A 216589-nucleotide genomic window follows, 5' to 3' on the forward strand; every position below is an offset into this window, starting at 1 on the left:
TTTTTTTTTTTTTTTTTTTTTTTTTTTTTTTTTTTTTTTTTTTGCTGGGATGCTATGGTTAAAACAAAGATAAGCACAAAGTCTGTTAGGCCACATCAGGAAACTCTGGGAAACTTCTAGCCGTGTTCTGTGACAGTAGGTGAGACAATAAATACAGAGCTTTGAGTAGGCACTTTGGTACAGATCTCTGATGTGAAGTGACAGATGGGACTTTGCGCTCAGATAGATACTGTTGTGATTTTGTTGTGCATGTGCTGTCTCTATCTTTTCCTAATGATCAATTTCTGTGATTTTTAAGTACAAAAGTCCACCGGTACTAGACAACCTGTAAGAGGAACAAGAACACTGACTAGGAAGACCCATTGTGTTGCCAGCTGGATTATGCTCTCAGCAGAGACACATAAGTCTACAATGCCTTTGTAAACTAAAAACAGTTTGAATCTAATTGATTAAAGCTTTGCTAAGTGGACTTCAAAGATGCTTTGAACATTAACCATATTTCATAAGTATTTATCTCAAGCCAAAACTAGGTCTCTGCTACAAAGCGTAGAAAAGACATTGCCACAGTTTAACAACCCATGGAGAACTGAAAATGAAACCCGAATGCCAGGTTGTCTCTAGAGGAAGACTGCATGCAGACTCTGAAACTCTTTGCTCTTCTAGCACCTTTTTCATTCTCTGAAAAGTCTCCTTACAGAGAGTTCATCTCTTTTTCAAAGTAATGGCACCAGCTTCAGGGCCCCATCCCCGTCCTCCAGCTCTGCTGCCCAGGAAGCTCTCTCTCCACTCCTCCCATCCCTCTTTTGACAGCAGTATTCTTCAAATACAATTCTGATCTTCTCTACAGATTATAGAAATGTTTATTAGGTTGGGCTGCTACTATTTCTGAATTTTGAATCTGAACACAAATTTATCTCACCCAGAATCTTGTTTCAAACAAAGGATAACCAAAGATGCTTATGCAGCACTGAGGGACATGGTCAGTGAGCATGGTGGGACTGGGCTGATGGTTGGACTAGATGACCTAAGAGGCCTTCTTCAATCTTAATGAGTCTATGACCCTGTGATTCTTTGAAAAGGTCATGACCCAGAAAGGAATCTGCTTCTCAAACAGGCTGTTGCTAATTGCAGTGGCACTGAGGTGATTCTGCACAACTGCTATGTTTTGTTAATACTGAAGATAACACGTGCAATAAAAATGATAGAAAAGTAAAAGAAAAATTACAGTAGTAATAAAACTCACTGAAATGCTTGGACTTTTTTTTTAATGTACAAGAGACTTATCCTAAGAGTACTTTAAAACAAATCTCTTTCCCTTCTTCAGTTCAGTGAGCCCTGCTCAGGACCATACATTTTTACCTTCAAAAGTGATATTTCGGAATTCATTGATGAAACTGAGAGGTAACACAGGGCTTTGGGAGAAGATAAATTTCTTCAGAATATGTCCAAACAGCAAGACTGCATTATAATAGCCAATAACAAAGTCATCTTCCAGCTAGAAGAGGAGGAAAAAAAAAAAGGCAATTTGAGAGTTCACATTTCTGCTTTAAAGCTACAGTAACTTTGGTAATCTGGATAGGCAAAATTTCCAGCATGGAAGGCCAGCATCTGCATGCTGAGTGATTACATGGGAAATGCTACATCGGTGTTCTCTCTTGGAAGTATAAAGTTGTAAACAATATGTTTTTGGTGTCTTAAGACAGGGAAGTAGGGAAAAATGTATAAGAGGCCCATGTAAAGCATTGGCATGCTGATTCTGAATTCAAGAAATCCTACATTGTGGGTTCTAAGCAGGTGTGCTCAGTGGGACACTAAGCTCTTGGCTTTGGATTAGATTCTCAGTGCAGATCATCTGGTGTGATGCCAACAAGTCTGGGCTTCCAGATGGCCACAGCTCAAGGGCAAGAAGCTGTGCCAAAATTCCCAGCTGCCTGCCACAGAGCTGGCACCCAAAAAACATTGAACCCAGGCTGAGGGATCTGGAAACTCAGTAAAGCCAGCCAAAAGCTGGAGAGCTGGAGCTCAAAGCCAAAAATCCTGGGAGGAACTCTCTTGTAGAGTCTGGTTCCTGGGCAGACTGCAGGAGTATCAGTATCAGCAAGCAGATACAGGGTTTGCCCAGTTTCAGCTTTCCAGGAAATTTAAGAAGACATGTATGCATTTCCTACAGAAAAGAAAAGGAAAAAAAAAAAAACCAAAAAGAAAAAAAAAAACCCAACTGTTTCTTGAAAATTACAAAAACTGGAACATCTCTGGTCAGAAACAGCAATGGTTGTGATTGCCACCACTTACACATATCTGCACACAGAAATCTTATGTTTCCATGCTTGCATCCCTATTATACCTATAGATCTTCCTTCATTGATGTTTTGCAGCTACACTGAAAACGTAAGATTGTCAGTCAACCAGAAGTGGAGTCAGAAAGCCTTGATCTATGAGTCTCCCCCAGTCCCATGGACATGATACTTGCAGAACAAAAGAAAAGGTTGAGTTGAACTTCACAAAGCAGGAATATGATATCATTATGACACTGCGTTTTTACATAATTACAGCAGAACAAAAAGTCATCTTGCATGAATGTAAGAAAATGTTGACATAAAAGCATGACAGAGGATGATTATCACTCTGTTTTCAGTTTTCATTTCCTAGTGCAGGAGCATGTGTGAGCTGAATGTGATGATCAGATATAAAACAGCATGGTTACCAGGCTGGTGTCAGCAATCCTTGTGCTGAAGTTGTTATTAGCTGGTGGTAGAGTCAGGACGAGTACATTCTGCATGTAACGGGCTGAGGTAGTATTCCTGAAATATGTGTTCCTGCAAAGCAAAGTGAAAAACCTCATGAAGAGTCAGCAATAGGGGCTGCAGCAACACAGCATTCTCCCCTTCCCATTGGATCTGTTACTTAACAGGCTAATATAGTAGTTATATAAATAAAAACTAATCATAGACAAAACCCTTTACGCTGTTCATTCCCTCATGCCAGCTTGTGTGCTTAACTATATTAAAAGGTAATATCAAATAGATTGGCAATCTGAAACAGTGTTATTATTAACATAACTCGTTTCTGTCCTATTTTCTCCTCTTCAAAGCAGGAATTTGTATTTATTAAAATGGAGTCTCTTCCTGAAATATGTAGTACTGGAATCTGTCACTTTTTTCATGTTGCTGTGCACATTTCTGGCTTCTTTAGCACTCTTTTACATGTTCCTCTAGTTCTGGCATTTCTTGCTAGAATTGATAACAGCAGGAGTTGCCCTGAAAACATTTAATAGAGGGCATAAACAATCAGAGAGGTCAGAGGGCATCCTACTGATTTATTTTTTTAATTCAGTGATCTGGAAAAATCAAAAGAAACTGTGGGAACTGAAAAGCATGCTAAAACAAGCAGGAACATTTGTAGCTTTCAGGCGTCTTTGGTTTCATCATCCTGACAGGCCATCTGGAAGAGCTTCCCAGACTGGCAAAAACATATTGATTCACGTACCACAGAGGAATTTAGCAATTGCTATAGCTAGACTGATTAAAAACTCATTTTCTAGGAACCTTCTCTTATTAAACATTTTTGATCATCCTTTTAAAGGTTTGTTTGTTTGCTTCAGTAAGTGCAGTATTAAGCACTTACCGTGACGCTTGTAGAAGCACAGACTTTGCCTTCTCTTATGGCTTAAGTTCAGATTTAACATAGTATCTGTATTTTGATTCTGTTTTAGGATCAAAATGGTTTGAGATCAGAGGGATATGTAGCAGAATTAAGGAGGGGAGCGTATAAGATAGTCTGAGGCAGCTGGGTGTACCAGAAGGACAAACAGGAGTCCTGGACATAGTTTTGGTATAGATCAACTAGCTTTGTCCCAGACCATGCCTTATTAGGGTGACAGGAACCAATCCCAAGAGTTTGGGCATGGTTTAGCCATATGGCTGTGGGCTGTGCTTTGTCACTTCAGCTTAGGGCCAGAGATCAGCTCTTGGTCCACTTATTTACTCATTCAAAGCTGAGGATACAACTTAGTCAATAAAGTTAGTCAATGTCCTCAGCTACAAGGTTTTTGTAATTAGTGATAGGAAGATGAAATTGAACAACAGAATACTTAGGCTGAGTACTAAGGAATATCTCTGAAAAGTTAGATTCCTGTAGTTATAAAGACGTTGCTCCTTGGAAGAAACAACTGTATCTCCCCTTTAAGTCATTTAATAATGAGTAAGTGGATCCTAGAAAAATACACTGTAATCCATATTTCCACTGCTGCCTTGGTTGGATAGAGTGTATGAAAAGTTTACAGTCCTCATGTGAAGAGCTCATGACCAACTTTGGACTCTGATTCATTCAGAGCTTACTGTTCTGAGGAGCCCACAGGACAAAGTTAACCATCTCTGCTCTGGTCACTACCTTAGAAAAATCTTTTGTGGACTTAATTGGGATGTTGTAGAAGATGTGCCATGTTTCACACACCAAACAAGTTATATAAAGATCAAGACAAGAGGAAAGAAGCAATGGAAAACATTTTGTGATAAAGCATTTCTTCAACAGAACAGTTCCACACTATGTCCATTATCTGTATCTTTCAGCAAAGTGCAGAGAAAATAGGAAAAGCAAAGGTGATACTTTACTTGAAGAGATCTATCAGGATGATAACAATGTCCTTATCCACTGTCTCCGTCCCTAGGTCTTGGCTGATGTCAGCTGGAGTGCCACACATGATGATCACTACAGATTGGGCAAAAATGGAGGTGAGAAGTACAGATAAGGAAAGGACATTTGCTTGCTCCCTGGTGCCTGAGTGGCAGGCAGTGTAGCAATGCTGGACGAAAGCACATTACCTGCATTATGCTGGGACCATCTGCACAGGATATCTGAGGGATAGAGATATCTAAGGGAAAGTCAGCTGGTAGAAAGTGCCTCAACGCCTATTCTATGTTTGACTGCACCAGAGCACCACCATTATCTCGCTCAAGTAAGCAGCAGCAGTTCTGATGCAATCCAGGCTCCAGAATATGAAAGTTTATAAGAGTTTATGGAGTTCAGGCAATAGTTTAAGTGGTTTACTTATCACTCTTGTGCTCCCTTGGCCTGCTGATGCCAGGTGCTTAGTCTTTGCAGAAAATGAGGTATTACTCATCTGTTTTTCAGGTTTAGGTGGATCACTTCCAGAAGAAGTGCCCTTTGATGGCACAAGTGAGGACCATTTATATATCAGAGCTGCAAACACGGGAATGGTAGAGAAAGAAGCATTCTTGTAATATCTAGGGCCTTGATTAGGAGGACTTGTGATTCCTGGATTTCTGAATCTTTCACAAATCAGAGTACGTAGGAGGATAACATATCTAGATGGGACAAATCATCCCAGAAGGCTTCTGGAACAAGGATATCCCCATATTTTACGGGGACAGGGAGAGGAATCTGAGAGGTTTGTGCCATCTTCTATTTGCATCCATGTGAAATGATGTCTGTACTTCACTATGGAAAGACTAGTCCTAAAATGTAGCTAAGAGAATAGTCTGATTTCCATGAAAAAGTAACTTACCTGCAGAGAAGAGTGCACCCTCAGCCCCTCCTTACCATTGCTTTTCCGTTTAGAATTTTTCACAAGTTTTCTGAACTGATCTTGTGTCCTCACAGTGTCCTTGAACTTCAGTTTTTCAGAGAATTGTGTGACTCCAGCATCTAATGCATTCATGTACCTGGCAGAGGGGAGGGAGCACAGATAAAGTCAAAAAATGGTTAAATCTTCACATGTGCACTGTGCAATTTCTCCTAAAAATCAAAACGCCAGACAGACTGTCTACAGTATATGAAAAGCAGAATGGAGCATTTTTTTTCTGCGCCATAGGAAATCAATACGGATCACCAAAGAATTAGAACTGTTGAAAAGTCATCCAGGTGTATTTGAGCCTGGTCAAACTAAGGATGGGCTTAGAGAATATAATCATGCAATAAGACATTAACAGTTAAGAAAAAAATCAGGATTGTGAGGAAGTTAGAGTAAGTGAGACTAATGGGAAACAGAGCCAGGAAGCTCTGCTGTAAAAGGCCCCACTTGGAGTCTCAGAAGGAGTATCTGAAGATTCAAAGGAGTAAATGAGAGCTGCAGAAAGATCTCAGATAAAAAAATACAGGTTCCCTAAGAGGAAAAGGAAGGAAAGGAAGGAGCAAAAAGAGTTATACTGAGTCACTTAAAAATTGAAGGAGAAAAATGAGAATGGTAAGAAACAACCAAGTGAGTAAAAGCCAGATAAAAGATTAAGCAAAAACAGCCAACTCCTAAATCTTCTAGCCTAAGCCTATTGGGAAAATACATTCTGTTTGAAGTAAAGTTAATGCAGAGGGAAAAGGAAAAGGATTTTCTTTGCTTTCAAACTTTTCATTTAGCAACACTGAGATCCCTGTCCTATAATCTACAAAATATCTTTTGCTCCCCTCTGTTTTCAAGAACTGAGTTGCTAATCATTAACTTACAGGACCATATGTGTAGTTGGAGACCTAGCTTGCTGTTGCTGTCACTGTGAGTATTCATGTGCTTTTATACATACGTGGGGAAAACAATTGTCCCATGTAGAACAATTCATGTGTTAGCAAAAACAGATTTTTAAAATTAGGCAATTGAAAAAATTCAAGATGACAGTTTCCATTAAGGCAGAATGAGGTGCATCTTACAGCCATATTGGGATGAATAATGACAATCAAATGGGAAGAAACAGAATTTTTTATTTTTTTATTATTAATTCAGCATTAAAGAAAAGGAGCTTTAACATTTCAGAAGTTATAAAGAAGGTCTGAAGCCAATAGATTTGTAAATTCTGCTTAAAATTCTGTAACATTCTCAGGATATGAACTGGAAATATAAATAATAGCTATCTTCTATGAATATAGTAGCTATCCAAGAGATGGAACATTTCCCCTATGAGGACAGGCTGAGGCTGACAGTTCACACTGGAGAAGAGAAGGCTCCAGGGAGACCTGAGAGTGGCCTTTCAGAATCTAAAAGGGGCTGAAAGAAGACAGGGGATAGTAGCAGTAAGGCATCTCCCAGTATGCAGGGCACTTAGAACAGCCTATAGGAACCATGCCTGAGGATGGAGGTGGAGCTTATTAGGACAACAGCTGAGACAGAATTGGATTTAGATCTTACCAGAGGCATTGCTCCGAGTTCTCATTCTTCTTGTAAATGTAGACAGATTCCCAAGTGCTAGTTTTGAACGGCTGCTGGATTTCATTCCAAAAATAATAGAAGAAGTCATTCACTTTCCTAGCTGGGGTCAGAAGACGGGTTAGGTTTTCTTTGTAGTCACAGGACAGTCCAAAACTCCCTACAGAGATCAGAGGCAGGCTCAGTATTGTGTCAACTCTGAGGGGAGAGACAAGAAGACACGTCTGAATGGATTGCTGTAGCACCAAGGCTGCTGCTACATGATTTCTATCCCAGCTCCCTCTCATTGCACCCTGCATGAGTTCAACCTGAAACAGAAGGTTCCTAAAGAACACAAGCAAATTTCAATGTATTGGCACTGCAGAGAATGGATCTGGGTGTCTTCTTCCACTGGCTCCAATTCCCTGCACAGCATAGATATTCTTCATCCAGTTTCTTTGGGTATCAAGCACCATTTCTGCCCACGGACTATGGTGGGAGTCAAGGGACTCTCATACCCATCCATTTCTGCTGCTGGGTCATCATCAAGGACAAGATGCTGTTGTCTGTCTCAGGAGCTGGTTTGTAAGCAGTGTTTGTTTTCAACAGCTACCAAACAGCTAGGAGATGATGGCATCTATATGGCATATTCTAGGGGCCAGGTTGGAAAAACAAATTACAAAAAGGGGGCATAGAAGTTACTTTAAGGAAAGCTCCCCATTTATTGTGTCATTCTGCTGACACAATAAACAACATCCTTCTAACAGGTTTTCAACTCTTTTTTTTTTTATCAACTTATGTATCTTTGGTGACTGTAGTCACACCTGTAGACTGGTCACAAAATGTATTTACAAATTGAGCTGCATGCTCAATATAAAGACACCCAACAGTCTTGACAATGTTGTGATGTCAGTTTTGGATGAACAAAGGGATTTGGTCTTTTCTCTGATCTGCAATGAATGCTGGATGATTTCCTGCCCACCAATATAATTTTTAGTGTGGTATGTATTCTATCTCTGTATTGTGATCATGCTGGAGGGTGAAGGTTTTGTTGCCATTTACTCCTACAAGTCAAAAGAAGAATCTTTCATAGTATTTCAGGAGCTGAGCAACAATATCAGTCAGAGAGAACAAATAATGATATCCTCTGCTAGCAGCAGATTTGAAAAGCAGTGATATTTTTTGTCCTGAAACTAAAAGTTGGATAAAAGTATTTCCCTAGATGCTGCAGATTATCAGACTAGACTAAAAGTATTTTTGTTCCCTTATTATACCCGCAAAAAAACATTCTCATCAGCACTGTTAGCATTATTATGACAAAATGTTATTTTCCAGGATAAGTGCCACTTCACAAACTACAGGTTTTAAAGCTGTCACTACAGAGACAGACATAGATGATGTAATGTCAAGGAAAGCTTTTCATAATGAAATGGACCTTCTTCTCTCTGATTTAAGGTGTTGTAAAGTGAATCACTTGTTCTGATTTGTAGATCTGTTGCACTGTGGGCAAATCCAGCTGCCTGTTAGTATTATTTGCATAAATGTCCACTACTCATACTTTTTACTGTATACTGCTGTAACTTTACCAGAGTCTGAGAAAAAGACTTTGGCATCATTCTTGGCAGCTCTATATCCAGCAGACAGAAAGACAAAGAAAGTTAGGAGTCACAGTGAATAAAATGAGGCACTTTGAACAATATTTTATCATGGTCTTACATATAAGAATTTATTATTTTTATTCTTCTATAAATCAATCACATTTTTTCACTGGAAATATTGGAGTAACTAGCTTGAAGAAAAAGTACCCCAATTTTATCTGTATGTCTTAGTGAAACCACAAGGCTACCAAAGTTTAAAGCAGGCAGAATGATTTACATGGGTAACGGTATTGATTTGTATTCACGACTGATGTGTTTTTTTTTAATCAGCTATGCTAAAGCAACACAGATTTAGCTCACGTTTTCCTAATGTCTGAGAATTAACACATTAATGTATAATGCAGTACAGAATTGCACAGATTTATGTATAATACTATAGTAGAGAGACTCATTGTTCAGAAATGTTTTCACAAGCAGAAGAGTTAGGATGAAATTGTCTGTTCCCTATCTAAACACTCCTTACTGAAGATAACTGGGGTTTTTATTTTCTCATGCCACATCGAACTCAGGCTCCTCTCAGTAACTGAAAGCCCACTTAGAAGGACCCTCACTTTTGCAGTTCTTCAGTGTCTAGTGCCTTAAATTATCATCCCCCTTTCATTCTGTGGTTGTTGATAAGTCATGTCTCCTGAGCCCAATATCAGTCCATCATGAGCAATTGGAAACACTTAGCTAATAGTAATGAAACTGCATCAGTAGGCTCTTGGAGGAGATTTTCTTTTCCCTTCCAAACTTGAGTGGCTATGCACAATAGCCTTACTGCCTTGACTGTTGACATCAAAGTGCCTGATGTATCCCAAAACCCAATGTCTCTGCTGGTTTGCTGCGCTCAAAACAACTTTGTTCAACACTTGCTATCTTTAACAACATAATATCACATGGAGAGGGTGGTACTTACGAGACCATCTGGTAGGTAGCGTAAGTGCAAGCAGGTCCTATGACAGCACAGCCAAGAGTGCCATTATCCTGCAAGAGATCAGAGAGGGTCTGTAGCAGGGACAGTGTGGTGGCATGGTGAGAAGGATGGGAAATTAAAGAGAATTTTAAGATTTGAAAAGGAGTCCCGGAATTTACTCAGCAAAAGCAAAGACAGAATACAAAAGGAGACATAGAAAGATTTAAATAAAACTGGAGTGAAGGAGGGAGGAATCACAGGGAGTTACAAAAAGGCAGAGTATGACCTCACTGGGGAAGAGAGAGGGAGAGTGCAGATTAGGATTAAAATGTTGCAACAGCATACATGAAAAGCACAGACCAAAGCAGTTTTGTGTGCCATGAGGGACTTCTTAACAAAGACTACAGCGTGCAACCATAAATTGTTAGATGTGAGAATTCACAGTTGATTGACAAAGCCTCACTGTGAGGTGACAGTGATTAGACATGAGAAAGTCCACTGCAACGCAGCTTCTTGAACCTCTTGCAAGGCACCAGTTCTAACTGAAACTTTTTCCAACATTTGGAGATTCACACATTTTCTCCCATACAACATATCTCATTTCCAGTGAGAAACAAGCATGCAGTTCATCTTTGCCCCCTGGGCACAGTCACATGTTATGCTTTGTTATCAGTGCCAGGCCCTCTGCCTGCCCGTTCCCAGCTCACACTGCTCCCTCCTTTGTGCTGGCACATGTATTTCTGTAAGCCGATGGATCAGGGAACTGAACCAGCAGGAAATGGACATTCTCTGTTCCACTTGGGCTGTTGGAGTATTTGGGTAGTTTGTTGTTGTAGTTTGTTGGATTTTGTTGTTGCTGTTTATTTGTTTTTATTATTATTTGATTACTTTGATTATGTGGCCCCACAAAGATCTGTGCAGATATGACAGAAGGGATAATCTGAAGATGCAAAAAGTAGCTTGAAGCAGGTGGCTGCTTCAGCTGGCACTACTAACAAATGACAGCCTCATTAGTAAGGTCTCTGTCTTTGACTGCTTGTCTTCACAAAACCCATGGGATTGTCTTTAATAATTTCACCTATCTCTCAAGTTAGTTTGGAATTGAACAATAGGCTCAAAAATTAATATAGAAAGACAGACATAGAACCACAGATGCATGCGTACTTACATGCACGTGCACAAACATATACGAAAGAAAGTCTTTTCTTTTTAGGAAATTAACCTAGAGAAACCAAATACTCACAAAAATTTGCTTGATGAGCTCTACACCTTCACAGGTGCTGGTGCGACAGCCTTGTGAGACATAGAGAGATGATCTGAAGTGGTGGAAGGTGGCATTGACTGTAACCTTTATTCCTGCAACGCAACGTAAAAGTGAACAGCCTCAAGAGCTGGAGATAATCACTAATACACCATATCCCTCTTCTTCCAACACATGTGAGTTGTCTTGTGCAAAGATGTCTGCTATCCTTTTCCACCAGGAAACTCACCTACCTGGATCCCATTATTTAGGATGAGATGAAGAATATGCTCTGGTGTTGATTGCTGGGTGCAAGTGCTCTCAGTACAAAGCATTTTTGGTGTTGGTCTTTGTTTGAGACACTGCTTTTCAACAAAATTCAACAAAAACTCCTTCAACTAGGGGGCAGAATGTGAATCATTTCTTTGGAACCTTTGTCCCAAGGTACTCTAGATAGTGACAATGAGAGCGGTGGACTCTTCACATTTTTAGACATAATGTGATCAACAGATGAAATTATTATTATGAAATTATTCTCAGAGAGTAGAAGCTAATCTGGCCAGCAGAAGAGAGGGTCTCGCTTTTCCCATCATAATCAATTGTGAAATCGGATGAATAAGTTCTAAGTTTTCAAACAAGGGCATCTCAGTTTCTTCACTAGATGGATCACTGATCCAGTTTAGCAATTTCCACGTTCTCAATACCAACTAAAAAGCATGCAGAAAGATTCTGCCCAGTTACTATAAAAGCAAAACTACCTCTTTCTATCTTCAGAGCACTTCTTTTCTCACAGAGAGAGACCATTATTTCTGTAAGATCTATATAAAGTGAACAGAGAAACAACAAGCCTGTCTGAGAAGCAGTTTGATGAAGGCCAGATGAGTAGAAAGATATGGCAAAAAATGAGAAGAAACCACTGTGGTGGAGGGATCACCAACACCCATTGCCTTACCTTCTGTCTCTAATTCATTTTGTATTGTTGACAAGGCTTCCTCCACAGCTGATGTCAAATTTTCAGAAGTTGATGGGAAGTCCGAGTCAGGCATGAGCATCACATTGATCATGTAATTGTTGTCGCTACACCTACTTGAACCAACTTGCTGCACCAGCTGCAGAAAGAGGAATAAAAGCCAAAGGGCCAGACCCAACATCCGTTGCTTCATTATTGTTCAGTTTAGATCCATTGTGTGTGTTCTCTCTTTTCTTTTCCTCGTCAAGCCTTTCTCTTCTTCCAGACCTTACACAGACTTTATTTCTGGCAAGCACAAAAAAGATTTCTGCACTGTAGATTCAAGGACAGACTGTACAATCCTTCTCAGGCACTTCCCCGTCCCCTTTCCTTCCTTCACTTCTGCCCATCCCTCCGGTGTCCTAGGTGGCACTTTGGTTTGTGAAAAACTAACAACAGCAAAACTCAGGAAAGCAGAGAGGCTAAAGGTTGATGTGAATGTTTGCTCATGGAAAGGCTGAAGCAGTAAAACTGAAGCATTACCTGAAACTTTGCCTGATAAGGGCACTAACATTTCATCACGGTAATGAGCTGAGAGAACTAAGGGGAGGGAACAAATGGACTGTAAAAAAGACTCTTTAAAATGGAAATAAAATAAAAGGTGCATTAAAACCTAAAGGAAAACAGTTGATTACTTCATGTTTGCATTGCCCGGCATCTCTAGTTATGTTGCTATACCATCTTTGCTGGCTGGGCTCATAAACCAAGGATTTATTTTCTCTTGTGATAGGCTATCAATTTCATTCCTATAGCTTTTACCATCAGAGCACTTTTATTGTTGGCAGAAATGTCTGCTTCACAGTCCTCCAGACTGAAGCCTTCATTTCCATTTATAGAGTAGACTTAGCACAAAGCTTGTCCATTAGTACTTACAGAGCATTGCACACTAGAGCCCAAGGTCTGCTCCCAGGCAGCACAGGCCCATCTGAGACCTGTGGGATCAAAATCCATATTGTGAATGGCATCACTAAAGAACACTGGGGCAATTTTCATGAGTAGGTCTCTTAGGATTTCCTAAGCATTCATACTGAGAAAGGTACATAGAATGAAGGGAAGGCAAAAAAAATAAATACTACAAGTCTTATGGATGGGACTGTGCACAGAAGAGAAGTCCAAGATAAAAGGAATCAACAGGCAAATTTAAATAAAGTACTGAGTGTGATTGGTGCAAATTTGGGCTCTTTGTTCACACCTACAGCAGTTTCTGCTTTTCTGAGATCTGAGGCTGTCAGATAATATATCAGTTTACTTGTCTACTTTTACTACCTTCCTGATAATTTTAAAACAAGAAGAAAAAAAAAATATAATCAATTGCCATTGCTTTTGACACAAAACAACAGAGCTGCAACTTCATGGTTTCTTTCCAAGCCTGTTTTAAAAGATGATGAGTACACTTAAAATGTATTTCCACTGACTTTCTACACAATCATTTTTTTAATAGCAAATTACTGTTGCATTAATGTTTCCTACACCTAACAACAGGGAAAACCACAAAACATCATTTAAGAGTAGACCTTGAACACAACAGCTTCTAATCTAGCATTTCTAGTAGAGTAATTCTAAATCATTATTCACGTAAAGATCTGGACCGTACGTGAACAGAGCCACATATGGAGAATAGAATATAGCTCTTCACGTTGAGACCATCTGCTTACCACTGGCCCATTTTATAGGTATTTACAAAGTACCTGAAGCTTAACCCACATAAGTCAATAGAAGTTTTGTCTTTAACTTCAGCAGAACAAGATCACTGCATTTTTATACTCTTCATCTCTCTGAGAGAAACAGTTAACTCATGTAATTAATGCAAGTAGAAATAAGTATGTAATAGCAGTGAGGTTTCCCTACCTATCTCGTCATGTATTTGTTCAGTTTTCATAGCAGCCTTAAAATGTTATTTAAAAACAAAAGGTAAAATCAGCTATAACCTTAGAACAGCATCGCTTTTTACACCTTCTCTTGCTCCTTGCCTTCACAGTGCCATAGGTCCCAGTCCGAAGTTAAATGAACTGTTAACTTCTCAGTTTCTTAATTGCCCAGTGTGTGCGCGTAATCTCTCAGTGTCAAGTTCCACCATGTGAGGATGCCTTCATTTTCAGGTGGCATGGAGCACAAGGGAGTGCTGCAGGAGAGTGCAGCTGGGGTGAGCCACGTGCTCCTCAGCACACAGTTGAACACCACACTTTCCCCTGTTACATGATCCCAAAGTACTTGGCAGACTGATTGATAGCATCTGTTCCATGGGGTAAAAAAAGACAAAGAAAAGGTGTGGCACTGTGCTGTAAATGTGAGAGTTTCTGATACTGTAGATCATGAGGGTGGACAGGAAACAGACAACTGAGTCTTATATGTAAAGCACAAAGTTTGATGGGCCTGCTACAAATAAAAGCAAAATCTTCCGTACTTTGGTGTTAGTTGTTGTCTGTGCCTGAGGGATCTTTAATCCTAGGGAATAAGAGGGGAAGATAATCTCTCCCGAAAGCCCCCAGGTTAATCCAGAAAGTGTAAACTAGAACTTCATTAAAGCACATCTTCTAGAACTATTTATTCTATCTTAACCAGCTTGTAAGGAATAACAGTTTGTAAGGAGTAACTGTATCTGACTTCCCTGATGAATTATTCCATTATTCTGTGGCATCTAGGCATCGGTATTGTTATTATCTTGTCAGAAAAGTGAAAAGCATCTGGCACTAAATATGTTTACTTTGTGCAAGTACCTATACAATAAGTCAGTTGTATGTACATCAGTTTGAGCACCTCATCTTTGTAATCCCAGCATTATTAACAGGTGATGGAGGTCTCCTCTTGAATCACCCTGAAGCTTATCACACACTGTCTTCAGAAGCACAAGAACAATTAACATTCAATAGCAAGGTCCTGTATTTATTTGAATAAATAAACACTATTCAGCCTCTCATCAGTAACAATTGTACCCATGCGCATATTGCATAATTACAAAACATAAGAGATGTGTGGGTGTTAGATTAGAAATACCAGCTCAAATTAACATTACAAAGAACTGTATCACGGAACTTAGTGATTGGTTCCTGAATCTATGGTGCTTTGTTTGTTCTGACCTCTGTTTCATTGGATAATAGACAACTAGATTTTAACAGGCTGCATTTGAAGCAGATAATCAGCACCGACTTCCTGACTGAAATCTATTCTCAATCTTCTTGAATGCTCAAAGATACTCAGAGGAATAGAAACCAGAAGAGCAAAAATATCCACAAAGTTCTTCCTTGAGCTCCCTCGATCTTTGTAAGATCTTTCTAGTCCTTTTTCAGTGGTTGATGTGATAGACTTTCCATTATTTAAATAGCGTCTATTCTGTATAAAGTACAAGAGTACTGAAAAATGGCAATGGTAGGTCAGCCAGGGTACTCTCGAGTCCCTTTCTCTAATGAGTTCATACAGTAAAAGTGCAATTTTATTCGGAATGTGTAACTCTGATACCTTTGCCAAGCTTATTTTTTTGGACCTTCTCACTGGCACGTAGGCTAATTTAATTTTTGCTTAATTATGAATCATTATTTCCACTTGATGCTCAGAGAGGAGAAAATAAAAGATATGGAATGGAAATCTCAGAAAACTCAAGCAGAAAGCTACATGAAAGTATCAGCTGCCACCAGACAGTCTAACTATTAGTACAGAAGCTGGCACCAATAGTCCTAGCATGACCAAAAATAAAGTAAACAGATTGTCAATTCATCTTCCTATTTTTTTCTCACCCCAAAGACAACCAACATAGCATTTTTCAACAATTTTGTGAAGAAACATGTATTGTAAATTGCGTTCGTTCGCAGAATAAAATATCTTGACAGCCTCCTTTAAAATTGATGTTTTTAAACTTTCTTGCAATTATTTATAATCTTAGAGTCACTTAATTATGATTGTTGTGATCATTTGCTGACCACTATTGCCCGCCTAAATTATTTTGATTGTCTGCAACTTTAGCAGCTTTTAGCCTCACTTTAAAAAGATTTACAAGATCGTGTTGGAGAAAATTAATAATAATAAAAAAATTTTGTTTGTTTTCAATTTTGCTAGAGGTTCAAGTAGGAAAAAGAAGTGATCAGAGACAAAAAAAGAAAACAAAACAGTACCATCTATGTTTATTTAGTACCAGCATGCTACAAGTCTAGTCTGTCTAGCAGAAGGATATCACCTTTAATTTTGAATGTTACAGAGAATACCCAGGACATTTTTTTTCTATCTTTCCAACAATTGTCAATTTTTCTACTACCCAGATTTCAAAGAAAGTAATGTAAGTGATGAGAAACATAGCTGTAGAGCAGCTGTACTGACTTACTGGAATGATTTTTTTTTTCTTGTTGTCCACAAAGAACATCTTAAAAAAAAAAAAAACAGAAATATTACTCTTTGGGACTGAAGCTACCTCCTGATATACAGCAAATATGTGGGTCACATGTTGCGTTATCCTGGTAGATCAGCATGATCCTGATCTACAACAAATCTTGATAAAGTAGAAGTCCTTATCATATTGCCATTTCCATGGTTTATCACAAGCTTATCATTCTGTCCTTGGAGTTCATAGCTGTTGCTATAGATTAGAGTGGAATTACACTCCAGCTGCAAAGCACTGTTGTTCTTGTCAGAAATTAACAAACCAGTTAGGGGAAATCTACAGACAAGAATAACAACAGTTGTAACTGGCATTACAGGACTTTGGGTGGTGGCCCCATTTTCCCATTGCTCTGTGTCACCGCATACCAGAATATGAAGCTAAATGTGTGACGGATCATAAACATGTAGCTCCACTGAAGAAAGGTTCTTCCTTTTAACCCTTTCCCAATTCATACAGTTTGAAATGAATATTATTCAGCCACGTGACTTGTCTGCTACTTAAACAAATAGTAAGAAGTCTTCCCTCTCAACTTCTGGTTTTATACTCTTTCTCTACAGGACTGACCATGTCTGTATGGTGAGTACAAGGCCCAAGTGAATCAGACTTTTGTAGCTTCAAATCTGAATTATTCCAATCAATAGCAAGGGAGAAGAAAAATCAGATCTTGTGCAGAGATACAGCTACAACTAGCGTTAACTCAAGAGGACAACCTCTAAGTTTTGGTATTCAGTTTTGGTATCAGGCAGAGGAAAATGTTCTGTGATATCAGCTAATATAAGACATCAAACACATTAAACACAGAGAAAGCATGCTTTTATTTGAAAGCAGAAAACAAAGGATCTCTGCTGACTCATTCAGAGACCAAACCCTGTCAGATAAAGACAGGCTGAGGGAATTTCCCACTACCCATAAAAGAATGGTGCTCCTTGTGAAAAGTTCAACTTGACTTTGACTTGACAGTAGACCTGAGCCTTAAAAAACATTGGTAGATGGCACTTGGAAAGCTATTCTGTATTTACTGCAGTTGTAGGGGCAGTAAGTTAATAAGGTGAATTGGTTGTTTCATGTGAAGTTAAAAAAATATATAGTAGTAAGTATTAAGTTTAACAAAACTGTTTCAGAGAGGCTTCAGGCTCCTATCCTGCAGTCAGGGTGGTGATTATGGATTACAGTGTCTTTGATATAGGATATAAGGTTTCATCAGCTAACCTTAGCATAATGGAGGGTGATGAGCAACACAGAGATGATAGCTTGGCGAGGAAGGCAAGTACAAGAACATCAATGCAGCTAAAGGCAGCTCTTGGCATCAAGGCTTCTGCCTGGGACCATTTTACCATGCTAGCTGAAGCCTCGAAAATGCAGCAATGAGATGGAGGACAGATTTAAAATCTACAGTTCAACAGAATCAAACAATTTTCTAATATCCTAATATTCACTGTACTGGAGTAGGCAACCAAATGGAACCACAGAGCTGACCCTCAATGCAGAATTTTGTTTCCAGACAGACAGGACATAGTTTATTATAAGAGTCAGACACTGTTTCAGACTCAGCAGAATACAGCTCGGTCAATAGACAAATGGGAGCTATCTGTAAAGTGCACACATCTGTCCTGTTTTACCTGACAAAGTAAGAGGCTCGTGTAATAATTTGTGTCTTGGACATGTACTTCAGTCTCCTCAAGTCCTTTTCTTCTTTTAAATGTTAACCAGGTCTACAGTGTGTGATGGGATACAGTTATGAGATCTTCAATATAAGTGCATGCTTACAAATCCATTTGGCAGTGGAATATTGTGCAGATATTTCAGCCCAAGTCCTGGACCAATACAACTGATATGATGTCACCTCTCTGCAGACTGGTCTTTGCTATCAGCTTAGATGTTTTCACCTTCTTTCATCATTGGCAGTCTACACAGAGCAGATTAAGGCTCAGATGTAGCTGACTCCATTTAAAAAAAAGAAGCAAATATTCTTCAAGATCTTTGCTTTATGGGAATCATTTCCCATTTACTCATATCAAGGATTTGCCTTTGTAGTTTCAGCAGGGGAATATTTCATTTCTTTCACTTCTGCAAATCACTTCTCCTGTGAGGCTGTCAGATGCACCTTCAGTGGTACAAGAGGCAGAACATTGTGACACATCATTATTGAAAAATCATGATTTTAGCCAGACATTGTGGAAACTGAAACGTGATTGTTACTAGAGAAAAGATCACTTTACAGCCTCTTGCTTAGTTTATATGATTTTTTCCCATTTCTTGTATTTCCTTTCTGCCCATTTTAGCTTTCCTTCCCTCCTTCCTCTTCTTTCCTTAAACCACACTTTCTACTCTCTGAATTTCTTTTATTTAAAGCCATTACAGTCTCTCATGCTTATCTTGGTGTTTAGTCACAGATGTATGACTTCCTTTTTGCTGCTGTCAGTATAGGCCAATTCCCTCTCTGTGTGGGAATAAACATGGTCATTAATCATCCTGCAACTCACAGTCTCCAAGATAATGTCCCTAGCTAATAGAATGGTGATGGTAATAATTGCAGCAGTTTTCCGGCGTTGTTAATAGAGTAGCTGAACTTCTCAACTTAGCTTTGAAATTATAAAGTGTCATTTTGGCATTTCCTATGAGGAAAAGATCATAAACTCTCTACTCACTTTGATCTGCACCTTCACAGTAATATCTACACCAGACTTTCTAGAAAGATGTAGGTCAGTTTGGTGCTGGTGAGAATACAGGACTAAATTACATCAGTCCTCCTCCACAATTTACTAAATTTATATAGAGACTTAGACTGCTTTGAACAGGTTTTAGACCGCTCCCATATGCAGAGAGCCCACACCAAATGTCACAATGCCAAATTCTAGCATTTCACTCCCTATTTCTGTTGCTCACATGTTATGTACAGATAGCATCTCGAGAAGTTAGGGGATAATTCGATTTTTATGTGTTCAACCCATAGCCTACCTGTAGAAATGTGCAGTTCAAACCAGGAATCCTTCTGATATCAAAGTCTGTTACTCTGATTGACAGCTGGTTATGATTAGACTGGAAAATCAGCAGCGATTTGGCTATCATCTTCCGTATACACCTCATTGTGTAAGTCAGCAAGGCTGGATGTGAAGTCATGCACTGCGTAGACCTCACATATGAGAGAATGATCTGACAGAGTCACAGCTTCACCTGCCGAGAACACTCCAGAAAAACCATGTCTGAGTCATGCTGAAGCAGCTAAGAATGATCTGTGCTATTAAATGTAACCTACATTCTACTGTATGTATAAATGTCTCCACTTTTCTAACTGATAAACAGACCATTATGTTCAATTAGAAAAAAAAAAGTTTACCTTTTAAAGTTGCAGGTAAGTTGAAGTTCAGCTGGAGTTCACCAATGTGGAATACACTTTTTTTTTTTTTTTTTTTTTGAGGCAACAAAAGTAAACAAGGTATGTGTATAGGCTAAGAACTGCCTTAACTAAAGCACAGTTAAGGTTAGAAGGTCTCCGATCTGATTTTGCATTTCACATAAAATTCCTCCTGCAGTGACATTTCCACTTCTTCTGTTTCTTCAATCAGTTTTCTTAGGCATCTGTATGCTATAAAGCCCTTAAAACCTTAAATCTTAATTTCTCCTAGCTGTCTGTGCAGAGTCAGAATATTCCATGGCGGTACTGAAAGGTGCAGTGAGGTATTCACAAAAGTTATTATTTTCTTTTAGTTAGGAATGAAGCACTTCTGAAGCATCATTTCAGATCCAAGAGGAAGAAGGAATCTTACAGTACTGCTGTCAATCTATATGGTTTTTGTGATTTCATAGGGTTTTGATAAGGAGGCTCTTACACATGCTAAGCTTTCTGGCCTGCAGAACAATTATTTTCTGTTCCATAACAGAAACTCCTACACAACTGATAAGAGAACAGATACGTGTATTGTATTAGGTTATATATCAAAACTGAACAACATTAAAAAAAGACAAAATCCAAACGCTGAAGAGACAAATACTTTTGTATCTATTTATAGAAAATGAATTTTCTCCTAACAAACGTAAAGGCTTACTGAAAGAAAGAGAGAGAAAGAGAGAAAGAGAGAGAGGAAGGAAGGGAGGAAGGGAGGGAGGGAGGAAGGGAGGAGCTGGTAAAGGAGGCCAAATCGCTGGCACACACTCCTTATCACTTGACTAACTTGAAATTAATTGCTTGGAGATAAATCCTCTATTGGAGTGTAGATTACTTCCCTTTCTTTATAGACTATTGTATGAAAGCACATTCATAAACAAGGCACATTGTCACAGTTCTGTTGTGCTCCCAAGGTTCCTGGTTGCAGTGTAACCTCTCAGGGACACCTGCAACACTCTGTGTTGTTCCAGGGCCAAGCTGGCTTGATGTGACCAGGAGAATGTGAACATGGGTTGCATCCTCTGAGGAACTGAGCAGTTTATTCTTTATTGCTGAATAATGTTACAAACAGGCCTATTTATTTGTAACAAAACAAACAAATGGCAACAAAAGCCCTCTCTCTACCTGAGGAAATGCAAAATATTTTTTATTCTCAAGGAAACAGAAATGCCAAGAGTACAGGTGCTTCATTAAATCTCCCATGGACAGGTGTTTTCAGGGTAGTTGTCAACATTAGAGTAATGTATTGCTTCTCCTTACTGGAATTGCTAGTGGTGCAATTAAGACAGCATAAAAATTAATGCTTTGGAAATTCTATTGTGTGGAGTTCTTCTCTAAGTAGAAGGGATTTGTTCTCTTTGCAGCAAACTGCAATGTCAGAGTTGCTACAAGAAACAAGGTCACAACTGTACTTGAAAATTACCCAGGATTTGCCAGAGGGATGGGCTATTGTATGCTGTTAAAATGTACACAACATGCTTATCTAACATTTAATATTATACTCTTCATGTTTGTGTTTAGAGTAATATAGATGGAGTGGCTATGTTTACCAGGAAACTATAAACACATACGCAGTATCATCTGCTGACTATGCAGCATCCTAACAGCAGTACACTACAAGCAGCAATCCAGCAAAGAGTGATTACTGACTGGAGGACATGAAAAGACCTTCTGGGTGAGTCCAAAGCTCCATCTATGCTGGTGTCCCACCTTGGGACACCAGTGTTGCTCAGTGTCTCCCTGACTGGTGAAAGTGATCAGGTGGGAGAATTTTAGCAACAGAAAAGTATCTTTTTCTGATTCCTTCATCCTTTCCTATCTACATAGGTTGCTTTGAAAGTAAGGCCTTCTATTTATTTGCACGGAAGCTACAACAGATATAAAGAGCACAATGACACTATTTGATAGAGCAAATTCTCAGCTACAACCCTATTTTTCAACATAGTCACTGCCATAGAATCATAAGTTCTTAAGGTTGGATAAGAGCCCATCATCCAGTTCAACCATCAACCTATCCCCACCATACCCACTAAACCACATCCACATAGTTCTGAAACACCTCCAGGGATAGTGATTCCACCAGCTCCCTGGGAAATGCATCATCACTCTTTCTGACAACAAATTTTTCCAATTATCCAACCTGAACCTTCCCGGTGCAACTTTAAATCAATATCTCTTGCCTATTGCTAGTTACCTGGGATAATAGGCCAACCCCACCTTGTAACAACCTCCTTCACTGTAGGGAGTGCTAAGGTCTTCCCTGAGCCTCCTCTTCTCCAGACTGCACAATCCCAGTTCCCTCAGCCGCTCCTTTTAAGACATGTGATCCAGATTCTTCACCTGCTTTGAAGTCCTTCTTTGGACAGCTGCTTATAGGATGCTTCATCTGTCTCTTCATCCTGGTTGGGAGGTCTGTAACAGACTTCCACCAGGATGCCAGCCTTGTTGGCCTTCCCTCTGATCCTCACCCATAAGTACTCAATATTATCATTCCCAGCATTGAGATCTACAACATCAAAACACATAGAGAGTCATCCCACCACCTTTCCCTCCTTACCTATATCTCCTAAAGAGCCATCCATTGTAGCACTCCAGTCATGAGAATCTTTTCAGTAATGATGACAAAGTCACAGTACTCCGGTCACACCATGGCTTCTAGCTCCTCCTGTTTGTTGCCCATGCTGCATGCATTGTGTAAATGCACTTTCACCAGAGATGAACAAGAGCCTCTATGCTGTGGTCATAAAAATCTGCATGTCCATCCAAACTTGGCTTGTCTTTCATATTGCTGATGAAATGCACCACTCTCTGCCTTGCTATGCTCACTTGCACTGTTTGGTCTCCATAAATGTTCAGCATTCATTGATAAATATCAGTAAGTGCCATTTTTTCTGTGTGGGGGAATTCAGTAACACACCTTTGCTTCATAAATGCTTCCACGTCAGACACCATTTTGTCAGACTGCACCTCTACTGTCTTTCATCGCACGGCAACAAAATGCAGTGGAATTGTGGTGGGAAGGTTCAGCCTCTATTGCCATACCATGATCATTTGCCACTGATGTCATGGGTCAACATAATAAAATAGGAAGCGTCACTTTTGGATCAGCCCTCATACGAGCATCACAGAGAAGCAGACATCAGCCTCTCGCACCACCATTGGGGAAAGGCTGGTGTAAGGTTATGTGATGAAAGGTTCATCAGCACGAAACCAAAGCAGCACAGACGAACCAGTGAACAACCCCAATAACCCACCACCTTAACATAGCTCCTCCCAGGCTGCCCTAAGAGAGTCATCAAGAGAGCCCATCCAGATCCATGGGAGAAGTTCTCTGGAGCACCTACGGACTACAAGCATATGAAACTCATCATGAGATGTCGTGGAAGAACATGTGGGGATTGCACAAGAGTTGTTATGGCAGGCATGCCCAACCCGTGGGCTGCGTGTGGGTGCGCACCTATTGCTCAGCAGCAAGGAAACAGCTGCATGCCATCCACACATATGGCCCAAAGCAACTCTTCACTCACTGTGGCCCAGGCGAGCCAAAAGGTTGGACACTCATGCATTATGGGATGTTGTGGAGAAGGACCAGCGGTGGGAAAAAGGTAGGAATCAAAGTGATTTGGTGAGAAACCAATATGGGAACCAGAAGGCCAGCGCACTTCTCTGGCCGCGCCCCGCACCTCGCCAGTCAGGCCGCGGGAACAACCAAGAGCTGGACAACCAAGGGACACTCCAAAAGCGCCTCCTCTCGCGTGCGATGATTGGAGCCCACGGGTGCTCAGCGGAGCCAAGGCTCAGCCCTTCCGGGGGACGGCGCCCGTCTCCGCGCGGCGCCTATTGGCCGCATCGCTGGGCTCCGCGCCTTCTTCCGCCGTCCCACGGTTACCGCGGCAACGGCGCCATCGGCGGCGCGGGGAGCGCGGGCCCGGCGGCAGGATGGTGAGAGGGGCCGGGCGGGGGGCGCGGGCCGCGGGTCGAGCAGGCGCTCCTTTCCCGCTCCCCCCGCTGCCTCCCGCTCCGGGTGGAGCGGCCCCGCTGCGGGGCCCCGCTCTGAGCCGGCTCCACTCTGCTCTCTGCCCAGATGCTCTCCCGGGCCAAGCCGGCTGTGGGAAGCACCCCGCCGCAGGGAGACAGACGGAGGAGGAAAGGGAAGAAGGTGCCCCAGCTGGAGGAGCTGCTGGCCGGGAGGGACTTCACCGGCGCCATCGCCTTGCTGGAGGTAACGGGAGCGGGCCGGGGCCTGCTGCTTCCCTGGAAACCGAGAGCGGCTTCACCCAACGGCATCCACAGCCGTCAGACTGCCCGCGGTATTAATGGGCATGGTGTTGCTTTACTGGTGTTTATAAACTGTGCGTGACTGCTGACAGCGGTCTCACATTCGCTCTTCCCTCCGAAGTTTCAGCGACACGCGGGTGAGCAGCAGGAGGATGCTGAGCTCTGGATCGGGTACTCTGCCTTCCATCTGGGTGACTACAAGAGAGCTCTGGAGGTGAGATGGGGAACTGGGGCTCTGCCACAGGGATGGCAACAGCGGGAAGGTGTTCTGTGATAGGGAACGCTTCTGCCAGCCAGTCCAATTAGAGACATGATAATGACAAAATCATTAAGGTTGGAAAAGACCACTAAGATACCTAGTCCAACCGCCAGCCCATCCCCACCATGCCCACTGACCACATTCCTCAGCGCCACATCCACACGGTTCTGGAACACCTCCAGGGACGGTGACTCCACCACCTCCCTGGGCAGCCTGTGCCACTGCAGCACTGCTCTTCCTGAGAAGTTTTTCCATTCCATTCTTGCAGTTAACTTTCCACAGTGTCAGATTTTCAGTTTTTCAGATTTCATTATGCTTTAGTTTTCACTGTGTTCCTAATACATAATATACATGCTTTTTGACCCTCTTTAGAGGTTGATGACCCTGACCATTTAATGTACTTTATTATTTTTCAGTGTGTTCTCTTATGTTGGGTAATTCCATGCAATAAGACATTCTCCAAATGTTTTAAGTCACTAAGAGGCACACTGATTATTCAAGTATGCCTAAGTTAGCAATATTTGCACCATACAGTGCTGTTGTGTCACTTTTTTGTGTTGTGTCACTTTTTTGTGTATGTAAGTTTTTCTCTTGTGTCCATTTATGCCTCTTGTGAAACTCCGCTTGTTGCCAATCAGTTCATTGCCAGTGTCACTGGATTTCTTTTCTTAATTGTGCTAACATATTCTACTGTAGAAATCTGAACAAGATTTTGCTGTGTAATTCTGAGGGATGGAATCAGTGTGCATTCTTGATCAGAGTAATGTGGAGACTTGTTTGGTGATGTTCAAAAGGCTGCAGATGAGCAAGTGAAGATTTGGAAAAAACTCAGTCTGCCTGAGTCGTGTTTTTTCCATTGCTGCATTCCTACTGATGTGAATTGCTGGATCCTTGGAATGCTGTATTACACCATTTAAGGCTTATTAGTTTTGGTCAATACCATCTGGGAGGAGAACTCCATCACAACTTGCTGTGAAGTGCAGTTGTGGTCTGAGAAAACATTTCAGCCTTTTAATTTGCCTGCTCTGGGAGAAATTATGTTTTTAAAAAATATATATACAGGGTCTACTCTGAAAGTAATGCCTCACATTTTATTATGTTGGCCCACAATGTTAGAGGCAGATGGAGGTGGTATGGCAGTAGAGGTTGAACCTTCCTGCCACTATTCTGTTAGATTTTGTCACTGTGAGATGGATGGCAGCATAGAGATAGTCTAACAAAAAGATGTCTGGCATGGAAGTGCTTATGAAGAAAAGGCGTGTCACTGAATTCCTCCGTGCAGAAAAAAATGGCACCTATTGACATTTATTGATGCTTGCTGAGCATTTATGAAGATCAAACAGTGGATGTGAGCACAGCAAGGCAGTGGGTGGTACAGCAGTGGCAACTGTGACATGAAAGACAAGACATGTTCCAGATAACCACACACAGATCTCACACCACAAAATGAAGAGAGTCTCAATTAGCTCAACAACGTGAATCAGTGGATCACAACCAGGGAATTGTGTATGGAGCTGAATATCAACTTCAGTGTGTTGGAAACAATGGTGGCAATGTTGGAATACCAGAAAGTTTCTTCCAGATGGGTTCCATGAACGCTAGGAAGAGAAAAAGCATCACATGCATGTTTGTCAGGACCTACTGAACAATATGAGGCTGTTGGTGACAGTTTCCTGGATCACATCACTACTGGTGATGAGACATGGTGTCACCACTGTGACACTGTGAGTCAGAGTCAAAACAGTTCATGGAGTGGCAACATATGAATTCCCCATCAAACAACAAGTTCCAAGATGCAGCCCTTAGCAGGTAAAGTGATGTGCACTGTCTTTTGGGATAGGAAAGGATGATCCTTCTGAATTTCCTGGAACTTGAACAAACTTGAACAAATCAACTCTGAATGCTATACTGCAATGCTGACTAAGCTGAAGGCTTGAACTTAGAGTCAGGCCAAAGAGGAAGACAACCTTCCTCTTGCATCACAGTGACGCCAGGTCCCATACCAGTTTGAAGACCATGGAGCACTGTCATGGTTTTATGATTTTTGTAATTGATATTCCACATCATAACATCATGTAGTGTGCTGGGAGTTAAAAGAGTTAATGCTGCAGTTCCACAGATTGTCAGTGGTTCTGGAAACCTAATCCCAGAAGAGAAGAATGAACTACAGCTCCCAGAAGACTTCATTATTCTGTTTCAATTTTCTATTCTAAGGGAGATAAAACTGCCTGGGATTCACAGGGCTGTCTCTTTCTGTTGTCTCTGCTGTGTGCTCCCTAGCTGTCTCACCTACAGCATTAGAGTGAAGCACAAAAATGATGTGAGGCAGAAACAGAATTTCTCAGGCCTCCAAGTTCAAAAGACATATTCCCCTCACGTAAAAATTAAACAACAGACATTTGTTGGGAGAAGTTAGAGCTGTTTGGTGTCATTCAGCTTGACAATACGCATCGCACAAAGTGGAGAACAGCAGTTTAGAACATAGTGGTAATTTAATATTCACATTCAGAGTTGTGTCATTTAAAGATTATGAATGTAACAGTTGCTTCACTAAATTTATATCTGGATGTCGAGGTGTTAATAAGGAGTGAAAGTTTAAAAAGAAGAAAAAATGTTTGTATAAAATAATAGGTCAGGATTAATTATGAAATAAGCTCTGCTCTTTGGAATGTCCACTAGGTGCTTATATGGCCAGAGTAGGTTTTCAGAGTTTCAGCAAAAGAATAGCAGTGTTGTTTATATAGATACTAGATTTTGTCAGTTGTATTCAGTTCACCACTAGATGATGCTGTTGATTCAGGCTTTTAAAATCTACAACCCAGTTTGTTTTTCTGTCTTTTTGCCCTGGTAGGGAAAAAACAAATACACACACACACACAAAAAAAAAAAACCCAAAAAACAGAAAAACCACAAACCATGTATAGACACCTTTTAAAGTGAGAGATCACAGTTTCCCACTTTAAGACTGATTTTTTGGCAGAGTAATGAATCCTGATACCTTTGTTGCTCTGGTAGCATGTGGGAAATGAGCTTGTGTATCTCAGTCTAGTTTCTTTTGGGTCAGAACACTGTATAATTCCAAACACTGCAGTGATCAAGGGAAAGCATTGACTATACTATGTAGGTTGAATTCCTTTTCAGTTATCAGTGCCAAGGATGAAGTACATGCAGCATCTATCTTCACTGCTATATTACAGAAGTGTTGTTGATGTATTCTCAAGGACAAATTCCTTGATTCTCTATAATCTCTAGATCTCTTTGGGACATGCTGAGACCATGATAAATGAAATACTGTGGGTAGAAAATTCTCCAGAATTAAACAGAGTGACATTACACAAAGTCTAAATAACCCGCAGTCCTAAGTGCCTGCAAGTGGCAATGTATCTGTTGTCTCTGTCATTATATTCCTAATTTGTGGTTGGTATTCTTTACATCTGATGAAATTCTGCTCTGTAATCCTTTCATTTATGATGAGATTTTCATGGTGAGTTAGGTCATGCTGGCTGCATGCCACCTCTTGGAGAGTCTTGGCAACTGAGGTGAAGTAGCCATCCTCATCCACAAGGAGAGGTGGGGGAAAAAGTAAAAATCAGATAGACCTGCAAATCCAAGAGTATCTTTAGGGTGAATTACAGCAATATAATCAGCACAATTCAAGTTCTCTTACTGTAGACGTACCAACTGTCTCTAGGCAGAGCTCTACCCTGACTAGATTCACACTTCTTAGTAGGTAGGTGCCCTTCTCAAAGGATATACCACCAACATTGGTCTGGGATCATCACTGCTGCTGTGTACTACTTTACAAATGGCACCACTCTGAAATCTTCCAGCAGTCACAGTGGCAGTCCCTGAGGGCTTCCTACTCACTTATAAATCAATTTCTATTAACAGTAGGCAGATAAGTGTCTTCTTGGCACTGTACGGCAATTGGGGCTCCCCAAGTTGATGGGAGGATCTAATTAGTTTTGTGGAGATTTCTTCCTCTTTTACCAACTTCAACCGCCCCCACATCTGTCTGTTTGCCATCACTCATCACCCAGGGATTCTGGCAGGCTCTCCTGCCTGTTGCCTTCCTTTCAGCAGAGAATCGGGAACTGCTTACCTCTTGGGTAAGGGTGAGGACCTCCTGCCTACCCTGATCTGCCTGAATTAAATAGTGAAGCGTGAAAGGAACAGAGCTATACCGGGGTAGTGGTTCGTGCATGAGCAATATCTAGTCTTGAGAGCATGAGAATATATAAATGCTCCAGCTTCTGACAGCTGAAGCTAGAAAGAAAAATATGGAATTTTGGTTCTCAGTTTTATGTGCTTCTTTGTCACGACTGTAGTCAGGAATCAAGTATCTCCATGCTTCCTTTGAACACTTGTGAGGCAGCCCTGTACATTGGCCCATTTGGCATCTTTGCAGAACCTTTGTTTATGAGCTTGGAGAATCTTGACAAGTAATGAGGTCAGCAGGATTCTATTCAGTGCCCTCAGTGTTGTTGGTAGTTGCAGTCAGTAGGTGTATGTAGCCGTAGGCAATCAACCTATCAACCTGCTTCTTTGGAAGGCTGTGTGTATGCCTTTAGATAGGATGAGAGGTGGAGGAGAGTGAAAAAGCATGAAGCTGTCAAGCCCTTGGTTGGCAAAAGTCTGCCACAGGGTGGGTGGCTATTGGAAAGACTTGTATTTTGCTTTTTTTTATTATTTTTTTTATGGGTTTCTTGCGGGTTTTGTTTTGTTTTGGGTGAGGAAGGGGAAAAGCTCTTGTGAAAAGTCTTTGAGAGACTGTAATGCTGAATGCCTGTTACTGAGTAAAGGGGCAACAGCCCCACGTAGCTTGGGCTCATGGCCCAGAACTATGTGGTAGGACGGGCTAACAGTCCTCATTTTTGTTTACTGTGTATCCACAGATTCACATTAGTAATGCTACAGCACTCCTTATTTATTGCACGTCCTAAATGGCCAGGCCAGAACATGACTTGTGTTTATGCACTTTGTGCTTTCTAATTAATCTGCCTGAAGCCATAACCGAAAGAGACCTTTGGGTGCACTTAATTTGAATGAATTTTTAAGGATTCCAGATGGTCCCAAAAAAGAACAGTAGCTCCGTCACAGGCCTGTGTCAAGACTGAACTGGCCTCAGTAGGGAACGTCAGCCTATATGTAAATGTTTTCTTTTTTGTTGTTGGTTGCTTGTTGTTTTTTGTTGGTTTTTTTTTTTTTAATCAATCAATTTATTATTTTTTAAAAGGACAGTTTTTGAGGACAGTGAGTCACTAGAATACTAGCAAGACTGGGCTGGCTTTCAAAAGCATACATTACCAATAGCTTCTGTGGTTGAGAGTGCAATTTGCTTTCATGTGGCAGGAGAAAAAAATATTTTTACTAGCAACTATAAACTTTGTTGTTGTCAGCATGTGTCTGTTCTTGGAATTTGCTGCCCTTTGGACAGAGTTTCTCTTGTGATTGATACCTATATCTGTGCCTTTCCCCCATGGGAAGAAGACTTCCATGGTGCAATGTGGTAAATTCACCAGGAAGGGAGAAATTTCGGTTCATACGGTTGGAGGAAGAATACAGAGTTAGCAATGGGGTATGTTGAGAAAGATGAGAGGCTTCTGTTGGTTGAGGGATAGTGTTCATCGAACAAGTCCTGTGAGAATCTTGCTTAACCTGGCCTGCTTTTGCCTTATGCTGGAGGTTGGACATGGGATGAGGAGGAGGAATGCAAGCAGGGAGCACGTTCACTAGGAAGGTCCTTCTGAGTAATTTAATAGAGCCTTGAAGAGGAAAAAATGGCATTGAGGGATCTCCTCCGTGCCTGTGTTTTAATTAGCTAGTGTTGTGCAGAGCAGAGATGTCTATCTTCAGGAATATTGCTGTTGAATATAGCTGCAGAATTTCTTGCTTCATTAAAAGAACAGATTGAAAGTTTTGTCTGTTGGGTTTTACTTTTTTCCCCCCACAAATAACAAGAGAGAATACTTTATTATTATTAGTAAGGGTGATGTAATGAATGTGGAAGTGTGCAAAACATCAGAATGTGGTGTTCAGTGGATTTTGGTAGCTTGGGTGTAAATCTTAACATGAGAAACAGTGAAGTTAGGCACAATTTAGTAGTATTTGCTATAGTTATATTTTTGTGTATATGGCAGACTTGAACGTGGCCAAGACTGACTTCTGGGCTTGTATTTTAATACAGCATCTCAAAACATTTGAATAGTGCGTCTCTATCAGTAAAATTTTTTGAGCACACACCTGCAACATATGAATATTTATTTATAAACTATACACGCTAAAGTTGTAATAAACACTTTTATATTTTTGTGCCACTGGTAAATAAAATAAAAGCTTAAAATAAAATAAATAAAATTCTTGATACACCTCTTTGGATTGCCTTGCATATACTGTCTCTTTGGAGTCCACTGTTTTAATCTATACAAAGACACTACATGCAGATTTATAACAGGATATTTAACACTCCAATAAGTAATTATAAAGAGATTTCCATGATTTTTATGACCTCCTCTGACTCAGTGAGTTAGGAAAGCATTGGAAAAGATGGAGGAAAAGCTTGTTATCTCAATGGTTTTGTAACTGTTAAAGCATTGACAGAATTCCTGCAGTGATGATTTTTAGTACTGCTTATCCCCATTGATTCTTTCACTTTCATAAACAAAAAGAAGCTGCTGAATGTATCTTTGGTTAAAATGCAGTAGTTCAGTTGTAAGAGTGATGATGAACTTGGCAATAAATTGGGTGAGCTGAATAATTTGTATGCTATTAAATAAAGGAAAAAAACCACCAGAAAAAACACTTCTTTTCCAGGAATATGAGGCCTTGACCAAACAGCCATCTTGCAGTCCTGATGTTTGGGTGAACCTTGCGTGTACCTACTTCTTTCTGGGAATGTATACACAAGCTGAACAAGCAGCCTTGAAAGGTGAGATGTATGTCTCTGACTGATGAAATGAACTGTTTGTTGACTTGAACGCCTAAAATGATTTCCAGAAATGTATATGGTGCTTTTTTTTCAGAGTAATAAAGGATACTTTGAACAAAGAGGTTTTTTTCTTTTTCTCTCTCTTTTTCTTTTTTTTTTTTCTTCTTTTCATTCAGGGCAAAATTTATAATGTGATTTGCTCCCTAAAAATACCTGGGGCAGGTGGAACAGCTGAAACTGAAAGAAGCATTTGGAAAATAATTTCTCTTACTAATTTCTAAATACAAAACCTAGCATATGCTGACCAGCAGCAAAAATTTACTGTTCTTTTGGCTGACTGCATATCTGTGAGCCATTGCAGATGAAGCTAATAAGGATAGTGAAATAATCAATAAATAACATGAGAGAATTCAGCAGTTTGAGTGACTTAGTAGATGGTCTTACTGCCTTTTTAGTTAGATATTAGGGATCTGGTTATAAGGTGTGCACTTTGCTGCACCACATTATTAAGTTTTCATGTTAATTTGAACATGCATGGAATCTAAAGAAGAAGAATGGAAGTTAGATTCCAAGGCACTTTTTTACTGCCTAAAAATGTTTCTTCAGTTTGATTTTGTTACCCATCACTTTCTGTTTATCTTAGTGACTTATATTGTTTCTCATCACCATGTGTCTCAGTGCTTCCTAAGTACAATTAATAGCAGTGATGTTCTCAGTCAGCTTTTGACTCTCACTTTCTTAGGATAAGACTTACGAAATCTTATTTGTTTGTTTGTTTGTTTCATTCTTTATTTCTTTAACCCTAGGCTGAAAATAAGAAAGGGAGGAAATTACTGTGCGTTTTCTACTACTGTGTTAGAACACCTCCAAAGAGGACAGTTTTGCAGTATTTTTTAGAGATAATTAGATTCTGGTAACCCTTTAAAATTCCCTGAACAATCATCCTGAACTTGATTCCCACAGCTAAAAATGTTTTGTTTCCAACTGCAAAAAGTTTCCTGCAGAAATGTGTACTCCATATTCTTGGTTAGTGATACATATTGTTCAAGAAGTGTGTAAAATTCTAGTATTCACAGGTGATAATGTAATCCTTAAAGTAGTATAAGCTTGAGTTTAGGAGATTACAATCTAGGACATGAACTTGAAATCTAAAAATAATTGGGCAATAGATCTGAGGTGTCACTATACCCAAACCACAGAGGAAGCAAGTGGCTGCATCCTGTACCAGTTGGAGACTGCTCATTGTCATCAGCTTCACATAGGGTAAATTACAGTTATCCATCCTAGAGATGACAGATACACAGCTGGGCATGCATCTTTAGAGCTATGAGCTGAAACTGAGGGAAGGTTAATTCTTCTCTGCTCCTCAGATCATTTCTTGGTAGCATGACAAGGGGTTGGGTAGGTGGTGTGGTGAACAGTGCTTAAGTGCCAGAAGAAAAAGGCAAGAACATTAAGAAAGGAGTGCACGACATTGGGAATGCAGCTGAGGGACAAAGCAGAAAATAGCTAAGCAGTAATGTTACTTCCTGATCTTTATGTAATTGTGCAAGTAAGGCAGCATGCCTGATTTTATACTGAGATGCTAGGCCTTCGTTGTGAATATTTAATACTGATGATTCCTAGCTGCTTAAGCTTGGTGGGGAGGCAGTCACAGCATCCGAAGGTCTGTAACACTTGGGAGCTTTCAATGGAGAAAGAAGTGTGGTAGATTCTCCTTTCCACATCCATCATTTTGGCCTTTCCTACACTGAATTTGAATCATCTTATCTTCACTCAAAATGTGTCCTTTTTTGGTTTATTTTAGTGTCTTTCAATAGCATCAGTGACGATTTTTCTCAGTACTTTAATAGAGGAACCTACAGCATCTTAGGATTTCTTCTGTGGTTTTGCAGTGACCCGTAAGCAGCAAAATACTTCATTGAGCTGTAAGCACAAGAGGGTGAAGTCTGTGGAATGCCACCATTTATCCACTACTGCCTTTAACTCTGCTGTAAGAGTGATAGACACCATTAGTGTTGGGCTGCTTACCATTGCTATTTTGGGAACACACTGCCAGACTTTTTTGCATACTGTTTGATGTGTATTGATTATTGCTGCAGTTGTCATGCCCCTGAAAGCTGCACAGCACTAAAACAAATGAAGGAGAAATAATTTATTTTCATTTATAATTCCAAATTCCTATGGCGTTGGAGTCTCTGCATGAAAGGGAATGTGAATGTCAGCTAGCTTTCTGGAATAGCTTGTCTGCACAAAACTATAAATATCTGGAAATTAAATAGAAGTTCCTTCTTGTCATTTGCTGTTACCATTGCTTAAGAAAATTATTGACTGAGGAAAAAACATGAAGAATGTTTTAAAATCAGGAAATGAGAGTTAAAGGCCATGAGGTAATTATTGCATTTCATAAAAGATCATTTGCATTCTATTCTGGAGCAAGACTTCATTTTTTAATAGATGTGAAGCTTGTCATTACTTAAATAAAACTTAATTGGATATTCTCTCAGGAAATAATAAGTCTGTGCATCAAAAGTGTCATAAACCAGAATTACTGCAAACATAACCTAAGAAGTGGAATAAAAAGTCACTAGAAGAGAGTCCTTTTTTTGAAGATTCTTTATGATAGATGTACTTTATCTCCTCTAGGCTTTCTGCCAAATTCCTTTCAGATATTTCTGGCCTCTTTTTCCTGCTGTCCTCTTACAGAATCACAAGGTTGGAAAGGACTTACAAGATCATCTAGTCCAACCGTCCAACCGTCTCCCATTCCCACTGCTTCCACAAGCACTAAACCATCTCTCGTAGCTCCTCATCCAGACGCCTCTTGAACACTGCCAGGAACGGCGACTCCACCACCTCCCTGGGCAGCCATTCCAGTGCCTGACCACCCTCTGAGAGAAAGAGTTTTTCCTCGTGTCCAGCCTAAACCTCCTCTGGCACAACTTGTAGCCATTTCCTCAGGTCCTGTTTGATGCCCGGGAGAAGAGGCCAAACCCCTCCTCATCACAGCCTCCCTTCAGGCAGTTGTAGAGTGCAATGAGGTCTCCCCTCAGCCGCTCCTCATAAGGTTTGTGCTCCAGACCCCTCACCAGTTTTGTTGCCCTTCTCTGGACACGTTCCAGGGCCTCAATGTCTTTCATGTAGTGAGGGGACCAAAACTGGACACAGTACTCGAGGTGTGGGCTCACTAGAGCTGAGTACAGGGGGATGATCACCTCCCTGCTCCTGCTAGCCACACTATTTCTAATGCAGGCCAGGATGGCATTGGCCCTCTCAGCCACCTGGGGATGTTATGTTTCCTGTATCTGTGGCGAAAGTAGTGTTACTTAAGTCAGCAGCTGTTGTTCCATAGTCATCCCATATCAAAGCTTCCAAGTGATGCGTTGTTTATTCCTTCTGCCTCAGTGCTTTAATGCACAGGGCTGAACATATATTTCCCTTAGTGTATATCAGCCCATCTTGCTTTGTAAGAATGCAGCCAAGTCTTAGCTTAATAAATAATAATACATGTGTTAATTTTTCACTATCAAACCAAGTAGTCTTAAGTTGTGTTCCCAGTCCTGTGCCTTCAAGAAATAAATGACAAGGATCAGAAACTGAACCTGCCACATTTGCACAGAAATGCTGGCAACTAAACCTGGTGTTCAGAAGCCTGCACAGTGCTCTCAGAAGCCTTTGGCTAGCACTGCATTAAGAAAAATACAAGAACCAACAGTATTCTTCTAAACCACAAAATACATGCCAGCAAATGTGATTTGCACATAAGTGAGGCTGCAAAAAAACAAACAAAAAAAAAAAAACCAAACAACCAGTCTCTATATTTTAAATGTGGAGATTTACAATTAAGCTTCATGCACAGATAGGGTTGTATTAACTTGTCATTAGAGGTTTTTTTCCTTCTATTTTTTGCTGGGCAGCACTTGTAATTTGCTTCTTCACAGCGCTTCATGTGTCAGCTCAGAATGTGGTTTAACTGAACAGATACTTCTCATTTCAGCCTATGCAGGAAGGAGTAATATTGCACAAAAGCAAAACAGAGATGAATTAATAAGAACGGTAGCATTTTCCAAACCAATTTTGCTTATTCATGCACAAATGTTTGCCAGGTGTCAGATAGTTGTCGCCAATGAAAATGTGCAGTTACAAGAGAGCATGGCAACATTGCTGGATTTTCTTTTCCTTTAGGCCGCATCTTTCCCTACATGCAAAATTATTTGCTGTCTGCTTGTACCGTATTTCTTGAGCACAGAAGTTCATTTTCATTGCGTTTTAGCCATTGTTTTTAAAACAGCTGGGTTTGAACTTTCAAAGTGCACACAAGAAAGCATCAAATTATAGATCTTTAAACTTTAAAAACTACTAGCCGTATTTTGGTTTGGTGGTGTTTTGTTGCTTGCGTTTGGTTTGTGTGCTGGATTTTTTATTAGCTTTTTAAAGCATAGTGGAATCCACATAACAGAAATAACTGTTTTTGTTTCAGTCATCTTCAAGTTACTGTGCTATGTGTTATGTACCGGCATGCCTGAAACGAAGCGTGTGTGTACTGCACAGAACTGAACACAGTTGAACTGACTTTTAAGTATAAGAAAGAATAAAAGTATTTGAGGAAAGTGAAAATTTCAGTGAATTATCTCTGCAGGTTTCGTGAGAAAATTCTCAACAGTTGAGCTATTTAAGTGTGTATAAGCATGAACCTCAGTGTTGGACTCTGTTTTTTCCTGACATTTATCCCTTACCGTTGCACTTTCCCTCCACCAGAAAGACTGTGGTTCTGAGGCACAGAGGGCTTCATTCAGCTGTGTTCAGGTGAGCAGGGCGTTGTTTCTTAGGGACAGCATAATAGGGATTTCTTTGGTCATATTTTCTGTGTTACCTGGATGAAGCCTTCTCATCCCTGTTCCACCTTTACCCCTCCCAGCTGTGGCAGTTTCAGATGTATTCTACACCTGTTAGCATGTGAAGTGCTCTATAGATCCATCTCAATATGTTTATAGTCCCTGAAACATCAGCACTGATAATTACAAAAATTCTAGTATAGAGATATTGTTGCATTTCTTAGGTGGAATATGTTCAGTCCGACTATCTCAGTGATTTCTTCCATACAAGGCCAGTACTAGACACACGAGCAGGGTCTAGTTTATCACAGTGCAGCACTGTCATCCCTAGATTTCTAAATGCTGATACAAATAGACAAACAAAACAAAAAAGAAAGTGGTTTTCTTGAAAAAATAGGACAGGAAAAGAAATTTGTGCTTTCTTGTGGCATTGATAGGTCAATGACAATGACATTTGATAACAGAGAGTAGTAAAAGAGCAAGTCTAGCGTTTCTCAAAAGATGGTTCTTTGACGAGTCACTTTCACCCCTTCCTGCCCCAGTGATTAACAGCAGCTTTATTTAATATTTATTATTTGATTGTATCTGGAAATTAATCTGACTTTGTTCATAGGTTTCTCAAAAAACAAATTCAGCACAGGGAAAAAGTGCTGTTATTGAATGTTTCCACGGTTCTGCTTATAATGTCAACAGGGCGACATTTTTTGTTGTTGTTTTTGACCCTCCTCTTCCTTGCCTGGCATCATGTAAAAAGGTTGTATTTTAAAGAATAAAAGATGGATTCTATCAGGTAATACTGTATCTTACGAAGTGGGAGGTTTTTTCCTATTCCATATGTCTAAGCAAACCATCAGAACTTGGATTTCAGCTTTTGCCTGGTTTTAGGCATAGAATAACGTGGACTAACCCTCCAGCTCTTGCCAACTAGTGGATAACAATTTCAATGCCAGATCAAATGCCAGATGTGTGAGTGCAACACTACCGTCATTGGTTGACCAGTGAAACAATAATTCCTCAGTTTAGGTTCTCGAGGGAATACTGCTTGCAAGTCACTTACAGAGTAATTCATGCTAAAGCCTACAAAAAAAAATATAAAACCTATGCAAAAAAAGGAACGTTGGTGTCTTTGTTCGCTGGACTGTGGTTATACAATATGTTATTTTCAGTGTAAATCCCACAAATTGTCCTGCTTGTATTTCTGGAGTCTTTGATGACCAAATGTTTTGAATTGCAAAGAGTGGTTGCTGTTGGTTGAAGTTTTGCATGAAAGCACATGTGGGGTCCATGTGCAGCAGTCCATGACTGCGATGTCAATAACAACACAGTATTGATTGCAGATCAGAAAGGCTTTCCTTTCTTTTATTAGGTCAGTGAGAATTCCTTAGTAGATCCTAGACTGAAGACCATGTAGCTTTCTACCTACTTGATCCTTGGATAGTAATACTTCGCAAGATATTTTGGTTTTGCGAGAACTCTTGTTCCACCTTTTCCTTTTGGTACTTCTCTATACTCGAAAGTCTTTAGAGAGAAAATGTGCTGGCTTTTTTTTTTTTTCTAGACACGGCTGTTGAGAGTACACAGAGTTTTACAGTGCCTGTCTGATGACAGTGGCCTGGTTCGTTTTTGGCATTACAGTTTCTTTATTATAAGAGTAGAGAAAAAGTAAGAAGTATGGAAATCTGTCCCTAAATTGCCATTTAAAATAAATCTAATTTATTGCTAGAAATTTCCATCTTTGAGAGGGAAGAAAAAGAGGTTTTGGTGGTTTGTGCTCCCTTTCATGGTTTAAGATGTCAGAAGAATTGTAGTGTTGTGTTACAGACCACTGCTTTGCTAACTCTGCATTTTCTTGGCCCTGTAAACACAGTAAGTAATTCTGTTCTTTGTAAAAATTCCATGTAAATCCTGGGTTGCCAGCTGGTTGGTCTGAGCAAAAATGAGAGTGCTCATTAGCTGAGTAGGCTGAAGAAAACACAGGAAGCAAGGCAAGGCTTTTTGGAAGATTGCTCCCCAAAAAAGTTAATAGCTTGTTGACTAAGAACCTTCTCAATCTCAGTGAACAAGGCTCTCTGTAGTCGCTTAAATCTCTGCAGTTAACAGTTTGTGCATGTGAAATGTGTTAAATGCAATTCCTAATCCTATTAGAGCCAGAAGTTTAGAGGACTTGAGTGGCTTTAGAAAGCCACTCATCTCTTCATGTCTTGGTTTGAATCTTATCTGTTCTCTGTACAGGAGTACATTAATGTACATCTGAGTGCATTAATGTGCCTTTTTTTCCTCTGGACTGAAGAAATATTAGAACTATGTATGATATCATCACATAAACAAATGGTAGCAGCACTGGAATTTGCAGTATACTGAAAGTTGACAAGATTCCTAGAAATATGAATCACAATTTACTTCAAATATTGCACACTGTGAAAAGATCCTTGATTATGAGCTTGTCGCAGCTTTTTTTAATTCTATGAGAGAGGTCCTGCGTGGCATCAGAAAAAAAAACACACTTTAACAAGAAGGACCAGCAGAGAAATGGTAGTGCAGTTATTCACAGTTTTAAGACTCATGGAAGGAAGAGGCCAATCAAAAAGTATTTTCAGCAGGGATTTCAGAAGAAATGGACAGGGAATGAAGATGGGAAACAGGAAGGCTTTAAAACCAATTAAAATTGCTGAAGTGAAGTACAGTGAAGAACTGTATTTGGGCTAGTTAATGAAAAATACATGCATATGCATGTCTGTTGAGAAAGTTAAAATAAAAGCTGGATGTCCTGAATTGTTCTTTGCAGAAATACTTACTGAATTTTCCTTTCAGCACCTAAGAGTCGTCTTCAGAACCGTTTACTCTTTCACCTGGCACATAAGGTACAATGTCCTTTCTTCACTCGTGCTTTGCTTGTTTTCTTTTCAATTTGGTAATTTGTAATGTGTTCTGGCAATCTGGGCAAATAATTAAAATGTCTGTGTTGGAAGGAGAACAAAGATTTTCTGCAACCACTCTCCTGTAATAAACTGTGGTGGAGAAAGCAAGTGTAAAAACCAGATCTTGGAATGGATGCCCTCAGCAAGTATCTACAAAAAGCCTTACCAACCAGCTTCATGCAAGTCGTACAATAAGAACCTGGTGGTATTTTTTATTATGAAGGAGCTGAGACTTTGAACAGAATCAGAAATGCCTACTCCACAGTTTTCTTTTTCTTTGAAGTTACCAAAGTTTCCTAATTTGCAGCTGTACTAAGCAGTTTGAGCAAGAAGGCTCATAAGGTATTTCTGATCCTCATAAGTCATTCACTGTCCAAAAAGTAATCGTGTTTATGGCATCAGACTTAATTAAATTTCAACAACAGTTAAATGACTGTTTCAGTTACCACCTGTGGCTGTCTTCCCTTCCATTTGCTTTTGTACCATCCTTCCTGTATGATACCCAGCCAGTATTGTGCTACTGGAGAGACTGAGTTTGGGGCAAAATAAAATACAAGTCCTGCATGCTAGCTTTGATGCTAGATTCTCTTCCTTAAATTTCTGTTGGTTTAGAAGAGTAATCTTAAACTGTTTCTACACCGGTACTTAAAAGATGTCTGTGATAAAAAGCACTGGAATAACTGTTTTGAGTAAAATAATTGCTGGATAGCCTCAACTTTATTACTTACACAAGTACAAGCTGATTGTTGAACTCTGTTGCTTTCTTATACCCTAGTGCATTTGTTCTGTGCTCGACAGCAATTTTAAAAACCAGTGCTTTAACAGGAACTTTGAAAGAACGATGAAGGAGAATTTGCTAGCGTTGTAAAGAAGTGTTGTGAAAGTTAGTGCTTGAGTGTTGGCAGGACTTCCATTTTTCTGCTATCCCTGAGAAATAAGATTTCTTTTGTTAATAGAAAAAAAAGTGCCAAATTGAATAGTAAATTAAATCCGGCATTGCAGAATTATATTTGTGAAATAACTTAATTGATTAATTAAGCTCTCTTACCCAGCAAGGCACATGATGTGTAATTGTGTCTGAATCACAACTTAAAGGAAAACTCGTGCTTAATTTATCTGTTTACAACTGGTCTGCTTCTTAATGTTTGGCTTTCTTCACTGTTCAAATTAACTTTGAAGTAACATCCAGATGTTAAAAATGAATCACTTGCTGCTTGCCAGCAAGGACAAAACTAATCCAGCATATTAACTTAAAATGTATTTCTCACTGAACTCTTCTGAGAATGTCTCACTTTCTGTTCTAGTTCAGTGATGAGAAGAAACTGATGAGCTCTCACCAAAATCTGCAAGACATTACAGAGGATCAGCTTAGCTTGGCATCTATCCACTACATGCGGTCCCACTACCAAGAAGCTATTGATATCTACAAATGCATTCTTCTTGAAAATCGGTAGGCATTTCTACTCTAAACCTTACTTTGGTGTCTCTGATATTGTTGTAATTGAATTACAGTTCTGATGATCAGTCTGGTGAGCCTTGCTTTTGATCACTGATTTCTGCTTCACCTGTTACCCTTTCTAAGAAGCGGATCAGCTCTCAGTGGTTATCTAGAAAGCTCTTTGCATTTCTTTAAGTATTGTTTTTTTTCTATCATATTCTACTTCTTAGTTCATCATTTGAAAAGGAACAAAATGAATTCTTAAGCGGCTGGAAAAGCGGTTTGGTAGAATAGAAATTGCAACCCCATAATACGTAGCTGTCTTTTGGCACTGTCTCTTCTTGAGTGCATTAGAGAAAGCTGAGTGTCCTTCTTAATGTACATATGTAATTTAATGCTCAGGAAAGAGTTCTTGAAATTCTAAATCTGTAGAAGCAATCATGCAAAGCTAAGCGAGAAACCTTTGTAACAATTATCTTTTTACTTACTGTTACCACAAATATCTGTCTTATTTCTGTGCCTAGTTCTTCTGTTTTCATAGCTTGCAGTAGCCTGTTTAGTTTTCTTTAATAAATAAATAAATAGTATTTCTAAGATAATAGAACATGTTGAATCTGTTGAAATGTTTTCAAAGTTTTAAATGCATATAAATGTTTTCACACGTATTGCACAGAAAATCCTATTCTGCCAGGACAAAAGTTCTTATTTTCTATGAAATTCCTCAGTGTGAATTACCACATTTTTAAAGACTTGCTAGCCAACAATTTTGTCAGTTATTGTGTTGGAATAGCTGCCATTGAAAAAAACTCATGCATGTCTGTTAATGGATCTGTGCAACTTATATCATGAACTAGAGATATAAAGATACCTAACAAGTATTTAGAAATCCCAAATTTGATGTGTTTGTTGAAGACATAGGGCTTCATCACTGATTTTAATATTCTGTAATGTAACTATCTGTTGGATTGAAATGTTGTCTTAAATGCTCTTTTTTCCTTTGTGCAGGGAGTACTTGGCTCTGAATGTGTATGTGGCTCTATGCTATTATAAACTGGATTACTATGATGTATCACAAGAAGTGCTAGCTGTTTATCTTCAGCAAGTTCCTGACAGCACCATTGCTCTTAACCTCAAGGCTTGTAACCATTTCCGACTATACAACGGAAAGGCTGCTGAGGTATCTATTTGACAGCCCTTCAGTTTGCCTTCATTTTAGTTCAAGACATCCCTTAGGCATTTCTTTTCCTTGTTATCTTTCGTAGTCAGTAATCGTGTTGATAATGGCCTAGTACCACATCATTGTGTCCTCTTAGGAGTTTAACCTACTTCAGTTATTCTAGCGTTAAGCCATCTGTACACATGGGTGCACGCACAGTGGTTTTACTGTTTTCCTGGTCCACTTTTGACCTTATGTCTGTGGATTATTCAATTTGTAAAAATAGTCATATAAACGTGGGAAGGCACAACTTTTCCATTGACCCAGCACTGGTGGAGATGTTTCTGTCAGTTTTGGGACAAATATGAACCTCCATTGATGTCTCTGTGCTTTTTTGTGTGTTATTATTAAACTTTTTGAGTATATGTAATTCCAGGCAGAACTCAAGAACTTGACGGACAGTGCCTCATCATCTTTTGAGTTTGGGAAGGAGCTCATTAAACATAATCTGGTAAGTAATGTGCTTCTTGAGTTTCGTGGGGTCTGCAGTCGTTTGTAGAACTTTTTTTTGAAGACTTATGAAAGGGAATATTTTGGGATCTGCAAACATCTGAATCTCTGCTGCCCTATAAGTCCTATTCCAGAAAACTGGCCTGTGTAATCAATGTGCCATCAAGTTTATTGCTGGTGCTTTTTTTACCCTGGCATTTTCTTTGACAGTTTGAGACTGTATCACAAAAGTAATAATGTTGTTGCTGTTACACAAAAGGCATATTAAAATAATTCATAGCCTGTAAGAATAACCTAGCAAGATATTTTGTAGAGACTAGTCAACTAGGGTAGTATAGAAACAAACCAGAATGCATGACCTTGAACTGTCAACTCAATGTTGTCTACAATTGACTACAATGTCAGTGGAATTAAGATAACTCAGGAAAATGGTCTTTATCAAAACAGTACTTGACAAGCAGTGCATGGGGAAAAAGATACCGACACAAGCCAAAATGTTTATGCATTCTGCAGTAGAAGAGTCACTGAGTACCTGTTAATGCTCCCTACAATGGTATTATTACTTTGCTGAACAATTGTTAATAGCTATTATTTATCAGGCAGTCGTTGATCACAAAACCTAACAGTGATTTCAGATTGGACTTTATAAGTTAAAATTCTTTATTGTGAATGTTGGTCTTTTTGCCAGGAGTCCATTGAGTCAGTATATTAGAGTTGTATTTTTTTTTTCTGGAGGAACCGTCATGTAACACTGAAGTATAAAGCACTGAATCCTTTATAGATCTAATTGTATTCTAAACAATTCTATAATACTTATCCTATTTTTTTCTCAAATGCATAATCATAAGGAAACTAATTTTGTACTTGTTCTCACTTTTGTTCTGGGCCATATTCTTCAAAACATTTGGTATGTAATGTGTCACAGCTTTCAGCTGCTAAAACCTGAGATCAGTCAATCTCTGCTGATGAATTATGTACTTAAATGTTCTTTAGAACAAAGGTTGTCATACATATAATTTTATTGTTATATTAAAGCAGGAATTACACTAAAGACAGTACTGTTGACCTCTTCTTACTGTTAACATAGGAATTAAAGAATCATAACGAAGATTATAATAAACAGTTATCAATATGCTGCTTTTATTTGCAGGTGGTGTTCCGAGGGGGAGAAGGAGCTTTGCAGGTGCTGCCTCCTCTGGTTGATGTTATTCCTGAGGCAAGACTGAATCTTGTGATTTACTATCTCCGGCAAGGTAAATATGCCTTCCTCTGGCTCTCTCATTGCTTCAGGGATGATTTTTATTTATCTGCTCTCAACTGATCACTCCCAAAAATGCTTTTTATTTTGCAGCACTGTGTAATATATTTCCTTTTCAGTATCTCTGAGAAATAGTGATGTAAACAAATTCCCACAGCTTGTAGAGAAGGGCTGTAATTGTATGCCTTCAAATAAATCTATTTCCACATAGAATTGGGGGTTCTTGGGTTTGTAGAGATGGCTGGCTGTGACAATATTATAGGGACTGTGTCAAAAGACCTTGCTGAAGTCAAGCGTGTGCTCCTATTTCCTTATCCATACAAGTAGGTATCCATTGGTTCAGTCAGTATGCTTTGACATTTGTAACTCTGCATTTGCTGCTCCTGGCAAACATTGTGTCCATTATTATCGTAATCAACATGATTGAAAGCAGTACTAGTATTATTATCAATTATATTATTATTAACAACATTATTGAAGAAGATATGCTTCAACTTGATCTCTACTTATACAGAAGCAAAGCAAATTTGTGTCAGTTAAAAAACAGTCCATTTACTCATGTGCTGCCAAACTTGCAATAATTTCAGTCAAGTTCCGTTCTTTGTTATTCAAAGAACATGCATACTGATAAAGGAATGCTATAGAGTTAGGATAGAAATGTGCTTATGCTATGTCTTCATTTAAAAATCTGCATAGTGCAGCAGGATCGGTCAAGAACACTCCCAATGACTCGAACCATCTCTCCAAAACTTACAAGGTTTCTGATAATGGCGTGCTTTGAAGTGGAGAGACTGAAGCACAGATGTGCTTCGCATTTTCTTCTGTTTAAGGTAGTGAGTTTTAGGGTATTGGGCCAGGAATTCCAATCTTAATTTCCTATATTTGTTAGGGAATTCTTCAGAGCCCGAAGAGCAGAATTCTGTGTTGATGGTCCACACTGATCAGAAAGCAGGGCTGCTGTAGTTTCTTTCTCTCCTCATGCCCTGCTGACAAACTCGAATGGCGATCTTGTCTCTTGCTTTGTGCCAACATTGATGTGCTACACTAGTCAAAGAAGAAAACCCAAAAACCTATTTCTAGTTTTTTTTATAAAAAGTGATTGCTTTTGTATAGTATGTACTGGCTTACTATGTGGCTGCTCTAGGGAATGGGTAGAAAAGCAGAGTTGTTGGTCAGGGATGAATTGAAGCTCGAGATCTCCAATGGATATTGCCTTAAGTCACCCTGGAGTACTGTCACCGTGCTGTCTGGATGGTATGTACTGTTCAAAAGGAAGCTTTGTTTGATAAGGTTTATTCTTATAAGCAGCTGGTATAATGCTGTATTGACAACGTTTTGTCAGTTCAAAGGGCATCTTCATAAGGTTTAGGATATTTTCAGTTACTATTTCTCAGGAAGATCCAAAGTTGCCTATTGAATCCAAACTTTACATTTAAACTTCTATGCTATTGGTGTTTTTGCTTGTTAGAAGTAGGATCAGGTAAGAGGTGCTGGACAGATTTTGAAATATTGATATGAAAAAATGAAGTTTCTCTTCAGAAACATCTTACCTTATCCTGCATATGGAATAAATAAATATGAAAAGAGATACAACAAGAAAGTAATGGATTTATTATCTTGACCTTGTACTGTTGGAAAGTCAGCCACTAGATTATGAACAAGGAACCGAGTCATCTTTAGTAGGAAAACTGTAGTAATAAAGAAGCTATTACTCACACCATGTTTGTTATTCAAGTTCTAGGAAACCATCACCATTGTGATATAAATTCACACTGATTTATAGGTACCTTTCTCTTCCTGTCTAAATGCTTTATTTCTTCATCTGTGACTATAGGGGAATGCTGTAGAGGATGAGTGATTTGTTCTAATACAACATGCCATGATTTGTCATGCATTCTAACATCTGGTATTTCAGATGATGTGCAGGAAGCTTATAACCTGATTAAAGACTTGGAACCTACAGCTCCACAGGTAATTGGAAAATGATGTCATGGTACATAGACAGGCTATAAATTAGTGTGAATTCTGCCACATACAAAACCGGTATCCTGCAGATAGCTTGCTCCGTTCCCACCCTTAAAACTCTCATGTTTTATCCTTTTATCAGTGATAGATTTAAGAGTCATCCATAGAATATTATATATACATACATGAGTACCTAGCACGTTTAGTACTATACTGCCCAGGGTCGATTGAAAATGCAACTCTTTGTGCAGATTTGATTCTAGGGAGCTGACCATTACTGTACAGATGAAAGCTCTCTTCCAGCTACAGCTGCTTGTCACTTCTCCCTCGGTGGTGGTTATCACCATCCCTCAAGATCTGCTAGCTCAGACACTCACGTGGTTTGTCCTGAAGCCATTTCAATAAAAATGAGCCAGATTCGATTCAACATGTTAAATAATAGGTCTCTTCTAATCCCATCTCACTTTGGCTGCCATGAGTGAAAACTGAAATATCCCTTGACTGCTACTGTCATTTTCTTTTGTGGCTGTTCCAGCATCTCTAGTCTCTGATTTATTCCTCTTTGCAGTTGAGTTTCCAAAGATCACATAACTGGGCATGAAAGAGACCTTTCACGAGTGTGTGTGAGGGATGGATGGAGAGAGGGAGGGGGGGAAACATTAAAAACAGATCTGGTAATTCTGTGCTGAGGAGTGCCTTCTGCTGTTTCTTTCTGCTTTTTAGTTCTTGCATTTTTCAGTATACTTAATACTTAAGCAGCTATATATGCCCTCCTTAAACAGTTTTATACCAATATTGCTTCTCTGGCCCCTATTTTCTCCCTGCATTTTCCCCATATACAAGCTTATATGTATACCACGATGTCACCCACTTGATACATTTTAAATTGAGAATCTTTGTGGATTTTTTTCTCCATTTTCTCATGCACACTCGGAAGGAACTCCCCATTAAGGCTGCAAAACTACACGTATAGTTCTGTAGTTCACCTATAGTTCTTATCAAATTTCTTCTTTGTCATGGAGTCTATAGGATTTAATTTTGCATCTGTAGGAGTTGATGTACTGAAATGATTACTTAGCATCCTGGCTATTACCATCAGATTGTTTCCTTACATTTTGTTCATCTTTACAGTCCTTTTTTTTTCCTCCTTTCCTGTTTTTATATCTGAGGGATCTATCCAAGTTTATCAGGAGAACCTACTACAACACATTTATAGCTAGAACGCTGGATTATAAGATTTAAACAAGACAAATGAATCTGTTACACGCTAAGAAAATCTTGCTTAGTGAGAATAGAACTGCCTGTGTAGCTCAGAGTAGAGATTACTCTGTTCTAGTTCCTAATTTCAGTAGAACAGTATGAGCACAAATCTCTTGACATTTTTACCCTGATGAGAAACACTGCCTTTTGGAGCATGGGTGCTGGTGGTGATGGTTAACCAGTGTGTGTACTAGAAGTTGGATCCTTGCATTAGTGGAACAATATTGCACTTGATTATTAGCCAAATGGTGGTGAAGAGGGCTTAATACTATGTTATGTTATGGTGTAACTTCTGGTATATAATCTTTGAATATTAAATCTTATCAGGAAACACTCTACCTCTTTGCAGCCCAAATATTTAGCAGAAGTGACCAGCTAACAAGCAGTATAGATTTTTGGGAGGTGACTGTGATGCTGTACCGAAACACTTGCTCTGGTAATAACCAGCTATCAGTTAAACTGGTTTGGGATAGAGTTAACTTTAGAAAGAAAAATATGTGCGAGAACACTGTTCTAGGTCTCCTGAAATCTTCACATTGCCTTTTTTGATCCTCTTTATTCTTTTCCAGGAGTATATCCTCAAAGGAGTGGTAAATGCGGCTCTTGGACAAGAAATGGATTCAGTGAGTTAAATCCACGTGGTTCTCCAGCTTCTTCAACAGTAGGATATGAACAGATCTGTAGGGACTGAGTGGAGTGAAAATCATCTCACATTTACATTGCAGGATCTCTGAGTCTCTTCATATTACTCCATACAGTTCTTAAGCCATAATGAATAAACTGCAAGTTTCTGTTACTAGTCCTGAAAGTAAATCAAGCTAAAGCTGACTTCCCTGTCATGCTTCCAAATTCTGTTTGCTTTTACAGTATTCCAGTGTATCTAGACCTATACAGTGGCATAATTTACCTTTTCCGGTTTTACTTCAACCCCAGTTTGCCTGCATGTTGTTCTTCATTTCACCTAGTTGAGTTTTTTTTCCTTTCCTAGAGAGATCATCTGAAAATTGCTCAGCAGTTCTTCCAGTTGGTGGGTGAATCAGCCAGTGAATGTGGTACGTTTGAAATGCTCTTTCTCTATTATGTAATCCCTCTTATGGTATATGTTTGTATTTCATATCCTCATCTAAATGCTGACCATTAGCTTGACTAGTGGTAGGCATTTTGTTGCTATAATGTGGAAGTTTAATTTATGGTTTAAAATAAAAATTACAAGTTTAAATTAGAAGGCTCCATTTATTCCGAAACTTTGGCCAGAATTCAACTGGAAAAGAGGCTATACTACAAACTGCCAGTCTTCACTTAGAGATTCCGTAGCACCTTGTCTTATATTCGTAGTCTTCTTTGTAGAAACAGGACAGCAACACAACTAAATGTGTCTCATGGAAAAAAAAGCTGGCAGAAAAGAGCACATAGTTCAAATAATTCCTCCTTTAAATGCAAAATAGTGTGGGTTTTGTATCCTCAAATGAATGCTGCACAGAGGACGACAAACTGTAAGAGTTCAACTGAGATAGCAGAAAGCATACACATGAAAATCAAATATGTGGGTTTTTTTACAAATATTAAATGTTTTTAAAATAGATGAGTAAAGTGGAATGCCTGTTTTTAGAAGAGCTTGTAAACCTAAAATCATTTTTTAAACACGATAGGAAGAAGGTAACATATAGCATATTGTTCACATTTAATTTGCAGTAGGGCATTACAAAATAGATGATGCCAGTGAAGAAATGTTTCTAAGCAATAAAGAAACCTTGTCTGAAATAAAGTAAATGTGTTTTCTTTATCGGTGAGTAACATAAACCTGTTTATGCTCAGATAATATGAGATGCATAGTGCTGACCAGAGTAGATGGCAGCAGTGGCTGGCATGTTAAAGAAGTTAGAGATTTTATTTAGCTAGATAATTAAATAATAGTTCAAATTCTGTTCTGCCTGTGCTAGCCTGGTAAATGACATAGCATGAAACAGAAGAAAAATTTGGAATGACAACTTTTCTTCTTTCTTAGAAAGAGAGCACACAAATGAACAGGTGATTCCTGACCAACGCAGAGATTATTACATAGAACTTGATTTGAAATATTATGATCAAAATTCAGTTCTGTTACAGTAATCTGAGTATAATCAAATTCAAAATCCATTTGCTAACAAAAACCTCAAGTATTTCTCCGGTACTAAATTTCAAGTAGGAAGCTACATAACATTTCACTGCAAGTTTTCTGTTTCAAATGAGAAGCAGTAGTGAAAAGGATAAAACAAAGCTGATAAGAACACTTGAAAGAACCTTTTTTCTTCCTAAATAAAGAGTTCATATTCATAATTAATTAGCTGTAGGAGACAAACAAAGACATGTCTAGGTTTGCCAATGGTACAAAATTACTCATAGCAGGAGCTTCCACAATGATGAAAGCTGTGGAAGAATGTATGAAGCTGGGTAGTAATATGCAAATTAAATTTAGCTTTGATAAATGCTAAGTATTACTTATTGGGGATAAGAGCTTTAACTATGTTTTCAAAATTGTAAGAAGCACTAGAAAAAACTGAAGAGACTCTTAGGAACTGATGAGGAAAGAGAGAACAAAATAGAAGTAATTACTGTGTAATTGTACACAGTTGTAGTTGCATTTCTTGAATATTGTCTGCAATTCTGGTTCTTACATTTCCAATCAGCATCGTAGAACAAGAAAGTATACATAAGCCCAACAAGGATAAAAGAAAGGAGACAGATTGTTGAACAAGAGGAGATAAACTAAGAGGATACAGAGCCTGCAAAAGTGATGACTGAGTTTATTACGCTCGTGATACAGAACATTGTAAATCCATAGCGAAGATGTATAGAGAAGAATTAGTTACTCTGCCATCCAAAGCTTAAAGAGCAGTGAAATAAATCATCAGCAAGATAGTTAAAAACAAGCAGCACAAATTGCTTTTTCACATAAGGCAACTTCTTAGGTATCAAATCGTGCAAGAACTAAAAGGTATGAGGAACATCATAAAGGAAAAGTACATCGGCTGTTGCAAAATTCTCGGTTGCAGTTAAGAAGTCTGTCAGAGCAGGTTGTTGGAAGTTGGGAAAAGCTTCAAAGGAAGTAGCATTGTTTACCAAATCATATATTGTATGTGAAATCAGAACATATTCTTTCTATAGCCATGTATTCCTACTACACAAGCTTCTGAACGAGACAGACTTTGGAATCCATCCAATGTGACCATTTTTATGATCTTATGTTGCTTAGCATATTAACCATTACGTTGTATATTTTGGTCATTTTTAATATGCTGCCTTTGTCTAGCAGCATTTTGAAATGGAGAACAGAATTCTCACCTGTTTGTACACTTGGGCTGCTAGCCAGCCAGGCTATTCAAGCATGTAAGTCACGCTTCAGCGCTTCCCGCTGCCGATCTAGCAAAGAGTTAGAACCACCAGATAGTCTGTTTGAGATCTTCATCAAGTTACTTAGCTGCTTTGCAGACTACAAGGGAAAAGAAGGTTGTGCTGATTACAGTGAGGAAATCCTGTGCTTTTTCTTTCCTTGGAACTGGACCTGCAAGGCTCTCGACTTTTTGCTTGGGTTATCAAACAGTGCATGTACTGAAGCAAAGATTTGTGGTGAGGCAGGGGTTGGCCTTTTCTCCCATGTAGCTAGCAGTAGGACTAGAGGGAATGGCCTGGAGTTGCACAGTTGTGCCAGGGGGGATTCAAGTCAGGAAACACTAATTCTCCAAAGGAGTGGTCATGCACTGGAATGGGCTGCCCAGAGAGGTGGTGGAGTCAACAATCCTGGAGATGTTCAAGGAACGTTTAGATGTTGTACTGAGGAACATGGTTTAGTGGAAAATACTGGTGATAGGTGGACAGTTGGGCTGGGCTGGATGATCTTAGAGGTCTTTTCCAACCTTGGCAATTTTATGATTCTTTGTGGAATATTTTCTCAAAACAACTTCCTGTGTTTCTGACTTGCTCTTGTTAACTGTAGAAATTCCATGACTAGATGAAGAGAAAAGCAGTAAAAAGTTAGTTTATGAAGAATAGAGTGTGATGTGTTTGCAAGGTCATTTGAAGTCAGCAATTGAATCTGTTATTTTTAATTACATTTGTGACACAGAAATTTGAGAAACAGAGCAAGCAGAGTCCTTTTCAGTGTGAGATAAAATTCTTAGATTTATGAGAAGTTATGTAATAGAAGAGGAGTGGGGACATCCAAAAGCAAAAAATCAGGAAGCACTTAAAGCATAGCAGTCAGTACTTGACTGTTAGATAACACCCAGAACAGCAGCTCTGTTTTACTATTTAATAAAGAATTTGTAATCCTGAGTGACTCCTGAAATAGAACTGCCATAATGAAAGGGGATATAACTAGATTTTTGCAGGTAATTCCCATGCTCTAAGCGATCTAATTGCAGTGTCTCAACTTGATAGAAAACAGAACCAGGATCGTATTTCTGAAATAATTTAAGGAGAAAAATGTGAGAGAGGGATATCAGTGGAAGTAAATGAGCATTAAAATTGTCATTAAATACAGTGTTTGTGGTGCTGAACATAAGTCTTACCAACTACCATATTTATACTGCCGACACAATGGAGAATAGCACCCCATTTGTTTTCTGTGGTCCTCTTATGACCAAGGCAGGCACCTCTGCTGTTGAGTGGAAAGAAGGAAGTATTTCATCTGGGCTTGGTGTAGTCTTTTACTTATTTGGGTTTTGTTTGTTTTTTTTTCATTACAAGTATATGGGGGATAGTGTGCTGGGATAATAGAATTTCTTGCCACAGTGTGGATATGAGACTAGATACTAAAACTTAGACATCTCCCATACATGGGGAAAAAAATGCATGGTTCTATTAACTCCTTATTAGTGGAAAATATATTTGCAGTTCTAAGTCTTTCAATGTTCATTTGCATTTTCTTGGATTTTTTTTAAATTACTGAGAATTTGAGCCTCAAAAATTGAGTGTGACAGGAAAAAGTGGATTCTTGAGTTACTTTCATTCTCATTACAAAGAGAAAAAAATTAGAGAGACACTGAGAAAAAAGTGTTTATCTTAATGTTCTGTCCAGGCATATATTTATCACGGTGTGTATGCCTGCACATGAAAAAGGGCTGATAAGTTTATGGGCCAATTTCTGCTGCCAGATGAACACTGTTTAAATAACTGAATGATTTCCTTAAATTGGAGAACTGAAGGATGTCGTTCAGCCATCATTGATAGGGATTACCATCTCTTTATGGAAAGGAAAGGCATGCAAGCCCAGTATCTCCTCTTGCAACAAGATAAAAAATAAGAATATTTTGCTTTCCTTTGCAATACATTTTGAGATCTTCTATAATGCTTTCTAGCAATAATTAGTACCTTACCTCAGGAAGCAAAATTTACAGTGGAATTCTAGTGGAATGCTATGTTTAGTGCTGTCTTGCAGTCAAGGTATTGTTCTTCAGATGCAATTTTCTAGTGTGGATGGATTGATGATAACTTACCTAAAAGAGCAATTACTTCAGGGCTGTTGGTAATCTTAGGATTTTAGTTTCTGTCACTTCACCAACCACTACAGAACAGCATGCTCTAACGACCTTGGAATATTGCCTTCATGGCTGCTACTTGCATCCATCCATCTCTGACCACTTTCTACTGGCTGAGACTAAGGAAAAAAAAATTGTTCTAGTAAATTCTTAAAAAAAGATCCTACTGGCACTCATTTGCTCTTATCTGCCCAGCTTATTTATGACATTATCACTTGTGAGCAATGTAGTAACCCAACTGCGTGAAAAATAACATGCTTGCTGTATTTTAACTTGTGCATGTATTGAAACTTTTTGGTAATGTTCTTGGTGTCTGAAGTTTGCTCTCTTACTGGAACTAAAGTCAGAATATATGCAGCTGCTTTGTCTGGGATAACTGAAGGGTGTAATTCTAAAGCAAAAAAGTATGAGGTCAGAATAACAAACTCAGATCAAATGTTGTTTCCTAAAAGTAAGAATAATTTGTAGTAAACCAATGCTGCATAGATTTTGTCATGGAAAAAGTCCTATTACTTAAGCAATTTATTTCTGTAGAATGTGCTTTTGAATACAATCTGTGATAGTTATTGTATGCTGTAGAGAAAGTTGACAAGATGATCTAATAGCTTTTCTAACCTCCAGTGTACTGCTTTGCCTGAAAAGGCAAGTTACATTATTTTTAGAAGTTAGTTGCTTTCATAGCTGCCAGCAATCTTGGCAGTGACCTCCATTACCACATAATTTTTAAATTCTACTAATCTGTGTTTCTCTTTTGAATTTCAGATACCATTCCAGGGAGACAGTGCATGGCCTCCTGCTTCTTTCTTCTTAGACAGTTTGCTAATGTCCTGATTTACCTCAACTCAGTCAAGGTTAGTATTATTATGTAGCATTGGTAGTACTGTAATACATAGAATCACTACCTATGGAATTATGCTATACTGTATAAGACAGAAGAAGATGCAGAAACATAATAGAAACACAGGAACAACAGTACTACATAGTTAGTCAATACAGGAAATGGATCCAAATGTATGGGAGCAGTTCATAAGGTAGCATTGTGCAGCATGGTGGACAAGATGGTTTCAACCTACAATTTAACCAGTATCAGACTTTCTGGTGGCATCACAGTAGAAGAGAAAGGTAGCTATTAACTATCTAACTAAGAATTAAACAAAATATTAACTAATAGCAATTAACTAATTTGTATCAGTGTGGAACTAAAAAACGAATGTTTGTTTAAATATTTATCAAATGAGTGATGGAGATTTTTGTCACTAGTTAACTTGGAACGCAAGTATGATGAGCGTGAGTGTGTAAGGAAGATAAGACAAGAAGGACTGTGGAAGTAATGAAGCTTAAATTTTAAAGAGAAAGCAGTCACTGATGGGTTAAGATAGGGCAGTATTACCAAAGCAGAAAGCTAAGAGTGCTATTTTTACAGAAACAATTTGAGTGGCATCCTATAGGTAGTATTGCATTTTTCAAAGTGAGAGGAATTTACAGTTACCAAAATGCAATGCTGTCACATCTCTTGCATTCAATGGATTGAAATGACTGTGACTTACATTTATTTACTTATAAATCAGATGTGAGGATCCAGAGATAGGTTGTAGTCTGATCATAGAATGACAGAATGGCCTGGGTTGAAAAGGACCACAATGATCATCTGGTTTCAACCCCCTGCTATGTGCAGGGTCGCCAACCAGCAGACCAGGCTGCCCAGAGCCACATCCAGCCTGGCCTTGAATGCCTCCAGGGATGGGGCACCCACAGCCTCCTTGGGCAGCCTGTTCCAGTGCATCACCACCCTCTGAGTTAAAAACTTCCTCCTCATATCTAACCAAAACCTTCCCTGTCTCAATTTAAAAGCATTCCCCCTTGTCCTATCACAATTCATTCTTGTAAACGGCCATTCTCACTCCTGTTTATATGTTCCCTTCAAGTATTGGAAGGCCACAATGAGATCTCCCCAGATTGCAGTCTTGTTCCAGTGATTGTATACAAGAGTAGTAAGAAATCTGTATTTGATAAGAAGAGGAATGAGAATCTGAAAAGAAGCAATGTGGGAGATGCACTAGATGGGAAGAGAGCTATGATGTTCTAAGGGAGGGGAGACCTAAGGAATATGTGTGTGGTTGTAATCATGCCAAAGCATGGGTGAAGTATGACAGAAGTGTGATGTTTTTAAATTATATCAGGGGAGAGGTCAATGAGGAAATCCCAAGTGGCTGTAGCAAGTGGAATGGCTCCACTATAGTGGGATGAAAAGATACCTATTGCCCTAAATTGAAGTGTGTATTTAATTGAAGAAAAGGAGCAGTAGAAACTATCAGTGAGATTTGCTTAACTTAGGCCATCTAAGAGTTAGATTTCTAGTTGAAACTGATCATCTTGTGTCAGCATATAGCCAATATGGACATATGACAACTTTAAGAGGAGAATTCATCTCGTGTATTTCTTATAGTTATCTTAAATGGAATGAGTCACCACAAAGATATGCACAGCTCTTTAACAACTAGTTCTAACCTGGAAAGGCCAAAGTTAAATGAGATTAATCATCACTGTCAGTGTATACGGGAAAGCTTAGAAAAGAGAGTATACTAGCATCTGGGGAGGCAAAAGGAGTAATCATTAATATTGGAAAGTAAAGCGTGGTTAGCATCTGTAAAGGAAAGTGTCAGAAGTGAGCAAGACACTAAACAGAAATTAAGAGGGTGAAAGTGGGCAATAGGGCAATGAATGGATAGGACAAAGTCATCAGATAAGAGAAGTACTAAACTGAGGGCATTTGGTGAGGCAATTCTGTTTGTGAGGGTATAAAGGAAAATGGTGTAGAAAAGGTTGGAAAGAAAGTCTGAAGGGGAAAAAAAGGAAGAACAGAATATTCGGTGGTTTTGGTTTGTTTTTTGTTTTAAATTAGCTGTTCTACTGAAAGTATGAACACTACTGTTACATGTTATATGTAAGTATATATGTAAGGATCTTTGTTTGCAACTGAACTTTTCCATTCATAGTAGTAGTTTGCCAGAATCAATCATCAGAGAAGAAGAGTGTACAGCAGTATATTCTACATACAGGAAACAGTGTTGTCCATGCCTATTTTTAACCGCATACCTGTTTTGAAACATTTTTAGGCAAAGATAACCTTTCTTAGCATTCCTTCAGTTTTCACGATTGTAAAGTGAATGTGTTATAAGAATTAAACAAAATATTAAGCTAGAAAAGAAAGGTCAATAGAAAAACAACTGATGCATTTCGTTGCATGGTGGTATATGGTTTACTCTTATTTGAAATATTTGTAATACGGGACCCTCCCTTCTGCAATACAGAAAGAAAAGTAATTCAGGGAATTCATAGAAATTGAAATACTGTCTGAAGAGATTTAGAAGATAGGTATTATTTGCTATAGAAATGTAAGAAACTGAGAAGATAGGTATTATTTGCTATAGAAATGTAAGAAACTGAGAAGATAGGTATTATTTGCTATAGAAATGTAAGAAACTGAGAAGATAGGTATTATTTGCTATAGAAATGTAAGAAACTGAAATTAGTCATAATGAAGATTGGTAAGAAACCAAAGCGATACAAAATGAAGATTAGAATAAACCAGGTAGATTTGAAACCTGTATTTGATTTGTATTGAAAACAATATATGGCTTGCTGGAATTACAGTAAACTCACAACATCTTTTCTAAGCAAATTAATTTTGTCCCTTAAAGCATATGGTTTATCAAACTTATTGTCATGGCTCATCCTTGAGTTGCAAGGTTTTGGAAGGTTTTATAGATTGTATCAAAATGATCAAGCCTAGTAAAAAATGTATCTGTTAAGTTCTTGGAAGGGTTTATAGATACTGGCACTCTGAGACATAATGGTGCTGATAAAAAGCAAGGACTAAGGACAGATGCCTTCTGCCTACTACTGCTTTCCTTGCACGGTCCATTTGAGGGTAGATGATACTTATCAATTCTAGCAGAATCTAGCCACTGGTCAGATTTAGTTAGGCCATGGGAATGTGAGTAGTTCTTCTTGTACCATTTTACAGAGCAGGATTAGGTGGCTTTTCAGTCACCTTTTTGTTTTCTTATTGACAGAAATAAACTTCAGTACAATCTCTGCTACTCATTGTGTAGAGCTGTGCACTCTCTGAAGACGTTTGCATCACAGTTGTGGGAAATACCACCTTCATCTATGATTGATTAAAAAACCTTAAGGCATGAGAGTGTCTCAAAGGACACTTATTATAAATGTATGACCAGCTGCTCTGGGAATGACGTAGCACTGAAGATCATCTGAGAAGACAAGATAATTCAAGCTCAGCTGAGTTCTGGCCACAACGAATGCTTCGTTGTTCAGCTGAGTATCTGAGCGCCTCGCTGGAATAAATGTCACTCAGAGCACAGTTTAATACAAAGACTGAAGGCCAGTAAAAAGACCACAAAAGAGTGAAGTCCAATGACTGAAAAAAAACCAAAACCATGTAGCTGCCCTGAATATCTTGCAAAACGGGTCCATTTCTACTAGTCTTGTTTTTGCAGCAGTTCTGGTCTCTGGCATTAATACAGCCAGGATAGAATGACAGTTTTTGAGTTTGGTTGCTGACAGAGCTTCTTTTCAGTTTTAATTCAAAAATACAATGGAGGGTATTTGAACAGAAGGAGCTATTCATGCAATAAAACCAGCATCTTGCTTACCAGCTTTGCTTAACCTGAGACTTGTGCTGATTCACACAAAACTATCATTGAGGAAAAATACAGTGAAGTGTTGTAATTCTCATTTGGTGAAACCAGTTAATTCATCCTAAGGGTACTGAAATGTTTGCACAGACTTAGTTGGAGATTCCCCCAATTGGTTCATCCTCGTGCTTTCACATAGCTTGCTGTATTTGCCAGCTCCTTTGGACCTTAGCATAGATTATTTAGGTGAAAGCTAGACATCTGGCAACTGCTGACAACTTCTCACCTCTTCTCTCAAGGTGGTGGCTAGATCTATGTGGGTGGGCTGGGTCTTTGTGACTGCCTGTGACAGGGAAGGGATGAGGCTCCTCAAGCGTCTCTACATAGTGACAGAAGACAGAGAGCCCTGGCAAAGGGTCTTGTCCCTTGCTTTACATATCTTTATACAGTCCTAGCTATGCTTTTCACTTCCTCCTCACTCTTAATGAGGGAGCAAACCAAAGTTAGCTAATCTTCCTAATACACTGTTTCTCTTATAGATGCTATATAAGAAAAAACATTATTTTTCCAGCAATTTGCTATTGTGTACCCAGAAAGCTTTCCTTGTGATAACCATAGACACCGGATAAACCATCCTCATTTTTTCCTAGGTTCTTTCACAAGCACTGTACCTCTGCTTGGCAGAGATCCTCAGTCTCATTCCTGCTTGTTGCTATGGTATTGTGATCCGGTTTACCTGTATCAGATCTGCCTGTGAGGCAGTGTGGTGACAGTACTGAATGCAGAATATCCTCAGCTAACTTTGGTCATTTTAATTATACTTTAATCTGGACATCTGACTATGATCAAATCTAAGCTCTTTGGGTCAAATCCAAACATCAGGCTAATCTGTATCTAGAATTTTATTTCCTGCTTTGGCCTATGCAGCGTTTCAGAAGAGATGCAGCCAGATGAACCTGATCTCTCATTAACCAAGTGTGTCCTGTCTGATATCACAGGAGAGAACAGCTTGGTACTGCACTAAGAGAAGGGTTCCCTGTAAGCAAGTCTTGAGCTTAGGAAAGCCCTATTACAACGTATGCTCTCTGGCTACAGCCTGGCACAGCATCTCCACCCCTTTCATGTGATCCAGTGTTTCAGATTAGCATCTGTCACATAACCAGATCCACAGGATGTCTTGTTGAACTTCTTGAGTAGTCTTGGAAAAACAAACTGTTCATCTCCTTAAGCCTTTAGGGAGTCAGCTACTTATTTAGTGCTCTCGTGGTGAAGTAAGTGTTTGGGAGGTGAAAGAGACCATGGCAGCACAGCATGTCTTCACATGACCAAAGTGAAAATTACGCCCATAAAAGCTGCCACTGCAATTTAGAGCATGGAGTATTTTCCAGATATCTCATGGTTAATACTGTGGAATGTTCCGGCTGTGTTTGTAGTCACTAAAATATAGGATGGAAATCCAGTCCATAATTTTCTACCCACTGCTTGTAAATGTCGTATGTTCATAATGTGGGTTTTTCTTTTATCCTTCCTGTTGTTCTTGATTGTTGTTGACTCAGAGTTGGGGTGGGATGTTATTTTTAATCTTATTACGCCATTTGAGTTTTTTTCTTTCTTTCTGTGTGGCTTTTTTTTACCAGAGTTACTTTTACAATGATGACACTTTTAACTTCAACTACGCCCAAGCCAAAGCTTCCATGGGCCTTTTTAGTGAAGCTGAAGAGGTATGTTTTTACTTTCTTTAAAAAATGACAATAGCAATGTTTCCCTCGTACTCCTGTTTTCTTCCTTTTTTTCTTCTTTTTTTTTCCATCTACACCTTAATTTTGGTTGCCAGTAATTAGACTGTGTGGAACATTTGTAAAGGAACTGAAACTCACGGTGAACACTGTTCAAAAAAGATTATCTTGCTAATCTTGTAATACGAGGTGTATGGAGAGTCACGCAGCTTGTGGTGCGTCACAAGCGTGCTTGCAGCTCTCTCTAATTGATCAAAGAATGCCTTCTTAATTAGATTTCCTACACTTTGTCTGGGATCTCAGGCAGTCCTATTGTTCCTAACAAGAGCATTCTGAGTAAAAGACACTGTATAGTTAAGGGCTGCTAGGTGTCCCTAGAAATTTGTTTTTTTAAAAAAAAAAGCATGCAACAACAAAAAAACACATTTTCTTCCTTGGGGAGATGTGGGAGGAGAAGAGGAAGTGCTCACTATCTTATTCAGCAGCATCCAGATACAGCTGGAAGAGATTAACTTCTACACAGAGCATTTTTTTTTTTTGTCTATGTGCAGTAGAAACTTAATTACAGCTAAAATATGCAGAAGCAAATAGCTATTATGAAAATGGAAGCTATGTTTTCCACAAGGCTATCAGAATACAAACCAGAAAAAAATAAAACGAATAGTCTGGAGTGGATCATACAGGTTTAGGTTTGTTTTGTTTTTTGGTTTTCTCCTTTCTAATTTTTTCTAAGTCTTTGAGTCTCTTCGCAACAGAGCTCTTTATTTCTGTGGAACTCACAATTTCAGTACATATTACATCTGTTCCTTTAAAGATTTTTTCTTTTTTTTCCAGAAGCATCCCAAGTATAGTCCCAGATACACCTGCAAAAAGGCATACATAGTTGTCGGGTTTTTTTTTTCTGTGAATAAAGCCAGAGTACATTTCAAAATGCATCACTTCTCCCACACATACCCCTTTAGATGCAGAATGTAATAAGCCTGTGTTTGCATGTAAGTAAGTTACAAAAGACTAATGTTTTGCCTCAGAACCTTACTGAAAGCAAAAGGGTAAGAAAAGGCTTCTTGCTCACCTAAAATGAACTCTGACACATATGGGGAAGAAAGACTCATGTATATAGTGAAACTTCTGGTATTTCAGGATGATGCTAATTAAATTGCATGCATTGCTTTCTAAACAAACAAGTTCCAAATACTTTTTCCCACAGGCCCAGTGTTCCTTTGTGCTCTTTGAGTTTCATGGCCACTTATTGGCACTTGTTCAGAGTAGTCCACACCCTCTGCACAGCTTGGCATTTCGAAGCTGCAGCAGTCCCTTGATAAGCATTGCACTATTTCAGTCCTCCACCTACCCAACATAGCAATATGCTGCTGTACTACAGTTGCAAACTCAGTCTTCTCATGAAGCCATTGTTGCATGGCTTCAGCCTTACCTGCATGTTGAAACTAGGCAGGTCTGCTTTGTGTTTGTTTAAAAGTACGTGCATATATATAATCTTTTATTTTCCTTCTTCCTGCAGGTGTTCCTTTTGATCCAGAGTGAGAAGATAAAGAATGATTTTGTTTACCTTAGCTGGCTGGCTCGCTGCTGTGAGTCACTTTACTCTCAACAGAATACAGATCCTCCTCTATTGCATCAGTCTTGGCAATCCGCTTTCCTAATTGAATGTAATGTTGTAGGTGGATTCAGGACTTTAAAAGTGAAAAGCTGTGCACTCATTATAGTGTGGGTGGTTATTGCACCTTTCATATGTCTGGCTTCACTAAGCAGTTACAGCTTCAATGCTGTTATGGTTCCGTCCATGCAGTTTTGTCCTAACCAGCAAACATTTTTCTTCTCAGTTCTCTACTCAGTTGCTTGAGTGAGGATTTCCCGTCTTGAAAGACTGCATTAAAACTTTAAAATGTTCAGAGTAAAGCATAAAATAGGAGCAGCAATACATGGTCAGACACAAGGGTCTGTACAATTCCATGTACTCCCATGGCTAAGGGAATTCATGCTTGTTCAGTAGACTGTTCATCCTTTTGATTTTGTGCTACAGTAGTTCTTTGACATACCTCTGGAAGTGCAGTACTCTGAATACACAAACTTTTCTACAAGAGGTAGAATTAACACTATAATATCAATTATAAATTTCGTGGCAATTTCATAAAAGTTGCTATTTATTCTCAGCATTCTGAACTCCTCCTGAAGTTTCAGTAGAGGTGCTATATTCTTCATAACTATCTTAAATTTTTCATTTTTCATTCCAAACAGCTTCTAGAATTTTTTGCATAAGGAACTGTTCATTGATGAGTATACTGATGTTTTTGTGTCAAGTTTATAAGTTACTATTATATCCTTCTGGATACAAGCTGAAAGGAAATTACAGGGCATTCTAATTCATTTATGTCAGAGTATGATTAGGTCTTGAGTCATACACAATTCAATCCTGAAATATCTCCAAAGGAAAGAAAGCACTGAAGATGCATCTTTTTTGGAAGCTAGACAATAAGTTTTTTTGTTTGAGGTTGTTGCTCCATTTACATCAAATTCTTCCTGAAGAGGAGGTAAAAAGCCATTGAATGAGCACAGTAATCCATTTCTCCAGGTAGATGGGTTTGTATGTGGAAATTAGGTCCTGGCTGTTTGCTGTTGCCTATGTTATCCAGAGCTGATGAAACTTTATACTGCTTCCTAAATAAGAACATCCTGTGTTTTTATATTGGCTGCTTATTGTTGATGATTCCTGCTCATTCTACTGCAACATGTGTATTGGTACAGTGGGAACAAATATGAAAAGCTGAACAGTCCCTCTTTTGAAAAAGCATGAGAGTTCTCCATGTACAAGCAACCATCTACTCTGTGAGTAGCTGATGGGACACAAAAAAGAAAGAAATACTTCCTTTTCTTTTCTCCTAGTACTTGAATGTGTCCAGAAGTAACAATGTAAGCCTCACATTAACAGCGTGGTCCTTATCTTCATAAAATCAATTTTTAGAATTCTGTATATTCAAATGTGCTAATAGACATTTTCACTGGCTGAGATGGAAGATTTGGTTTCTTTTGTTTCAAATTGTGTATAAACAGTTATGCTTGAAAGCCAATGAAAATTCCCAGTCATAAATTAAGATTTAAAACTAGGATGAAATCTCAGGAATTTGGACTCTTTTTTTTTCTAGTAGATCATAATGACACATTTTATTATGCCTGTAGGATATAGGAGCTTTTATTTTATTCTATCAGTCCTTTGGTTTTCCGTGAACCGTGGGAATTCATTGTTTAGATTGAGGTGAGCACCAATTATCAAAGACCTTATTTCAGCACGTTAAAATCTTTAAGTGCATAAGAACACAAAATACTAAATTTCAACATCTAAATTGATTGCCCAGTTAATTGTCCTGCATAAAAACCTTCTATAATACTTTGTTTTATTGCTTATTCACTTCTGAAATCATATGAGCTGTGCTTGTTGCCATACCTGTGAAATACAAAGTGAGATGTATACTCCATAATTATTGATGTTCTCTGATGAATTGCTGTTATCACTAGGAAGGGAAAGGATAAGGATGCATTTCTCTTCCCAACTTCATGCTTACAGGGCAAGGAATGCATTTACATTGACAATGAAATTCAGAAACATTTATTCCACCTTTGCACTGAATATTGTGCATGGCAGGTTCTTTTAATGATCCCAAGTTTTTGTCATTATTACAGATATTATGAATAAGAAACCACAGTTGGCCTGGAAGCTCTATCTGAAGATGGAGACCTCAGCAGAATCCTTTAACCTATTGCAGCTCATTGCAAATGATTGCTACAAAGTGAGTCTTCTTTAAAAAACAAAACAAAACAAAACCAAAGAAAGCTGGATCAGAGCTTTTCCATGATTCTGCATCTGGATGCTTTGGAATTTAGTATACAGCATGTTAATTAGGCAATTGCATTAACAGCCTTTTTTTTTTGTCATTAGTATTGAACTTCCACTTATAACAGGGGTATGGTTATTAATGTAGATAAATTGGCAAGGCTTAGTCAGCATTTTAACCTATGGGTCTTCTTGGTAGATAATCCAGTAACTAAAATACCAGCAAACTACTGCATGATCTGTTGATAACAATAGTTTATTCCACACTTTATAGTTCATGAAATGCTGTGTTAGTAGTGAAGAGAACATGGGAAGCTGATTACAGTTCTGTCTCAATTCCTGATATCTAATTCTTCAGATGGTGTTTCTACACAAGGAGACTTAGCTTGGATTCAAGTTTGATCCTGTTCTGCAAAATGTGTAATAGAAAATGTGAGCTTTGTCTGCAGGATGAATGTAGAGATGTAAGGACCTGCTGGTTTGAGAGGGTTGTAAATGATGCCATAGAAGAAAGAAAAAATGATCTGTGATTGGAAAACAGAATAGTTCACTGCTTTAAGGCAGATGTGAGAAAAGCAGAACGGGTGAAATTCTTGAGGAATTTGTTCAGTGAAGACTCCTAATTTAAGTGAGTGAACAAGAGTTAGTTGCTGTTAGTGTAGGCTTATTAGAAATACAGTGACCAAACTTGCTGTCATAGAGGACAGTGAACTGAGTCTTGTTGAAAACCTTTAAAAAATTCTCAATTCAACCAAGCTTTCCAAAGAGCAGCAATACCTGCATGCTCTCTATAACATCCTTTTTTGCTATTTCATTTGACAAAGTAACATTTCTCAAAATCCTAAACAGCTCATAACTGTAAATCAGAAAATCTACTTTGTGGTCTTGTAAGCATTCCTCTAAAACGAAAAGGATACTCTCTAAGCATTTCATTCACCATAGAATGGCTTAGATAGGGACCTTAATGATCATCTTGTTCCAACTTAGCTGTGCTAGTTGTGGGCAGGGCTGCCACTCACCAGCTCAGGCTGCCCAGGACACCATCCAGCCTGGCCTTGAATGCTTCCAGGGATGGGACACCCTCAGCTTCTCTGGGCAGCTTGTGCCAGTGCCTTGCCACTCTGAGTAAAGAATTTCTGCCTAACTCCTAACCTAAATCTCCCCTCTTTTAGTTAAAAGCCATAACCCTTTGTCCTATCACTATCAGACCATGTAAAGTCAGTCTCCCTCCTGCTTCTAAGCTCCCCTCAAGTACTGCAAAGCCGCAGTGAGGTGTCTATGGATCCTTCTCTTCTCCAGGCTAAGTAAGCCATCTTCCTCAACCTTTCTTCATAAGAGAGATGTTCCAACCTTCTGAGCATCAGCAGTTTGCACTTGGCCTTGTGGTATGGAACCTTGTCAAAGATCAAGACAGGGATACGTCAGTTCCCTTCTTTTGTCTACCAGTGCTGTCACTCCGTCGTAGAAGGCCACCAGATTAGTCAGGCACAGTCTGCTCTTTTTTTGCTCAAACAGGTGGCTGTCACCTCTGGTATTTCCCCTGGCTGTAATTTATCAAAGCAAGCTGAAAATCATATCTTACGTAAAATTTGTCTCTAGGCTATATTAAGTCTCACTTTTATCAGCTGATTACTTCTACTAAATTCTTCTCAAAACCATATTGTGTACTATAGGAGAGGCAGCTCCATGCTTTGGATTTACCTAAAGCTCTTAAAAATTGACTAAATTTTTTCAGGGTATTTATGGCTACACATGGCCACAAATGAGCAAGGAATTTCATTTCAAAGGCTGTGTAATTAATGCAGTATAACTTGTCTTTCTATAATATTAGCTGCGTCCACTTCTCCCACTAATTGGCAATTGCAATATATTGTTGAATTTATGTAACATCCTCCAGTTGTTTCTGAAATATCATATTATACTGGAGGTTGGTCTGCAAACTCCATCATAACTGTAACTTAAGCAGTCATGCAAGACTTCATTCAACAGAATGCTGAAAGAATATGGTTTAGCAAGGCTATCAGCTATGTGAGACTAGGTATAGCTATATGCCCAACTGCTGTCTGTTTTGATAGCAGTTGCTTGAGGAATCTAGCATGCAAGACTTCTGGCTAATTTCTAACTTATTTTTCATGGAATATACCATTTTATCCACTCATATAGGAAGCAGCAGAGAATTTGGAAGAATTGAAGCAATTCTTGCTTTTATGTGAGGTAGAAATAGGACTTTAAATTGGTACCTGCTTAATGGAACTACATCAGATGCCACTTCAGAGAGATCACTGTTCAGTGTATTCTGAGCTATGTCTGTTTATACTCACTGTCTTTATTTCCCTTCATTTAAGTGCTTGCCAGTCACCTGTGGTTAACATCACCATGCGCCTGAAGAAAAAGGAATTATTACTCATTGTGCAGTACCTATACTTCTCTAAGTATCCCAATATAACTCCCACAGCCTGCATCTGCTGAGAAAAAAGGACAGGCTTCCAGCCACCAAAGGATGTTTATCTTCCGTGTTCTCCTCTTGAAAGATGCTAGCCACAAACAACATTGCTACTCAGGCTTGCTAAACTGAAAACTATTCAGTCATAGATAAGGCTCTTGCTCCTTGTTCCCACTTACAAGTAGAGAGTCTAAGGCAGAAAAGATATGGTACGTAGTCAGTTTTCCTATGCTTAAGAAAACTTTTTTGTATAGAATCACCGAATCTTAATTCATACTGTACAGTGAAATGTAAAATTTAGCTCTGAGTTTAACCCAAAACACATACAGATCCACCTCTGACCATCTCTGTGTGAGAAAAACAGGTTGTGTTTTAAAATATTAGGATTGTTTTGGACTAGTGGTGGTTGGACTTCATTAATTTAGAGGTCTTTTTCAATCTTAATGATTCTGTTATTCTAATTTGAGTCGATGTTGTATCAAGGACTTTGGTACAGTAGATATTACTGTATATAGGGCAACTCATACTTTAAAGTTAATGCTGATTTGGAGGGAAAAAGTAAAAGTGGGTAAGAAACTCTGTTAGCTTTTGTTAAATGTATATGATCGAAAGAAGAACAGTGCTGATCATAACCAATTAATAGATGTTCACAGTGCGATTTGTCTATATTTTCGAAGACATGTAGCAGTAATGTTAATACCAACCATTTCCATACATAGAACTGAAATGTACCTGTTCTGTCACTTGCTGCCAGAAGAAAAATGGAAGAATAAATGCACATTGCTTCTGTGGCTTACTGCTGATTTCAGAAAGCTGAACTCAAAAGTTTTAATCCTCTTCCGAAAGATGGTCATGTAGCCAGGAATATGCAGTGATTCTCTTCTTGTGCAGATGCGTCAGTTTTACTATGCCGCCAAAGCATTTGATGTGCTGGAGAGATTGGACAGTAATCCTGAATACTGGGAAGGCAAGAGAGGTGCTTGTGTTGGTGTCTTTCAAATGATCTTAGCTGGCCAAGAAGCAAAGTAAGTGTCCTTTTTTTTTTTTTGCAATTTTCCTATTTCCAATTAGCTGTAAGCTAAAATCTTAATCTTAGTTTTGGGAGCAGTTATTTATTTCAAATACTTACTGACCTGTTGGAGAATAGAAACTGTGGCCAGTGGTTCCATATAAAGTGTTCAATTTGAATTGCATCTTCCACAACAGGTAGAAAATATATGGTAGAGAATGTCTTATCAGTGAATGGCTAAATGCAGGCAGCCAAAGTATACTGGTCATTATGATAGTAAGATCTAAGTTATAAATGTAATGTATTTGTCCTGAGGGAAAAGTCCTCATTTCATTGATGGCCTAAGAATGGAAAACTGTCCCATGAAAGTTTAAGATTCATAGAACAGAAATCAGAGAGCAGTTACTCAGCACTTGAGGAAGGATGTGGTTTCTCTAAACAATGACTAAGTGAGAGACTGAAAAATTTGCTAAACTTTACTTTCTGAAAACTGACAGTCAAAAGAACTTATTTGATGAAAGCTTAAAGGAAACAATCAGCTTTACTGACAATTTTGCTTTTGGTCCTTTTCACTGAGCGGAAGAAAGAGAGCAGTGAGGCTGTATTTAAGAACTGTTCCCTTGTGAATATTCTACTGTGTTGCCAGATGGCCATTCTCCCCTGGCCAAAGTTGCCATTTTGTACATGACTGGAAGGTGTGTATCTTGGCTTCCACACATTCTTTGTATTTCCTTCTGTGCTGGAATAATCTCATTAACCAGTACACCCTTCAAGTGTCCTTTTGGCAAGTGCTGCAATAGATGCAGTAGAATATACATAGCTTGCCTGTTTTATTCTATGCACACAAGTTCTTGTAAAGTAGCTAGCAAACTGCAGTTTCATACCGGTTTGTTCTATTGGTAAGTTTGTTTCCATGCTATTTATGTATTAGTAAGTTGTAAGGTGCTTTGGTAGCATTAAAATGGATGTTGCCTTACCCAGACTAGCAAGTAAGTAGCATTAAAGAAAAATGGTTTGTTTTGTTTTGGAGAACAATTTTGTAAGAGAACGGATTTATATATGAAAAGTCTCTCCCTGTTGCAACTGCATACAAGACACTGTTTTGTTTCCCTTGGTATCTAAACTATTGTGCATTTTTGCCTGTTTCTACTCTGCAGATCAATGGATCTCTCTGCCTACAAACCACCTTGTACAAAATAGTTTGGACATGAGTGCTTCTTTATTTTATCAGTTTATTCTTACCTTCATTTAAATTTTTGCTTTTCACCTTTGTAGAGAGACTCTGCGGGAAGTACTGCATCTGCTGAGAAGCACTGGTAATTCTCAAGTGGAATACATTATCCGCATCATGAAAAAGTGGGCCAAGGAGAACCGAGTCCCTGTCTAAGCCAGTGCCACCAAATGAGCAGGGTCAGTTACTGTTTTCTGTGTGACTTTAATACTTGGGGTTTGGTTTCTCCCATGCATTCTGAGTATTTCCTTCTTTGCAGGACCTTCAGACATGAAGCAGGTTGACCAAGCTGAGCGAGTGTCGTTCAGTGAGACTGCAAAACAGCCAGCAATTTGGGGTTTTATTTTGTTTGTTTTTGTTCTTGTTTTTGTTCATTAAACCATTATTATTGATGTGTTTTTCTATGTAAAGAGTTCTATATACTACCAGCTTAGGGTAAAAATACATTCTGAACACTGTCCTTTTCTGGATAAATTGTCTCTTATATCTGAGCTGTTAAAGAGCTGTTATCTCTCTTAACACTAAATCTGAAGATGAGGGTTAATCAGTCCCAAATGCTGAGATTCAAATTAGCTTATGTGCTCTCTAGGTTAGTAACAAAGCATGATGATAGCATCAATTTCAGTGCATGGAGGTTTGACTGACTTGAGTGTTTAATCTTGCTTTGTTGATGTTCAAAAGAACCAGAGCTGAATCTTTAGAATAATTTTCTTCAGCTGTTACTACCCTAGTTGCAAATAAATTTATTATACTTTTGAGGTAATTACTCTAATGTGTTCTGAGGAGAACAATTCTGGACACATGACTCTAAAAGAAGACAATAGCTGTAACACAGAAATGTATTATATGGTTTGCAGTGGAAAACATTTGTATATTATTTGTAAAAGTAAAATTTAGAATTTGTAAATTTGTAAAATACTTTTGAAGTATTTTTGTATCTTTTTTTTTGGAGGGAGGGGAGTCTGGATGTGGTATTCACTGCTGTCTGTGCTTTGATTAAAGCTCTTAATTGAATTTACAGTTGAATGTCGGTCTGTGTTGCTTCATGCTGAAGGAATTCAAATAGTATATTCATTTAGCTGTGGAAAAGGATAGATCTATGTCTGGTTGTTAAATGTATGTTCAGTAGTCATACAAAGGCAAGCCAGTGGCCTTGGCCCTGATTTTGAAGCTGAAAATTAGGAGGCTGGGTTTCTATGAAACATACATGGTTCTCAGCCATGTAACATCAGTGTCTTTTACCACTTAAAGCAAAAACTGTGGTTATCATCGCTCGGGTATCTGGAAATATTCTGATCATTGTGGTCATCTGCATTTACTTGGAATCTAGAGAATAGATAAGCAACAATAATAGAGGCTTTCACAAGGGTCATGGCAACAATATACTGATTCAAAAGAGAAGGTGTGAAAAGAGCATGAAGTATTTTCCCTGAAAGCAGTTACAAAACACATTTCACTTGGAAAAGGCATTTTTGTCTTCCCTCCCAATTTAATTAACTTGGAGACAGATCAGGAATACTACTTTAAGTCTTGGTACAAAGCTTCAAAAAATCATGTTGGTGGCTTTGTAACAGATGTTAAATGCATCTAATTACTCCCTTTATTGAAGGTTAACCTGTAGGAGAGCTGAAGAGCATCCAAATCCATTGCAGACCATTGTACATGTTGGATGAAACTTCTGAAGGAAGTGTGTTGGCATTGTTGCATAGGGCTCAGGGACTCATTTAAAATTCTTTGTCTGTGATCAGTGGAGAAGTTTTTGAAAATGTTGCCTTTGTTCACTATAGTTACAAAATCATATTTAATATGCTAAAGAATGTGTTTTTTAGCACAGTACATTTTATTGACTGATAATATTTATCATTTAAGTTGCAAGGAACTGGGGACTGCAGGCTTTTGCCTTGCATGGTGACAAAATAGGACAATACATTAAGGTATTGTCCTAGCACTTAAAAGTCCTAGTAATGGAACAGACGTGTAGGTACTACTAAAATGCAGAAGAAATGTCCTGAAATATTGATGTTTTGTTTACCAGAGAAGTATGTTCAAGAACAAAAATGTGATAGAAGTTGCCTTAGTTGATACAGAAAGAGAGTGGAAAACATCTAAAGTTGTTTCTCTAGTAGTTAACAGAACTTGATCTCTGCCCATTTCCAAATTCCCTGAAATGTAGGAATTTAAGGAGTCCCTAAATAGGAAAGCTGGGAGCAAAGGGAGATGTGCAAAAAAACCATAACAACAAAAAGAACCTACATAGAACTAGCAGGCAGTGAAGAATGCGTGCGCAGAGTCAGGGAAATGGTAAGTTTAATGGGTCAGTAACAAGTGAACATAAAATTGAAAACAGCTGTATTTCAGATAAAGTAGTTGAAGAGTGACTTAGTCAAAAAGAAATGGTTGCATCATTAGAATTACAAGGAAGAATGTGGAAAATACAGCTATTTCTTTGTACTCTCAGTAACCATCTCATTATGGAAAATATGATATAGAGGGTGGAAAAAAGGTACAGCATTAGCAATCATAGCATTAACAACGACAGAGAAAAAACATTGTAACTGCTTTGAATTGGGCGCTGACCCTTTCCTGATAAATAAAGATTATGATCATAAGCTTGATAATACCTGAGCACTCATGCCAGTAACATCCAAGTATTCTACAAGGAGGACAGCTGTGCTTTTTATTACTGCAGTATAGTTATAGAGGGTTGCTGGGCGTCAGTCAGTGGGAAGTTGGTTGGTAGGTAGTTGTGTTGTTGCTAGGTGTGGGTTTTCAGGTAGAGAGTAATTGCACTGTGGCTATATATATGAAAACTTATATATATATATATATATATAGTTGTAATTGCATTTTTGTTTCCATTTTCCTTTTCTGTCTTAGTTAATAGCTTTTATCTCATCTCACAAGTTCTATTTTGTTTCCAGTTATCCCACTTGGGAGGCAGTGAGCGCAGGCCATGTGGTGCTGAGCTGCTGCCAGTTTATACCACAACATCCTCATACTACATGGCAGTAAATTTCATCTGCTAATCCTTGTATTGAATCCCATAACTTGACTTTCCATGAAAATATTTGCCAGCAATGTTGTCAGTAAGAAGTAACCTTTGTACAAGTTTTTGTACATGTATCCTTGAATATAGCAAATACGTGTTTTATCTAATTCAGAATGACCACCCTTGAAACTGCTGAAGTGATTGAGTGGAGGAACTCTTCATCTCAGTGCAGTGACCAAAAATGTAGAAGCATCTTGAGAAAACACGTAGTTAATGAGCATGTCTACTAGCCTGCAGGTAGGGAGATCAGCCCTGTCTTTTAGCCTGCAGGTAGGGAGATCAGCCCTGTCTTTAACTGACCAATTGTAGGCTGGAGGCTGTATAGGGGTAGTGGTCAAGTGATTAAAAAAAAAAAAGTAAAAATAATTTTTTAAGGATGTTTTCCAGCCTGGAAAACTGGCAGAGTTTGTCAACTTGCTTTTTTTTTTTTTTTTTAATGGTTTTGTGGCACTTTTTTAAGTGGTGTTGTGGTGCTCAGTTTATCACTGGGTGAGACATTAAATATGTTCTTTCATACTGCTGCTCACTATTCTCCTAAATTGTACTCAAAAATTGTATTCACACTTTTTTGCTGATACTGTACTACTGTATTCTTTTAAATGAGTGACATGACATTAGTAATGCCTAAATTGCTTTTGTATAACTGCTGCACAGCTAAACCTGTAAAAGATCCATGCCATTAGTCACGTATCTTCCTATTCATTCTTTGTTACACTAATTTTACAGCATTCTGGAAAAGCTGATAGATACTGAGTCCCATTGGTTAAGGCTGCTTGCAGAATTTGAAAGATATTACTCGTTTTCTTTGCACTCAACCACAGAAAAGTCTTCCTTCTGAGTTTTGTAGGTACAAAGTTTTGTTTTCATTTTGAACAGGTAAAGCCGGTATTTGACATCTCTGGGCAATGGCCAGATCCTAAATTCCCTGTAGGACTTGCTTAATTGTTGAATTATACTACCATCTATTTATGGATTCAAAAATAAAAGTCTATCTTTTGTAAAAGCTTTGACTTTTGAGAAAACTCAATTTATTCTTCAAGTAAAAAAGAGAACTTCTTCAGATCGTATTTGTACACTATTGTGCTTAACTGTTCCACATTATTTTTCAAGATAATTACATATAACAAATAATAGTGAAGTAAGTAATGGTCTTTAAAATGCTTTTACAACTAAATCTTCAAGAACTGGCACTTAGCATATTTCCTGTCAAAATAATGTACAGGACAGACTGAGCACTTCTCAGATACAGCTAAATTTTAACTGAAAAGTGGCATAGTGCCTATGTCATCATCTCCAAGCTGAACTTGTATGGTCCTAGGAGTTGTATGCCTGTTTTGGAGTCCTCAAACCACACTTAAGCTGCCCTGTAACTACAGAAGAGTGATGAGCCTCGGACCTCACCATCTGTTCCTTGATCACAGTAAGCAACTTTTGAATGGTCAGTTCTGTGAAAAACCACACACAACAATGCAAAGTTACACGGTATGCAATAACATTCTAATAATACATCTAATAATGTAGAGATGGCTTAAGTCATCCAGAAAAGAAGCATGCTTCAGTTCCAGCAGTCACATTCCACACTGTAATGCTACAGCTCTGAATTTGTTACCTGATTTTTTGTTTCTTAGGAACGGTGGGATCTTTATGCACGTCTGCTTCAAAGCTGCTGGTAATCTTGCCTCTCACCAGCACGTGTACACTCAGGTTGAGGCCATTATGTGGTTAGCCATTATGTGATGAAGCACAATGTCTTTTTCAAGTCCGTCAAATAATTTATTTAACACGACTTAAACATTTCTCATTAATATCAGTCTATATGTGATAGCTTTTTCTAAGAAAACTTCAGAAAAATTAGATTACAAAATCTGTAATACCAGGTCTTAAACTGTCATATTCCTGTTATTGATGGTTACCATAGTAATAGTATTCTATAAGTTAAACCATACTTTTGTCTGACTCATTCATGAGGTCACAAGTTCTGAACTTGAGTCATTGCTTAACAGACAGGGAATAATTTAGTTATATAAAACTATCGTGGTTTTCCCCACTACTTAAAGTCAGAAGAGCTGTTTTCAGGTCAGAGCAAAACCATTTCCAAGGCCAGTTTTACATGATTTTGCACTCGATTTTGCACTCAATAGCTGTTCTCAAGCAGGTCCTGCTGCTGCATCCACTTTTCATTTCTGCATGTCCTCCTTGCCTATCAAGTGTTTTCCCCTTCCATTGAGCCGCTACCATGTGACTTACAGCACAGTCATAAAGCTTTCCACGTATCTGCTCCTCCCCTCACCCCACCTCTGAACACTGCTTTCCTTGCCCTACTTCCAGGGAACATTCAACGTTTGTTCTGATTTGTGAAATATGCTAAGTCCTATGGAGAACTCCAAATGAGTACGACTGAGAAGTAACTTTAAAATCTCTTAGAACCGTGACAAAGTAGTCAGATAAGTATTCAGCGTAAGTTACATCTGACTGTATAATTACTTATCAATGTAAGGAGGAATACTGTTTAGGCCAGGAAAATGACATGTGAAATGTAGCTTGTTTTCACAGGCATTTCTGGTATGTAGCTGCTGCTCTGATCTTAAACTTCTCACTGCTATTGCCGTTGTCCTAATATTCTAAAAAGTCTTTAAATTTCATACATCTTCTTAAAATACAGCTTGAGGTGGTAAGAAAACAGACTTTAATAAAATTCCATTTGTCCGTTTAAATTATTCATGTATGGAAAATCACTTTTCACAAGTAATTTTTCAGATGCTATTTTTAATGCTGTGGCAACTCAAAAGCAGCTTTGTGTTGAATCTGCAAGCTTGGTATGTCGTTAATTCCCGCGGATGAATATGTGCTTTGCTTGTTGGATACAATTTGGCTTGGAAATAAAATCATGGAAGTATGAAAATGCTGAACCACGCATGCAAAGAATACTTCTAGCTTGTATGAATGTTAAAAATGCGGTAATTTGTTTATGCAATCATCCTCAGCTGTGATAATGTGCACTTATTTAGATGTAGAATTTGATGTAAGGCAAAGCAGTTTCCAAAGTGCTGAGAGGCACCAAAAGAGGTGGTGGGGATGTTGGAATTTTTGTAAAATCAGTCTGAAAGCCAAAGGAGAAAATAGAGAAGAAGAAAAATCCTCCAGGGTCACAGCCAAATATTACTGCCTATGTCAAACAATTCCTAGAAGGTTGCTTTGTGATCTACAGCGAATGTGTCATTCTGGTTTTTGGAAGAGTGAACATTGATTGATAGTTGTCTCCAGAACATGGACAGTACTTTTAAAACAACGTTTTACAATATTTATAAGTGTTTTATAAATGAAACATTTTCTGATAATCAATAAAATATTAATATTTCACGAAAACAGGGAAATGCAACGCTGGTGAGTGGGCAAGGCCAGGCTGCCTGTGGTCTGACTGGGTCCATTTCTATGGGCACTGTGAGGATATTTGTCTCACCCGAGGTCAGCTCTTGGAAGAGCAAATCTATGGCACATTAGCTTTCCTATTGCTGGGAATTACTTCCAGAGCCTTTTACCTCATTAAACAGTGTTACTACCGCTTTGAGTGTAAAACCACCATTCCAGCTGAGAATTCTATGAAAAGCCAAGTTTTCTTTGCTTTACAGGTGGGTGCTGTAGCTACTTAAAATAGTGACTCATAGATACTTGTGTGTTTTTAATTACTACTGAAAGAACAGAACCAGCAGACAATAACAGAAGGTAAAACAATTACCTGACTCCAGAGTTTCGGCCAGGCTGGTAATCTTCCGCTGCCTCCAGGGGGGCTGGCCTGATGGAACAGGCTTTTCACTGCAGATAAGTATCCCATTCAGCAAGCATCTTTAACTCTGGGGGTGGAGAGGTAGGAGGGGGGGGAGAGGATGAGACAACTCTGAGCACATAATCCCTCTCAATCTCAGTAAATATGTGGGTGTTTTTAAACCGTGAAATGAGCAGGTATGAATCATGAAAGACTTACTGCTATTAAGGAAATCTTTCTAAAAGCAGTGTATTTTTTGAAGATGAAAGGTGCTTGCTTGTTCTAGCAAGGAGTTTTAACAGCAGAAGTAGAAACAGTTATTAACTATTATATTAAAGAAAATAAGAACATTTCTCTTGTTACATCTTATAATGCTAGCTAGGATTGACTTTGCTACTGTTATCTGAGGAAGAAAATTACCAGCTTTTCCTCGGAAAAAAAAACACACTTAAGAGCTGATGCTTAACATTAATTAGAAAACTTAATATCTCACCACCCCTTCAGGAGGAGTTTGCTCTTTCTCGTCCAAGATGCAGTTGATGCAGTTCTTTTTGTTTTCTCTCACTCTTTTTTCTTCCTAACATAGTTCATGCTGCTATTCCACATAAATTCAGCTTTTGAGGCTTTCAATTTTTTCTTAAGTTCCTCTAAGTTAACAATCTTTTTTTTTTTTTTTTTAACTAGCTACTTTATTACAATATTCTGTAGATGACAAAAATCACAAATCATACAGCAGCGGTGTCAGTTTGCAGTTCACCTTGAGAAATTACATGTGAACAGTACAGACAATCAGTGTAGGTAGGACTCTCCCTTTGACTGGTTGGGAAAACCACAGTGCTATTTACATGTGGTCCTGTAAATCCTGTTGTTTTTCTAACTTGAAGACTTGCCCTGGTGAGATAAATGCCAACATTATGTTTTCATCAGAGAACCACGGAATCTTTTGAGCTGGAAGAGACCCTTAAAGGCCATCTGGTCCAACCTCCTTGCAATGAAAAGGGACATCCAGAGCTTGATCAAGGTGCTTGGAGCCCCTCCAGCCTCACCTTGGATGTCCCCATGGATGGGGCATCCACCACCTCTCTGGGCAATCTGTGCCAGTGCCTCAACACACTTATCATAAACTTTTTTCTTACATCCAATCTAAATCTCCCCTCTTTTATTTTGAAACCATTTCCCCTTGTCCTTTCACAAGTGACCCTGAAAAAGAGTCTGTTCCCTTTTTTTCTTCTTTCTGCCCCTATTTAGATACTGAAAGGCCACTTTCAGGTCTCCCCAGAGCCTTCTCTTCCCCAGCTCTCTCAGCCTGTCCTCACACGGAGGTGTTCCATCCCTTGGATCATTTACATGGCCCTCTTCCGGATGCACTCCACTCTCTTATACTGAGGACTGGACATCTGGACACGATACACTAGGTTGAGATCTCACAAGAGCAGAGCAGAGGGGCAGGATCACCTTCCTCTTCTACTGACCGTGTTCCTTTTGATGCAGCCCAGGACACAGTTGGCTTTCTGGACTGTGAGGGCACATTGCTGGGTCCTGTCCAGCTGCCAAGTACCCCCAGGTCCTTTTTGGCACAGCTGTACTTGATCCTTACATCCCCCAGCTTGTACTCATAGCGAGGGTTGTCATGATCCAAGGGCAGACCTTGCACTTGGCTTTGTTGAACCTCATGAGGTTCACCTAGGCCCACTGCTCAAGGCTGATCGGATCTTTCTGGATGGTATTAGCCATCCTTCGGCTGTGTCAGTTACACCACACAGCTTGGCATAATCCACAAGTGCAAAGAGTGCACTAAATCCCACTGTCGATGTCATTGATGAAGGTCATCTACCTAATAGACAGCCAGTGCTGTCCTGGTACACAACACAGTTTTAAAAGACCATGATTGATGGCAGGAATCTAAAGCCAAGTCTGAAGGAAAAGAGCATTTTCAGGGTGAGATCTCTAGCTCCAGGAGCAGTTTGAATGTAGCCTTTTGAAAACCTTTTGAATGTAAGCTGTTGCTACTTTAAAAGGAGAATAAACGTCCCGTTGCCATTGAAAATTTGATTTTTTGACTAAGTTTGTTCAAAGCTTTTCTTAAAGTTCTTGAAAGATTTTGAGTGTCTCATAGGTTCAAACTTCTATTCTCCAAGAAGTAAGGTTTGACCAGTTCATAGGGTACAATACACCAATGTGTGGGATAAAGTTCACCACTATTCCTCTACCTTGAAATTGTGATAAATTCCCTTGTAAAGCATTTCCTAATTACCTGAAGCCAATGAGCTTTTCCTAACCCTCAACATCTGGTATTCGTCCACCTGCCTACTGTCCTTCTAAAGTACTGTCTACCTCACTAAATAAGAGAACTTCGGACCTTTTAAAAGTGCGGTATCTGGTAACAACTCTGAACACATATGCCTGATTCCTGCCTGGCAGAATTAAATAGGATTTCTCTCCTAAAGGAAAGAAAGCTTGAGGTATGTTCTGCAAGATTTTTGTATTTTTGTTTAAAGGAAGAACACTTTTTTCCAAATGATTTGCATGACACTGACGCTTCCTTTGGAGAAACAAAGAGGTTCATTACTCCTTGGGCTGTGTTATATCCGTTTTCCTGCATTTACTGAAAGTCTCTTGATCAAGTTTTATATTCCATTGGTTGTGGCATTGCTTTCTGGATTAGCCAGGAGAAAACTCAGAAAAAATGTAGGTAGAAAAGACAAGTGGAAAAAAAAAACAACCATTCAAATTCAGAAAGCCTTCTTACATGTAAAAACAGCAAGGCCAGCCACACTGCTGGTGCAGTGGATTCTTGTGATGCAGAAGCGTTTCTAGCAAAAGCTACACCAATGTCATCCTACCTGCAGCTGCAGCATCTCCTGACACAGCAACGAAAGTTGCAGCAGTTTCAGTGAAGGAACCACAGCAATCAACAAGATGCCTGGTTGGACTATAAGAAACCAAGACTTCAGGAAGAGATGGTGAGGAAACAACCTGTGAAAAATGAAGATGCAGTCACAAAAACAAAGCCCCAAATGAACAGAGGTGTCCTTTGGTGAATTTTGAGTGGCTGAGTTCTGTCTGGCTCCTACTTCACTGGAGAATCCAGTGTTCACCATAAACAGAGTAGAAGCTCTTAAAGCTGCCACTCCAGGCCACATAAACTTAAGCAAGAAAATTTATATAGGTTGTTCCAAAAGTAAGGCTTCTTTTTTTTTTTTTTTTTTTCATGAAAACAGCAACAGATACAAACAGCACAATAGCACTATTTGATAGAGCAAATTCTCAGATAAAAAAATGCTATTTTTCATTATAGTCACCACTATTAGCTATTTCAACTGCAATGAACAACAGCCTGCATGCTGTGCTCATAGAAAATCTGCATCAGTGCAGGTGACCCACTGTATCACAGCTGCTATGGCAGTGTAATTGCTACAAAAACATTGCTCATGCAGTCCACCTTTCACTGGCCCAAACAGACGGAGGTTAGAAGGCACCAAATCCAGATCATATGGTGGGTGTGGCAATGTGCTCCATGGTCTTCAAAGTGGTGTGAGGCCTGGTGTTATTGTATTGCAAGAAAAAGATTCTGGAAGATTCTGATTCTGGAAGTTTGAGCCTTCAGCTTAGTCAGCCTTACAACATAGTGGTCAGAATTGATGGCTTGTCTGGGTTCCAGGAAATCCAGAAGGACCATCCCTTTTCCATCCCAAAAGACAGAGCACATCATTTTACCCACTGAGGGCTGCATCTTCAACTTTTTTCTTCAATGGAAATTCACATTGCCACTCCATGGAATACTGTTTTGACTCCGGCTCATAATGGTGACACCACATCTCGTAACAGATAATGATGTGATTCAGGAAATGTCACCTTCAGCCTCATATTATTTCAGTAGGTCCAGGAAACTTGCATAGTGTTCTTTCTGTCCCTAAGTGAGCATTCATAGGACTCATCTGGTGCAAATTTTGCAATATTCCAGTGTTGCCACCATCAATTACAACACATTGAAGCCAATACCCATTTCTGTACACAGGTCTGTAATCCACCAATTGGTACTTTATTCCAGTGCCTGCTACACTTGGATCTACTGCCAAGATTCTTTATGATTTAGTTCAAGATATTAAGATCTACAGCAAGCTTGCTTTGGTAACTTCACTTTAAATTCAGACATCCAGAACCACTATTTGTCTAGCCATATAAACAAATGTTCAGCCTCATAAAAAAGAGGTGTGCTCCAAGATGCTCAGATGTTAGATGAAACAGGTCTCTGAGGATTTATTTATCTAGCTAATCTCCCAGAAGAGAGGAGGAAGAGGGGGGAATATAAATGCAACAGTAAGTATCCACAGAAACCTTATATGTGAGAAAGGCTGCTACTTATATCAAAGTCTGCATTGTCTTAACTTAGAATAAATGGCTGCCTACTGCTTCCAAGAACTAGCACTATTTTCCTCTGTAACCCTATCGAAGATCAGATCAATTATTGCTCTTTTTTTTTTTTAAGCAGGTTACAAATCTGACGAAGATGTCGTTTCAAGTGTATCCACACAATAATCAACAGAATTTTAAGTACTGGTTCCAGATAACTTGCAAGCTTCATTTTCTTGTGGAGTACATGTCTTACATTCATTACATCTGAATATGTATCTACAGGACTGAAAGTCAGAGTCAACTTTTAAGTTGGATTCCTCCAGTGCACAGCTTATCTTCACCCCTTTCTAGAATATGTGCAAACATTACCTATGAACATATATTGTTATATTCCTGTTTCTATACTGTACTTCAAGCTCTCATCTCCCATATGGTATTCGAAAACAAGCATTCAGCAGAGTCACAAAAGAGCCCAGTATTTCCCAGTTACACTTCTGTTTGCTCAGCACTAAATTGCTCTTTTGACAAGGAAAGGTCTCCTTCTACCATCAGAAGCCTTAATAGTACAGGCTATGTAGAAACTTTGATGAGGACTAGAATCTGCAGAGCAGGATCTGCAGGTCTGGAGCTTAGTGACACTGAGTCCAGAAGTAGTTATTGTGTGCCTCATCTGATAAATGTACGAAATTTGCAACAGAAAAACAGGTGGGATTTACAAATAGTTTTATGATGTTGAAAGTTGAAATGTATGTGAGGAATACCTGTGCCACACTTGCTAGCTCATCAAATCATAGAATATCCTGAGTTGGAAGGGACTCATAAGGATCATCGAGACCAAATCCTGGTGACCCAAAAATCAAACCCTATTGTTTGAGACCATTCTTCTTGAACTCCAACAGCTCAGGGCCATGCCAACTGCCTTGGGCAGACCCATACCATGCCTTCTACCCCCTGGTGCAGACCCTGTCCCTCACCCCCAGCTGCCCCTCCCCTGACGCAGCTCCATGCCGTTCCCTCGGGCCCTGTCGCTGTCATGCAGAGAAGAGCTCAGCACTGCCCCTCCACTCCCTATGAGGTGCTGCAGCCTCCATTAGCCCTCCCTTCAGCTCCTCTGCTCTGCACTGAGCAAACCCAGGGGCCTCAATCACTCCTTATATATCTTCCCCTCTGGATCCTTTACCACCTTTGTAGACCTACTTGTACTGGAACATGAAAGGTTTTAAGACAAAAGAAATCTCTTTGACTACAGCATTCAACAAAGCCTTTCAGAAGGACTTCAGGGCAATGTTCCCTAGACCTGGTCAGGCACTCCATGACTTCCTGCTGCAAGTAAGATTCTGAAGCATTCTCCATTCCCTTTAGTGAAACTGTAGTGTTCAGGAACAGCATTCCAATTTTGTGAACATTCTCTGCAGCATAGAGTAGACAAGTCAAAAAACTTCACATGCAGGGAGATGAAAACATCACAGAGCTGTGCTGAAGGCAGATTGGAAAGTGGGTAATGGGCTGTGTGGAATGGTTTGTTGTAAATATCAAAATAGATACACAAATTACACTCATCTTGCATAACATGAGTACATTTTAAATTAAAAGGAGAACACAGCTGCCTCAGAAACACTGAAGCCAAGGAAGAACAAAAGATGATAACATCTTCCTCCTGTCCGCTCCAGTGCAGGTGAATATACGTTATGGGGATGCTCATGGTTTCCTGAGATTCCAGTGCTTTCTTTGTCGGCATACCCTGCCTGGCAGTGCCAGCATCAGTCTGTCAGGTAGGAGGTGGCAGACTGAGGCACCCTGCTTGCAGGCAGCTCAAGCTCTTGGAAGCATGCTGCTCACACCCTGCCTTCTTCGTGCGTGCAGAGCAGTTCTTCTCACCAGCCTACTGCCATCAGCACTTCACACGGCCGCAGAGCCCGCTTTCCTCACGGGACCACCAGGGCAGGGCCTCAAGGAGGTCAGCTCCTCAAGGAGCCATTTCGGGCCCTACACAGGCCCAGGCCCGTCGGCGGCGGGGCCGCCTCCGCGGACAGCGCAGATCGCACCTCACCCTGTCCCGCGCTACCCCTGCTCTCCCCTCTCCTTTCCCGCCTCGGCGGGGCTTTCCCTCAGGGCGGCCGCTCCCCTCCCGCGCGCGCGATCCCCGGGCGCCAACGGTGCGGCGCGAGGCGGGGGGGTGGGGACGGCAGCAGTTCGGCCGCCATTGCCCCGCGCGGCGCGGCGCGTGCGGGCGGCCCCTTTAAGGCTTCGACGGCGGCAGCGTGCACATCGCCATGGCAACCGAGGGCGGGCGCCGTCGGGCGCGCTGACGTCGAGGGGAAGCTGAGCAATAACAGCCGCGACGCGGGGCGGTACGACGGTGTCGGCGGCCTCGGGGCGCGTGCGCGGCCTCGGGCCTGCTTCTATTTATGTGGGGGGGCGCCAAGATGGCGGAGGCGGCGAGGAGAACGTAGGGAGCAGATCAGACCGGGCGGCGGAGGGGGGAGGGGAGAAGGAGGAGCCGGGAGGAGGGAACGCGGAGAGCGGTGTCACCGTTCGCGCGAGGCGGGGGCCGGTGAGAGGGCGGGGGGGCGGCGGAGGATGGCGGAGCCGCGCCGGGTGCCGTTCATTAGCCTGTCACCCGTGAGGCGCCGCGAGGCCGAGAGTCCGGCGCTGGAGCGGGAGCCGGGGGGCCGCGAGCCGGAGCCGCCGCCGGCGGGCCGCGAGGTGCCGCTGACGGAGCCGCCGCCGCCGGCGCCTCGGGAGAGCGCCGCCCGCCTGGAGTCTCCCCGCGAGCCCGGCCGGCCCGAGCAGCCGCCGCAGCGGGAACCCCCCCGGCCCGAGCCGCCGCCGCCGCGCCAGGGCAGCCGGCAGGAGCCGCCGCCGCCGCAGGAGGCGCTCCCGCTCCGCCAGACGGTCCGCCTGGAGGTGGTGCTGAAGGACCCCACCGAGGAGGGCTGCGTGGAGTTCAGCTACCCGGAGCTGCTGCTCTGCAGGGAGGCGCGGGTACGGGACCTCCCCTTCCCTCCCTTCTTCCTCCTCCCCCCTTCCGCCTCTTCCACCGTAGCGTTATCGGCGGCCTCGTCCTGCCGGGGTGTTTGTCCCGGCGCTGAGACCGTGTTCGGGAGAGGGGAGGGGTTCGCTTCGTCGAGGAGGGCGCCTCGCATCCCGGCTCTCTGCCCTCTTTCTGCCTGGGTAGCGGTGCGGTGTACCCTCTGGGACCGGGAGGCTTTTCTGGCGGAAGATGGAGCTGTCCCGTGTTGGGCTGTTGTCTTTGGGCTCTCTGCTGGTGAAGGAGTTGTTAGCCCGGCTCTGTTGCCAATCTTGCAGAGCAGTGGGGTGAGCGTCAGTCCTGGAGGTGCATTATGGAGTAGGAGTTAACCTCGTTGTAACTGGCACCTCACCCGTAACTATCAGAGCCTTCGCTCAGGAAAAGTTCTTCTTCTTTTTCTCCCAATCAGAAAATACTTAGTACTTGGGCTCCTGTGTTTATCCTGCAGACAGTTTTGAGGAGCGAGCAGTATCACCAATGAGCAGGACAGAGTGCTCAGTTAGGAAAGAGCCAGTCCTGCTGGAGCCAGTCACTCTGTGAGGTGCAGGTACTGATGAAGTTACACTGTGTGGTTGTGGCTTCTCTTAATTTCTCTGTTTGATTTTAGAGAAAGTTTTTATCTTCTTGGAAAAGGCAGGGGCAGCTGCTACAGAGACAGGTAGCTTTTGTGAAATCTAAGGGCAAACTTCAGGTACTGGTACTGATACTGTCATTGGCTTTTCAAATCCGGCATAACCACCAGCACATAATAACCAGCATAAAGAGTGGTTAAAGGAGCAAAATATTTCTATTTCTAACAGTGCTTAGTGGCCTGTTTACTTCTTGCACAGTATGGAAGGGATGTAGAAGTTTGTTGTGTTCAAATGCTGAATCCCTCTGTGACTTCTGAGGTAAGTTAAAAGCTCCAGCCCTACAGCTGCTGTGGGCAAACAGTGCCAGCAATGACTGCTCTGGATTGCAGCAGCAGCCTGGTGCTTTGTGGAGTGCCATCTTTCTGAGTAGTTCCTGTGTGAGGATGGAAGTTGTGGTAGTGTTTCAGAGTGGGCCTGCACATAGAGGCAGACTTTGTCCCCTGATAATCCCCACTTGTAACTGCTGTTTTTTGTAGATTGTTAATGTGTTAATCGCATAGGGGGGGAAAAAGTATATTTATGCTTCTGATGAAAATTCCATGTTTTCTGGAGGAAAGTAGGGGGGGGGAGAAACACTGATGTAGAGGAGTTCTGTTACAACTAAGATCAGATAGATAGAAATAGTGATAGAATTGCTTCATAAGGAATCTCTGACAGTACAGATTGAAGATCAGTAGATTGTAATATTGTCTCTTTCTGGACTGTGAGGAACAAACAACTGATTATGTAAAACTGTGTCATAAATTGTGATCCTTTAAAAGCAATTCTGAACTGTTCAAAATCTATTGTGTAGTTGTCCTGTCAGTTTAACTTCTTGCTGATTACAAAGCAGAAACTGAAAAGGCTTCTCTATATAGCAGAGGGGACTTACAATCTTGCCTCAGTCAGCATGCAAAGACGAGGAGCATGTTGTGTCCAGGAGTAAAACAGGTATCCCACTTCCTTCATGGTTATAGGAAACATAAGAGGAGAGCTTGCTCTGCACAAATCAGCCTCTCACTTAATCCCTGGTCACTCTCAGACCAAGAAATGTTGTAACCTCTTCAGAATCCTAAAATAGAAGCAATTATGAAAGGAAGACTGATTCTGCTTGTGGAGTAGAATAACTACGGTGATGTGTAGTAGTTAAGGCAGCGGAGAAAACTGCTTTGTTAAAACAGATCTTGAAGAAGAATCTTCTGCCCTCTGTCATTTTTCTGCTGATTCTGAGATTTGCTGTGAGTTAGTGGTAAGTAGTTAGCAGTTAATGCTGTTGTTTTAAATGGAGCTTAAGCTTTCAGAACTTAGTTTTGTTATAAAGTTAAAATGAACAGTTCATACAAACTTAGTTATGCAAACTGTTTTTGTAGGGTGAAGACTGATGGGGTTTTCTGAAGACTATTGTTTACTACTTATCCCTTATAAGTTACTCAGTTTCCTTGAAGCTATTCCCATTGAAGTTCAACATGACATAATTCAAAACATGTCTTTATCCTGTAGTGTTGCTTGGGGCTAGAGTAGCCAAGAATGGATCTCCAGAGGCTCGCTGTTCTGGAAGGGAAAAGATGTGTAAAAATTCCATCAGTGTATGGGAATAACTGGAAGCATTAATTTAATAGGTCTCTTAAGCAGTTAATAAAGAATACCAAAATTTACTTGACAGGTTGAATGCTACCTTTTTTGTTGCTGTTGTTCAATTCGAAAATTGGATTTACAGCCTGAAGGAGAAGCTGATGAAAATGTTTCTGTGTGGTGTTCTTCTCCTTTGCTTTTTTTTAATACCAGTGAAGAAAGCATCCTTTGGTGGGGTTGTTTGTACAGTTCATCTTCTGGTAGGAATAACCACATAACATTTTTGTTTAAAACAACATAAAATGGTTGAGCCAGAAGTCCACATTGGCTTGTGTCAGGCAGGCTGTAGATGTGCTGAAGTAGTAATGTCTTGAAGTTAATGTGAAGTTCGAAAGACCTGACTGCCTGAGCCCTTACGTACTGTCAAACTGAAGTTTGCTAATAACTACTTAAAGCATATAACAAAGTAGTCCAGCTACACCTTTGATGGTTTGGTGAAGAGATGAGAATTAACTAATTTTCCTTGACCTGTGTTGGAGTTTGGCAGTAGAGGCTGAACCTTCCCACCAACATTCTGTTACGTGATGTTGCTGTCACAGAGGGCAGCAGTTGGGCAGTTGGACGAAATGATGTGTGACATGGAAATGCATATGAAGCAAAGGTGTATCATTGAATTTCTCCATGCGGGAAAATGGCACCTTTTGACATTCATGAATGCTTATTGAACATTGCAAACAGTGGATGTGAGCACAGTGAGATGGTGGGACGTGTGTTTCAGTAGTGGTGAAGACGGCATTGCTGATGGAAATGCATCACTATTGAAGAAAAATGCTGTGTTGTCACTAGGAATTTCTCCTATCAGTGTTTGTGTGCTCTTTGTATCTGTTGTATTTCTCCTGGAAATAAATGACAGGCATTACTTTTGGAGTGATCTATATAGAGTGGGTTTTCCCTGCTAAAAGGAGAAAGTGTTTTATGAATTGAGCAGTATTTACATTAATATGTAGCATGCAGGAAAGGCACATGTAACTTAGTAGATGCTTCTTGTAAGTACTCAATTTCTCTTACTGTGGGGGGAGGGGATCTGGCTTTTCAGACCATTGCATGATGCTTTTTGTTCCATCGTTGTCTGTTGTAGAACTTGATTTATTCATTGAGTGGTTCATGTGAAGTAAAGTTAGAGAAGCATCTGTGAAGGCCTAACTGTTCTGCCATGTTTTAGAACTGTTACCACTCCCACCCCTTTTACTGTATTTTGTATAGAAAATTGACAAATGCAGTCATAGGTTGTTTTTTTTTTCTGGGAAAAAGAAAAAAAGAACACCTTTTCATGCTCTTATTATTCATTGACTTCTTGTCAGTGGAAACTCAGAAGTGGATGCTTCCTGCTTATTTATACAGCTGGAATATTAAATCATGTTATTCTAGCTGCTGTAGTGGCAATACTGTAGTATTTGTGCTGTGAATTCTGAAGTTATCCAAACAAGTATATAGCAGTAAGGAAGTTTGGGGTGGTAAGGGTAAGCTACTTGTTACAGTGTGACTTAGCAATTGAAAAATAACATAGCATTCTTGCTGGTTAGCGTGCTGGGTACATCTTGTGTGTGGTACCTGAGGATCACAGCACCAATAGGGTAGGCACCAGTGTAAGTTATGTGTGGAGTTCTTTCTCTTTGGATCTCTAGTTCAGCCAGCATTCTCTTCTGCTTATGCTTTTGGTTGAGGTTGCACTGGAATACTTAGGGAAACGTAACGCTGAACCTTTAGTTTTGCATTTGTCTCTTCACTAGGAGGAGACAAGTAGATGATAACTGAATGGCTTACACTCTTTTGTAGAGCATGAAGTAAGCATTTGGACCCTCTTAGGGATTCCCACTACTTGGTCGTTAGAATATACTTTATCCACTTTTAATAGGTTTTTACTAGCCATATCTTATGTTTCTCTTGTAACTGAATGAATACTTCTGCATTTTTCAGAAGAAATCTGTTCACTCAGAAGATCCTTTCAACGATGAACAACGTGAGCGGCACGAAGTGGAAGCACTAGCCAAGAAGTTCGAGGCAAAATATGTGAGTTTCTGTGCCTTGTTAGCATGTACAACTGTTTAGTTGTGACGGTGTGGCATTAACACCAGGTTTTGGTTGCTCAGTAGAGATGTTGATGTAATGTCAAATGACTTCTGTATATGTCAGAGCTGGCCATCTCATTTATATTTCATCTAAGTAGCTTGAAGCTGCTACAAGATTATTAGACAAGTCTGCTAAATAGATTTCTCCATAGGATAGTATTGCCTGTGAAGCTATTCCTGGGAAAGCTTCCTATGTAAGGGCAACTGAGTAATAAATGCAGGTCGATATTAGTGATAAATACTGTTGTGCACTACTGAGCAGCTCTTCTCTTAAGGCTGTGTACTGACAAATCTTGATGAATTTCTGACTAGTTTGGAATGCTTCCATAGGAAGCTATTATTTAGTAAGTCATCACTTGATGAGTTTATCTTGTAGCTGCCAGATGCCTAAAGTTAACTCTGCTGACTCCTGAAAATGTATCATGAATGACTTGAGCAACTCTAGGTGATAATATAAAGAGGCTTTCACTAATAAATGAAGGTAGAAATCAGAAAGTGTTGTCTAAAACCACACCCAAGCAAGCCTTTAAGAATTCATATGGGTAGGGTTGGGTGATTAATTCTGAGCTGGCAATCAGAACCTCATCATCGTGCTTCGACATGTTGATATTCTGAATTACTAATAGAGAAGGGAAACAAGAACAGTGCTTTGTATCTTTTGCTATTAATATGCATATTGAAATGTTACTTGTTTGATTTCTTTTTTTTTTTCCTGGCGAAGGCTGACTTTTAGGAGTATCTGGTCTAAATATTCAGTAGAAGCAATTAGTATTTCAGAGCATGTTAGATGTGATACATCACAAAAGAAATCCTTAAACTGAAAAGAATCATTTTCTTTTTTTTGAAGGGATTGACAGAAACTCAATATAGCCAGTATACTGAGAAGGCAGTTCCATAAAAGTGTTTAGTTTTCATTTGAATGATAAATTACTTTTTGAACTTCAGAGAGAAATATTTCAATTGTACTTTCTAGAAACTCATTTCCATAAAACAAGTTAAGGATTTTAATAATGTTCTAAAACAAGCAGCTTAATTGTAGGAAATGAAAGTCAGTGGAGAGCATGTAAAGCAATATATGTAGGAGGGGTGGGGGTGGTGGAAGCAATCTAGTACACATGCAGTGTAGTATGCATGCATATACATTCATTCATCAAAGCTAAACGTGTACATTTATGGACAAAGTTTATTATTAAAAATATGAAAACTTAATTCCAGTGCTCAGTAGCATAAGTAAGAGGCAAATAGGTATTTGTAACCATTAGAAAAGCAGTAAATAACGAACTACTGTTTTACCAAGGTATGAATTCATGCTTGTATTTGACTGCACTTCTAAGGTCCTGCCTTTCTTTATTCTGTCATACTTTATGCCCCCACTGCCACAAAATTCTCAGAAGGCAAATGTCTTCTAGGAACAATTTATTAGAGTAGGACGACTAAGGATGGAGGGTGCAGAGAGATTGATAGTTCTTGTGTTAAATAGTCGCCGTCCTTTCTCTCTTCCAATACAAGAGCCATCAGTCTCTACTTACACTTCGCGGTAGGAAGAATTGCATGTCTGTATGCTGACCCAGTGCAATTGCTCCTGTTCTGACAATATCCAGCCAGCTTCTGAATCTTGAGGTGAGACATTTACTCCCTAGCTTAAACTAGGATAGATATCCACTGATGTAGATGCTAATTCTCTTTATCTAATACTTCAGTGTAGAAGTAATCATTGGTTGTATGAGAATGAAGGTTTTTCTCACATTTGCAGGAAGGATTATTTCTTAAACTGATAATGATTTACCCATTTAAAATTGTCAGGTGTCTTCTTTACACAGCATTGATAGTGTAGTAGTGGGAAAAAAAAATGTGATTTGTGGAAAGCACTCTTCCTTAAAGACTTTTTTTACTTTTTTTCATGTAAATGTCTGTACTTATCATTGGTACAGTTTTGGATACATCTTGCTGATACCAACATAAACTCTTTTAATAAACTTTTCTAAGTCTGGGAGTGTAAAGTTAATGCAGTTTGTTTACTTGATTGTTTAGAACTTTATTGTGATGACTGTGAGTTTTAATGTGCCAGCATAGAAATCTCTTCCAAATAGTCGCAATTTTCAGTCCTGCTTTCTTATTTTTTAGTAAAATTAAACATTATATGCTGTATGCTGTAAAAACATTATATTAATCTCAGGCAATATTATATAAAATGTTAAAAATAATAATCCTGAAATAAGATCAGTAGTGGTCAGTTGTAACAGTTCTCTGACACCATGGGAACCTCATGCTTGAAAGTGTAACAGAGCAAGTGTGTGCTGATGTTGCCTGAGCATGCCTTTTGATCAGTTTGTGGCTTAATTTCTTCCCAAGCCGAGGGCTGTGTGTTTAGCCACCATTCATGTAGTTTTCTGCCGTAAATCTGCCAGGCCATCTTCTGAGCTTACTGATATTTAACGTTGTATTCCACAGCACTGAGTGGCGTGGTGATTGCTATATGAAAACATTCTGTGTAAAATTGTTGGCCAATAAGTTCGTGTGGTGCTCCTTAATTCATGTATTGTGAGAAAGAGTGAATGGCTTCCTGTTCTTCTCCATGCTGCGTGTGATTCTGATGCTATCAGCTAGTCTGTCATTTCATTCTCCAGCTGAACTCTGATACTGTACAGTAGCAGCTTTTTACCTTTAAAATCTTTGTTGGCTCACTGTTCCCTTTTTTTGTTCCAGTTTCTTTTTTTAAATGAAAGAACATTAGCAGTAGGATGCCCTGATTTATCGGTGATATAATCATGACTTCTGGTTTTGTTCTTTTTTTTTTTTCTAAGTCCTATTTCTTTCCTTTTTTGACCACTGCTGATTGTCGGGCAAATGTCATAGAACTCCATGTAATGACTCCAGCACTTCCTGAGCAGCATAACAAATTGGGAGCACGCTGTATTTGTTGTTAGGGTTATACTTCCTTTGTGCGGATTACCTTCCTTTTATTATCATAGAATTCAATTTACTATTCAAGTACTGAGAACCGAGTGGTCTCAGTGCTCCTTCAGCTGCCTCTCATATTTACTACACTGAGTAATTTCTGACATCTATCTCTTCCTCCCCGCCCCCCAGCTGTTAGCCTTCTTTGTTGCTTCTACAGATGGATACGTGTTCTTTGGTGACCCATTCGTTCCTACCCTTCGGATACTGGCCTTAAACCAGTCATTAATTTGAGCGGACCTTCTCTCTCATCCAGTGATCGTTTGCTGTCTTTAAGCATCTTGGGGTCTTTTTTTCAAATTTTGAGGTTCTGTTTCCTTCCAGCAAAATTATTTTCTGCCCTGGAATGTGTATTCTTGTATCTCCTGGTTTTGTTTTTTAACTTTTATTAATGTGCCTAATACAGAGATGAAATTGACTCATTTCTGAAGAGTCTTCCAGGGGCATTGTATTTGCTACTTTCTGTGGTGTGAAGGTTCTTTAAACTTCGTGTTATGCTCTATCGTTGAATTAATATTTGAGCTTCTGAACAATTGCATGAGTGCTGTTTGTAGCTTCAGGAATCCTCAGTTTGCTCTGGTGTAATGGCTGCTTATGCTTTGGGACTGAAAGGTTGGAGAAGCTCTTTGAGAAGAGAGGTGGAATAACACCAGTAGTAAAACTTCCCTTAATTATTGTGTAGTAAGCATTGATGCAGAAGATCGCTTCAGTTTTGTCTGGAACATCGATAGAGATGAGCCAGTATACTTTTAACACACTTCCTTAAACATAGCTTGGTAGAGTCAGCCTGAAGGAAATTCTCTAACTGCAAGTATGGTGGTTCAGATACTATCATATCTGCTTCTATCTCAAGACAACTTACTGTTTTAATCCTACCTTTACTCACTCTGCTCTTAGAAGACTTTCATTTATTAGGCTTGTCCCATATCTGTGCTGAATGTCTATGAATAACATGCAGTAAAAATGCATTGGGAAATCTCTTTTAAATGCTTGTATGTACTGAAGTAGGCATTACTGCAAAAAGACTTGGAACCCATGAACAAGGATGTGCTCCCCTGTGTTCTTAATTATCTGGAGTTAAGAGAAATAATACAGAGGTGGATTGCACTATACTATATTAATGGGATTGTAGAGGCAAAATGCCATAGTGTTCATTAACTTATAGTTGCTACAGAATCATGAGAATTACAAACTTGCATGAAATGCACTGGAATTTTAAAAAGAACACTTAAATTTTACCTCTGCTTTTCAAATATTTTCTTCTTTCATCCAATATTGTTTTTTTTTTTTTTTAAAACAAAAAGCTACTGCATGTCTGCGTATTCCCAAAGCATTGGACGAGTAACTTAACTATAGGGGATGACAGAGCTGATTAAAAAAAGGTTAGGGGTACTATTAGATTGGAAACCTGAACTCGAAATGGAACTCACCTTTGTGGTTTTTTTCTTATACAATTGTGTTTATTTGTTTAGTTATACCTGTTTGTTTGCCAAGAGTATATACTTTGCTCATAGTTAGCAAATATTCATGGAAGAGCCTGATGTTGTTTTAGTAAAGATGGTGCCCTTAGGCACTTAGTTTTAATAATTTTATATTGACAATTTCCACAGTATGCAGGAGTCAGAAAACTAGGCCTCACATCTTAAGCACTGCTTGTTTGCAAGGCCTTAAGTTCAGTTATCCTGCAGTTGGTTTGAGCTCGGTGTGACTTTTTACTGAACAGTTACACTTTCATGTTGGAAGAGTACTTACAGGTTAAACTGAAGTTTACTTTCTCTTGGAGGTGAGTGAATGCTCATGGCTTTAAGGTAACTCAAGTAACCATCTCATGTCTGGTCCTATCAACTGCAGTGACAGCTCTTGTATTTCATCTTACTGTGTTTTTCTTCAGTTACGTTAAATAAATGCTGTAACTTTTTGGAAACTCACACTCTGTATCTGCAAGCACCAGATCAATATTTTTCTCTTTTGGCTTAGGCTTCACACTCCTGTAGAAAGGCAGCCCATCTTGTGTGGGAAAACTTGTTAGCAAATGCAAGGCTGTTTGTGTTCTCCTTTGTAATGGCCCTGTAGTGTACTGAAAGACTTAACGCTACCTAAATTATGTCAGTTCTATCACTAACAGAATTTTAAAACCAGAGCAATGAAACACGTCTCAGCAGAAAATGTTAGGAATACTTCAGTCACCCAGAAACCAGGTGGCTAATGAATAACTTTCAGAAATGATTCTGATAAGGCATTTATACAGCATTTCAGCATGCTTGCAGGAACTCATTCCTATGTGAAAGTTATGCCTTCTGGTTTTTATTTACGTAGACAGTCTTCAAAGACACATCAAAGTAAAACTCTGCTAATTCCCTGAATGACTATCACACCAGTGTTCTGCGTTTTATAGACTTCAGTCTACGTATCTGTAGACTTTTGTTTGCTTTCTTCCCAACTGATATAACTTTCTTTTCTTTTCCAGAGTGGAAAGCCCCACAAACATCGGAAGGATCGCCTGCAGGATCTCATTGATATAGGTTACGGCTATGATGAAACAGACCCTTTCATTGATAATTCTGAAGCAGTAAGTAAGCCTTATTAATACAGCAACAAGAAATAAAGTGGCCTTTTTTTCTTTTCTTTATAAAAGGAAAAGAAAGGTAGTGGCAAATGCTTTGTGCTCGAGTGTAACTAGTGTGAATCCAAATGGTAAGTTACTGTGGGCATCCAATAAATGGATGGTTTGTAGTCTGAGATCATTTTGTATTGCAAGAGCTAAGAAAGCTGTTACTGTATCACATATTCCAGTTGTAGAAATTGATTTTATTTACAGTGGTCTGAAATTACACTGGGCTTTGTTTAGTTTCTTGTACTAGCTGTCTGGATTATGAATTGATTACTGGTGGTAGGTTTCCTGTATGAATTCGAATACTAGTCTTTTCTCCAGAACCCACAGGGACACTGAACATCTGAAAATTTTGAGATAAAATAGGTTTGAGATAAAAACAAGATTTTACAGATTATTTTATGAGTACTTTTCAGAAATCTTCTCAGATGATGTAAGACAAAAATGCATTAATTGGATGCAGGCAGTATCTATTTGGAGGATTATAAGAAGGCACTTGAAAATATCTTAAAGGTTATATAGAAAATTGTGAAGGAAAGAGCTTGGAAGAAAGAGTAGATGATAAAAGATTTGGGAACATCCTATAGTTCTCCTCTATTAGATGCCAGAAAGGAGTAGATATTCATTCTTCATTTTTACTTGACTAAACAGTACAAAACCACTAACAAGCACCACCTGACATGTTAGCCAGCCTTTAGTCTCCTCTGGTGAGTGGCACAGGACCAAGCAGCCATGATGAAGAGGGGGGAGCTAAAAGTTTGAGTCTTGAAAGGTGGGAGGAAAGGAAATATAAAGGAAAAAAACACCATGGAAATGAAGTGTATTGTTTAGCATTTATTATGCTGAGCTAATGTGGTAAGAGTCCTGGAAGTTATAAAACCATTTTGAGAACTCTGTGAACACTGAGCTGTGAGGTTTCTAGTGTACGGCAGTTGCTCTGCATACTGCTGAGAACAGTGTGGGTACACAGAAGGTATGCTGAAGAACTGGTACCTTCTTGAGCAAGAGAAGTCCAGCCATTTACCACAGTGGGTAGCAGGCTGAGCTCATCTCAGTGGATTGTTTTGATGAAGGCAGTCTGAAGGTGCATGAGCAAGTTGTGTGAAAAGTAAGTTTGCTGTAGATGCTTGGCCATAACCTCTATTAATTTGTCATCTCTTTTCTTGGCCCAGATTAATATTGGCAATGTCAACTAACATTTTAACTATCTTATATCCCATGGCTTTTGATTGTGCAGCTGGGACCATACTGGGGCCTAAGATGGTGTCATTTGCAAAGGTCAAATTCTGATCTTCAGCTCAGTAAGAACAGATGTTTCATTCTTGCTGAGAAAGCAGTTTAGTCTGTGTAGGCTTACCTGGGTACTCACTGTTGCTGAAGACAGTCACCCTCACTTCTGAAATCTTGTGATAACAATGCCCAAGTTATATTTTGATTTTTTTTTTTTTCCCAAGATTTATTTCGTTCTATCATAGATCTTATTTATGCATTGAGTACTCATAGTACAGATCCCTGTCAAAGCTGAATATGAGTTCTTGAGATTTGAACACTACTATTTCTCACACTTTGCTTCCTTCAAGTGCAGTTCTTGCTACCAGTAACACATCATTAGCTTTGCAGAACCATTTGCTTCAGATATCTCCTGCAAGAACATAGAAAAGGTAGTTGTCCAAGCACCAGAGGGTTATGTCGTGTGTAAGCTACTGGGGAAGAATGGTATATTATCTGAAGGCTGCTCTCCTGAGCAAATCATTATGCCTTGTCTTCATAATGAATTCATAGTGCAGACTAGTGAAATGCCATCTCTGTATGCCAGCTGCAGTCTTAAGTCCCTGTTGCTGAGCTTAAGGGCTCTATAGTGTGGCATTTTAGTGCAGCGAAACCTCTTTTTCATTCTCTGTCAGATGCAAATGGAAATTGTTTAGAAGGGAAGCCTAGATGTTGAGTTTGTTCATCTTCTCTGGACAGCTATTAAATCGCTGAGAAACAGCAGAACTAGGTTCAGCCTAGACACTTCCTTTTGAAATACATGCTTTCTTAAAAATAAAAAGCTATAATGTCCAGGGTACAGATGCTTGGAAGCAAGTATGAGCACCTCTTCAATTGTTCCAGGATTGGAGTCCTTTTATCTCCTGTGTCCCAGGCAGGATAAGCTTCCTTAGAATGCTAGTCCTTGTCACAGGAGTGAAAGAAATGCTGAACTCTTTGGCAATGAAAGAGATTTATTCTGTACCTTTAGGGAGTTCTTCCTTTTAAAAACAAATGTTGAGAGAATGCTATCAAATGCTATTGAAAAAATCAAACCAGTAAAACTAAACCTCTTTTTTAGTAGGCACTCTGAGTTAATGAATCCTGCTTTCTTTGGATCTGTTTGCAGATTAAGCAGTTTTCTACATGCAATGAAGAGGCATATATAACATGTGGCATGTGTAACTGCATTTGGTTTCTTCAGGAATCAAATTGGTCATTTTCTTCCTTGAAAGGGGAGGAAACGGTCAATCTCAGGGACTCTGCTAATGACATGATTGTCAAGTAACAGACTTCAATAGGGCTGGAGTACAAACAGCTATAGGGCGTGTGTTTCTAGAGGAAGATTCTTGGAAAGCACCGATTGAAGTGGACTTCCTCTAAGCAAAGAAGTTTTTCCAGTCACACTCCTTAAAGGGCAGTGGTACTTGCCCTGATAGAGTAGGTTGGGCTCAGGGCTGTTTGGCATCAGTGCCCCATCTTCAGCCAAAAAAAAATTGCCTGAGATTCCTACTGATCTTACAAACCTACTTTCATTGTTCTCTCTGGAAAGAATCAATCCTTGCCTATTGAGTATCACAGAACTGTAGGGGCTAGAGGGCACCTCCAGAGATCGAGTCCAGCTCCCCTGCAAAGCAGGTCCTCTACAGCGCTCTGCACAGGTAGGTGTCCAGGGGATCTTGTATATCTCCAGAGAACAAGAATCCACAACTCCCCCCCAGGCAGCCTGTTCCAGTGCTCCATCACCCTTACTGTGAAGAATTCTTCGCATATTGGTGCAGAACTTTCTATGATCAAGTTTCCCCTTGTCCTGTTCCTACAGACCACTCAAAAGAGGTTGGCTGTGTCTCTTTGATTCCCTCACTTAAGATATTTATAAGCATGAATCAAATCCCCTCTGAGTTGTCTTTTCTCAAGGCTGAACAGATCCAGTTTGCTCAGACTTTCTCTCATGAGAGAGATGTTCCATACCCTTAATCATCTTTGTGGCCCTCCACTGGACTTTCTCCAGGAGATCCTGGTCTTATACCAGGAAGTCCAGAACTGGATACAGTACTTTAGGTGAGGCCTGACCAGGGCAGAGCAGAGGGGGAGGATCACCTCCTTGCCACCAGGGCACACTGCTGGCTCACTGCCAACCTGTCATCCACCAGGACCCCCAGGTCCTCCGCAGAGCTCCTCTCAGCAGGTCATGTCCCACCCTGCACTGATACTTGCTGTTACTCTTCCCAGGTGCAAGACTCTATGCTTGCTCTTGTTAAACCTCATTTGGTTTAACAAAATATTTCCCTAAGTGACAATAATACTTACACCACATCTTCCTTCAGTCTCGTCTCCTCTTACTGAATAAGAACATAGTTAGATATTGCTGTATGCTTTGGATGTATCCTGGTGTTTGATTATTTTTTTTGTCTTCACCCTTGCTGTCCTCCTCCTTGGGTGATTTTGTTAGTTTCTAACTTTCTTGGAGAATTGGCTTTCTCTTCATAATTCAACTGAGACAAGTGGGAAATCTGTGCTTCAGGGGGTATTTCTGGATTGAGCGTTTTGATTGTAGTAAATGGATGCTGAAGTTTTCATTCTAGATAAAATTTACATTGAGGCAATCTTCCATTTTTTTTCTAGCTGCTCTATATCAGCTTGTTCCAACCTTTAGCAGTTGACTTCTGCAGTAGTAATGCAGTATTTATAACCTGCAAGGAAAGCTGTTCCTCCTCGGTTTTTCCACTGCTTCAAAGTCTAAAATGAGTATTGCTGTAGTGCAAATTACCAGGCTACAGTACTTGTGGAATGGTGCTCCTGTACGCTTTTGCTTTCCCTCAGTTCTTTCTGCATGCACTTGCATGTGAGCCTGGTCTCCTTGTTTTTGTGATGAAATATTTGGTCAGTTGCATGCCTTTCTGACAGCGTAAGCTTTATATGCGTGGAGGATCCCTGAAGTGCTCTTAATTTTCTGCTATGCCACATAGAATGGGAATCTGAAGAAAGACATTGTGTTCAGAGAACAAGTATGCTATTACCTCTTACTTACACCTGCATGTCCAAAAACAAGGATCACTTAGAACCTTTGTAAGTTGGACAGATGAACACAGAAGGGAGAACAGCCTACCTAGAAATCTGTAAGCATTTGTTTTGGAACAGTGATGCTCCGTAACCCAACTGACAGTAATTGAAACAAAACATAAATGCCAAGTGTAACAGAGATGCTGATTGATGGTCAGCACTTCAGGACACTCAAGACTTTAACTGTTAGCCTGCTAATGCTATAGGTGCTTATACTGGAAAAATGTTGCCTAAGACCCATTATTAAACATATTTTCATTTTAAATTGAGAGAGAAACTTAACATTATTGCTGCATTTTCATGTGGAAAAAGCTGCCCTTGTAAGCCTCTGTAACATCATCCTCACTAAGTATAGAGGGTGTCTTAAAGTTTTTATTTTTTAAGATATTTGCTAGCTGTTTCTTTGGATATAGGTTTGTTATTACTGACCTGTCTTCCTTGTTCACTGTCACTTTGCACAGTGGTTGGGCACCAGTGCATTGTGTCACTTTAATAAAAGATATCTTGCATGCTTCCCAGGTGTCTTCAGGGTAGATCTGCTGGCTGGCAGCTGATATGTCATATGCATTCTAATGAATTCAGGGCAAATTTCAATTAAATTTTCCTTTGCTTTTGTGTCCCTACTCCCCGAAGATAAATGAGGGTGTAGTGTGGAGTACCAAACAAATAAAGCAGATACTGTTCCACATGCGGAATAGTTGTGTTTAAACTATGTACTATACTGGTTTAACACCATAGGTAGCCAACTATTACACAGCTGCTCTCACTGTCCCTCCTCTGAAGAACTTGTCTGTTTGGTAAGGACAAGGGGTTTGGTCATCAGTTGTTGCAGACATAAGAGGAAGATTTGTTGCCAGTTAGTTACAGTCTAGAATAGTAAGAACTAAAAGCAAATTAGAAACCCTTTTCCCTTCGTCTACCTTGTACCTCCCACCCTGTACCCAGGGTCTCAGGGGAATGCAGATTGTACTCTGTCCATAGTAATGCTTTGTTGTTGCCACTCCTTCGTGCTCATTCTGCCTTTGCTCCATGTAGGAGCATCGTCCCATAGGATGTCATCCTTCTCAAGTTGATCCTGTGTGGGTTGGCTTCTCAGGAGCTGCAAGGACATCATGGGCCTTTACTATGGGGCCCAGCATTCAGGGGTGCACCACTCCAGCATGGCTCCCCATCGGTGACAGCTCCCCTGCAGGCTCCTCTCCATGGGCTGCAGCTCTGGCCCATGGTCTCCTTCTGCAGGGGCTTGCCATGGACTGTGGGCTCCTGCATGGGTTGCACGTGGAGATCTGCCTGGGGCACCTTCTGCCCTTCTTCACTGACCTTGGTATCTCTGGGATTGTTTCTCTCTATATTTTTTTCACTCTTCTCTCTGTTTCCCCACAGCAACTTCTACCCTTTCTTGAGTATCCTGTTGTAGGCACCACCGAGTGTTGTTCAGTGGCTCAGCTCTGGCCAGCAGCAGGTCCTTGCAGGAGCTGGGTGGAGCTGGCTCTTATCTAACTTGGGGCCTCTCACAGAGGCCACTCCTTCAGCCTCCTTCATAGCAAAATGTTGCTGTAAAAGCCCAGTGCAATACTAAGCAGTCTTACAGTGCAAGTTTCATTATGGCTAGATGAATTAAATTGAATGTACAAAGTGAATCTGGTGTTTGTTAAAATGCTTTTTCTGCAAAATATACAATTTTTTAGGGAGGAATAAATGAGTAGCTTTTTTAGTCCTGCGTTCTGACTTACATTTAAATCAGATACTTTAAGACTGTTCATTTACTTCAAGACCTCATTGGGACAGTTCAGAAACAGAAAGCTCAAATAGCTTCTTGGATATTTAAAAAAACAAGCAAGCAGATGTGTATCTGGCCTTTGTAGTATCATTTCTTAAATTGGTGTATGTCAAGACTTCTGTAGCAAGAAATATATAATATTGATAGTAACTGCAGCACTATTTTTTACTACTTTCAATCTTTTTTTTTTTTTTTTTTTTTTGAAAGTACAAAGTTACTTTTCAAAGTAGTCAGAGCCACTGGAGGAGTAGATGGGTAGTTTGGGGTCAGCTAGTCTTCATGAGTAGAGAAATATACTTAAGTAGTACCAGGAACTTGTGTTTTCCAAAAATATTCAGACATAGTTATTGCTGCAATATAAAGGGGCTTAAAAATAGCCAAAATCAGAGTCTTGGATAATAGCATTTGTCTGAAGTGTCATAAATGAAGAGTTTGCAGTTCACATTAAATGAATGGAAAAGGAAAGCATAACTTTTTTTCAGTAGTATTATTCTGAAACGTGAAAGCTGGAAGGGTTAAGCACTACATTAAAAATACAGTTCAGTATTCTACTACTATTACTTACTCAGAGTGGATCAGAGCACAATCTCTGAAAGAATGCAGTTGGACAGATAGGTCACATGACTGATCATACACTTCATAAAGTAAGCTGAAATGCAAATACTGCTGTGGAAGTAATGCCTCCTGTTTTTTGTTATGTTGGCTCATGATGTCAGAAGAGAGTTTGGTGGTACTTCCTGCCGGTGTTCTGTTACATTTTGTTGCCATGTGACAGATGGTAGCAGAGGGACAAAGGGTGTCTGGCTTGGAAGTGCAAATGAAGTAAAGGTGTGTCATTGGATTCCTGCGTGTGAAAAACTTATGTTCATTGATATTTGCTGAACATTTATGGAGACCAAACAGTGGAAGTGAGCACAGTGAAGCAGTGGATGGTACATTTCAGCAGTGGTGACAGCAATGTGAAAGACAGGACAAGCCATGCGTATTTTTGTGAGCAAGGTGTGCAGGCCTTTGTTCATCACTGGTGAAAATGCATAGCTAATGGTGGTGCCTATGTTAAAAAATATATATATATTGTTTTGTAGTTGAGAATTTTGTTGAATAGTGCTGTTCTTGTTTTCATGGTAATAAATAGGAGGCATTATTTTCGGATCAACCTACTTAACTAAAAGGCACCATAAAACTTACATATATATTGTGGAAGTGGATCCTTTAGCATTACAAAGCTTTCTGCTCAGTTTTCTGTGTAATCCTGGAAAACTCCTTTCAACCTAAGCCATTCTGTCATTCCATTATTGCTGGCCTGGTGAATATCTCCCTGCTTCCCACTGCAGCTGGCTAGAGCCATCTCAGAAATGTGCTGAACAAGGAACAAAAATGGTCTCTGCTTGTTTTTATCAAAATAAAGCTAGTTTCACAACAAATGCTATTCAGGTTTTATTTTTTTTTTTTTAAACACTTGAATGCATTTACAGCAAATCTCATTTCTAGGAGTTAATGCAGAAGTACTGAAAAGCCTTTTTATGTGTGTACTTCTATTATACAGCTTGTTCTCTGGCAAAGAACAGAACAAGCAGAATTGTAACCAGAATATCTAAACACAGAAGCAGACAAGATGTGTACTGTGGGTTTGGATTTCAGAACTAAATTAGTTATAGTACGTATAATTGTGCAGTTCTTAGTGTAAGAATAAAGAAGAAACTGGTTAACTTAATTAGGAATAAAAACCAGTTAATTTATTTTAAAAACATTTAGATTACCTTTCACATGGAAACAAATCTAGAGTAACAATACTGTTGTTCAAGGATAGTAGAAAATAAGAGAGTAGTTGAGAATAACTTCTATATTGATGTACTTTTAAGACAGTCTCAGTCTTTCTTTGCAGGATCTTTCCATAATCTGAGACAACCCTCTGTTCACAGGAACCAGTGCATAAATCTTGTTTGTGTATCTGATTATTCTAATTCTCAGTCTTTGAATGTATAAGGAAGATTAGAGCATTGTAAAGGAGTTTAACAGATTTCCTTCAGTAATAGATTTAGACAGGAGCTCTGATTCGATATGCAGAAAAAGCTAACGAGAAGCAAAATCTTGAAAAGACTTCATTGAAAGATTGGGAAGTTGCAAGAGGTGTATGCCTTCTGAGTGTCCTGGAGGAACTTCAAAGTTAAGCTGAATCCAGCTGTTGCCAGTGTATTATAATATCTTATTCAAGTTTTGTGTTGGATTAGAGCACTAGTCAGCAGTGAGCTTACGTTGGAGGATGAGAGACACTAGTTATGCTTTAGTTTGTAGAACTCTGTTTTAGATTTATTCCTTGTTCAGCAGGCTGAGGACAAAACAAATTTTATTGGGGAAAAATGAAATTCCATCAAGGGTTAAGGAGATCTGAATGTCAGAAAGGTCTCTGGAAGTCAGACTAAATTCATAGTCCTTGGGGGAAGCTGTTGAAGCCTTAAGTGGTCAGCTGTACTTCCCCATCTTGCTGACATTGTTTGCTGCTGACTGTATGGAAGTCTGTTCTTCGCTATATTGAATAAAGTGTGCCTTTCTGGTCAATTTGTTTTCATGAGTTTGTGCCGTGTGTCATGTCGATCATACTAATCACCTGCTATAACTCATGGTTTTCTCACTTGTGGACTGTCTTTAATTGTTACTTTGTTCTCTGGGGCTTCCTTTACTGCTCTGCAGCCAAGTCTCCTCAGTATTTCCCTTTTCTTGTTCTTTACTTCTTATGATAATAGTCTCAGCTTTAACTGTGTACTTTCTCCTCTAAACTTGGCAACTACTCTATACTTCTGTTTTGATCCCATACAGCCCTAACCTCACCAATTCAGTTCACGCCCTGTCAGCCTAAAAGGGAAATGCCTGTTCTGTCTATTAACTACTGTGGATAATCATTTATTTTCTTTCCCTTTCATCTCCTTGTACTTAATGAAGCTGCTTCTGAGGGCCTATGCAAAAGCATCAGGCTTCTCTGAAGCTTTTACCCAGCCTCCACTCTTCAGTTCACTTTGCGTGATTGTCCTGGACTTTTAAGGTGAATGACAAGTCCATAACTGAGTCACTTTGCTTTCAATTTGTCTAATAGTCTCCTGTTTTCTTGCACTAGTCTTTCATGCAGTCTCAGGGTATTTCATAGATCCTGTCACTGCTTTTATTTTTTTTTGTGTGTTCTTGTACTGCATGTTAAGCCTTCCATTCCAAGAAGATAAAGATGATGACTCAGTGAAATTTCTAACTGCTTACTCAGATCAAATCCATGTAAAGTTCCAAGTTCAGGCTGTTCCATGCAACTTACTGCTCTAAGTGCTTGTTAATTGTTTTCCTCTTAAGAATATAACTCTTCTGTCTTCATGCTTTTGGTGGTGCAAATTTTGTAGTTCTTAAACTGTCTCCAGTTGTATCTTCGGTATATATTACATATATATACATATACGTTCAGTATATATTACATCTGTGCAGGGGGAATGGACTAACCTGGTAACTGACTGCGTTGCCCTGCATGTGTTCCCTTCCTGTGAGTGATCTCAGATCTCCAGTTACTGGCATGGCAGTTAAAAATGTGTGTACTTGCCCTGGTAATTTTTTCAACCTGTTGAATTCTGGGATGTATCAGCTCTTAGCAGGCAAGCAGTGAAAGGCCCGCTGGCTCACTATTCAAAATAGCAAACACATTGTTTCCCTCTTCACTGTCCTACTTAATCGTTTGGTCTTGCTAGTAAACATTTATTGTTTAGAGCTGTAACTCAGAGTAAACTTTTTCTTATGCCAGAGTACATACCTCTAAGATGTGTCAAAATCTCACACCCTTCCCTTCAGAAGGGAAGAAACCAATTCTCAATCATTTAAATGTCATTGTATCTTTTTGGTACTTTGTAACACTTAGGCATTTTGGTTTTATGCCTCTAAACAGGCTATTGTTTCTGTTTGTTGTTGATCAAGCTCAGCACTTTAGATTTTTCACTATTTGTTGTTAACAAAATGTGTCACCGAAATTAACAGATGTTTGAAAATACTTTTCACAATAGGCGTCACAGCAATTATAGCAAACGAACAGAGAACCTGGTAAGAAAAGGGTTTCTTTGTGCAGGTACTGTGAGTTGTTAAGGAATAGAAAGTTTGTTGGAACAGTCTGAGCAGGCCAAGTGCACTGCAGAGTCCTGTATTAATGAAAACTAATCAGGAAGAAGATGAGCATTGCTGTGGCTATTTCCATTAAACAAAGGGTATAATCCAGGAAGTTCTTTATGTTTGTTTTACAAAAACAAGTTTGTCTATTGTTTCAGTTCTATTTCCTGGGTATGACAATATGCAGTTTTGCAAAATTCTGAAATGGTTTAGATTTCTTCCTTTGCAGAGTGATGGCTGTTCAGATTGTTTTTTTTTGAAAACATGGAGCTCTGAAAATAACTTTTTAATTATCACTTGCAGATAACTAAAGGATCGGTTACAAATGTTTGAGTAACAGGAAGTGTTATTAGAAAACATTGTTAGCTTGAACTGTGCGTTCTCTGATAAGATTGAAGGATATTCAGTGAAAGTATGACACCATGTGAAATCAGTAGAGGCAGTATTTTTACAAAATGCGTTTTAAATTGGAGATGTTGCTGCTATGGATGTAAGGCTGTTGTAGGCAAAAACAGTTCACAATGTGCTTACCTATTGCATGGACCAAATCAACTTGTAAACAGTGAAACTGCTCATAGGCAGGTGGTGCATAGTTGTCCGTATAGTTTATGTATCATGAGATTTTAGCTTCTAACATAAGGTAGCATGCTGGCAGAGATAGGAAGTTGGAAATACTCTCTCTAAAGGGAGAAAAGGCCTCCATGCCTGTTTTCACTTCCTTCAGAAAGCAGAGCTGTTTCTTGTTTTAATGTTGTAATCTTTTCTTCCGAGATCAAGGTGTGATTTTGAAAGTACAGAGATGATTCTGTGATATTAGTATTCTGTACCCTGTCCAGTGAGCTTTTTTATAGTATTACTATCCTGATTTATGCTAGCAGGCAGTACTTATGTAATTCTGTAGAGTTATTCATGTATAGGGAGTGGTAAATGAGCTACATAAACATTTGAAGTGATGATGATAAACTCTTTTTTTCATGCCAGTACGATGAATTGGTTCCTGCATCCCTGACAACCAAATATGGAGGGTTTTATATCAACACTGGTACCCTGCAGTTCCGCCAGGCATCTGACTCAGAAGATGATGACTTTGCAGAGGACAAAAAGCATAGGCCACCAAAAGTGAGTGGTATTAATTATGCTTTTTATACAGTGGGCAATGAATGAGGTGGGCATCAAAATAGATTTGGTATGCTTAAATGCTGTAGATGAAGAGACTGAAAGCAGAGTGATACACGGTACTGCCTTATTGCAGTCTCTTTTTGTGGCTGTTGCATAAGCACTTAGGAAATAAGTCAGGATGCCCATAGACTGTTCAGTCTTGGAAAACTAATCACCTGTTCAGGCAGGCTTACAAGCTGTGTTCATCCATCATAAGTAAGTGACAGATAACTACTTAATTTTATAAGAATTTTATTCCCTAAGATGAAAACATAATTTTTTCAACATTGCTTTTCTAATTCTGTAGAAAATAGGATTTGAAATGTTCTTGATACTCAGAATAGTACTTAAAAGAAAATGTCTGTTAAAATAAATTCACAACATAGAAATAGCTGTGTTAAAAGAGGTGTGTGTACGTCTGTATGTATATCCTGCATGTTTCACAAAACGCGTACTGTATTGTGTGCTGAAAATTTTTTTCATACAAGCCCTTATGGTGCTATGATTTGTATTTGTAACTTACTGCTGTGCTGATAAGGCAGCAGTATTTTGACTATTGCTGCATAACAGAACAGTATGAAGAGCTTTTCACCCCCACCTTTTCCCTCCACCATTCAGCTTTCCCAGTCAGCCTCAGAAAGTAAGCTAGGGATGGCCAAGTTTGGAGGGGAGACCACTGATCTGAATAGCCAGAAAGATATGCCATATTGCACTGTACTTAGCAGTGCGACTGTGATAGCAGAATAATGGAGAACTTGGTCTTCCAAGGTGGCTGCTACACAGAGAGGCTATGTGGCAGTCTACTTGTGCCTCAAAAAAAGTAGTGTTGGAGAATTATCAGTAACTGCTGCTGTGAATCCAGTTGTACTGTTGGCCTTCACACACATCAAGATATTTTTTTTCTGGCTCCCAATTGGAAAGTGTAAAGAAAATTAGATGTTTCTTGCTATAAAAATGTTTTTTGATGGAAGAATCTTTGTCCTGTATTAAATTTGTTTTGTAGATAGCAAAGTTAAAAGAAAGTGAAGATCGTGGAATGAAGAAGCGCAAGCGGAAAGATGAAGGGATGGAAAAGGAGAAGAAGCCTCGGAAAATGAAAGTTCCTAAGCAGTTGGGGTAGGTTTCTTCCTTTAAATAAAATGTTGAATTGTATACAAAGTATGTTTCTGAGATTTTCATGCCATAGTGAGATTAACACAGTTGTTTAGGATTTTGTATTGTTAATTCATGTCTCATAGTTAATAGATTTTGGTCTGGGATGTTTTTTTTTTTTTTAACATAAACATCCTCCAGGCTAACTTTCAGAATTTTGGGGGATAAGAATGAGGGAAAAAAATCAAAGAAAAAATGAATTATGGAAAATATAGAAATTTTGAATCTGTGAATAGTATTAACAAACATTCTTCTACCCAGAGTTTTCTGATAGTAAGAATTACGTCTTTGTTTTCTACCTTCTAATGAAAAATAGCTTCCTATCCCTAGATTTCTATTCTGGGAAACTGTAAACATAGCTTGATTATTCTACATATTTCTTACTAATTTTTGTGTACTTTCCTGTGTTTTGAGGCTAGCATGGAAGGGTGATAGCCTTAAGATGATAGGATTTTTAATTGGCTTCTGGAAAACTGTCCTTGAGTGAACGTAGTCTTATTGTAGATATTCAGTTGGCATTGAAAACCTGTTGGTTGTTTTTTTTTTTTTTTTTTTTTTTTTTAAATCAAGGACAAGGATTGGGGGTTAAACGTTCAGTTTGAGTGGCATGTAAATGTTGAGTCTGCATGTAAAAATACTTACTGGAATGAATTTTTTACATACACGTGGTGTGCCTAAACTTTAAGTAACCTGCTACTGTTCTGGAGTCTGATAGGCAAGTTTGTGTTCTAGCAGTGTCAATCTAACTGTAAGTCTAACTTCAAGTTGAGAAGTGTAGATGAGAAGTGTAGCGTAAATGAACTTTTTCTTGAGGTATATGTAACATAGTTAAAAACAACAACAAAACAGAGCTTCAGTTGAAGATTGTGAAATCATATGACAAGCAGGAGTTTGAGGTAACTGGTGGAAGAGTCTGAAGATGGAAGCACTTGCTTCCATCTGCTAATTTTTTTAAAAAGTTCTAAACTTCCAGTTTTTTCAAGGCCTTAGTTACCTTTAACAAAGTCACGTGCCATTCTAATGAAATATTTCTTTCCTCTACAGAGTAATGGCCTTAAATTCACACAAGTCTGAAAAGAAGAAAAAGAAATTTTATAAAGACTCGCTCTCTCTGGCTGCCATGATCCGTAAATTTCAAAAGGAGAAGGAAGCCATGAGGAAGAAGGAATCTAGTCCAAAACCTCCAGTGACTATTGCGACCTCTACCCCTAGTAAAATTCCTTCTTCCTCTGTCAGTGCAGGAAATGATATCTCTGACTTGAATCTTAAGATCAGCGACCCTGTCCTCTCCATTTTTGGTAGCACAAATGAACGTGATCTCCTGCAAGAAACTGAAAGTGCCCTGGAGATGTTGGGAGACATTGACTTTGACAAGTTGCTTGATGGCACTTCTGATGGCAGCCCAGTATCTGAGCTGTCAGGAGAAAATGGAAATGTCACTCATGCAACCTACACCTCTCAGGTCATGACACCCAAGCAGGTGCCTGCCCTCCCAGAAGGTCTGCCTATGCTACTTGAAAAGCGCATTGGAGATCTTCGAACAGTAAGTATGAACTCAGTAGTGACGGCTTGCAGTCAAGAATCTGAGAGGAGGAGGAAGAATATTTAGGATCTAAGTTGTCATCCTTGAAATGCTGGTTGAAATGCTAAAAATGTAGCATTAATGTCAGTGGTTGTATTTATACTCAGATAAAAATGGACCTAGAGGGGATGCAGCTCAATAGTTGAGGTGGTGTTTGTTTCACGGTGGAGACAAGGTTTTCTACTGAATCTTAACATGTTCAACAAATTGTAATGTTTTATTCCGTAATGGGAATATCACTGTTAATTTTGACTTGAATTAGTTACTTAAATTATTAATATCTATGAGTTTATGCTTCCCCACCAGTTTTAAAGAGGAAGCCTTGAAATACTGTTGTAGTTTACAATCTAATTCAGTCTGGAATTCTGCCTTTGTAACACAAATTATGTGAACTTCCCAGTTTAAAAGGTGGGAGTGGAGGGGTGGGAACTGAATGTTTTTTTTTCTGAAATGTTGCAGTGGAGTCTCAAAAAATATTAACCAAAAACGATAAGTTCCCAGCTTACAAACATCCCCACAGCTCACTGAAAGGGCTCAGAGCTGTTAAGGTATTATATGCTCCTTGTTTCAGTTGTGGATGTTATGTGAATGTGGAGAAGAAGATTGTTATTTGATTGTCCAGATTCTGATCTTACCTGTGCAGTTTTTCCTTACTCAGAATAAAGTGCAGCTTTTCCTTACTCAAGAGTAAGTTTTATAGTCGTAGTTAAACTGCAGTTTTCTACATAGTGACAGACAGCAGCAGAGCTTGCTTTGCTGTTACTTAAATGTCATAGTTATCATTACTCAATCTTAGCTGTATATAAACGTTAAAGAATATTCTTAGTTGTTTTAAAATGTCCAAAGCTAAATATGAATAATGTGAGTGAGAGGATTGTCAGCCTTCAAATTTTCAGGTTAATTTTTCAGTAAGTTTTTAGCAAAGCAGCAGTAGAACTGGGTTAGGCCAAAATTAAGGAAGTGTCAGCTGCCTGTCCCAGCTTCACGCTATTTCATTAAAAAGCCCCATTCAGTTGGAAGAGAGGTTTTCCAAGAGAAAACTGAATTAAAGTTAATTCTGTGGTCATCTACTTGTGTTTGTGTGCTGGCTGAGCAGAGCAATACTACATGCAGACTCGGGGAAGAATAGGCTGTGTATTGACTTAAAGACTGCAGCTTCCTTCCCTTCTACAAATTGCCATCAACTGACATGTTATCAGTGACAAAGGAGTTTAAAAAAAAAAAAAAAAAAGAACTCCTTTACAGTTTTTTCCAGACATTTATCAGGTTCACATATTTAGTGCTCTTTAATGCAAAGAAAGGTAAGCTATGTTCCATGAATGGAGTTATGATATATCTAGGCAAGAGAGTAAAAAGATTTAGGAAGCTGCTGACTATATACAATGAAAGCTTCCTGATCTTCTTGTGTAAATTAATGTCTTCTAGTTCCCTAATTGTATAATTCTGAATTACTGTGGCAGAGGACAATATTGCACACAAAGCAGGGAAGTAATAAAATGCCTGTTTTCTGTTATGATGGTAACTGTCAAGATAGTCCATCTGTGGAACAAAAAATCCCAACATTGATAGCAGTGTTTCTTGACTGCTGATTTCATCCTTTTCAAAGACCAGAAGCACTGTGAAGTATGATAACATAACAATGAAATTGTTCTAAGATCTCTCGGGACTGGAAAGTCAAAACATCTTTCCTGCCACTTTATATAGACTAGAAGGTAATAACCTTGTGTTAATTATTCTTAAAGATACTGGATCTAAGACTTTCAAACTTGTCTTGTTGGTATCTTATCACTTGTAAACATCTATAACTTTTCTTGTTTTTTAGCAGAGAAACTGCTTCAGTAATCTTAAAACAGATAGTGCCATCCCCTCAGCAGATGACTTTACAGTAGGAGGTAGAGAGCGGAGTGCAGTCCTTACAGGAGCTAAAAAGCCTACAGTATATGTTCATGACTGAAATGGTAAACGATGAAAGACAGTTGTCTGCTTTACAGTTTCTGATGGAGTAACAGACTCTTATTTTACTGTGCAATGTAGATTTCACAATCTCAGAAAATATTTTTTCTAACACAAGTGGGTCATTTACAAAGAGGAAAAACAGTAAGTATTTAATAGTAATGAAGGAATTTTGTCAAGTTAACACTTGCATTTATTTATAATATGGACCTGTGTTGTCAGAAATTGCTAACTAAAATTCTTTAAAGACAAATTAGAGCTTTTCTCATTAGACTGCTAGCCACATAGCATGTTGACTGCCCACAGTATTTGTCAGACAGTATGGTGATAACGTATTTACGTAAATTTCTGTAAGGATGTACTTTTTCAGCTTCTTCAGATATTCACTCTCAGGTCCCATTGCTAGAATGTCTCAAGACAGTAAGCATTGCAAGTTGTTTTTTGTTTTTTTTTCTCTTGACTTCCATAGATCTTTAGAATGGAAAAGAGTAGAGAGTTTTTACTGATTTTTTTTTTTTTTTTTTGTTTTTGTTTTTGTTTTTGTTTTTGTTTTTGTTGAACAGTGCAGGGAATTGAGTTGGCATTTTTGTGGCTGCCATAGTTTGTGGACAGTAAGAATCAAGGCGAAAGAAACAAGGATAAAGGAATTCTACACAGGCATTCCTGAGAGACTAGGAAAAACTTCTAATGAAAGGAAATGCACACACAAGTTATCTTGCTTTTTTCCTTCCTTCCCAGACAAAAATACTAAAGAGCTAGTAGAGAAGATTTTCCTGTTTTCACGCCCCAAGTCAAAAGTTGGAGACAATGCTCAACAGCACCAGAAAATGGGGATGAGACTTATTCATAGCATACACAGTTCCGTTGTAGAAATCACATGGAAGGGTTGAGATGGATCCAAGAAAGGCTAGAAAACTGTCACTGGGCAAGGTACATAAACAGAGGAAGAAACTAGGCCTTTTATACTTGGACGATGGTGATGTGTTGACAAGTCATACAGGCAGGAGCGTCAAGCAGTGCTGCTTTTTTTAAAGCCATCAGTACTACTGAGATAATAAAACTGCACTCCTTGTGTGTTTTTTTTAGGGTTATTGAAAAAACATCAGCAATCCAGGCAGATTCTAAATAGAGTGATTGTGTGCACTAGAACAAAGAGTTATTTGAGTACGATTGTAATCTGCACCTTTTCTAAGTAGTTAAGAATAGTGGATTTTTTTCCCTAGCAATGCTGTTCACTGAAAAATAAGAGTATGATATAGCTGTAAAAGTAAAGCTGCAAACGTTGAGATTAAAATGACATCTGTGAACTTCTGAATATTCTTTTTTGCTGTATTTTCAGGCTGCCAAGATGTTTGATGAGGAAGGCAGGAAGAAGTTTTTCACACAAGACATGAATAATATTCTGCTGGAGTAAGTGCTTATCTGTACAACCTTTCCTTTTTGGAAATGGGGTGAAAGGAAAAGTACAGAAGAGGAAGTATTGTTGAGTTTGTTCCAACAAAGCCCTTAAGAGTCAATGAAGGTAGATCAGTCTGAGCTAGTGATTAGGTAAAGAGACTTATATATGATACAATTCCTGTCATGACTATCTGTCTGTCTTTCTCCACTGTAAAGTGTTTTGTAGTGCCCTGTGTCCTTGACTTCATGTGTAAAATTCAACAAATTTGCCATTTTTTTCTTGCTGTCCCACATCTTCATAAATCAATACACCTTTAGCTTTCATGAAGAAAAATGCTGACTGTTCCTATTCTATAATCCTTCAGCTAAGCATTTAACATACAGGGTTTTATGTCTTTAGTAATATTAAGTAATAAAAAGAAGTAATCTCTAGAAGACCGGCAGCCAAAATATTACCAATATTGATGTGAAACCGCAGGAGTAAAAAAAATTCGAATAGCAGCATTCAATGTTGCTGGGGAAGTATGCATCTGAAAGTCTTTTTTTGGAATGGTTTCTTACCATTAAGACTACTTTTTTTCTGAAAAGGTCGTTTAACAAATCTGACAATATATCCCAGGCTGCTATTTGAAGTATGCATAGCTAGAATGTTATGCATACAAAGCTTCATTAGGTTTTTGTTCAGTTGTCATCTTCATCTTGGAGTACCTCACTGGTTGGCTGTCTCTTGTTTGTTTGTCAGTATTGAGCTACAGTTACAGGAGATAAATCCTGCCATCCGCAATGGAGTGTACTCTCACCTTGAGGCTTTTGTGCCATGCAATAAGGACACACTGATAAAGCGTCTGAAGAAGTTACACCTCAATGTCCAGGTAACGGGGGGGAGAGTAGCTCCAGTGTGACTCAAATATGTAACAGTAAGGATAGAATGCAGCAGGGTAGAGCAACAGCCATTGTCTCAAGTAAAGGAAAAGATTCTGTATCAATTGCTAGATCAGCATGAATGCTTTTTTGTCTGCTCTTGTCACTACTTCAAGGACAAATATTTTAAGTATTTTAGATTTTCCTATTTTGGGAATTAAATGCTTTTATATTGAAAGCTGGATAGTTTTACAGAGTAGATAAAGAGCAAGAGAACTAGAGAACCACAATTACTGTGGTTATGACAGACTAAAAATTACTGTTGTGTTCATTTTTGTGTCAGGAAAAAAAATGAGTATATGGATTATAGATGACCAGCCTGTATTATTTGTGCATGTACGCTGCTTTTAAGTCTTACAAGTACTTTGCTTCATTTGCAGCTTCCTTCCTCTTAAAGAGTGTGTATTTATTTTGAATTAAAAAAGGTTTCTATGGTCTGAAGGGTCTTTACGTGGTTCTTTAGGTGAGATTCAGAGCTAGATCTTGCAGAGGATCTGAGGATGTGAGAATTCAGAACCTGCTGAGTAGGAAATCAATTTCGTATGCTATTTCTATACTAAGCTTTAAGATATAAGATATAAAACAGGACTGAGAACACAAAGTTGGAAGATTATAGAATCATAGAATGGTTTGAGTTGGAAGGGACCTTAAATATACTCTGCTTCCAACCAGAATGTTCCAAGGTATGGAAACGAATTTAAAATGCAAGGAAGTACATATTTTTATTTCAATTTAATTTTTGAAATTCTTAATATCTGGAGACTAATTTAAATTCATAGTCCTTGCCTTTCAGGCTCATAAAAAAATTGCTTCTAGTAATAATCTAATACATAGGCAATTGAATACATAGATTTTGATCATTACTGAAGATATTCTTATACTACAGAGTTTTTGGAGACTTCATTCATCATATACTTTTTAAAAAATGTAAGTGTTCATCAGTCAAGTCATTTTGCTTTTTCCCCGAGGTTTTATTCCATATTTTGATTTGGAAGGATTATTAAATGAGATTGTTGCAATGTTTTGGGATGTTCATGACTTGTTTCCTTGTGACTATCTTTCATCGTTTCTGGTCTCAAGACTACATTAATTGTATGAGAAATTTCAAATGCATGCATTAGTATTTCCAGTGTCAACTATTGCCTGCAGCAGTACTTTCTATGTGATGCTTGAATCCTGTTCTGTGCAACAGTATAGCCTATTGGGAGTGTGAAAGAAACAATTTCAGAGAAATTATCTTAAGTTATTTTTATATTGCATCTGATAGGACTAATTTGGTGTTTCTTTTATGGCAGGATGACCGCTTGAGAGAACCACTGCAGAAGTTGAAACTAGCTGTCAGTAACGTCATGCCTGAACAGTTATGCAAATATCAAGAGGATTGTCAGGCCCGTAACCTAGCTAAGAATGCCAAGTAAGTATTTCTGGGATCTGCATGTTCACATTTTAGAGTTTACCTGTCAGCATGCCTCAGTGTCCTTCATTCTCTGAGCTCAGCAAAGCATTAAGCACTAGCTGAGTTGTACGAAGTATATGGTATTGTTTCAGTGATGTCATCACCTGGCTTCAGAAAGAAATTTCATTAACTGAATGAAATAGATTTTGAGAGAAAGAAATTGTGAATTGTGAGAAGGAGACTGGGCATAACCAATGTGCTGGGCTAATGAAAATAGGAGCATGTGTTCAAATTCATGATTCTTCTGTTTTTTTATATTTTAGTTGTTTCCTGCACAGTTAACTGATTTAGTCTCAGAGAAGCATTAGCAGATTGATCAGCATCTCTGCATTTCCCAGGAGAAAGCACTACATTAAACTTAGAGTCAGCATCCTTGGCGGGATCCATACAGTGTGTCGTCTTCACTTGTATTGGAAGATTGTGAAGCAGTGAGGTGTGGGGATAGATAAATTGTTTGCCCTTTTGGGGAGAGTATAGCTAGAGTGTGAAGATAGATCCCTTTTTTTACTTAATGTCTAACACAATGCTTCTTCAATGAAACATTTTAAATGTTGTATATTTATAAAGAAAGCAACTGTTTTAAATGTAGGTTGCAAACAGAAGATGAACGAGAGAAAAATGGATCAGAGGAAGATGATGATGAGAAACCTGGAAAGAGGGTTGTGGGGCCCAGAAAGAAGTTTCATTGGGATGACACAGTAAGGTGAGAAACTACATTTTCCACCAAGATTTTTTCCTGATCTCGTGTTAAAGTCTTGGCAGAGAGTGTTGTTACATAGCATTGTTTAATAAATAATCATGATCAGAAGTACATCTTTTTAAACATTTGGGGAAATGCTAAGAGGCAAAATAGGCAAGCTAAAATGCTGCACTGTAAACATGCTTTTTTTTTTAACTTGAAAGGCAAGATCATCCTGTGCCCAACCCTTTTTTCATTGCTTGCTCATGTACTTTATCCAAACACAGGAGAATTGTCCTGGACACAGAACCATGGGCTTTTTGAAGCAAAGAATAGAGGTATAAGCAGAGTTGCACCTGCTTATTCAACCATTCTGGGGGTGTCACAAAAAGCTGTCACACAGCGAGTGGTAAAACTTGGGCTACAATAGAACAGAGAGCCAAAATCGGGTGTGCTGTTTGGGCAAGTTTCCCAGTGCTTGGGAAAGCCAGCATCCAGACTGTGTGAATCTTAACCCATCCTGTCACGTTAGAACACAAATTCTGTAATCTCTTAAGAACAACACACTCATCTGAAAGGCTGAATTCTGCTTTCTGTTTCCCAGAGTAGCTTTTACTGAAAAATTAGATTATTTGAAGAATAACAGGCTTTTAACCAGACAGATCCCTCTAATTTACTTGCTTATGCAAGTTCTAAATTGATTTTTGAATAGGTATAAATACTATTAAAGGGGGCTGTTGAACTTCTCACTTTGAATCTTTTTTTTTTTAATCTATATTATGTTAAGATAACAGGGAAGCAAGTTTCATGGAATATATTATGTATACTATATATTTTTATGGGTACGTTTTGTATTATATATGCTGCTTTACATATATATAAACACAGCTCTAGCTGACCTGGTGCTGTGATTTAACCAGGGTACTTGAAGGGATACTTAAAAAACAGATTAAAATTCTCATTTTTATTTCATGAGGCTCAGAAGAGTCAATGTTACTTAGCTCCGTCCACTTTTATATTTTTAAGGACAGTATCCATGTCAGAAAGTGTTCTGTTGAAATAATAATTCAGGGCGGAATAGATTTCACGTGCCTTCAGACATTATCTGTCTTAAATGCGATCAAGATTATTGTGAGCAAAGTGAGAGAAGATTTTTCAGTTATGAGGAAACAAAGATGTAAAACTAATTACAAAATGATAGAAGAAATGAGCTATATGGTGTGCTGAGAGGAGGAGAACAGTTGTGATAGCAACTTGTGTGATCATTAATTTTTTTTAATTGAAGTTAGTTGTTTCTATGGAGAAAAAATTGCTTGTCAATGAACAGCAGCTGTACAGTATCAGTGTTCCTCATTCTATTTGTGCTGAGCTGTTGAAACGTTGGGTTCAACATATTCATTGTATTCTCTTCTGCAGATCTTTGTTGTGTAATCTTGTCAAGATCAAGCTGGGATGCTATGAGCTAGAGCCAAACAGAAGTCAGTCTGCTGAAGATTACCTCAAAACCTTTATGGAAACAGAAGTGAAACCACTTTGGCCTAAAGGCTGGATGCAGGCAAGGTAAGATACCTGCTTTTTATATCTATTCCTTTCGATGTTATTTTATGAACCTTATTTATTGTGATGGGTTTAACTCAAAAGTGTATTTTTAATACTTCAAAATTGTCCATGGAACTGGTATATTTTAAAAGAATGAGTTTCTTTAGAAATGAAGTTTCTATTTTTTTTTTTTTTTTTTAGCTCCCAGTCTTGCAAAGATTTTTTTTTTTTTCCCTTGGAGATCTGTTTACTTTTGTCATCTGCTGGAAACTGTATTTGCTGAAGTTTGTAGTCCCTGATGCTCCTTTTTCTGGAGAAATATTGAGAGAAGAAAGAATAACTGTTTGGGAAGCTTTACCTGTGACGTAAAATGATAGAGAAAGCAGTGTTGCCTGTATGTTTTAAGCAGTCTGATGAAGCAGTGTTACAAAAACTTTATAAGTTGGAATTTCAACATCAGATTTTTAGAAGACACTTAAGTTGTTGTGCTCTTATTTCTTGTATGTTATTGGGATGCTTTATGATGATGCAATTCAAAATATACCTATCTCTTGATCCATACTGACTTGAGAGAACAACTATGCAAAGGGATAGAAATGAAATGAGAGCAGTACCAGTTAATGTCAAATACAAATTTGACAAAGTTCTCAGGCATTATGAAGCGCAAGAAGAGAAACAAACACAGATGCCATGTTCTTTCCTTCTGAAGCACATTGCAGAAGACAATCTTCCCTCAAATCTTGACCTAATTTTCAAAGCTAAATAATAGAACTGCTAACAGATTTGCTGAGTAATACTTTAATTGCAGGTTAGTCAAATCAGCATTGAGTTGTGAAAACTACTTAGATGTTTTGTAGAATAGTCAGTGTAGAAGATAAGGGTGCAATAAGCTGCTTGTTAAGTACCACTGGAAGGAACAAACGAAATCTTACACTCCATGGCATACAGCTGTTTTATTTCTGCTCAGGAGTTTAGCTTTATGTGCTAAATTTACTGATAAATATACTGGTGAGAAGTCATCTGTTCTGGAGATTTTATTTAGTTGAGATGTGGAATCCTGGTTTAGATCAGGACAAGATACAGGGAGATCAGTGGTGTTAGTAGTGAAGCAATCAGATGATAGTGTGAGGTCATCCCAGAATACAGTGAAGCGTGTCAGAATTGTTAATTTGAAAGCCATAAATGGTTCTCTCCTATTCATGGAATAAGTGTGCTGTAGAGTTTCATAAGATTTTAAACCAACTGTAAAAGTGGTTTCAGTAATAAAACAAATAAACTGTCACCCCTCCCAAACAAACAAAAACAACAGAAAACACAAGAGCTGCCTTAACACCAGCAAGAGTTAATTCAATTCACCAATTGTGCTGCTTGGATACCATAATTTTTGTGTTTACATACTGTTTTTGCTGTATTTGAATTGAAGGATTGCTTTGAACACTGGTCATTGATTTTTTTTACATCTAAATGTAATTTGCATATTACCTTCATGATTCTGCTTGATGTCTGAAGGAAGTAGTACTTCTAGTTTTCAATCTTTGTATGTATGTATGTATGTGTTCTGGAGCACAGGAAGTTCCACACGAATGTGCTCAAGAACTTCTTTACGGTGGGGGTGACGGAGCACTGGAACAGGCTGCCCAGGGAGGTGGTGGAGTCTCCTTCTCTGGAGATGTTCAAGACCTGCCTGGATGCCTACCTGTGTGACCTGCTGTAGGGAACCTGCTTTGGCAGGGGGTTGGACTCGATGATCTCTGGAGGTCCCTTCCAACCCCTACAATTCTGTGATTCTGTGATATTCCCTACTTTGATCATAATGATAAAATCTTAATTCCAGGAAAGTACTTTCTGTTATTTGAAATCTTTATCTTGCTGCCTAAATAGGCTGCCACAGACAGTGACTGAACTGCACCAGTCTCAAAGCACAAATGTCAGCCATCTTGTTAAAACATATTAAGCATAATGGTTAGAACTGAAGCATTGTATCATCGCTTCCAGTACTTCTGTCAGAAAGTTGCATGTTCTGTGTGTTCATATATGCCACGGAAAGCAAAACGACTGCTTTTATTTTCAGTTCTCAAGAAAAATAAAAAATAAAAAACAACAAGGATGTGTGTGGTGTGCACCCAGTGCACAAGCTCTTAAATGGCTTCTGATAAGGTTAAAATAAGTGTTTGCATAATGTGTGTGTTCATATCCTTATGTATATAAGTATATCCACACAGAATGCCTTTTACCTTCTAAAATTGAAGTTGCTTTCATGGAATGGCTGAGGTTAGAAGGGACTTATGGTGCTCATTTTGTACAACTCTCCTCCTCGGATTGGACAAGCTAGAGCCCAGGATCATGTTCAGATGACCTTTCCACTGCCTTTCTGGGCAGTTATGCATGGAAAAAGGAAAAGCAAATATTTCTTGTAGCATTCAGTAATAGTTCATAATGCAGCATCTCTAGTTCATATGCTGGATGAACATCTGAGATGTTGGGATAGGGATTCTCATGCTGAAGTTTTAATATTTTTGAATCTTTATATCTGGCCTTGAGTGAGAAGCAGCTATATAAAACAGGTAGGGGGAAGGTATGTCATGTTAACAATGACCTACTATGTATTTTATAAAGAATACTTATTAATCAGGGTAGGGCTATAGCATAGAATTTTGTGGGCTTAAAATGAAGGAAAATTTTTAATTTTCAAAGTCAACTGTATTAAGTAGTTTGCTCTGAAAGTAATGCCTCCTATTCATTTCCATGGAAAGTACAACAGATGCAAAGACCACAATAACTCTATTTGATGGAACAAATTTGCAACTACAGAGCAGTATTTTTCAACAGTCACTACTATTAGCCAATTTGTGCAGATGGGCTGATCAAGATGTTCTTCATTTTGTGGTGTGACAGCTGGGCATGACCATCCAGAATGTGGCTAGTCCTTCATGTTGGTGTTGTCACTGCTGAAACACACCACCCACTGCCTCACCATGCTCACATCCATTGTTTGGTCTCCATAAATGTTCAACAAGTATCTTTGAATGTCAGTGGGTGCATTTTTTTCTGCATGGAGGAATTCAGTGATACACCTTTGCTTCATAGACACTTCTGTATCAGACACCATTTTGTCAGCCTGTTTCTCTGCTGCCACCTGCCACATGGCAGCAACATGTAACAGAATGTTGGTGGGACGGTTCAGCTTCTACTGCCGTACCAATGGCATCTGCCTCTAGTGTCATGAGCCAGCATGGTATAACAAGGAACATTGGTTTCGGAGCAGCCCTCATATGTTCCCCATTGCTCATTGTAGAAGTATGAGGTAAGGTATCTTAAACTGCACCATGTTCATCTGTTGATGTGTGTCGTAACTACGGTGGTTCTTTCTCATATTATTTTTCTATGTGTAAAACTTCCATTCTCTACCCGATGAGACTGTTTTACAGATATTCATGGATTTAGAGAAATTCTTTTTATCCTTAAGGACTTCAGAGCCTTTTCACATAATGTTGATGTAGTCTGCCTAGACTTTAGCAAAGCCTTTGACACTGTCTCCTACAGTATTCTTTTGGAGAAGCTGTTGGCTTATGGCGTGGACACGTACCCTCTTTGCTGGGTAAAGAACTGGCTGGATGGCCAGGCTCAGTGAGTAGTGGTGAATGGTGACTGGTTATGAATGGTGTGTCAGTACCTTTATTGATGAACTGGATGAGGGGACTAAGTGCACCTTCAGTAAATGTGCAGATGACACAAGTTGGGAGGAACTGTCAATCTGGCAAGGGGTAGGAAGGCCCTACAGAGGGATCTAGATAGCTGTGCTGAGGCCAGTGGGATGAAGTTTAGGCATGAGGAAGAACTTTTTCTCTCAGAGAGTGGTCAGGCACTGGAATGGCTGCCCAGGAAGGTGGTGGAGTTGCCATCCCTGGCAGTGTTCAAGAGGCGTCTGGATGAAGAGCTGCGAGATAGTGCTTGTGGTAGCAGTGGTAATGAGAAGACGGTTGGAGTAGATGATCTTACAGCTCATTTCCAACCTTGTGATTCTATGATTCTATGAAGTTCAACAAGACCAAGTTCTGAGTCCTGCACTTTGGCCGCAGCAACCCCAGGCAATGCTACAGGCTTGGGGCAGAGTGGCTGGAAGGCTGTGTAGAGGAAACAGACATGGGATGGCTGGACATGAGCCAACAGTGTGGCCAAGAAGGTCAGTGGCATCCTGGCTTGTATCACAAATAGTGTTGCCAGCAGGAACAGGGAAGAGATCATCCCCCTGTACTCAGCTCTGGTGAAGCCACACATTGAGTACGGTGTTCAGTTTGGGCCCCTCACTACACGAAAGACATAGAAGCCCTGGAGTGTGTCAGAAGGAGGGCAACAGAGCTGCGAGTGGTCTGGAGCACAAGACTTATGGGGAGTGGCTGAGAGAACTGGGATTGTTCAGTCTGGAGAAAAGAAGATACAGGGGAGATGTTATCGCTCTCTACTACCTGAAGGGAGGTTGTGGTGAGGTGGGGGTCAGTCTCTTCTCCCACATAACTAGCAATAGGACTAAAGGGAATGACCTCAAGTTGTGCCAGGACAGGTTAAGGTTGGATGTTGGAAAAGCTTCTCTGAAAGAGTGGTCAGGCGCTGGAATAGGATGCCTGGGGGGGCAGTGGGGTCACTAACCCTGGAGGTGTTCAAGAAACACTTAGGTATTGTACCGAGGGACATTATTTAGTGAGAGATGTTGCTGATAGCTGAACAGCTGGACTGGATAATCTTAGAGATCTTTTCCAACCTTGGTGATTCTGTGATAATGTAACTAATTTGTTTGTAAATGGATTGCATGCTGATTCCATGTCCTTTTAAAGATGTCTGTAATATAAATATGTGCATGCTTAAAGGAAGTAAAATGATCAGAAAGTCTTTCTTGGAATTGCCAAAGTTTCATCTTCTGAGGGATGGTCTTGCAAGTAGTCTTGCAGCACACTTATTTCTCACAGGTCAAGCAGTACAGTTGAAGTCATGTCAGAGAGGCAATGTCATACTGACCTCTCTCATCAGTTGTTATAGCTAAATATACAAATCCAATGGACAAACTGTTTTCTAAGCACGTTCTTGCTGCCTTTATTTGTACTGGATCCTTGACTTCTGTAACAGTGGCAGTTAAACTTTGTCTTGAGCCTTTAAGGATAACACTGCAAATTACTGGTGTCTCATGTGCCCCAAAATGAAAAAGATCAAGGAGCAATCAAAGCAGTGGGCAGGAGGCACAAATAGAAATGCTCTGGAGAAGCTGGATAATTCACTGAAGCATTGAATAGGGAATGTTCCTTTTGTTTCCTGATGTTCTTCATAGACGGTGCTGTACAGATTTGGAGGTTGGTATGGTGAATGAAATGTGAAAACTGAATCTGAAAAATAAGCCATTGGAAATGTAGCAAGATTGTGTTAATGTCTTCTTGCCAGATTGCATGAGATCTGTGGATACTTGGATTTTTCATAACCATTGCAGCTCTACAGGATGTTTTCAGTGGTGAAAAGCTCTTGTTTAGACAGCTGTTCATGTTGTTAGTGATAACATGATGAAGTGATGTAGAAAAACTAGTGTCTAGTTCACTGAAGCAAAGAGGAAGGAGTTTTTGTTAACTCTCTGTTTATAGCTGCATTTAAGTCACGTGTACAGGGAAGGAATTGTTCTCACTTCACTGAGCAGGAGTCGATCGTGTGGGAATAAAACCACATAAAATGTTAAGATTATCATAGCAGCTCTAACCTTCCATGAAGCTGTGTCAGTGACTGTGGTAAAATATGAGAGTAAATGCAGAAGTCACAGGAATGGTACACAATGGCCAGTACAAAATATTGAAGGCTAATAGACACAAGCTTGTCTGTGTTCTGACTTCTTTCTACATTAAAACAAACGAACAAAAAAAAAACCAACAAAAAAGCATTTAAAAAAAAAAAAAAAAAGCAAATACAAAACTCATACCTGTGATCAGTTTGTGGACGTGCAATGAGAAGAGTGTAAAATAATCCTTTATTTGATATTTGAAATAGTCTGCTAGCTTTTGAGGTCTGAAAAGTCAGGACTTCTTTCCTGCTGGAGGACATAGTACTCCATTATTCCACTACACTTCTGCTTGGCCATTGAACAAAGTATTTTGAATATAAACATAACCATTTTTTTTATTTAGCATTTGTTTTTTTATGGCTGCCAGCAACTGCATTTTGATAGCAGTACAGATAAAACCTACCAACCAACTGCTTTACAAACCAATAGTAAAAGATTTCTCTGAGAATACAAAGGTACTTGAGAATTAGCTGGTCATGTTCTGTCTGTCCCTACAGAATCATCATGTTTCTTTTCTCACTACTCTTGCAGGATGCTTTTTAAGGAAAGCCGGAGTGTTCACAATCATCTCACTTCTGCTCCGTGAGTATTGACAGCTCATGAACAGCTTCAGTACACAGTATTTCTTTATGCCACCTCTTCTGGGGAGAGAAGGGAGATATTTTGGGATTTGTTTGAAGACAATGTTCATAAATGTTTGATTGTTTAATTTAAGTTTACACTTGAAATACAGTATCACAAGAATGTTCTAACTTGGTTTTGAAGTGGCCAAATGACTTATGTGGATATTTGTGGACTAACACTTTTTCCTTAAATTATTCCAAAGCACTCTACCCAGCAAAATTTAAACAGTGTAGCATAGTATATTGTATCCAGTAATTTTTTGCTCTTTCCCTCATAAGTCTTTGTAGTCACAGTAGGTTTTGTATCTTAGTGAAATTTTACTTTCAGCATTTTCGGACAGTGCTGTGTCCTTCTTAGGAGTTCAGCCCTCATTCAGTAAGAGCTCAACCAATTATGGCTTTGAATACTACCAAACGATAACTCTCATAATATATATGATTACGTAGAAAACATACAGTGTTAATGGCAAAACTGAGTCAGAGTCCAGCTACAATTTTTTTTTATAGTTGCTTAGAATAGGAGAATAAGAGCTGTGAAGCGTTAATCTGTTAATCTTTTTGAGGAAACAGAATTAGACACAATTTGAAACGTTGAAGCAGGCAACTGATAGTCCTCAGTACTGTCTTTGCATGCATAAACTGCCATTGGTGCTACAATGTCCATTTGCACTGAAAAAAAAATAATAATAATAATTAAAAAAAAAATAAAACACCTGAGAGCTCATTAAATGGCTCATTGCAACAAAAAGTAGTTCGAACTATTTCACAGTGGACAAGCCATGAAAGCCTTGGAGGAGAAAAAAACTGGTTTTGTGATTTGAAATACAAATGGGAACGTAAAGTAAACTACTGCTTTGGTGACAAAAATAAACAACTCAGCAATAAAAAGTGAAATTTCATAACCTTTATCCTTTATTGGTGATTTTCATTTAGATAAAGCTCTACTGAAAGAAGCTCCTGAGATTGTGAGGGACTGAAATGCCCTGAATTGAAAAATTACAAAAAAAAATCTCTTAAGTTGATATACATCAGGTTATATCAGTAATTCAGTAAGTTTTGCATCTAATTTACGTACAAAGGCGACAACAGTAGTTCAAAGATATTCTTGTTCTTTCCCCAAGTATGTTTTTAGAGATTTTCTGTTTTAAGAGTGCTCTATTAAAAAAGCTGGAGCCAAGTAGTCATCCTCTTAGTTTATTGGGATATAATCAGGGTGGCACTAAAACTGTTTGCCTTTCTGTCTTCTGATGTGTGTTTATTTCCTCTGCTTTAGGGCAAAGAAGAAAGTGATTCTGGCACCTAAAGCCAAAGTGAAGGTAAATGCCTTTTTACATATCTGATTTCTATATGACCTTTTGGTACAGCCAGTTTTCTGCCTCTGATCCAGAAAAAAATCTATCAAAAGGGTTCAATCAGAAAATCCTACCTTAAGGAAATGCTGTTAGAACTTATTGGCTGGTAATATGGGCTTTAAACCATAAAATACAAGAGATTATCTGCATAGCTTCATAATATTAAGCTATATAGCTTTTTGAAAATTGATTATGAAGAAAGTAATAGTTCTATTAAAGTTCTAGCAATTTCTGCCCAGTGATCAAATTAGCATTGCAGCATAGATTGTTCTTAACCTTGTAACGCAACAGTGTGAGATTTTAAAATACAAATATTAAATTCACACGCAAGGCATCAGTATATCATAGATATCCTAATGTGAAAACTTCAGTAGTAGATTTTAGGTTCCTCTGAATGTATAGAATAATAGTATTAAACTAAAGAAGACTTTGAATCTACTCTAGAAAGGCTGTTAAACTTTTCTTGTTTTTGTTCTTAGGACTCTAGTCCAAAGAAAGAACAGAAAACCTGTATATCTTCAGTTAATTCAAGTTGTGTTACTGCATTGAGTGCCGGTGCACCTGTCTGCACCCCATCCAGCTCTAGCTGCACACCAGCTCCAGAGACTATCTGCTTGGACGACTCACTGGACGAAGACCTTTCTTTCCACCCGCCCTCGCTGGACTCTATTTCTGATGCTCTTGCAGTTATCAATAATGGTGCCAAGGGATCTCCTCTTGGGTCTGCTATAGAGACACCAACATCTAGACCTCGCCCTGGGCTGAGGGAAGAGAAACTGGCAAGCATTATGAGTAAGTTGCCTTTGGCAACTTCTAAGAAAGTAGAGCCCCCTCAAACACCCCACTCATCAAGTCTTATTGCTGGTCACACAGGGCCAGTACCAAAGAAACCCCAGGACTTAGTTCACACTGGTATCTCTTCAGGCCTTATTGCTGGATCTTCAATTCAAAATCCTAAAGTTTCCTTAGAGCCTTTGCCAGCCAAGCTACTTCAGCAAGGACTACAGAGGTCAAGCCAGATCCAAGCTGCTGCTGCTTCTTCACAGACTCATGTTTCTTCCTCTAAAACCCAAGCAGCTATTTCTACCACCTCTCAAAGACCCAAGGATGCTAACATCTTGGTATCATCTTCTGAAGTTCAGGGTGGTTCTTCAACATCACAGATGACAAAGGTGCACCAGCATTCAGCTGTACAGCAGAAATACGTATCTCCTTTACAAGCAACTATCAGTAAATCACAGACCAATCCAGTGGTGAAGTTGAGCAGTAATCCCAAACTGTCTTGCTCATCGCCAGTCATCAAAGCTCAAGAGAAGTCTGTAGTGTATCGCCTGCCTTTGTCTAATCCCTCATCTGGAAGTGGCTCTCAAGTATCTCACCCACTGGTTTCTCGGACAACATCCAGCACCTCTACCTCTAGTAACTATTTAGCCAAGGCTATGGTGTCGCAGGTTTCTTCCCAGGGTTTCAAGCCTCCCTTCTCCATGGCTGCCTCTCCCAAACCTGCTGCCTCTCCCAAGCCCACTGCATCAAAGCCCTCTGTGACACCTAAGCCCAATGCATCCCCTAAGTTTTCATCTAAGTCCACCTCATCCCCCAGGCCTGCAGCAACACCCAGTTCTTCCAGTTCAAGTGCACTAGTTTCCCAGAGTAGTCACTCCAGCAACACTCCCCTACATAAACAGACCGGTGGTGTAAATATCAGCAGGCAGTCTCCCACAATGAATTTGCTGCCCTCTAATCGCACCTCAGGCCTTCAGCCTGCAAAGAACCCTCAGGCTTCTTCAAAATTACCCAACTCTTCTCCTTCTGGAACTGTTGGTAAAACTAATTTGGGTGGAGTTGGAATGAATGTACCTGCCAGCAGAGGCAGTAACCTTAACTCAAGTGGAGCTAGTAGGACTAGTCTGTCTGGGGGAGCAGGAAGTGGAACACAGGGTGCTACTAAACAATTGTCAACTCCACACAGACCATCTTCTGCCTCAGGGTCTCCAGTTGTAGCAGCCAGTGTGCAGGTATGCATCTGAGTTTACATTTAAATCTGACATTAATATTTATCACATGTTGTAAACATTCTTTCTTACAATATCTTGTTTTGAAAATGAATCGTAAACTTAATGCTGACACTTCACTAAGTATAAATGCTAATACGGATGAAGCATTTTCACAACAGTGAATGGGTATTTCCAACTGATGTAAAATTCAGGGATGGGATGGAAGGAATCCTCAGTAAAAAAACAGTTGGTCTGCAGTAAGAAATAATTTATTTTTCTTTAAGAGAGCCATATAAAAGATGAGCTTTGTATGGCCATATTTTCAGGGTGTGCAGTATTGCCTTGCATTATTGAATTTCTGTATTGTTGCCTACTTACCTGTAAAGAATGCTTATAAAAGTCTTCTTAGACAAGCCTTGTGATTGGTTTACAAAGCTGGCATTCAGTTGTTTGTGGTTAGACTATAATGCAAGGCATGTATTTAACAATGTAGAACCTTTTTAAGCATTTGTGATTATTAAATATGTATTTTACTTTGTAGGATCTAATCAAACTGAACTAGAGGTTTATCTATATGTAAGGATAATAGAAAAGACCTGAGAGAACTTGTGCAAAACTTCTACACTGGAGATTAAAAAAAGGAGGAGTATAATATGAATGTTTTGAAAATACAATCTTCTAAAACCCATGCAAACATATTATTTGCCCAGAAAACAACCTACTTTATGCATTCTTCTTACTGGGAGTAATTTAATTACTGAGATGATTTGAAGTATTCCTCTTTTTATAGTGCTCTCTGTATTGTGAAGTCTATGCAACTTCAGTTGAGAAAGATGATATCAATGTAAATTAAAGTCTTAGTCTATAGCAAGCTAGAAAAATGATGCATTTTTCTGAATGATGTACATAGCTATTGCATGGCAGTGGTACGTACTCAGGTTTTCACAATGCTTTATAATAATCTTTTAGCTCGTTATTTTTTCTTAATGCAGCTGAAAAAGAAGAAAATTATTTTTATGAGGTATTTCTGTGATCTTTTACCCTGCCATACCTTGGAGCAAATGGGGTGTTTGACAGATTCTGATACAGCCTTCTCCTTATTTTTGGGTACTCTGAATGGAGGGGAAAAAAAGAAAACCCAGCCATACATGCCCTGTATAAGGTCCACAGAGGTACCACAAGCAGTTTAGAGAAGAGCCAAGCTTAAATGTGGTGCAATTTAGGTACTCTAGAAAGTGCCTGGACACAAACAAGGCTGTATTGTATGGTCTGGGGATGATTTTTTTTGGTGGAATCCACAATATCCACTAGATTCAGTTGTTGTGGTGTGGAAGAAATTGCGGAATGGTTGTAGTCGTTCTTAAAGTTGATGGACGTAAGAAATGAGTAATATTATGTGAATTATGAGATCAGTTTCTGCAAACCTTGTGCAGTTTTAGGCAAATCGTTATTTTTATAGAGACATTGATGACTTGGATAACGAAAAATGCATCTTGGCAGACAGTGATGTTGAAGAGAGAGGCTGCTGGGAATGTGGTGGATAATCAACATGAGTACATACTGTAATACAATAAAATAAAGTGTTCTGGCATATAGAAGGAGGAAATCAGCTAGAGGAAGTGAATTACATATGGCATTACAAAGTTAATAATTGTGACTTCACATGTTTTGTTTTGTTTTTTTCTTGACACGTTAGAGGGTACTTTGGTAATGTAAAAAACTTCGAGAGAGTTCTCCAGAGGAGGATAAAACATTCACTAAGGGTTCCTTCGGTGCAGACTGAGGCTCAGTCAGTGCAGTATATTCAAGAGAAGATGATAATCAAATAACTACCCACTCAAAGTACACTGAAGGAAGAAAGATTTGTGATAATAGGACTTGTTTGGCCTTAAAGACTTGCTGGGTAATATGTAGTAAGAACTTAGTTACCCTTCTTAACACATTGCAAAAGACTGAAAGTGAATTTCCATTAAATGTTTAGGTATTTCATTCCTGTTTAAATCAGATGCTACTGATCTGTCAGATGAGGATAGTACAGAAGTTGCTTTTTAGAATACCCTGGTCTACTTGCATGGATGATCAAACTAATATGATTTCATGTGATGGCAAAAAGGTGTTTGTAACTAAGAAGAGTTTCCAACAAGCATTTCCCTTCTTTCCCACTTGATTGGTACAGTTGCTAACTTGGATATAAACTTGCACCTGCTGTAGCTCCTCAAAATTTTAACAAAGTATGTTATGTTGTATTTTGAGAACATAAAGACAAAATAATGTGAAATTGAGCAATTATCTTATTTCCTGAAGCTCTACCTATCATTCATACACTTGAGCAGAATACTGCTTAGATTTCTAAGGGTATTACTGACTTGAATTTACATGACCGAGATGCTAACATAGTTGAGATGGCACTTTAACTGCAGCTCCTTTATAGCACTCTCTGTGAGTACTTTCCCTCAAGTAATCAGGTTCTTGACAGAACATGCTAAAAAGCTCCTTTCTGGTTTGAGGTTTTTTACAAAAGCAGAACTGTAAGAGATTGCTGCATGGCTTTTATTTTGTTGAACAGTGAAGACTACATAGTGAACAGTTGCCATTTTGTTGTACACGGGCTTAGTGTGAAATTAATACATCTAAAGTGACCAAACATGTATGTTCTTACAGTGTTTTCATCCACGGTTTTCTACTTGTGAAATGAAGTCTTAGCAGCTGTCACTCCTAACATAACCAATAGAAACATTTCTTATCAGAGTCTGCTTTGTATTTGCTTGCTTTCACAAGGATACGATTTTAAAATGTTGTCTCAAGCAGCACTAACCTTTCTTTAGCAGGTTTCATGTAAACATCTTAAGACCAAATGGTAATTGAAAGTGTTTCTCTTTTAGTACTTTTCATCACTTTGCTATTGATGTAAGTTGATATTGCACAACCTAGGGAAAAAAGTTTTGGGTTTAGTTAAGACATACGTGTCCAAATGCACAAATTTTGAGCCTTGTTCAGTCTCTGAATCTTGATAGCTCAAACATCTAAATATGTGAGTTTGAGTCTAATTCAAAATGCTTCTCTCTGTACTTACTGTTTTTTAATAGCTAATTTGAGAACTGAACATTACTTTGTGAAATTATTGTAAGTTTAGTGAATGAAAGATTGTTAAGTAAGAACAAACCAAACAGTTTCTAAATTCAGAGGAATTAATGTAATTTCGGAATAGTTGTATCTAAAATATTCTGGTTAATCATGCATTTTCATTTTTAAACTGAAGTGAATTTAACTTGTGACATATGTGGGGTGGAGAGAGTTTTCATTTCTTGCCTCTTGCTTTTGCCTCTATGCACTTGTGTGTTTGTGTATAAACATTTATATGTATATATTTGTATGTATATATATATCTGCATCCTGGTAACCTGACTTCTCTTGAAGTGTGGTGGCTCTTAAGTATGGATTTGAGTTTTCAGAAATTCTTGCTTTGAATTAGTCTCTTTAGAAATATAGTTAGCATTGTGTTAAGGCCTGTATTTGGAAAGGAGAGAGGAATAATGTGCTTCTAAAGATCTTCAGACGTGTGATAATTTAAAGGAAATCATCTGCAAAGCTGGCAAGAAAAACAAGAGGTGAATCTTGCATGTGTAAATCTGACATATGTTTGTGCTTGTTTAGTAGGTGAACAGTGGGAATTGCTCCTACATGGCTAAGGGGATATCTGTTAATAGCTTAATGTCCTTTTTAACCAGAGCACACTTAGCAGTAAGCAGTTTTTATCTCCCTAGAGGGCACAACTCAAAGCTTCTGAATGTTGAAGTACTACTTTTCTTTGTACAGTCAACAGCAGGAGCATCATTACTGGCTAACGCCTCACCTCTGACTCTCATGGCATCACCCCTGTCTGTAACCAGTCAGAACGTGACATCTGCACCATTAACTCCTTTTGGGATGCTGGGTGGCCTTGTTCCTGTGACTGTGCCCTTCCAGTTTCCCTTGGAGCTGCTTGGCTTTGGGACGGACACAGCTGGAGTGACAACCACCTCGGGATCTACCTCAGCGGCTTTCCACCACAGCCTAACTCAAAGTGAGTGAAATTCCTTATCACACTGCTGTATGGAAAGAGGCATCCTGAAAACAGAAGTTAAGAAGGGAAGTGCTGTAGTTCTGAGGTAATGAGTACAAGAGAAGAAATGTGATTTCTTCTCTGGTAAAACTTTTTTATGTGATTATCCAAATGTTATGAATCACATTTGATAGGTAATAATAACTTCACTGTTTTAGTATAGTTGTTTTTTATCATGCGTTTTTGAGTTAACTTGTTTTCTTGTCTTTAGAAAGAAATGCCTTAATATTCTCTTTACTTCACAATACAAACATGAGACCTGAAGTAATGATTCATTGAAGTATCCTTAGCTTAGACCCTCTGGTGCCAAACCACTTTCTTACAAGAAACATGAACTAAGATAGGATTTACTATTTCTGATTGCTTAAGAGAAATTATTTAAGCTTTTAATCTGTATCAATTTTGGCCTTTGTGCCAAAGGAAATAGTATGAAGAATTGCATCCCAGTAGTGAGGCATGAGCCTTGCTCTGACTTTCATTAATTAGTTGTGAACAGGTATGTTTTATTGGCTTTATATATTTCTATATATTAGAATACTAATATGTATTTATATTTGTTGTTGAGATGTCTTCAGAAATCTATGCAAATTAGCACACTACTACATTAATTTCTGTTTCAAATGCAAACTTGGTCTGTTATTTTTCATCCTTGCTTTTCTCCTTGTTTTTTTTTTTCTCAGACTTACTGAAGGGTTTACAGCCAGGTGCTCAGCACGCAGCAACGTTATCTCACTCACCTCTGCCTGCTCACTTGCAGCAAGCTTACACAGGTAAAGATAATATTTCTCTTACTACTTTTTATAACTTAAAAAAACAAGTTATATTTCTGCTCTAGATTGAAATAAAATGTACACTACTTAAAATTGGTTTAGAGAAGACAGGAAAAAGAACAAGCTTTGGTAGCAGCAGGTAGTGCACTTTCTGTTACAGCAATAGTTTTAGAAATGGAGCAGGTTTTCTTCTGTTTATGTTCAATGCCAGGAACAAAAAAAAAAAAAAACACCTCAAAAATATCAATAATACTTTATTATAGCAGTTGTAGAAACGTAAGCCTCCAAATTTCACCAGTAGAAAAAGCTGTTACTTACTGGGTGTTCTCATGATTGTTTACAGTCTGTGTTGTCTACACTGGAAGGAGATTGTTTTTTCCACTGCTTCTTAATTTCTCCTTTGGAGGACAAACTGACCTTCACGCTTAGAATCTTTTTGATGTTTCTTGCAGTTCGTGTGCACGTGTGAACAGTGTGATACATTCCTAATGGAACACTAATCTTCCCTTGGAATTTTAACATTGATAATAAAGCTACATGTTTTGAGAGGAGAAGGTTGAAGTAGAATATTTTTTTATGCTTGTCAAGCCTACTGCTGAAAGGTCTCAGTGGTGCATTAGTAGGGATTATTTTTTTTTGAGCCAGGAAGGGGAACATGAAAGGTACCAGTGTCTCTGTGGATTCATCATCCTGTTTTTTGGAGTACTTGGCTCCAGAAACTGGGCAGTGTTGTGTCAGGGCTCTGAAAATAGACCAATCACCTGTATGTTGTACGAACTTCAATTTTCCTGTCACCACAAGGGCTTTGGAGTGACCTACAATTCTTAGAAAGTAAAGAAAAGCTTGATTTTTCTTGGTTTATTTTTGTTTTTTTTGTGTGTGTGTGTTATTCAGAGCTGCAACTTACCTTTAGTGAAGTGGTATCTTTAGGTATATAGCTTGATGTCTTGGGTTTCAACAGTGCTATTTAAACCAAAATAATAAAAGATCTATAGAAAATATGTGAAGTCTTCTACACTATAAAGAATACACTTTTTGGTGATGTTAAAGATGAATATTCCAAATATGTTGTAAGTTGTAAATTTTGTTCATGCTTTTATTCTTTCACTTCTTTTCCTGTCTTTCAAACTACAGATGGAGGCCAAAGTAAAGGGGACACTAAGTTACAGCGGAAAAACCAGTGACTTCTGGACAAGCAAGGGAGCTGAAGCAGTTCTGGTTGGCTGACAGAATCTGCCCAGTTGGGGAAGTGCTTATTTGTCACAGGGCTGCTGTTTCTGTCGATGTTTACATATTCTGATCCCAAGCACTGTGGTGAGAGGAAGAAGAAAAAGAAAACAATACTTGATCAAAGAGAGAAGGAAAAAGGGAGGACTGGTCCTCCTCCTGGTCATGCAGACTGGTCATAGTTTGATCTCGCCTAAAGAAACAAACTTTTTTTCATTGTTCTGATTGGCTTTTAAAAGAAATTGATTGTCAAACCCACAGCAGCACAAACATTTTTTTTTTTCTGGGTAATCTTCAATAAAGAGTTAAAATAATGAGAGGAGCTAGAATAGGTTTCTCCATCTATTGCATGAGGTGAAGTCATCTACTTTATTAGTTCCTGAAGTGCCCGGTATAAGACTATATGTAGGTCCTGAGTGTACCATATGGCTTTGGGCCAAAGGTTGTGTAGAGTAGAGGTGGTGCTGGGATACTTTGCATTGTATTTAAAAACTTACAGAAATGCAGGTTCTGATGTGGGCATTCTTCCAGCTTTACAAGGTTGTTTGGCTATAGAGAGCCTACATTAATCCCAAGGAGCTGTCTTCAAAAACAGATCTCCTGGTACATGAGATGTGAGAGACTACTAGGAAACCATTTGATCCTTGCTTTTTTTTTTTTTCTTTTTTTAACATAATAATTCTTACTCAAGGGAGGAAAGATGTTTGGAAATTTTTCATCTTACAGAAAAGGAAAAGCCACATATTATTGGTCAGGCTAGCGTTTCTTTCCTACATCTGTTTTTTTTTAAAGGCATTCTATGATTATTTTTTTTTCTGTCTCTCTGTTAAACTTTTCCTTTCCCTTTTGTTTATCCTACTAAAATTAAGTAGTGTTCTATCGCATCTCTTATGAAACATGGTAAGTTCTTTACCCATTTTAAATCTTTCTCATCTTTTGTGCAACTGCTCCCAAAAGCCATGCATTATCATGATTTGCTGGTAAAGGAAAGCGGAATGTGACTTACTCCAGAGCCAGGTTGATATTGCTTCAGGCATTAGCCAAAGAGGAGTCGTTCAAGAGCGACCAGAGGTGCCTTCTCTTCCGGGGGCTGATTGGGTTGCCTCCAGCATTTCTAGCCCCTGCTGGCCTGAAGTTTCCAACCTGAACTCTTCCTTACATGGTAGCACAAGACGGCAAAGCTGGCTTTTTTTTTTTTTCTTTAATAGCAATACATGGACTGGTTCATTTGTAAGGTTAGGAGGTATCCAGCACATGTTGCACTTTTGCCACTAGAACAGACTTATGCTGTTGAGTCCCTTGTGCTGTCAGATGAAAGGTGAGAATAGCAGAAACTAAAATAAACCATAATAAGAAAGAAGCATCTAAAATGGCATTATGTCCTTCTCCTTCAACCCTGAAACATTCCTTTGATCAGAGATGCTGAAATTCTTAATACCTAGTCTTTCCAGTAGTTTGAGGTGAGTTTGAGCCAGTGACTACAGGTTGTCTCACCTTCCAGAGATACTTTGACTCACAGATAAGGAATCTTCAGTGTTTTTTGCTAGATTAACTTATAGCTTTCAGGTTACTTGTACATGTGACTTATTTTTCTTAGACCAGAGAACAATTTCTTTTCTATTTAGAGCTCATTTTAATTTTATATAAAAATATATATATACATGAATCTAAAATAATATATATTGTGTATTTAGTATAAAAATGTTGGGTTGAGCTCAGCAATAAATGTTTTTGCACAACACTTCTGTGAAAGACACATTGAATTAAAATAAGATACATTAGTTCTTGAATTTCACTCAGTAGCGTCAGCCAATTAGATGCTTTTTAGCTAATGTTGATGTTTTGTATGTGGCATGTTGATTAGATGAGCTTGCATCTCAGTCAGGGTTATTTAGAGTTGAAACATACAGCTACATAGACTCTTGCATTCCTAATAATGTGCGTATTCTGTTGAACGTTAAATCCCACAAGCTATCTAGAGTACAACTTTATCTGATTTTCTTTCTCTTCTCCAGGAAGGGTTGAAGGAAGAGAAGTTTTTGGAAGCCTAACAATGTTAATTCTCTGAATTCTGTCAAACCTGATACATTTTTCATAATGCAAGTAGCTAAGGGAGTTGCAGCAGTGAGCCATCAAGCAGCAATATATTAAAAACAAATAAAACACCATCACAGCAACAAACCACACTAAAAACCAAAAAACTAACCAAACAAACAAAAAAAACAACCAAACAACCCTGTCCTAAGAGTTCTACCTCTTCTGTGTTTTCTTCATCAAGGCATCTCATTCAAATTGGCATCTTTTGTCTTCATAGTTGCTTCATGAAATTTTCGACTGGGAGACTTATAATAACAGCACAAATTTCCTTTCAACATCCCTCTCTTCCTGGAAGTATGCCTCACCTTCAGTTGAGGGGTATCTACTCCAATCTTGAGGCTAGGAAGTGACCCTGTCTGTGTGGCCTATTGAGTCTTGAGGAATGAGCGAACTGGTGAAAATAGGTAGGAAGGTGGCAAGCATGAAGATGACCATATGTTCTTCCTGAAGCAAGTTCAGACAGTCCACTGGAGGCTAGCTGTTTTCAGTTGTTATATTCCTGAGCTGCTTGGGGTCAGCAGCATAGTGATGGAAAGGATCTGCATTGCCTTTTCCCTATTCTTCTGTGTTAAGCCAAGCAAGGCCAAATTAAAGGAAATAACAGAGCGGTTCTGAATGACCTTTGCAGGTTGCACAAACAGGATGGGGAAGTGAAAAATTTCTGCAATGTCCAAATGCAAAATTAATTTGATGTTTTACTATTTTCTGCACAGCAGCTCTCCTAAGGTCATTTACCCCCAGATTTTTACTCCTTTTTAAGGGCCTTTGGTAATAAATACACTGTAGTTGTACTTACTAAATAACCCTCAGTATTCACAAGCAATAAGAAAGCCAAGTAGAGCTGTCTTTTCCAAGCAGCAGGGCTGAACTCGGTTTGGGGTCTGTACATGAGCTACCACGTCAAGCTCACTGAAAGCCCCAAACAAATGCAAGCAATAATTTCAAACACAGGTTTTAGATGTTAAAACCCTCCAGGTAATGTTTTCTGCAACATGATCCAAAGTCCCAAAAGCCACGGTAGCTATTTTAAATCCTTTTGAGACATTTGCATAGTAAGAAAGAAGGTGGCAGGCTAGACGAAAAATGGGCAGCAGAATTTCTGATACCTTGGACTATTACTGCGGTATTCTCTCGCTCCAAGATGCTAACGGCCTAAATCACTTTGTCCAGCCTTGTCAGTTGATGCAAGACATGACTAATACTGAATTAATAAGTCACAAGTGTGGATGCTGTGGGTTTCACATCTGTTTTCTGCTAATCAGAAGTAACTTTTAATTGCCTGGGTTCTGCTTCTTGTTTGAATCCAATCAGAGTTGTCTGATGCACAGATCTGGGGGTGGGACAGGTGCCAAGAGCCTGTTTCAGTCCCTCAGTCCCATTACCTGACCCTTCCTCCACACTCCTTCTCCACTCGGTGCAAGATCCTTGAGGACATGAAAACAGAGAAATCCTGCAATCTCCCAGTCTGACAACAGTTGTGTGAACCATTAACCCTCTTGGAGTCGTCTTGGACCCCAACTAACCTTATCACATTTGCTGCTACATTCATAAAATGAACTTTTTGGCTGTATTTATTAGCAAAATTTAATCTAGTTTACAGTTTGTTTTCTTTTGAGTAGTTTTTGCCCACAAATGGATTAGAGGTGTTGGGGTGTTTGGGTTGTGGTTGTTTTTGTGTTGGTTTTTAGTGGGTGGTTGTTGTGGTTTTTGTTTGGTTTTGTTGTTGTTGTTTTTGAGTGAATTGTTAAAGGCACAGTAGTCCCTCTCCTGTTTTTGTTCTGGAGGTTGTTTTTTTGTGGGTTTTTGTTTGTGTGGTTTTTTTTTTTGGCAGATGGCATTGCAGGAAAGCCTGCTGTTAGGCCAAGCCGTGGAGGGATTCCTCCCACACCTAACTTTCATCTTTTGCTGAACTGGGGGGAAGTCACTAAAGGGACACTGGCTTTTTGTTTCAGAAAATGATGCAGAAAGTAAAAGCAGTAGGTAAATGACTTAATTAACACTTTATGCAATTTTGATTTTGAGAAAAATTTAAGTTGGTAGCTTTTTTGATTGGCCCGAGCTCTGGTGAAATGGCTGTTACCCTCCATGACTTACTTGATTCAGGCCTTTGTCCTTTGTTTAAGTGCCTTTTTTTATTTTATTTCCCTACCGTCTTTAAACTGTTCTCAGAGATCCTGAAGTGCTGGAAGGCATTTTGGAGGAAAATCTTAAGCTTGCCAAGGTGGCTTTATGCTGTTATACTATTTTTCCCTTTTGTAAAAAAAAAAAAAAAAAAAAAAAAAAAAAAAAAGAACAGAAAAAGAAAAAAAGAAAAAAGTATGTAATGTATGTGACTCATAGCTGCTGTACCATGGCGTTGGTTCTGTATGTTTGTCCTTTCTTTTCTCTCACACCTGCACACACTCACACACAGCAGTTTTCCTTAGGCTCCTGTCACGCACAGTACGCTGTTCTGCTGTCTCTGTTAATGTTTGCATACAAAGAATGAACACTTGGGCAAAGGTGGCAGTGCAGTAAAGGGGGGTGTGTGTGAGTGTGTAAACGTGTGTGAGAGAAAGGAAGAAGCGGCCAATGGGAATGGAACTTCTTGCATTTTTCTCTGAAGGTTTTAAGTTTGGGTCTTATTTAGTTCACAAATACAACAGACGACTTTAAATACTGGACCACTTCACACTATTACTGAATTCGAAGCAAATGTGTGGCTAACATAACTGTAAGGAGTGGGGAAAGAAGGTTAAAATAGCTTTCAACAAGTTTTAGTGGAGATGAATCGCAAGGAATCCTGTGTACAGCTTGTCATGTCTTTTGACACTGGATTGTGCAAGGATTCTTACATTTACTAAAACTGTCCCTTCCTACCATGTGTTATGTGTAAGAAGGAACTTGTTACAACATGCAGGAGTGCAACTACTCTGAAGTTTAACTTGACTGTACTTTGCAAGCTTGCCTAAATCATTCACATCAAGTACTTGTCTTGTAATTTTTCTTGCTGAGATTTCATTTGTTCTCTTAAAATAACAAATAATAAGATCATGTGTTGTTAGGCGCAGAACACTAAAAACAGTGTCTGCTTGTTTCCTTGTCTCTGACAAAATTAGCAATCTGTAGTAGAACTTCTAGTAATTTTAATAATTCTGTGCTGAGGATACATGTAACTTACTACTGTTGCAAACGTGTACCTGAAATTAGCAATTCATTTGTTGATCAAGTGCTAGACTTACACAAGCATCACCAGACTGCTAGTTCTGTGATGTGTTTCCACTGGGGAAGATACAGTTTTGAGTTGCAGTATGAAAAGGGTCTGTTTACCTTCTCTTTTCAGAAAAACCAGAGTGAGAATGGCTAGAAGAGTCCTTCATACTGAGGTTGACAGCCCATCTAGAGAGTTAAAATTAGGATATCAAATACAACATGTTCCTGTGGCTGAAAACAGCCTAACTGCTATATCGCGTTCAAGTGAACCTGCTTAAACAAGGCATAGCTTTTTGTTTGTTTTCCTGTTGTTGTGGTTTTGTTTTTTTTTAATCTCTACCAGTCTAATGGTGCCAGTCGGAAAGAATGCTATTGCTGGTAGCTTGTTCAGATGGAGTTAGAGTGCTTCCTTATCTGCCTTATGTAAGCTGCTGAGAGCAACTTCAGTAGTTGGCCAAATCCACCCATGGCAGTGAATTGCTCCTACTTGTCTCTTCTGCTGTTAGTTCCTTTCAGGCATGTCTGCTCTTCATCCTAGGCTGATTGGGAGATCAGGTATCCACAGCTGGTGCTGCTAGTTGCAGTGCTTTTCACACGTGGCTGTTCAGAAATCAGTGTCTGCTACTCTAGAAATCACTGCCTAAGTAAGTAGGCTGACTTGGCAACATGAAAGATTACCATTGCATTGGGGAGTGCCCTGGCTGTGGAAACTTCTGGTGTGGCTTCATTCCCGTATTCTGTGACCCAGTGATAACCCTGCTGCTGTAATAGCCTTTGGGGGCTGTGGGAAGCCCCACTGCTGCTGTGTTACGCTGAGAGATCTCAGCATGGCAAAACTGGGGAAGCACAAAGGTTCCCTAGGGCCATTTTTTTTGCACACTCCTTGTAGATGATACTGCGCTAATCTTGTCAGTAGTCAAGGACATAGTTCTGTTATTTTGTAGCCATTTTTTTGACAGCTATAGTTCTACAGAGCAACTCTAGAAGAATGACATTTTTGTGTTTTGTATCTAGAAGTGAATTTCAGCCTCTCCCCTTGCCCTCAGCTCCTGCGAATATAATAACCATTAACTAACAAGGTTTTCTTCATAGTGAAGTAATCCAAAACAAGCAGTGCACACTAACTCCTATCATGCTCCAGGATATGCAAATATATTCTAGGAACAGGTACAATTACATTTTGTTACTGTCCACTATCGAGAGAAAAAGGTGAGAGAATTGACCCAAACCAGTTGGGAGATAACACTGCTGCAGACCAGGCCAAGCAGCTGCTGACACAGCCAGAGCTCCTCTAAGACTTCTTAGATTTCACCGGTGGAGTAGGAGGTGGGAGAAGAAACATTCTTGTGTTCTCAACTTTCTCCAGATAAGGCCTTAGTTTGATTAGTAGTCACTAATATCAACTATGCAGATAAGTATTCATTACATATTTAAGTGTTACGTGCGTTCCTTCCCCCAGATACCCTGTTAACATTTGTTCAAGTTTTACCCAAAGAAAATGGAATATTTTTTGAATGTCTTTAGAACTCCTTTTGTTAAAGTGAAGAAAGAAATTTGTATATTAAAAAAGAAACCCTCTTGCTGGTGCAACACCTACTGTCAAGTCTCATGAAGTTGCTTCATGAGGGAATCTAAATTCACCTCTTGTGACAGGTTTCAGTCTGAGAGCTTCTGGAGTCGTCAGCTCTCAAAATTGGTATTAAGAAGCCGTAGTGATGTTGTTTATTAATGTGCAAATTGGATACGGGGAGAAGATAATGAGATCCTGTGTTTCCTTCCACTATCAGAAGTGAATTAAATCAGTTTCTCAGTTAAATGAAGTTGTTTCTAAACAAGGGCAGGTATGAGCTACACAGTAGCTGGATCTTCAAATAAAAGCAAAATTGTGGTTCCCCCGCTATTCCTGACTGATCTTTTAGTCTTGTTTGTAACTACAAATAACAGTTTAGCTCAGAGGTGAGAACTGTAGTGTGTGTATTATGACTGGTAATTCCATCATGTAGCAATTAGTACCATGTTCTTGCATAGTTCTCAAGATCTCTGTTGAAAATAGATGGAGAAATACTATTTTTGGACTACTATTTAAAAAAAAAAAATACGAAATTCATTACTGCTATTTTCTCCAAAAAGTCTACTGAGCAGTTATATTTTAGCTGTTAAATTAGTACCCTTGTTCTGTGATTTGTCTTTTGTAGTCTTCTTACTGAGGGTTAAAAGCATTTCATGAGTAATCCCTAAAAATGTTGGTATTTTCTAGCTTAAAGTCAGGTTGCTTATAATAAAAGGGCATCTGTGGTTATAACTTCTGGTGATATAAAAGCACGATGTTCAGACTATTTCATTGAAGATACAGGTGTGGATGCAAGTCCCTGCAGTTCTGCCTGGTGATGAGGCTGAATCAGGAGCAGAGCTTTCAAATAAATCCCTGCCTACCCAGCTAGTGGCAGCAGGGTCATCCCACTGACAGAAGTTTAGCCTCTACTCTTTGTTGTCACATGTAGGATATGTACTTTTAGCAAGTTTAAATATAATCAGCTTAACCCCACCTGACTTGCTGATCCCCGGGTGAATGAAGGAAGCTATGTGAAGTCAACAGCAGAGAAAATGGTGGGCAAAGCATTTTCCTGCCTTTCTTGGTGTAGCTTGAAACAGTTGGTCACTTGTCTTACAAACAAAACTGGCATTCTTCGTAGGCCTCTGCCCTAAGCAAAGTGGTGCAAGATGGTAGACCTCTTTGAATTGGTGATTCCTGTGATGTTCTACTCAGTTTAGTGTGAATTTGCTTCGGATCACCTTCCTGCTTTTTAATACTTGCCTGTTTCAGATCGTCAGGCTTAGTATCAGAGAATCCTCACAGCCAGGTGCTTACCTGGCTTGCTCTCCAGAGAAACTCCCCTGTGAAATGCTCCCCTCTTGTGACCGCAAGCCTGAACAACCAAACGCAGCTACGGCTGGGTGATTAGCACCACTTTCTTTTGGATTTTTAGAGAGGTGTGTTCCACTAACGTCAAGGAATACTGTATTTTAAATGTGTGATTTCCTTCCTCTCTCCTTATAAAACTGGACCTGAACACAAGTTTTGAGTTGTTGCTTTTTTTTTTTTTTTTTTTTTTTTTTTTTGGTAATAATCTCAGGACCTGAAAGATTGTAGCATTTAGTGTGTCTTAAAAATGATGTACTGTACCAGCCATGGATTTTGTAAATACACCTGTCTCCCTTTTTTGTATTTTGATTTTCTAAAAATGTGTAAGGCTCTTTGCCAGAGGAACTGGTGCCTGCTTTATTTCCATCCTGAACTGAAGAGGGAGAAGGAAGAAGCTGCTGCCACAAAAGCCTGCATCGTTTTCAAACGTGTACAGTTCTGGTCAGTTCAGTGACTATTAGTTTTTTTGATTGGGAAGCCGGTTTGTTCTCTTGCACATTCCCAGCTGTGACGGGCAAAGCCCTATCAGGGAGACTAATTAAATCTCTTGTGACTACTCTGTGTTTTCAGTCTTTTCAGATGCTCAGGTTTCCATCCCTGAGACAGGTGGCATTTTCAGAAGTCAGGGTTATTGGTTATTACTGTGTTATTGGGCTTGGGCTTCTGCAAGAAGAGCTGCAGAGCATTGCTTCTCTTAGTGCTTTGGTCCAAACAGGTAGCAGTGTTTGTGTCCTACAAGAAGCCTTGCAGGTGCCACCTGCTTCACCCATTCCTGGAAGGATTTTCCCTCTTTTTTTTTTTTTTTTTTTTTTTTTTTTTTTTTTTTTTTCCTTCTCCATTCTGCTTTCCTGAAAGCAGAAGACTTTTTGGCAGCAGTTTTGCTCTGGGCTCCATGTTTAGGCAGCAGGCCCTGTTCTGCAGTAGGAGCCTTACGCAGTTGGGTGTAGCTGTGCCCTGTCCTTGATGGCGACAGGCTTTTTCATGAGTGTTTTCTTTTTTATCTGTTACGTGTCTGTGCTGTATTAAATAAAGAGGAATGTACATATGAGCCCTGTCTCTGTGATTTCTCACAAAATAAAAGATGAAAAGTGCACCACGTAAAAGGCCGTTGGTCTGGGCTTATTATGGGATTTTCCTTTGTTATGAATTCGAGCGGGGAGCAGTTGTTGAGCCACAGAGGGAAAGGACGTCCGGGAGGCCGGCAGCACCTCAGAACCGCTGCCGGGCCGCGTTCCAGCGCCGCGGGCGAATGAAGGCCGAACGGCTCCCAGAAGGCTTCGTGGCAGGGAGGTGGGACGGATCGGTGCTGGCCAATCAGCGCCCGTCAGATAGTATCTATAAAAGGAAGAGGGGAGGAGAGAGGAAACAAGTAGGCACCAGAAAAAGTGCGTTCTCGTGGCAGCCCCAGTGGCCTAATGGATAAGGCATTGGCCTCCTAAGCCAGGGATTGTGGGTTCGAGTCCCATCTGGGGTGGTATTTTTTTTTTTTTCTCTCCTTCACCTCTGGCTGTAGCATTGCTCTCCGTTTTCTGACGCCTGGTCGCAGTGGGGCGCCTCGACGCTGAACAGGTGGTGGGTGGGAGCTATTCTCATAACAACCTGAATGCGGCTTTCGCAACCCTGCTGTAATGTAAGCCCCTGGACAAGGTGGGTGCCCACCATCTGCGGCTGAGCCGCTTTCATTAGCAGCGCTCACACCACGCGCTTCGACAACCAACCTGGTGACGCAGCGGGTTGGCGCCGGCTGCTATGGTTCCGGCGCCCCTCAACCCCGTGAGCGCGCGTCGCTCCGCCCAACGGCAGACGGGGGCTCTCGACCTTCGGCATCTGACCTCTGCTGACGGGCAGAAAACTGCGCGAGCCGCCCGCTCTCTGATTGGTCGATGCGGCGCGTCGCGGGTGCCTGATTGGCGAAGGGAGAGGAGCGGGAAGATGGCGGCGCTGGGCTCTCCGCTGCGGACGTTGCGCGGGCTGCTCCGCGAGCTACGGCATGTGAGCGGGCGCGCCTATCGCGACACGGCCGCCTACCGACACGTCCTCGCCGCCTTCCGCGCTCACCGGGTACGGTGTAGGCAGAGAGGAGGCCTCCGGGCCCTTCCCCTGCCGCCCTTTTCCCGCTGCCATCTCCGGGCCTCTGCTGCTTCTCCCCGCAGGTGACCAGTGAGAAGCTGTGCCGGGCCCAGCAGGAGCTGCACTTCCAGGCCGCCACCTACCTGTGCTTGCTGCGCAGCGTGCGGCAGCACCAGGCCCTGCATCGAGAGTACCACGGCCGCGGGGAGCGATCCCCCGAGGAGGTGGCGGGGCTGGTGGGCTTCAGGCTGCCCCGGCAGCCGGGGGGGAAGGGCTGAGGCCGCCCCGTGCCGCCCGCTGCTCGGCGCCGAATAAACGCCCTCGGCTCTGAAGCTGTCTTGTAGCTTGTGTGTTCTGTCCGCTTCGGGTTGGGGGGTTCAGAGCCGCAGCCCGGACTCGCCACCAACTGTTTAAGGAGGTATAAACTTGTTTGTTTTATTCCCCTGAACTTGTAGGTAAGAGGACTTCAGAGTTTCCCAATACATGAGGAATTCTGTACTTCTCTGAGAGGAAAGGCCCTATCTTTACAGTATCCTTACAGTTGGAGGGTGAGCACTGCTGCAGCAAAAACATTCAGTTTGAAGACTTTGACCCACAGCTGTGGTTGTAAGTTAGAGAGAATGCAGCTGAATGAATTGCTTGTCAGTGTCCTGGACTTGGGTGACTGAGACTGCAGGTCTTCTGTGTTTCATTAAATGGAGACCTGATAGCTGCTGGTTGTACTAAATATAATATGTATTAAAGTACTGCTTCCTATTTATTTCCATGGAAACTGCAGCAGATACGAAGAGCACAATAACACTACTTGTTAGAGCAAATTCTCAGATACAAAACACCATTTTTCAACATAAGCATATGCAATAGAGTTCTGCCAGTGATAAACAAGAGCCTGTGTGCCATGCTCACAAAAATCTGCATTTGGCCATTTGGAACGTGGCTGGTCTTCCACATCACTGTTGCCTCTGCTGAAACAGCACTCACCTCATCACAGTGGTCACATCCGCTGTTTGGTCTCCATAAACATTCAGCAAAGATGAGTGAATGTCACTGTGTGCCATTTTTTCCACATGGAGGAATTCAGTGACACACCTTTGCTTCCACTAGATGCCATTTTTTCTGATTGCCCTTCTGTCTCAAAGCAACAAAATGTAATGGAATGCTGGTGGGAAGGTACAACTTCTACTGCCATACCACCAACATCTGCTCTGACATCATGGGCCAACATAATAAAATAGGAGGCGTTACTTTCAAGCAGCACTCGTATAAATCGTGTTATGATGAGCTATAGTCACAATAATACCACTGTTCTCTCTTCTCACAATCTGGAACAGTGAATCATTTTTTTTTTATCAGAGGAGAAATAGCAGCTCCAATTGTTGCTGCCCACTTCTCAGAAGAGGCTCAAATTCTGTGCAGTATGTGTAAGAAATCTGTAATCAGGGTAACTTACAGTGGATAAGAATGTGAGGTTTGCTTGTAATTGAGGAGCTTAAAATGACACTAACAAAAGAGTGCTTCTTTTGGCTTTACTACCAGGGAAAACAAAGCATGCTATCAGAAAGCACTGCACACAAAATAGCTTTTCTAATAAAATCAGATTAATTTGAGTTGGAAGGAACCTTTAAAGGCCACCCAGTCCAAATCCCCTGCAATGAACAGGGACAACTACAAGTTGCTCAGACCATCCCCATCCTGAAGCTTGAGTGTCTCCAGCGATGGGGCAACCACCACCGCTCTGGGCAACCTGCCCCAGTGCCACTACCCTGCTAAAAAGTCTGTCCCCTTCTTACAGCCCCCTGTTAGATTCTGAAAGGCCACTCTCAGAGGGGCAGGATCACCTCTCTCTCCCTGCTGACCATACTCCGTTTGATGCAGCTTTCAGTTGGCTTTCTGGGCCGTGACGGCATGCTGCTGACTCATGTCCCTTACTTCCAAGTCCTTTTCGCACAGGCTGTGCTCCATCCTTATATGCTCCAGCTTGTACTGGTAGCAGGGGTTGGCACAACCCATGTGCAGACCTCACGCTTAGTTTTATTGAACCCAATGAGGTTCTCCTGGGCCCACTGCTCGAGCATATCTTTGGTAGAATCCTCAGGTGTGTCAACCACACTACACAGCTCAGTGTCATCTGCAAACTACTGAGGATACACTCGATCCAACTACCTAAATCCACATGCTATCCTTTTTCCTTAACACCAGCCCAGCCCCAGGCACAGGAGACGGGCACAGCAGATGGCCGGGGATATCTGGGAGATGTGGGTCAGGTAAGATGCAAGTGGTAAGCCGTAAGGTTTTGTAGGCTATAAATTGCATTGGCAGTTCTGCAGTCTCACCAGCTGAACAAGGGGAAAGCTTTTGATTTACTTTCTGAGTGGATTGAGGATTCGCCCCATCCAACACCATAATGACGACCAAAACCAAATCTGACAAAGGAAACAATAAATCCAGGGCATGTTCAGACTGCGTGAGGAGCTCCGGGCCAGGAATTTTTCCACAAACGCGTTCTAAGAACTACTTTTGTGGGGATTCATTGCATCTTCCCCACAGTTCATGTTGAATCCCGACTGGGGCGGGGCGGCTTTTTGTGTCGCCTTTTCTTTCGGTTGCACCGAGCAAAGTCTGACAGTGTAACGCGTCCCCTGCCTGCGGGCGTCAGATTCACAGCTGGGCCAGTCCCTGTACCAGTCGGCGGCTGCGGCCGGGCGCTAGAGGGCAACACGGCTGCCGCAGGCACAACAAAGCGCCCGCCACCGCCAGGCCCGACGCCGCGCACCCGCTGACGGGGCGGGCTCCCCTCGGGGCCGCCCGCCTAGCCCGTGTCTCACGGCGCCTGCGCGGAGCCCCCCGCCCAATCACCGCGCGAGAAGCCGCCCGGCCCAATCGGCGGCCTCGCCGCGCCGCGCGTCACCGCGCGCGGCGGCCAATCAGAGAGTGCCAAAGGCTCCGTCCGCGATGACGTCGCGGAGCGGGTGAAGGGGGGGGGGCGCACGACGCGTGCGCGCGGGTTTCCGTTAGCGCTGGCGCGCGCGCGTGGCAGGCGTGAGAGGAAGCGGGCGGCCAGGCGGGGGGAGGGGAGGCGGCAGCGGCGGGTCTGGCGCGGGGCGGGCTTCGCGCTCCGTCCTCCGTCCGCGGCACGGCCACAGGCAGCGCCCGCTTCGTCCCCGGCGGCGGTGTCGCTGCGCGAGTCCGCGAGTGACGCGAGGGGGAGGGCCGAGAGCCTCGGGCCTTGTAGGCCGCAGGGAGTCGGCGTGACTCGGCCGGGCCGGGCCGCCCCCGCGCGCTCAAGATGTCGGCGCAGGCCCAGATGCGCGCCATGCTGGACCAGCTCATGGGCACGTCCCGGGACGGTAAGCGGCTCCGCAGGGACCGGGGGGGGAAGGGGGGGAGGGGGGAAGGGAACGGGGGGAGCGGGGCGGGGCGGGGCTGCCGGAGCCCTCGAGGTCGCGGCGGCTGCGGGCGGTGATTGGCGGCGCCGCGGGGCGGAGCCGCGTTCGGCCGCCGCCGCCGCTTCGGCGGCGGCGCTTCCCGCGGGCCCCGCCCAGAGCGGGGCTTTCCTCCGGGTCGGGCGGGGGGGCGAGCGAGAAAATGGCCCCGGGGCCAGGGCCGCCACTGCAGCATCGGCCTGTCGCGTTATTTTTTGACTGAAGTGTGACCCAGATCCTCATTATAGCCAGCAGGTGAGACTGCTGTTGCCTTCTGAAAGGGGACTTAGTTACTCAAGTGGACGAATCCCTCTTGCTCTTAGTTATGTTTTGTTTTTCTTTTTTTTCCCCCCGCAAAAATCTTTTCTGATAGCCTGATATTTAGAGGCAGCAATTCCGAGAGAGGTGCTTTAGGAGCAGCCAGGCTTCTGGTCGGTGGAAGATTCGATGGTAGTGGTCTGTAATCCAGAGGGCCTGGGGACTGCTTGAGAACAGGGAGTCCCAATAAGCTGTGTAGTGCTTCATTTATAAATGAGAGAATACTGCATCTGAGGGCTGGCAGTAATTAGAGATTACATGAGTATTCTGCATGCTGTAGTTCTTTCTGCAGGCACGCTGCATGTTTGTTGAAGCTTTGTGTGGAGTTAATTATTATTATCTTTTTCCTCGTGCGTTCGCTGGGCAGGCTGCATGTGCTGGTGCTCAGTTGTTGGGGCTGGGACAGCACCACCTTCCTGACAGTTCTTTTAATCTAGAGTTTTAATTATAATAAAACTCCTAACAAAAAGCATTCATGATGCATTGCATAAGGGTGTCCCTGTGAAGACAGGAGTTGTACTCAGGGCCCGTTATGGGTTTCTTCCAATTCACGGAGTTTCATTCTTTGGTAAACACATTGGAAAACTACAGTTATGCAGAAGTTGCCTTCTAGAGCAGTGCTGGCTGCTGAGTTGTCAGCATGCAGGACCTAATGGAGCACACTGTTCTTGTCCCTGAAGATTTTGAGTGCTTCCTGTTGCAGCTGTGTGTGGCTGCACACTCAGCATGGCAGGATAGCACAGTGCTTGGGCAGTTCAGCTCATTCTGGTCAGCACCCCAGTGGCTGTGTCTGAGAGCTTTCGAGGGCTGGATGGAAGATATAAATGCAGGAGTTGCTGTTGCAGTTTTTGAATGTGTTTTCTATTGGGCCATAGGAGAAGAATGTGATTTACCTCAGGGAACTGCTAAAAAGTGAAAATGACAGTTAGGTATATGACCTAAGGTGGGAAAAACAACGTTATACTAATTTCCTTTGCTTTTGTGAGAAAGCAGTTATTTTGCTGATTACAGGACTTACCCTTCCCGCCCACCTTCTAAATCCAGAACAGCGGCTGCTGAACTGAAACTGACTGGTGGGACAGGAAGCTTCTAAATAGCACAGTCAGAATGAGGAAAGATAAGGAGAAAAGGCTGTTTGTAATACTGGCTGCCATTATTAAGTTAAGTGGGGAATTGAGGATCTCAGTGTAACACCACTCTGGTTCTTAAAAAGTAGAAAGTGTAGTGGGACGTTGTTTAATCTAAAATGTTTCCAGGGCTGATCATCATCCATTTGAGTGAAGCTGGTACTTAATAAATTCAAGGCCATGCTCAAGGTCATTGAAATACTGCTAGCCCTGAGAGTAAAGGGGTTTTAATTTTTTTTCCCCATTTTGTCCATTACCTTTGATGAATCCTCTGTTTCTAGCAATGTGCAAATCACAGCTTTCAGTGAAATGGGGCTGTCCATCTCCTGGATAAGTCTGGATAGGTCACAGTTCATGATTCCCTTTGCATCTGTCCCCATCGCCTTTCATTTTCCTCTGCCTTGCCATAGAATTGACTTGAAAATGCTTCTAAAAATCGTGTATGGGTGGGATTTGTGTCTGATGTTGTTCAGAATGACAAGAATGTATTTGAACGTCCCCATTAATAGAATGTTGTACTCACTGCAGCCTGGTGGTGTTTTTTTGGTGAGAGGAGGTACCTAGAATGTGCAGGCTTGACATTTTCACCCGTGGGAAATTGGAAATCTGGTGTCTTCTGTGAGAATAGTGCTAACTCAGAGGTGAACTCAGAGCAAATGATGTTGCTTGAATATGTGGCCTATGTTGCTTTTTCAGAGCTTATAATATTCTCTGTAGAGTATACGAATGTGCTCCAAAGTGAAGTATTCAAGCAGTGTAGTTATTAAATGCTGTTCAGTCTTGTTGAGCTCCGAGAACGCCTAAAATCACTGTTCTGTGTTGGTCAAAGAGAATATCACATAAATTACAAGGACCAAGCTCAGCGAGGAGCTTCTCTCTTTCAAACAGAATTAATTGCCCAGCGTGTGGCTTCCCAGAGCCGTGCTGTGCTGGGCCTGCCCCTGTGCTGTAACCTTTTCCCAGGGGCCCCATGCGTGTGGGCAGGGAGAGCTGAGAGCTGTGTTCTTTGGTGGCCTGCTCCTTCCCTCAGTTCTAGCAGTGGGAGAGATGCGCTTGGGGTCAAACTGCTCTCTCCACGTGTGCTGCCTGGTACCTGCTGGGAGAAGCTTAAGTATAAACTGCTGAATAGATACTGTGGGTTCCGCAAATATTGGGAAATAACGAGTGCAGAAGATAAGGTCCTGACCCTACCTACTTACATCCACGTGTTTTATCCGTGTTGTTTTTCAGTGCTAGCAGTTAAGCAAAATGACTGTCACACCTGACAGTTGTTAAGAGATGATTTAGAGGTGAATTTAGTGCTGGTGACCAGGGCTGTGTGAATTTGTCACTCAGATATGTGGAGTAAGCTGAGAGACTGAAAAGTATGAATTTTTAAATTACTTTAAATAACTTTTCAGCTCTGAGATTCATGAAATAGTTCTAATGGAATGGTTAGGTAATGCCTTCTTTGTCATCTCTATGCTCTAGAAAATAGGAATGATCCTTGCACATAGGTTTGCAGCTGTTACAAGTTGTGACTTTGCTTCTCAAGCAAAATCTTCACATCATGCCATCAGTACCCCAGGAGTACTTACTGTTATTTTCATAGTGGCACAGCAGGGTCACTGCTTGGGAGAGCAGTGCAGGCCCAGGTGAGACCAGGACACACTTTGAAACATCCCATACTTGTATATAATTAGCACTACACCAAAGCCGTGTTCTAGTCTAAGAACATGGCAAGCTAGCAAAGTGGATGAGGTTCTGTATAGATAGATAAATGGTGTGCTTTAGAAGTTTACCTGTAGTCATGAAAATGTTCTCCCAAGCTTCCTAACAAATACTGCACTGTGTGACTAGCAGGAACTTGTTCATCTTTGGAGCCTTTAAATGTTTGGAACACATATATAAGTGTCAGTCAGCCCCTCTGTGCTTCACCTGATGTTTGTTTGAGCTGTACATGGAGACCTTAGCCAGAATCTGTAGCTGTGACTAGCAAAGCATTTCCTTGTTCTCTGTGTTCTTCTTGCACTGAAAGTTTTAAAATGCAGCAGAGATGTTTGCACACAAAGAACTTCAAACAATGTGAATTTCTTGTGTGTAAATTTTGCGTGAAACTTTTATCAAGAGACCTTTAGAGCAAGTCCTCAGGAAATGTAAATTGGCTGCTAACACAGAGCCTCCGGTGTGACTGTGCAAATCTGACCTCTTCGTGAGGAGAGGGAAGCAATGGCTTTTACGTCACCTCCATGTGAGTGCAAATACCTTCCCAGCAAAGGAAAAGCAGCAAAAAACATCTTGAATGTGTGAATTTCAGCAGAACCTACCCCAAGTGTGGAACTGGTAGCAACTCAGAAATCTGACAGTATAGCCACGCATACTCTGTGGAAAGATCAGTCCAGTCAGATGGCTTGAGGAAAACGTTTGTGCTTAGTGAGTTGTGCCTATTTACTGGCTTCGTTACTAAGTTTTAGTAGCCCAGCCCTTAGAGAGCTGTGTCAGGTATTAGCAACGCTCAGTCAGAATTAGCTTCCCATGTGAGACAGCAGCAGTACCTCCTGCAACTGTATGAGGTTCTGCTAAGGAAAGATGCTGAGTGTTTGTTATAAGATGCTTGCTTTGCTGATAAAATTTGATATATAGTTTTTAACATGATATTACACGATCAGTAGATTCATATTTGTTCTGCTGGACTGTGATGAAAATCTCCGAGGGCCGCTCCAAAAGCAATGCCTGCTATTTTATTATGTTGGCTGGCAATATTAGAGGTGGATGTTGGTGGTATGGCAGCGCGGGGCAGGCTGACAAAATGGCGTCTGGTGTGGAAGTGCGTGTGAAGGAGGGGTCATTGCATTCCCCATGTGGAAAAAATGGCACCCATTGATATTTGCTGAAGGTCTGTGGAGACCAAACAGTGGATGTGAGAGCAGTGAGGTGGAGCACAGTGCATTCCAGCAGCAGGGACAGCAGCAGATTTTACAAGTGCAGCGTGTTTCTCGCCGGTAAAAACGCATGGCTAATAACGGTGGCTGTGTTGAAAACTAGTGTTCTGTAACTGAGAATTTGCTCTATCCAAGAGTGTTACTGTGCTCTGTGTTGTAGTTTCCATGAAAATAAATGGGAAGCATTACTTTTGGAGCAACCTATGCAATATGGAATAGAAATATGATTTGGGCGAGGCACACTGTGTGAAACCAGAGCTGCTTCTTGATGAAAAAATAGTGATTTTTTTTTTCTGTTACCTCAGTATACATTTTACCAATGATGGTTTTCTTCAGTGGAAAAAAAATGTCATTGGAAACACTGGAGTGGCTTACAGTAATAGATATTGTCTCCTCTGATTTCTTTAATGAGCACGAGTGCTAAAGATCAAGGGTTAAATAAGTTGCTATTCTGAGCTAATGTAATGATTTACCTATTGAAGTAGAACTTAGGAGATCTGAAATATTAGTGGTAGTATCCTCTTTATCAGTGTTTAAGGCTGCTTCTAAAAATTAGATGCCTGCAACTACTTGATCCTTGGATCTGTTTTCTTTTTGCAGAATATGTAAAGCCTTTAAGTACTCCTAACAGTTCTTTGGCATTGGCCGTATGAAGAGTGCCCCAGCTTAAGTATAGTTTGCTGCAGAGAAGTGTGGTGTGGGCTGTGTGACCTCTGAAGCCCTGGGTTTAGGAACAGTTAGGTTTGCATTCCTGTGGGTGCCTCTGAGAAAGCACATCTGAGTCTGCAGTGTGCTGAGTGTTGTGCGTAGCATGGATCTGTGGGTCTCATTTGCCCCCTCCAGCAGCCCATGTAGCCCCCAGAGGTCGTGACCCTCTGCAGATGACTGATGTGTAGGCTGGCAGCAGGCTGCATCTTCTGCTTTGCCAGCAGTTCTGTGCCATTCTGGGGGTACTGGAGCTTACAAAGTGATGAGAAAATAAAATATATTTTCTTTGGAGGCAGTTGGGGTTTGGAAGGAGTTCTAAGAGGGATGTACAATTCAGTTATCGGTAAGAGGTTGGACAAAGCACCTTTTCTTTCTTTCTAAATCAGAAACAGCACAGATTAGAAAGAATGGGGAATGTAGATAAGAAGGTGTATGTACTGGAGCGTTCTGTGTGCGGGAGCCTCTCTGGAGGTCTGAAATGCCAGACCAAAAGCACTGTGCAGAAATATGAATGCCAGTTGCAGTGTAAACGTGGAATACATTTACAAGGCTGCCATTTGATCTGTTCCTGGTACCTCTTTATTTTCTCTGTTGTCTTGTCCCAGTTTGGTGATGATGGTTATCACGTTAGCCCCTTAGAGGGAAAGAGCCCATGTTGCAGAGTCGGTCACTAATTGCATACAAACACAACGACCTCTGGACGTTGAGGTAATGTCTGTGAAAATCTTCTTTCCAACTTTACCTAGGGAACCGTCAGTCTCTCAGCAATTTCCTAGTCTTGGGAACTCCTTAACTGCTGCTAGGTTAGTGCCTAATAGCCGTCAGCTGCCTTTTTTTCAACAGTTCTCTTGATTTTGTTCATTTGTCTTTATGTAGAAGAATCTTTACAGTCAACGTGTATTTCTAGATGCTGTGTTAAAATTGCTGGCAGAGTCTATTATTCTATACAAACTGAACAATCTGGCCCCTTGTTTTATTTATAAAGGTTCAATGTATCTTTGCCTGTCTACATCAATCTGCAAGGGAGTGTCAGAAAGGCCCCGCATTCGCCGAGCCGTGAGTTATCGCTAACTTTTCAGATGTGTTAATGAATGTGGAACAAACGCAGTTGTGTTTTAAAACAAACAAACAACAACGAACTATGGATCCACCTCCTAAAAAGCAAACCAAAACATGGAATTCTTTACTGCAGTAGCAGGCATGATTACAAAGGGATTGCTCTAAATTTTTAGCGGTGTGAGTAACAGTGGTAAGTTTAACCTCCAGAAAACCTATTGCTGAACTGCTTTGAAGCTGCCTTCAGCCTGTGGATTACTGGGTTTAGCTGTTGTATCCCTGCAGTCAAATTAAGCACGTGGTGTTCTGGGGAACTTTTGTTTGCTTAATAATCTGAAACTGGGCCCAGCTGAAAATGCTATATTAGCATCCTATGCATGGAGTATAAATGTGATTGTATCATGAGAAAGGCTGAATGTGTTTTTTTTTTCTTAATTCCCCTCTGTCATATTTACTTACGTAATGGATTTGACTTTTTGAATTGTTTAATAAATTCAAAATTCTCAGCATTTCCAATCATCGAGTCATAAAAATGTAGTGACTGCAGAATGCATCCATGTTCTTTATAGTACTTGAAGAAATGGATAAGATTGCTATATGAACTCATTGCACGTCTCTTTTCACTCAGCAACCCTCCTTGCTTCAGTAATTCACCAGTAGGTTTTCAATGATTAAACATTTGAACAAGTTTTTATTTTTTTATGAATAAATAGATGAATACTGAGAGAGATTAAGGTGTTTGTTTCATCATGCCTGTATCTTAACAGCAAGAGAGCTGTAGCAGCAACCTCTCTTCTGAATCTCAGTGACAATGACGTTATGACTTGAAGGAAAGCATATTTCCCAACCCCCCTTCCTTCCCCCCAAATACCAGCTGGTGACTTTGATTTGGAGACTTCAGGTCTTGCTGCCAGGTGGGGTTCTTTAAACTTGCAATTGGATGTCAGAGCGTGCACAGGTTGATGCCTCTGCTGATGCTGGAACTGCAGCCTGCCATGATGAAGATGCAATTAAGATGTTCCCATCCCAACAAACAGCATGTAGGAAAAACGATGTATTATGGCTTATCATGCAGTTATATGCAAACATCTGTAAAATCATTTTGCATATAGGCTGTCCATATGTTTGACTGACTTTTTTTTTTTCAAGGTTTTTAAGCATTTAAATTCATTCCTCTGCCAACTCTTTTTGCTACTCCTATCAGAAGTAAGAGGGTGCTTTGCTTCAAAAAGCGAAACAATAAAATGAGTTTCAGGTGGGATTCAGTGAAGACTCACTATGTATCACTTTGTTTATGAAGCTGCTTTTATTTGCTAATTGTTGCAAAGAAATACATTGCTATTTTGTACAAAACCTGAATAGAGCTTGTTTAACAAATGCTGTTGTAGCAAAGTATTTTAAAGCTAATACTGCCCTTCTGGTTTCAAGCACTTTCCACACTACATTTTTGTAGGGGAAGTATGAGAGTATTCTTGAATAGCACTGTAGAGCATTAAAATATGTATTTGTGGTTTTGGCTTTATTTGGCAAAGAAGCATAGAGTGTTTTAAGTTCTAGTCTCCGTAGGCCTTCACTACATGACAGGACAGTGTTAATGCTTTGCATGTAACTTGCACTACGTGTCTGGCTTCCCCAGATTTCTAACCCGGGTTGTGTTGGTTTCTATGTTGCAGGTGACACGACCCGCCAGCGAATCAAGTTCAGTGATGACAGAGTGTGCAAGAGTCACCTCCTCAACTGCTGCCCTCATGATGTCCTCTCCGGAACTGTACGTAACCGAGTGCCTTGCTTTGTTTAGTTCAGAATGGCAACATTGAATTCTTTGGTCTTTTTTAATATCTGTTGACTCTGTGCTTTTCAACCACAGGTTGGATTCGTGCCAACTTTTATACAAAAACCGAATTTTGTATTACAGAGGCTTTTTCTCTCCATTTCTGGCACTGTATGTTAATTATTACTCAGAAATTCATATTTGTTCACTGTAGCATACAAAACCTAAAACAGATCAGGCTACCTACGTAAATCATGCTGTAACAAAGTGTTTATACACCAATAGTGTTGTAACTAGCAGAAATACTCCTATACAATTCTGTACAAACACATGAAGTTACTTCCTTAAAACTTCCTGTTGGCATCTGAATGGGGAAGAGAAGTTTGTGGTTTTTTTTTTTTTTTATAAATTCGGTTGCGTTTTTGTGAAAGCAGTTGAAAGTACCAATAATTGCATTTCTAGAAGCTGAAATATGTTGTGCATAAGTGACAAAGTGCATGACATCCAGTTACTGTCCTATTTTTACAGATTTAAGGCAATTTAAAAATCTCCAGTTGTAGTATATTAATAACTTGGCTTGGATTTTTGATTCTGTATCAGAGGTTCCTATGTAGGAACAAAGCACTCCAACATGTGCCAGTAACTTTTCTAGAGCAGTGGTGCTTCACTCTGGGGTGCCTTTGTGAAGGGCAGGGAAGTTGTTATGCTGATTATGGAAAAAGGATGTACGTGTGGGCAGATACCTCAAAACAGCTGATAGATGAGTGTGTTGATGTGCTGGGTCTCACTTGCCTACTATTCTTTATACAACACTTCAGTAGGTTTTCTTATTTGTGTTGGCAGAGGAGAAAATAAGCACTGGAAAATATGTCTTAAGGGCTATTAGAAGTATTAATAATAAGCATTTTTAGTTCTCTGTACCTTACTCTTTGAAATGGCTGACTTGATTGGAGTCTTCTGTAAAATACAGAATAAAGTCCATTTCCAAGATGAAAAACTGGAATATGCAGACTTGGTAACTGGTTTACCTGTGTCTCATCCTTCAATATGAATAGCTGTCATCTTAAATAACCATGATATTTCTGGTAAATCAGAGGGCTTTGAAGACTCACGCCTATACTAAATTTGTTTGCTTTACTTACTTTGTCATTTCATGTACTGATAGACCAATAACTACAGTTTGTCTTTCCCTTCAATGAGAAGTCCCTAGAAAAGTGGATGCAACTTCAATTATTATGAAACGCATCAGCAGGAGGCAAAATGAGTAGAGAACTGAACTAGACAATATAAGATTTGTCTTAATATAAAAAGCAGTGGAATAAAAAAGCTCCCCTTGTTCAGCCCTTCCTTAAGGCTTATGCCTCCTTTGCCTTGTCCTCGTGTGATGTGTTAGGTGTCAAACTGAACATAATGCATGCTGAAACTAAGGCAGTGTAAGTGATAATAATTTGATAACAGTGCTTTATGTATCATTATTGGGCATGTATATGTGCATGTGTAGGTCTATTTTTCAGCTATTTTATGTGTAACTCTGAAGTGGAGGGGAAGAGGAAGATGTCCCCCATCTGTTATGTTGTCTGGTGCTTTAGTTGCGTGGTGAGCAAAAGACCTCATGGCTGGGGACATAAATGCATGCTACAGAAATGTCTGAAGTCATTGTTCAGAATTCAGAGTCCTTTTAGAATGTTAGTTTGACAGCTTTCCACTGTGGTATAATTTCCGTAAGCAAATACTTTTAGAATGGCTGTTGTTAGCAAGTAAGAGTTGTTTATAGTTCTAAAGGTTCTAGGTAGCATCCAATAATACCTCTTACAGTGCAGATCAGGCATGTAGGCTGTGCCTGTCTATGAGTGTGTTGGTTCTTGCTTAAAGCTCTCTTCTGTCTCGTTCTGAGTTGTTCTGCTGCTGCTCTTGGAGTATTTATTCAGTGAGTATATGTTACTTGCTTTCTTCCTCAAAATTCAAGTAGGCATCAGGTGATAAAATGTGATCCATGATGTCATTCTAGGTCCAGAAGATCAGTGACTAGCCTAATGCTGTCAGTGGGAGTAGAAGCAGGGGACTCATCAGAAGCAGGCATTATAATATTACCCATCCAGTGTTCTGCTGTTCAGTGTTCTTAAGAAGCACGCTTCCTACCTTAGCAGCACAGCTATTAGAAGAGCAGAAAGCAAATAGTGCATCTGACAGGTTATTGATGATTTGGGAAATGAAGATGGATTTGTTTCCTGAGTTTTGAGAGGAAAATTGTAGTGTATCTTAATGATCAAGATTAATATGTGACAAGGATTGTGTGACTTTGAATTCAACGTTAGAATCTTATGCTTATGCAAAAAAATAAGTTCTGTTGATTGGTTTATATGGTTAAATCTCTTCATTGACTGCATTGTCAATAAAATACTGGCTGTGAATTGCCAATTTTTTTTTTGCTATATCTGCCTTCTTCTGAAAGGCGCACTACTGCTCCCCTCTGCAAAATGCAGACTGCTGTGCTACTCTGTTCCACCCACTTCTTCAGAAGCACTTGAGGAAGGCGCACAGATGTATGAAACAAATAAAACTACTGCTATCAGTAGAATATGTTAATTCAGTTTGTTCTTTAATGGCAGAATACCCAAAACTCCACTAAGGAACACGTGCTGATTTCCCTTGAAGATAAAATCACGTTCCCCAGACTGCAGTGTGTGTCAGCAACAGTAGTGCGCGTGTGCCTTTAGTAGAAGATTGGAAAGCTTGTTTTGTCCAGATTTCTGTGAATCTCATCTCTTCTGTCTTTGGATGCAGTGTCTGCTTCTTTCTTTTTAAGAATATTGTATGAGTTCTTCTGGGCTTCTCAAGAACATTTAGAGTTGTTATTTTCGTCAGATGACTTTGATCAGATTTATTTTTTGGTTATCATTAAAAGTGTTTACTGGGGGGAAAAAGACCACAAGACAACAACAAATAAACTCACAAATGATTAAAGGTTTGAATTTTGAGTTTTACTAGGCGGTTTCCAATGTCTAGATGGGCAACAATGCACAGATTCGGACTCCTTAGAGCTTCCTTTTGTACTCCTCTGTCTTCCTTGGAGTAGCTTGTCATGGTAAAATAGTCCTTCCTGGAAACCTAAATATTTGATTGAGGGCTATAAGTCATAAAAACTGACTCTGTTTCAAAGTTAAATTTTCTTCTGGGTGCTTTGCCACCAGAACAGTTCCTTCTGCTTCAGTTACCCTTCTCTTTCATGGAAATAATGGGCTGTGTTGAAGTTATTGGAAGACTGTTGAGTCCTAACAGCAGAAATATAAGCAAAGGTAATAAATTGATAGAGGATGTTATAATTCTGAATGTATTGTGCCCTGTGATTGTCTTGTATGTGAAGTGCCTTGCTAAGTTTGCATCAGGCAGATCCTGAGCTAGTCAGTAAGATGGCAGAAATGACTTTGTATTCAAGATAATAAAATAATGTCTGTTCAGAACCTACTTTTAACAGTGCCTCTTACAAATGCTTTTCTGTTTTTAATTGACACTTGTTCATGCTTTGCTGTTCTGCTTTTTGAAGTTGATCACACTGGCACTGGTTCTTACATATGTCAGTAGTTTAAGTGTTTGCTCATTCATCCCAAGATGAGAATTTTATAATGAGATTATGAAGTCTTTGAGCCCTGTCTTTTAGGGCACAGAAAGTCACTAAGACAAAAAATTGAAATAAAATTTGCTAAGTGATAAAGACTTAACGCTTGCTTTACCTTTTTAGGCTCAGTAAATGCTGATAGTCTTGTGATGGTTGATATTTTTGTTGTTTGTTTTTCAAATCATGGTTTTTGAGTTCCTTTTCATCAGTGTTACAAAAATGTTTTTGCATATCTGTATACACACAGATATGTGTGTGTGTTATGACATGGGGACTGAAACTGCATAAGTAGAAGTCAGGCGACTCCTTTTTAATGGCGTGCCCCTCTCAAGTAACAGTCTGTGGATGTAAATGTTACGCTGTCTTCTGCAGGTTTTACAAGACAGGCAAGAATGTGTTTTTTCTATTTTCGTGAGTCTGTGTCTGAGTTGTAGTGGTTGAAGTGATAATGTAGTGACATTTAAAGCAAATACCTTCAGTAAGGTTAAAAGTAATCAAGTCCTGAACACTTACAGTAGTAACTGGCAGCTTGCCTTTGACAGCCCCAGCAGGTCAGTGCTTCTGCAGTGACCTTTGCTTGTTTTATTACATTGATTGTCCTTTCCTGTTGAGAGGTAAATGTCACAAGTATTTTATGTGACCTTGCAAATTGCGGTTGAGAAATTTCTTTCTACTGGGTGAACTTTATCTGCTTTTGTGTGTGTTTGTTGAGGTAGGTTGCTTTTTGCGTTTTGTTTTTAAAGTCCTCAAAATATGCTGTTGGTGCAGTCCTACAGTTAAGTGCATGGTTAGGCTCATGAGTTCCTTGCGCTCAGCCCTTCAGGAGTCGTGCTGGCTGGGACCTTGGTTTAGCAACATGCTTTGAGACGTCTTATCTTTAAGCTCATTAGGGTGGAGTCCTGTTCCAGATAAAGACACCTAAATTTAGTTTCCATCTGGGGAGCTCAGTGTCCAAGATCTATTTCACATGCCACTGGGTGCCCCTCTGAAGGTGGGCTCAATGCATCTTGTCTCATTGCACTGTATGCTCAGATCATTTTACTGTGGAAGAGCAGTTGGGTTAGTCCTCACATCTGCAAATAGGTGTGTTTAAGTACCTGCATTTAGGTGTCTTCGTCTGGAGCTGGTATCTTTGTCAGTAGTTCCATAGGCTTGGTGGAAGTATTCCGTGTTTAAAACTCAGTTGTGCTGATGTGATTATTTCATGTTCTGCTAGAGGTTATCAGCAGATCAGTTTAGGTCTGATTTGATCACGTGAACTGCTTTAACCTTTGCAGATGAAATTAGGCTTGCACAAGCCACCTCGATTCCTAGTCTTCAACCTAGAGGTGATGAATTTCTGTATGCTCTGTTGAGACAGTAAGCGATCAATCAAATCAGTCTCTTTAGACATATTCTTAATTAGTTTGACCAGTGCTTAAAGAACAACTTATTTTACCACGTTCCATTTTAATGAGTGTAATTTATGTAGAAGAAGGGTTGGGTTGTTCATTTTTTATCATTGCTCTTCAGTATGGTTATCTGACTTTAGCACTTTATAGCCTGATTATAAATTAACATTAAAGAAACAGATATCTCACTTAAAAGTGAGGCATTGTTGCCAGCTTTATCTTTCAGGGAAAATCTATTCTAAGATACTGAAGCCTTCAGAAGTAGGTAAAATTAAAGAGGGGAACATTTTTTCTTGACACTCTTGGTAAAGGGAGAGGTGTGGTACCTCCAGAACACAACGTTTCCTCTCAGATCAGAATTTCACAAACAAATTCTCTTGCTGAACATGAGCTGTTTTGGTGGGGCTACCTTTTTAACTAGAAAGAATTCTCTACAGAAATGCTGTTCAGAGTATCACCTCTCAGAACACATCAAAGATGCGTGCTGGTTTTAGGAACTTTGATAGTGTGTGATACTCTGTCACGCCTCTCAACATCAGTCCTTTGTGTTTTAAGTCGGTTTGGCTTCTATATGCTTTTACTGCAGACCTTACTGTGTGCATCCAGTAATCTAAACTTTGATGTCAGAAGAATATATAGTAGTTGTAAAAGCATGAAGATGAGAAGCTTCTTGTAGATTGCTCAAGACCTGAAAACAAAACCTTAGGTTCATGGTTTCAAGAACAGCACCACGTCTGATGGTTTAGTCTGTTCAGCTACTGATGTCAGCTTCTTTGAGTGCACACTTATTTTTCATAAAAGCTCTTCAGCTTCTGTGTTGCTTATATTCTGGACACTTCTTCCTTGCCTGTATATAATGAAGCAGGGCAGTGATCTTTCTGTACCTGATTTGATTGACACGGTACCAAGCATCAACAGGAAGCAAACGTTTTTCTGTGTTAATACAGTTCTATCCATTTTCATGGATGGGATGACAAAAATAATTACTGACTCATTTCAGTATGAGGTTTATGAGGATTAAAAATGAGTTATCTACACCTCAGCTCTAGGAAATCAAGCATCTTTAATTGCCTGTTTACAGTGAACGAAAGAAGAAAAAAGTGTTATGGCAAAGGTTAGCAAGTTGTAGCAAATCACTTTTTTCTTAAATAGAGCTCTGCAGCAGGAGAAGATCTGCATGTGGTTGCGAAACTGTTTTCTGGACTAAATCTTCAGCAGTAACCTTCCTTTGTGATAAAGATTCTCAGGATAGGAATTTTTCTGAAGTTAATGTTCAGTAAAAATGTAGTAGCTGCAGAAAGCCCTGATGGTACGTATGGCTTCTCATATTCAATAAACGAGTTATATCTTGCCTGAGGACTTAATTTTCCCCCCCCTTTCATTGCTTTGCTCGTCAAGATTCCTCTGTAAATCACTTTAAGTAGCATAAGTCTGTCTAAAACTTCACTGCTGATGTGATGATTTTATGTGCATGCTATTTAAGCCTTCAGCAGTAGTTTGAAACCTGAACATCCCTTATAGCCACCTTCTGTTTCAAATATGATTGATCTTGAATGGTTGGCTGTCTTTGCCTTAATTTTGGTCTTGAATGACTGTTCTTTGCCTTTGGGGTAAGGCACAACTTGGCATCAGATTGCAACGTGGACGTGTGGAACATGAAAATAATATCTTGATGTATCTTCTGGCCTTCTTCACCTCCTGTTCATCTATTTTGCAGATGGTCTTATGAGCCAAACTGTGTGAGCTTCTCTGTGGTTAGCAAGATCCTCAGCAGTTCCAATCCAGTGTAGACTTTTGACAGTAATGAATCATCCCTGATATGAACCAACTTTGCCTAACTTTGCTTAGCATATACCAGAAGTGTATATTTTAACCTGACCTTATGTGTAACATGTAAATTGGCTAAACTTTTAAACTTATGTCTATGTTTCTGAGCTTGGTTTTACTAACAGTTTTTAAGATAAACATTCAGTAGTAATAGTTGTTTAAGTATTTTCAAAGCAGTAGCCAGAGCTACTACAGGCTGCACTACAGAGCTGTTCTAACAATGGTAGAATTTCTTCATCAGCAAAGCCAACAAAAAGGAATCCAGTTTCACTTGTATGTGCTTGTTGTTCCTCTCTGTTCCGCCCCCTGAGCATTTAGAAGGCTCTGTCTGTTAAGCCCCATGAGCATTTAGAAGGCTGTGCTCAAAGCTGAAGAGAAGGAAGCAGTTCAACACAGTTTCTTCTCATTGTGATGCTAACAAAAGAAAATGCTACATCACCTCCCTCCCACAGCCCCCTGAAGATTGCAGCTAATTTTATTGATGCTACTCAGGAGTTTGTGAAATGACATCTTGGTACTGTAAGAGATCCTAGCTACTCAGGTCCCCTATTATGCTTCCCCCCGTGTTTTGGCAACACCTCTGTTTGTGTGGCTGCCTGACATGTTGGACAAAGGTACTCTGCTGAAAAATTACCTCAATTTTTTGCTTGCTAAGGTGTTTTTTCTCAGTTGATACTCCAATGTGCTGATACAGGGGGAGGCACAGGGTGGTGGTGAAGGGAGGGCAGAATTGTTTTTCAGTGGTAGTGATGGTTCAAAATAATTTCCAGGTTACACGATGGAGTAAGAAGGAAACAGATTTAATCAAAATTCTTCTTGCTGTACAGTGTGCGAATTTCAATTTTAAGCCAGTATTTGTTATACCAAATAAAATTGAGTGCTCTTCTTGGTGATATTCTACATTAGATTAAAGATTAGTGATATAATAAATGAATTTGCTTTAGTTCATGCTTCCTTCCTGTCCTATTGTAGACCAGTTTTAGATTATGAATAAAATATCTATACTTTTTCTTCTGTGATTCACAAGGACAGTGTGGCACTCAGCTTATCTCTACTCATCAGCAAAATGTTTTGGAGAGATTTTTTTTTTTTTGGCTACATGTGATCTGAGAACATTTTTAAGTAGCACTTAACAGTGATGCTGTGGTTGCAGTTATTCCAGATAATGATCATAGCCAGAACATTTATATTGTGAACTGTGTGGAAAGATCAGATCAAGCACTTGACCATTTAATTGCTAATTATTTGTAGGAATCTTGGTTCTCTTGTTTTAGTTCAAGACAGAATGTTCTACTTCAGTGACTTTTCTTGCACTTTCAGTAGAAATAACTTATGCAGATCAGTAACGTTACTCTGTCACATGAACAGCCATCACAGAATAAGCTGTCTACTCTTTATATTTTTTGTCATCATTAATGCATCTTTAATAGAAATCTGGGTTTGTCTTTAAAGCTTTATTAAGTTAAACGTATCTCCATAAGGGAGATGATTTGCTTCAGCATGATTTCCTTTAACAGTCAAACATTATAACTTTATTCTTGCATATACTGCTTGTTATACTACTTTCCCTATGTCTCTTTTCAGAGAATGGACCTTGGAGAATGTCTGAAGGTGCATGACCTGGCATTAAGGGCAGACTATGAAATAGCATCCAAAGATCAAGATTTCTTCTTTGAACTTGATGTATGTATTTTGTCACAATGGTGGAGAGAAAGTGTAACTTGCATGCGCTGGGGGAGATAAACTGAGCAGCAAACAGTCAGATTTGGTGCACAAGGAGGGAAAACTTTTGGAAAATAATTTTTTAAATATTTGTTTACATGGCTCATCATGATCATGTGCAAGCACTTGAATTTCTAGGCATCTCAAGGTAGGATTGTTAATAACCTTACAAAAACAGATAAGTATGAACCTGCATGCTGTCTTAGCAGTAACAATCATTGAGCCAATGCTATGCAGTGTATAATTTGAAGAAAGGCTTATATTCTTCTTGGGGGAGGAAAAAATCATTTTGTACTGGGAGTAACAAATGATATGCTGTGTCTGAGTACATTGTCTGAGTAATACAGTTATGAACTCCCAGCTAGGAAGTTGGCCTTGAGCACAGATAAAAGGTTTGGGTTTGTTGTTGCTGGGGGTGGATGATGTTAATATACCTCACAGCTTAAAACCCTGGTGGAACAATGTATTAGTGTTGCATGCATTAGTAAGGTGAAGTGAATATATCTGTCCTTTCAGAAGTTTTAATGCATGTTATAAATGCTGGCTGCTTCTTAGCGAATAAGAGTTGAGACAGAATCCCTTCCAAGTTTCTGCGAGTACTTGTACATTTTGACAATGTGTAGACAGCTTTTTGAAATGTTAGTGTGATTACACACCTTAAGCTGTTATGTTATTGTTTTAGAAGTTTCCCCAAGAAAGCCTTTTAAAAGTTAACCTTAAGCCAGGGATTTGTTGAAGGTAATGAAGTACTAGTGTTCTTTACAGTGTTAATTAGTATTCTGTTGGTGTTTTAGGCGATGGACCACCTGCAGTCATTTATTGCAGACTGTGACAGGAGAACAGAAGTTGCTAAGAAGAGATTAGCAGAAACCCAAGAAGAGATCAGTGCTGAAGTTGCAGCTAAAGTAAGCATGTAAAAGCGTGTAATTGCTGAAGTTATTTTGGAGGTCTGTTGTTTTAAAAGAAACCAACTTCAGACTACTCAGACTAGAATTCATGCTGATGAATCTATAAACAAAACACTTCATGTGGTCTTCTTCTAACCTTCTAACAGAAAAAAAGTTCTGTCATTTTTCTGCAAATTTATGTGTGCCACGAGGGGTGGTTGTAGAAATAGTAATTTTGCAAGTTGCATTGGCAACAGTGTGAATTACTTGAAATTTCTGAACAAGATCCTGTTCCAGAGCTGCTTTGGTTTCTAAGCCCTTTTCTGTGTGTTGATGTGAGACAGTTGTTTCCCTGTTATTTGGAGAACTCCTCTGCATGCTTCCTTTTAATTTTATCCTGTGAATTTTGCATATAAGAATAGCTCAGTATTGGCTCACGTTATTTTCCATAACTAAGACTGTTTCCTTTGTTGAGCCTTTCTTCCTCTTTCAAGGCTGAACGAGTTCATGAATTGAATGAAGAAATTGGGAAGCTACTGGCCAAAGTAGAACAGCTAGGAGCTGATGGAAATGTGGAAGAATCTCAAAAAGTAATGGACGAAGTGGAGAAGGCCCGGGTAAAGAAGAGAGAAGCTGAAGTGAGTTGATTATATAAGGCTTGTGGGATGGAGAGGACAAAATTAAATTAGTAACTGTAGTGCAAGATGTCTTAGCTACAGTTGCTTCCTTAGCTTTATATAAAACCAAGGGATTTGCTTTGTGTATAGGAGAAGTTAAATACACTAAACATTAAAATACACTCCTGTGCTACTAGAGTTACAGTTATTTCCTTTGGTGATGCATTTAGCTGTACTGGCTGCTACATCTCTTGTGTCTGTGTTTGTGGGACTTAATCATCTTGTTGGATCTCACAGCTCTGTGGTAGCCCCACTGTTGATTGTGATGTGCTGGGGTGTGACTTGCATGGGAGACCTTTCAGACCCTTCTAAGCTTGTCTTCATTGAAAGATGGCTAATGGCTTCTGTATCAGGCAATTCTAAGCAGTCATTGTTGTAATGTTGAGATGCAAACATCACTGGGAGCTGTTCCATATCATGTCTCACCAAGGTACTTAAATTTGGAGAAAGAAACATCTATGGTTGTTTAATGGTACCAGAGGGGTTGCTGGTAGTCTCACCAGTCCGTGATCTCAGTGTTTGTAGGTAAATGTTGCAAGGATAACATAATGTTTAATTTGTGTCTAAAATGTGCGTAGATTTGTTTTTAAATTGGGTTCAGGATAAGTATACGTAATGCTTCATAGTATGGTAAAATCTAGTAACTATAGTGTTAAGATGTATTCATTGTGCTGTCTAGGATGATAACTTCTCTTTATATGTAGTATGATCTGAAATAAAGGCAGTAATCACTCTACTTTGTTTAATTTGCAAAACCAGTTGCTGATATCCCCATTGTAATATACCTGTCTTCAAAGTGAGGAACCTGCAGTGTGTCTTAGTAAGACAGTTAATTCACACCGTGAATCAGCGTCTGCTGATTGGCTTTGAGTTATGCTATCAAAAGATATAATATAATATACCTGTTTGAAAAATTACATTTCTATGAATTGAAAAGAAAAAGGTAACTTTTTTTTTTTTCTAGGAAGTGTACAGGAATTCTATGCCTGCCTCTAGCTTTCAACAGCAGAAGCTACGGGTTTGTGAAGTGTGTTCAGCTTATCTTGGTCTTCATGACAATGACCGACGTCTTGCTGACCACTTTGGAGGAAAACTACACTTAGGATTTATTGAAATAAGAGAGAAGCTTGAGGAACTCAGGGTAAATCATTCCTCTGTTTTGTTTTTGCTCTTAATTACTTGTCAGACAATCTTAATGGAATCTCTGGGTGTGTGAATTCTTTCATGTCACCTTAAGATATTTCATTGGTCTGTGAACACCGAGCGCAGTTGTTAAGCACCAAACATGCTTATTAAATAGCAGTTATCTACATAATTTGTTAAGATGGCCTCTTTCGCACTGGGTAGATTAAAATGTGCTCAAAGAATGCATCCTGGGAATGGAGAGTGCAGTTCCACTTGTAAACTTGAGAACTGTATTCTGAAGCATGTTTAGTAGTCATAGAAGATAGGCAAATGAACTTTTCATTTAGCCAGTTAATTAGATCAATGTGTAATAATGAGGCTCTTAAAAGTACAAGAACATATAGCAAATTTAAGGCAGTGGTGTTTCATTCCATTAGGAATAAAATAGAGCTGTTGTTGATAGCTTTGCTTAGTGTTGGTACCAGTGAAAAAGATGGACCTAAAGAGGAAATTAATTCATAGCAATAATTTTGAAAAGATCTGCCGAAGTGTTTGAAGCACCGACAGTGTGATGAAAGACCACAAACTCATTTTATTTTATCCAGTCATATAGATGAGATATTTTTTTTAAGTGATTTGGAAGCTTTTAAGCTTGACTTGACAATAGTTGAAGTGAGTTGAGACAACTTAAGGCTGTAGATAGCTGAATCAAAGTAGAAGAAAATGTATGTCTTGAAGTGGGACTAACTTAAAGTAATTGTTATGGGGAGGCTGCATGTTCTCCATAGCTTTCAGTTTTGAAATCCAGTTGGAATATTTTGCTAAACAAATCTACCTTGGACCATTGAAATTGTATATTTGAAGAAGGACTTACTGGAATTATATTCTAGACTTTTGGTATTCAAGAGTATGGACTTGGATGCTTACACTATTTATGATCTTAATATGTTAATTATGGAGTTTAGGGCTCATTTAAGCATGTTACTGTAGAAATTACTGAAGATGACTGCTAAATGAATCAAAACCCTAAAAGCAGAGACGTTACTGCTGAATTTGAGTAACGTAGCTTGGGTTGTTTTGAATATTCCAGCTGTCTTGCATGGATACTGTAACTTAACCTTTGGAAAGCCCAACTCTTTCCCTTGACTATATTGGCAATGTAGGCTCCAAAATAAATTGCTGTAATTCAGACCTTAGCTACCTAGAGGAGATCATGTGTGTTTCCTTTCATCTCTCTGTGAAACTGTGCAAAGATTCACTTGAACATGAAACCTTGCTTGTAGTTAAATTGCTGATATTTTGCAAGGCAATATAAAAATGATTTGACATAAAGGGGCTCATTAACTGATTATTACCACATTTGGAGAAAAATATGCATGGATAATTATTTCACATTCCCAAAGCATCAATAAAATAATCTTTTGAAATACTTCACTAACAAAAAAAGAAAACAATAATTATCCCCTCCTTCCTCAGAGCTCTCCTCAGAGATCTAATCAAGATGCTGCTGGGGCAATTCCACATCTCAGAAGAAGGTCTTTACAAAGAGTTGAATTTCTTGCATCATGTCCAGAAGGTGGCGAGACTTGGGTTTGGCCAGATCTCCAGTTGTGAGTTCCACATCTGAGGGCCCTCTACTGAGCGTGCCTTGTCCCCAGTAGTAGTGAGTTCAACCTGGGGGCTATTAGCTGAAACATCCTTTCTAATTACATGTATAATGTTCACAACTCAAACAGCTAGCCTCAAAACTAGATATCAGCCCAACCAAATCCTTTTAAGACCAAGAGTTTCTTTATTTCACAGCATAGCTGATGGAGTTAATAACATTCTTAACTCCTCCTGTTCCGATTACCTTTTGCCTTTCCCCAGTGGCCAAAATAGGGTAGGATTGGCATGAAAGCTCTCACATTAAGGCATGACTTTCTGTTCTGAATTCCCTTCATGAAAAACTTAGGTTTAAGTTTACGTCTTTCAGGTCTTGGTGTAACACCCATCTGTTTATAGCAGCTCTTCTGCAATAACCTGTGTTTCCTGAAAAAGATAAAATATACTGAGGAAGAGAGAGGGACTAATACTCAAAAGTGAATATTCATGAGGGAAGGAACTGAATATTAACTGTAGAGATTGCTTCTGTAGTTTTTTACCTTCATTTGAAAAATATTGAAATGTAACTTAATCAGTGTATTCTGTTACTTCTAGAGGATTGTGGCTGATAAACAAGAGAAACGAAATCAGGAGCGCCTGAAACGCAGAGAGGAGAGGGAAAGGGAAGAAAGGGAGAAACTAAGGAGGTAAGGATCTATTTCACCTGCATATACGTAACGGCCTATTTAAGTTAAATGGAAAAACTATGATGATGTTCATGAACATTTGTTTTATAAAATATGCAGAATTGTGTTAATTTCCCTTCAACACTTAGAGTAATTGGAACTGAATATAGCACTTGATTCTTAAAACCTGAATTATTTTCATAGAAAACCTTTTCTTTAAAAAAAGAAATGCAAATACTAGTAGTTTTTCCTACATGTTTGAACAAATGCACATGAAATGAGGTATATTGACATCTGATGTATGATGCATAGATGTTAATTTTTTTCTTACTGAAAGTATTTGAATGTATGACTAAGGAAAATAATTCCCTATTTTTCTATGAAATGATTGCTTTCATGCTTTGTGGGGATAGGATTGAATGGCATCTCAACTGCAGTTCTCTTTACATACTGGCTTCCAAGGCCAATAGTGGAAATGTTTAATAATGTCAATATTCCCTTATTTCTTGTCATGCTGTTTAACTGTAATCTTTTGTTATTGAAGTGGGGGACGGGGATGAATTAAAAAGTGGAGTAGTATCCATGTCCCCACTCCCTCAAAAAAACAAACAAACAAAAAAAAACAGCCACAACCACCACCTACAACAAAAAAATCCAACACAGTTGTTGAGGGGTTACGTATTTTCTAATAAATGTTATGAAGCTGTATTTGAAATGTTTTATGTGAGGTTAACATGCAAGTAAAATGAAGACCACAATAGCTCTGATAGTTTGACTTCAGATTACTAATCTGTACTTTATATTTTATATTAGGATTATGAAAGTAAAATTAATTTACCATTTTCCATTTGTTTCAGGTCCAGATCCCACAGCAAGCATACCAAAAGGTACTTAAGTCTGCAGGCAAAGAATGCCATCAGTAATGCAAGCCTTTCACAAGCTGAAATTTTCTACTTTTTGTCTAGCCTTATTAAGACCTCTTTCTTTACAGACAGAACATCCTATTGCACAGCCATCTCTGTGTGCTTATACAGTGTTTGCCATTGTGCTCCTTAATTATTTATCCACATATATCTATTTTCTGGCTATTACAATGCTACAAACTGTTGTATCCCTGGTAACACTTGGAACACAGAGTATTACTTCCTTCAAAACAGACGCTTGTGTTCAGTACCTTTTAACTCACACCTGGAGTGGTAGTTCTCTTCTTAACCTGCAGTTGAAAGTCACCATTGAAGTGTTGTTGCAGGGTGATCTAGAGGAAAAAAATCATTAATTTGTATAGTGTTCAGAATCTTCCAGATTTGTTGTAGTTACGGGGAAGCTTTGTTCTCAAAGCACTATAATAGCCAGCTTCTGGCCAGATAATCCCCATCACTTCATCACAGACTTCTAAAACTTGGCCTGGTAAACACAAGATTTTAGACATCTTTTTTTCCTTTCTGTTGTCTCAATTGACTATGCTGTAACTACATGCGTAGTCACAAACGCTGTGAGACTGTTCGGAGTCATACAGCACTTCTGATGTTGCTCTTCCCTCCTTGTTTGCCTGTGGTGAGACGATGCAGTAGCTCTGAACAGTGCAGACTGTTCTCTATACGGCTTTCTTTTCACGTGGATTGTGAGATATCCAAGGGACACTGACAGTGCAGCATCCCGAGTGCTTTCTGTTTCTAGGTCTAGGTCCCGAGATCGTCGCAGACATCGCTCTCGCTCAGCCTCCAGGGAACGGAAAAGAAGAACTCGCTCTAAATCCCGCGAGAAGCGCCATCGCCACAGGTCTCGCTCCAACAGCCGCAGCCGGAGTCGCAGCCATCATAGAAGCAGGCACAGCTCCAGGGAGAGGAGCCGAGAGCGCAGCTCCAAAAAGAGGTCAGTGTTGATCTGAACGGCTTTTCCTGCATGCATAATCAGATTTGATTTTTTTTTTTTTTTGCACTAAATTAAGTTTACCTTCAGCACTGAGTAATTTAAACTTGTTTTGAGGCTGTCACAGACTTCAGTTATGCTCTTCACATATCCATGATTTAACATGTAGTAGTGGTTTTTCCTCTTTTTCTGTAGTAGGCTTATGTATTACTTCTGTTGTGGAGGAGTGATACAGGATATTGTTGTTAAATTGAGGATCTTGATAGTTTCCTGCAGCATAGCAAGTGAAATGATTGATCTCCATTTGAACTTCAGGATATGAGCAGTCGTCTTAACTTACCTCTTGGGTTCTTGCTCCCAGGGGTGGAATGCGTCTGTTGTGTGCTCTCCCAAATAAAGACAAGTTTAGATATATCTGAAAATGAATTTCTTGCATGAGATCTGAAGATAGCACTTTGCACGCAAAGTGCTTTGATCCCTTTCTTAAGGATTACTGTAAAGAGCAGTCTGCAGCTGCTGCCTTTGTGTGACTCAGTTGCTGTCTGCTCCTGGGGGTTCCTGGCTTATTTTAGATGAGTGAGGTAAAGCATAATTTAGAAAGGAGTTGGAATTGCAAAGCGAGGCTTCTGGTAGAGAAGTCTGCTCATAACCTGGATTCCATTCTTGTAAAGGTCAGTGACTGAGGCAGAGATTTGAGAGCAATATAGAGAGTAGGGTGCTGAGTCTTAAAACAGTGACAGACTGTCAGCATACGAAAAGAGAAAAGGTCCAGTTTGAAGTGTCAAAACACTTGGGTTTTAGAGTTCAAATGATTTTAGTTTCATCACCAAGGATGATAAAACTACTGAGCGGTTTTTGAATGTGTTCACACGTGCTCTTTGCCTTAAAGATGAGCTTTCTTCCTGGGTTAGATGATTCTAGTCACACTGCTCTGCTAAGAGCATGGAAAGCAGAGTTGGGTCAAGTTTTCTGTTTCCTTCTTTTTGTGGCAGGTGAATAAAACCTGAGTGTCCAGCACTCTAGCTGATACTGTCAGTAGTGTCTGGTATTTAAAATTCTTCAGGGTGTTCTGTGGTGTCCTGAAGTCAGCATTTCAGAATCAGCAGTTTCTACGTTGATGTTAGCTTGTCATCAGTTATCCTCTAGAGCATGTCTTTTCAAGGCATTCACAATGACAGATTACCAGATTTCAAACTTGTAGTTTTTCAGTCTTGAAATAGAAATTTTCATTTGAATCAACATGTTTGTTCACTCAGATGAACCAGTGCATAAAGTACACTAAAATTGCCTTTGGTACTTCAGCCATGAAGTCTAGCCTTGCAAGACTGAATTTCAGAGAAAACTGATTGTTCTAAGATTCTCATCATAGTTGTTCAAACTTTTAATTTGATGAGCACAAGCAAATGATGTGTTATTTCTCTGCCTGCAGGCAGAGGATATGTAAGAACAAGAAAATAGCATGGAAATGTTCAACTGTTGGTGTTATCTGTGTAACACAAAACCTATCAGCTGCCAGAGATGAATTGTAAGAACACAAAGTAATTTGAAGATGAAGTCATTGTCGTCTTGCACGATACTATCAAAGGTTAAGTTCTTCAAGCTATGTTTTATATGAGTGAGGAAAAAGACTAGATTTCATGGCACAGGATTTCAACTTTATGAACCTCAGTACAGGAAATACTTTCCTTGGTGCCAGTTTCTGCCCAAAATGAATAAGACTGATCTGTGTTGGAAAAATCTTTGGCACAAATAAGGGTTTTGGACTATAGCTAACTTGAGGGAAAAATGTTTTGCCATCATGTGTCTTAATTCTCTAATGCCAAACAGCATTTTTGCCCTTGAAGTATGCAAGTTGTGATTTCAAGAGACTAATGAATCCATATAGCTGCAGACTTGCTTCTCTGGAATCAGGACATCTATTGACCTTTCAACTAGACTAGATGCCTCCTTCTTAGAAATACTCTTCAAGCAATTAGATCTACTTCTTGTATGAATGTGGGAGAATTCTTCCTATTGAATACAATGCAACTATTGATTCTGGAATCCAAAATAAACCTGAACTTGAAGGCTCAAACACATCGAGCTTCATGTTTTCTAAGAGCTCTTTTTCTAGTCAGAGGGAACTGCTCTTTGTCAAATCACCTTGTTTATAATTTTGTGAGGAATTTCTTAAAGTCCAGATATAAAGTATCTCTATTCACATTTACCTTCCTTTAATCTCAAAACATCCAATCATCCAAGGGATTCTGGCAAAAAATACTCTGGAGAAGATACACTGCAGCATGTTAATAGTTTCAGGAAGGAGTCCTAGCCTTTTGTTTTTGGATGGCATATGCACATGAAATCAGGTCTGAGGAATGTGATGCTTTTTGAAGCCTTTTCCAGAAGAGCAGAGTGACATCAGAAACGTTGGAGAACTGCTCAAATCTGCAGCGGTGGCAGCACATGATACCATCAACTTTAAAGCCATTGAGGAAAGTGTGGAGTTGTAATTTCTCTGTGGGAGGAGTGGCATTTTACACTAGCATAAAGTCTTCTGTGTGATTTTTTGGGGGGGGCTTGGCTGGAGTGTAGTAAAAATACTCAGTAGCATCGTCAGAGTTTTTGCAAACTACTGAGTCCTGTTGGTAAAGCTATTTTTTGTCTTGTTCTTTGGATGCTTTTGGATTTTTTCTTCTTCTTGGGAATGCTGGGGAAGGGCTTTTTACAAGAGTATGTAGTAACAGGACAAGGGGAAATGGCTTAAACTGGAAAATGGTAGATTTGAACTAAATATTAGGAAGAAATTTCTCACTGTGAGGGTGGGGAGACACTGGAACAGGTTGCCCAGGGAAGTTACAGATGCCCTCTCCCTGGAGGCATTTAAGACCAGGCTGGATGGGACTTGGAGCAACCTGGTCTAGAGGGAGGTGTTCCTGCCTATGGCAGGGGGTTGGAACTAGATGATCTTAAAGGTCCCTTCCAACCCAAACCATTCTATGACCATATCTAGTATGGCTTCAACACGTAAGTGTGCTAGGCAGCTAAACTGCTTACTGGATAAACTCCTCATGCTTCCTCTGGAAGTCACACTCCCATTTTGATAGGTATAACACCACATACAAGTATGCTGGGATTAGCATTTGCTGCAACCATGATTTACTTCCTTTGGATTTTCGTGTCTGCTTTTCTTCTGAAAACATTTTCTGAAGAGCCTCTCACAAAAAATGATAAGCTGCCACCTCTTAGATGCTTCTTCATTCTAAAAGCAATGGGATGTTTGTGTGCTATTTGAGAAAATTCTACAAATGCAGAAATTCTTGAGATAAATGTTTTCTTTAATCTCTATCACCATTCACCCTACATATGTGGGTAGATTTAAATCACATAGTAGCTAGACTCATTTCAGGTTTATCATTGTAAGGAGCAGACTTCTGCATGGCAGGACGTGTCTGAAGTATCTGGTGCAGTAAAAATGCATCAAAAGATGGAAACCTGTTTGACAGTCACAGCAGCATGGCTGAGATAGTAGGAGCCCTGCACCTCCCCAGGTGCAGATTACAGACTTACCAAGAGCAGGTCTAAATACAGTGCTGTGTTTCCTCACTTTTGGCTGTAAGGTCCCACTAACTAGAATGGATAATCATTCCTCTCCCTAGAAGCAGACTGAGCATTTTGCTGTTTCATTACAAAGAAGCGCTAATGTTAGATGTTCTTATTCATACTCAATGATAAGACCAATCAGGAAGCAGGCCCAGGTGTGTGTGAACCGAGATGCCTGTGTCTGTGTGCTTGAGCTTGCCTGCAAGAGCTCATATGACAAAGGCTAATGTTCTTTGTGGGCACAGTGTGGTCAAATAAAGTATCTGAAATCATACAATTGGATTCCTTTTCTCCTGGTTTTAGGTGGCTGGATCAGATGTAAATCTTGTGATTCCCATTGCAGACTCATCTGACACACTTCTGTCTGAAGGTAGACAGTTAGGATATGATTAGTCTTGTTTCTTTGCTAGCTGGTGAAGAATTCTGGCTGATTAGCTCAGATTTCTGTACTGCAGGCATCTAAAGCTGGGTGAGAGAAATCCCGCTTGTAGCGTTTAGGAAAATATGTTTTTAAAATATCCTTCAGATCCTGGTGGACAAAAGAATATTATAGCCCTGTGCTTACTCTCCACATTGATGGGAGGTGCAGCCTTAGTTTTCTCATTTTCTGTCTTTTGAGGAAAGAGGAGGATGAGAGGAAAAAGGAGAGGGGGGAGAAATAAAGCAAACAACACAGACCTGTGCATTTAGTCAAATTTCTCACCCCTTACAAGTGTTGAAACCACAGCTGTCTTGCTTTCTTAGATCTGATACCAGACTGCCAAAGCTACTTAGGATTTTTGTCCAGGGCTTTTTACTTTTTTTTTTTTTTTTTGTCCTTGGAGTTTATGTAGGTGTTCACAAAAGCTGCCCTCAAACCAGTATTATGTATTTATAATTCATAGCTGGTGAATGTGACAGTAGATGCTACCTGTGTGTCTTGTGAAGGCAGGGGGAGTTTATTGTGAAATACCTACTTGATTGCTTGGGAAGTGATTGTTCCTGAGCAACTGAGGCAATACAATCTAACAGAGGTTCTAATTCTAAAGGCAATATCTTGTCCTTGGAAAAGATAGGAATGGTACCTTAGTTCTAAATCTTCTGGTAATAATATTGTTTGCTAAGGCAATTGTTGTGAGCTTTCATACTGTGACTTATTATTCTAGGTTAATCACTAGTTAGTCTGAGACAGTCGGTTTGGGAGCATTTGTGCTTCTGCAGAGTACTGTGCAAAATACTTGGGAACAGCAGTATTAACTACAATATTAACTTCTTATGTGATGCATAGTTTGGCTTCTTATTTCTCATGTACTTTGTGGTATGGGATTGCTGTCTGAACTTCACCATTTGCAAATACTACGTTTTGCAAAACACTGCACTGTCATGAAAGTAATCATTTTAGCTTGAAAACTGAAACAAAAGGTGATTTCTCAGTAAACTCATAAAAGAAAGTTTAGTGCAAAAGCAACTGCAAACTTCTGTTTTGGAAGCTTGGAAGTAGCAACAGTAACATGCTTGGTGTAGAGAGAGCACAGCTTACTGTCCAGTGTACTAGATACATTGACGAAGGAGTTAGTGACTAGCTTTATAGTGTGTAACTGAGATTGTTCTGTGAAAGTGTGAGTTTGATTTATTTATTTACAACTGCAGGGCATCTTGGAGTGAAAACATGTTTTTCGGTGATGGGTTTAGGTGCACCCTGCAAGGGAGGCCTGTACCTAATCAAGTGTCTTCAATACAGGCAGCTCATTTAATTTTAAGCTGTGTGGAACGTTTAACAGAACAGCTTTTTCTGGCTTCTATGTAAAGGTTTTGGAAATGCCTATGACTACAGCAAAAATATCTGTAGATAACACCATGCTGATGTTCTAAAATCACTCAAGGAATGATTCTTCTAGAAACAAACACCCAGCAGGTTGGAGCACAGGCTCCAGATGTGTTCTTTTCTTTGTCATGCAATAGCAGACAAATTCCAGAGTCAGTGCAAGTTAATTTCTCCTCTTTTAATTAAATTCTCATTTTTAAACACAGTAATTTTTTTAAAAATGTGTATCCTGGATGTGTGAGAGATGCTAGACAATCCTTCTCAAGCTAAAGGCAGTGTGACAAATTCTTGCACAATGTGCTAATACGAGACAGAGAGTGAGGGTTGAAAATGAAAGATGAAGCATGTTGACCCTCTGAACTCTGTAGTAAGTGTGTATGAAATTTTGTCTCTGTCAATATTTGTATTTTGAAATTGAAAGGAGGAGAGTGCAATGAACTCCGCTGTCATCTCATGCATTTCTGTTCATGCAGATCTAACTTTGTTCTGGAATAAGGAGCAAACTGTAAGATCAAAATGCTGTTTGGGATGTACGAAGTGGTGACTAACCAGAATTCTCAAATGTACTGCACTTCCAGGTCCTCCAAAGAGAGATCTTCCCGGGACAAAGAGCGTTCCAGAGATCGTGATAGAACATCGCGTGATAAAGATAGAAGCCCGAGAGAGAGATCGCCGCGGGATTTCAAAGACAGGAAACGTTCTTATGAAAGTGCTAATGGCCGATCAGAAGACCCAAGGAGCTCAGAGGAGCGTGAAGCAGGGGAGATATAACTGGCTGTATATTCACCCGATTTCTAGCTTCCTATGGAGTTGCATACTATGGTTTAGTTTACAGTTGTTCAAAGGGACGCCAGTGAGCAGTTTGAGATGCTGATCCAATAGGGTAGATGTACAGTATATAAAAGTGGTTAAAACTAAGTCAGAATTAAACCCCATTGATTTAACTATGCCTAAAGCTGGGTCCTGGACTTCCACCAAGTTGTAAAACTTTTCTGAAAGATTCCTCCTTATTCAGGACGACAGTTTTATGTACAAAGATGCAGATCTCAGTGTTTTTAATCTCCTTTCCAATACAAGTTAATGAACAAATTACGTTGTACTACTTGCCTTGGGTGCTTCTGAACCTTTATAAATTCTCCAATTCTGCTCCAGTCAAAACAGCAGCATTGAAAGGTTGTACTTGGGATTTTTTTTTGTTTGCTTTTTTTTGTAAGAGGGTGGGTGGATGGATATTAACTTTTATTCTGAAGTTATGTTCCCAGTGATATTTTTGTTGTTGTTGTTGTTTGGGAACCTAGGAATTGATTACAGTGGGAGCGTTTAGACAGGAATGTGTGCTGGAGAAAGCTGAAATGTCTTTTTACAGTGCCTATTTAGACTTGGAAATTGAACAGCTGTTGCATTACATCTTTTTTTATTTCTACTTAAATTTTGAAATCAAAGCCAGTCCCGTATCTGTACCATTTGATTGGTATGTGTTCAATATATTTGTTTTTTTCCATAAGGACTCTTTCTGCTTTTTCTTGTGGGGTGTAAATGGCACATCTTTAATTGTATTGAAACAAACAAAAAACAGCTACAAGCAGCGCAACAAACAAAACCTTAAGAACAAAAATAAAAAAAATAAAAAGGAAATCACACTGTCCAATAACTTAACGAGAATATATTGGTCTCTTAAGGTGATTCATGCTCTGGCAGAAGCAGTCTTTCTTTGTAGGATCCTGACTATTCTAAGATCATTAGAGGTAAAACCATGGAATTAAATTGATCGTGGCATAGCCACTAACTGCTTGATGACTTCATTTTCAAAAAGCAGCATTTATTGAGTCTGGGGCACAAGTCTTAGAGGAACAGCTGAGGGAACTGGGATTGTTTAGTCTGGAGAAGAGGAGGCTCAGAGGAAGCCTTACAGTTCTCTACAGTGACCTGAAAGGAGGTTGTGGTGAGGTGGGTTGGCCTTTTCTCCCACATGACTAGGAGTAGGACCAGAGGGGGTGGCCTCAGGTTGGCAGCAGAGAAGATTCAAGTTGGGTGTTAGGAAAAATGTCTCTGAAAGAATGGTCAGGCACTGGAATGGGCTGCCCAGGGAGGTGGTGGGGTCACCATCCCTGTTGGTGTTCAAGGAACATTTCAGTGTTGTACTGAGGGATGTGGGTTAGTGGGGAAATATTAGTGATGGGTGGATGGTAGAACTAGATGATCTTGAAGGTCTTTTCCAACCTTGGCTGATTCTATGATTCTGTGATTCAGGTACAAACTCTCTTTACCTCAAGGACTTGGCTGTGAATCAAATCAGTTACTCAGGTAGCTTCTACCTTCACTCAGAAGAAAGAAATTAGAATTTAGTATATCCTCCTTGAGGTGGCACCACTGAGGTACATAACAGCAGAAATGTTTGTTATGATATATTGGCATTTTTATCTGGTTCTAACGATATATGCCCTAATCAAAGGGCCTCTGGAGGCCAGCTAATCATAGCTGTATAATGCAGCTATAAATTCACTGTGTGCATTTCCTCCTCAGTATCTTTTTCACTGTGATCAGAACACATAGGTGATAATTGTCAAGCAGTAGATGACTGTGCAGCATTTTGGTGGCATCAAGCTAGAGCAGGGCCTTTACATCTCTGCGAGGACTTGTGTCCAACATGGTTCATACTCAACCACTGCATATTTGTGTCTTTTTAAGCTCCTGTGGAAGCAGTGTAATAACAATGGCTACCTACTTACCACGTCTTTACACTCACTTGAAATCTAAGTGTGAGTTTCCTTCCTAGGAATGTTTTGTGGCATCTGGTGTTGCCCAGCTGCATGGTAAATGTGAGTTACCAGTGTTCATCCCTCTGATGAACGCTTGCTAAAATCTGTTATCACACCATTATAATGGAGTTCTCACTGCTAGTGTGACAAAGGTGAAGTCATTTCTAAATGCATCTTGTATAGCAGAATTGCAGATGAGTGGATTGCCAACTCCTGCAATAACAACATTCCAGAAATACTGAGGACCTGTCTCCCCATGCAGGCCAGAGATGCTGTGCTTAGACAAGAAAGAAAAAAATCATACTGCTATTCAAAATACCACTCCTCTCTACCAAGTTCTGGATCATATGCCATCAGTTTTACAAATGCTTTTTGTTGTTGTTGTTAATTTTTTTTTTTAATTAAAGAAGAGTGTTTAGAGCTGAGCCTTCCATTATTTATAGGATCTCCTGGGGTGGGAAGCTTCACGATATCCAAGTGCCACACAAACATTAGGCAGATCAAAGGTAAATCACCACTTGTTCTGATTGGCGCGTGGAAACGTGCTTTCTCTTGGAAGTGAGGACTGAAGTGTGGTTTGGAATAGAACTGAGTTAAGGTGACTGATGGTTCCCTGTTCTGATGCAGTGGAACATCTGTCAGTGAGACTGCTTTGTTAACTGTGTCTGTGCAGATGATGGTTTTAAACCCTTCTGTGAGAACTGAGATCCCTTTGTATTCAGGAGGGAGAAGCCCTGAGCTTTTCATTATTTCTCTATTCTGCTGGACATTTGAGGGATGGTGTTGACTTACCGTAGTCTGGAAGATCAAAATGATTATGGAAGGGAACTGCTACATCATGTAATTGAGAGTTTTGACAGCAGTAGTGGTGTACTTTAGATAAAAAGGGAGGGGGGGGGGCTTCTTGTCTTTAAATATATCCTGGGTCCCATCTGTTTTGTACCAGTTCTGCCCCAGGGATATGGCAAGCTTTCAGTATTGCAGCAAGGTGCTTCCGCAGGGCAGGAAATGGCACCGTGTGTATTACTGCATGACTGGGAGGGTTCTGTAGTGGATGAAGTTGCAGTGAGCATAAAGCAAATGTAAGTGCAGAACGAGCCTTGGGCCAGAGGTGATGGCAGTGTGCAGCCCCAGGTGGGGCAGTGCAGCCTGTCTGTCCCACTGCTCCACCCCATGTTTCACAGGACACCTTCATTTACAGGCTGTTCTTAGTTCTGCAAGCAGGACAGGTTAGAGCTGCTCTGGAAGCAGTAGCTTATAAAAAGCATTTGTCGGACTTTCCATTGGTTTTGTATGGTTCTTTATTTTTGGTTTTGATCCTTTTTTTTCCCTACTTCTTGATTCATTTTTGCACTCCAGCCCACAAAAGCAGGAAACTATTGTGTGGGAGCTGGAAATACAGGGGAAGAGGGGAATGTGGGCATTCCCCATCCCTCCCTTGCTCTCCTCTTTCTCCTGTGTAGGCAGACAGGGAACATCAGTGGGCAGTTAGGAAGTTCTCCTGTGGCTTTGTCTCTGTGGACTCTCTGCCTCATGTTGCTGAGGTGACAGTGTTCCCCAGTGCCTTCCCCAGTTGTACTGGGAGAGGCATCAGCAGGGAGACTGACATGGGGATGGCAAGCACAGAATGTTCCTATTTCTGCTGTTTGTTGAGGAATCGAGTGGTTCAGTATAGAGTGCTGCTAGGCTCACTGCTATCCAACCATTGCTTGTTAGGTGCTGACCGTGTGCAGTCTGACTGCTGTAACTGTGCCATGGACAGGCTCAAATCCACTCTGCTGCACAGGCTGGAAGTGCTCTGGTGTGGCAGATCAGGTTACCCAAGCATCAGTAGTATCTGACAGCAAATTATCTCAGTATTAACTTTAGAAACATTAAGGAGAAAATCTCTGACATCCCCCTCTTCTAAGGCAGGATGTCGCCTGTATTGATTTGCCTGTGTTTCTTTCTATTCCCTGAGTTTCACCAAAGCTGCCCCTGCCGCAGGCCTTAAGGGAAGCAGTGGAAGGTCAGGGCCAAGCTGGATGGGGATTTGAGCAACCTGGTCTAGAGGGAGGTGTCCCTGCCTATAGCAAGGGATTGGAACTGGGTGATCTTAAAGGTCAGCAAAACTGAACTGTAACACATGTGTTCTTTCTACATTGCTGAGGTAATAACTGGAATCAGAAAGTGTTTTCTTGGCTCTACAAGATTGAATTTCCCTTCTACAGATGTTTTATTCCTTGGTAACTCCCTTACCCCCCCGCCCCTGCCCTGTACCACCAGCAGCCCCTCACTGTACCAGCTGCCACTCCGGCAGGGCCTGAATGAGAGAACGCACCAGCTTTCCTTTTGTTTATTGCGTTACAGTGAAGCAGAATGGCCTGTGGTTATTTGCAGTTATCAGCTGATGATTTCACCACGTCTAAGGAAAAGCAATTAAACACTTCCGGACTTGGTCAGTGCTGGAGTGTCAGGAGAAGCTGTGCAGGAGCTTAGTGCTGTTTGCCCTCCCCTGGGTGCATGGCCAGAGCAATCTGGGAGTTGCAGTGCAAAATCCAGGTGCTGGAGACATTCACCCCTGCCCAGGGGGATCCAGTGGTGACCACGTTCAGTATCAGAATCCTCTGTGCTGGAAGCTCCTCCAAGGCACCTCTCCCTGTGCTGGGGGACTGTTGCCTTGTCCAGGATGGGGCTTTCCCTGTGTCTTCTTCAGATATTACTCTTCCCCATGCTCAGAGCATCCCCCACTTCTCCCACCACAGTAGTTCAAAACCAAACCAACTCCTTTGTCTCTTAAATAATGACCTCTGCAAAGTCCATGACCCAGGAGATGCTCGAAAGCAGTTTCCCTCTCAAAATTGATGAGGATGGCAAGGTAGAGGCTGCTGGTTCCTCTCTGGGCTGAGGCTGCTGAAAGGAGCAAGTCTTCCAGAAACAGCAAGCTTTATATCTTGGTCTTCAAATGTGGTTTTCAGAGCCCATCCCCAGAGAACCCACCTGGAGCAGTGCAGCTGCGAAGCTCATCAGGATGCTGGCTTTGCATCTGTGGTTTTCATTTAACCATGGAAACTCAATCTTCTAAGGAAATTATTGACATTAACATCTATGTTACATAAGCCTTTTTTTTAATTATTTTTTTACTTTTTCATTCTCCAACTGTGGCTGGAGGCCCAAAAGCAGCAAATCAGTGCTGGTGAGAAGTCTGAAGAGCCTGAAGGTCACCTGCCCTCACCAACCCGCTTCTTTGTAGATGTTGTTCAGGTGAGTGCAGATCTCGTTGGTCACCTTCTCAAAGGAGGCTTTGCAGTCTCCACCAAATTTCTCCTCCATCAGTTGCAAGATAATGTCGCAGATGATCTAAACAGGGAGAAGGGAAGAAACGGTATGAACTTTCCTCCATATTAGAGGGAAATACATATTTTGAGATTTTTAGAGAACAGAGAAGGAGAACAAAATTCAGGAGTGTATAGCAGGCAGAATTAGAAAATTAGGTATGGAAAATTAGGTGCATTATAGAAGCCATCCCAAATTGCAGTCACTTCTGTGTTTTTTATGTACCCTGTTTCTGTGTAATTTTGGCTGCACCCATACACACAGCCACTTAAAGACTGCTTTACAAGACTGGTTCACTCAGTCCCTCCAACACGGGTGGTAGAGCTGCCCAAGTGTTGAGGAGCACCGCGCTGAATACCTATGTAATAGGTGACTTGTGGGATCATCTATCCTGCTCATCCACTGCCTGGTGCTCTGCAACAAGGAGCATTACGTGTCTTGATAGTTTCCGGACAGGTGGTATCATGTGAAGCGGTAATTTCTTTTCTGTGTTGCATTTCTTGTTTTGTATACATCTTTATTCTCAGTAAGGGTTCTTTCTAGGCAGAAATCCTCATTTAGTCTCTCATTCAATAGAAGTTGGATCTGCTACTTTGGAAACCACCCTCTTTGTGCCTGAGTGACCTCTGATGGAAGGTGCCTCTTTCTGCACTTTCTGCATTGTAGGGCAGATAACACAGAGACCTATGGACTCTGGTAGTGACGTCAGGTGGACTTGGGTGAACCATTTGGTCCTGTATGTATAATTCGTGTTGCTTCAGTGATGGCAGTGCCCTTGTCGTTGTTGATCAGCAGTCATAAAATCATAGAATGGCTTGGGTTGGAAGCAACTTCAAAGATCAAGAAGTTCTAAGCCCCTTGCCACAGGCAGGGCCACCAACCTCTAGATCTGGTACTAAAACCAGGCTGCCCGGGGCCCCATCCAACCTGGTCTTGAGCACCTCCAGGGACAGAGCATCTACAGCCTCTCTAGGCAGCCTGTGCCAGCACCTCACTACTGTCTCTGTGAAGTACTTCCCTCTGACATCTAATCTAAACCTTGAGCTTAAAACAGTAACTGCTGTCTTAGTTGGCCTGGGAAAGCTCAGTTCCTGTTACTAGAGAAAAACAGACACTATGGACTGAATTTCAGTGTAAGCTGCTTTTTTATGTCTTGTTATTAAATGACAAGTGTGTGGGAATCCTGTTGTGCTGAGTAAACCTGCTACAACTCATGGGCAGCTCTGTAGCTCCCAGCAGAGCTGACCTGCCTGCACAGCACCTGCTGCATGGCCTTCTTACCCACAGATACATGCCTGCAATCTTCCACCATCTTCCTCCACCGATGCTCTGAACTGTATATACACTTACACATACAAAGCCTGTTTTCCCCACTTCTTCCCCTCCAAAGGAAAGACACCATCCCATCACAACTCCATTCCCTGAGAAGATGACTCATAGCTCACCCTGAAATTTTTGGGGTCAATCTTGAGCTGGGTGGCATGTTTCTGGCCGAGCGGGTTCAGTACCCCAAGAAAAGCCTCAGTGTTGTCCAGATGTTGCACCAGGTCATTGATGGCACTGAAAACCCTCTTGCCATGGCCTCTGACCTGATCCGACTGTTTCATCTCTTCGGCGCTGTCCATGCCTTTGAAGTGTGTGAAATAGGACTTGGTGTCCGGGTGCTCGGTAAACATCCTGTTGAGAAAAGACATTTGGCCTAACTTTCAGACTGAGGCATCAATGCAGATGTGAATTCACATTCCAGGCCTTGTCTTATGTATTTACTGGCCTTTTCCTTTTTTTTTTTTTTTTTTTTTTTTAGAACAGCCCTGTCTTTCCCATGCATTTCTGTTCCCTTCCCATCCATGCGTGATTCCTGTACTCACAGCAGCCTGACTCCCTCCTTGTGTCTCCCCAGGGTACCTTCCTCCTCTCCCCATTTTAAAACCTACTGGCCCTGCTGCTAGTCTCTGATCTGCTGAGAGGTTTACTCACAGCAACTTGGCCAACTTTATTTTGGCTCCTGTCAGTTTCATTTTTTCATAAGGATGTGTAACTGATACTTCACAACCTAATACCAGGAGGAACATGGGAACTGTGTTATCTGCTTGAGAAAGCAGCTGAAGCTGTGCTATCTGCTCAAGGAAGTCAGCCTCCCCTGCCCTGCATTTATTCTGCTGTTTTGGAAGTGAACATCTCAGAGTCAGGTGGCGGTACAACCTACAGGGACATGGGAGCACATTTGGGCAGGGTAAATACAACAGTGCACAGTCATAAGGATGTTCTGGACAGCAGATAGTTCCACTTTTGTCTCAGTATCTATTTTCAGGGAGAAACCCAACTATCACTTTTCTTAGTTAATCACTTCCTGGAATCTGTCCCTGAGAATTTTTCTGCCAGTAGTAGATTATTGTTTGAGTTCTCTGCAATGCTTATTTTGTTTATTCTAAGGCAACATAGTTCAGTGCCACTCATAAAGGAATTGACTTTTTTTTTACAGTATGGCAACTAGAGTTATCTTGATCAAACCATTAAGAAATCAGTTTACTTTGTTGAGTAATCTAAGTATCCACCTGAAACAGCAATAGTAAATTCCCTATTGCATTTCATGGAATCAAAGGATGATTGAGGTGATTGTGCATCCCTGGGTCCATCTGCTCCAACTGCTGCTCATCAGGGCGCCCAGAGCAGAGTGCCCAGGGCCGTGTCCAAGAGGCTCTTGGAGATCTCCAAGGAGGAAACCCTACAAATTCTGAGCAGCCCACGCCAGTGCTCCCATCACCAGCACGACACAGAAGTGCCTGATGGTCAGAAGGAACGTCTGTGCTCCCATCTGTGTCCACTACCTCTTGTCCTGGCACCAGGCACCACTCTCCCTTCAGGTACTTGTACACACTGATAAGGTGTCCCCTGAGCCCTCTCCAGGCTGAACAGCCCCAGCTCTTTCAGCCTGTCCTTGCAGAAGCAATGCTTCAGCCCCTTCATCATCCTCATGGTCCTTTGCTAGATTCTCTCCAGTAGCTCCATCTCTCTCCTGTACTGGAGTGCCCAGAAATCCTGTAGAGGCAGAGCTGGGCCTATAGGGAAACTAGAGCAAAACCTTCTACAGCAAATGACCCTGGGCTGCCAAATGACTGGATGCCACCAACATTTCTAGTTGCATTTCTGAGGCTAACTGTCCTCAGGTTGCGTTGACCACAGTGGGAAGGAGCAGTGTTGAGCACATCTGTTGAGGCTTAGCTGGGTACAAGATGTGGCATACAAGGCAATGGTAGAAGTGTGCTAATAGGGTTATTTGGCGTGACCAGTGTGTATGGAGGTAATCTGAGCCCCTGTTGAGTGAGGGGTATGTGAAAGGTGAATAGGAGAAATGTGTTTATTATGGAAGAGGAGAAGAAAACAAGGTGAAGACTAAAGGAAGAAAGACCACAGGAGAGTACAGTACAATGAAACAGGTGAGCTCTGACTAGAAAGGCTGAAAAAGAATCAAAAGAGAACTATTGAGAATATAGAACTGAAAAAAATAATCATTAAAGTCATTCAGAGAAAAAGGAAAATAGGAAAATAGGGTCCGCGTTATTTCCTGTTCTATTTTATACCATGCATTATTTTATTTATCATAAATACATCACTCTTTATTGGGGGTTGGGAAGGAGGAGTGAAGAAACTGTTCCAGTCTCTCCTTCCTTTACCAGACCCCTTCTCCCTCCCTCTTACTTCTCTTTGTATGGATCACTCCTCTGCACCGTTTCCTCCTTGAAGTTGCACAATCCACAGCAAACCAAAATGTTCCCTGTGAGGCTGTGTCAAACACATTGAGATGTGCTTCAAGGTGGCAGCTCCATCCTTCTTGCTAGCCCCTGCGCTAGCGGTTAGATGGGCTCTTTCCTTACCTGATCAGCACTGCTGTCCCGTTGTCTTCAGCATCCACATAGATCTTTTCCCAGGCCCCACGGGCGCTCTGCACCTCCGCTTCAGAGAAGGACATAGTGGAGGAAGGGAGGAGAACACGGAGGCAGTGATGGGATGGTTCTGACCCAGGTCTCTCTTCAGGGCTCTCTAAATACTGCCTGGGGGATTTAAGAGATCATGAATGGACTGTTTGTCTCTGTTCCCATCGGTCACATTTCTGTCGGCTTTAGGGCTGCCTAATCGCCTTTAATCAGGAAAGAAATTAACCACATGAGGAGGGAGGCATAGCACTCCTGCCTGGAGTCTGAGGCCGGAGCAAAGATCTTCATGTCCAGGAGAGAAGGGAAAATAGGGGATTTTCAGTGGGGAAGAAAAAGATTGACTCTTCTCCCTTCCTACCCCCTACTTAATCCAGTGCTTGGCCTCTTTCTTCGATTTTCCTGCTTTGTCCTCGAGAATGTTGCTGTGCTCAGGGCACCCTGGTGCCCTGCCGTCCCAGCTTCCAGCCCTTCTGGCTCCTGCTCTCTGAAGATGCCCTTTCCAGCTCTGGCAACTCACTCCAGTCCTACTCTCGTGTCATGGCCACTTCTTCCTCACAGCCCTCTGCTCTGCTGTGGTTCACACTTTGGTCTTGGGACCAGGCAGATGGCAGACACCATTAAGGCTGAATGATATACTTTGATGGTGATGACAAAGCACCCATGGACAGCCAGGCTGTGGTACCTTGAAGGGCTGTGGCATTCTAAGGCAGCAGATGAACCAGTACAGGATGCTGGGCCTGCAGCAGGACCTTTCCACCCTAATTCTCCTGCTTTGTAGCTATGATCCTGTTCTGTCCCTGAGGCCTACAGGCTTGAAAGAGAGGAAGAGGTGAGGGGCAGGAGAACGGCTGACACACATGGGCTCATTATCATGACTGTCACTGGGAGAAGGAGGCCAAAAAACCTCGGATTATCCACATGGTGCCCAGGCTTAACCTCTGGCAGGAATGTGCTGGTTAAGCTCAGAGCACGCACACAAAATAGGGCTTAGGGGCCTAAGGAACCACCGCTGCTGGATGCGTGTGGAGACAAAGCCTCATTGTTTGGGATGGTGTGGGGGAGGGAAAGAGTGGGCATAGTGAGCAAGGCCAGCCCGGTGCCTGGGGCGGATGGAAAGGGATGGCTGCTACCTTACAGAGACCTATGAAGGCATGTAATAGAACTATCAAAGAATCATTGAGTTGGAAGGAGCCTACAAAAGCCATCTGGTGCAACTCCCCTGCAATGAGCAGGGACACCCACAGATTGATAGGGTGCTCAGAGCTCCTCTAGCCTGACCTCCAGGGACAGGGCATCCCCCACCTGTCTGTGCAACCTGCTCCAGTGCCTCACTGCCCCATCGCAGCTCTGCTGAGGGAGGAATTTGAAACGCTGAGTGAATGTAGAGGCGCTTAGCGCAGGGACAAGATAGCGTAGGTAGCCTATTTCTGGACTCTTTCATCTCACACCCTGTGCTTTTCCTTTTCTCTTTCCTGGTGGAGGTGAGAGCAATGCAGTGAGGTCCTTACAAATTCACAGCTGTGTGGCGGTGGGGCAGAAAGCACGGGTTGCTCCAGCTCCACCTCGTCACCCCATCTATGTCAGCATGCCCTGCTACTGCGTGCTGGGCCACCACATCTGCTCCTCGAGAAACTCAGGTATTACTTGCTTCCAAGGGCTTCACTGGAGCCAAGCACCCTCTTGTCAATGGTTTTTGGGCTGGTTCGGCCCGGTTCCGTGACTAGTGGGGTGGGGGGACCCATAGACCAAGGCCCAGGAAAGGGAAAAAGGGAGAAAGGGGGAAAAGGGTAGGGAGATGGGCCTAAAAACAAAACAGAGGCAGTGATTTGAAAATAAACAAATTTACTAAGATATCAGAATGTAGATGACACACTATAATATGACAGATTAGAATCAAAGCTAATAAAGCAATTAAATTAAAGTGTCTGAAATCCAAAGGCCTTGCTCTAATGCTGAAGTGAGATGTCTAGTCGGGCCGAGCAGAAGAGAATAAGGGACGGTCAAATGATCTGAATGGTTTTTATCTCTCCCTATGAGCAGAAACAGTAACAGAACAGTGAACCATCCTCTGTTGGATGTAGCTCTTCTCTTCTGGGACAGGTACACGGAATCGGAGCATTAACTCTTTATAACTCCCAGTACACTACATGATGTTATGATGTGGAATACTGATAACCAAAAATCATAAAATCATAACCAAAAATCATAAAAATCATAAAAAGATTTAGATTGGATGTCAGGGGGAAGTTCTTTACAGACAGCATGATGAGCTGCTGGAACAGGCTGCCCAGAGAAGTTCTGTCCCTGAAGGTGTTCAAGGGCAGGTTGGATGGGGCCCTGGGCAACCTGATCTAGTGCCAGATCTGGAGGTTGGTGGCCCTGCCTATGGCAGGAGGCTTGGAACTTGATGACCCTTGGAGTCCCTTCCAACTCAAGACATTCTATGGTGGTTCTATGATGATAATTATACAATGTGGCTGAAGGCTAAAAGAAACAGATATGGGCTGGTACTTGTGGGAGTTAGGCACCAGTCGAGAAGCATTGTATCACATACTGACAAGGTGCAGGTGATTCTACTGGTAGTACAGCAAAATGCAAGGAATCAAGGAATCAGAATTGCAAACTGTTTTACTTGTGTGAGAAGGAGGACAGATGATGGACTTCATGGTCCATTTGCCTTTCCATTGTGGCAGCTGGCACCTCCCACTTAAGCCGTGCTGCTCTAAGACTCAAGTATTTACACTGATAAAAAGTCTATTGTAATTGTCCGACTTTGTTTGGAAGTAACGTCAGTAGCAGTGGCTTTAAATTCAGTAAGCCCAAACTGAATATGCAGAACCAGTTTGCGTTTCCTCCCTAACTTTGTGTCTGGCATTGGTACTGTGCATGAACCAAGCAGTTCCAGCCCTTCCTCATCTACGTACTGTGCATCCTGCTTTTCTGTGGAATAAAAAGCAAACAATACGCTTGTCTGATCTGGTTCTATTGGTGTGAAAATATATTGGGCAGCTTCATTTATACTCACTGACTCCCCAGTTCCCACCAATTTCCAGAAGAGATTTTTGCAATAGACACGGCCATCAGCTTTTGAGACTCTTCGTTTACGGATGTCATGGATAGCTGCATCAAAGTCCCTACTTACAGATAGGCCATATGTCCGAGCACTGATTCTTGAAGTAATAATTTTTGGATTGATTCCAAATAAAACAGCCCCTTTTGCAATGGCAATCTGGGCCTCTAGTGGACAAAATATATGATATTTCTTACTAAAAGCCTGCCTGACCTCATGTCTCAGCATGACGCTGGATGCGAAGCCTCCCACAAGCAAAATGTACTGGACCTTGGCCATCTCAGGCTTGGCAAGGATTTCTCTCAAAGCAGCAATAATTTTTTGGATGCTATATTCAAAAAAGCTTTTCATTTTCTCGTATGTAATCATGATCATCCCATCACACCACACAGCCCCTGTTGTTTTTTCAAAGAAGCGGGAGATGCCCTTCTTTCTTTCTGCAAGTTTGGTCAAATTGTAATAGCAATGCAAGTAGACTGCCTCCCCCTCAGCAGAGCATTTCTGGAAGCTGAAGTCGTACATCATCCGTTGCCATTCGATAGGGTAGCTCTTCACGTATTCATCCCATACGCCGTCATCAAACACCTCCCTGAGAAACATACTGAAGTTTTCATCCACTCTGTTGCCTCCCCATCCACCTCCAGACGCCTTGTGTAACTCTTTCAGGCAATGGTTTTCTTGGATCTCGTGTACTGTGATGTCCACTGTGCCACCTACACAAACGCATGCACACACGTGAATGAAGTCAGATCTTCTCTCTAAATTACAGAAGATCCAGCCTTTAGAAGACCCATCCTCTCCTCCCGTTTTTCTGCTCCTCCACAAGACTTCATTAAGTGAGAAATAAAAATAAAAATTCCCGTGACAAGCATGGAAGTGGAGCCCACACTCTGGGACTGCACTGCAGTCCCCCTGCGTTCAGCACTGCAAAGCATCCATGCTCTGCACCCAGCAAATTTGTACTCATTGAGAAGGGAGAACATTATTACCTCCACAGTCAGCGACAACATACTGGATCCCAGGGGAGTCTTCAAACTTTCTCTTGTCACTGCCCTCTGCAAGAAACCCTTCCTGTGGAAGCTGTTTACACCAGAGTGATGCAGCCTCTGATTCCAGGGCAATAATCAGCTTCTCAGAAATCATGTCAGAGATAAGTCCTGCCTGAAATCACAAGAGAAGTATCAATTCAGGAAAGGTGGCAAGATCACTGCTGCACGGACACCATCTGCTAGTGAAACTGCGCTCACCCACCCTGAGGTAATGGTTCTTGCACTTCTGATTTCTGTGGGCTCAGTTCTGCACAGCCACAGGGGAAAGGGCAAAGCTGTTGTTACTGCCAGCTTGGGACATTTTCCTACATACATATCATGGGAGAGTTACCTTTCTGATACACAAAAACTCAAAATACAGACAGTCTAAGTAATGAGAAATTCCTCTTCCTTAATGACTAAAGAAATCTCAGAAGAGAACGTGAGAAGTGGGTTAACTACTGCTTTTACCTCTTTTGCTGCCAGCCGCATGAACTGCCTGGCAGCTGTGCTCCATATGGCTGGGACAGTAATAACCCAAGTGATTTCCTCAAGGTCACAAACGGTATTGGAAGAGGCTTCCTGGATAGTGTTCAGGGCATGTTGCTCCATGTAGCGCAGGCTTTCAGCGAAGACCAACAGGGCAGGAAGGGTCTTTCCATTGCTTGCTTCCAGCCTCATGTCAGAAGTGACTTTCTACAATTGAGAGAAAACAGTTAAAATGTCTCTGGGTTTGTATATGGCAGCCTCCAGAACTGTCCTGTCCCCTGTACATGAACAATGCACAAAGTGTGTTACAGAACAACGTCCTGTCTCCATACCTCAGTAAATTCCCCAGAATTACTTCAGTATGTGGCTAACAGAAATCTAACTGACACAGGTCTGCCATCAAACTGTGTAACATTTCAATAGGCAAAATACCAGGTTGTATAAAGACCCTGTAGGCCAACCTGAACAGTGGTGGGGAGAATTATTCTTTCTGTGTGACACGATACCACATTTCCCAAGCATGTGCATAGAGCCTTCAGATTGCTCATGTCTTTCTGTATGTGCAGTTAAAAAAGTGTACACAGGAAAAATGTGCATACAAATATCCATCTGTTCTGATTCAGTTTCTCTACAATATAATAGCTTGGTTTTTGGCCCTGTGTGTCTGCATGGGTGTACCCGAATCCTGAGGCAGATGGCTGCTCTAAACTCCCTCCATCAGTTCCTGGTTGCAGGTTCTGTCTAGAAGAAGTGGAAATATTTGCCTGCATCCAAAGACATTTTGGGAGCCAGCTTTCACCACATGTGTTTCTCTGTTCCGCTTTGGCAGTGATCAAAGTTGGCCCTACAGCACAAGGATCATAAACGAGACCACCAAATCCATCAACCTGGGATCTTCTACAGCCACACGTAGGCAGGTGAGGAGGCTGCCCAGCTAAAATAAGAAAGAACTGTGAGGTGGAATCTGTTCCGGAGGTGCAGCCGCTGCGGAGAAAGGGAATCTCTGTTTATTTTTGCTTGTAAACTCATTTCCTGTCACTGTTCCTGACTTGGTTAACAGAATAGGATATGTCCTCCATGGACGCTTTTTGTGGAGATTCAGAAATAGCTAACTGGGTTAGGTGTCTGGGAAGTGTTGTTTCCCTTTCTTGTTGTTGGGTTGCTCATTTCTGGGGGGGAGGGGGACTGGGGGTGGGGGTAGGGGTGAACTAAAATCTCTCTGAAGCCCTTCTGCCCTAAACGTGGCTAGGAGCCCATCACTCCACAGGTAACAACACCGCAGCAGACCACATCATTCACACCTTTCCTGCAGGGGGAAGTCTTCACAGATGCCTCCCATCTCCTTCCAAATCCAATCAGAGCTCATTGCTTAGCACTGGGAAATTCAGAGAGCAGATGAGACTTCTATCTGGGGCTCACCCTGTGCTCGGGGTTATTCCACGCTAACAAGCACACACAGAAAGACCTTCTGCAAACTCTCACAGTGGAGAAACACCAGTGTAGAGGATATCCACAGTAAAATAAAAAACACAGATCCAAAAAGAACCAGTAAAGGTAGGCAGTGGCCCTTAGAAAGCAAAAACTTCAATAGGCAAAAAGCAGGAAGAGGTGAAAGACCTGTGGGGCCCTGGAGCACGGACAAGGAAGCTCTAGAGTAGCATTATATTATTGTGAAGGTGATGAGACACAGGCACAGGTTGCCCAGCGAGGTTGTGGATGCCCCCCTCCCTGGAAACATTTAAGGCCAGGCTGGATGGGACTTTGAACAGCCTGGTCTAAAGGGAGGTGTCCCTGCCTATAGCAGGGGGGTTGGAACTGGACGGTCTTAAAGCTCCCTTCCAACCCAAACCATTCTGTGATTCTATGTTTGGCTGAACAAATCAACCCAGAAATGCTGTGAACAATTCTGAGCAAGCACAGAGCCTTCTGAGAGAAATGACAGCTGGACACCCATAAATTGGCTTCAGCATATCCCTTCAAGGGAGGGAGAGAGGCCAGCAGAAGTGCGTAACATGGAAGGAGCCCTGTCTACGACCCAGGAGCTGCCAAACTTCAAATCGTAGGACACTTCTATTGTTCCCTGCAGAAGACAATGAATATCACACAAATGAGGAGCCCATAATGCCTTTAGCTTGTGAAGAATGTATCTCATTTCTTCTTTCATTTGACAAAGTGCTCTTTGACTTCTCTGATCCTCACCAGACAGATTGCTCAGCTCCCTTCACCACTTCCTTTAGCCCACGTCCCTCCAATAAACAAACAGCCTTGACTCCTGTGAGCGCTCTACATACCCTGTTGTACAGGCTCATCTTGAAGTTCCGGAAGAAGTACCACTTGTGAGCTTCGCTGGCTGGCAAGCTCTTGTACTTCATCACAGCATCATAGCCAAATTTTGCGAACTCCTGATTCTCGTTGAACAGGATGCAGGTGGGCGTCTTCAAGGAACTGTGCCCATGCTCCGTTCCCCAGAACACCTGGCGGATTTGGTCTGTGCCTGAAGCAAGGGAAAAACAGTACCCACTGTAGGACGTGCCAAAATCTATAGAAACAACAAAGAGTGAACTGCTGGCCATAGCTGACAGCAGCACAGAGGAGCACAGATCTAGAGTTACAGAGGAATACAACTGGAATGAAAGTGATACTGCTCTGGCAGCAGCAAGAAGCCAGTCCACCCCTGTCCTGATTGCCTGGGGAGAGATAAGAGTGACTGCAATTACAAGAACAACTGCTATTTCCCGTAAAAAGGAGGAGCTGAAGCTCACTGCGAAACCAAGTGCCTGATTCTTGCAGTAGCTTCCTGTGCACACAGCAGCACAGTCCCTTGTGCTGCTGCTCATTCGGACAAACATTTCCTCCTGCTGTAAGTACATGGATGGATTTACGTGTAACAGCTACAGCCAACATGAGATGCCTGAAGGAGAGTGGACAGATGCTGATGCTAGAGTGGCGACTTCAGAAGACGTCAGGTATGTTGCACTGGGGTTGTCCCTGGGTACACTTACCATGTTTAACTCTAAGAGACCTGGGGGCTTGCAAAAAAAAGATCTGCAAACACTTCCTGGCCATGAAATATTTCAGTAAAAGCTTGATTTTCTACTTCATATCGGGTGGAACTTCCCTGTGCAATCACAGGGCCAGTTAGTCCTGCAATAGCATTCAGCTCCAAAGGCTAAGGCAGACATTATACGGATGTGAGAGAAAAAGAAATTGGAAAGAATCTTATGAGCAGCCTAACAGAACTAAGATCTCAGGAGCATCCTGTCCGTGCAGACTGTGTCCATGCTCCCTGTCCTTTGTTGTGAGGGGAAAGATTGATTGAAATGCAGATTTTATACTGAACTTTTGAACTCAATGAAAAACAGGTGTCCTCAGTTAAAGTCTGGAGATCAGGTGGTCTAGCTGAAAACCAACTCATGCCAGTAAACCGAAATCCATTTCAGCGAGAGAGGAATGGGAAAGTCATGGGAGAGAGGGGCACAACAGCTCCTTGCAGCAGTCATGCAGACATGGATTTGCAAAAACTGGTGCATAGGCTCTCCCTGATGCTGCCTTGCTGTGGGAGGGAGCTTGCTGTGTACTCTACCTGCGCTGCAGGAGCACCTGAGCTTGAAACTGTTAACTACAGTTAGCTGATGTTTGGGATTTTTATTACAAAACAGAGTACAGACAAAGTTAGAAACTGCCAAAACTGAACAGCATCCAGAGGTGTGCTGAACCATCGTGTGCCCTGGAGCCTGTACCCTGGCTCTGATCCATTCACCAGCATGGGTGATGCCATGGAGTATCTGCTCGTGGGGCTGGCTGCCTTTTAGAAGGTGAATCTTCAGAGTATGTCATCTTTTTTATTCTTCATTTTCAGAATTCCCTTTTTTTTTTTTTTTTTTTTTTTTTTTTTTCAGAAGAGAAACATTTAATATCCCACAGCAAATATCAATCTGTGGAAGCAATACTTCAGAGAGGGAGACATTAAAACCTGATGTGTCAGAAAGGCTGGAGCAGCTGGAAAAAGAATTTAGGTGAGTCTGGTGACCAGAAATTATCTTTTAAATACTCATTCTTCTGCTCTGAAATGATGGACTCCTGCAGTTTCGCCACTGTCCTTTGTGCTCCCAACCTTTATGGCAAGGGCTGTTAGAACAGTAGGTACCTCTGTGGCTGCAAAGGAAACTCAAGGGCTCTTTCCAGAGACAAAAACAGATGCTTTTTGACTGTTGCCTTCCCTGAGACTACCTAACTTGCTGAGGCTGGCAACACTGCCAATAAAAATACAACCCAGCTCATGTCTGGCCTTGTGCAGCCCTAGGACGGCCCTGCTGTGGTGCGTGTGGGCCAGAGCAGACACGTGATTAACCCTGCAAGCAAACAGGCAAGCAAGAAAACTGAGCAAGCAACAAACAAGCAAACAAGAAAAAACTGTGCTGTGTGGCAGCACGGTCTTAGTCACAAGTTGCAGATAAGGGGTGTAGAGAAGGCAGAGTTGCAGGTGGCATTGCTACTCCAGATGTGTTTTCAGCCATGTAACAGGGCTTGATCCATGTTGCAAAGTTGTGCTGACTGCATTGTGTTTTATCATTTCATTCTTCCTCGATGGACTGATATGCGGTGTGAACAGGTCTTACAGGGATTATTTTGAGACTCAACTACAATTTCTCCGGAAGTCCTGCAGGTGCTGTGATTATATGTATTAAGAATTTATACAAAGAGAAAATCATGATGTTGTTGTGACTTTTACTAAAACATATTCTAACTTTGGTTGTCAGAGCTCTGTTCTCCGAGGCACATCAAACTAACTTTCTTCTATTTGACTCTATTTGCATGGCCAGGCATAAGCTCCAAGGCAACTTTGTCTTGGAGTGCAGAGTACGTTGCCATGACACGTAAAAGGAAATCATCATGTTGTAATATAAGCTTTAGATTCCATATAATTACCTTGCTGAATAGGCAATGTCTGCATTAAGAAGATCCCCAAAGGTAAAGGCATGCACCCCAAAGGATCGGGAGGTGGTGAAGGCAATGCTGAAAACACTTTGAGTAGATATGCAGAGTCAGACAGGGGAATTTTGGGTGAAAGTTGCCCTCATGGGCTAAGAACACACTGATGGAAGACATTGGTGCTGGAATGGTGGAAAGAAAGAGGGATGCTGTTATTCAGGAAGAAAAAAAAAAAAAAAAAGAAATAGTAAATGAGTGATATTTGGAGTATAAAATGTGAATCCTCAATAACTATGGCCAGGAGGGAATAACTTCAATTGGTGTAGCTGGATTTCCAAACCATTCCTGAACACTGCTGTCATGGTTCTATGTTTTTTGTTTTTGTTTTTTTGTTTTTGGGTTTCAGTATTCCACATCAAAACATCATGTAGTGTACGGGACATTAAAGTGTCACTGCCCCAATCCCAGCTACCTATCCCTGTACATTACAGAAGTCACGGGATCTGGCCCTTCCGGGTGGGGGGGGCGCTCTCTTGCTGCCTGGCAGTGGGTGCTGGAGGGTGCTTTCCTGGCCGTTCCAAGCTTTTCAGGTTTGAATCGGTCCCGGGAACTCTCTCTCTCTCATCTTGTCTGATTTATTAATCTCAATTGCAATTAAATTGTATCTATTGTGTTATCTTGTATTCCGATATTATAGTAAAATAAGTTTTCCTCCATAGATTATTGCCGCTGTTCTTTTCCTCCCTTCCTTCCTTCCCATTTTTTTGGGACTGGGGTGGGGGGGGGAGGGCAGAGGCCTGTCGCCCCTGTCACGGGCATAGATTGATCTGGTCAAATCCGTGACAGATTTTTGGCGCCCAACGTGGGGCACGACTGCTTTTTAGCTTTTTGAACGAATCTCTTTTTCTCTCTGCTCTTAGAGAGCTTCGTTAGGGAGCATTATCAGTAGTTCAGGTTTCTGTGCTGGAAAACCTGACCTTGAAAGATTAGGCGTACTGCCAGTGTTCTGGGATATTTGTAAACTTTGAGCACTACTTAGTCTGGGCAGTGCCTTTTTTTTCTTTTTTTTTCTCTCCTCTTGTTAGCTTCAATTCATTAACCCTTACAGAAGTCACGGGATCTGGCCCTTCCGGGTGGGGGGGGCGCTCTCTTGCTGCCTGGCAGTGGGTGCTGGAGGGTGCGCTTCACGAATTTGCGTGTCATCCTTGCGCAGGGCCATGTCGCCCCTGTCACGGGCATAGATTGATCTGGTCAAATCCGTGACAACTGCACAGCTTTGTGCAGAAGAGGCTTTCCTGTTGGGATTTCAGTGAGGACAACTTGTGGTATTCTGAAGTTTCTGAATATGGTTGGAGTATCTTTAGGGCCATGAGAGGCTTTCTGATGTGCAGCTCTGTTTAGCCTGATAGTGAGGACAGTAAGTAGGAGAAACATTCACATATTCTGAAACCTAGGAGATTTCTTCAGGAGTATCTCAAAGTTTGAGACTTAAGCTGATGTCAGGCAAAGGTTCCCAGACTGTGGACATAGACTCAAATAATGGCCAAGTTTAGTTATTCTTGTCTCTGAGTTAGTTTGCCTAATTAAAGAAAGCTGTCAGATTACACCTCCCACATTCAGATCCCCATTCTTCATTTGTTCTCAGGTCTGTTTGATTAACATTGATAGCTTCTCACATCTTTAGGCAGATTGCTGCATCTGACCTTTGTATGAGGCAGGAGGCAAGCAGCTCTGACCCTCCCCACAACCAGAAACATGGGAGCTCTCAGGAGTTAACACTGGGTGTTTCTGAATTTGCTCATCCCTGTATTGTCCTTTCACCTAGAGACAGTCATTTTTCTCCAGAAAACATACTGCATTTAACACCTCCAAGTTTAGACTCCAGAAACAATATTTCTGCGTACAGTAATGAAGGTAATTTAATTGGCAGCTCATAGGCTTGATGGGATAATCCACAAGATCAAAATATTAATATGAGATGGTATAGTTTACTGTGAAGGGAGTGGAAAGAAACATGGGAGAAGAGGTCTCCTTTATATTAGAACTGTATGAGATCTACAACACAAAAATAAATATAACTTCTAAAAAACTCCAGTAAATGATAAATATATATATATATATATATATATATCACTTTCATGGTGTGAGTGTGCCACAGACCAAATACCTAGGCAAGTCTTCTTGCTGCCACTACCTGACCTGGGTTTATTCTTTCAAAAGAGCATTCTTTGACTCTTTAGACTCATCCACTGGAGGAAAAGTTGATTGAAATTACCCAGACATCTGTAGAGAAACAAATCCAAGAAAACAGAAAAACTCTGACAGGCTTGGGATGTTTGATGATAATGTTTTGAAGTTAAAGAAGAAAACTGTAGAAGTGATGAGATTCCAACCAGAGGAGAATACCTGTGTTTTTCTCAAGCCCATTGCTGTCGTCTTGTGTCACCTCTGATCCTTGTAACCCCACCTCCCTTTCTTCTACTCGAGGTAGCTCTGCCCTTGCTCTACGTCCTAGGTGGGAGCTTCTGGGGAGGTTATTTAGCTGGTTATGTGATGTCTTTCGTGGGTGCTCTACGCCTTCCCACCTGACAGCATTTTTATTGGAATTTGGGGGATTCAGTGGGGACAAGTCTACCATTATACCAGTATCCTATTACAAAGAAACACATCTCACAAAATGAACTTGTTGCAGTGCATCTTCTGGAAGCATCATCCAAAAAGAGGTTCCAGAGAAAGAAAAATATGAGAAGCTCCAAGAGAGGATCAGAGATCTAGAGGCACGGTAAGGTATTTGTTCACATTCCTGATGCAGTGTGTGCTCTTACACTGAAGAGCCATATAGCCAGATACTTCTTGTTTCCCCCAGTTCCCCTTAGAGACTCTTTCTGTCTTTTTTTTTTTTTTTTTTTTGCTCTGTTTTGTTTGAGAAGACAGCCTAGGCATCCTCTCCCCAGACTTTGGATTCTGATTGCTGGACGATAGTTTGCTTTGTCCTGGAAAGGAGATGTTCCCAGGGTGAATATGTTAATAAAAGGAATCAGCTGACAATGACATAAATACTGCTCTTTGATCATATTCTACTCTGACCATGCAAAAATGAACTGGTAAAGCAGTATTTCCCACACGAAAGCTGCTTGTTCTCTAGTATGGTACAGCTAGGAAATACGCTGTAGAAAATACGGCATTTATTCCGTAAAATAGTTACATTAATCCACCGTCTTATCTTAGCTAACTTTTTTTATACCTTCCTCATTCTAGAAACGAAAAGCTCTTGTCTAAAGTAGTGAGCATGCACAAGCAGTCAGAGAACTTGAATGACCCTTTTCGCTTGTCTGCTGTGCTGGATATGTATAGGATGCTTAAGCTACACGAATGGGGAAAATGCTGGAGCAGCTCAGCCCGTTTGTCCTATCCAAAGGCCAGCAACATAATTAAGGTTTGTTCATGTCCACTTTATCAATCTGAATCTTATCAAGTCGATATACTATAGCCAGTATACCAGGCTTTGAGCATTTAGTACTTCTGTATCAGCCAAGACTGGGCACTAACGAGACTACAAGCTCTGTTATTCCAGTCAAGCAGGGCCTGTGTAATGCTGTAGAGAGAAAAGTGACAGAGACTTCTTTCCTCCTGCCTTTCAGAAGAACACGTTCAAATCCCAGTCCCGTATCTCACCCATGTTAAGGAAAACATGATCCAATTTCCTTATGGCTGATACTTTAGGTACGGTATGGGAGATCCCAGTCTGACGGATGACCTCTGATCCTCCGAGTGTTTAAAGGAAAGTACCAAAATGGTAGAATTTGAAGGACAAGGGTGAGGTGAAGCATTTATTAGCACATGGATACTGAAGAATGGCCTTCAACATGCAAACAGCTCATAGAAATGTTTATTTCCCAGGTATTAAAGAAGTATTTCAGTCAATTAGGGATCCCGGAGTTTACTGATCAGATGTTCTCTTTACATTACAGAAGCTGTTTGATGCCTGTCAGAGAGATATTGAGAAGAGAAAAACTGGCACATTTAAAATCCTTGGCTTTCCACTTTCACATGATGCTGCGAATACCTGCAAACAAGTACTTAATATCTTTGTGTAACTGTGCCCAGCCAGTGGGATTACAGGGCTACCTTTATTTAGAGCTCAGCTTCTGCTAGGGATGCTGTTCAAAATATACTGGTAAGGACAGCAGGGAGAAGTTACAAGCTGAGAGGGATGGGGGAGTGGAAAGGCAAGTTTCAGCAACCCTTCTGTATCCCGCAGACACATGCAGTCCTGCATGTTAGAATTGTATCTGAGCACATTTACAAATGCAGAAAGCATTTCCCAGATGCACGTTGCTTTTATAGGATCTTCCTCCACAGTCTGAAGCTGGAGGCTTCTCTGTTTCTAATTGACATGATCTGAAAAACACAAACTCCCAGTGCTCAAGGAGTGAACTGCTCATGTCAACATGCTAACAGTCCGCTTTGTGCTGTGCTCGGTTTTTAGGAGCTGATGCCAGATATTATGAAACTCTTAAGATACGGCTATTATCATAACGACTTGGGCATTAACAAAATTATTGAGGTAAGCTAAGATAGATGCCAGGATTAAGGGGAGGGATTTAAGCTTCTGGCATGTCTATGCAGTTTGTTACAAAATGGAATATGTCTCGCTTCTGTTTGGAGTTTTTTTCCACTTGTAAGAGGGCCTTCCTGCCCAGATACTCCCCTATATTCCCATAGACACGGCCAGAGCTACACCTAACATTTTACCTCCCCAGCTCTGCATCAGGAGCAGGGGGGAGCAGCAAGACAGGCAGGGCAGGTGCCCTCATCAGCAAGGGTACAGTTCTACAAGACCAAAGCAAGGTGAGCAGAGCAGGTCTGGTGACAGTGATCAGGGTGAGACACAGAGAGGTGATCACCAACCTGGTAACAACCAGTGACAAAGCAAGCTGAGGCTGAGATGAGAAGTTGGTCTATGGGTCAGATGAAACAGCATAAAGCTGGGCACAGGCACCCTTCTGATCCTGAAGCAGCTCCTGTGCTGGGTGTGGGGGGCATGTGGGTTGTGGCCCCCAATGAGGCTTCCCATAATTTCTCATGTCGCTCCTGCAAGCTCTGCTGTTTTTTGCAGCAGTCTGATCCAAAGTTGTACAGCCATGCTGTATCAGAGCTGACTCTGTGCACAAGCAGTCAAACCCCTGGAGAGGCAGGGGAAAGCTTGCAGAAGCTGTTGGTGTGTTCAGAGCCCAGTTGCTATCCAAGTGAATTACAGTCCAATTTTTTTTCCCCCAAGAAATACAACTAGCAGCTTCATTCTTTTGCATCATGCTGGGCCCTTTCCAAATTTCAGCCTTGATAAGCTCTTTGTGAAGCTCTCTTGTATATGAGGAAATACAGACAGTTGCTGGATGTTGTTATGGTCTAGAAGCCAAGACTTAGTAAGCAGAAGGTCCTTTTTGGTGACACTGGGACCCCTGTCTGTCCCACTTCAGCTTTGACAAATGAACTTCAACACTTGGATGATGTGGGGCACATCTGCATCACAGAATGTGAGTAGGGAGGCAAGGTCCGCTCATCAAAGTCATACTATAAAGCTGTGAAAACTGTTCTTGATTTTCAGCATGCTGATGTTCCTCTGAAGAATATCGATCAAGAGCAATTTGCACTGAAGTGCTGTAGAGTTTTCTGTTTGCTGCTTCTTCAGGACTCACCAGTTAAGGCTGTGTGGAACATACGTGAATGCTCTCTTCAATATTTAGAGCACGTGGACCAGCAAGACTTAAAGTACTGTAGAGCACAGCTTCGAATTCTATGGCCCATGCTGATGAATGAAGTAAATGTCATTGAGAGAGGTGTAGTGTGGAATGGAAAGTAACAAGGCTTTATTGTCAAGCTTATACTTACATGACCATAAGAAGATTTGACCATAAGATTTGACCATAAGATTTGACCATATACTTACATGACCATAAGAAGCTGTTGTACAATTTGTTGCTTTTCTTTCTCCTGCCTGCTTTTCATATCTAGTTAAATGTTTCTGGCTTGGAACACCAAAAATAAACTAATATCAAACACCTATTAAAAAGCAAAAGTGTTTCCCTTGGTGGAGTGCATAAATTTTATCTAACTTTGATTGTCACTATCTCTAGACAGCATTTGTGTGGAAAGAGAACCTGTGTTTCTAGCCTACCTCATCTGTTCTTTGCAGATTCTTTTATGGCCTCAAGTTCCACTAGGGGAGGTTTAGGTTGGATATTAGGAAAACTTCTCCAAAAGAGTGGTCAGACACTGGAACAGGCTGCCCAGGGAGGTGGAGGAGGGTGGGACAAAGAAAGGCATTATGAAGAAAAGACCTTGCAAATGAGTAAACAAGCTTGGTAGCTATTTTCTCCATACACATCCACAGACAGAAATATGGTTACATTTTTCATTTATTTTCTCTGAATCCTCTTTAGAAACCAGTGAGATAACACTGGTGGGGAAACCACAGCAGCCTAATTTTGAAATACATAAGCTTACTCAGTAGGAAAGCTTAGAATGTAAAATACTTTGAAAAGATACTTTCTTTAATGAGGCATTAAATAAAAGTAACATGATAATAAACACAGCTACAAAAAGCAATGTGCTCAACCAGTGCTGAATACACAAGAAGCATCTCAAAATCACTGCCCCATATTAACATGCTGGTAGACGCTTTCAAGGAATTTGCTTTTTCACAAGTGGACAGGCCTGAACCCCCACAGCCAGCATCCCACAGACACTTTATTGTTGGGTTTCTAACAGCAATGTGTTATCTGAAACAACTCTGAGAACACAATTGCCACCCTGCCAAAGAAGATCCAGGGGAGAGCTGGGGCACAACAAGGCTTGGTGGCTGTGCTTCTCAGAAGGGTTGACCCTGTGATGAAGAGAGGTGATGAGCCAGCACTGTGCAAACAGGGCCTGCTTAGGAAGGGTTGGCAGGCTTTCTACACAAAGCCTTCCCCATTTTCAGGTTTCATTGAAAAGTCTGCAGACTTTCATACAACTTGGTCAATCTAATTCTCCAGGATTTCTCAAAGCTTTTGAAAAAATCTTTTACCACAGGCTCTCAAAGTATCTAAGCCATCATGGGGCAAGAGAAGGCCTATAACGAATAAATGATTGGCTAAAACACAGGGAAAAGAGGGTAAGAGTAAATGGAGAAAAGACACCTATGGAGTCTGGCAGAGTCTTTGTAGTTTAACAGGGTGGAGAGTGGCCTTGAAAAGAATGAGCAAGGAGGTTACAGTTTTCTAATATGAAATGATTTGGGACTATGAAGATGATCATAGTATCACAGAACGGTGGGGTTGGAAGAGACTTCAAAGCCACCCAGTCCCACCCCATGCCGTGGGCAGGGCTGCCACCCCCCAGCTCAGGCTGCCCAGGGCCGCATCCAACCTGGCCTTGAACCTCCAGGGATGGGGCACCCACAGCTCTCTGGGCAGCCTGTACAGTACCTCACTGCCCTCTGAATAAAGTATTTCCATCTAACTTCTAACGTAAATTTTCCCTCTTTCAATTTAAAGCCATTTCCCCTTCTTTACTATTAGATTGTGTAAAAAAATAGATCACCTCCTGCTTATAAGCTCCCTTCATGTACTGGAAGGCTGCATTGAGGTCTTCCTGAGCTTTCTCCTCTCCATACTGAACAAGCCCATCTCCCTCAGCCTGTCTTCATAGGAAAGGTTCTTCAGCCCTCTGTGCATCTTTATGACCTCCTCTGGACCCACTCCAACAGCTCCATATCTTTCTTGTGCTAAGGCCCCAGGCCTGGATGCTGAACTCCAGCTGGAGCCTTACAAAGGCAGAGCAGAGGGGGACAATCACCTCACTCACTCTGCTGGCCTTCTTTTGTGCAGCCCAAGATACTGTTGGCCTTCTGGGCTGCAAGTGCTTGCTGTTGGCTCATGCCCATGATGAAAGGACAGCAGAAGATTTCACACACTGAGTGACCGAGTGGCAATAAAATGGCCGAATTTTGGTGTGTATAAATGCAGCGATGCTTTTGGGGGGAAGAAATTCTCACTGCACAAACAAAAGACAAGCAGCAAAATGATGTAGCTTTGATAGATAGCTGCATGAAATCAGCAAGAGTGACTGAAAAATTAAATCCAGTATTAGGAAACATTGGCAAATGAGCAGGCAACAAGACAGAACACATCTGGATTTGCTGCTTGTCCCAACACTGGAAACTGGAAAAGGACTCCTCATCTGGAAGAGGAGTGAAAGTGGGCTGAAGCTGGGTGTGCACCGCCTTCGATTCCAAGAGCGAGACTGGCAGATGGAAGGGAAGCCAGCAAGAGAAGGTGGCAGTCCATGCTGGTGGGCTGCACTCCTTGCCAAAGGACACCGCGGTCATGCAGCTGTCACTGGGATCAAGGAGCCTCTCTGGGTGTCTGGGGGGACGAGCTCCACTGAGGCGATGAAGCAGACATGAGCAGCTGGCAGCGCACAATGAGGAAGTGCTGGAAATGCCCATTCTGATTTGATTCTCCCCCTGCTTGTGAATGCTGTTCTGGTTAACCTGGATTTCACCTGATCCAAAACGGTGCGGTTGGATTTCTCACGGGGGTCAGCACAGGGGGCAAGGAGCCTCACACTCAACCCTCCCGATTGTGCTGTCTCCCTGCAGGTTGGAAGCAAGACACAGGGGAGAAGCAGCTTGAATCTGAGCCGCTTGGGCTGCTTTTAATGCTCAGAGGGATTTGATGAAAGGAAGGTAGGTTTGCTTTGTAACATCAGGCTTGAACCGTTCGGGCTGCACCGCACCAGAGCGAACAGGCGGAGCTGCAGCCACACGCAGGGACACGTGGTCTCAGGGACAACGGACGCCGGGCAGCTCCCAGCCCCGCCCCGCAGCACAAAGCGGCTCCGCCTCAGCAGCCGCCCCCGCCAGATCTGTCATTGCTACGGCGCGCACAGGGGGTCGGGCAGATCATTGCACCTGGGCATCCCGCGAAGTAAGCGGGTCACCCGGGGACGACCTGTACCCGCGCAAAAATTCCTCTCACATCAGTGGTGAGGACCCGGGCGTCACCCCGGGTCGTTATTTTCCTTACTCATAAGTTTAAGGCATGAACCCAATGTCTCAGCCTTGCCAGCAGGGCCCTACGCTTGGCCTCTCGAGGTCAGGGCGAGCGGCCCTCCCTGCTCCTTAAGATCCTCCAGCTGTGCCCCCACTCTGTTCTTCCTTCCACTCGCTTCTCTCGCTGTTCTGAGTCGCCGTGGGCCGTAACGCGCCGGTACCGGTATGCAAATAAGAGCCGAAGCGCCGCGCGGGGTTGTGGGAGTGCTGCGCTCGCGCGCGCCCTCCCCCACCCCCTACGCGCTCGGGTGGGGCGGGGGCGGGAACGGGAACCGCCCGCCTTCAGAGCGGCGGAAGCGCCGTGATGTCACGTCCGCGGTTCGCTGGCTGCGTCTCATCGCTGGGCCCCGCGACAAGATGGCGGACCTGTCGTTAGACGAGCTCATACGGAAGCGCGGTGTGACGGTGAAGGGGAGGTGAGCGGCCGGGGGGCGGCGCCCCGGGCCCGGCGGCTGCAGGGGATCCATCTCTTTTCCTTTCGGGCAGTCCCGCTCTGGAGGCCGCTGGCGGTAGCCCGCCTCGGCGCGGCCCGGCCCTGCCCCGCGCTTCGTCTTCCCATTGGCTTAGGCGTCGCTCTGCAGGGCGGCGGTGGCCGTCGCTCAGGACCGGGCCGGGACCGATGCCACCCCGTCTGGGCCCGCTTAGCGGCTCGGTGGATGGGGCGGTGTGGGAGGTGCCGCACGCGTTGTGTCTGTTGGGATCAGCGCGGGGAAAGCGTCGGGTTGCAATGGCTCCGGCGAGGTTGTTGACTGCCCCTCGGCTCTCTGCGGCTTGGCCGGGATTCTCTGCCTCATTGTTTCAGAGCTTGTGTAGATGTAGGGAGCGCTACGTCTTCAGTGTGGAGAAGAGGAGGCTCGGGGGAGACCTTATTGCTCTCTATAACTACCTGAAGGGAGGTTGTTGTGAGCTGGGGGTCGGCATCTTCTCTTGCCTAATTGGTGATAGGACTAGAAGGAATGGAGAGATTTAGGCTGGACATTAGGAAATACTGCTTTTCTGAAAGAGTGGTCAGGCAGTGGAATGGGCTGCCGGGGGAGGTGTGGAGTCACCGACCCTGGAGGTGTTCAAGGAACAGTTGGATTTTGTGTTGAGGGCCATGATTTAGTACCATTGGTGATAGGTGGAGGGTTGGACTGGGTGATCTTGAAGATCTTTTCCAACCTTGGTGATTCTCTGATTCTGTATGGCTCTGCACTCTTTTGTATGACAGATGTCCTCCGTGTAGCCCAAACCATTTAGAGCAGCAATTGCAGTTCTTGCCTGCTCATGTGGTAGCTTTCCGTCCTCTTGTGGACTGTAGTTTTCTCCCCATCTGTGTTAGTTCTGATTTTGTTTTGTTTATTTAATGTTTGCTGAGGAGCAACCATTTATTTAGCAGGTCAGCGTTTACATGTCTGCAGTAGTATTTCAAAAGGCTTATGGTATAAAATGCCTCTAATCGTGTTGTAAACGAGGCCTTAGCTTTGTGCTTTCATTCATGTTATCCTCCATGTTTGGAACAGTCTTACACTGCTTAATATGCAGAACGCTGCCTTTCTTCTTTTTCACATCCTCCTTCACTTTCATTTCTCAAAGGAAATTTCTTCACTTTTTTTCTGTGAAACAGAAATACCTCAGCAGCGCTATAAGAACTTTTGTACCTTGCATTTCACTTGTTTTACATAGTTAGCTTAACTCATAAGATTTCTGAGGCAGCCAAGTTGCCTTTGGAAGGTTAGGCAAACAGAATAGACTTGTCAAATTGTATTACATGCTCTTTAGTGGTCTACATAAAATGATAACTCAAAAATCTTCAGCTGTAAAATATGCCAGCCCGTAAAATGTATGATGCAATAAGTTAAGTCAGAGCTTGTAGTGTTTGAAAGGGATGTTTGAAATTCTGTTGTATTTCAGGTGCAGTGGCACAAAATGGGTACAAATCCCAGAACAGTTTGTGCTGTTCCAGGGTGAGCAATTCTCCACAGAGAAGAATTGCTTATTAGGATAAACAAAGCGTTCAGAGAAGGTATAATCTTCAGTACAGAGTTTCCTAACTGAACACATCATTAACAGTCTAACTAATTCTGGCTTAAATGCTGGTACATGGATTTCTGGTTTTGCTTTGGCCTTTATGCTTATTAAAAAGAACCATTCATCAAGCTTTGTGCAGCACTCTAAATACTTTCAACTTTGTCGAATTAATGCTTTTTAAAATAGCAAGGGAAGTATTGCTTAGTGGTTGTTAGCTTTATGGGTATTTATTTCTTTATATTCTTCTGGAAATATTTTAATAAACAGTAATACTCCTGTCTTGTATATCTGGTGAGTTCTGGATGTGTGAGAGAGCAGCTGTAGGATTCTTAGCGAGGTAATGCTGTGGCACCTCAGGCCTGGCTTTCCAGTTTTGGATGCAGCATCTCTTTGAGTAGAGACATGGCAGTGCATGTTCAGTCTTTTCTATCTTTTCCACAGATCTCTCCACTGTTAATATGTGATGGTAAATAACGTTAAGCTTGTAGAGTTAGCTGAGTAAACACTGCAATTCAGTACCTAAAGGGAGCCTATAAACGGGAGGGGGGTCAATTCTTTGAAAGAGTAAATAACTGTGATTCTATAACAGCAGGACAAGGGGGAATGGTTTTAAGTTGAGGGAGGGAAGATTTAGGTTGGATGTCAGGGCGAAGCTCTTCACTATGTGAGTGGTGAGGTGCTGGAACAGGCTGCCCAGAGAGGCTGTGGATGCCCTGTCCCTGGAGGTGTTCAAGGCCAGATTGGATGGGGTCCTGGGCAGCCTGGTCTAGTATTAAATGGGGAGGTTGGTGGCCCTGCATGTGGCAGGGGGGTTGGAGATTCATGATCCTTGAGGTCCCTTCCAACCCTGGCCATTCTGTGATTCCATATGAAAAATTGTATCATCATTTGAATATATAGCATTAATCTTTTAGATATTAAATAAATTCTAGATAACTGATTTTAGGCTGAAGTACTGTGTGATGTGTTTCAGAAAGCAGATAAGCACCATGGCACTGTATCTTGTTTTGAATTTTTAGATAAGCTGACCTCAAGAATATTTTTCAATTCCTTGTAACTTTGTCATCTGCTTACAAGAAAGAAACTTTAAGAAAAGAAACAATCCTAAAACTTAACAAGGTATTTAAAGGAGGACCTGCCTTAATAATGAGATAATCTCCTTCCTTCGAGGAGGAGTTTGGGAAAAGTAAAGCAGACCTGTAACAGGAAGCTAGTTCCTGCTCCAGTACGTAATGGGCTGCTGCTTAGCAATACTTGTGTACAAACGTTGTTTGTCCTGTGGACTGTTGTAGTCTGTGTTCAGTTTTGTGATGAAAATGGTGTACTTAAAAAGTACAGACAACAGTTCTGTCAGTAGATGAAGGGAGAGGCAGCAATATTGAAAGTTGGTTTGCCTGGTGTGCCTTCTTGCTAGGAGAGAAGCAGTTTTGGGACTGCCTTGAACTGAGGTTGGTGCTTCTGCTTGTGCATTTTAAAAATCCGAGCCGTCTACCATCGCAGAAATCTGAGTTTGCTGCCCAGAAATCTTGAAATCAAATATAGTCCTATGTTTTCTTCATATTAAGGCGTATTGTTGTATTAGAAGAGATGTTTAGCAGAGCTGCTCACTCCTAATAATAGAAAATCTCTTTCTGTTCCTCCTCGTCTTCATAGGGTTCCCCAAAGTACTTAAGTTGTTGATGAACTTTATTTAAATCTGGTGTGTGTTTAGCTTGTCTATAGTCAGGCTCTTAAGTTTGTAAACGTGAGCTTAAGGATTTTGGAAAACAGTTCCTCAGCTATTTACATGCGGAGCAAAATCTGGCATGAAACAGCTTAGGAGCCGCACTGCTGTGTTTGGGGCATCAGACCTGGTTGGAGCTGTGTGCAGTAATAATGAGCTTCTGTTAGCAGTAGCACAAATACTTCTGTGGATACTGTAGCACGTCTTACAATGTCTGAAACCTTTTTTTGTTTGTTCGTTTTCAGGCTTAACACAAGGCCAGTATTTGGAGGTATTAGATCTCGCATTGGGATCCAGCAAAATATTTTAAGTAGATCATCACCAGCTGTCAACTTCCAGCGGACATTTGATGCTCGGCAGAAGATCGGCCTCACTGATGCCCGACACAAACTGGGAGTTAAAGATGCTCGTGAAAAACTGATTCAAAGGGACGCTCGGTTCAAAATAAAAGGGAAGGTGCAGGATGCTCGAGAGATGCTGAATTCCCGTAAGCAGCAAAGTGTTGCTGCTGAAAAGGTGACCAAAGTGGTGGATGCCAGAGAGAAGATCAGCTTGAAAAGGAACACTCCAGCTGCTATCAGCCCAACTATGGGGACAGTAAATCCAGCTGTGAAAATCACCAAGACTATCCAAGTAGGTCATGCAAGCCGCCTTTGAGCTCCTCAGTCATTCTACAGCAGTCCACTGAAAATAATAACACTTGTGTGAGCACGTTCCCTTGTTCACAACAGAAGTGATAGTGATACGGGTCAACCCAGTTTGTAGAGCAGGGTTCAGAATCTTTCTGGTGTCCTTGTGGCTGCTTAGGGTTTTTTGAAGAATCCAAGCTTTCAGTTGAATTTTTTGGCCCAATGAAATGGAAAGGAATGCTCTTTTCAGCACTAAAGTAGTTATTTTAGACTGTTATTTCTGTCCCCCCATGTAAAATCCGAAGAACTTTGCATCTTTTTGTCACAGTACTGTTTTGTGAGAGTCCGATGTGGTAGATTGCCCTGTCTAGACAGCTAATTCATCTTAGTGGTGAGACTTTAGAATATACAGCCGTGCTTGTATCTTGAAGCAGCTTGAAAATTGTGTGTGCCTTTTCACGGTTTCTGTTTCTACTCACCCACTTAGCAGGAAAATTCTGGCTTCCAGGGAATTCCTTGGATGTGTGATGCAGTCCTGCTGAGGTTTGGGTTTTATTCCAGCTGCAGTATAACCATTTGGTCACTGTGAGCTGCTGGTTTCCTTTGACTGATTTGAAAGTTCTGTGCTGTATGCACAGTAACTTGATTCTTACTTGATTTCTCAGGCTAGCATCTGTTAAGCCGTGTGTGTTACATACAGGGAGCAGAGGCAGAAGAGAAGTTTCCAGAATGTCAGGGTTGCTGCAGGAGGAGTGGCTGTGTTCCTCACCTCTTCAAGCATGTTGCAAGGATGAATCTCTAGTTCCTAGTTCACCTCTTCTTTTCCCTCCTCCGGAAGATGAGCAGTGTGCTTGCACATACCAGAACATCTCTGTCCTCATCAGTTTGAAAGCCCAGATGAGTTTTTTTCTGCTCTGCAGAAAACTACCCCTTGCCTCTTCAGATTTTACTGCTAAGGTGGGAACAAAAGGCTGGCCAAAGGAGGAGAGAGAACACTGTGGCAGTAGGAAGGGCTAATCACGGACCAATAGAGCAGTCTGCTCAATAGCCTCAAATTAGCAGGGTAATTAATACGTGTACTGTCCAGATCACTTCCAGTGGGAGTTGAACGCTGTTAGAAAGTATCTAGGTGTTCAAAAGGTTTCTGGAGACTTGCTTCTGCAGCAACTTGTTCTGGCCTGACTGAGCTGCTGCTTTTTTTTAATTATTTTTTGTTTAAATCACGTGGTTTGATCTGCATATTGTTATAAAAATGCTGTAGAATGATGTGATGATTGAGGCTATTGACAAAACCATGCACATAAGCAGTTATCTTAGGATTTTTTTTAAAGATTTATATTGAAATTCCAGATTGCCAGTGGGCTTCTTATGTTCCCAAACGTGGGAGCAGAATCAAACTGAAGTGTCTTGATCCAAGATGCAATCTGAAATTTTCACTGGTTGTACAAAGCATTTTTGTAGGACTTTATGCTCTGTAATTGGTAACTTCCAACGTTTTCAAAAACACAGAGGGTATTTTTGAGGTAACTGCAGGTTGTTTTCGGTTGCTGATGAGCGCAGCTGTGTTTCCTGACTACTTCTGTTGCACTTTCCCTGTGTTCACAGGGCAGCAGAGGAGACAGCCAAAGGGTCAGGTACACGATCTCATGCATCATTTTATTCTAGTACAGCTTATTCCAGCTCTAGTGTGAAGTGGCAGTATGTGCTTCTCCTCTGAAATGGATCTGAACAACCAAGTCATGTTGCATCCCAACTTGCTGAACTTAATGGAAATAGATATCTTTTCATTTATGTAGCATGGTAGAGATGTTGCTTGTTGATTTTACCCTCCTCCTGGTTTTGTATTTACGGCAATAAAAATTGATCAGTGCTGTCGCAGCTGGTAATAAATCCTCTTCTGATTTAACTTAGACTAAAATGCAAGTAAATTGAAAGGAAAGTTATCTGCGTGGCTGTGGATTTTTATTTCTTCAAGTGCAGGCATCTTGTATTTAACATTACAGCAGGCATTTTGCAGTATTACGTAACAGCTAAAACATGTTTGAAGAATGAGAAGGTAAATCTCATTTATGTGATGTCAGGTTATCAGTTACAGCTTCAGTCCCCTGAAATGAGGATTTGGTGGACTGCAGTGTTTGACGCTTTGGTTCTTTCTCTCCGATTGTAGCAGAAAGCTGCTGTTGTTCCTGGACACCCTCATCCAGCAGGAATGAGGATCAATGTGGTGAACAACCATACACATAAACAGGTGTGTGCTCTCTCTGTGTTTTTAACCTTTTATTTTTGGGGGTAGAGGTGAATAGAGAAAGCAGGAAGGTATCCATAAACATTGGCAGGTAAGGTAGGAAAGAAAAGAGAGTTTGGATGTTCTCTGACAGCTTGACGGTTATAGGCTGAAAACCTGATGGTGATCTTAACTGTTTTTTTATGAGCTCTCTGTGCTGCTATATCAAGCAGATTTTGTGTGAGGAAAACTCTAGAATTTGTGCTGTTTCTCCTGAGATCAGTTTTGAAGGACTTTGCCACGGCCCCCAAGCATTCAGCTGCCTTCCCCACCTTGGGTTCTTTCACAGGGATTATATTTATGTTGCATACTTGGTGTATGTGCATTCATAAACTGTGATATACTGACAAGCTGACACTGACACTATCGTGTCATTGCTTATTTTTTCCTCAATTGTGGTGACTTTATCTGTTTATCGCTGCGTTGACCTGCTGCCATGACTGTTCCCAGATGCTGTCACTTACTGCCTTTACGATTTGGACCTCGTTACAGTAAATCTTGAGCGTATTTCACTTTGTCTCTAATTCAAGTATATTGTCCAGATGGCTAGCATTTTTCCTAGTTTTCTGCAGAACTCTCCTATGTTATATCATTTTTGTTTGTTCGTTTTTCTTCATAGCACTTCTGTGGTTGTAACTACTTTTCTGTTTGTAAACCAGAATCTTCCAACCATGAAATCAACTTATTTTTCAAGTTATCGTTGCTAATCCATCCATTTGTTCTTCACTGTTCTGCTGAATTAGTGAAAAACTTTTAAGCTGTAACTTTCAGTGTTCTGTGCAGTGCCAGGTATGTCTAGACTTTTTTCTTAGATTTTCTTAGCAACATTATTGTTCAGAGCATACCAAAAAATATTTATGTAGGTGTTAGACTCAGTATTTTAAGCAGAGCTGTGGGCATTAAGTAGAAGTGGGAAGTAAATTACTCATTCAGTAAGCCTCATACTACAGTGTTTCTAGTGCCAGACAGGCGTGTGCTGTGCTGAGGAGAGCACACTGTTCAAAAGGAATGTTTAGTTCAGGCAGATTCAGCAAGCACCTGCTTAAACAAAATTAAAGAAATCATACTTATAAGCTTCAACTCTAGAGCTAGCAAGGAGTTAAAATGTAAGATGTTAAGGCTTTATTCTAGCAGTGTGGTTTCACGAGTGCTGAAGAGGTCTAGGGATTAGAGAACTCTCTATGTGGCTTCAATACACCTGGGGAAACAGCATTTCTAGGAAGGAAGTTTGATAGTACTTGAACTTACCTCATGGAATGGACTTGTATGCCTCTGGCTCTGTCCTGTAATTCTGAGGACAGAAGTGAAGTCCAAAGAGCTTGTGGATTTCTGAGCATGTAAACATTGTTTGCAATCCTAAATGTGATTACAAGTTGGGTGTTGATAGAGAGCAGCCCAGTGGAGAAGGTCTTGGGGTACTGATGAACGAGAAGCTCCAAATTGGCCACCAGTGTGTGCTTGTAGCCCAGACAGCAAACTGTATCTTAGGCTGCATTAAAGGAAATGTGAGCAGCAGGTCAAGGGAGGTGACTGACCTACTCTACTCCATTCATGTGATATCCCACCTGGAGCACTGCGTTCAGCTGTGAGACCTACTGTGTGAGAAAGACATGGGCCTGTTGGACCTGGTCTAGAGGGGTCATAAGGATGGTCAGAGGACTGGAGCACCTCTCCTACAATGGCAGGCTGGGAAAGTTGAGGTGGTTCTGCCTGGGAACAGAAGGCTCTAGGGAGACCTTGTTACAGCCTTTCAGAATTTAAGGGTGTCCTATAGGAAAAATGGGGAGGGACTCTTTTGGGGAGTTTAGTGTTAGGACAAGGTGTAACAGTTCTAAGGTAAATACAGGATGGATACAAGGAAGCAATTCTGTGTGGTGGGAGCATGATGAGAGTGGTGGCACTGCAACAAGCTGCCCAGAGAATTTGTTGGTGCCTCATCCTTGGATGTGTGCAAGGCCAAGTTGGGTGGGGTTTTGATCAACCTGACATAGTGGGAGGTGTTCTCACCCATGGCAGGGTTGAAACTAACTAGGTGGTCTTTAAGATCCTTTCTAACCGAAAACCATTCTGCGTTCGTTTCCTCATGTTACCACATGTCTTTTGAAAGTGATGAAGGCAGGAGAGAATTGCTTATTTGGGAAATGATGTCTAAATTAAATCTGCCTGTTTGTGAACTGTTACCTTGCTTCTTTTCAGGGTCTGTATGACATGGAAGATGATGATGAAAGTGTCTCCGCCCTTCCTAGCAAACAGATGAAGATCACCACCACAAACAGTTTCCTTCACAATGTGGTAAGGGATGATCTGAACAGTCCCCACCACACCGTACTCATATTGAGTGGATGCATAGGCTGCAGTTTTACAGGGTTTATGCTCTTTTGAAGTATGTCAACAGTGCTTTACTCTGAGATGTTTATTCCTCACCCCGCCCTTCTCTTTGTGCCAGTGCTTCCAGTGCTATTTTGGGAACAGGTTCCCTTTTAGGCTAACTGATTTTGTAGGCCTTTTGCAGCCAGAATGTGTGCTCTCTCCCTTTCTGGTAGGCACCTGCATGTTAACTTTTGATTTTCTTGTTGGGGAAGTGCAAGGGCGGCTTTCTACTGCTTTTATAGACTGGTTATCAGAGCAGGAAGTCACTTGCTATGCAAAATCAGAGTTGTCAGCTTGATGTTTCTGAAGAGTTACTGCTGTTTGTACTAGGGTAGCTCAATTTTTTGTGTGTGTAAATGAATTGTTAAATACTTGAGAATCATTGGACACATTTGAAAAAAAGTTTTTCCAAATTTGAACTGCACTGGTAATGTTCATTTAAGGAGGATGTGAGATTTAAGCATGGTGTTCTTTTGCAAGGGAAGTGCTCTTTTGAAGTAAACATGCTAAAAAAACCTCTCAGCTTTGAGACAACAATCGACTGAAGTCTTCAACACTGTGCAGTAGTTTTGAAACTGTGGAAGACATGTTGTTTTCAATGCTATCCTGTTGTTGGCGCTAGAAAAAGAGGGCCTACTTTTGCAGCCTACAGCTCTCATGGTTATTTTGTTCTCTTCTCCCATAGGCTGGGCTGAGTGGCAATAAGTTCTCTCTGTCCAAGACTGTTCCCCTGACTAAAGTGGTCCAGAATGATACGTACACAGCTCCTCCTGCACCTCCTTCCCCAATGAGGACAAAGGCCTTGACAAACATGTCCCGAACTTTGGTGACAAAGGAGGAGCCTCCAAAAGAGCCAGCACCTGTTGAGGTGAGCTCAGGGAAGTGGGATGTGCTTGTTAACATAAGTCTCTGAAACCTCTGAAGTTTGCTGTTTGTTGGTTTTTTGAGTAGTTTGCTTCTGCCAGGCTCCCACTTCTACCTGTGGGGCTACAACCTGTCCACCAAGAATTTAAAGCTTGTCTGAACATCATCCTCTCTGGTGCTTGAGAGACTGGGAATTCTCAGTGTGTCATACTTCATTCTAGCATAGGAGCACATGGCATGAGAGGAAACAGGGAAGATGCTACAGGAAGATGGCAGTTGTTATTTGGACAGCCTTTGGTGAATTCCACGTCCCTAGGAATTTTGCTGTAACACTATTGGTAATATAGTAACATAGTCTTCTACCTTCTGCTGTTAGCAAAGAGAAGAACAAGATTCTTCCAGACGTAGCTTCTTGCTTTCTCTGCAAGAACCTCTCAGGTACTTTGTAGACAGCCTGCCTGGAATTGCTTTGCCACACTTCCTGGTGCCAGGTACCGGTGTTTTCAGACAGGTTAGGTTCAACAAGCTCTCTGGAGGCTGGAGCCATACGTGAGGTTTGCTGGCTGGTTCAGAGTGTAGCTTAGATATGTTCTTAAAATGAAGGGGAGTCTGGCATAACTTGTGTCTATAGGTAGATTAACTTAGTGTTACTCTTGGAAATGGGATAGAAAAGTTACTTCAGAAACAAGTTAGCATGAAAAAGTAGCATTCTTTCATTCTAGGTGGTCTGGGCTTTTCCAAGCATCAATATTTCCCATTACTAGCTATAGTTTTCTCCTTTATGTATGTATGCCAACTTTCATAGGTATCCTTGTAGTGATTTTTATCTGCTGTGATGTCTGATTGCTGCATTTCTGACTTGTGTTTATTGTGTTGGCAGCTGGCCTTCAGTCCTTTGGAAGGCACAAAGATGACTGTAAACAATCTGCATCCTCGAGTCACTGAGGAAGACATTGTTGTGAGTATTGCTTACTGCGTTAAATCCCTTTATGGTGAATGCAGTGAGGAAAGATATGGTATGATTTTGCTTTACTTGTACAATCTGAGAGTTTCCTGTTCTGGGAGTGGGGTAGGCTGGGTTTGCCACTTAAAAAAAAATCTGGACTCAAGAAGGTGGTAGAAAAGGCCATTTCTAGGGTGTACTGAAGTACCTGATATCACCTAAACTTCATGCCAAGTGATTTTTAGTGTTTTCCTTGAACTTATACACAGGTGCAAATTACCTGGGTGCTTCTGTTCTCAGCAGACAAAGAACAAAAATGGTGTTCATGTGCCCGAGTACAGAGCCTTAAACACTTTTGCTCGTGTTGGTGCCATTATAGAGGTTTGTCCAGCCTGTATTACTTACTAATGCTCAGTGCTTAGCCATAGCAACCACATGAAGACAAGTTGCAGTGGTCAGATTCTGCCATGTGTTTACTGAGGAGGAGTGGGAATGTAGTTGGGAAACTGAGCCTTTCTCACCCATTGTTCCAGTGTACTTCTTTTGTGACCACAGTCACGACTAACGCTCTGCCCTCAGGAGTTGTTCTGTGTGTGCGGTGCTCTGAAGCGAGCCCGGCTGGTGCACCCAGGAGTGGCTGAGGTAGTCTTTGTGAAGAAAGAAGATGCAATCACAGCATATAAGAAATACAACAACAGATGCTTAGATGGTAAGTTTGAGCAGGGTTACATTGAAGGTGGATAAATCAACAAAAAAACGTTTTCTACTTCAGGAGAGAGTTTAAAAAGCATTTCAGTGCTCCTGTGCTGCCAAGAGAGGAAATGCAGGGAAATTGATTCAATAGCTGGACAACGTAATGCATGTTGGATATGTGCATAATTCATTTATGTAACGTTTAGAGAAAATCTTTTCCCAAAAAGAGAATGCTCAGAGATAGAGGCAGACTTCCAGTGATTCCATTGTTTTGACCTCCAGATCAAATTTCTGTTATTTCTAACCCAGTGCCAAGAGCTAGATTTCTTTAGGAATTAATGCTTAGAGGGTAGCTGCTTGCAGAGTACAAGCAAAACTAGTATCTGCAAAAGTCTCGAGCTGTAGTCAGGGACATTTTGAATGAGGCTTATAAAACAATTGCTGTCAGCTTCTCTGTAAACCTTGAACAATGCACTTCTTAGTCTGGATGTATCTGCATTTTGTTATAGACTGAAATTAGCTGTTAATTTCTAGCTGGAAATGGGTGCTGCTGCTTTCTCCGGATGAGTGGCAAGTTATGAATATCAAATGAAAAACAGACAGCTGAAAATGGTAGATTACTGTGCATCTATAAGGGCTTTTCACCAATACGTATTTTGTTAATTGGCGCAATTCTTCATACGGCACTGAGTGTTTCAGTGGCTCTTTTGCCACTGTGATTTTGTAAGAAAAGACATCAGCTATTCCTTCTTGTGCTTCCCTCCATGTGTGGAATCTGTTGCTTGCACTACTGCCTGTTGTATCTGGTGTTTTCCAAAACTGGGATGTTAAGATGAGGACTCTGTTTTTGTCTAGGTCAGCCAATGAAATGTAACCTTCACATGAATGGAAATGTCATCACCTCAGACCAGCCTATATTGCTGTAAGTGTCCTTTGGATACGGGAAAGAACCAAATGTATTTGCAGGTTCTGTTTGAGGAGAATCTGAGGGGGTGGTAGAAAAACTGTCGGCAAACTGTCCTCGGAATATTGTCTTAAACTGTGGCTCTTGGTTGAGTTGAGTGCAATATTGTTTCACTACATAATGTTCTCAGCACTGGGGTTCAAAATGAGTGTGAGATCAGGAAGTTCTTGTGTCCGAAAGTATGTTTAAAACATCAATGTCTTATAATGTGAGAACAGCAAACACAGGCGTTGTGTTAAATTCTATTTTATAATGAGAGGTTAAATGCTGTCTGTATGTTTGTTTAATCCTCCAGCCGATTGAGCGATACCCCTTCTGTGAAAAAGGAAGGGGAACCCCGCCGGACAAGTGCAAGTGCTGCATCAAATCCCCCAGCTGAGGTGGACCCTGATACCATCTTGAAGGCACTCTTCAAATCCTCAGGGGTCTCTGCATCTGTGCAGCCCACAGAATTCAAAATCAAACTCTGAGAAGGGGCAGTGAGCAGTGGACTGGAAAACTCGTTTAAGTTGGGGAATGAGAAAACTGCAGGAGTGCAGATTTTTGCATTTGTCTGCCTTGAAGATCTTTTTGTTTTCTATGATTGCTACCTTACTGTACAGTAGTGTTTCCTTTTGTGTGTGTACTTTCTGTTTTCATAGTTGGAGTTTTCTTCCACAATTTTTTTTCCAAGAGAATAACCTCCCCCTTCTGCCAGTAATAATATTACTAAGCATATACCATGTAACTCCCTCCTTTACTCCAAAGCCCCTAGTGGCCATTAAAAGTGCACATAGACTTTGAAGGAAGAGTTGGCAATCTCTTCTCTTCTGACCTACCTTTAACTAAAAGATGCATTCTCTTGATTTTCATCATGCAAGAACAGTGCATAGTCTGCACCAAGTACCAAATCAGGTGTGGTTGCATATAGGAATTGTGCCATCTTGCATCTTGGACTTAAATGCATTTAATTGCGTACGGTTTAATTCTGACTGCTGAATATTTTTCTGCTCGGCAGCTGTGATGTAGAGAAAATACATGAAAAACTGAGTTTCCCACTGCGTATAGCAGCCCGTGGAAGCTTTGGGCAGAATGGACATAAGCACAAGTGCAGCACCCATTTTGCACTGTTGTGCTATGGGAGGGATCCTTCAACTCTGGTAATACTGAAGGTGGGGGGAAAAAAGGCTCTGACATTTGTATAATCAATTTATTAGCCCTTCAGGGTGAGTGGAGTTGCTGTCTCCTTTCTGGTCTGAAAAACAACCAGGATTGTGTTTGGAGCTAGAGGACATCCTGGTGATTGTTCCCAGTATATTGCATTGCATCTTCCTGCTAATGCGGGGATGGTTTTTTTTTTCTTACCTTCTGACTTAACCAGTCTCCTTTTATGAAAAGGAAGGAGCTGGGGCCTTTTTCCAGTACTAGCATGTAAGCGGTCTTCACTTGCTTAAGAAAAATCACCTTTTTGAGAGATATATATTTGGGCAATGTTTGGCTGCTGTGCAGGCATGCAGCTTGCTTAGGTGGGTTTGGAGGATGAGTGCTGTGCTTCCTTGCTGCAAGGAGAGATTTTGGAGAGCAGGTAGTGCTCTGTAAGAGGAGACACTGGAGAGGAGTGCTACGCATGTGCTGTGTGAGCAGCAAGGACACAACTTTGGCCCATGAACATCCGTGATGCGCTACAGGCCACTAGGTGGCACTTCAGTACTTTGTCAGTACAGCGTTTTTGTCATGGATGTTTGAAGCCCCCGTAGCTCCATTTGTATTAGTTCAAATTATATTATAAGAGAGGAAAATATGCCACTGCTACAGTCTGGTTGGGATTTGAATTTGAGTCTTGGAGCTAGAAGACAGACCTAACCCACTCTTTTCAGGTCTGCTGAACTTCAGTGAACTTTCTGTAATCGTAGGTCCAGATCCCAATTCTTGGTCAACTCTGTGTTTCTTTTGCCTTCTTATTCTCTAGTAACTCTTTGCTCTATCTCGCTGGTACAAACCATTCCTTATCTCACACTGTCCCTCTTAGCCATGAAAATAACTGGGGACTTGACAGGACTTGTTTTTTCAGATTATTCTGTTTGGTTTGGAAATCTAGTAAAACACTAGTATTGGTGGGGTGCTTCATGTGACCAGCAGATGTTTGTAAGGGAGGGGTCTTAAGACAGGTGTTGTTCCTTTCCTTAGATCACCCACCAAACAATTGTGTTTTAATAAAAATTGGGGGGAGGGGGGAGAAATGTTAGGGCTGGAGAAGATTATGTATTATCTGTTTCTGAATAAACATTTGTTATACAGAGATTGGATTCTAAGCCTTTTTAGATGATGTAAAGCAACTGAAAATCAGTAGGTAAGAGTTCAATATTGAATCGAGCATGCTTTTTAAAAAATTTCAAATCTCTGATCTTGCTCCTGGTTCAGTAATACCATAGGCAGCTGGTAGTGTGAAGGAAGGGCAAGAGTATATGAATAAGAAAGTTGACATTTACTGATTTTGGTGATCTGGATTAGCTGATTGTTGTTGATAGGTACGATTTGTCCCCCCCACTTAGTTCTAATTTCTTTGTCACATGAAAGGAATGTCAATTTGTTATTGACAGACTAGTGATTTTCAGAAAGCAATTTAAAAAAATATTGCAGCTCTGAAGTCAGAGTACCCATTCCAGATAAGGTAGGGTGCTTTCATTATCAGCCAGATAATAAAAAATGAAGGCTGTGAAAATGTGAAGACTTCCACTGTAAGTGCATATCTTGTCTCTTCTGAAAGAATTGAGAGACTGAAACGTATTTTTCATTAATTAACATATGTCCATTACAAAAGCCAAATAGCAAGAAACTGCACTTCATAACTCACTGTTCAGTCATGCATTATTTGAGTTACCCGTGATAAATTATGATGATATTAACATACTTCCTTGGAAGATCTTGTGCTCTGATCTGTGCAGTAAATATTTTCTTTTAATTCTTCAAGTCAAAGATTGTCTAAACACCTCTCTATGGTTTATCCTATAGCAGGGTTCTGGTGTGTGTTGCTCTCCTGTTCCTACAGTCAGTTAACTCTAAAGTCACCCAAGCCTTTTAGCTCTTCATAGAGTGGCTTGATTTGGAAGGAACTGAAAGAGTAACCTGCAGTTAGTTCTAGGGTTGTTCAAACAGTTCGCCTTGCAGCTGTCAAATTTCTTCTTGCTGTCCTGGAATTATCATGCTATTCTTGTTCACATTCTGCTGAGCTCACCTACCACTTCTGACCTAACATCTGTGCATATTTGCCCTGATACAGCATGGTTTTATATGTATAATATACACATACATATATAAATAATTTATTTTTATTATTTCTAGGCTGCTAAGAGATTGTAAGCTTGTGTGTGAAATACTGACTGCTTGTACCAACACAATGCTAACAGGACAGGTAGGTGGTAGGTAATTTGTGATAGTGTTTCTCTATTTTCCTTTGCTTTTCAAGTATCTTCTAAAGCGACTGACAAGTTTGCCTGGTGTAGCTCTTGCATTTACCATTTCCTCTGGTAACATTCATTAGCTTGGATATCTGTTCAAGTCAGCTGTCCGTATTATTTCTTACTTTCACTAGCCTTTCACCTCATACGTCTTGATTCAAGATCTTTTGGAGCGTGCTCTCTTCCATTCCCATCATAAATACAGCTTCTTCTGTAAAGGTTGTCTTTTATGTTTCCCAATTGACAAGAGTCTTTAAGAATAGTTGTTCTTACTGTTCTCTTTTAGTGAGAGAATTTTATGTCTTTTTAGTATTTCTTCTTTTATTTGCCTTGCTAGGATTAAGCAAATTTGGCTGCTTTATACTGCTTTTGAGGTCTTCATTTCAGAACTGCTAAAAATAATGTCTGTGTGTAATAAGCTTCCTGTCAGAGCACATCATAATGCAGGGACTCTAGGTGTTATTTTTCTATATAAAATAATACTATATTTCCACAGTCCTTCACCAAGGATTTCTAGAGGAACTTAAGTGTAGAAATACCTCTGTCACCAAACTGTTGGGCAATATAACCCCTCCAGACAGATACTACTTTTGCCCAAGTGCCTCCTTTTAATCTTTTGTGCCTGGCTCAGTTATTTCCCATATCTGTGCCCCATTACCACATGGAGAAGGGGGGGGAAAAAAAAAAAAAAAAAAAAAAAAAAAAAAAAAAAAAAAAAAAAA

General features: G+C 40.7%; 8 protein-coding genes, 1 long non-coding RNA gene and 2 other non-coding genes across 17 annotated transcripts in view; 8 read left to right on the forward strand and 3 right to left on the reverse strand.

The window, feature by feature from the left end:
* The window catches only part of GUCY2C (guanylate cyclase 2C), a 42143-nt gene extending 29854 nt beyond the window's left edge, over nt 1-12289 (reverse strand). The window contains exons 1-8 of the mRNA XM_042889782.1: nt 11872-12289; nt 10923-11035; nt 9683-9750; nt 7130-7345; nt 5560-5681; nt 4611-4707; nt 2705-2816; nt 1360-1495 (exon numbers count right to left, since the gene is read on the reverse strand). Of these exons, the coding sequence (XP_042745716.1) occupies nt 1360-1495; nt 2705-2816; nt 4611-4707; nt 5560-5681; nt 7130-7345; nt 9683-9750; nt 10923-11035; nt 11872-12082 (1075 nt within the window). The 5' untranslated portion in view covers nt 12083-12289. The remainder of the gene's footprint in view (nt 1-1359; nt 1496-2704; nt 2817-4610; nt 4708-5559; nt 5682-7129; nt 7346-9682; nt 9751-10922; nt 11036-11871) is intronic.
* On the forward strand, nt 4708-21245 carry LOC122190079. The gene is made up of 3 exons (XR_006182077.1): nt 4708-4730; nt 6459-6502; nt 21204-21245. It is a non-coding gene; the product is annotated as an uncharacterized LOC122190079 (long non-coding RNA).
* A 2323-nt stretch (nt 21246-23568) lies between these two features.
* On the forward strand, nt 23569-67947 carry TTC26 (tetratricopeptide repeat domain 26). Its single transcript, XM_042890229.1, has 19 exons — nt 23569-23624; nt 23767-23904; nt 24082-24174; nt 31033-31147; nt 38794-38843; nt 40205-40350; nt 41344-41515; nt 41931-42005; nt 43155-43257; nt 45178-45233; nt 47057-47110; nt 47476-47539; nt 52766-52854; nt 58299-58382; nt 59917-59986; nt 62094-62200; nt 65579-65712; nt 66972-67106; nt 67187-67947. The coding sequence occupies exons 1-18, from the start codon at nt 23622-23624 to the stop codon at nt 67081-67083; spliced, it is 1665 nt and encodes a 554-aa protein (XP_042746163.1). The 5' UTR covers nt 23569-23621; the 3' UTR covers nt 67084-67106; nt 67187-67947.
* Nucleotides 67948-80675: 12728 nt separating this feature from the next.
* On the forward strand, nt 80676-130156 carry UBN2 (ubinuclein 2). The gene is made up of 17 exons (XM_042890299.1): nt 80676-81080; nt 85287-85379; nt 90864-90965; nt 102211-102348; nt 103391-103503; nt 104584-105082; nt 108414-108484; nt 109215-109344; nt 110689-110807; nt 111439-111552; nt 112945-113088; nt 119414-119464; nt 120779-120821; nt 121337-122872; nt 126668-126914; nt 127634-127723; nt 128858-130156. The coding sequence occupies exons 1-17, from the start codon at nt 80676-80678 to the stop codon at nt 128905-128907; spliced, it is 3945 nt and encodes a 1314-aa protein (XP_042746233.1). The 3' UTR covers nt 128908-130156.
* Nucleotides 130157-138544: 8388 nt separating this feature from the next.
* Nucleotides 138545-139564, forward strand: FMC1 (formation of mitochondrial complex V assembly factor 1 homolog). Its single transcript, XM_042889631.1, has 2 exons — nt 138545-139223; nt 139316-139564. Exons 1-2 carry the CDS (start codon nt 138912-138914, stop codon nt 139508-139510), a joined length of 507 nt encoding a protein of 168 aa, XP_042745565.1. The 5' UTR covers nt 138545-138911; the 3' UTR covers nt 139511-139564.
* TRNAR-CCU lies at nt 138564-138636 on the forward strand. The gene has a single exon. It is a non-coding gene; the product is annotated as a tRNA-Arg (tRNA).
* Nucleotides 139565-142473: 2909 nt separating the features above from the next.
* LOC122190008 (putative RNA-binding protein Luc7-like 2) lies at nt 142474-172826 on the forward strand. Of its 6 annotated transcripts, none has more exons than XM_042889630.1 (11): nt 142507-142579; nt 148714-148784; nt 150458-150552; nt 158974-159072; nt 159906-160016; nt 160493-160636; nt 161640-161816; nt 164000-164091; nt 164928-164957; nt 165748-165942; nt 171904-172826. In XM_042889630.1, the coding sequence occupies exons 4-11, from the start codon at nt 158977-158979 to the stop codon at nt 172094-172096; spliced, it is 1038 nt and encodes a 345-aa protein (XP_042745564.1). In that variant the 5' UTR covers nt 142507-142579; nt 148714-148784; nt 150458-150552; nt 158974-158976; the 3' UTR covers nt 172097-172826. The 6 variants fall into 6 exon arrangements, with proteins under 6 accessions (XP_042745560.1, XP_042745564.1, XP_042745563.1 ...); XM_042889624.1 differs by lacking the exon at nt 142507-142579 and adding an exon at nt 148334-148436; XM_042889626.1 differs by lacking the exon at nt 148714-148784 and having other exon boundaries at nt 142474-142579.
* A 4424-nt stretch (nt 172827-177250) lies between these two features.
* On the reverse strand, nt 177251-186067 carry LOC122190270 (heat shock 70 kDa protein 12B-like). The gene is made up of 6 exons (XM_042890134.1): nt 185904-186067; nt 185394-185565; nt 184925-185117; nt 181275-181451; nt 178845-179076; nt 177251-177423 (listed from the first exon to the last, which is right to left on the reverse strand). The coding sequence occupies exons 1-6, from the start codon at nt 186042-186044 to the stop codon at nt 177295-177297; spliced, it is 1044 nt and encodes a 347-aa protein (XP_042746068.1). The 5' UTR covers nt 186045-186067; the 3' UTR covers nt 177251-177294.
* Nucleotides 186068-188732: 2665 nt separating this feature from the next.
* Nucleotides 188733-196855, forward strand: LOC122190337. Its single transcript, XM_042890253.1, has 7 exons — nt 188733-188887; nt 189821-189937; nt 193546-193635; nt 194112-194289; nt 194825-194929; nt 195343-195420; nt 196462-196855. Exons 1-7 carry the CDS (start codon nt 188790-188792, stop codon nt 196714-196716), a joined length of 921 nt encoding a protein of 306 aa, XP_042746187.1. The 5' UTR covers nt 188733-188789; the 3' UTR covers nt 196717-196855.
* Nucleotides 196856-199792: 2937 nt separating this feature from the next.
* On the reverse strand, nt 199793-199941 carry LOC122190519. Its single transcript, XR_006182164.1, has one exon. It is a non-coding gene; the product is annotated as a U12 minor spliceosomal RNA (small nuclear RNA).
* Nucleotides 199942-200241: 300 nt separating this feature from the next.
* Nucleotides 200242-214715, forward strand: POLDIP3 (DNA polymerase delta interacting protein 3). Of its 2 annotated transcripts, none has more exons than XM_042889370.1 (9): nt 200242-200366; nt 203929-204316; nt 206480-206560; nt 208793-208888; nt 209652-209834; nt 210711-210788; nt 211353-211482; nt 212322-212388; nt 212726-214715. In XM_042889370.1, the coding sequence occupies exons 1-9, from the start codon at nt 200308-200310 to the stop codon at nt 212898-212900; spliced, it is 1257 nt and encodes a 418-aa protein (XP_042745304.1). In that variant the 5' UTR covers nt 200242-200307; the 3' UTR covers nt 212901-214715. The 2 variants fall into 2 exon arrangements, with proteins under 2 accessions (XP_042745304.1, XP_042745305.1); XM_042889371.1 differs by having other exon boundaries at nt 206483-206560.
* The last annotated feature ends 1874 nt before the right edge of the window (nt 214716-216589 follow it).

The sequence above is a fragment of the Lagopus leucura genome, unplaced genomic scaffold, assembly GCF_019238085.1.
Source record: "Lagopus leucura isolate 7727_CA_CO unplaced genomic scaffold, USGS_WTPT01 Super-Scaffold_100159, whole genome shotgun sequence".
Taxonomy (NCBI): Eukaryota; Metazoa; Chordata; class Aves; order Galliformes; family Phasianidae; genus Lagopus; species Lagopus leucura.

What these genes read in the sequence shown, in the direction of transcription:
- LOC122190337 (XM_042890253.1), top strand. Translation starts at nt 188,790, where the DNA reads ATGGATGGATTTACGTGTAACAGCTACAGCCAACATGAGATGCCTGAA. An exon ending in AGGCCAGCAACATAATTAAG is followed by an intron (nt 194,290 to 194,824) that starts GTTTGTTCATGT and finishes TTTACATTACAG; the next exon opens with AAGCTGTTTGATGCCTGTCA. An exon ending in GCATTAACAAAATTATTGAG is followed by an intron (nt 195,421 to 196,461) that starts GTAAGCTAAGAT and finishes CTTGATTTTCAG; the next exon opens with CATGCTGATGTTCCTCTGAA.
- LOC122190270 (XM_042890134.1), bottom strand. Translation starts at nt 186,044, where the DNA reads ATGGAGCAACATGCCCTGAACACTATCCAGGAAGCCTCTTCCAATACC. An exon ending in ATCGAATGGCAACGGATGAT is followed by an intron (nt 181,452 to 184,924) that starts GTACGACTTCAG and finishes TAAATCCCCCAG; the next exon opens with GCAGTATTTAGAGAGCCCTG. An exon ending in GGGACAGCAGTGCTGATCAG is followed by an intron (nt 179,077 to 181,274) that starts GTAAGGAAAGAG and finishes TTTTCTCAACAG; the next exon opens with GATGTTTACCGAGCACCCGG.
- TTC26 (XM_042890229.1), top strand. An exon ending in TGCATTCTTCTTGAAAATCG is followed by an intron (nt 40,351 to 41,343) that starts GTAGGCATTTCT and finishes TCCTTTGTGCAG; the next exon opens with GGAGTACTTGGCTCTGAATG. An exon ending in TTGCAAATGATTGCTACAAA is followed by an intron (nt 62,201 to 65,578) that starts GTGAGTCTTCTT and finishes CTTCTTGTGCAG; the next exon opens with ATGCGTCAGTTTTACTATGC.
- FMC1 (XM_042889631.1), top strand. Translation starts at nt 138,912, where the DNA reads ATGGTTCCGGCGCCCCTCAACCCCGTGAGCGCGCGTCGCTCCGCCCAA. An exon ending in CCGCCTTCCGCGCTCACCGG is followed by an intron (nt 139,224 to 139,315) that starts GTACGGTGTAGG and finishes TTCTCCCCGCAG; the next exon opens with GTGACCAGTGAGAAGCTGTG.
- UBN2 (XM_042890299.1), top strand. Translation starts at nt 80,676, where the DNA reads ATGGCGGAGCCGCGCCGGGTGCCGTTCATTAGCCTGTCACCCGTGAGG. An exon ending in AGAAGTTCGAGGCAAAATAT is followed by an intron (nt 85,380 to 90,863) that starts GTGAGTTTCTGT and finishes TTTCTTTTCCAG; the next exon opens with AGTGGAAAGCCCCACAAACA. An exon ending in AAAGGCTGGATGCAGGCAAG is followed by an intron (nt 113,089 to 119,413) that starts GTAAGATACCTG and finishes CTACTCTTGCAG; the next exon opens with GATGCTTTTTAAGGAAAGCC.
- POLDIP3 (XM_042889370.1), top strand. Translation starts at nt 200,308, where the DNA reads ATGGCGGACCTGTCGTTAGACGAGCTCATACGGAAGCGCGGTGTGACG. An exon ending in TCACTGAGGAAGACATTGTT is followed by an intron (nt 210,789 to 211,352) that starts GTGAGTATTGCT and finishes CTCTGCCCTCAG; the next exon opens with GAGTTGTTCTGTGTGTGCGG. An exon ending in CAACAACAGATGCTTAGATG is followed by an intron (nt 211,483 to 212,321) that starts GTAAGTTTGAGC and finishes GTTTTTGTCTAG; the next exon opens with GTCAGCCAATGAAATGTAAC.
- LOC122190008 (XM_042889624.1), top strand. Translation starts at nt 148,381, where the DNA reads ATGTTGCAGAGTCGGTCACTAATTGCATACAAACACAACGACCTCTGG. An exon ending in ATTTCTTCTTTGAACTTGAT is followed by an intron (nt 159,073 to 159,905) that starts GTATGTATTTTG and finishes TTGGTGTTTTAG; the next exon opens with GCGATGGACCACCTGCAGTC. An exon ending in AGAAGCTTGAGGAACTCAGG is followed by an intron (nt 161,817 to 163,999) that starts GTAAATCATTCC and finishes TGTTACTTCTAG; the next exon opens with AGGATTGTGGCTGATAAACA.